This window comes from Colletotrichum fioriniae (assembly GCF_027942845.1).
Source record: "Colletotrichum fioriniae strain IMI 355084 chromosome Unknown scaffold_4, whole genome shotgun sequence".
Taxonomy (NCBI): Eukaryota; Fungi; Ascomycota; class Sordariomycetes; order Glomerellales; family Glomerellaceae; genus Colletotrichum; species Colletotrichum fioriniae.
In genome coordinates, this window is record NW_027076840.1 from 1,577,973 (window position 1) to 1,813,841 (window position 235,869).

Below are 235,869 nucleotides of genomic sequence, written 5' to 3' on the forward strand. Positions count from 1 at the left end.
GATTGGTGGCGAGCTTGTTGTTACAATGTCAAACTGTGCTTCGATGGAGCTCTGCGATGCGATGACAATCCAGGAGGAACATCGTGTATCCGTAGGCCGGTCCCTCCCTTAGCATCGTGAAAGTGGTTCTCTGGCCGTACACGATAGTTTGCTTGTCTATGCGCCGTAAGCAGACCGGAATATCCGAAGACAGGAGAGCGTAATAGTAACAGAAACTCTCCGAGCGCGGCTACAACGTCCGAACGCTATCCACTGACTATAATGGAGAGGAATCCAGCATACGGTATCAAGAAGCCAGACGATGTGCAATTCTGCAAGGGGTGAGAATGAGGATGGTGACGATGGAGTCAGGTATTCTTCTTGGTGTACTCCGTACCTTGGGTGTGTTCGTTCGTTGGAGTTCCTTCCTTCCTTCCTTCAGGCTTCCTTACCACCCCCGCCCCATCAATTCTTTGACCAATCACGTGCTGATAGACTACCCCCAGCGGCTTGTATGGCCAATCAGAAAACAAGGCGCTGCCTCCGGTCTGAGGTCACACCTGCAGGAGAGATTCAAGGAACGGACAGGGGCAGAAAGGAAAGAGGTAGGGACAGACGGGAAAGAAGGAAGGCGCAGGCAAATGCAAAGTAGGTCACCATCTGTGGCTAGTGGTTGGTGTTGGTAGCTGCCCTGGTTGCGTTGCCTCCTTCTTACACAGTAAGGTAACTTTTTGTCTGGACAGAGGACATAATGGTCACGTGTTGTGCCTCATCCGTTCCTGCCTCACTTTCCTGTTCCCTACCTGCCCACCTGCCCTGCCACTCCTACCGCGGTGCCACCGAATGCTCCCTTCCCTCTTCCTTCCCATGCGTCCCCAGGGCCTACCATTAACCAGTGACTGCCTGAATATCCCTCACGATGCCTCAGGCAATACATTCGAGAAAAGAAACAAGCGGTCTGCAGGAACTGCATCGATCATGGAAAACGCTTACCGCAGTCGGGCTAGCGCATCTGTCAGATCTCATCGTCCAACTCGTTCCCTCTCTCCACAACTCTTGGTCCGCCCGTCCAACTTCAAGGCTTGCAGCTCGGTCCTTGGCCCTTGTCCGTCGTCGGTCCCTGTCCACATTCGTACGGATACTGAATCTCAATCTTACCCTGGGAATATCATCCCGACCGACTCTTCGAATCTCTGCGACGCTATCCTTCGGATACCCCACGCTCTTTTACTCTCTGCATTTCACGTATTACATACTGACGCGGCGACGGCCCCAGTATACCACCACGTTAATACGCCGTGCTAAGAGCAGCGGTTCGCTTCTGCGACATTCCCAAACCTTGTTTGTCTCTCGCCCTTCCCATTCCTGCCAGGGCCAACTTGGCCAACCCGGTTCCAGGCGCCAAGTGTGTCCGCTACTGCAAACGAGAAACAGTCAGGCCAAGCATCGTGGTTAGCATCGCCATTATCAGATGGGCGAGAGCCCAGGAGCCAGCAACAGCAAAAGGGTCTAAGGAGCAGTGGACACCAACTAGGTACGCTGGTTGAGGTGGTTGCGGAGGGAAAGACAAATACCTACGAATATCCAAACACTGTTACTACCTCGCCTATAGCGGGAAGCGAGACACACACACCGATCAAAGACGAAGCTATACTGATGCTTTAGAAACAAACACGGATAGAAGAATGTATCTCAGCAGCCGGCTTCTGCCCCCAGACACTGCAAGACAAGTATTGGATCGGCTGCGTTTCCTCCGCTGGCAACTCTTTTGAGCAATAATACCTCGGGTTATTTTCCAACCATCCGAATTCCGTCCAAGAAGTCACACTGCGAATGGCCTGAGCACGTACGCACGTCCTGCCGCTCGAGACAAGCTCGCAGGCGCTCCAGCCACGGAGTCTAGGGAGGAGTCAATCGTGGAACCCACTTGATTGGAGACACAAGCCTCAGCTCCGTCTGTCTGTGTCCCGGTGCAGGGCAAAGGACCGTCAAATTCACAGGGAGCTCCCAAGCGAGACTCGATTGTGAAACAGCAGTCAGCACGAAGGGCCGCACTCCCTCGTCCGCTGCTGATCCTTCAATCTAGATGAAGCAAGATGCCGCTCCGTGTTCAAGAACAAGGCTGCACCGAGCATCCGTATCCGACCTCCGCAATATCTTGAGACCTAGATGCTGGTGCGCATACCCAATCTCGGCTTTTCTGGGGGCGCCCGTCCATCTCACTCAAACAAACGTGGAGCTTAGGGTCTTCACCAGGTCAAGGAACGGAAATGATTTCATTGACAAAGATTCCCGAAACCACCACCAAGTCTTTCACCATACCACCGACACCATGATTGCTTTTTCTCGATATCGTTGATGTCTAGCACAGTCACACTGCAGACGCCCGTCCAGCACTTCTCCTCCCTGCGTTCCGTCCCCCGCAGACCAAGAGCTATCTGTACCAGAACTACTATGGCCTCATGTCGCGCCATCACTGCATCGTCCTGAGCTGACTTACTTGCGTCAGCCAGGCTGCAACAGTGCAGATGGTTTGTGGCGGTCGAAATCGACATGCCCCCTGTTACATGGGCTTGGTGCAAGCCAACCAATCCGACGTGGCAAGGTAGTCAATCTAGGTATGCGCTCGATTTCACGTAGATTAGCGCTCATATTGTCTTGGCCTTTCGGGATTAAGCTCGCTGCCGGAGCCACGCTGTCGTCTGTGCTCTGAGACATAACAGCTTGGGGTTTACTTCTTAGTCTCTGATTCGCTCAACATTATAGACGCGGCTGCTCTCTGAGAGTCTCCATGCCAGCTTCTATCGAGTTCTCGATACTAGCTGACTTGGACTGTCCGATTACATCTCCGCTAAATAACGGAGACTTCAGCATCCCCGCGGCTGTAGTCTAGCCATGGAACATTTAGAAGAATCGTCTACTGATCTCAGTCTTGGCGATGATGCATTATCATAGGTATTCGAGCGCAAGAAGAAACGCCATGTTCATTTTGGAAGGCATCATGTATGCCCTACTTGGGAACACCTGCAGTGATCGATGTTCACTCACAACCAGACAATGGAATAGCATCCAATCTCGGGCCTTTAGGCGACCGCCGTTGGCGATTCATTCAGGGAATGCGTGTGCTTGGCTTACAATATCGAGTTGAGGCATTTGGCCAGAAACACCCTGTTGTCGAGGGAATTGCATCAGACTACTGCTTCAAGTTCGCTCGGCACGTGAGTCGGCGTGGCAAGCTCTGGCATGCATTTTGTGACCCTCGTAACACCTAATCACTATGTCGATGCTGGCATGCTGAATCAGCTAGGTCGACATTTCCCATGGCGGATTGAGGGGATATTCGGAGCGTGTCACTCGGCTCTCCAGCCAACCCCAAAATCAACAGCGGACGCATCCGAGCTAGCATTCCTCGGCAACGTTGTTCGAAATGTTCAAGAGTCGTAGACATTCCTTGCTTGAGCAAACACACATCCTGCGCCAAAAGACGATAGCTAGGATTAAGAAGTGGCTCATGTCGTTCTCCGCTACATACTTGGCCTCCGCGGCTGAGAGATCACGAGAAACACAAGCATGGCTCACGGACCTGAGACTCGGTCTACCACAGACTTGCTGCACCATCAGGTGTCACTGTCTCTGGTAGGCCGGGGCGGAGGAGATCCCCCACGGTCTTGCCGTGCAGCAAGCTGGGTACCACGCTGCCGTACAAACTCAAACTTTCGCATGAGGCAACTCAACCACGTATTCAGCTGCGCGGGCGCGGCTTGCTTTGTTAATAAGACAGGGTTCGCGGTGACCACCAAAGCCACCTCAGCAATCCGATCAGGATCCAACCTTGTCCCTTATTTTTTTTTTTTACATTTTTCCCCCCTCCCGGCTTGAGCTTGGACTTTTCCAGTAGTCCGATGTTGTTCGCAACGCACTTCAAACATGCAAGACCAGGCCAACCTGTCACTCACGGGGCCAATCTATTCATGCGATGCCCAGCAGGCCGGGGCTGCTTTGAAAACGTAAGCAAATCCGCTGGCGTGGCTCCCAATCAGCGCGCTCGCCTGGTTATTCTCTTGTTTGACGATGCCCTTGTCGCTACCCATCCTCGCCACCTTAGGACGGATAGCACCCTGGACTTGTGCATCTTTGAACTCTGGGCGAGACCATTATAAGGCCTTGGGCACAGTATCACTCCGTACATACACTACGAAAGCACGAATATTCTCTGCCCAAAAAAAAAAAACCCCCACAGCGCAACCTTGTGAAATAAGCCGACCATATACACTCCATCGGCTACGGAACTTGGGCCACGGTCAGGGCCTAGCGCTCATCAAATCATTCTGCGACTTGACTAAACAAGGATAAAACGCTGCAGGACGTTTACCACAGCTTGCAACATATTGCCTCGTGTTAATGAGGCTCTCCTGAAGAGGTGGGCAAAGGGAGACAAACGCAGCGCTAACGGCCGCCATAAGGCGATAGACTCGAATCGCTTGACAAGGGTTGACCGAAATTCGACGGTCCGCCGGTGAGATGGAACTTTCCTGGAAACATGTTGCAACCTGTGGATAACACCCGCCCCGTCCTGAACCACATGGCAATTTTGTTCTCCAAAAAGCCCAAGCACGGCCGGCGAACGCAAGGAGAGGGAAAACCGTTGTTTGCTGTGTGACAGAAAAGACTGCGCTTGCTTTTCCCTCAGTGCCCGTCGGTTTTCGGCTGGCCAGACTTCACAGCGACAGTCAGTCGTTCGTTGTTGCAGTCGACTTGGCGTCTGCCTCTGATAATTTATTACCCGCGCAAGTCTGCCCGCTTGCTTTTGAATTGCCGAGCAGATCGCAATTTTGCATTCAGCCGAGCACTCGTAGGCTGACCGAAGAAGCAAAAAGTGCGGATAGTATCCACGACTGTTGAACCGTTGATGGCCAGATTGGCGCTGCGGTCAGGGGCTCCATAGTCACACCGAGGGATCCCGGCAGCTTAGTCTCGGTCGGCCGTCTCTTTTCGTATCGTCTCGGAGTCGTTCATGACAGAAACGCCGGAAGTCAAAATCTGCAAGGTCAGGTGAACGCGGCTGGTTCTTCCAATAGTGTTCCATTCCATCCCCTGCGCTAGCGAATGCGCCGGGCATGTTACTCAGCATCCACGCTGCAGCTAAACTCACGGACCAGGCGACACTTGGACTGGACGGTTCTCACGAGAGCGATGTCTATCCCTGCGGGATTGTGTCATGGTCGATCCGTGCTTGTCGAAGCCCGATGCCAGGCGCCAGAGACGTGGAGACACGGCCTTTGCCTTCTCAAAGCCGCAACTTTTGAAGGTACGTCCGACTAACGGATACATAGTAGGGGTCTTGGGTCCAAGGTGAGACTCTGACGACGAGGCGCTACCAAAGAAACAAATTGAGGTCAAGGGACTGCGCGCCATGATGGTCTAGAACTATGCAAATTGAGGCTGTCGCGGCTGACAGATGGCGCTACCCGTAAGGTACGCGTGCTCCCGATCTTTTGGCGAATACAACGGGCTCGATCGTGACTTCAGAGCCCTTGCCACCTTGGACACGGGCAAATAAACAAGAGCAGCGTGTCGCGATGTTGTTGTCACAACTCAACGCACAGAGGAACGGACTGCAAAGTGACTCAACCTCTGACACGGGCATTTGGCTATCTGTGCTACTTTGGCACGGCCTTTCTTCGCATCGCGGCACGTCAGTGATCACGATCAGCTTGATGTCCTTGACCATCACACCCTACTTTGTCAATGGACGCTGCAAGTCGAGGGCAGTGTGAGTGGGCTTCACGGAGGCTGCACTCTATCAGGGACAACATGCAGCCAGCCCTTACGAGCCCACATTCACAGCTACGCACCGGCTAGCCCGGGCACCACTGGACTGGATCATTATGGATGGATGCAGTCGTATCGACTCGGAATCCGACAATCAGTCCATGCTTGCCATCTCCCCTAAATGGTTGTACGGAATATGCTATGCATGGAAGCCCGGAATTTTCTGCAGCCTGGGCGGTTCGCAGAGTTGATGGCAGGCCGCGGAGGCTGCAAGGGAGCCCTATCTCGATAATAAAGGTTCTCTCGAATCATGAATGAACCGCCGGCCAGTAAAACGAGGTGTTCCAAACGAAACAACTTGTCAATTGCAAACCCAAATCAGATTCTGGCAGCTCTGAAAGTCTTAGAGATGCGCCCCACACAGCATCCAACCATCCACTGCGATGGGCACTTTGATACAGACCACAGAGTCATAATTAATTGGGGAGTATTCTGGGAAGTAACCGCACATTCTCCGGTTCACGATCCACGATTCAAACACCATAAACACAGCCTCGTCAACTCCACACCGCCCTCGTATAGGTGAAGCACTGCCGCACGAGAGCCAAGATGAAATGCTCCCTCAGGACTGTTTGGGATGCTGGACCAGCGTTGGAGATGGGAATGGGAAGATAATTCTTGATGACGATATCAGCGGTGTGGGCAGCCACAGCAGTGATCGATCATCAACATGTCATCGGCATGGAGTAAATGTCGCATTGCCTAGTTGTTCGCATATCGGTTTTGCAGATCTGAAAACCCCCCCTAGGGTTCGACTTTCGCATTATCAAACTATCCCCTGATTATGAGGACACCCCCATCGAGATGTTCATTCTCCAACAGCGATTCCGAGCCAACCGTGGCGAAGGACCAAAGAAGGAAGGAGGATTGTGGAAGGGACGTCTCTCCCTATCACCATACGGTAGAGATCTTCACTGTGTTGTGCAGCTGTGATCTCATGGTCCGCATCACAGACCCGCGAGAGGGGGGGTAGTTGAATGCCAACCAGCAATGGGGCTTTCTTGGTACCTACACGATCGATGGCATAAGCGATCTGCAGCGGTCTTGGGACGGACGGCCAGGCGTGCCAGTGTCTCGTCACAGCGCCTTCGGATGGCCGTCAGTACGTTACTGGATGCCGTACTGCAGATCACCAAATCCCACACAACACCGCCCCTCCATCTCAGCAGGTGGTGGTGGTGGTGGTGGTGGTCTCAAGCATCGAGCTACCACAAGGAGTAAATGACGCTCAAACCGCCGCCATTCACGAGAATAGTTCCGAGTTGAATTTCTTAAGAGAGCATGAGGTTCGCTCAGCAATGCAAAGTCAGGGACTAGACCCCTAAAAAGGGCGGCGGCGTGCGCCAGGACCGTTCAATGACCTCACCCCTTGCGTCAAGCGTGGTTCCATGGCGCGTGTGTTCTGTCATATCTCCTCTCGTCTCCCGAGGCGAGACAAGCCAAACGACGTGATGGCATTCCACTAGAAGGGCTCGAAGCTTCAGGGTCCAACAAGCCACCGACAACCAATCTAAGCGACCGTCCCAACGGTGCGCCGTGGCTCAATAAGCCAAACGGCCCGCGGGCGTCACCCCTTCAGCCGTCTGCCGTCACTGGTCAGCAACTCAGGAGAATGTCGTCCCCCCCCCCCCTCTCCATTTTGAAGATCGACTCGATCTGCTCAATGCGCGCGAAAGAATGTAGCACCAGCAAGCCTCGGATGGCCGATCTGCGGTACGCACATTCTTTTCTTGGATAACCAGAATTCATGACCAACCGTGCCAACGAAGATATGCCACTAAAAAAAAAGTTGGTCCTACACTCCTACTACTACTGTGGAGGATTTCAGGGTCCATCTCAGAGGGGTCGATCAATCATGCAACGTCCGGGGTGGCATTGAATGTTCTTCTTGTTCTTTCTCTCCGCCGGGTGTCGAACCTAATTCCACCTCGCCCAGTTACGTACCAACACGGCGAGTCGAACGACGATGATGATGAGAGCATGGCCCAGGGGGTAAGCCTGTGAGCACTGAGGCATGCAGGGAATGGAGCAGCAAAGATGGGTGCCCGACACTATGTACGTCCAACCAACCAACGCCGGACGACGATCATTGGAAAAGTTATCGAGAGAGTTTTCTTGGCTGGTTGGTCCCAACGGTCCTTGGTTCATGGTTAATCAGCGGGCGACGACAGCCCTAGTGAAGCGGACTCCGTACGTCTTTCGAACGGGAGACCCTGCGACGTCGTCGCCGTTGATCAGTGCCTTACGGATATACTCCGTACTCGCAGCAAGGCATACGGATGCACCACTCACTCAGTTATACCTCACGGAGACAGGGCGGCAGGTCACAGCAGGGCTGTCGGTCCTTAGGCCCCCCGTCCCCGGCTCTCCCTCTGCTCTACCCCGCCTCGTTGATTGAGGCCCCCGCCATCTCCGTTCGGCACTACCGGGGGGCACCACGGGGGCGGGGGCACAGCCGACGCCGTTACGCACCATCCAGCGTCCAGACTACCATTACCATTCCTGTGCTAGACTGCCGCCATCACAACTTGCCGTCCTCTGGTGTGCAGTACAACTACCCGCCGGCTGGCCGCATCAAGCAATAACGTTCATCCATGACTTGCCGTTTCCCGGCGCCGTGCAACGACGGCATCGTGATACCCTCTCACCTCTCTCCCTTTCTTCCTCGCTCGCCTCACATACCTGTACCCTTCGGTCCAACCTCTTCGGTACTTGGTAAGGCAGGTCGATTATGTTGGTCCATAGGATACCAGCCACCGGGATCCCGCATTCTGGCCTCCAACCCACGGGCTTTCCGTCAAACGGAAAATGCCCCTACGTGACTCTACCGGTACGGGTACAAGACTTTGTCCAGCAACCGAATTCTGCCAGGTCTCTCGCCCTGCCCGCGCATTAGGAACCTGGAGGATTCCGTGTTGCCATCCTGTGCTATATTCCAATGATGCCCGTTGCGGTTGGCGGTAAGCACGTAGCCGCAGTCGCTGTAACATCTGTTGGGAGGTGACCACGCCTCACCTCCCCAAAAGTGTATTCTTTCCCAGACTCCAGCGGCCGTCATTGACGCTGTGCAACACCGAGACGATGCTGTGCCAGACTAAACCCCCCAACGCTCGTCGCCGCCGCCCCCGCTGCTGCTGCTGCTGCTGCTCACCTGAGATTCACCTGAAAGGTCAATTTCGAGAGCACCCGTGAACCGCTTGCACGACAGGCGAGGGCCGCGAGACCTGGTGATTCAAGGGCGATGCATATAGGAACTGTGCCTCCATCCTTATTCCTTTGTATTTTGGCAGCAAACCCCTTCCACTAGCCGGGAGGATACCACCCGATTGATGCCATGCACGTAGCTGTAAATGTAGAATCAGATGTAATCCTGCGGCGCGCCGAGCTGAACGATGAATTCGGACGCGTCAACGAGCCAACATAGACGACCGTACGTGATTAGAAGGGTGTCCTGCCAGCCTAGCAAGGCAGCAAGCCGCCTGTAGCATTCCTGCAGGCGTCTCGCGCTCGTGTGGGGGAATTTGCTTTTGCCTCCCGCGTTTTTCATGGTTGGCTACCTTGCCTGGATCCCTGTCACGATGTCAATGTTGGCTGGGCGTAGCCTTGCGTTCTAAGGCAGGTGGCCTCCCGGTTCGGGTGGTACGTGTGCGTTGGGACTAGGCAGTGACAGCCTTGTTGGTTTTTGTCCTCCGATGATAACAAGCGCTGGGTGACTCAGACTGGATTTAGACGTTTGTTGCATTTTGAACTTGTTGGATTTCCATGCAGTCGAGGATTTTATAGCGAGGATATATCGATGTGAGCAGGGTGGTTGTGGTTTAGATGGGCGAGCGAGGCGGGATATTGATATCACGACTAGCGTAACCTGTTCGGAAGGCAGGTGTGTGTGTGTGTTCACATAGGATCTGTCCTGATCCCAATATATATCTGCGCATGTCGTAGAAGATGAGTATTTTTTGTTCTCGGGGGTGTAGGTCTGGTGTTTTATATCGCGCGAAAATGCCTACTACTGAATTTCAGCCTCGCAACATTTTCTCGTTTCGTTTCTAGAATGAGATTGGGTTATTTTGCTTAGTGAGACTGCAAATGGGCTGGCATTACGTATTATGGTTTCTTCCAAATCAACATGATTTGCTTTTCTAGCATTTTAAGGTCCTCTTTGGGAGGGTGTAAGGCGAATGAATTACTTGGTGAGCTTACGTACAGTGTTCTTTTCCCCATGTGTCTTGCTAGAGCTAGATTTACAATTCCACCAGCCTTGTGATATCCTAGTGTGGAGCTCCATATCACCAACGGCATTTTCATCACTTCGTCGTGTGGGCGTGCCCTTGTGGAAAGTCTTTCAGGTTGTCAATGTAACCATCATCGTCGCAACTCTCCATAAACGGTACGAGATATCTCAGCCTCGCGTGGTGCCTGTGAGCTAGTCTCTAGTCACGAAGACATGCCACCTCAAGCAACACAACCCTCCATTACCCTGCAGAAGGCAGTACGAAGAAGACAAACATGTACTCGCACAGTTCTTGAACTAGGTCGTCCAGACATCTGTCCCTAGGAAGACGTCGTCTCACGGGATCACCATATTTGCGTTGACACCTAAGGACCGAGATATTGGGACAGCTTCCTGGAGGAACTGGAGTGAGTTCGTGATACCTTTCAAACCCTGTGACCAAGAAACACCGACGCCATAGTCATTCCAAGAAATCGCGAGAAAGACGAGGGCCCCGACCTCTGTCAAGTTGGACCCTGATGAATCCAAGGCGTTAAGTTACCCCCCTCCACCCTATGCCCGCCCTACTCACCCGACTTCAAAAAAAGAAAGACATCCCATCTAACCCATTCACCAAAATCCCACGTACCACGTTCTTGCCAACGCTCACTCCTACCCATCCGAGCTCAACTATCTCGGTCTCAAGGATCCGCACCGAGACGCGCGCCCCCTCCCCCGACATCCCAAGATCTCTACCCCGAGGCCCAAGAAAAAAGGAGGGAGAACAGCAATCACGGACTTCAATTTCCCGAACCCCTTTACTCTACTGCTGTATGACAGACAAGCGATCCATTCGCACGGGGAAAAAAGTTCCCATCCTGGATTTTGACATGATGCCATGGGCCATCTCTATGATCCAAGCTCTGCGACATTGACAGCGATGTTACGTGTGTCCTTGTCAGTTCGCCCAAGTGTGCAAAGATTAGTCGGAAAGATCTGTGCTATTAATGCCTATGCTAAAGCTGATATCCATCCCCTAGTCTCTGAACCCCTGAACCCTTGGCCTCTTCAAACCTTTGACCTTCTGGGACCTTTGGCCCTTCGGAGCCTCTCGACCCTCACATCTCGAACCTCCAGGGGGGCCCTTGGACCCTCGTTCAACTATGACAGATCCGCCACCTGACTCTCGGTTTCAACTCCTTTTCGTCCCTTGTAAAACAAAAGTGTCATGGTGAACTATACCCAGCAGGGACCACGTTTCCTCAGCTGAATTATCAGGTATCGCGTCTACAACAGTCATGCCCTCTAAAAAGGTCAAACTTCTTCTTACAAGCATGGATAGACACGGGAAACGAGTCAAAAAAAAAGAAAGAAATCTGGAATTCAGGTATTCACCCGTGGTGTGCGCTGGTCCCCAGCCCTTTGACACTTCGCAAGGTCGGATGAGAGAAGCATAGGCCAGGGATACGTGGAGATGCGAGAGACGTGAACATAATGGTTGAAAAGGAGGCGGAAGAGGATCTGGGCCTTTTGACCTGTACCCGTGATACCGTAACTTCTCTTCTGTCCAACCCCGTTTCCCCGTCATGGGAAGAATGCGTCGTGTTGTATCCAGCCGACTCCAGGATGGATATCACGCAAGGTTAGGCATAGAGTTGTCAAAGGCTTCTTCGCAGGATGGCACGCTGAGGACCCAAAGTCATCATACAAAGTCATAGGTCAATGCCGTCTCCATTTCATCTAATTCTTTTCCTTGTGTCTAAAGAGGCGCTTCGCAGTAAGAATCGTACCTCCCTTATCCTCATACAACCATCTACAAGCCACACTTCCTAGCCACGGCCACTGATCGAAGCTGAACGGGATGACCTTGGGAGAAGAGTAATGGCCTCAATGACCTCCAATACCCCTCTACCCTCATCCTACAAACACACCCAACGGTGTCTTCCCAACGAGGGACTACTCACCACGCCCCCTCATCTCTTCATAGGTGCGGCGACCTTCGCAGTAAAGAAGGGATGCTTCAGCGCGTCGGCGGGTTTAATTCTCTTCTCCGGGTTAAGCGTCAAGCAGTGCTCGAGCAGGTCGACAAAATGGTTCAGGTCCCTCGTCTCGGCGTCGTTCATACCCGCTGACGCGGCAAAGAGGCGGGTGCGCAGATCACGCGTTGGTTTGACTACAGGCAGGACCCTGGCGGTTGTCTGTGTGAGGATGTTGGTTAGCGACCAGCTGAACTTTTCTGCTACTATCTTCAAACAAAAGGCCCATCATCGGTCCATTGACAAAAAAAAAAAGGAGGAATGCTGCAATAGCGTAGCGAGGGACCACCGGGATGGGCTTGCTGCGGAGGGACCCTCCGGTCGGGGGAAACATTTCCTGTCAACTTTGACAAATCGACCCGACGCGTTGGACCCTTTGTGCAGGATACAAGGGGCAAAAACAGGGGCAAGTAGGGGAAGACAGATAGGGGGCGAAGTTGGGATGATGCGGCCGTGACAAACAGTCCCTGAGACAGCTCATCCTCCGAAGATGAGAGGATTTGTTCGCGGACCTTCCATACTGGAGGACCATTCCACCCTAGCAAGTCATGCGAGTCCGAACAGTCCGAAGTGTTTGCCTCCAACAGTATCGTGACTGGTCACTGTCGACGACGACCAACCCGTCAGCTGGGCGGCATCGCGACGCGAGCGTTCCGGAGCACGGGCTCGGACTTGACTGACGGACGGCCCGCATAGCTGTGGAGGGTGGATGCGTGCGTACGCATGTGCTGTGCAGTCGCGCCTCAGCGCTTACAGCCGCACTCCGCCTCAACTAGACCCATCTCGTGGCCCCGTCGGCCAAAATAGCATCTCTGAGGGATGATTGGGTCATGGGTTCAAGTCTTGAAACGAGGCAGAATGCAGAGGCGTTGAGATATGGGGAAGAGGGGTGGGAGACAGATGCAAGGAAAACAACAAGCACCGAGACCACGAACCAATTACGTACCTTTCCAAGCGCCTTGTCCCGCTCCATGCTAACAAAGTTGCCCATTTCATCAAAGTGCATCGCCGAGAGTTGACCCCGTTTGTAGAGCTTTGGCGTGATCTTGCCACGGATTTCCATAATGGCCTTGAGCATCTGATTGTTGCTGTCGCCTGCAAAGAGAATTTTGCCCGTGTACAGCTCGTACAAGGTGGCACCGATGGACCACATGTCGATGGAGTAGTCGTAGGGCATACCGAGAATGATCTCTGGTGCTCTGTAAAAGCGACTGACCAGGTACGGGGTGATCTCGTTGTGCGCCGTGGCTGCATCGGACTTGTCGATGCCGGTTCCCAAGTCACAGATTTTGAGCACATTCCGGCTCTCGTTGACCTGCGATCGGTTAGTGAAGTTCTTTGTCCAACAGTCGAATGTTGGCAGTACTTACCAAGATGTTGTCAGGCTTCAGATCGGCGTGGATGACACTGCATTTACGCATGTGAGCAAGGCCAATGAAGATTTGGTGGGCGTATGCTCGCGTAGCGCCCAAGTTGATCCCGACATTGTTGCCGAACTTCTTGAGCACTTCGCGAAGGTTCAGACTAAGATTCTCAAACGCCATGCACAGGTGGCCCTTGTGGTCGAAATGCCGTTCAAACTTGACAATGTGCTTGCGATTCTCTGGGTCGGCGTCGTTGAGCTTTTGCAGGATGGCAATCTCGGTGAAACCTCCTTTCCTCAGAGCATCATTGTTTCTCATAATCTTGACAGCGACCAGTTTCTTGTTCGTAATGTCGACAGCTCGCGCAACGCCAGAAAACATACCCTTGCCCAAAGCCGACTGGACCTGATAACGGCCGTTGAGGATCTCGCCAATGCGAAGCTTGTAGTAACCGTCCTTGTCGTCGCCCTCGAGAATGGCTCCGTTTGGCGGGGCAAGAGCGGGTGAGGCCTTGGACTCGTCCACCACAGCCACCTTGACAGGGTTGGGTGCGGCGTACTTGTCGTCATCAAAGTCTTCAGCAAACATGTCGAAATCGTCATCATCGTCGTCGTCTTCTGATGACTTTTTCGCAGGGGCTTCCTGAGGTTGATCCTGTGGCTGCGTCTCGTTTTTTGTGTCAGGAGCTTCGCCATGAACACCCACGTTACCGTGTCGCATCTCATCGCGCCTCTCGTCTTCCTTCATGTCGGCCGTGGGATCGTAATCTGCAGCTGAGGGGCCGTCCTCCTCCGTCGCGTCGCCACCGCTATGAGTGTTCATTAGGTCGCTCTCATTCACAATGTCAATAGCGCCAGGCGAACTTCCGTCTCGGGCTGGTGACGCAATATCTGGAGACTTAGCATTTGTCAAACTCTGGATGGCAAGATTCTTACCTGTGCCTGGGGTCCCAATATCCGCTGTTGGAGTGCTTTCCCGGGCTGGTGATGGAATCGCTGACTTGTCAGCCGCATGCAACGCGTGAATAAGCAGTGGAGTAGCTGAGCTAGACTTTGCGAGTAGCTCATCACGGCGTCGTCGCCTGCGTTCGATCTCGGCTTCCTCGTCAATGATCGTCGGCTCCTCGGGCTCCTCGTAGCTATGATCAGGCTCTACCACCTGCGGAGCGCTATCGTCGGGCGTTAGCAGGAACCGAGTCCTCTTGGAGGGAGGAGGGGAGACGGACGTCTGGCCCCGAGAGCGAGAAGCCGCAGAATTTTCACGGTCTGCAGAGTCTTTCACAGGTTTAGCATCTTCTCTGGAAGCACGCGAGTCCATTCCTACAGCGACTCCGTTCGGCGCCGCGCCTCCGTTTCGGGCGTTTCGGTCCCTGTTGTCGTCGTATTTTAAGCTGCGGAACGAATCGGTGAGACGATCGCGCCCGCCGTCTCTGGCGTAGTGATCATCGCGACCTCCTCGCTCACCGCGCGGGGGCCGATAAGGCGACCTGGTACGGTTACGCTGTCTCTTATCCGGGTATCGGTCCCTCTCGCGATCGCGCTCCCTGTCCCTGTCTCTGTATGCGTCTCTCTCGCGACTGCGATTCCTTTCACGACCTTCGTAGCTGTTGTTCGAGCCGCGGGACGGCGGGCGGTCTAGGTCTTCGTACGATACGCGTGAGCGGCGGTAGTCATCCCTCGCGCCGTCTTCGTAGTGCACGCGGAAGCGGCGGGTATCCTGTCGTCCTCCACCAGCGTAGTCACGCTCGTCACGGGCGCGCTTAAAGCCGCGGGGCGGCGGGGGCGAACGGCTGCGTCTCGAAAGGTGGTGGTGGTGGTTGTGCCTGGCGGAACTGTCGTACTCAGGGGAGTTGGAGGCCGAGCGTCTATCTCGAGTTCTGTCTTGACGGTCAACACCGTTTCCTTCAAACTTCTTCGGCAGTGAAGTTGCCTTCAAATCCACGGCGTCATTTTCCATGATCTCGCCCTCGTCGGAACTCGACGCCATGTTTGCAATGCGATAGCAAGTGCGGTGCTCTTGAGCTCTAAGTCTCGAACGTGTGCCAACGACGAACACGTTCCTTGTGTAAGGTATGGTTTGCAGCAGTGATCCGCCAGAGGAGGGAATCCCCTAGGTCTTTTTGCGCGCAAGAAGCAGCAGCGACGTGTCAGCAGAGATCACCAGAAGATTGATGTGCGGCAGGAATTGTTTGCGAACCGGATGACTGTGTCGACTCAGCTCATGGGGGAAAAGAAGGAAGTAAGACGACACTAGAAAACCAGAGGGCAATTCAAAGAGGAGGGGAAAGGAGGATCAAGTGTCGTAATGCAATGCCAAGGAAGAGCAGTGTTGTTTGTGTCGAGACGACTCGGTGCTTTCCAGCGATCAAGGGTCGACGAGTTGTGATTTTGGTGGTGACGAGACACTGGCGCCGCGCCGGAGAAATCAAGGTGGCACGGAACCCAGCCGACCATACCGACGTCGAGCTTGGAATGTTCCGTGGATGTCCCGGCTCCACCGCTGCGCACTGCATATTATTGCATACTACGTATACTTGCATACTACTCTCTGAAAGGAATTAACCATAGAAAAATTGCTATAACCGGGGACCCTTGACCGATTCGTCGAGGAGGGGCAATTTTCACCCCACGTCCGCCCGCCTCGCTGCGCCGCGCTTCCTCTTCTCCTTTTGACTTTCCGACTGTGCAACATTTGCGACTCCAGACTCTGCCTCTCCGCCTTACTGTCCACCGCTCTTCCTCGCCCAAAGCCGATCTTCAACCCAGTTCCTCCCTCGACAACCTCTGCAAAAATGGGTGGTGCAAGCCGTGAAGGTAAGCAATCTGCCGTCGCACAGGATGGGACAACCCAGCCTTTTCCGACTCAGTCCACGCGTTACTGACAATGCTTTCTTCACAACAACAGGTGGCAAGGCCAAGCCTCTCAAGGCCGCGAAGAAGGCCCAGAAGGACATGGACGAGGACGACCTCGCTTTCCTCGAGAAGAAGCGCGCCGGTAGGTCTCACACATAGATTGACGGGACAGATACTGCATCCCCTCTCCCGTCTTGGAGTTTCTTACACATGGAGACTAATGCACGAATATAGAGGAGAAGGCTCGCAAGGAGATGGCCGCCAAGGCCGGTGGAAAGGGACCTTTAAACACCGGTACCCAGGGCATCAAAAAGAGCGGCAAGAAATAAATCAAATGCTGGTTGGGCGGGATTGCGAAATAACCAGAATCGACGACCGCGCGCGCACACACAACGAGAGATGTGCCCGATTCGCGAAAGCCCGGGGCCACGAAGGAGCGCTTTTTTTCTTTTTACATACCTACAACGAGCATGCAATGAAATGATATCAAAAGAGTTCTCGATCCTTGAGGAAATCGACATGGATGATGCCGACTGCCTTGAGTGTTGTTATTCATGCTCTGAGGTCTTTTAAAGTGTCAGACTACAATTGTGTTGACTCGAGACACGAAAGTCGGACTCAGGGTCTTCATTTTGCGGTTGCAGTGCAGCACTCAAAAACTGGAACAGGCGGGGGGCTTTTAAACAGTGGAAATGCGCCCACGGGTGTTTGTCGTCTTTTGCTACTCATAGCAAAGATTTGCGCTCGAGAGTCACACTCAGCACATGCTTCTGCTTCGCATCCATAATTCCACAGAACCCACCGGCCCTCTGTTCTCCATCCAGTGCCCGTTTCACAGTCGATGCTCACGTCTGACTGTCCTGCACATGCTAATGCTGGCTGACCTTGAACTCTTGAGGCACATTTACCTTATGTAAGGCAAACGTCCAAATGTCTCACCTGATGCCCGCTCTCTCTCTTGCCCGGCGGATGGTCCAGTCTGACCGACGGGCCGACCGTTCAGTCTATTCTTCGCCCGGCTCCAGCTGGCGACACTTGTGACGACAACGGCCTCGGATCCGTTCGGTGCGGACCGAGAGAAAAAAACACATGATTTAGTGGTGTCTGCTGTTGCTGCTAAGGAAATCTTCAAGCATGTGGAAATGCAGATGCCAGCAGGGAAGAAAAAAAAAAAAAAAAGAGGAAATCCCAACAATTCCCATCCCAATCAAAATCAGGGCCCTCCTCCCTTTTACGGAGTTACCCCTGGCCTGACCCGCCGCCGCACACCCGGCGCTAGACGTCAATCCGTCATCGCAGCAGCTGCAGCACCTTACCTTATGTGCCTTCGTTGAACGTGCGCGCCCGTGATATCTCAACGGCCTTCAAATGCTTAAGAAGGGACCACGCCACATGCTATTATAGACATCCTTTTCTCTCATGATTCGCGACGCATATAGACAAAAACTACACCAGAAGAGAGCAAAGACATACACTACCAAGATGACAGCCCCAGAAACAGCCGACGACGCAGCCGGCCTCAGAAACCGCCGGCGCTCCTCCTCCCACGACACCACAAGCCTCCTCTCAACAGTAGAATCCTCCGCCGCCGCCCTCGAACGCAAAGTCGAAAAGGCCCTCCTCGTCCTCTGGGACGACCTGCCCGCCTGGCGCCGCGACAATCAATTCATCATCACGGGCTACCGCCCCGACTCCAATTCCTACCGCGCCTCCTTCCGCTCTTTGGGGTATCTGCACAATGAGTCCGTCAACATCTGGTCCCACCTCCTCGGCACCGTCGCCTTCGTGATTACGGGCGCGGTTCTGTACGCCGTCATCGCGCCGCGCTACGAGTCGGCGAGCGATGCCGACATGATTGTCTTTGGGTGCTTTTTCGCCGGCGCCGTCGCGTGTCTGGGGATGAGCGCCGCGTACCACGCCATGTGCAACCATTCGCCCGAGGTCGCCAAGTGGGGGAATAAGTTGGATTATTCGGGCATTGTGTTTCTTATTGTGGGCAGTTATGTGCCGGCCATGTATTACGGCTTTTATTGCCATCCTGCGTTGCTCAAGTTTTACCTCACAACGGTATGTCTCACTCATCCCTCACTCACCCTTGACTTATTTCTCATGATATGAACCACGCCAAACACCACAAATCTCACTAACACAACCCTCCCCAAGATCAACCTCCTAGGCCTAGGCTGCGGCGCAGTCTCCTGGATCGAATTCTTCCGCGCCCCAGAATGGCGCACCTTCCGCGCCTGCATGTTCACCGCCCTCGGCACCTCGGGCGTCGTCCCCGTCCTCCACGGCCTGACAATTTACGGTCGCCAGGAGATGGAGGACCGCATGAGCCTCAGCTGGGTCGTCCTGCACGGCCTCATGTATATTTTTGGCGCGTTTCTATATGCCTTCCGCTGGCCGGAGCGCTCGTTCCCGCGGACTTTTGACATCTGGGGCAGCTCGCACCAGATTTTTCACTTTTTTGTGGTGATGGCCGCCGTGACGCATCTGTATGGCATGGCTAAGGCTTTTGATTATCATCATACTGTTACGGGGGGCAAGTGTTTCTGATGAGAGGGGTTCATAGGTGGTAAATGGTGTAATGAGGTTCATGAGTCTCGGATACATGATGTTTTCTGCTCGATAGAACGTTGATAATAGAGGGTATCATTCACACTTTTGCCTATTCCACCTGTGCTGCCATATTCTTTGGGCAGGTTCTCTCTCTAGCATTCCAACCCTAAATCAATGACCCTCACCAGGCCAGACGCCATCGCAATCGCCGCCCAGCACGAATACTCCATGTTCGGATTCCACGCCATCGTCGTAATCCGCGTTAATGGTTCCGATATCACGGCCCGCTCGGGATCAGCAAAGTGTCCATCAACCTCCTCCTGACCGCCCTGGACATCAGCGTCCTCCTCCTCTCCAGCATCCGCAGCCGCCGCCGTCGCAGCACCCTTCTTCCCCTTTGCCTTCCCTTTAGCCTTCCCCTTGGCCTTGCCCTTCTTGTCCTTCTTCTTGTTGATCGCAACCTTGGTCTTCCACGTGTCCACCTTGGGATTCACATTCGGCACCGGCCGGAACCCCTGCAATATCCTCGACGCGCCACGGCATCGGTCCGCTGTGCTCCCGCCCTCCTGCCTATTCAGCGCCTCCTCGTCAAGCCTCTCGCGCGGGATGTGCTGGTGGTCGAGAACCTTCATCTTGTGTCCAAAGTGATGCTTCGAAGCAAAGATGCGATTTGAAGGGTTCGCAGCCCACACCGTTCCGTCGGTATACCCCACCAACACAAACGGATGCTGCGCGCCGACGGCAAGACACGTCGGTAGCCGGTCACCGTCCATGACTTTCCGTACCTGCGCGGCGTACCACCGCGCGTGGACGAACCCGACAGAGGCGTTGAGCGGGTTCGCGGACGGCACGGCGGTGAAGAAGCCGCGTAGGTGGTCGCTCCATTGCATGAGGTTCGGCTGGGGCGTGATGGCGAAGCAGGGGAAGCTGGTCCGCTCGCACGAGGGGTCGGAGAGGTCGACGAGGGTGGTGTAGCCTGCGATCGGAGTCGAGGCGACGAGGTATGGATCCGAGGGGTAGGCTGTGTCGAGGTGCATCACGTAGGTTGAGTGGACGTCATGACGGGCGAGGCAGATGCGTGGAGAGATGGACCAGAGGGTGAGGGAGCCGTCAGAGTGGCCTAAGACGATGCGGTTTGTGTTGACCCAGGCGAAGCAGCTTGCTGTCACGTTGGTTTCTGAGGAGACGCCGAGAGACACGACTGAGTTTTCGAGTTTTGCTGTAGAGTCCGTCAGTGTAAAGAACACAAGAGGTAGAGGCGCATATGTTCTTACTGAATGCGTCCTCTTCTCGGTCGCCGATTTCCTTGACCGAGACGACGTGAACCTGCCCATCGCCACAAAGCAGTGCAAGTAGACCCGAAGAGCCATCCTCCCTAAAGGGTACCGGGCACCACTTCAGCCTCTTCACCCTGCCCCAGTCGACGCAAAGCGTCCTGGCGAGGCGTGCAGGGCGTGCGGCAGGTCTCGAGACGCCGTCGCTGTCCATTTGCCCGCGAAGCTCCCACAGCTGAACGATACCCTTCTTCTCATTGTAAGCGTCCTCGAGACCCATTTGGTGGTCCGTCGGCGGGACCACGGCGAGGGAGAGAATCTGCGATTCCCCCTCTGTTCTCGGGGCCCAGTCCATTCCGATAACCATGCCGCCGACATCAAACATCCACCCAGAAGACTTCTGCTCGTCGCCGGCGTCCTTCATCAAGACTTGTCCCATCTCGCCAAGGACGACGCTATCGTAAGGCGGAATCTCGACTTCTTTCTGGTCCTGATACGGCCCGATCACGGTGACCAAGTGGCCGCCTGGGTTCAATCGGTACCCCTCCGCCTCTACTGACCCCATCTCCCTCTCGGCTTCGGCCACCCCCTTGGTGCCTTTTAGTCTCTCAAACCAGCTCTTCGCAGCGCGTTCCTGGTCTTCATTGAACCCTTCCCCGAGCCACGGACTCGGCACCGGATGCGCAGGCCCATCGCGCAACTTACTCGGCAGCACCGCATACCCAGCCCACCGATTCAGCAACCAACTCGCGACGCCAACAGCCTCCGCCTCGGGCCCGTAAAAGAAGTCCAGCACCTGGATCCGCTGGCCGCGCTTCAGCTCGCCGGTGTAGTAGCGCGTGGGCCGGCCATCGGCGTGGTAGGTGTCGAGGGCAGTCATGTCCGTCGGGCGTTTCTTGATCCCAGCGGAGCTGGTGTAGGCGGGCCGCTCCTCGTCACTGTCATTGCCTTTTCTGCGTGACCCGTCATCAATGGCTAGGTTGGATGGATCTTCTGCCTCGAAATCATCGTCTCCCCCGTCTACGTCCATTCGGTCGTCCTCATCATCGTCTTCCGGGTCTGGCGGCGGCGCCTCGAAATTTTCGTCTTCTGGGTCATCGTGGGCCTCTTCTGGCGGTTCGCCGTCTGAGCCGTAGTCTATGATGGCGACGCGTTTGGTCTTGTTGCGGGGCCGTGTTCGCACCATGACGACGAAACGAGTGTGGTGTTTCTTCTGTGAGTTGAAGTGGTTAACGTTGACGAGGAATGAGACGTGAAGTGAAAAAAAGAAAGTGAACCTAAGAAAGGTACGAGTCTCGGAAGCCGGCGCACTGTGCCTCATGCGGGGCCGATTTCTGCAGCGGGACTTGCGGCAGGACCGGGGCGGAGACATCCGCCCAAAGTCTTGGGTCTTAGCGTCTCCGCCATGAAAAACACAGTGCCAACTGCTATTTGCTCACTTCACCTTCACCATTCAAATCATCACATCTTGTGATGTGCCTAATCTTTTGTATTTATCGGGTCATCGTCTGGTTGTACGGAATATTTATGAGGCGTATCAAATGACATCAATCGAAGCGATTATGGAGATATTTGTCTTCAATGAGTATCGGTGTCGTCTATTCAGCCGTGAGTCGCCCGAATTCGATGGCAACATTGATGGAGTTCCAAACACCAGCAAGTCCTTCTACAAGGTAGTCTCATTGTGGGGGTTACGATAACGTTTGAGATCGTTAACACGCACTGAAACTATTCATTTGAACGCCAAACTATAGAGTCATCGTAAGTATAACTATTCATTCACGATTTGAAATCGATCCGGCCAATACGCATGGTGTCGCCGAATGGTGACGTGACTCTTTCATGTCTATTCTGGGATAGGTTTAGGCAAACAAATGGGCACAGGTATCAATCGAATTGGTACCTAGGAATACCCATGTATGCAGCCAATTTCTCATATTGGGTTCCTGATCCTTCGAAGAGTCCTGCGCTCCTTCATGACAAGGATTCACGGCAACGTAGCTCCGCCACATTCGTATGGGGCACGTTGTTGTTCACTCAAAAGTCCTAGGCAACCTCGCTCAAGCCAAAAGTCTCAAACTCGTGATATATTCCTACTGAAGTCTCCTTTCATTCCAGCGCCTCGCCCGTCACCGCAGTTGAAAGGCAAAAGTGGGAGTGAGATGAGTTCAGACATCACCTTGGCCACTGAAGATGGAGCAGCCTTCGAATCGACGAGTGCAACTCCGGCACCAGCAGGCGACCTCATCCTCGTCGTCGGTCCATCTAGATATGAAGTCCGCGTCTATTCTCTTATCCTGACCAATGTCTCTTCCATCTTTGCCTCAAAGATATCAATAGAAAACTACAGCGACAATGCCGTGGTGTCAGACCACCCGCGTCTTTCCCTCCCAGACGACGATCCCAAGGCGATGGAAATCATGTGCCACATACTCCATGGCAATAGCCTGAACGCAGAGATGGGAAAAATACCGCCAAGGTTGATTCTGGTTGTCGCCATCCTAGCAGCAAAGTACGACTGTACTCTCGCCCTTAGGGCGGCAGCAGAGTACTGGCTCTCGCCTGAGATCATGGATACCATCGCGCAGTCTGGAGTCGTACGCCCAGAGAAGAAAGACCTCCTCCTGGCGGCGTACTGGTTCAGGTACGAAAAGGCTTTCGAGGCGGCGTCACTGCGATTGATCACCGAAATAGCGTGGAGTTTCGGCTTTCTGGCAGATGGGAAATCGGGAGAGGATGAAGTCGTCGCACTGAGGATTGCTAGTGAGCTCTTCTTTACTCCTATATTCACCGCGTACTTATCTAATACACGGCATTCAGGAGAAATCGGCTAACACGGAGGGCAAATAGTTGCACTGGAGCAGAAACGCAACGAAATCCGTCTATCTCTCTACACGCGAATGATGAAGCAGATTCACGCAATACCCTACTGCCAATGCAGCATCCGCAAGCCAGCTCCCTGGTGGAAGCGGCTTCTCCGCCGTCACGAAAACACAAACCGGGTCACGACTACAGCCACATCTTCAGTCCTCCGCAACGTAGACATAGATATCCTATCGAGGGGCACGCCGTACATGTCCATCAGCTCGATGATGAGATTAGCTGATGAGAAGATGTCAAAGGTGTTGGAATGGAACCGCGTCGGACAATGTCACGTGTCGGGCCCGCCTCTGGGGCACCACAAGACGTTGATGAAGTGTACCGTGAGCCAATTCAAGTCGAGCGGAATACTGAGGGGTATTTGCCTGGCTTGTCTGCATCCGCAGATGGTGTGCGAGGACATCACGGCGTATGGGGAGGCGAACGCGAGGGTGCGGGAGTTTGGAGAGTTGCTCCCAGACGAGGTTTGTTGACAGCTCAACGATTCGAGACCGGACAAGCTGCACCTCTTTCTGAAATAGGGCATAGCTGGGCGGGTTTGCATCGGGCGTAGGAGCTCCATGCATACGGACAGGGGACGATACAATGCGGCCAAGGTCGGAACCAGATCCAAAACGAAGTGAGGCGAGCAAATGTCTCACAGCTGATAATCTCTGCCAACAAGTGCTAGTGTCGAAGCTGCCGCCTTTGCCCACCTCGAGTAACATTCCGATGATACTCGATTAGAGATGAGTCTGTTCTGGGCCAATATCTCGCTTAGCCATTTCTGCTCATTGGTCCATATTACCTGCATGGGTTCAATAGACAGTATGACAACAGCAGTCGATCAAACGCTAGAGTTGTTTTCTCGCATTGGCGTTTTGTAACCGGACTGACATGGTCATGCAAAGAATGTATGATGACTGCAGTGATAAGTTAATATTGCCTACTGCGTAACGTCAACCTCAAATAGAAGTTAGGTTGTAGCATCAACAGCCTCTGCATGCAACTATGCTTGATTCTATGAGTAGAAGACAGCGAAAGTGTGAAGGCCCTGCTCTAGAAGTGTGAATACTTTTGGAGCTCTTAAAATCCCGAGGACTCGACAGTCCTCTTGTATCACCCCTTCCTCTGAGCCTCAGTCCATATTATAGTTCCCTCTTTGGAAATGAATTGATTGTTCATCTGCCAAACTTTTGTATCAAGCTCGACACTTTCGAACATTTCGATCAACACCAACCGCCATCATGTCCGAGCCTGACAACATTGTAATTCATCAAACCATCGATGAGTCTTCCGGCATGCTACAACCCAGCGACCCAAAAGATGACCAAGCCTCGGACTCCAAGAGCAATCCGGTACATTCGACTGATCAACAACAGTCACACTTAAGGATGCAACTTTTGACAATGGCGCGCCATGCCCACTCCGAAACAGTGGGCGAACTCGATACGCTCCGCGACCTGATTGAAAGATACAAATCGGAAGTCAACGCCAAAGATGAAGACACGGGCAAGACGCCTATTCACGTTGCGGCTCAAAATGGCCTCGTCGGTGCCGTTGAACAGCTGCTCAGGGCTGGTGCCGAGCTCGAAACTCAGGATCGCGCAGGTTTCACGCCTTTGATGACAGCCACTGAGTGCCAGAAAGTAGACGTCATGAAAAAGCTTCTCGAGCCTCGACCCGAGTTTGGCGGTGATATGAAGTCTCAACTGCAGATTTGCGGCAGTTCAGGACTTACTCCTCTCTCATGGGCATGCCTTTTCAACTTTCCGGAAGGTGTGGAGTGTTTGATCAAAGCTGGCGCAAATTGTAACGTTCGGACTACGCGTTCCCGATCAACACCTCTGATATTGGCTACTAGCTGGGGTTACAAGGATGTAGTGAAGCTCATCCTTGATACTGACAACCCCAATGGGTGTGCAGATGTCGATCTGCGAGATTCCGAAGGACTCACTGCTTTACATTCAGCAGTGATTGAAGAGAGTGTTGAAATGGTCAACATGTTGCTGGGCGCCAAGGCCAATGTGAAGATTCGTACTAACGATGGACAGACGCCTTTGCACATTGCAACCGAACAAGGCTGTGAAAGCTTGATCAAATTGCTGGCGGTGACAAATCCCGATGTAATTGACCAATCTAAACAGACCGCCTTGCATCTAGCGAGTAGAAAGGGCAATGAAACCATTGCTGGATGGCTTCTGGAGAGGAAAGCTGCTGCAGATGCAACTGATGAGGTCGGTCAGACACCTCTTCACCTTGCACTCAATGGTCTGCTCGGAGTCCAAGAAATATCGGCCTTAAATCGACCGGGCTATGATGACTCAGAAGGGCAAGCTCAACGGAACGCGGAGCTTCTACCTCAAACTAAACCGTACGTGGCTACGATAAAGCTTCTGCTCGAGAAAGGGGCCCGACCTCAAGCCCGAACCTCGACGGGTCAGACGGCTCTGCATCTTGCCATGTCATGTGGAGAACTTTCTAGCCTCGAGTGCATCCTGAAAAAGATGAACAAGAAAGATTTGCGTGTTCAGGATGAGAAAGACGAGACCGCAGTGTCTTCCATTTTTGAACTCGATGGACAGAGGCGGGCGACCGCGATGAGAACCTTTTTCAAATTGGACTTGGTCAAAATTTCCGACTTCGTCCAAGATGACAGATGGAACACTGCTCTGAATTGGGCTGCAAGCGATCCTCATTTACACGACATCGCAGTGCTGATTTTACGACACAAGACCAGAACTCCTTCAACGCCATCTGGGTCAGAGGACTGGGGCGCAATCAGGTGGGCAGCTCACCGAAGGCTACCAAAGGCGCTTCTACTGCTGATTTCTACCTCTTCGGAAACTGGCGAAATCGAAAAGGCCTTGGAGTCAGTCCTGAAGTCAGCCCCGGAGCTGGCGAAGGAGTCAGGGGGCAAAGAAGCCATCGACAAACTTCCTCTGGTGCTATGGCTGCTTATTGCTGCTTCTAGTCAGAGCAATGAACTAAGAAGGGCTTTGAAAGAAGCTTTGATGACACTGGAAAACCAAACCTCCACTCAAAAATCGCGACAGAGGACCGCAGGGAATCATTCAAGGCAAAGTTGAACGATGAGAAGTCGAAACAAGAAGGAAATAGCAACCAGAGAGAAAAAAGGAAAAACGAACGACGAGTGTCAGAAAGGACCCAGCGAGTTCGAGTCAGAAATCCCTCAAGTCAATGCAGTGGGAAACTATCAAAGATATCCTCCGCGACCCTCCCTTTGCACGACTTCATAAAGAGCCCATGAATTACGGATTACCACGTCCAAAAATCAAGGATTTATCCTTAGACTTGCTGGACGAATTCAAAGCGAACATTGTACAATTCTACGAGATGAATCGCGTATCTGGAACACTTCAAGTCAAGAGATCAATCCGCGAGGTCATCTACAAGGCTGGTCCAGCCAAGATCATGCAAACAGGAACAAAGATGCAAGAAGCCGTCTCCAATTTAGATGGAGACAAGAGCAAGGTTGAGTCAAGCTTTACATGGATCCATCTACCTGCTACGAATGTGAGTATCGGCTATAAATACACTCGATTGACTAAAAACTGACGTGAATTAGATGGGTTGGATGAATGTGAGTCCTATACTACCTTTCATGCGTCTTCGGTTTGTATAATAGTGTATATGTGTAAGCGGAGTAAGGGAAGGGGGAAGGGATGATGGACGAATGCATGCAGCGAGAGTCTGAGAGAAAGTCAAAACTTACAAACATCCCAGGACCTTCTGACGAGGATTTCGAAGGATGAAGAATTCACTCCTCGCCAATACTATGAAGCCAAGTCGTTTTTTCAGGACAGCTGGGTTGAGGTACCGGATAAGAAATCTGATTCAAGGATCATGAGGCCGCGAGCCGTTTTGAGGCATTCGAAAGAGACGGCAGGTAAGATAATGGGCCGAGTTGATGAGACAAACCCTCAGCAGACCGTATCTGCAGTCAAGGGAATGAGAATATCCATTGGGGAAGAAGAAATTCAGAAAGGAGAAAAAGGAGAAGAGAACAATGAAGGAAAGTGTGAGAGATGCAAGTCTGAGAAAACAGAGCAGAGTTGCGCCGGAGACAGCCCAGATGAGTTTGTTACCACATCGGCAGTTTACGTAAGTATCCCATTCAAATCCCATGTTACGAAGTTGAAACTGAAAGAAGATCACAGATGCCTTACTTCTGTTTTTCGGTTCATGAGAAATCAGGGAAGCTCGATGGAGCCAGGAAGCACTATGAGAGGTTGTTGGAAGCCTACGGGGATGATTTCACCCAGTCGGTCGTCCACGGATCGCCGACACTTGATGAGTGGTTTTACCACTTCGCAAAGGACGAGGAATCAGTTGATGATAGAAACCATCGCAACAGAAATCAGGTTGTGACTAAGTATTTGGAAGAAGAAGAAGAGGCGAGAGAGCGAAATGGGCAGAGAAAGAAGCTTCCTGGAAACTTTAGTCACTCTAGTGAGTTGACAATGCTGCGAGTCAATCAAATTTGGCTTTGGATCATCAATGACAGTAAGTGAAATAATCTTTTTGCTAGCTTTGTATATTTTCACTGAGACCTCCGACTATTAGAATGGCTCATAACGGCGAATTCTTGCTTGTTAAGTAGGCGCGACGGTAAGCTGGTACAGGGAATCCTTGACCAACTCAGCAAACAAGCTGAATATGGAGGCCGCAAATCTCAGCCAGGATCGGCAAGTGAAATGAGCGAATTAATCATCGATTACTGTGTAGGCTCATTTGAGAGGCGGCCGGATCTTGGAAGGCGACCACAAAAGCCTTCGACTGACGTTGGTGAGAACCGGAAGCTTGTGAAAGATGAGATTAGGGACGAACTGTCTATCAGTCAAATCTACTCCAACCACATGAATCGAATTGTGACTCAAGCCCATCTCACACTATACTGCTGATCTGAAGTAGCTAATGAGATGTTAGGGGAGGGATGAAACGGCACTTTATAACTCATTCAAGAATCGGAGACAGAATGGGCGGCGGAGCCAGCAGCGCGATTTGCAGCAAGTTGGTGGCATGGAGAGGACAATCAAGCAGGCAGAGGAATTATACGGTGACATCAAGGATGTCCGTGACGAGTTGAATATCCTCAAATCGGTCGCACAATACCAGGAAACTGTGCAAATGAGATTGAGAAACTGCCAGAAGAAGACTACCGATCTTTCCGCGGCCTATATTGTGAACAACGTTAAAGAGCTGGATGTTGTTGCCGACAGAATACAATCAGCGGTAAGTCTAGCGCTCTAATGCAATTGACCGCAGGACAGCGCAACAGCTGATTGTGAATCGGTGAAAAGGTCAACACAACGATCTCGTTACAGCAAAACGAAATTGCAAACCGCCAAGCAACGCTAGCAGGCGAGCAATCAAAGGTCCTTATGGTCTTCACTTTTGCGACCTTGCTCTTCGTAAGTTCCATGTGTTGAGAAAATTTATTTGCTTGGTAGCTTGTGCGCTGACCAACTCGTCAAGCTTCCTTTATCTTTCCTTTCATCTCTATTCGCCCTGGACGTTTCTTCCTTCCTTCAGACGCCTAACTGGGCATTCTTTGTAATATGTAAGTCTTACTCATCGTGCATAGCTTCTAGTACGTGCAAGATACCCGATGACCTTTGACCCGACAACCCTCAGTCCTTGGATCTATCATGGTTTCTGTCGTCATAGGGCTCGTTGCCTTCTTCTGGGAGAAGATCGAAGAGTCTGTCATTGCCGTCAAAGAGTCTACCATGGTTTCTGTCCTCAGAGCACTTGTCTGCTTCTTCTGGGGGAACATCAAAGAGTACGGGAAAAAGGTTTGGAGAAAATCGGGGGAGCTAAAGGCTTCGGCCTCCAGATGCTTTAGGTGTTGATGTATGTAGCCGACCCAGATGTTCGTATCCTTGGCGTTTCCAATTGCTCAGTGCTGTTCTATCACGTATGGTTCATAATGAGTGTTTTGCTAACTAAGCAAAATCATCAATTTAACGGTAAATATTCGCCGTATCATAGCACGCCTATATGACGCATGACTTGAGCAGCCGTCTGTGGCGGCAAGACAACGGGCAGCGGGAAACGGACGACCTGCGAGAGGCGAGCAACTTTGACGACTGGGAGCTGCTGAAGGTGAAGTCTCCGTAGAAATATGAAGATATGGATCTAAGACAGTTTCGGCTGCTGTATTCTTGACAGCAGGATTGTCCACACGTGATCCGTAATTTCTCCTCAAAGTCGGATCCTACAGAATTCAATACCCAAAACTATTTAGGCCGGAAAATGCACAGTCGATTTCGTCCTAATGAAAATCCCTTCGCTCTCAAAGACAACAGCATCCGCGCAATGCGGCTTCCGGTTTGCTATGCATCAGCTCTTGCTGATCTTCCATCATTCTCACTATGATACCATTTCCATTGGCCAACTCCTGGATGCTCCGCAAAATGCTTACGATGGGACGACGATCTTGACAAGGCGACCAAGCTTCGTCGTGTGGTCGGTACACGGCACCGATGCTGAGTGAATAGCCGAGTCGCAGGGGTTTTGAAAGAATTGTTGAATGTTCTCATGGCGTAACTTAACTGTTTACACCTATCGGGAGCGCGGCACGCGTGGCAAGCGCGGGTGTAAAGGTAAGCCGGGAAGATCGGCCCACGAAGTTCGGTATCGGATTCTTTAAAAAGATCGCGAGATACCAAACTGTTTTAAGAAGGAGAGCAAGAATCCTGATTATAGTCATCTATCTAGAGTTCGACCTAGTGATCTGATGTCGGCCTGTTCGGATGGGTATAGTACCTTTGCAAAGCCTTAACCCACCTATAACATCTTTAGTATATATAATCTCAATAAGCAGCTTCATCAAATATGTATATGGTAGACTGTCGTCAATGTCGGAGTCCTTAGTTCTCACCCACTCGCTTGCGCATCATGCGCTACATTCGACATCTCGGACTCATCTTTGCAGGCTTCACCGCTGCACTTGTCCCATCATCTATAGGTGGAAAACCTCGTAGTAGCTATGTCATTGAATATGGCGTTACCACGGAGAGCGTGCGGTACCTTGTCTGTGGGACATTCCATGACTGAAGGCGCTAACATACGGCAATAGTCTGAAGGTATGCCATTGACCATCGAGGATGAACTTGTAGAATATGGATTCTCCTGCTCTGTCAATAAGTTTCGCGAGTACAACTCAAACATTCTTCACGGAGCCTCTTTCTCGCTGAAATGCGGCGAAGGAGCGATTCAACTCCACCAACCATCGTTGGATACAATCGCTATCGTCACTAATGCCCAAAATGTTTGGCGTCTTCCCTCCGAAGGGGGCTTGTTCAAAAACCAGAGAACATCAAAGCAACAGCAACTCCCACCCGGAGAGCCAAAGCATCCAGAAATCAACGAACTTGGCCGCAGAAGCGCTGTGCAAGCCAATGTCGACAGCACCAGGATCGCCTCCAAGGCCGCGCTTCTCCGGGCTTCGCATGAGGACACTGGCGTTTTGCGCTTACACGACGAGAATGTAACTGGCGCAAACGTCCGCGTTGCCATCATGGATGCCGCGATTGACGTGACTGCGCCCGGCCTGACCGAAACGAACATTGCATACACCACCAACTTGCGGACCGGCGCCAATAATTCAGCCGGGAGCTGTGACCCGCACGGCACCGGGAATCTCGGCATCGCCGGCGGGAAAGGCGATCCGCTATGGGGCTATACCGGTGTCGCACCGGATGCCACCTTTGAAGCGATCGCCAACTCTGACTGCGTCAACCCCATTGACGGGGACGACCAGGTGAATGACTTCCTTCATATGTACGAGCGACATTTGGACATCATTTCCATTCCTTATAGCTACGAGTTGGAATATCCTGAAGGTAAGGGGTGCTTTTTCTGTGTTGTTCGGCAACTGTTGTGTATCCATCCGCCTGCGGATTGACCACGTTCACTTGCTAACTATAGGGTTAGCCCCTTGGCCCGCGTTGATAGAGCGTATGTTCGACAACGGTACTCTCGCAACTACCGTTGCCGGCAACACCGGTCCGGGGTTGTATTCGATCAGAGCACCCACGGCTAGTCGCGGCGGCATGGCTATCGGTACCTACGACACTTCCCTCGTCCCGGTCTACACATGGCAAGGAAACTGGACAGCAGGCGGTGAGACTGGTCCAGTGTACTACCACCCGAGTGATCCTACCGATACGCAAATGTTTGACCTGCCCGCCCAGATCAACTTGACATTGTGGTGGCCTGGCGCTGTCGATCCTGCAGCTCTGGAGGGACCCCAAGATATTGTGTCTTCTTGCCGCCCTCTTCCAGCCGGCGCGAAACTGCCCTCAGATCCGAAAACCACGATACTTCTCCAGTCTAGATACGAATGCTGGAGCGACGCAGACGATACGTCAGTGGATATCACCACCAAGTACGGAATACCCTATATCATGGGTTACGCTCCCAACTACGCCGTTCACGCACTCAGCATCCCCCGCATGGGTAGCACGAATCTGAGCCCTTCCGTACGTGCAACAGTCAACATCGGTTTCGATGAAGCCGCAAAACTCGTATCGCTGCTCGCAAAACATGGCCGCGTTGATCTCTCCCTGACCGGCGATCCATCGTCAGCCAACATGAACCTCAGCTTCATCCCCAACAACCAGACGGGTCTCACGCCGTCATCCTGGACAACATGGGGTCCGGCCTTGGATACTTACATGGGCGTGGCCGTTCTTGGACCATCGCAGTACGTCGCCATGCCGTTCCCTGCACGCCTCGGCGGCCTCGGCGTATGGGCCGGAACCAGCTTCTCAACCCCGTACCTGGGCGGCGTTGCGGCCCTAGTAAAGTCTGCTCATCGCGAGTGGTCGCCGCGCCAGATTCGCAATGCTATCGTGGCCACGGCACATCCTGTCAATTACAACGACGGTATTCCGAACTTCAAAGTTCATGATATCAAGGCCCCGGTCCAGCAGCAAGGAGGTGGAAGGGTCGATGCCTGGTCTGCTGTACGGAGCGCCACGACTGTCAACGTGACGGAGCTTGCTTTCAACGACACCGATAACAGACCGCCGTACCTAAGTTTCACATTCACAAACACTGGTGTCGAGGAGCTCACTTATCAACTGGATCATGTACCAGCGGGTTCAGGTTACGTGATCGATCCTGCGGCCCCCTACACCTTCTCATTGCCAAGTATCAGCGATGCCTACGCTAGCGTATCGATTTCTCCCAAAACTCTGACTCTGAAGGGCGGCGGGTCTGCTTCCGTGGCAGTAACGATCCTCTCCGAACCCGACTTGGCCGATGCAGCAAGTCGGCTATCATTTTTCGGCGGTTACATCGCAGTCCAATCATCAGCTTCGGAGGCGAATCTTCTGACTGTGCCTTATACTGGTTATGGAGGATCGCTGCTGAACTTACCCATCATTGATCGGACTCAGACTAAATTGATTGGAGTCAGGCTGCCGGATTTCGCATTCATCAATGTTGAGCCCGGAAGGATATTCAACGCCATATGTAACGCCAGTATTGGCATCGACGAGAACCCCATCACCTATCCTGACGGCATATATCCCGGCTTCGCCTTCCAGCAAGTTGTGAGGAGCAGGCTAGTCACTTACTCTATGGTGAACACCAAGACTGGCGAAGCACCATTCCACAACAACACCGTCGGAACAGACGCGGAGCCAATGACTGCAGCTTGGTTCTGGGGTGGCTCAGAGAACAACAGGACATTTGTGCCGACTGGAACCTATGTCTGGGAGGTACTCGCGCTAAGGATGAATGGTGACCGTAGCAACCCAGACCATTTCGAATTCTGGAGGTCAGAGGAATGGAGCCTGATTTACGGTCTGAACAGTACTGGCTTGCCCACGGTGTAATGCCTCTGTCGAGCAACGGTTAGACGAGCAGCGCCTCGTGGAGATGCTCGTTCTCTTGACAGAAGCCTTGACTTGAAGCCTTTGCTCCTTTATTCCGTCTATAATATTAGAAAGGTAGAACTCCAAGGTAAGGATGCATATGTAGCTCTAGAAAGCCGTCTGGAGCGGGAAGACTGATGGCCGAGTGGGCTTGACGGGACGGAGACGAGACTGAAGTTGGCGTGGAGCCTGAAGTTGCAAGGTCTCGGCATATATAAAGTGAAAGATGGTAAAGGCCACTTCGCTATGAATGGCAAGCACCATAATCTTCTTCAAGACAATATGCTCTCACGAACCTGACCTCGGGCATACTCAAAAGTGCCTCCCTCACGAGCCCATCCTCCACATCCAACGCCGTCGCCTTCGCACCCCGTAACTTCATCTCTGAGTCTCCTACGTCACTCGTGACTCTCAATCCATCCTTCTCTCGATAGATCTCCTCCCTTATACCGCCGTCATTCGCTGGTATACCTGCCGCAGCAGCCCGAGCCATAACCCACCCCCTCGCAACCTCACTCGCCCACGTCCCATTCAACCTCCTCATCCACTTGTCATTTCTCACAGCCCGTCCAACTCTCTCCGTCCCGCTTCTCGCCCAGAGCTCCAGATCAAACTCCAAAAACACCGGATTCCGCCACCGAGAGCCCAGCACGCTCTTCACACGCGCAATCTCATCCGCATCCTCCAAGTCCGTGACGACGATCGTAGTCCCACAGTCACTGTTTCCGCCGTAGACGTGACCGCCGCCAAACATACGCCTCACGGCGTCCCGGCCATGCGTGCTACACCGCACACCCAACGAATCAAACTTCAAACTCACGCGCTTCACCAGCGCCGCGCGTTCAAAAAGACGGGCATACCACTCCGCCTCAGCGCGACCCACGAGAACATGCCGCGCCCTCTGCACGAGATCCCTAATCCCCCGTGGCTCGTCTCCCTCGATGTCAACCCAGCTGTCCAGCTCCAACACATCGCGGTCCCCATCAAACCAATAACACCGCGTCCTGCCCCCTTTGCCCGTCTCACTGCCTTCAAACGTGAGCCTCGCCAGCGCGCCGTGCTTCATCGCTACAGCTCGCGACTCGCGACATGCTCCGGCGATGGCGGGCGGGCGTAATAGCGGCGGTGACGATGGAGACTTGTTCGACTTTGTCTTCTTTTTGCCCCGTGCGTCTACACGGAGGACCCGCGAGGGGATCGCAACGAGGGACCAGACTCGGAGACGCAGTTCGGGAGGCAGCTGGCAGAATTGTGGAAAGGTTGGATGTTGTGGCGGCTGCGTGTCGTGGTGGGAGAGCATTGTCTCCATTGCGGCGAGGCGCTTTTCCAGGGCTGTTTGAGATTGTGCGATTCTCTCGAGGAGGTGAAGGGTTTGCTTCTGAAAAGTCTCTGATTCCATACTTTTGTTTGAAATGAACTGATAGATTGGGATGTGACTCCTAGTGTGAGTCGGATATACACCTCTTCAGCTGTTGACTTCACGGATAATCAATATGAGAAGGTTTGCGTGGCTCGTGAGATCTTCCACCGGCGACGTCTCTGATAAGAACATTACAAGTTTCCAGCCTCAAAAACTCACCGCCAGGCGCCGGAAACCGCGGGAAGTCCATCCTTTTTACATCACCTCACCATCTGAACATCTAAACACAATAAGAACCGTATTCGCATCAACCCCCCCCGCCTCAAAAAGTCTTGGCTCCCCCAGCAGCCAGCGGCCAGCGGCCGACCTGCACTTCGTCTGGTGTTTACTGTGCGGTTTGTCAGTCTGCAAAAGCATGCAAGTCTCGTAGGTAAGCATCTTGGTAAGCGTTGTAAGCAAGTCCGGTCCCCGACTGTGCATGCCAGTGCGGAGACTTGGTTCATTGAACGGACAGGGGTAGAATCAGCTAGGATGGCTCCAATTGGGCAAGTCCGTTTTCGGGGGACCACAAGGACGGGAATGAGGCTGCACAGTAATACATGAACAATCCTAATCCTGTGCTCCATAGGCTCGTTGGCTCGGAGGATCGTCATGACTTCTGCTTTTATTTTTTGTGTGCATTTTACAGCTTAAAATCTGCATTGTTCTTTTCCCAGCCCCTTGGAGTCTCTTCTAGATCGGCCACCTTATCAACAAGCTTCACCTTGAGGTTCCGATTCCGCTCCGTGCAGAGTTCGTACGTTGTGCTGAGGTTGAAGAGGAGAGTGTGCGATGAGTAGCCGGATCCGACCATATCCTCGAAAATGGCTCGTGCCTGATGTATGCCTAGTTGTCAGCCGTCTTTGTCATGCTTGAGTTGTCATGAAATGAGACCACAAGTAACAACACGAGAACGAGAGAAAAGACTTGAGAAGAAACAAAAGAAAACTCACCTCTGTCAACTTGCCAGTGTAAAGAAGACACACCGCCATATTGACACCAACCATCTCATCTGCAACTTCCTCCCTCAGTCCTCTCCAGGTCGCAAGCGCCGCCTCGTACTCCCCATCAGCCATCTGACAAAGCGCGCCCACAACCGTCTCAGCATGTTTCCCATCCTCCCCAGAACCCTCCCCTCGCACGACGCACCGCCGCGCCGCGTCCGCATCCCCCAAGTGAAGCCACAGCAGAGCCCTCGACAGCACCATCTTGCCGTCCCCGCGGTCCTTGAGCGTAGCCAAGTGATGCGCAGCGCCGGCCGGGTCATCCATCTCCACCAGCGCGCCCGCGACAGCAACGCCCAGATCCTGCAGCCGCGCCTTCCAGAGCTCCCTTGCCGAGTTATCGTGCCGCGCCGTCGCCTTGCTGATCTGCTCGCGCGCCTCCCGCGCCAGGTCGTGGTAGCTCATGACGGACCTGCGCGGGTCGCTGAACCCGAGGGCCTGTAGCCGCACGTTGAGTACGCGCAGCTCCCAGGGCACCAAGTGCTCGCCCGTGGTCTCGTCAATGTAGACGCCCGCATTCAAATCTTCCAGCGCCCTCACCTCCTGCGCTGCCACCGCCGTCGCGTCGATGAGCGTCAGGCATGCTAGGCGCGTGTACAGCAGGCTAAAGATCCTCTGATGGTCCGAAGGCGCGACCCGTGGCCGGTCCGGACTACCTGTAGCCGTCAGCTCCTGGACCGCGGCGATGGCGGCGGCGCGGAAGTGACCCTTTGCCAGCAGGTCTTCGAGCGGAGCATCGGTTGGCGGCTGTTTGGAAGAGTTCCTGAACGCGACCGGGACGTTGACCGGTTGGATGGTGTGGTAGATCTCAGGCCGCAGGAGGAAGCCAAAGTCCTTGGTGACGGTCGTCTTCACGGGCGGTGCTGCGGGGGAGTGAGGTAGCGCTGGTGAGCGTTGTCCTGATATCGGGCGTTGCTGCGTCGTGTCTTCTGTGGCGGCGGCTTTTGGCGACAATGGGTCATTCAGAGGGGTGCTTGAGAGTCTGTTAGAAAAGGCAAGTATTCCAAGACAAGACGTTGAGTGAAACTCACTCGTCCAGGTCGAGCGGACCCTTAGTCGAAGAACGTGGACGCACCGCTGTACGAGAAAGATTAGTGAACATTCGGTGATACTTGGTCCCCTCATTCTCAGTCTTATTCATGAGCGCCATAGCTTCTACCAAGACCAGGGTGATGAGATAGACCGAGAGTGAGAAGAAAGCGGGCTCTGAGATTAGAGGAGGTTTGCTGGTGAATGATAAGCACTTACGCCTCGTCACTGATATGTTTCGTCCATGTCCGCGGTTTATCGGAGGTTGGGACATCGTATTGAACGGTTGAGGGGATCTCAAAGGTGGTGTTGAAAGTGAACATACGGCAGCAATATGGACCTGGGTGAAGCTCAGCAAGTATCGGCCAGTTGGTCTGTGCAGCGGTCGATGAGAAGCTGGGCAGGGAAACCCCCATTTATGCGATAAAGGGGCACAGGCAACTACATCAGGAACAAGCACCTGGGACTTTCGCTACTGAAGTACTTCACATGCACGACATTTTTCATCCCAGTATTTCACCGTAGTGCAATGTTCTCACACATCTCACATTGTAGCAAATCGTGGTGGCAAAGGACTTCTATTAGCCGGTAGTGATATCTAAACCGAAAAGGCAGAGCTTTTGACCATTCCCAATATCTCAAGTTTCCATCAGATATTCGTTCTCTAACCCTTGGCAGCACCGGCCTTGATGAGCAAGATGTCTCCATCTTCCACAACGTAGTCCTTGCCCTTCGTCATAACCTTGCCCTTGGCCTTGACCTCGGCTTCAGTGCCGAGCTCCTTGAGTGTGGTGAAGTTGTAGACGAGGACTTGAATAAAGGTCTTTTCAAAGTCGGTGTGAATGACACCGGCGGCCTGGGGTGCCTTGGTGCCGTTGCGGAGAGTCCACTGGCGAACTTCGTCCGTGCCGGTGGTGAAGAAGCTGCCAAGGTTGAGGACCTTGCGCATCTGAAGAACGATCTTGGGAAGGGCGGACTCGGCACCAACGTTCTTCTGCTCCTCCTTGGACTCGGCCTCAGTCTCGTAGCGGGTCAGACGCTCCTCGAAAGAGACGGAGATGGGGATGATGGGGTCGCCTTGAGCGTGCTCCTTAACCCACTCGGCAACCTTGGGAAGGTACTTGTTCTTCTTGCGAATGAAGTCCTTCTCCGACAGGTTCACCAGGTAGACGACGGGCTTGGCGGTAAGGAGGAACAAGGGGTTGATGACCTCGATCTGTTGTTCTTGTCAGAAACAGTTCCTTCTCATAAATGTTTTGCGATGAAATTGTATGAGGGAGTTGTGTCAAATCAGAATGGGTTTTTTGTCTCAATATGCCGTAGCATTCGAAGAGCTGGGTTTATGGTTCGGATCTTAGATCCTTTGTCATCATGTGACGAGAGGCGTGAGATGAGGAAAAGAAATGCGGTTGTCAGTCTTACCTCCTTGGGGCCCCAGGTACCCTTGCGGACTTCATTGCCGTCCTTCAAGTGCTGGAGAATCTTCTCAATGGTAGCCTGCTCCTCCATGGCCTTCTTATGCTCGAGACCCTTGCCGCCAGAGCGAGTCTTCTTCTTCTGGTTCTCGAGGGCCTTCTCGGTGAACTCGATATCCTTCAACCGCAGCTCGTCGCTGATGATGTCGAGATCACGGGTAGGGTTAACGTCACCCTCGACGTGGATAATCTCGGCATCGTCGAAGCAACGAACGACCTGGAAGATGGCATCGACGGCGCGAATGTGCGACAAGAAGGCGTTACCGAGACCGGCACCAGTGGAGGCACCTCTCGTCAGACCAGCGATATCGTACACCGTGAGGTTGGCAGGCACGCGCGACTTGGGGTTGTACTTTTCGCAAAGCCAATCATAGCGCTCGTCGGGGACGATGACACGTGCCTCCTCAGGGTCGATGGTGGCGTAGGGGAAGTTGGCCGGGTTTCCCAGGTTGCACTTGGTAATGGCCTGGAAGAGGGTGGACTTTCCAACGTTTGCAAGGCCAACCTGAAGAGAAGAGAAGGGGGGTCAGCCTGATCCCGGACAGGTTCTAAGGCCAAGGCGAAAGCGAAGGCTCAAGGCGCAGCACCCACAATTCCACTCTTCAGGTTGTTACCGGGCCTGCCCAGGAGGATCTTCTCCTCGACGACTTGCTTCTTGGGAGGCATTGTGCGTCTTGATTTTGCGTAGTGACGTGTGGTGGTGTAGAGTAGAGTGCAGTGAAGCACTTGAGCTTGGCGAAAGGCAGAGCTAGCTGCGCGGGGTAGCAAAGAGGGAGATTTAGAAGTGAAGGAAGAAGGGAGGAGGATGAAGGACGTCGTTTTGGCGACTCTTGGCTGTGTGACCAGCCCTCAATCACGCGGATTTGCCCGACGACTCAGAGAGCAGAGCGGTAGAGAGAGAAGAGAGTAGAAAGAGGAAGAGAAACCTCGCAGATTGTTTGATCGAGAAGAAAAAGCTTTCGCGACGGAGGTGTTGTGGCCGGCCTTGTTAGATGAATTTTAATGTGCCCCACCAAAAACGGGGCCCAGGTACCTGAAGGTGGTGGCGGCGCGACGGCGGAACAGAAACGCCGGAAGGGAAGTACCTCAGGTCGACCTGAATCTGGAAGGCGCTGACAGCACCACTGAACAGTGAAGCAAGCACGCAAGGCAGGAACCATCCCAGCAACTACCTTAGGTACGCACACCACGCAACCAAGCTGGGAAGCTCGAAGCCCGAAGGAAGCTGGAGGAAAGCGCGGGGCTGGGAGCCACCTCTGACCTCATTCCTTGCATCTCATTGGATCGCAATTGGCTCAACCCGCATGCAGTGAAGAGTACTTGTGCATCCTGCAGAACACCACTCAAATTCTATGGCACAACTCTGGCTGCCCATGTACCTGACCTTACCTTGAAGCTCAACCAGCAACCTCCAGGCCCCTTGAGGTCGTTTAATGCAGCACCTGGGCACCTCACCTGGGCACCTCACCTGGGCATCCTCTTTTGCCTTTCTGCTGACGCCCGCTTTCTCTGCGCCGAGCCAAGCCCAATGAACCTAAGCTACGAGACCTGCCTTGAGGTTCTTTGCCGGGTGCATTGCGTTTGCTTCCGTCTCCTTCTCGTCGCGAGTTCCGTCAAACGTTTCTGTTCATTCTGCAGCCAGCCTAATCCATTGTCTTTGCGTCTTTAATTCACTGAAACATCCTCCATATCTTGTGTCCTAGAAAGTATTCCTTCAGCGCATTTATTCCCCAGACTGGCCCTCTTCCCCGTTTCGTGCCTCGTCTCATCTTCTCCAACAACGCCGCCCCTCTCACCCGACTTGCAGCTGCCGGGGCTCTCACGACGTAACCTGGAATACCCCAAAAAAAGGCAGCAGCACCCGCAACCTACAAAAACATCTCACCCGACAAATTTGCAAAAAAAATGCCTCCACGATCGAGCAATCCCAGGCAGTCTACCGCGTCGCATAGGTCGACATTGTCATTATCCAAAACTGAGGTCACAATCCATGTCTATGATCTGCTACCTGTAAGTTGCTTGGACCCACCGAACCGACAGCTTGGTTCCGTCACCGCCAGCCCAGCTAACAAAGTGACTGCAGCCAGGACGCTTATCCTCTGTTCTTTGGACATTTGGCGCTTCACTACTGCACTCGGGTGTCGTGATCAATGGCAGAGAGTATGCCTACGGCGGGCACGAGCGACGAGGTGTGACGGGAGTATACTGGACAAAGCCCAAGACGGAGCCCCCCGGCGGCACTTTCAAGTCCGAAATCCTCCACGGCTTTACCTTTGCAACCCAGGCTGAGATCGACGCGATTCTGGAAGAAGCCTCGAGAGACTTCCTCGGAACCTCCTACAACCTCTTGACGAAAAATTGCAACCACTTCACTTCCTATCTCTGCAGAAAGCTTACCGGCCGTCCCGGTCCCGGCTGGCTGAACCGTGCGGCAAGCATCGGCGTCGCATTACCCTGCGTTGTCCCTAGGGACTGGATCGACCCACCCGAGTACGATACCGCCGACGGCGCACTTCTGGAAGAGGAGGACGACGGCGATCGTGCTCACGAAGGCTCTAGGATGCTGAAGCAATCGCCGCCGAGATTCCTCACCGAGAACTCCAAGGGTCAAGCGGAGGACGCTGATTGGGATAGCGAGGAGGAACGACGCCGCGGCGGTAACGGCAAGGGCAAGAAGGCCGTACGGGATACTGCGGGTCGCGATCTACCTGCTGCCGAGAGGGCTCCGGTTCGAAAGTAGAGGTCGTCGTCGATGCTCTACAACAACTAGGTATACGGCACATTTGGCGTTACAAAGGTCTGGCGTTTGGGTTTAGTTGGCGTACAGCACTTGATACCAGCGGGATTGGACATCTGCAATTCGATATGAAACCATCAGAATGCAAGGAAATTTTGCTTTTGTGATATGATACAGTTGTACATGTATTGTACAGGCGTTGTTGTGTTGCTCTTCCCCCGCGAACCCCAGACAGCGTACCCCCTCTCTAGACACGTCTCGGGTTCTTGCTCCTCGTTCCACCAAACTTCAATCTCGTCGAATCCGCCACCCGAATGACCTTGCTTCTCCAAAGCTTACCCTCGGGGGCCATGAGAACCTTGACTGCCGCGTCACGTCCGACACCGAATCCTCTGAGCACAATCTCCAGCTTGTTGATCTTCTTGTGCCATCCCGCGTAGTTCAACCTCTCGAGAACGTATGCCGTCAATTGGTACGCGGCGTCGTATCCTTTCCTCTTGGACTTCTTGAAGCCGATGTTGCCGGTCGACAGGGAGATGATGGCGCCACGGTCGGGCTTCGTGACCGTCACGTGCGTGTTGTGCTTATGGGAGTAGATGTGCATGTGGTACGGCTCCAAGAGATCCTCCTGTTCGGGGACGAGGTCATCGAGGCCTGAGCCGCTTGAGGCGAGGCCGCCATCTAGCGACTTGCCGGCAGCCTTGTTCAGGGTTTGGAGAAGCATTGTCTGGTTGTGGCTGGGCGAGCTAGTGCCCGGCGTCGAGGCCGTTGTTGAGTTTGTGGAGCGGGAGCCATACATGGCGGCGAGAAGCTCCTGGCCTCCTTTCTTCGCATCGTCGGCGCGCTGAGTCGGGGTCTGGGAGAAGGGTCGGAGAAGGGCCGGGGAGCATCGTGCTATCGGGGATGGACGGGCGGCAGTCTGGAATATGGATCTCGCCAAGAGGCGAGTCGTCGGTGCGGAGCTCATCGCGGGAGTTGTGTCAGGCTTCCTGTCGCAATGAGGGGAGAGAGGGCAGCCTGTTCGTGACGATGATGGCCCAGCTGCAATGAAGATTTCAGAAATTTGGCAAAGCTCCCGTTCAACGTCTGGAGACATTGCCGCTGTCTGATTGGCTCCCGAGTGGCGCGCCGGGTTGTCTTCGGTTGAACAGGGGCCCAGATTTTTTCCGCGCTCCGCTGTCAACCGAGATCGCTCGCCCAGCAGAGCCCAGAGCTTCTGGAAACCCCCGTCGGAACCTGTCGCGAGCCAAAATTTCTTTGCAACTTTACTCGCCCCCAATCGTCATCCGCATCCCCTTTCCGCCCCTCTCCTCCCTCTCTTTCCCCTGATATCCTCTTTTGCGTTTATCGTCGAGAGGCGGTTGGTTTGGATTATACTACACACATACACAGTATGAACTCTCTCGTGCAGTCGGCGAGGAGAAATCCTCAGAATGCGCTCGTGAGAGCTTCCGCGCGGGCGACGGTCCAAAACCACAGCAGGACACCCGCCTTCAGCCGGTTACTTTCCACAGATATCAGTGGCAACGCTGCGCTGGCCTCATCACGACAAACCTTTGCACGACCCACCTCATTGCGATCACAGTTCCTCCCTGAAGATGTCCGCAGCATCTCGAGCTCGATGCAATCCAGGTCTTTCCACCTGACAGCCAGACAGCTTCAGCAGCAGCAGCAGCCCGAGAAGCCCAAGGCACCCGAGGACGGTGCAAAGCCCGCCGAGGATACTGCGAAGCCCACCGAGGAAGCCAAGGCCAAGGACGCCGAGTCTGAGGGCAAGGAAGAGTCATCCGAGAAGAAAGAGGGCGAGAAGGCCGCGGGAGAGGAGGGTAAGGAAGGCGAGGAGAAGCAAAAGGAGAAGAAGGAGGACATGCCGCCTCCTCCGCCCCACGGTGACAAGACGCCGTGGGAGGTCTTCAGAGAGACGCTCACAGCCGAGTTTGGCAAGTCCAAGGAGTGGAACGAGTCGACAAAGGCGCTGTCCGGCGAGATCCAAGACTTTGCCGAGAGCGAAAGAGTCCGCAAGGCCCGCGAGGCCTACGAGAAGTCCTCTGGCGCCATCTCCTCTGCTGCGACGTCCGCTGTCAAGACCACTGCTGGAGCCATCGGAAAGGGTGCCGCCTGGACCTGGGATACCACCGCCATGAAGGGCGTCCGCAAGGTCGCCAACGTGACGGGAGACGCGCTCGACAAGGCAACCAAACCCATCCGCGAGACCGAGGCCTACAAGAACGTCAAGGATGTTATCGATGACGGTAGCAGCTCGCGCTACGGTGGCTGGGTTGAGAAGGAGGAGCGTAGGAAGAAGCGCGAGGCTGAGGCCCTCAAGCACGGAAAGCCCGAGATCTTTGAGGAAGACCCCAAGTAAGTTTTGGAGAACACAGATTTACGGCTCTTTACTGACTGATGAAGCGCCGGCACCAACGTCACGATCCACAAGGACGCTGCCTGGAAGGAGGCATGGAACGAGTTCAAGGACTCGAACAAGTTCGCCCAGGGATTCTTCAGCGCCGGCAAGGTCTACCGCGAATCCGAAAACCCCCTCATCGAGACCGCGCGACTCGTCACGGACAAGATTGGAGGATGGTTCGCCGAGAACGAGACGGCCCAGGTCATTAAGAAGTTCCGCACAATGGACCCCAGCTTCCGAACGGAGCCCTTCTTGAAGGAGCTCCGCGAATACATTCTGCCCGAGGTCCTCGACGCCTACGTCAAGGGTGACATTGAGACGCTCAAGCTCTGGCTTTCCGAGGCGCAGTACTCCGTGTACGAGGCCCTGACGAAGCAGTACCTCACCGCCGGCCTCAAGTCGGACGGCAAGATCCTCGATATCCGCCACGTCGACATTGTCCGCGCACGCATGCTGGACCCTGGTGAAATCCCCGTCTTCGTCATCACCTGCAGGACACAGGAGGTGCACGTCTACCGCAACGCAAAGTCTGGCGAGCTCGCCGCCGGCATGGAGGATAAGGTGCAGCTGGTGACGTACGCCATCGGTATCACCCGTGTACCAGAGGACGTCAGCAACCCAGAGACGAGAGGATGGCGTCTTATTGAGATGCAGAAGAGCGGAAAGGACTACTACTAAACCACAACCACCACCAACACCAACACTCAACACCACTATTATAACCCCCTACTCCCGACTTTTAAAGGGGTGTATTTCTCAAAAGCGACGAAGATGTTTGGATGATGAATAACAACCTACAAAAAAGCCCCTTCTCGCAAAAAATCTTCAGCCGACAAAAAAGTGTTTTACTACTTGTACAAAATAGAAACTGGGGGGGGCACATGGGACTGGCGAACATTGGGCGCGACGTTGCCACGATGTTTAGTGTGGCCAAAGGGGGAGGAAAGGCAAAAAACCAACACCGCTCTTGAAGGCTGTATGTGTACGTGTAGAAGGAAAAAATGTGTCTTTCATGTAGACGAGGCGATTACCCATACTTCGCGATGTAATACCAAACGAGAACTGGAAAATGTTCTCACCCCATCATTGTTCCCCTCGGGCCTTCTCTTTCGCCGTGTCATTCACCGTCGTGGCATGTTCAACTTCTTCCTCTCTCCGTCTTGACTTCTTAGCAGTCCCTTCGTCTACAACTTGACTCTCTTCACCCTCCTCAGAACTCCGCCTCCTTTTCGCCTTTGCCTCAGCAACCTCCCTCTTCCTCCCCTTCCTCTCCGCCTCCATCTCTTCTTCCTCTCTCAACACCGTCCTAACCTCCATCAGAATCTTACCCAGCAAATTCAACCCCCACCGTCCCCGATCCGCCATGGCTGCCTTGTCCGGCGCGAACCCGATCCCCCAGATCCGATCCATCGGACTCGCCTCCACTAGCTCCCGGTCCCCCGTCGCCAGCAACTGTTTCCGTAACTCTGGCGCAGAGCGGAATTTCAGGAGGTTGCCCTCGCGGACGATGCGCTCTCTGTTCTCGTTCCATTGCGCTTCGTTAAAGTCGTGCACTTTGCGGCCGAGGGCTTTGACTTTGCGCGGGTGGTCTGCTTTGAGGATGGATAAGGCGACGGAGGGGTCGGCGAAGAGGAGGGCTTTGGCATGCATCATGTAGTGTTCTGCTGTTTTGAATGTTATGGATGTGGAGAAGGGTGAGGGTGAGGATGGGGATGAAGACAGAGGAGATTGGGTGAAGGGGTTGGAGGTCCACCATTGGGAGAGGTAGCCTTCTGGCCCGGTTTCCCGCCAGAAGTAGATTGGTGATGTGTCCATGGTGACTACGAGTGTAGAATTCAAATGGAATTTTTTTGAATTTGAAGCTTGAATGCTGTTCGTAGTGAGTGGAAGGTTTTCATGGTTTATATGTGTTGGTTGAGGTTGAAGTGAGGCTGTCTCTGAAGGCAACTGTCTGCCTAGCTGCGTGTTAGTGCCGCCGCCGGATGACTCAACCGAGCGTGAGCGTGAACGGAAAAACATGAAGTGAGTTAAGAAAAAAGACATGTCAAACAGCACAATAATCAACTCTGAATAATGACCGTAATAATGAAGAAGTAGATTGTGTCGTGTTTCTCATGATACTCAAATAAACGCCTCACTTGGGTCCCTGCCCCGTGACAAGACAGTGAGCCTACATAATCATGTAAACCATCTCACTCAACCCGACTTATAAAGAATCCCATCAACCTGCTCATGCCGCCTCACAGCATCCTCAAAACTAGGCAACCCATCGCCCTCCGCAAAAGCCTCATACACCGCCCCAACACACCTCGCCGGCACAGGCAACCCAGCCTGCCACCCGTCCTCCCACGCCCACGGCACACTCTCCACCTCGCCGCTCTCAAAGTCGTGGACCTCAATCTTGACCCCGTCCACGTCCGCAAACGCCTGCAGCGCGACGCTGTTCTGCGACGTGAGCCGGATCTCGCCCTTTTCGCCGTTGACGGTCCACGAGAGCTGCGGTTCGCCGGCGAAGGGCTGGCCCCGTCGGAACCGCGCGAGGAGCGTGGCGCCTTGGGCGGAGACGAGATTTGATGCGGGCAGGATCGCTGTTGCGACGAGGAGGTCGGGCACGTTGCTTGGTACCGTCTCGACGATTTGTTTCGTTGACGGGTCGCGGATCTTGACGTCGGGGCGTTGGATTTGGGTGTGTGAATGCTGGATTGTTGCTTCGCCGAGGACGTGCTGGACCTGGTCGAACACTCGAGGCCCATGTCAATACTTGGTGAGGTTTCATGGCAAAGGGCAAAGAGAAGAACTCACAGTGACCGAAGCCAATGGTGATCACATTGCCACCAACCTCGCGCTGGGTGAAGTACTTCAACCCAGCCGGCAAAACATTCCGATCCAACGAACCACCCGCCGCCCTCACCTCACTACTCAACACCTTTCCAATCCTCCCCTCCTCCAGAATCTCCTTCACCTTCAAAAGCGGTGGCGCAAACCTTCCCTGGACCCCAACCACCGTCTTCGCCCCGCTCCTTTTAGCAGCATCCGCCAGCTCGCCCGCGCGCTTCGCGTCCTGCGCGAGAGGCCACTCGACGTACACACTCTTGCCCGCCTCGACGCTAGAAAGAGCCGTGTCGTAGTGCTGATCCACGCGCGTCGAGACGACGACGAGGTCCACGTCCGGGTCCGCGGCCAGGTCGGCGGGGCTGCCGTAGGCTTTTGTGGAGGAGGGGAGGTTGTAGGCTTTCACTGCGCGCTGCGCGGCTTCGACGCTCGAGTTGCAGAGGGCTGTGATGGTGTATTTGGAGCGGCCGCGCGGGGAGAGGAGATAGGGGAGGTGGGCGCTTGATGCCCAGGCTGTTGTTGCGGTCGAGGAGAGGCCGATGATGCCGATTCTGATGGGTGCCATTATGAAGGTTTGTTTGATGTTGTTGGTGATGACAGTTGGATGAAAGATTATTTGATTGAGTTGTTATATCGAGATGGTTCAGGCTGTGAGTTTATAGTGAAGTGATGGTATGTAGGTGAGGTGTGTAAGACTGAAGATGATGTGATGGCCGATTTGTAAGCTGGCGCATCGCGGTGTAAGTCGATTGGAAGAGGGGTTACAGCCACCTTGGTAATCAACATCCCCCTCGCTTTGATATCGAGATTTTAATGGAATTAACGGTGTTCTACACCAAGTGAGCTTTCGTGGTCTCCGTGGAAAGAAAGCCATTGCCCATGATTTGTCACACTTGGAGAGACACGAGCGGGTGCGAATCTGAATCAACAGATCTGCAACGCGTTCCTCCATGTCTCTTGAATTATGTGACTCTTGTTTGGATAATGCTCGAAGCTCCGCGGTTTGACCTCTTCGCAATCAGTAGAGATGTACAGCATACAACGTGTCAGGATTTGTTCGTCAATCCCGACTCTCTCATTAATGACATACATCGCCCAAGCTCATGTCTCCATTGAGTTGACTGCGGTGAGGCCGGCAACGCCATGTTTACACCCAAGAACACCAAGAATATACCTTCACCCCACAACTTCCTGCCTTAGCTCCCAATGCCATGCTGATGCAGTTCGGATGACATCTCGACCGTAATAAGAAACCAATACGCCAATGACACAATCAAACTAAACCCACAAACATCGAAGCCACCAAAACAAACATACTAAGCCCTACAGTCGTAACACCCGACCCCACTGGTTCGCTGGCAGCAACGTGCAAGTAGAAAGGATATCCAGATGTCTCATTATAAGTCAATGTCCCATTAGTACTCATCTTTCCCTTGCTGGCCCAGCGACGACGACAGGCCACAAACCTAGACAGCGCTGTGTCCTCGTCGGCGTAGGTCGCGGGAAGCTCGCACCACTTGTAGCAGCCCTCGGCGAGCTGGAGGGGATTCGGGGTGCAGCAGGCCGCCATGGGCGCGTCCGATGTGTTGTAGCCTGGCGTCACGACATATGTGAGGTTTTCCAGGATAGGGAAGTGGGTGGGCTGTGTTATGAGGTGAGGGTCTGGACATGTTGCGGTGGCCATTGCGGCAAAAGGTTGTGTTGATTTAGAGCTCGGGAGTTGTAGTTGACGATGATGGGGACGGATGGGAGCTGGAGTTCTGTGTGATGGTTGATAGTACCACTCATTATTGTCTCTGTTGCTCGGACCCGTTCGTGGGCGAGATGAAGCTTCGCAAAGATATCGTGATGTCGCTACTGAATGATCTCGTATGAAGTTGATACATGGAACACCTATCATCCAAAGATTTTATAATGTATATAGATGACACAGCTCGCACACTCCAATATTAACCAATCAGTCGTGCTCTAAATGGTCGCTTAACATCAGCTTGGCAGACGCCCGACTGCAGTCTCGCCAAGTCATACGGCGCAGCAGAGCTGATTCTAGGCCTATGTGACGATGTCATCCAGCACTTGACGGGATATTTACCCGGTTCTAATGGGCTATCGTGGCCAGGGGTAACGGCGAAAATCCGGGGTAGGTGGGTAGGATCCTGGGTTCAAGGCTAAACGCACAGAGGCGTAGACATTCCTGGCTTCGTTGGCGATCTCTTGCGGTTGACAATGGTAGGCGCTTACCAGTGACGTCGATGCGCCAAGCATGGGTCGCGATGCTTGTCTTAACCGCCTTTCCATACGGGCACGTCTGCGCCGTTGAACTAAGCAAAATGATACTAATCAACTTGACGTTTATTCTTGAGTATGATGTCCCTATTCCTCAAATCAAGTCCCGCCGCAGATCTTGCACGAGTGCCGCCGCCATCTACCACTGTTTCTGGCGGATATGTTAGCTCCGCGATGACTTGAATATGAATGATAACTCGTCCCAAGGCAGGGCATAACCAGATTCCCCGCGCCGCGGTAGTTGAAGATAGAGGCGACCCAAGACCGCCCTTAATCCAAAGGAGAATGCCAATACATCTTCATTCGCCTCGACGCTGCAATCGTGAATGAGTGACCATCTACCATCTCACGCATCCCCATTCCCAAGCAACCCCTCAAGATCCCTCAAACTCTTCACCTTCACCATCCCGCCCTCCCAAGCCGTCTCCCCCCTCTCATCAAAAAAGCACACTGAAAATCCCTCCCTCGAAGTAGGCTCCATATCCCTCACCACACTATCCCCGACAAACACAATCTCCCCGCCCCAATCCCAAGATGTCGCAGCACCTCCCCAAACAGCCCCTCCGTCTTAGCCACCCCAAAGAAGTTCGTTGTCGCCAGAAAATCAACATACCCCCCGATCCCAAGCTCTCCCACAGTCCTCTCCTGCGCATCTTGCGGTCCCTCCGTAATCACGACAACCTTCTTCCCCATACCCTTCAACTTCTTCAGTAACGCTTCCGCGCCGTCCTTCAACTGAAGCGATTCATTCAACGTCCGCTCATACACATCCAACAACACATCCAAAAACGCCGCATCGTCGCTGGGTAAACCAAACCGGTCCAGCACCGAAGAGAACCGTTCCCGTCGATACGCAAACGACGTCTTACCGTCGGAAAAAGCACCAGCCGTCTTGGCGCGGAGGACGTGGCCGTACGCCTCCTTCAACTCATCAACGGGAGTCCCGTGTTTGTTGGAGATGGCTTCGAGCGTCTTTGTCGTGGCGGCGGAGGAGGCGCGGCGGAATTCGTGGAGGGTGTCGTCGAGGTCGAAGCCGAACCAGGGTTTCTCTACCAAGCTGGCTTTGACTTGTGAGCTGATGTTGGATTGGTTCATGTTGAGGGTCCGTTGAATTAGGCTCGTTTGCAGAACGCAGTTGATTCTGGTTAGCTGTATGCAAAGTCATGAAATGTCATCTTTTGACCCGGGGCCATCACGGCTGAACCCCCGGAAACCGGCGGAGCCCGCGATCGGCCCGGGATGTCGTGGTTTGACTCAGCCGATCCATCCCCCACGCATGACTAAATCACGTATCAAGGTCTGCGGGTTGTGATTTGCAAATATCTTGATTACCAAAGGAGTTCTGTGCCCCAAAGCGTCTTATCCAGCGTGCTGTCATCCGGCAGCAAGCGCGGCATGTAAAAGACTAGTAGTAATGTACAGTGATCGGGAATAATTACCTCCTCTCACAATATCTCATCGTCCCCAAGGCTCTCATCCGCGTCACCAATATCATACCCCATCTCCCTCGCGTCCTGTGCCCTCTCGCTGGCCACGCGTGTGGCGTGCCATGCATCCCACTTGGCCTTGTCGCTGGCTGACTCGACTACTGTCCGTTTCGCAAGTCCCTTCTTGCGAAGACGACGGCGGAGTTGCCGCTTGTCATAAAAGTCAAGTGTGTTGATGTCGATAGTCGTAATATCGGTCCCCGTCACAAAATCCAACGCATCCGCCCAAAGATCTGACACTTCCTCGGAATACTGATTCGCGAGTTGGCGGCCCAAGCCACCTGTGGCCCACTCGTCGAGCTTCACAGGAAGAGCAACACCCCAAGTGGGATCTGTCGGTGACCAGACGCAAGGTGTCGAAGAACATGAAGTTGGCCGACAGTAAGCTTCGCACATGGCAGACTCGGCAGCATACCAAAGCGAGACAAGTAGGAATACTAGCCCGAGGAATGTAAGGCGGAAGGGGTTGCGACGGTAAAGGCTCGGCACCGGAAGGTGAAGGTACGACACCTCCTTGATGGGAGTCTGGCGGATGCAATCTGGGCAATCGCGGGCGTGGTCCGGGTTGTGGCGGTGATGCGTCCCCTTGACTAGCGGCTGCTTCTCTAACACTTTCTCAAGTGTAGCGGCATTGCCATGTTTGCCGCCCTCGGCGTGAGAAACCTGCCCCTCCAAGCGCTCGATACCCTGCTTGGCAGTACGTATGTTGAAAAGCCCGTCTTTCAATGTCTTGCTCATCCTGTCGTACTGTTCTAGCTCGTGGTTTCGCTGGCTCTTTGTAATGTTCGGCTTAGCTGCGACTTCCTCTTTCTTAACCGCAATATCATCGAGCATCGATTCAATGTCCAGGTCGGGGTCGTTCTGAAGCTTCTGCATATTAAATAGTTCCTCGAAATCGTCCAATGTGGAGTCTTCAATCTGATGAATGCGCTGAAGTTCCATTATATCGTCCTTGACTGTCGGCGGCTTGACTGAGTTGGTCAGAGGTTTACGCGGCCGAGAGGTCGATCTGTTGCGGCGTCGTAGGCTGGTAGTAGTACTCGTTCCGGTCATCTCCTTCTGATCACTTGTTTCGGAACCAGACTCGGTGGCCTTGAAGAATGTACCTCCCCTTGACGACGGCCGTGATCCTCTTCTACTCTGCGGTCTATCAAAAGTTGCATTTGACGACGGATCAGGTCTCTTCAGTGGGGGCAAAGTGTTCTCCTCTATCCGTTCAACTTTTAGGGTCGCAGGTGTCTCGACGTAAGCCCCAGTTACTCTGGGGGTAGGGAGAGACAGCGGGTCAACCTTCTTTGGTCGCGGAGTCTCGCCGGCGAGGTCCTTATCCTCATCCTCGGTAGTAGGCTCCGCAGAAGGTGCTCTGGATCCGCGCTCAGACTGATTGTCCGCAGGCGCGAAAAGCTTCATCTCTTGTTCGATGCGGTCGGTAGGATCACCATCCGACAAGGCCACGCTCTTCCGGTTGTCCTTGGCTGAGTCGGTTGACTTCTGACGACGTTCCCGGCGCCTTGCAACGAGATCCACGCGAGACTTGGGCCTCCCTGCCTCCGGCGCCTTCAGCTCATCTGCGAAACTGGACTTGGAGTCATCTGTCCCTTTCGTCTCGGTAGAAGCTGGCTCGGATACTTTGATGGTTTCTCTGCGATCCCGTCGTGGTGAACTGGCCTTAGGTTCGGGTTCGGGGGCAGACTGTCTAGACTCGCTTCTGCGCCGCTGTGTCTCGGCCCTCTGCAAGGTCTCCTTGGACGTTTCTTTCTCAAGCCTTTCCATCTCAAGCTTCAACTTTTCACGCTTCTCCTCCTCAAGCTTTTCCCTCTCGAGCCTTTCTTTTTCGAGGTTCTCCTTTTCGAGTCTCTCTTTCTCGAGTTTCCCCTTTTCGAGTTTCTCCTTAGCGAGCTGCGCCTTCTCGAGCCTGTCCGTCTCGATCTTCTCCCTCTCCAACCTCTCCCTCTCCAGCTTCTCCCTGTCGAGTCTCTCGCTCTCAAGCCTCTCTCTGTCGAGCCTCTCTCTTACTCGTCTGTCCTTCTCCAGTCTCTCTCTCTCCTGATTCGCCTTTTCCAGCCTTTCCTTCTCGAGGTCTTCAATGCTAGGCCCCCTTGTCTCGTCTGTCGCTGCGGGCTGGATGTTAGTCTCAGGAGCAGGGCTGCTACTTGCAGCTCTGGCGAGCCTCTGCAACAAGTCCCTTGAGTCAGTTCGCGTATGCGCACCCAATGGCCTCGCAGGCTTGGGACTCGCCCGCTCGTTTCGGTTCGCTGGCGACTCCGACAGTGACTTATTTCGCTCCCGCACCGGCGAGTTACGATAGATCGTGACTGGCGTGTTGGCGATACGCTCGCCGTCCTCTGTGGGCCATGACGACTCCCCAGCTGCTTCTCGGATAGGCGTCGAGTCTCTCGCAAAATCCCCGCTACGCCGCGCTTCCGGTGACATGGATCTCGACATTGAGTTCTGTTCCCTGATCTCCTCCAATCGGCTAGTAGCAACGGCCTTCTTAGACAATGACTCGGCTTCTCGGTCTCGTATCTCGTCGAGTTTCGTGTTCTTTCGCGGAGCTTGTGTATCGACTTCGCGGTCTGGCAGATCATCGGGCGTCGGGTAATAGGAGCGTCGGGGTAGCTTGGCCAATTGCTCCTCTGCCTCTGCCTCTCTTTCGCGGATCTCCTCCAGCCTTGTGTTATTCCTAGCTCTTGGCAGCGCCTTTCGCGACTCGGCAAGCTCCTCCTTGGCTTTCTCTTCCCGCTGGCGAATCTCGTCGATCCTAGTATTAGAGCGCCCAGCCCTAGGAGAGGGCCCCAGTGATAACTCCCGCCTGAGATTTCCGTTCAGTCCCAAGAGCTGCTCCTCAGCATAAGCACTGCCGTAAGAGGATCGTCGATCGGAGGCTTCGCTCAAGCCAGCGCCACCGGTTCTTATCCGTGGACTGTCTGAAATCTGCAAGTCTCCCGCCGTGAAGTCCGCGTCGAGCTGCCACGCGTAACTCTTGTCCGGGGATCGGTATTCCGGATTCGCAGAGGCCGGTCGGGATGTTGGCGGAGTGGGCTCCTGAGGCAGACGAGAGGTCTCTACAGAGGGCAACGGTGTGTCGGCTGCAATGTCATCGTCTGGTTTTGGCCTGGCGGATCGCTTAATACCCTTCTCATCCTGCTCCAGGAGCTCCTTTATGTGTCCTTCAGGAACATGGCTCTTGGCAAATGCTCCGGGACGCGGGCTGGCGCTCAAACTGCCGTAGCTTGTCCTCCTACCCAAGCCTGGGCCTCCGTTCAAGCTGCTATTACTGACCCGCCGGTTCACACTCTGAGACCCGTTGAGGCTGCTGTTGCTTGTTCTCCTCGCCAAGGTGTGTCCTGTCTCGGCAATCTTTGGTCCCACTCTGGTCTTACCGAAGAAGTGATCCTGATCCCGAGACGCGCTCGGCGACTCTGCCATCTCGCGCTCGTATTGACTCAGTCGACGATCGAAGCTTCCAGAGCTAGAGAGGCTATTCGAGCTTGGACTACCGCCGTATCGTCCCACGTAACTGTCTCGCAACGAGTCGCTCGACATCCTCGAAAGGGGTCTGGGCCGGCTGTAGTCGACCGCATCTTTGCCTAACGATCGCCGCGATTTTGACTCGTCGGAGACCTGTCGATTGGTATAGGGGCGTGGTGCAGGGCTTGGTGATGCGTCGATGGCTGCGGGAGTGGCTCGCCGCGCCTTCTCGAGAGTCTGTACACGGTTCTCGTCCGCCAGCTTCCAGGCCTCGGCGACGGAGACTCCGGAGCCTTTTGCGAAAATGCCGATTGTGGATTTGGGTCGGGGAATGCGAGAACCGGGAGAGACGATCTCGATGGAGTGGTTCGAATTGAGGGACGGCGTCTGCGAAAGGGAGCTCGAAGGTCGGGGGATCGCGGCGCGAGAGGGGGGTCGGCCAGTCGGACCGGTTTGGGCGTTCGTTGGCGAGTATCCGAATCTGTTGCTTCCTGCTGCAGCCGGGGAGGGATTCTGGGGCTCGAGGCTCTCGCGAGAGGGTTTGGAGAATAGCGGTTTACGGCCTTCTTCGTCGATAGTCAATTGAGTAGAAGCGCGACGGTTCGCTCGAGCGCCAAGGCCGAAGGATGGCGATCGATTGAATTCCATGGCGACTAAGGTTGTGGCCACGTTCGTAATTTGTGGTGGTGGCGACGGTGGTAGTGATGGTATGTTGTCAAGCTGCGCGCAGCTGCATTTTCTTGCGATGCGATTTGGCGACTAGTCGCGTCATAACAGTACGAGAACGGGTTGGGAACAGCGACACGAGCTTTTCGAAGCTACGAGGCCAAGATGGTCAGCCTAGTCGTGTTTATTCGCATTATCGTCAGGGGAAAGGTGGTCGCGCAAAGGGGAAATACAATATTTTGGGTCGGCGAACGAGCAAGTGGTGAACCGCGTCTTCCTAGGGAAATTGACCGGGGGTCACCCCTGGTGCTTCTTTCCCATTTGGATCAACACCCCACACTGCCCCTCCTAATCTCGGAGCGGAAAAACAGATAGGAAATGACTAATCGGGAGCTTCCGGTTCAAACTGGTCCAAGCTCCAAGATTGCACCGGTCTGGACCCTGAATGGCCGATCCCCGTTCTAGAAACGGTGCGCCGTCAAGCGGCTCTCAAAGACGCTTTAACGGTATCCCGTAACCACGTTTCTGGGCCTGGGTCTGTTCCCCAGAAGAACAAACGATCTTTGTTCACATGTCTGACGTGCGTGCCTGGCTATCTTCTTGGTATCGTGTTCACTGCCCGCAGGCCTCCACAACTCATTCAACTCTCATATCCTAAGCGAAGATTATACGTTACGACTCGCCATGCCTAACCCCTGTCCAATGGCCCCATTCAATCAACGGGCATATCGGAGAGCTATACCCCTTCAGGATGGGTACCCCTGGGCGCTCAGGAACACCTGCAGGGACCAGGAAGTCGACGCAACAAAGCGGAGGACTCTAGTATATCCCGTCATCTCCAGGCTCCAGCTCATCCGAGCATAAGCTCTCACGAAGTCACGATTCATCATTAGCAGTCACGACTCGCGACTCATCTGCCTAGAAACTTTCTGAGTGCCAATACCATCTGCCATCCATAAACCCCATCCATTAACCCCATCCACATACCAGCTTCAGCTAGGTACTTTGAGCAGCAAGTCATGAGTTCCCAGACAGAAGTAATCCGGCCATGCGGCAACATGTACGATACATCCAAACAAACCACCAATCGCTCGGACCCGACATATCCTAATGAAATCTAACAAACCTTGATATCACAGGGAAAAGTACTCAACAGCCCGACACTCCCTCGGCCTCTACCGCTGCGTCGCCGTCACCGGCCGCTACGCACTCCCACCAGGAGTCTCAACCCTCGACCAAGCACAGTCAATTCTCCAAGACGCCGTCGCACAGGTCATTGCAGAGCAACCCTTCATGCAGGTCGGCATCGCCGACGAAGACAAACAGACAGCCTCGTTCGTGCGCGTGCCACAAATCAACTTGTCAAACCATATTCAGTGGTTCGGTCCGTCCCACCCCGGCTCCGGCTCCGGCTCCAGCCCCGATTCCAGCGCCGGTGCCAGCGGTCCGGATGCAACCCTCTGCAAACACCTATCCCACCAACACGACCAGCTCTGGCCCGAGGTAGACCAGCGTCCACCATGGAAGATCTCTATACTCCCAATCCAAACCTCACCTGGTAAACCAGTAGCAGAGATCGAAGTCATCTACTTCTTCCACCACGCAATCAGCGACGGCACAAGCGGCTCCATCTTCCACAAACGCCTCCTCCACGCCCTAAACAACCCTTCCACCATCCAACATCTCCAAACCACCATCCTCACCCTCCCAACCCCTCCAACGCTCCCCCTCCCACAAGAAAACCTCGTCAACAGCCACATCTCTTGGCCCTACTTCCTTCGCGAACTATGGTCCGCCTTCGGCCCTGCCTGGCTCAAACCGAAGCCAGCCGCGAAACCATGGACGGGCGAAGCGGTACACCTCGACACGCCCTTTCATACAAACGTCCGCATCGTCACCCTCGAGGCCAGAACAGTCGCCGGCCTGCTATCTGCGTCCCGCGCAAAGGGTCTAACGCTGACGCCCCTCATCCACGCGCTGGTAGCAGCCTCCCTCGCGCGACATAGCCCTGCCGAGACAGCACCGTCATTTGAACCGTCTTCCGCCATCAGCATGCGCCGCTTCGTGCAGGACGCAAGTCTCGATATCGATAATACAATGTGTGTTCTCGTTACGTCGACGAATCATCCCATCTCCACGACCCTCACCACCGCACTCCGCGAACCTGCCTCCTTGGGCCCAAATCTCGAAAACGCAATCTGGGCCGTCGCAGCCTCCATCAAAGGAGACCTCCAAACTCGGCTAACAAGCCTACCCAACGACGACATCACGGCAATGCTCCGCTACGTAAGCGACTTCCGCGACTTTTTCAGAAAAAAGGATGGTAAGGCGAGGGGAAATAGTTGGGAGGTGAGTAACCTGGGCGCCATGAACGGCAGCACCACCACCACCACCACCAACAACAACAAAGACAACACCAGCGACAACCGCGGCGGCAGCAACAATCACAGTCAGGGCGAGGATAAGAACAACGGCCAGGACTGGAAACTAACCCGCGCCGTCTTCTCCCAATCCGCCGGCACAGTCGCCCAAGCCTTCTGCGTCAACGTCGCCGGCATCGCTGGCGGAGCGACGACGATCACGGTGACGTGGAACGAGGCTATTACCGAGACGGAGGTTGTCGAGGCGTTGGTTGGTGATTTGGAGGTGTGGACGCGGAAGCTTGCCGAGGGTGGGAGCTTGTGAGCAATTGGTAGTTGGGGGAAAAGTTGATGAGGTGATGAGGGGCTGGCTTTTCCCCAAAAGGTTATAATGTCAAGATGAAATATTCTCATATAGAGACCAAAGTAATGATAATAGAAACGAAAGATTTTTGGATCAACATGTGGTACGGCCATACTGTCTACCGCAGATTATATGACTTTAATACCTTGGCCAGAGAGTGACATTCATCGACGAGGTCGAACATTTCTAAACCAAAAATTGCGGAAGGGTTACTCATTAAATCTATAATCTGTTTCCCACCAGCATCGCGCCAGGGGAAATATTGCTCCAGGGAGAGCACCGTTATGTACTAACGTCCCACGCAATTCTTCAGTCTATGTCTCGTCTCTTTGATCATTACCATTTTGATGAATAAGGAAAAAAGTAAAAACAGGGCCGGTCGAGATGACGGGAATCCTGCTGTTCACAGCCCGCAGTCCACCGACGGAAGAGTCGCTCTTCGGACTCCCCCCCTCTCACAAATCAACGCCGAGAATGCAATGCCATCACATGGAGACCAGATCCCGGACTGCGAGGCAACCCTTCGCTCTACCATCGCTCACAACACAAAGAAAATTGAAAACCAATCATGACACTTTCTCAATCGACTACCATTGGTCGTTTTGGCGCCGCCTTGCTGACCCACGGAAGTAGTCGTACTGGGTCGGGTCCGGGTCGGGCGTCTCGGCATCGGCCTGGGGGAGTCCACTATATCCCCTCGGTCCGCCGCCTAGAGCTCCAACACTCGGTCCACCCGTGGGTGCACTCATTGGCATACCCGCGGCATTTCTCACAAGCGCCGTGTCGCTGCCGTTGCTGTTGATGGTGTACAGGGGGCTACGGGACCGCTCGCCCATGGTCGCTTGTTGAGCGAAGCCGGCTTGGGGCGGTCCCATGGTAGGAGACTGACGGCCGCTCCCAGTTGGTGACATATACCCGGCAGGCGGAGTAGGCCTAGAACCGGACATGTCGCGGCGCTGACCCGTCATGCCACCCTGCAAAGCAGCGTTCGTGGGCGTTCCGGGGCGAGAGCCGAAATCGGACATTGATCCAGGAGTACCGGGGCGCATGATGTCGGGATCACGTCCAAAGATGTCGCCTTGGCCATGCTCCTCTGCGAATTCTGCCCTGTTCTTATAGAATTCGAAATCAAGGTTGGACTCAGAAACGAACTCGAAGCCAGGAATACCCGCCGACTTGCCGGGCTTGCCAGACTTCATGGGATCCAACGCGTACACGTCCGAGTATCCAGAAACACTCATCATGTCGCCAGTGTTGACATCTCTGCCGTCCGAAAGGCGACCCTTGTACACAACGTGCAAGTAAGGCTGCGCTTTCTGGTGCACCATCGGAGTGATGAGGGGCTTGTACAAGGCTGGGTGACCGAAACGCGAAGCCAGGCGCTCACTGCGAAGGCGAGTTTCCTTCATCACGCCAGCCTCGGGGTGCTTGGCAACGTTGGTTGTCGAGAGGTAGTGAATCTTGTCGTCGTACAATCGGGAGCAGACGACCTTGAAGATGATCAAGCAAATGGGCAGAGGGATAATGGCAAAGGCCTGGCTGTGGTAGGCCCAGTCGGCCCGCGCCCATGAGCTGAGGAAGAAGACGCAGTTCGACAGGAAGACGGCGAAGAGCATGCGGTTGAAGAGCACACGCCAGAACATGCCTCCGGACTCAGTCTTGGTGACGAAAATGTAAAGCAACAGGTACTTCTTGAGCCAGTAGTCGATTCCGTAGTACAACGCGGCAGCAGGAAGAACCAAAGGCTGGATCCCAGAGAAACCCAGAGCGACTGTCGCGTAGTAAAGGAAGTAGTTGTAGTAAGAAGCGTACTCAAAGGTGGGAGGCGCCGTAAGCTCAATGAGCTCTCTGGGCGTCGGGCTCGAGAACTTGCGCACGAAGAAGCTGTAGATGAGTTTCCAAAGCTGGGCGAGATCGATGGCGGCACCAAGGTTGCGCTGGAGGAGCCAAGTGACCCAGAAGGGGCTGACTGAGCAAAGCGCCGTGAAGATGGTGGTTGCAAGGTTCTGATCGATGATGGCCTGCCAAGCGTCGACGCTCTTTTCGCTAGTTTCGCTCACAATGGCCGACACCAGCGACCAGACGGTGCTGAAGAGCGAGAAAACGATCAAGTTGTTGAACACGAAGAAAGCGTACAACTTGGCTAGAACGTGCCTCTCGCGACCCGTCTTGGTCTGGTCTCCGGCTTTCATCGAGAGGCGACGGAAGATCATGGGCAAGACAAGGTAGACCAGCGACATCAAACCAGGAGACGCAATACCCTGGACAATGGACCACCATTCGGGGTTGGTTTGAAGTTCCGTCTGGAAAGCCGGCCAGACCTTGCCCAGGTTGTTGAGATCGATAAGGAAGATGGCGATCATGGCGTTGGGAGCGATCCAGACGATGGTAAGCAACGCAATCCAGAGGTTGTTCACAATACGCTTCATCCGGCGAACCGAGGGCGTCAGTACCAGGTTATCCCAAAGGATATCGTTCGGGCGCGGGGCCATGGTGATTGTTGCGCCGTGCGGATGCTTCTTGCGACTGGCGTATGCGATGTTGTGCGCCTCAGCAATATCTGCGTAACTGGCAAAGCCGTAGGGCATGGTGCTCCGCTTGTCAACACTCTGTCGAACTTCCTTGATCAAGAGTTCGAGCTCCTTGATGCGCTGTGTCAGGTATTCGATCGCATCGACTTTCTGTCCCTTGGGGTACGTCGCGAAAGAAGGGTCCTTCTTGGAGGGCTTGCACATCGGCCTGGCAGCCGGGAGCTGGTCGGGCTTCTTCATATACTTTGCCAGTACCTCCTCCAACTTGCGAACGGTATGGTCATGTTGCTCGATCAGCTTGGGAAGTTCCCTGACGTTACGGGCGATGGCGGTGCGAGAGAAGGAGGAGGCCGGCACAACTTCGTCGATGATTGTCGCAATGCCTTCGTCGGAGCATTTGGCTTTGGGAATATCGTACATCTGCTAAGGGTCAGTTTGGGGTTCCAGTACTACGTCATCCGAAAACCAGTCTTACCATGAGGGTCCGGGCGTGCAAACTGTTTTGGTACTCTTCGCTCTCGAAATATTTGCGTCGAAGGCGCAAGACCTTGCGATAGTTCCACCACAAGAAGCCCATCACAACGAAAGTGATAATGTACGCAACTGCGACTTGTGCCCAGTATGCATTGCCCCATACTGCAATGGGAGTAATCAAATCGATCCAGGATCTATCCTTGGTCGAACTGCTCTCTGCAGTGCTTAGGTAGGTGGGAATCAGGATTCCAAGGCCAAACACAGAGATGGTCGCGAAGATGTATAAGCACATGCGAACGAAGCGGAGGAAGATGGTGGCGTCCATGCCGACGTGGTGCACCAGCTCATCCTCGGTCGTGTTCCATAGCGGCGGAATCCAGGACCAGATCTTCTTGCCGATGGGCGGCGGAGCATGTTTCTCGTCGGCATGCTTCAGCTTGGGCGCATAAACGGACTGGTTGTACGGTCGAAGAAAGGAGAAGGTCACGGCGATACCGACAGTGACACCAAGTGAGGTGCCCAGAGCAGCCCAGACTGAGTTCTTGGCGAGCTATATGGCAATCAGCATCCAGCGCGAATTCTCGACACGACAGCTCAACATTGATGGAGGGTTTACAAACCTGAGAACTGAAAGGGTTCTTCAGCAGGTCCAACAGCTCCTTTCCGGCGTCGGTGCTCATCTTGAAGGTTGAGGCCCCTTGGGGCGAGGGGGGGCGAGTCGCGTCTCTAGTTGGCCTCGGAGAGGAGGTGGGCAGCGAGAGACGTGGTTGATGATGTTTTCTTTGCACCGGATCTTCGAAAAATTGGTGGTTGAGGGAGAAGCTCGGTCGGCTAGTCGGTTGGGTGAAATCGATTCAGGGCGAATGGCACAGAGGCTTGCTTATTCAAAGGGGTCCTTCTACTGGCTGTTCGTCGCAAAGAATTGGTTTCGGTTTGGGCCTTCGTGTAATGTTACCGGGCGCACAAAGACCGCCGGGAGGTAGCAAAGAGGCCTGATATTAGGTGAATGACGTGGATTGCTGTAGCGAGAGTCGGAGAGGAGAGAAGAGATCGTCAAAAGGGCTCTTGGAAAGGAGGAGCTTGTTCCCACGCACGCGAGCAACGGGAGGGTTCGATTGGGACAATTAGTGGAGCCACAGATGTCGTCGAAGCGCCGCGAAGAGAGGGATACGATGGAGAGATTGAAACGACTGGCGGAGGGTCGGCGGGATCGCGGGACTTGGGGAAAGAAGAGGAGGAGGAGGAGGAGGAGGAGGAAGGGTTGGGAAAAGCGAGGGGAAGTCGGCCTTCAAGCGAGCGAGTGTAGGACGAAGTTTAGGTTACGGCACGACACGGAGGGATGGTGAAGAGACAGTGAAGGACTGCTATGTACAGTAGGAGTAGGGAACGGATGGGACGAAGGAGGGATGGGAAAAGGTGGAGAGGCGTGGAGGAGAACTGTGAGAAGGAACGACCACTGGAAAGGAAGCTTGTTGAGCCTGGAGGATTGCGTATGTCACTCCTGGAACATCCCAGTCGATGGGTGCGCCGATATCCGGGTCCATCGCTGGAGGAGTGTGGTTGGCAGCACAGGAAAATCTCATTAACACTCACAACAGGTAGTACCTTGGAGAGCAAAAAACACAGCATTAAAAAAAAAAACATCATAAAAAAATGCATACGTAAAAAACACGGCCAAGGGGATTGGTTCGCCTCAGGTCCTGGCAATTCTTGCGCTAATAGGGTCTCGAGGCTTGGGGTCCACTTGATCCGACCCACCAGTACCAGGTTGAGGGATGCAGTACGTACTCTCTATTGTACCTGCTGCTTAAGTCATTCCCTCATCCTCTTGACATTGTGGCTGTTTGCTTCCTATCTGCTCACCTCACGTTGGATAGGATTTGGAAATTGTTGATTATGTCTGCTATTGAATGTCCGATATTCGTATTCTAGAATACTTCTTACGATGGCCGTTCTCCATGTTCAATGCATGTCTTTACATGTCAGCATCTGCAGGAACATGTAACGCTCAGTTGGAAAGAACAGAAGGTAAGGTACCTTATCCAGCCCCGGTACGTATGTACACGCAGCGGTACCTAATGGTCAGTCTCGTGGACGGAATGGCAAAGACAACGGAGCATCAGACGACTTCATTGGGCAGAACACCCCAAAAACTGCTAAAACTGCCATCCAAAATTCTCTCCCTCTGCCAGAGCTTGGGACACCCACCACCTACTGTACTCCGTGCACAGCACCCCGCGACTCCGTGAGATGCCGTGCCGCCGCTTGGCTTCAATAGAAGAGCCCAGAGCTGCGAGCATGGGCCCCCCCAGAAGCACGGGAACGCTTTGCATACCGCGTAGTAGCACTGTAGCGCATCGGCAGGGCCGCCGCTCGCTGTGGCTGTGGCTATTTTTGACACCTCGAATGTGTCCCACTCACCCACATCACACGCCCTGCACCACCCTTTTGTGCAGTGGCAGACGATCCGAAGGAATGCTAGCCTCTTCGCGGCAAGAAGGGGATGGACTGGTGGTCGATGGATACGAGGCCCATTCAACAAAGTCCTCTCATACTGCGTAAAGAGTACGGATACCATTCTTCAGATCATGCAGGTCGGGATATCACGTATCCGGCCGATGAAGGACTCTGTTCCCAGCGGCATCCTTGACACGGCCGAAATGTTCAAGCAGTAATACTGGAAGATCTGCACTTGGGAGAGTCCAAGTATCGAGGAAAAGGGTCTTTGCTCCCGTGTTGCGTCCGAGGAACCTATGCATCAAGCCTCCTCTGGTCCCGCGCTAGAGGCGAAAAAAAATGCCATCATTCCACATGGGAAAAAAGTTTGATGCCGCAGTTTGCCCAACCTCAAAAGAGTTCTAGGCGTTTACTGCATTGCGGTACCAAACTCGTTCCGTTTCTTCCTCCGTTTCCCAGCATCATGATTCCTCTTGTTGAAGTTTTTTCCCCCTGGGTCAGAGATATGAGAGCCCTCATCTTTACATAGACACGGATACATATTCCGTGCTCAAGCGTACACCTTGCGCCCCCGTGTCAGGTTAAGTGAAAAAGGGGCAACAAAGTGTCCCCGCAGGACCCAATGCCGAAAGGGAAGTCGTTTCCAACCTTTTACTGCGTACAAGTTTATAGTGGTCCTTACGGAGTACAATACGCAGTAAGGAGGGTTCACATGACAAGCAAGACCCCGGCAGCGACTCATCGACAGGGCTGTGCATTGAGGGGAGGTCCTTTTGGGGGGCTCTGGGAAGTTGGGGAGGTTTGTTCATTTGTGGAGAGACGGGACAGAAGATGGGGGTTCTCATAAAGAAGATGAATATTCTCTCACAATATTCGTACTGCAATCTTCAATGATGGTGGTTCAATGTCAAAGGAATTGACCGGTGCGTACGTAGTAAGGTAAGCGAGGAGCATACCCCATGCAGTAAGTAGTATGTACTTCTTGCGAGGAATTACTATCATAGATGGATAGACAAAATAATACTAATAGCGATGAACTCTCCTCCCTCAATCGGAGCATTTTCTCTGCATGCTGCTCAGCCACCCTGCTCCTCGGGGGATGATGCATGACATGAGAAATAAGCATTCCTTATTCTTCTGCTTCAACCCTTCCACTGCTACCCTTCTAATCCACACACACATACACCTTTCATAACATTTGCGTTTTCTGTTCCTGAACACCCATGATGACTGCTTATCTCGTACCATCGCAAAGTTCGCGACTAAAGGCTCTCAACTTCATACCCAAAATAAAATCCGTCAAAGCTGAGTTGAGGTCAGGTAAGGCGTCCCAGTCCGATCCCTCCCACCGCCAAGACCACCGATGTTCCCCTCCCGCGACTCCCGCCGCCTTTTTTCCAGAACAATGCAAAAGGAAGCTAGACTAACTACCTTGAGCCACCGTACCTTTTGCTCCTTCACGGAAACGGAAGAAGATCCCATCTACGTCGTTCCCAACCGGCCCGTTTTTGGTTGCACAAAAACCCGAGACTCAGATCCCCTACGTCACAGGGCTTCATCGCCCCAAAGTGGCGGCCCTCTATACCATTTTCAAACTTCTGGTCTTTCCCACCGTATGGGTACGCCGCCGCCGCCGCCACGACGCTGTGCCGTTGGAACTGTAAAACATGTTGAGAGACTTTACCGTCCGCCTCACACATCTACTTTTCATATAAATGACAAAGGCGCAAGGTACCAAACGCAACGCCACCGCGATCTTTCCATGATCCAGCGCTGTGTTTTCCTCGAAACTGCTTAGCGTCTATGCTCCTCCCCTCCATTGTTTACTTGTTCTCCGTATTTGGATTACCGCAAGTAAACACACGCACACGCCTGGTCTGAGGCTGAAGACGCACATTCCTCACGGTTTTTTGGACCCCTGTGGCACAAATGGATCATGGAACATCATGTTCCTCTCTCTCTCTCAATGCTCTCTTTTTCCTCGAGAAAAGACGTTGCCATCACACGTACACAACGCACACGCGCGTCCCCTATCCTCGGCTTGTAAAAGTCATGCCAAGTACGCCCGTCTCTCACTCCCCATTCCAATCTTGCCATCTCCCGAAGCTTCTCAAACATCTTCATTCCAAAACAGCCCGTTCCTGAATGCCGTGAACCCTCAAAAGGGCTGAAGCACGCGGGACAGAGGGTGATCCAAGCCAGAGGCAACATGCAAAAAAAGAGAGCGCATGTGCTTGAGCTTACCCTTCTCTGTTACGTCTCCCCATTGCGTAGGTATCCTACAACGAATTGATCGACAAACCCTTGGCCTTTGGGTGACGCGGTGGGTGGAGAACACACTGATTCTGTCACGGTCTGGACCCGAAAAGGAGCTTCCCGCTCTCAACTTAAGTCAGCGACTCCCCCAGCCTAAGTATTGTATAGACGTCATCCCGCCTCTCTGCTCGATTGATCAGTCAAAAGATGATCAAATGCTACTCCGTATGTGTGACTTGAACATTTGAGCACCCAAAGACGTCGGCACAGGTTCCACAAGTATTTCTGACTCGAAGCGATGTTGCTAGCAGTCCAGTATGTAAGCGATCGAGATGTACGATACCCTTGGATACCTGTGTGTGCGGGTACCTTCATAGACACATCGCGACTTCACCCTAGATGAGCCGAGTTACACGTCAAAGATGTATCGACCGAATAATCAGTTCAGACACCGAACTAGCAGTAGTGGTAGGACAGTTTCGATAGACCATTCAGGACCTCATCACGTAAAGCAGCAAAAGCCCAAAAACCAAGTCAAATTATAGCATGCTTTACCTCGTAGGCAAAGTTTCAGTGGACTTCCTCGGTGTTGTGTTGTCAGACTTCCGACCTCATATTGTACCGTCGTCTCTTCATAAATTGTGTCTCGCGTTAACCAATTCGTTGTCACTTTCCATTTTCTAACGATCACTGGAGCATGAATGTAGAAGCAAGTTAAGTAAAAGCCCTTGGTAGATGCCATGATTGCCTGACAATTCTCGACTGCCCGTGTTCCCGAGTCGAATCGTTCATCGGCCTTGCTCTCCCATCACACGTTGCGTTGGAATGACCACGACGAGACTGGTAAGCTGCATGTGCAAGCATCCTAGTATATACAGTATCCTAGTTCCCAACCACCCAGTGTCGATACGACGACGACTTGAGCTACGATAACAAAAAGACAAAAACAAAAACAAAAACCCGCGCCTCCTTTTTGCCTACCCATCATAAATCCGCGGGGTGAAAAGAGAGACGCCCGCCCGGCTGGTCCGAATCCAAGCCTCGACCATTATGGTCACGTTGTTGATAGAGTAGTCTGTGGGACTCTTTTGACATCCAAGGAAATCCGAGGCCATATGGATACGTGCCTCAGAAGTATCTGGCTCACTGTGTGGCCTGGTTTAGACGGGGCCTTGAGAGCGAGTCTTGCGTTCAGTTCGACCGGGCGAGTGCAGAACCTTCTTGACCTTGCTGGCGACTTTGTGTCCAAAGGATTCTTTCTCCTTCTTGGGACTCTCCTTGGCTTGCTTCGCAGCGCCGTTTGAGGGGGGTCGTCCAGGGCCTCTCTTGGCCTTCTTCTCTGCAGGCTTTTCCTCCGGAGCAGCCTCGACAGCCTCGACGCCGTTGGTACCGTTGGTACCGTTAGTTCCATTGGTACCATCGGTCTCGGTTAGTTCATCCGCCTTGCGTTTGTTGCTCGTCTTGGCCTCTGGTGGGATGGCCTGCGGCGCGGCCTCGCGCTCTCCAGTGCCGGTAGGCTCGGCGTCGTTGAGGGCACCAGTCATCTCGACATCCTTGGTCGCAGCGCCATTGGCGGCTTCGGGCTTCTCGATGATAGGTTCCTTGACTGCCTCTTCCTCGACCGCTGGTGCCTTGAGTATCTGTTGCGGAGTGGGCTCTTCGACGGATTCCTTGACCGGCTCGGCGACGGGTGCAGAGGTTGCGGCCTTCATCTCCGTAGGCTGTTCAGCGGGGATGACCTTGGCCTCCTCGGTTCCCGTTGTCGCAACGGGGCCGTCTTTGTCGGGGACTTCCTCGACGGAGGCCGGCTTGGGCGCATCGGTGGTAGCTTCAGCCACAGCTGGGGCAGCTGGCGCATCGGCCGGTGGGGCCAGCGCAGGAGGGTCCGCCAGTTTGGCGGGCTCGGCAGTCTCAGTAGCTGATGTCTCTGTGACTGGCGCGACCTCGTCCTTCTTCTCCTCGACTGGCTTCGTCTCCAAAGCTACAGTCTCTGTGGGCTTCTCATCCGCGGCGCTAGGGGCGGTGGTGGTTGCGACAGTCTCGGGAGCTGTACAAGGGGAAGAATGTCAGCGCAAGAAGGTCCGAGCGTGAGTATAGGCGCGGCGATGGGGAAGATGCGATGCGCCCGTATACCGAGAGACGATGAGCCAACGCAGGGCGCAAACATCAGCACCTCTGTACAGAGGCAACGCGACACCGATGGAAGCTTTACGACATCTTCCACTCACCTTTGTCGATGCCAGCTACGGCTGGGACAGCTCCAGGAACGGGATTGGGGTCCATTGCGATGACGTAACGGGTATCCGGTGGGCGCACAGTGCGCGATCAGAGATGTAGCAGTCGGTGGTGGGAAAGGGCTCAATGGCCGAATTCGAGAATTGATGAGAGTAGTAGATGATGGAGATGGCTGTGGTGATGCCGATTGAAGATAAGAAGGCCGAAGGATAGAGGGTGAAGTTTGTGGCAGGAGGGAAAACGAAAGGAAGAGGGAAGAAGAGAGAGGTGAGGTTGGCGTCGGAGCATGGGACTCGGCAGAGCTCCTGCTCCTCACCGGCTGGGCCTTGCTGCAACCACACAGCAAGTCATCGCACAGAAACATGGGGTTGGGAGGCAGGAGACACCGGGGTGGGAGGGAACGCTTCTGGTTCCACGGGGGATGGGACGAATCAGCAACTGAAAGGGCGGGCTCGGAACACGCCATTACTATTACCTCAGCCATTGCGCTCACAGCTTCCGTGCTGCGAAAGAGTGTGAGTGTGTGCGCTGTGCTGACCCTTAGCTCTCTACCTTTACCTATGGACAACAGGGAGCGGACCTCGAGCGACGAGAGTGAAGCTGTGAGCTTGCAAGGAGAAGGCCGGGAATAGCAAGGTTCCCCTCGCGGCATATTGGGTGGAGAGGAACCTTGGACCGTCATGTCAATCTGACGTGACTGCGAGCTCCACGGACGCCGATGGCCAAACCTGGCGATCTTGGGATGTTACAGGGCTGGCGAGGAAAAGCTAAGGCCCGGTTAAGATCCGGTTAATCCGAAAGAGACATGGCCGATGGGTAGAGCTGGCAAGCTGAGTGTCTTAGGTCGAGTCTGCTGAGGCGAGCGGTCGCCGATGAGAGCAGCTGGAGTTTAACGGTTTTTCATGCATGCTGCCATTCATATCGTTCAACAGCATCTGATGAGTGGACTCACGCTGAAGCGAGAGGCCATGTTTGATCGAGACAGAGACGCAAAGCTTTTCGGCACTGAGATGACGGTGTTGCAGGTCCGTCTCAACGTCTTGTAACGCCGAGAATGGGAGATAGTTAGTCAAACCATCTAGACCGTGTGTTTCCACCATAGACACACTGTACAAACGAAGCGAAGCTCACCTCACTCTTCAGTCCCCGATGGGATGCGATCGATTCCTGGCTGGCGGGCGACGCTTGCCAGGGCAGAACTGCAGCGTCACGGTGGTGCAGCAAGGCGGATGCGGGGAAGGACCAATGACTGGCCTCGAAGGCAGAGCATCATCTCCACCCTTAGCCAACCATATTACGTCAGCCAATCAGCACCACGCGAGGAAAGAACCACGTCTGAGCTTTCTGGACAAGCTGCACGCCATCTGTGATCGATGATTTTACCCCGGAAAGTCATGAGAGGTAGATGTATCTGTGTAGACGGACGTTGCGCAGACATTTTTTCCGTTCCTATAAAGAAACTCTTTGTATCTTACCGAGGTATAGATGTTTGTGGTTCTCCTTTTTGGATAAACCCAACAGTCTTGTTCTTGTTCTAATTGAGAACCTCCCCTACTTCTATGAAATGCAATACTGACTTGCGAAGGAAGGTACTCATCGGCAAGTTTAGGTAGCTTCCATCTTGACTCGTGGAAGGAGTTTCGAAATTCCCCAAATTGTAGCAGGAATCAATCGCTCTCTTGGAGCTGTAAAAGACACTTCTCAGAGTGAATGGGAAATAGTCGAATGCGATTGTCATCTTCTTCATCATGGTCGGCTCCCATATGAGTGGCTGCCTTCTAGGCAGGGAAGGTATGTATCCCACGGTTGATACCTTCCATGCAAAGGTGGTCGAGACTTGAAGCTCTAGTCCGATTCAGGCAAGAAGCTTGGGCAAGATATTGTCTGACAAGTTGCCAAAATTTAACGCAAAGAAGAAGCGCCCAGAAATTCAACAATCTTGGTGCTTCAAATTTTTGTATTAAGAGACATTCTTTGATGAGTGCAACAATTGACGGGTTTATTAGCAATTGAGAATCATGAACACAACCTAAACTCGAGGTGCAGTGTTGCCAGGTGGTGATGTCTGGTGCTCCAGTGTCCCGCCCTGTGGTTCCCCCCTAGATTTCAGGGGCCAGATGGAGCTTAGTCATCAGCCGCTCAAGGTGCCAAATGGCATTCCACCGCCAAAGGACAGACAGCATTCATCGCCGTGAAGCCTCAAACGCGCCGCCAACTTCACCACGCTCCTTTCAGCCAAGCCAAGCTCGACTTTTTGTGTCTCTATTCTCTTCAATCTCCCCCCTTCTTCGATACCGAAACCTTTCTCCGACCGCAACAATGGCAACCAACAAGTACTCGGTCATCCTGCCGACCTACAATGAGCGTCGCAACCTGCCCATCGTCGCCTGGTTGCTGAACCGCACCTTCACCCAGCAGTAAGTGCGATCCCCCCATCCCTGACTTCCCCTTTCCTCCAATAGACATTCTTTCTCGGCGTACTATATATTGACAAACATCCCCTCCCAACAGCAAGCTCGAATGGGAACTCATCATCGTCGACGACGGCTCCCCCGACGGTACCCAAGAAGTCGCCAACCAGCTCGTCAAGGCCTACGCCCCGCACATCATCCTCAAAACCCGCACCGGCAAGCTGGGCCTGGGAACCGCCTACGTCCACGGCCTGCAGTTCGTCACCGGCAACTTTGTCATCATCATGGACGCCGACTTCTCCCACCACCCCAAGTTCATCCCCCAGATGGTCGCCCGCCAAAAGGAGGGCAACTACGACATCGTCACGGGCACCCGCTACGCCGGCAACGGCGGCGTCTACGGCTGGGACCTCAAGCGCAAGTTCGTCTCCCGCGGCGCCAACCTCTTCGCCGACACCGTCCTGCGCCCCGGCGTCAGCGATCTGACGGGCAGCTTCCGCCTCTACAAGAAGAGCGTGCTCGACAAGGTCATCTCGAGCACCGAGAGCAAGGGCTACACGTTCCAGATGGAGATGATGGTTCGCGCCAAGGCTATGGGGTGCTCTGTCGCCGAGGTACCCATTACCTTTGTCGACCGCGTCTACGGCGACAGCAAGCTCGGTGGTGACGAGATTGTCGAGTACGCCAAGGGTGTGTTGTCGCTGTGGGCCAAGGTCTAAGGGAGTCTCCTTGGGAAGTGGAAGAATGAACATGGAAAAGGGAACGGGAGAAGAAAATTAGAAGTGATACGATACCGAGAGTTTTTGTTTGCTGCTGGACACATTTGGCATGAATTGGGCGTTGGGGGACGACGGGAATCCAAAGTACCGATACCTAATTATGAACAAGTCGCATGAAATCTACAATTTGGTTCAGTCATGTGAAGGGGGCCGTCATATGCCCCGAGATTACTAACTACATCCACTCCGAACACAGCTTTTTACATGTTCCGACCACCAGTCACCATGATCGTCTGGCCGCTCACGTAGCTAAACAGCGGACTAACAACAGCAAGCACCGCGGAAGCCGCCTCAGTAGGCGAGCCAGGCCTCCGCAACGGAATATCAGCATGCGCATCCTGCTCAGCCGCCCCAGCCTTCTGCGCCTGTGGAATCCCCAGCGCAATCTTCTCGCCATCCGGCCCGGTAATAAACGCACCCTTCTCCTTGGCATCCGTCAACCGCGTCTTAATGAACCCAAACGCAACAGTATTCGCCCTGACGCCAAACGCGGGGCCCCACTCCTTGGCAATCGTCTTGGTCAAGCCCGTGACACCGGCTTTCGCCATGGCGTAGTTCGCCTGGCCCGCGTTGCCGTGGACGCCCGAGGTGGAGCTGATGTTGACGACGCAGCGGTTCTCGCCGTCCTTTACGCGGAAGTAAGGGGCCGCAGCGCGGACGAGGCGGAAGGGTGCGGTGGAGTGCAGTGCGATGATGGTGTCCCACTGCTTGTCCGTCATCTTGTGGATCACGCCGTCCCAGGTGTAGCCGGCGTTGTTGACGATGTGGTGGATCTTGCCGCCGCCGAACTCTGCTGCTTTGGCGACGAGGGTGGTGATGTAGTCTGCTGAGAGCATGTCGCCGGGGACACTGATTGCTTGGCCGCCTGCGGCGGTGATGCTGTCTGCGACTTGCTGTGCTTTTTCTGTTTGATATTGTCAGTTATGAGGAATTGTTGGGTGATAGAGACTGAAGAGCCATACTGCCGTCAATGTCGGAGACGACAACCTTTGCGCCCTCGTTGGCAAAGAGCCGCGCGGCTTCGGCGCCGATTCCCTGTCCGCTGCCGGTGATGATGGCAACTTGGCCGGCGAGCATACCCTTGGGGTAGTTCAGGTGAGATGCGATTTGCGCTACACGGTCCGACATATTGGTGATGGTCTCAAAGTAGTTGACTTGTCTTCAATTGATCGAGGTCGTGGTTAAGAAGCTGGTCAAGCTCAAGTGACGATATGGTGCTACGCAGTATATAATTCAAAGGCGGGAGTGAGATTTGAGAAACAGCTCTGCAAGGGTTGAAATGTCATTGGAGCTCCAAGGTGAAGACCCCCTGGGCTGCCGAGGTTCCCCGCGGTTCTCATTCCCGGCCCTAGACGAGGTGACGAGGTACCGGTAGTGGGGTAAGAACCGTCGGGGCCCAGGCGACGAAATCGCTGGACGCATTGGATGACATAGCTCTAACGAGTCAACAGTGGAGGCCAATGGGCAATGATGGAGGTGAGTCTTCGTGGCTGTATGTGTAAATCATTGGAGTGATTGAGACTGTTTCTACAACATGAACATCAGAAAGAGCATTTCGTGTTCTCACATCAATTCGTGGAAGTGACGTTCTGGTGGCACCCCAAGCTCGAGCCTTGGCGCCCCGGTTTGGGGATTAGATAAGATAAGGGGGAAGGTGGGATGTCTCCGTCTCTGTTTTGACGACATGCCTCCTGCGCCAGGCCGTCCAACACCCCGTCTTGCCAAGCCTCGAAGCCCACCAGTCTACAGCCATGTCAACCAGCGGAGGTCGAGGAGGTCGAGGAGGAGGGGGAGGGTATGCAGCAGGAGGAGGAGGAAATTGGAGAGCAGGTGGTAACAGAGGGTTTCGGGGCGGGAGAGGTGGAGGAAGAGGAGGAGACATAGTAAGAGGCGGCGGCGGCGGTAGTGCTGGTGGTGGTCCCGGCCGAGGAGGCCGTTCACATTCAGGACCATGGGGGAGACTCAAGCCCGTCGACTTGGATCCTCTCGACGGCTACGGTCTTCCATCAAAGGGTGACACAAGGTACGGCCTGTAACTCTGAGCTCCGTTATTCACGAACCTATGCTGACCCATGCGCCTCCTCAGACTCCTGACCTTCAAGACGCAAGAACAATACTACACAAAGATCGTCGAACGGTACATGACATTCTGCTCCGACGCCGGCGAGCGCGACGAACTCCTCCGCCGCTTCGCCTCCCTCGACATCGCAGACTACCCCTCCGTCTCCCCTGCCGCCTCCCCGAGACTCCTCGACGATCCCTCCAGCACAAAGGCCCTCTCGGACGTAATGATGGCCCTCCGCAAGCTCCGCGAGGGTATCGTGGCCTCGAAACGCGTAGACGACTTTGCGATCCAGGCATATCTCTTCAACATCCGCCTCTCGGTCCTCGTCAAGCACCCGGAATCCTACCACCCGGCCATCCTCCACGTCCTGCGCACCATCCACCCGGCGCGCAACCTGACCAGCGTGGAGCTGCAGGAGGTGCTGTCGTACCTCGTCCTTGACGCGGCGTGTCGAAGGGCGGACTTGGCGGAGGCGTACGCGATTCGGCACCGGTATAAGCTGCGTGATGCAAAGGTGGATGCCGTGCTGGCGGCGCTGGCGCATGATAATTATGTTGCGTTTCGGAGGGTGCAGGGGAGCGTGGATGGGCACCGGGCCAAGTTGCTCGAGTTCGCCGAGGCGGATGTGCGGACGCACGTGTTGAAGTGCTTTGGGAGGACGTATTTGGGCGTTGATCGGGAGTGGTTGGAGAAGTGTTCGGGTCAGGACTGGGAGTCGTTGACGAGGGATCACGGTGTTGGGTGGGAGCTTGACGGGGCGAGGGTTGTCATTCGGAAGGTTAGAGCAAAGTGATGGGAGCTATTGCTGGGATGGTAGATATGTTGCATTTGATACCCCTGAATTCAACAAAAGCGTCTCGAAACTCGGTATGCCTTATGGCTTCTAGCTGCTTGGTATGACAGTTAGGTCTTTAATCGAAGCTATGCCGATAACCCCGAATCCTTGTTCATTCCCGTACAGGCAAGATTATGGCATTAATTACCAATGGGATTTATTGGCATAATACTGGTAACTCAGAGCTTAAGACTCGTGACCACTTCGAATTCACTTCGTCAAAGCATGCCTAGACGACAAAATCACTGCTGTGTTTCCTCGAATCCCCAGTCATGAAGCTTGAATCTCCCGACGACGGTGTTGCGTTCCAATTCTCCCGACTGGACGACATCAGACAGTCCATCAACCGGATTCGTGTCCGCTGTTTCCTTCAATCTTGAAATGCGGCGTTCATTGAGGTAGTGCATGGCCCAAAGCCAAATAACAAACAGCATTGCACCAGTCCATAATGATATCGAAAATGCATGCTTATTTTCGAGTAATTTTAGAACTTCGTTCAGTGCAAGCATATATTCTGGGATAGCAACAGGGCTAATCGAAATTATTAGCAGTATACTAGGTCAATTTCAACAGGAAACAACTGACACAAGAACCCAGGCAATGGCGCCAGCGACACGTTCATAGCGAGTGTACCCGGAAGGTTCTTTTTGCTATCGCTAGGTTGTCCCTTTTCGATGTCGGTATTTGTCTTAGAAATTTCCATGATGCTACTAGGGTAGGTATGATAGAAGGATTGATCTGTGAGAGAGCGTATCGCTGAGTAAATAATCTCCTGGTTCGAGAGTACGTGTAGTTCAGGTTTGGCAAAAGTTGTCAACGGATGAACTCTAGAGAGACTACACACCAAATAGAAACGACGCCTGATGTAACCCTTTGAGCTCAAGGAAAAGTCTGCCGACCCATCAAGTGGTATACCCCCTATTGCGTCAGCGTGACTTTCGCCGCCAGGCTGTGCTTTCACCAACTTTAAACCCGGAAGTTGACAACAGGGTGCCCGGCCCACCTGGACACGACTGTGGTGCCTCGATCTCAATAGCCAGTAGTAGAGGTCATTTTAGGAAAAGAAAAAGCCCTTGCTTCCGATTTAGAACGCAGCTTTGGATGCATTCGGTGAACTACTTGGCTCGTAACTTCACCACTTCGGGCGTACGTTACTGGCAGAAGCTGAGACAATGAAAAGGATCGCCTGGGCCTATTGAGGAGCAGGGTTCCTTTGAGACCGAATTTAGCGCCCATCATTAGAGAGAGGCTCCCCTCAAGGTACTTATTCCTGTTTTATAAATGATATTCTATCGACTGCTCGAAAGCGTCAACAAATGAAAATATTCTTGTAAGGGGTAATCATAAATTATGGAATGATCTGATCCTACCTCATTCTTGTGCTTCCGCTCTTGAACAGTTCAAAGGTAGAGCCGAATTACAGAAATCATGTAAATCGGTGTAACGACACCATCTAGCAGGTGGTGGAATACACGCATGAAGATGAGAAATGTGCCAACTGCAAGGTCATAACCTTTCCGGGATCCTCTACAGCCTATGGTAGTAGAGACCACAGCTGAGCCTTCTTCTTCCACATCCTAGGCAATTTTCCGAAAGACGAGGGCTTCGAAGAAATTTGGTCCATAATAGACGCAACATGCTTAGCCTGATTTAAGCTAAACTTAGCGAGCAATTCAGGATGAGCCTCTAAAATGTCATGATTGCTGACAGGAACTTCTCCAAAGTACCAGGTCTCTGGATCAACGCGTTCCACAATAGACGAAATATACTTAGCCTGCACTAAGCTAAGCTTAGCGAGGAACTCAGGGTGAGACTCTAAAGTTTGATGATGGCTGACAAGGACATCCCAATCGCATTGCTTGCAGAATGCCGAGACAATGTCATCTCGGAACCTGGCCTGGTACCGATGATTGACTTCCAGCATCTCAAAGGCCTCCAAGATGCGGTCTATTGTTGCGTCTTTCGCATCGAGGGTGAACGTTCGGCGTGGGGTAAAAGAGATGCAGCCTCGGAGAGCGCAGGCTACTTGCTTCAGGAGTCCCACGTTTTGTAAAAAGTCGATAAGCTGGTAAAGCTCGATTAGACGCGCCCAATCGGCGACGAGTGGGTAATCTCTCGACAGGATGACCACCTCACGCCCCAATCTGAGACGCTTTTGCCATTGACGATGTGCGAGATCGAGGTATAAGACCATTAGATCCGGGTCAACATCGAGAAGGCGGATGGTGGAATTCCTCGATTCTTGGAAATCGTGTCTAAGGCAGGCTCTAAAGAAGTCGGAGTGCTTGGTGATGAGAGATTTCTGAACGACAAAAGACTTGTTCTCGGCACACTCCATGATAATTTGAGTTTGATCGTCGCCATCTCCACTGCTGTAATGAGATTAGGAAAGAAGGATTTATGAACAAAGGCATCGGAGCACAATACCTAATAGAAAAGAGAACTTCTCCGTCTCGATCCATCGTGGCTTCAGGTGCATTACGCATTGTATAATTCTGTGTCAAAAAGGGCCGGTGTAAGTGGCGATGAGAATGGTATTTCTTGTGTTGAGTTCTGCCCGTTATTAGTAATTGGGGTATCTGCATTGAAGAGAGGTTTGGTAACTTAGCAAGATAGGAGGCAGAAGGTACAAGAGAGGGAGGAGGTAACGGAGATATGGCCCGTTTTGGAGATCTTTACCTTTTATCTTCAATCCGGTCAGCCATCCAGGTTGATATCCGTCTAGTCATAGAAACTGCACTCTCGTTTTGGTAACTCATATGGAATCTATTTTCTTCGATAACAAGGTACCTGGGGTACTCAAAAAGAGCAGGAAAGATGATGTAGAAGCTGGATACTAAGCTGCTAATTCTTCGTGGTGATCGTCAAGCGGGCTGATTCTCCCGTCCGACCAGTAGACTGGAGAAATGCCATGACTACCCGCAGCACTCGACCAAAGCTCATTGTTCAACATGTTTATCACCGGATTTCAAGTCTATTGTAAGCTCTGTATATCTAAATGCCGTCGATACCCAATAGCCTTGCGAAATCGCTCTTTGAAATCAACCCACTCGGCATCCTGGCCTTTGTCTCGCCATGTAAATTGGAAAAAACCTGGCGAGGCGTGCGGCGGAGGCCGGAGAGGAGGCTCAGGCTGAGGTTGAAGCCTTAGAAGATGTCCTGACGGAGTATCAAGCAAAGGATGGGATGAAAATCTCAAGTGACAAGGCTGCCGCTTTTTCTATCAACGGAGTTACGGCCAACCATAGTGATCATTCAAGTATGTTCTGGTACACCGTACGGATGTCTTTTTAGTCTGAGCCACAGCTTCCCCGTTTCCAAATGACCACACTACCCCACGCTTATTCTATCCGTAATTTGTTCAAGCATGAGCTCAAACGCATCGGAGAAAACGCATCTTAGCGTCGCTTCCTGGAACTGCCTGGCTTACACCACAAAAGCACTGTCAAATCACTCTTCGCCACACTAATGCTCCCAGGATCGCCCAGGATTCTTGTGACTTCCAGTCCACCTCCTTCTTAAGGAAAGCCAAATTTAGATCATGATGATGATGACGCCTTTTGCACTGATTCATTAGGGCTGTTAGAAAACTCATATCCAGCATAATTTCGACAACTAGTGGGGACACCCCCCCCGACCTCCGCTGCGGCAAAGTAACCACTAGAGTTGAAGGACACGCAGGTCGATCCATCGTCCTCGAGGATATAGCTCGGTACTCGGAGGCAAAATGAGATTCTGAAACATGTTGTTGCTTTGATAAGATATGGACATGATCTGGTCGGTAGCAGCTCTCGATCATGCGATCGCTGAAACTCTCGCGAATCTTTTGGCGCGGTGATTGATTTTGGGTGATTTGGATGCCTCTCAACTTGGCATTATTCGCCTTCTCATATTTTGTTGTGGAAGCTGCCTTCCACGGTGATTGCGATGATACTCGCCTTGTTCAGATGTCCCAGAACTTGGAAGAGGAGGGGTATCTTCGGCTTCTTCGCAGATATATGCGCATCCAAGTCCGCACCGTCATGATTGCGTGCTGCCACTTACTTCAAGAGACCGCCGATTACGGCGTCTGCAGTCTCGATGGCAGGATAAAGAATGACGATAAAGCAATGTCCGAAGGAGACGCGCACTGGATGACACGTACATGTCTCTCATTCGGCCGCGTGAGATGAGTACTGAATGGATCTCGGAGTAAAGGAGGCAATGATGCAGTCTTCGGATTGTCATGGGCGAGCGTCTGCCATAGAGAGTGACAGGCTAAGTGCGGCCACTAAGGTTCCCTGACCTATCATCTTCTCAATTGTACCTAAGACTGACGTGCGGAAAGTTGGCATGTCGAATAAGGACGGTTTTCTAAAGAAGGAATCATATATGGTTGATTTCAGAGCACATAGTGATAACGTAAGCCCGCCGACCACTGTCACCACCACTATCTATCTTGGTTAAAGGTCCATCCTCTGAGAAAGACATAAGATTCAGAGCACATTTACCTGGCCTATTGCAATCAGGTTGCCGGTGCTCATCTTCGCTTCCAGCTTATTGATGCATGTACATGTAAGTCGATACCGCCGAGGGAGGGCCCGAATAAAACAGAACTGTGGGTGATGCTGTACACAACGTCTGTTCTGTTAAGATCTGCCTGTTTCCCAGCGATAAAAGTGCTTTCTCTAGATAAAGTGTAGAAGCTGTGCGGATACTGCCATCTTCGAAATGGTGGCCTAAGGGTAGTATGTGCCGCAACGCTGGCACGCCCTCATAGAAGGTGAAGTGTGAAAGAAGCATGAAGGTACTGCGGTCTACGTCGATACCCCCCCTATCGCTAAGACTCAACCTGATTATCCATGTTTTGTATTTAATATTCTTTTCTTACCATCTGGCCACCCCTGCCAAAGGCATTTACCAGCGACCTTGGCATGACATTTCCTTTGCCTTGCCTGAGTACTACCACAGGTCAAGGCTGAGGGTGTTAGGCAACATAGCGGTAGTTTCTGTATATATAATCTAAGCTGAGGGGGGAAGAGATTTCCAAGGCAAGACTTTGATAGCGGTGAAGCGTTTAAACAGGGCGTACGCGGGCCCAGCGCGGCAAGTAAAGGTAGGATAAAGGTATTAGCCAGGATATAACTATTCGAATCCAGCCCATAATATAGTCCTGGCTACTCATCCAACACATATCACCTGCCAGTACTAAAGAATAATCAGGTGGGAATCTACCTCCAAAAGGTTAGACATAACGCCGAGCTGAAGCCACCGTGATGATGCTGATTCTCCCACTAGGTAGCTCCATAAGCATACCGTTGCGGCGTCGTAGTATACTCCAACCTCATTAACGTAGGTAGCTACTGCTGTAATGGTCTTTGGGGATGGAAGGAGCTGAAGTAGAGGCTCTTCAGAGCAGGACTGAGAAGAAACGGCCTCGCGACTAGATAAGTGCAATGGAAAGCTAGACGAATATCGCTGTCCGGCTCTATTCCGATGCCGACCTGCGTGGCTGACTGGTGATTTCTCCTGCCTGGGATAGACGGAGCTACGTCCGCGGCAAGCGCTAAAGTACCACGTCGAGCCCCCCGTACTGTGGTACCATACATTGGAGCTCTGCTATTAATGCTCGTCTAAGGCGGTTTTGTATAACACAGTACTAGATGTCGCCGCAATAGCTTGGGAGGAGACTTGGTGCGGCATCACTGATCTATTCAGCTAGGCTTGCCAAAATCGTTGATGGGAGGAGGGAAGGAAAGCTCATACACCCGGGAGCCCCGGCTTGTATTTGTACGCAAGATCGGTATTGACCCCCCGAACTCTACTTTGATAATAGAGCTTGAAGGATGTTGTATGCCTTGGTTATGGTTGTCTTGTTTGTGTTCAATTGAAAAGGAGGTTTGTCGGAAAAAGGCCTCACAAAGAGCGACAATACAAGTGAGCCTTGCTTTCAGAGAAGTAGTCTATCCAACGTTTTATTCCTCCATTGGTAGTGAAAGTGTTGTGTTTCGACATCAGCGGTCATTAGCAACTCGGTTGACAACGGTCGTGCAATGGGTTGTCCCAATTGAAAACGGCAAACAACTTCTTGTATGAAAAATTATTGAAAACACAAGAAAGCTGAGTGAACAATCTGCTGGTGACAGTTCAGGCAACCCGAAAGCGAGCATTGTGTAATACCTATTAGAACAAAGCGTCTTGTCCACCTCATGTTTATTCTTAGCAGGTAAAAAGTGGGACCCGTTTTCTGACTCCGCAGCCACAGCTTCCGGTGATGCACGGAGTCCCTTCACTGCCCGAGCCAATCAGCAGCCCAGCTTACTAACCGGGCATTTCTCGAACATTCCCCTCCGACCTCACCGAATACCTAGCAGAAGCCGGCGACGACCTTGCCTATCCTATTCATTCTAGTGTCGCCCTCCGCCGCGAGGAACCACTATCACTATCAGCATTACTAAGTGCCGGACCCATTCGGAGACTACTGCGCAATTCGTCGTTCTCAAAACATCCATCAGAAGAAAACATGAGCGCGTTGACATCCGCCACGGCGTTCTCGCCATCACTGGAGGCCGTCAGGTTGGCCGCCAGCATGTATAATGCGGCCCGCGAAGGCAACAAGGCTGTCATTGAGGAGGGCATCCTCGACGGGTTGCCGCCGAACCTGACGAATGAGAAGGGAGACACATTGGTGCGTAGCGATGCTCACCTCAGTTGTTGTTTCTCAGCGGGGGGATGCCGTCTTCAGCGTCCGAGCCGGAGACCTTGACGATGGTTATTGAGTCACCTCATGGCTAACATCTCATCCAGCTGATGCTGGCCGCGTACTACGGTCATGCGGACGTGGTCAAGCTCCTGATCCAGCATGGAGCTGACCCCAACAGACTGAATGACAAGCGTCAAAGTCCGATCGCGGGCGCTGTCTTCAAGGGCCTGGATGCAGTGATTGAGGTAAGTTGGCGAGGGAAATCACGGGCGGGAAGAATTACTCATTCATAGTGCTGACGCTAACTCTGGCAGGTCCTCCTGGAGGGTGGTGCTGACCCAGAATATGGCAAGCCATCAGCGATCCAGTGCCTCACAATGTTCAACCAAGAGGGTAAGTGGAAGGACAGATTTGAGAACGCACCGGGAAGAGGAAAGGCAAAGGCAGTGCCTCAAGATCAGGCCGAGGAGAGGGCGCCTGAGAAGTTCAAAGCATGAGCGATACTACGAGACTCTGGTGCCTACAAGCAAGGGCACGACAATGTTTCCAACTTTAACGAAGACCACAAATTATGAGAGACAATTTTTACAATTCATTCAGCTATCTGTGCTGCTGTGATATTCTTGAAAAGATCATTTGTTCATCCCTAATGTCTCCAATCAGATCATTCTTTGAAATCCGACGATACCAAAGACTCAAAAACCATTCCGCTCGGAACCTCCTTCCATTGCTTACTCTCGTCCAGAAGTGCTTGGCTAGCCTCCCACTCCCTTCGAATAATCTGCACATGAGCATCGCTCCTTGGCGTAATCTTCGCAGGAAACGGCTTTGGCTGGACCAGAAACCCGTCAGTAAGGTCATCCGCGTCTGGAGTGATCTCGACTCCCTCAGCATCAACTGCTTTCTCAAGGTTGAAAGCCCACAGCAGCCTCGAAATACTTAGGAAGAGTGATCGATCAGCGATATGCGTTCCTTGGCACAGCCGTCGACCAGCGCCAAAGACGTAGTGATCGCGCTTCGACGGGTCTCCGTTCATCGCCGACTCGAATGAGTTCTGCTCGTCGCCTTCATAACGAGAAGGTTCAAAAGCGCGTGGATTCTCAAATCGGTTCTCATCCATGTTGATCGCCCATACATTCAGCATGACGCCTGCGCCCTTGGGAATCTTGTAGCCCATGTACTCATCGTCCTGTATGACGGCGTGCGGTAGGCCGAGGATCGCAGTCGGCATCCAACGCAAAGACTCCTTTATGCATGCCCGTATGTAGGGCATTGAGTCCCAGTCATCCATGTTCGGGAGTCTCTCGGTACCACAGACGCGATCCAATTCTTCTTGGGCCTGCTTCTGGACGGAGGGGTGCAAGACCATGGCCTGGACGAAGCCAGTCAGCGTGGACGCGGTGGTGTCCGAACCAGCCTCAAGAGCGGACCCGGATATATAGCCGGCCAGGGCGTCGGAGAAACCGAGAGCCTTTTGGCTTTCGACGATGCCCACACAGAAACAGGGCTGAGCCTTGGTCAGTACCGCATGCGCAATCTCGAATACCAGGCAGTGCTCACCTTCGCCGTGCCCTTGAGAACACGCTCTTTTGCATCCATCCAGTGACCGACGTACAGAGCCCTCTCCTCCTTATGTAACGCCTCAGCATATCTTTTCCCAGGCAACATGAATCCGAGGTTCCTCAGGTGCGGGTACACGTCCAAGACAGCAGCCGTAGAAGAACCCACGACCTCGCTCCACTTTTCGACACAATGATACAGTCTCTTGAGCTTCTCGTCATGTATGCTCGTCGTACGGAATCCAAATACCATCTGTGTCGTCAGCGAGGTCGTGAAGCGACGGATGTGTGCGACAAAGGAGTCGGGCTCTTCCAGGATTCCGGACAGCATCTGCTTGCTTTCGAGGTCTTGGTACGGTACGTAGCCCTTAGCGGCCTTGATGTGAAGGACTTGGTGGAATATCTTTCGGATCATGCGCCATGTTTCGCCGTATTGCTTTTGTTCCGTTAGCTCCTAGATCAGAAGCCGCCGTACATGGAAGGCGCGGGGCAACTCACCATCATGACGACGCGGAGATTACCGCTGACTACATTCCCAAGGTAGAGATCGGTGCGAGAGGAGTAGATGTTGCTGCGTTTGTCCAGGAGGTCCTTCACTGCCCGGTCGGAAGAGAGCACAATCATGACCTTGGTGCCGAGAATGAGCGAGTATACTGGGCTATCCAAGATCCAAATATTAGTGTACAGATACTCTGCTTCCCAGCCAGATGGGAGAGCGCTCCGTTGAACATACCCATACTCTTCAGCCCATTTCTTGAACTTATGATGCGACTGTGTCGGCGGAATCTGGTGCAAATTTCCGATCAGTGGTAACGTGGGAGGTCCTGGAGGATAGTTCTTGGGCCGTCGGCCGACATTCCGCAGCTTGAAGACGGCAATACCTAAAATCGCCAGCGGGATCAGAAACAGGAATGCCATGCTTCGAATTCGGGCGTGGAAGATTCCCGTGAACGGTCAGTGGTGTAAAATGGAAGGAGCGATAGGGAAGGATTGAAGTAGAGAAAGACCGAGAGGGCGACAGCGAGTTCCAATTTCAATTGCTAGCCATCATCTGCTCTGCCGACTACTATGCGGGGAGTCGACGGCAGCTCACATATCATCATCTCGGCTTAGTCGTGCCAAGTGTGCACCCCTCATCGCAACTTCATCCACGTATGCCGAATGGAGCACATCAGTAACCAATGCTGCATTCTACGTAGGTAAGCGGACCCAGAGACATGAAGAAGTTCCACTTTCTTTTGTTGGTACCGTGATGTGACAGACTACGACTTAGCTCTCCATTGAGAATACGAAGGAGTAAGCTGCATGACAGCCTGTTGGCTTCACATGCAAGCAGCCAATGATCCGCGTGTGATATTCCAGCTACGGAAATGCGGTGTAACTGTCCGATGCATCACTGTCAAGGCTCTTTCAGATACCTGCTCCAACGCCAATCGTCGGCAAGAAGAGAAATTGACGACAAGTACGCAGGACAAGTGCTGATGTTTTCGGCACTCACTGAGGTTGATATGTGGAGCATTGCGCAAATGCACACTCGTCATAATAATACTTGCAAACTTTGCAGGTATTCTTAGGGTACCGTATTATTGCAACTGGATACTCTTGCTGCTGGGCACTGGGCATTAGGAAAGCATCATACCACTGTAGAAGAACCAGGATGTTCAAAGCTACCACAGATACTCGAGATGACGCAAAGTTTCCCTCGTTAACTCGACCGCCAGGAGATCTAGCTCGCAAGAGAACCGAGCGCTTGTATTTACTTCCAAACAGGGCCTGGAACGATTGCGTTCACCGTTCTCAAAGCGCTTTGCTCGCGTTCAAATATTGCAGACCTAGCGACCTGAAACGTATGTAGACCGAGTATTTATTTCGACAAAAAGCCAAAACCATCTGTGTGCGTGAAATGACTATGCCATGGAGGAAGGAAAGCCAAGCGAGAGAGCGGTCGCTCAAGGTCCTCTGTGCTCTTTGATTCAGCGCGTGTCTTTCTATACATTACGTACTCACACGGGGCTGTTGGTCTGCTTAAATATGTTCCTCAAGTGACTTACCGGCACGACTGTCGACACGCATGGCGACGGAGGCACTGAAGATCTCAAGAACCCAGTGAGTACGTACATCAAAGCTGCGGACACGGAAGAAGAGGCTGGATAATAGTCATTGCGTAAATACCCAGTCGCCACCATGGTTCCTTACAGTCTTGAGAGTGTTTCGTGAGGGGTATGAGAGGAATGTATTTTAAAGTCTTGTCCCGTTGTGTTGAGTTCAAAAAACGAGTTGATAGCCCAATCATAGAGAACCTGGATCTTTTCCTACTTCCAACTATCCACTTCCGGTCATGCTCAAGTGATGAGCTGTAGTCCCAGTCCTCAATGATCTCGGCGCATGCCATCTTCGCCATAATCTCCGTCCTCCTCCTCATCGTCGTTCTCGTCAGCTTCATCGCTCTCGTCATCATCGTCGTCCTCGTCATCTTCATCGCTCTCGTCATCATCGTCGTACTCATCAGTCTCAATGTATCCATACTCGATAATCATCTGTTTCTCCGCTTTAAGGCGCTCCACCTTGGTGCCGAGAGATCTGGTCTTCTGCAGGAGAGTAGCCATACGTTGAGTCGTGGCCATCAGCACGGCCTCCAGAAAAGCCTCTCCCTTGGTAGTTGTGCGGGCGAAAGCGTAGGTTTTGTCAATATCGATTTGTTGACAGCAAACCTCCGCAATCTGAGACTGGAGATAGGCCTCATCGGGAATGCTGGGATCCAAGGTGTCATATGCGTTCTTGTATGTGTTGAATAGCCATTTGATACCCTCTGGCGATGATTTGTCCACCATCTTTACTGCTTCGTGCTGCATGTAGCCCAGGATAGACTCGGCCAGTTCAACACGCATAGGCTCGTTTAGCAACCGGTCGGAAAGTTGGTAAACTTCAATCACGGTGATGAAGTCTTCCGCATTTTCCCCATACCACTTGGTAATAGCTATGAATTCATCCATTGGATTGCCGGTAGTCGTCATATCGACGACGCGTAGGTAAGCCTCGAGAACCTCTGGCTCGATATCGTCAAACTCTATGACGGAAGTTCTGCCCTCAACAAAATTGGAGCCGTTGAGGCATGCTCTGAAGTAGTCAGAGTCCTTGACCAGCTTTGACTTGCTGAAGGTGAAGACTTTTTCGCCGCATTTGAGGGTGACGCGCTCGGCAGAATCACTAGGAGAACAACGGGTTAATGAACAACAACAAATAATTTCCACATCGAGGTGCCGTAACATTGAAAGCTGAACCTACGGATTCGATGGCCGTAATGCCAAATCCTCATCGTCGACATCGGTAGGCAGCGGGATGCCTCCATCGATGTGAGAAGCATGGGAGTCGGCCATCTTTCTCGAGTGATTGGGGGAAATTGACTCTGGTCGGCAGGCAATGAGAGTGGAGACTTGGTGGTGAGAGGAAAAGGTTTTGAATTTATAAAAACCCAAGAGAACAGAAAATAAGGAAGCTACGGAAAAACACCTGGGTTGGGAAGGAGGGAGCGTGAGGTCGTTTGGGAAGGAAGGTAGGGAAACAGGAGGCAGGCAGGTACCGGGAGTACAAGCACCACAAGACACCTCCCGTCAGGCGAAAATCGGACAATGAATCACTTAGCTCTATGTATTGCATTATTCGTTTGGGATCTTTAATCCTCACAAAACACAGCAGATGTTCTTGTATGTAATACGGACAAAGATATTGTAAGATACACTTCGTTCTGGAGCCACTGCTTCTTGGATAATAACACAAGGCCGCTCCCGTCACCGTTCCTCTGTGCCTTTCCCAACCGTACCCTGCCTTATTTTCTGTTTCTTACGACCCGTACCGACGCCTGCACCCCCATTCTCCAACGTGGTCAGATCAACTTGAGGCATACTCGTTCATCGTCCAAAGATTATTGTCGACTAGTCCCCACCTTCCGTCATCAAGAGGGTCTTCGTCTCCAAATTCAAGCCCGGGAGGATCGAAGTGTGAGAATCTGTCTGGTGAACTTGACATCACGGCGAGTCGCGCCCTCTCGTTGATTTCTTTGCAAGCACTGTGAATTCTCTTGAGTCTTCCGTCATCTGTAGCCTTGATAAGACGCTCGAGTAAGAGCAAGGCTGATTCGACGTTGCTTTGATCCGTCAACCGACACGGGTTATCTGGACAGGCCAGGTTGTTGACGGTGATGAACATGATACTTGTCAGGTAGCCGCACGACACTAGCCTGCAACGGAATAGTCAGCAACAACTGTGAGGAGTGAAGAAGGAAAGCCCAAATACCAAGTGAGAGCAGAGTCGTTCTCGGGTGTTGCAGCATAGAGATGCATGCAAGTCCGCGCCTCCGTAACCAGCTTGTCCCAGCAGTTCGGAAGCCGTGCTGCCAAGTCGGAACGCGCTGCGGGAGTACTTCCCTTGTTACAGCTGAGCAGTCCTTGAAGCCACTCGAGATGGTGCGAGTCTGCGTAGTGCGTTGTCGCGATGAGCTGCAGGTGGGTGTAGTGAAGTAGGCAAATGTATCGAAGATACTCCGTGGCCACGGTCGCTGCTGCAAGCTCTGGCTGGAAGTCGATGGGTATTGAGTCTTGCCAATTTTCCAGCATCTTTCGGATGCGAAGCATGTTCTGAGACTTTTCTTGGTCTGACAGCTTGAGAGCTCGAACTGAGAAACACATGTGGTATAGCTTTCCCTGAATGTAGGCAAGCTGAACAGTACTGCGGAAGTAATTGAACTTTTGGCCAGAGAAACCCATGATCATACCTACATCATCTGGAGGGCTTAGAGATGGGATGTCCACGTCGATATCTGACTCCTGATGCATAGGCGGCTGCGTCAACCTCATGGATAGGTCGCGGTCGAGTATGAAGGCGATCCAAAACACCCGGCTCCTCTGCAGAGCCTCGGCCGGCTCAAACTCCTGCGCCGTAGACTTCGTATGAAGTCTAAGGCCCTGGCATAGCCTAATTGCAGTTGCTATAAGTATGGACGCCGGGCCTTGGTCCGCTGAGCCATGGAATACCAGAACCAGTCCAAGTAAAGTCTGCAAGACCAGCATGCTCGGCTCTTTGATGACCAACCTGTTTAGGACGGATTGGACGTTATCGATATATCGCTGCATATTCTGCGTCTCTTCGTAGCTTGAAGCGTAGGAATGCCGGTGTGCGAGGGCCAAGACGACATTGATGGCGGCCCAGACGTCTGACTTACGGTGCGCCGGGTATGCGTACCAACTTCGCAGCATCTTGACAAAGCTTTCTCGCTCAAACAGAGGGAGCACTTGGTTCGAATTCTGGAAGTAGTCTTCTATTGAAGGCAGGATCTGACGCAGGGGTGGAAGTATTTTGCCAAGCTCGTGACCCGAGATGCTTGAGCCTGGATTGGTAGAGGACTCGGGTGATTCGTTGAGTATTGAGTCAGTATTTGTCGCCCAGAGATTGTGCTCCTCTTCAGAGATACTTGCAGCCGAACCCGGCTCCAACGAAGTCAGTGAGGATTCTGGGTTGGCTGCCTTGGACGAGGGTTGTTTTTGGGCCTCCAGTTGAGCTAGCCTTGCTTCCAGAATTTCTATCTTCTTGGCTCTATGACGATTATGCTGTCAGTCGATCGATGTTTTTGGCGGAGAACTCGAAAGTGAGGACCTACTGATTTGACTTCACAGCAGCCGCCCTCGTCGGGCCCGTATAAGTGCACTCTGAGTTGTATAACTTGCAACCGGAACATCGGGGCTCTTTTGCATCACATTTGATCTTCTTAAGATAACACAAATCGCAGGCCTGTATGGTTCAGGTTCATTGTTAGTCCTAATAAATTGAAGGCTGCATCCGCCCGGCTCAGTAGGTGCTTGATGCTGGAACCACTCGCCTTTCTCCTCCTAATTCTTTTGGGCTTGGATGTCTCCATCTTTTCCGTTAAGCGTATCTGGGTCTTCGTCCAGGCTCTGTCGTTCGGTGCGATGTAAAATAAACCACTCTGACGATTCAGTAATGGAAGCCACGCTGCGATAAGCTCTTCGTTTCCTCTTGGATGGGGCCAAGTGGTTAAGTAGATTATGGTTTTGGCTTGAAGCAGGGACTCGGGAGGTAGTTTGACGAGACCCCGCTTACAAATGAATGAACTAATCCCAACAGGGTTAAAGGCCAACGAGCAAAATCCTTTGTACGAATTACTCCAGGCACCTGGATAACAATCACACAAGTTCTTCCTTAAACCTGCATACTGCTGTGCCAAAACACTCTAACCCTTGCGGTATTGGATAGGCGTCTGGAAATAGGACATAAGCTGACGAGCCAGAACAGCCAAAAGCAAAAGACGACGTTGGCCTGATTCGAACAGACGCTCCCGAAGGAACAAGATTTCTAGTCTTGCGCATTAGACCACTCTGCCACAACGCCGATTGGTCAACTCTTTGAGGAGTGGAGATGCTCATTGTGACCTGGATTATGGCCTATATTGGATTTAGGATTGAAATGGACGAACGCGATGTCTTCTGCGCGCACTCACGGACGGCTCGAACAGTGTTTGTTTATATCCATGGTTCGGATGACATCTCTGCGATGTAACTCAAACTTTTGCCATACCATTCCCTGGAAACTCTATTCATTGCTTGTACGCACGTACCCTTCGCCTTACCTTCAATAGCTGATTGGAGATGCGGGGCACAGGTTGTTTTGCCCATCTGTCTTCATACAATGAAACTCATATCACATCAGTCACGGCAATGAGGTAACTTCTATATTGAGAAGCCGTGGGTTTCCCGGGTTCTACTTACTATGTTCACAATGTAAACAGCCAAAACATTTGTGCACTTGCTAAATCTCAATAGGGTTACGGGGCACGCCCACAGTCTTTGGATGTGCAAAGTTTCGCTGCTTAAACAAGCCTACACATCATGCAAGTCGTGGCGTTGCACTTCGTGCAGAAAAACTTCGAACCAAACTCTTCGCAAATGGGACAGCCGGGGGGTGCAAGACATTTGTTCGTTGAATGCCATCCTTTCCACCCATGAGGCCCATTGTCCATGCATCCCGGCTGTCGCCCAGAAGTGACAAGTCGCGCCCTATTGGGCGGACTGCGCATTTTCAACTCTCTTGGCTCCACGGCTTCGTTGAAGATGTGCGAGTTCCTAGTGTAAACGTCAGTAGTAGCAGCCCGATCTCGAACTTGGTAGTCTTTGGGAGTTTTGTGAAAGTCTTCATAGGTCGTTGGGGTCTGTTCTTCTGCATAGTATTGCTTCTGAGGCTGATGAATTTGAGGCCGTGGCATTGCCGGCTGCTGGTAGAAGCTCTCTGCTTGGGGAGTTGCGAGCACTTCAGGCCACCGAGACTTTTGTCGCGCTTCAGCCTCTTTCACCTTGTGCGCGGTTGTCTCCAGAACCGCTTCTAGTCTCTCCTTGCCTTTCTTCAGCTTTTCTTTCAGCTTTTGTTTGACGCCTGCAAATGTGACCTCCGGTAGGGCATCGCCATCAGACGTGCGTCTTTCCCACGCCGAAAACCTGCGGAGGCGCAAGCTCTTGGCCCTGACCACTGGTTGTGTTGACTTGTCGTATCGTGTGCGCAGAACGGGATCACTGAGAACTTCGTAAGCCTTTGTGATCTGCATTTGGTGGATTGAAAACTGTCGGGTTGGCATTCCGTTGAAATCTTGGTTTCTGGACGAACCAGCCATGCCTGTACTTTGAGATCTCCCTGCTCTGTCAAGTGCTTCGTGCTGACTATACTGACGAGCTTTTCCCACCAGGCCATAGAACGCATCTTCGATGCATTTTGGTGTCGCGTCATTCCCGATGCCGAGAATACTGTAATGGTCGATGGGCGTTGGTGGATCCATTGTTTTGATATACTTCAGTTAGACCCCCAAATACGGTGCAGGAGAAGCGCTTGAAATTAATTCATACGTTGAAAATGGGTTGAAGAGGGGTCAAGACTTGCTCTGGACTGGAAGCATTTATAAGCACCCTGTGGGGATGTCCATGATACTCAAATATTACCAGCGACCACGGAAATCATTGAGAGAGTCCTGAGCAAAGTTTATCAGGTCAACAGACTCAAATCAGCTTCAGCATACAATGAGCTTTCACCAGAAAGTCGTCTCATGGCATGAGTACAATGAAGATAATGAAGATGTTTGTTGACATCTTGGCGTTGAACCCCAGCCAAAGAAAGCAGGCCCACTGGTTAACAAACACCTCGCTGAACAATAGAGGCTCGAAGAAGTAGTCAACTGAAGTTCGGCAAAAGCTTTCCTTGTCTTTTGCATTCTTCAAGTTCTTGTCACCCTACTCGAGAACAAAAGAATACATTGCATGGATCAGGAAATGAGCTGCAAAAGGCAACAGCTTCAAAAGGAAAGCGTCGATAGCACAACCTGGTTTCGATCCAGGGACCTCTGGGTTATGAGCCCAGCGCTCTACCCCTGAGCTATTGTGCTTGTTCTAGTTGTTGAATGGCGAAGCTCATTTTGATTTTAAGAATGTTGTGGGAAGGGTGGATGAAAGTGTGACCCACTCAAGGGCCGCAAACTTTGCTGGCCCACCAGCTAGTGTGGCAGACAACTTTGGCCTCAGAGGCCTCAGTGGAACAGTCATGCCACGACTTCGACTAATCAGGGAAAGCTGTCTGACTCTTATGATGGACCTGGACGGATAGACGGGTCTCTCGAAAGCCATAGCCTACCGCTCGTGGACATGGAGGCAGGAAGGCCGACCCAAGCGTTCGGGCCTCCGAGGGGCCGGTCCCACCGGAGATAGGTCCGGCAAAGTGGCCGAGTGGGCGTCGCATGCGTGCACATCTGGAGAAAAGGGACAGAGCCACGTTTCTCCCCATATTATTGACAGGCTTTTACATAATTGTCTACCAGTCTTTATCTATCTACCAAGCCATCTCATGTTGACTCAAGGTGGGCTTTGCGGGGTGAGGATCCCCGACGTTATCTTGGGGCGGATACTGTTCGTGGTGTTGGAGAAAAGGCCGATCACATTTCCCGAAGCCATCGGGAAAACGCCACGACTACGGAGGATGACCGACGTCACCCGATGCAGTCAGCATCCGGTCAACGGCCGGAGAGCCATCTCCTGGATGCGGGTGTTTATATCCGTCTCATAGCTAATGCCATGTTTGCTCTTATCGCAAGCAAGCTCATTCGAATTCACCAAGAGCTGCGAGTGCATCATCAACATTTGATCTAGACATCCTCGTCAACTGAGCCTTAAAGTTAGTTAGCCAAGATGATAACTCCTGTAAGTGGGCTTTCGAGTAACATAACAATCGTAAGGTATTTATTACTGACAATTTTCAGAGATGGAAACGGCTCGTGAGATTCATCGCAGAAGACGATTGGAGGGAATATATCGGCGAACCAGTCGATGAGACTGTTGATGGTATGGATGCTTCTTCCTTATCAAGTAAAATCGTATTCTCTGACACTCTGAATAGTTGGAGCTGCTCTGGCCGCATCTCTCCCGGTTCCGGCACGAGTTTTCACTGGAACCTCAGCCTTGGACGCCTCAGCAGAGCCAACATCAAGGATCCTCAACGTTCAGAAACTCCTTCCGCCCCTGACGCGCAAAGAAATCGGTACAATTCGCTGTATCGGCCTCAATTACCGCAAGCACGCCAAAGAGATGAACCTCGACCTCCCAGAGCACCCGACTCTCTTCTTCAAGCCCGCAAGTTGCCTCAACGCGTCAAACGCACCGCTCCTCATCCCCCATCAAGCAACGGATCTGCAAGCGGACTACGAAGCTGAGCTAGCCGTCATCATTGGCCGCGACGCGAGGAATGTCAGCGTGGAGGATGCCATGGGCTACGTGCTCGGTTACACTTGTTCCAACGACGTCACGGCGCGAAAGCACCAGTTCGCTGGGGCTCAATGGGGGTTCGGAAAGGGATTCGACGGCTTCGCTCCGATGGGTCCGTGTATCGTCAGTGCAAGCAGCGTTCCGGACCCATCCGTGATTGAGCTAAAGACGGTCCTCAACGGCGAGGTAATGCAGGAGGGTAGAGGGGACGACATGATCTTCTCCATTGCCGAGATCGTGGCGTATTTGTCTCAAGGCACGACGCTGGAGGCCGGGACTGTGATCATGACGGGGACCCCCCACGGGATCGGTGTGAGTAGGACTCCACCTGTTTTCTTGGCTCCTGGAGATGATCTCCGCATCGTGATGAGCCACGGCCTAGGAAGTTTAGTTAACAAGGTGGAATATGAGGAGAAGCCTCAGAAGAGCACGATTGGGGCAAATGGGGTTAGAGCGGTGAACGGTGTGAATGGAATGAAAGAAGTCAAGGTCAATGGATTCTATTAAACCGAGGGAGCCCTCTTAGAATATTGCAAAATGAACAGCGCATATTTGTCCACTGGAAATCACAACTCTTAGTTCTTTATTACATCGAGATTTACGTCTCGATGGGATCGCTAGTCAACTTCAGGGGGTAGTATGATCTATCTTGCTTCCAGGCCTTAACTCCCAGAGCCATGCCGCTTAGATAAGTATACATGCGTTGTTGGAAATCCCTCCGCCCTACACGACTTAGAGTTTCCAAATCCCCGGAACTACGACTTGCTACTCCACGGATAATGCGGATATGCATGGCCATAATGTACATGCCTTGCGGAGCAACTCCGACTTCCGGGGCTCCTAAGCCTTACAAGGCCAAGAATCGGCATAGACGGGCTTCTACATTGTCCGAAGAAATGGGGCTCAATATGCGTACGGATACCGCCAATAGGTTTCTACGGAAATTGAGGTCCCGTACGCTTAAATGCAATGAGTTGTGCAACGAGTTGCGATGATGTTGCCATCTTCATCTGAATGGATTGGATGCCTAACGAATAGGGTATAGTTGTGTGTTGATCACTTCTCTAGACAGAGAACTTCCCAGCGCGTTAGCTTGAACTCTGGTAAGAGTGGAATACGAGTATTTTAGGTCGCCGAGTCGCGCCCTTGAAAAGTGGCCCAAGACTCAGTTAAATTATACTCCATAATCGCGGGACCTTGCCCTGGCTATCCTAGTAGGAAATTGTATGAAAGCTTAAAAGAGGCTTTGCTGGCTACGAGTAAGGTACGGATACAGGTCGGTTCGTCGTGCAAGTGATACTTAGAGTACTGTGCTCACCTGCGCTGACTCGCAGCAAACCGAGACCGACACCGATACTCGGACAGAGCGTATTGTGGACTGTAAAACAAAGTCAAAATAATTAAATACAGCATCAGCTTTTGAATGAGATTGATTGTTGTCAGCCTCCGGGGCAAGAAAAATTATGCCCACCGCAACGACCGGGGAAAGCAGTGCCGGACGCCGAATGGCAATGATGCCGTATCTCAACATATCAGAAGTACAAATACCTAGCTGGTCTCAGTAATCATAACAGATGAAGTTCCTCATCAACAGCCAATCAATCAGTCCAATACTCGCTCTTTCAACCAGCAACCAGCAACCAGCAACCCAACCACCCAGCCAGTTCTCCAGAAACTAAATAACCCAGCCGCCATCATGCAGTTCTCTACTATCACCCAGCTGATCCTCCTCGCCACCGCCCCTCTGGCTATGGCCAGCGTTGCCGCTGAGCGCACCAGCAGCAACAGTGTCTTCGACGTCCGTATGGAGTGTATTAAGAGCAACTGCGGTGGTGTTGGAGCCGCTTGCGCTGGTGCCTGGGTAAGTCACACTGCCAGCGGCCTGCTGGAATGTTCATCGTTCACGAAAGCTGCTTCAAGACTAGAAGTGGCCTTGTAGATGAACTTGTTCGTTTGAGAGAATTGACTAACTGTTTGAGTAGTGCTGCGTCCGCTACAACAAGGATGGCTGCAAGTGCATTGCGCCGGGTGACATCTCCGAGGTAAGTCTATCCTCTTCTCATAAAGACTGTTTTTACATACTAATCGACTACCTCAGAACGGAGATAAGTGCCCCGCTGCGTAAGGGAACTAGGGAAGGCTACTGTACTTATGACGAGCGGCAAAAGCGAGTGGGGGTGTCGAAGAATTTAGAGAGCAAAATAGAGCATATGAAATTTCAACAGTATCTTTCCAAGAAGGTTCATATTCCTGGTGCACTATTTAGCAAATCGACTTGACAGGTCGTGTTTGATACTCTTCTGCGCATGATCTTCCGAACCAACGCTGGACGCCTGGGATCCATGCTACTGTTGGACTTAACTTGGTCTCAACAGCGGACACTCGAACTCTACTAGGTAAACTACTTCGGATGATGCGATGTTCGGTTCCGACACCGAGCAATAGCTGCAACTGGACTGAGCTTGTCTTACAGCTCTTGCAATGGTCTAGACTTGGCTTTATGATTTCCTCATAATTGATCTTTAAGCTATCATTCTTGAATTCGTGCTCAGATTACATGCTTGCTTGATCATGCATAAGAGTGTTGATAACATGCTCCCATTGAGATAAGTCTCCGCTCTCAGGAAGAAAGAATCCAGGATCGTCCCATGTCATCTGTGCGCTCGTCGTGCTGTAAGGAAGGCCCAAGCCAGCCATCAGAGGGTCAAAGTCGGGACTCTCGACTGGCAACTGAGGTTGTGTCTCCATTACTGGCGGTTGGCCAACCGGCTGAGAGAAGCGCCTGCTAGGTGAAGCTGACGCTAGAGCTAGCGGTACTAGGGTGTTGGCTGGTGGCGGGTGAGACTGCCTTGCCTTTTTGACACAGAGCTCAACTATTTTGACTTCAGCGAGGGCAAATTCATTGAGCCAGACGTCATTTCTCTGCATCTCGCAGTATGCAGATAAATCCTCGAGGATAGCCTGAGAACGCCGAGAATGGGGGTCGCGGACAGCAATAATACCCAGTACAAGAGCACTGTTGAAGAGGTTGTGTGGTCCCAGACTCCACTTCAGCCTGTCGTTAAGAGGTTGGTTGAACATCTTTAGACCCATGTCAAGGTCTGCGCAGGCGGAAGCTATGCATACGTCGTGGCTATGTCTGTACCGATTTGTGATGGACTGACGGAGAAGGAAAGGCCGGTGTAGTGTGACTCTTGCGAAATGGTACATGCTGTGCAGATGTAGTCTCTGCCAAGGGAGGAAAGGGAGGCGGTCGTCCTTGGAAATGTCCGGGTCCTCCAACTCGAAATATGGTGGTAATCTGCCTCTCCAAGTATCGATCTCTTTGTCGAGCGTGAGAACAGTCTCGTAGGAGACTGTGAACAGACCGAAACATCGCTCTTGAATCTTGCCTACGACCACGGCAAGTTCGTGAGCTAGGCGGCTGAAGACACTCGCGGTTGGCTCTGAAAGAGGTGCTTCTGGGGCCGAGGCGGCCTCCTCGTCATCAAGGTCGTCTAGCCAAACATTGGAGGCCTGCTTAACAAGACACTGTTGATCAACAATCGCAAACGGTCGTCCGAGAGCTAGTGCTATGGTTTTGTCGAGCATGTAGAGATTGCTCCATAGCCGTCGTCTAGTCTCTGTTTCTTTTCTTGGAAGTCTCCACCGTTCACCGTCGATATGCATGCCCTGCGCCTGAGCCATCCTCATAGCGAAGCTCGTTGTGAGCCAGGACTCCGGCACACGGCGGGTGTAAATGAGATACCGAGTGACCAAAACACCAGCTCGCACGAGATCCGTCGACTCGCCGTAGAAAGTCGGGGCAATCACAATGGCTCTTCGGGCGGCCCAGTAGAACCGTTGAGACGTGTCGTAGACCTCTCGCTGAACCTCCCTGTTCCGTGGTCTTGGGCAATCTAACAACACCCCATACGCCAAGACGATGAACAGCAAAGCCAGCCAGCGAAGGTCAATCGTAGCAAAATCATCAAAGCCGAACTTGCGAGACCAGAAGTTTTCGTACTTGGCTTTGAAAGAGGTTGGCTGAACCGCGTCAATCGCCCAGTTGAGTTCGTTTAGGAAGCATTCCGTCAGCCTGTCGACTGTGGACTTCTTGCGCGGCAGCAGTCCCAGAAGATCCCAAATCTGAGAGAAGGGACCATTCTCCTCTCTGAATGAGTGAGTTGATCCCGCCTGGGGTTTTGAGCTGAGCCCAGATGATAACTCTGGAGCGGGCGCTTGGATGATTTTTGCGGCGGCTTGAGGGCCGAAATACGAAGAGCCGAAGAAGGATGGCGCATCGCGGCTTTTGAAGAGATTACCGACAAGGTTTTCTGAAGGCTGGTCTTGGCCGCTACTCTCGCCTTGCCGCCCTCTGCCACGACTTGAAGATCTTGATGGAAAGGCTCTAGAACCCGAGGAGCTATCAGGTTGCTCAGCATCTTGTGCAGGGATTGCGTTCGTGGAAGGAGGTGAGACTGGGGTCGCAAGGTTGGCGGTTGGCGAAGTCATGAGAGAATCGCGGTGGCCTTGAGACACTCTTGGGCCATCGTCTTCGACTAAGTGGCTGTAGGAGCACGACGAGCCAACTCCTCGCCTTTCACAGTTGAAACATGGCCGCGAACCATTGCACTGATGAGGTGAAGTCAGTGAGATGATAGGATTTAATTTAGAGTCTAAGTAGGCTCTGCAAGCCGTCGTCAAATTGGGTTCAGCATTGGCGCCGTCAACTACGTTTGCACCGAAACTACCTGCTCAAAATGAAGTCTCAGCGTACTAGTGCTTCATGTAGGCTGCCGGGAAATGACGAGATGGCTTCGATGAGACTAACGTATCGTGCCAAAATGACAAGGAGACTGCAAGCTCACTCACTCTCTGCTTTCGCCGATGACACGACTCGCACGCAACCGCATGCCTACCTCGCTTCCTCTTGCGAACAATCGGACTTTTCGGATTAGTCGTCCTGGGCGTTGGGGTTTCCATTGAGAAGATGCTCGGACTGTCTGCCGAAGTATTGTCGCGTGCTTGCGAGATCGGGAAATGGGCCTCTTTTGTACCGACCAGAGGGCGATGTCGGGGTATTCATGTCATCAAAGAGACTTGGCTATCAGCCTCTCCACATTTTGCCGAAAGGAAAGGCTCGGCGCTTCCAGGCTATTCGCGGACTAAGAGATAAGAATCCTACATTCCCCGGCTTTGCCCCCGCTAGACCACAAGGATAGTCTTTTGATGTGACGATAAGCTTGCCAATTTCCCGACGCCTAGCTATGCGTGTCAGTCAAAAGCCGACTTTGTTTGATAGGCGAATGCAGTGACCTCACCGTGCCTTTGTGATGCATCCTTGGCCTAAGGTAGATATATGCCCTTTGAGGGATACTCTGTCAAGTCGTATGAACATGTCGTCAGCTCTAGACAGAGTCGCAACATATGTACATCAATTCGCTTGATCAACTTAGACGTTCCACAACCGCCGATCAAAGGACAATGTCTTCGGAAAAGATACCAATGGACGCCAAAGATGGTAATTTCGTGCCCCATTCGGCGGCCGCGAGCTCCGACCTCACGATCGATCCGGCTGCGGAAAAGCGTCTCCTTAGGAAATTGGACGCATGGCTCTCGCCGATGATGATCATTGCTTTCTTGGTCGCTTACCTCGATCGCAGCAACATCGGTACGCAACGCTCAACTCACAGGTGTACTGCAATTAACCGAGTCTAATTGGGTCTGAATCTAGGCAACGCCGCAATTGCAGGCATGACGGAGGACTTGAACCTCACGGGCAACAAGCTGAATGTCGCTGTTACTGTGTTCTATGGTACGATGCCACACCCTATTCAACGCGCGAACGAGCCCTGGCTAACACGGACTTTAGTAACTTACATCACCTTCGAAATACCGGCATCCCTGATTCTCAAAAAAGCACGACCGAGTCGACTTATCCCATTCTTCATCCTGTCCTGGAGCGCAACAGTCATCGGTTCGGCCTTTGTCACCAACTATGCCGGTCTTCTCGCAACTCGTCTCCTGATCGGTGTCTTTGAGAGTGGTCTTTTCCCGTGCCTGACGCTCTACCTCAGCACATACTACAAGCGCGAGGAACAAGCTCGAAGAATTTCATACCTTTTTGTCGCGTCTGCGTTATCTGGTGCCTTTGGCGGTCTTCTGGCCTACGGATTGACGAGCTTGCACGGTGCAAGTGGCTTGGCTGGATGGAGATGGCTTTTCCTTATTGAAGGTGTCATCTCCGTGGCAGTTGGCTTGGCCTTTATCCTTCTGCTTCCTGATAGCTTCGAGTCAGCCAGGTGGCTTACTGAAGAGGACAAGGCGTTGATGCGCATCCGAGCTGAGCAGTCCAGGGTCTACCAAGGCGAGTCAGAGACGTTCGATAAGCAAGAAGTCAAACTCGCATTCAAGGATCCCAAGGTTTGGCTGTCAGCTGGCTGTCAATTCTGCGCGAACACGTGCTCTTTCGGCTTCGGAACTTTCTTGCCAGTCATCATCCGCGGGTTTGGATACAGCAGCATCAAGACCCAGCTCCTGACTGTGCCGGTCTACATCTGGGCGTCGGCAGTCTACCTCACCATTGCTTATATCTCGGACAAGATCAACAAGCGTGCTGTGTTTATGGTTCCTATGGCTTTAATTACCGCCACCGGCTACGCTCTCATGCTTGGTGTAAGCATGAAGTCAACCTCGGTCCTCTACTTTGCGACTTTCGTCACGGCGACAGGCATCTATTGTGTTGTCGGCCTCAATGTCACGTGGATTTCGAATAGTAACGCTGGATACTTCAAGCGTGCCACGGCTATTGGCCTGCAACAAACTATCGGAAACAGTGCTGGTATCATGGCTGGACAGATCTATCGCATCACTACTTCGGACGGAAGATACACAATTGGCCATGCAGTTTCTATCTGCACCATTACGATTGCGTCGGTTGGCTACTTTACCATGTGGACTCTGCTAAACGGAATCAACAATAAGAGGGAGAACATGAGTATCGATGAGAGGTCACGAGAGATTGACTCAGGAAAGAAGGGCGATAGACACCCTGATTTCCGATACACGCTTTGAGCCATTGGGGGATTTCTCCAGTGAGCAGAATATCTTTAATGATACTACTCCAGTTACCTCATCATAACGAAATTCATGCTCGCATATCTGTAATCAAAGTTCGGGACTCCTGCCGTTATCAATGGTCCTGTGAAGTGATTAATAGTGTCTTTTGATTGTCTCTCTTTTCATGAGGTGGGCAAACAACAACGGATTTATTATAAATGCAAGGGCGAGATTATTTTGAGTCAAAGTTTGAGGCCTCCTGCATGCTGCATGAGACGGCAGCGAGTAGCAACGCAAATAGATCATGCCATCGAGATTAAGCTCTTTGTTTGGCCGGCCATCAATACTCAGAAGTGTAGGCAAAATATGGGCCACGGTATTCAAAAGCGGCCTGCTCGGAAGGCTGCCCGGCCTGAGCTGGAGGTTCGGGTTTCCATATCGTTGAGGCTTCGGCAATTTTCATACTGCATCAAATGGAGCCTCCCAGAATAAGAGACTACTACGCAGACTTGTGCATCCAGCAGTCGGCAACGGCACAGGATATACGGCGCGCGCATCGAGTGCTAGCCATCAGACTTCATCCGGATAAACAGCCGCCAGGAGCAAAAGTTGACACCGAAAAGTTCCGCATCGTAAGTTTGTAGGGCGTATTTCACAAGTTTGCTCGGCACATGACATATACTGTATCAGAGACTGATATTGGATTTCATGAACTCAGATTCAAGAGGCGTACGAATATCTTCGAGATGCATCGAGACGGAACCGATATGACATGTATTATGAGGACGTCAAAGAGAAGTGGAGAGCATACCGGGAATTTAAGAATGAAGAGTGTGAACGAGAACGTCAACAACAAGCGGAGAAGGAAGAAAGACAGAGGCAAGCCGATGAGGCTCAAAGGGCGCGTAGGAAGGAGGAGGCCAGAAAGGCCGCGGAAGAGATGGCTGAGCGACTCGGAAGGGACGCTAAGAAGGAAGAAATGGAACAAAGAGCCCGAGAGTATTGGACTAAGCTCCGAGAACGGGAAGATGCCCAAAGAAGGGTAAGAGAAGAAAATGAGTGGCGGAGAAAGCTGAAAGAGGAGTTTGCGGAGTTGCGGTCGAAGGAAGCGGCACGAAAAGCTCGAGAACAACAACAACAACAAGACGCCAAGGACAGACTCCGTCGACAGGAAGAACAGGCCAGAGAGCTCAAGCATCAACAGGAGCGCGCTGCCCAAGAGCAGCTCCATCGAAAGAGAGAAGCCGAAGCCGAGAGAAAAAGCATGGATGCCGCGGAGAGAGCGCAGAAGCAAATGGAAGAGACAGCCCAGGAGCGGCTGAAGATGCTTAACATAGAGGAAAAGCTGAGGTTTGCCGGTGGGCATTGGGCGGAATTAAGAGAGGCGGCGGATAAGCGTGAGGCAATGGCAAATTCGGAGAGGTTCAATCCTTTCAAGCAAGAAAAAAAGTGCGATCATACAAGATACGGCTGGCCAAGGAAGAAAGGACAAGCGATTTGCACATTCTGCGGGGAGAAAAGAGCCAAATTCTCGTTCCGTTGTCCTGACTGCGATGCCGCGGCTTGTCCAGGATGCAAGGCTAAATACTGCTATTTTTGATGCTCTATGACAGAACAACCTCAAATGGAATACTTGATGAACAAGACCCAGGCAATGATGATCAGCGAGCAAACCAGGCCAATGCCTACTGCAGTGTATACCTTAGACGGCTTACGTCCAACGCAATCCTCAAGCTTGCCCTCTTTCTCAAGTCCCATGCGCCTCTTGTTGTTGATGCTAAGAATTCCCGAAAGATACCTAAGCGAGAATATCAGTAAAGATGACGAGTGGAAATCATACTTCAGTAACTTCAACTTACTTTCGGTCCAAGATCCCGTAGAACAGGCCGAGACAGAACTCCAGACCCTTGACAGCAACAAAGAAGGCAATGACACGTTCGTATGTGCCCCCCGGGGTGATGTCTTGCAGCCTTCCGGCAATCATGTCGACGATGACGCTTCCAGCATTGTTGAAAACCTTCCAGATTCCGAATACGAGTCCAAGTTCAAGCTGGTCAGGGACGATGAGGGGAATCGACGCTAAGAAGGGAAGAGCATTCATTGTCGATGCCACAGATGCAATAACCATGGAACCAAGAGCGTTCGTCTGAGTGTATCCAATGAGGCAATACACCAGGATCCAAATAGCGGATGTGATGCTCACAAATACCATTCTGTGACCAAAGAAGTCGAAATAAGAACCGATCAACGGTGCGCAAATGACAGGGATGACCTGTTGCACCGCGGATGTATACCCGGCAAGCTGAGCCGTAGACCCTCGAGTCTCAGTAATGATGTCGGCATTGAGACCGTTGAATCCGCCTACCACACCAGCTTGAAGAATTTGCGTGCAGGCAACGAGCCAGAAGAAGCGAGGAACGCGGAGGAGGGAGCTCCAGTCAGGAAGAGCTCGCAATGTTCGAGTGCTCTTACTGGTGTTTGTAGTCGCAACTTCGGTGTTACCAGCCTGCAAGCGTTCACGACGAGTGATCTCCCTCGCTCGCTCCTGGCCAGTGGGCATGCGAGTCCAATCTGGACGCGTCCAGACCCACCAGACGTAGAAGATATTTTGTAGCAGGTTGGCGAAACATACAATGGCTGGGATCCAGAGCGCCCAGCCCCAGAAAGATGTAGCATCTCGCATTGGAACCGCGGTGGCTTTCGCAATAAGGACGATGAGTTTTCCTGAAAGCAAACTGGTTATCAGCATCTGTGTGTCTAGGGCAAAATGTGGTGTGTGTGTAGTAGCGGAAGCCGTACCGATCGACAAATCCAAGCCGTATACCAAACCGAGCCCCTTGTGTTGGAACCAATGGGCCAAGATCTTCAATCGGTGTTAGCCAGGCCCGCGGTCATAGTAATACAACATTATGAAACTCAATGAAGACTGACCTTAGATGTACATGTCTCAATAACAGTGCTGCCAAAGCCCATTATGACACGGCCAGCGACTACTAGAGCGAATGAATCCTGGTTGGAGCCAGCCGCTGAGATCACCGCGCCGATGAAGATTGCTACTGAGCATGCCAAGGAGCCCCTATTGATATTATGTTAGCGAATAAAGGTCTTATATTGTTTGTTTTCCTCCAACAAAATGAACTTTGGCTGGGGCTTACCATTCGACGCCATAATGATCGAGCCCGTAACCCCCCAGTATTGGAAGAACGGTATTCACGAGCGATGTGGCTGAGGATATAGCTCCGTACTATAAAGAGTCAGTATAGGTCTTTCTCTGGAAAACTATGATTTCCAAACCTTACCTGAGAGTTGTTGATATCCAGATTCTTGATCAAAGTGCTCTTAAGAGGGCCAAGGGTGTTCTCAGAGAAAGACGAGCCCCATGAGAGGGCTACACCACAAAAAAGAGCGGTAGCCTTCCAAGTCCACGGGAAGTCTCTGATGGACTCAGAATCATCAGAAGGATAAGTCGTGGCGTCTGCGATGCCCTTCTCGTCGGCCTCGGACCGCGTTGGTGAAGCTTTATCTTTGCCGTCCGCAACAGGCAGAGGCCGTTCGACTGGATCCTTAGAGATCATTGCAAATCACTACAACAAGTAGCTGAGGAGAGAACAGGGAAAAGACGAGAGAATTGAGCGTGCAAAAGCCAGAAGTTTACCACTGAGGAGGCGCAAAAGGATCAGGTTTTATCGATCTTTGCTCGTACATCAGATAAACCGCCAAGACCGTGGCTCGGCGTCGGTTTGGCTCCACACACATTGAAATCCTAGCAAAGTGCACTAATGCAAGCGCCCCAACGCGACCCATTTATGATGGGCATGGGCGGGTTTTTTAGACAAGTGGGCGCATCTTGGGTGGCATTGTGACGGCTGACAGCAGGGGCTTTGGCTTTCCTGGGACGGATTCCTCATTTACCCCTCGTAAGATTTGCCTTGTCACTCTTTTGGCAGGTAAAAGCGTCTTACATGGGAGTGAAAGAATCTTGAAATTTATCGCTAATGATCTGAAGTCTACGTTGATATCTCTAGTTCCCCGCCTAAAAGTCTTCGGAGTGTACGTCTATTCGAAGGTCTCGCTTCTTCCGCCAACTTTCCGCCGAATCCCTCACAGCTTCCATCAACGATTCTGGGCCGCAAGTGGCCATTAGGACTCTTTGGCGACTCTCGACGGACTGTACGGCATCGCTTATTACCGATTCTATGTCTATTCTCCTGAAATGGAGATTATAAGCCTGCTCGACTTCATGGCCGTTTGTTCGGGCAAGCAGACTACTTGTGTCGTCGGCGCTTGATATGGCTCCGTAACCCGGGGTTCTGTTTCCAGACAGTAGCTGACTTTCAACGTCGTAAGGACCATCGTATGCCGTGGCTACTGAGCTTGATGTCGCCTCTTCATTTGTGACATAGAGTGATACTTTGACGGCTGGTCCCATCTTCATGAGATTGCTGAGATGTTCGGAGAACCACTGGAGATGATCTATCGCATCGTTAGAGAAAAAAACACCGAAAGAAATGGATGCACTACAACTAACCTGTACGTCTGACAGTCCACACGAACTCAACTGACTGAAGCTTAGGTCTCTCAGACTGGCCCAGTATCCGGTTCATTAGACCAAATGTGAAAGCAGCTCCACTTCCACCAGCGATAAATATCAGCTTGTCGTAGTTGTCCATGTTAGGACATACACCGTACGGCCCATCAACCGATGCCCACGCTGTAGAACGAGGATGGCGTGCAGCAAAGTTGCTGACAGCTTTGGTAAAACCCTGGTGAGACTTCATCACAAGCTCCATGCCGAAGGGACCATTATTGACAACCGTGAATGGATGATTCTCATATGCATGAACCCGAGGAATCCAGAGGAAGATGTGAGTCCCCTGTGAGACAGCTTGGAGACGTGGCCTTTTGAGAAGCAGGCGAGTTCCCCCGTCCGGGAGTGGATAGAAGGTGACGGAGTTATGGATGAGATTGTAAAGCATCCTGGAGGCTCGGATTGCGCGATCTAGCAGCCAAAGTCCGAACGCGAAGCTCATCAAGGCTGGTATTCTCTTTGCCCAATTTGGTCGATGCAGCCCCGTTAAGATGACGGCGGCGGCGAAGCCAGCAATGTGACTAATGTAGAAGAGCTCGTAGTTCCTGTGTCTCATGATGCCGAGGAAGAGAATGATCATTCCGATCGCGGCGCCGATACCAGCCAAGTCTTCGGGTTTCAGCAAGCTGGCCAACTTGCCATAGCGATGGAAGTGTATCGTATAGAAGATGGCGTGCAGAGCTAGTAAGAAGACAGCAGTATATCCCACAATTCGGTGTAGAATGTTGAGTTGTGCATGTGATACTCCCACCATTGGAGTCAAAGGTGTATTCTTCATTCCGAAGAAGATGCACAGCGTCATATTTGCGGCGCACATCCTGGACCATGTTAGCTGTCGCAAAAAGAACTTGAACATTGTGTGAGAGTCACCATCCAAACCTAGACGCCCAATGGTTGAGCAGGCGCCTCATGACAATGTTGGTTGAGCATAACGTGACGTTGACGACGATGTAGACCCCAACCATCGCGATGAACCCGAAAGAGGGCCTTCCAAACCATCCCCAATCCACGCGCCTCTCCAACTTTCTAAGAGCCTCATTAGCGTCTGAGTTTTGGGCCAACAAGACGTGTTCCCACATACCGGAAGAAGTCAACGCATGCCCGGCGCCCGGGACCCTTTAGCCCCTGAGCTGATTTAGAACATGGGTTCTTGTTGGAAGTCTCACGCAGCCAATAGGCCACGAAGGTCAAGAGCACGAGACCAAAAAGAAACGCGACGTAAAAATGTAAAGTATCCTCATTAGCTTTCTGCTTTGGGCTCTTGAATGCTTGCACCATCTTGTCGGCGAGGATGGTTGAGGAGACGGATGTGGTGAGACCGAGGTAGAACGAACGCACAGGCAGACCGAGTCACGAAACGGGAGATGTGCGCTGATTGATAAGATGAACGTGGGGGAAGATTGATAAGATTGATAAGATCATCCACCACAGAGATTTTCGGGGGGGCCCACATGCAGTATGCCACGCGGTCGCTTGAGAGACAAATGCTTCGACACGTGAGCTGGCCAGCTGGCCGTTCTATGTAAGACAGCTTGGGAAGTCCCAGTCTGGTCACTGACAGCTGACAAAATCCCATCTTTAAGCTGGGTTGCCCCAAGGCTGCAGGGTAGTTGACATCGAGCGTTCTCTCACGGTGAGAAAAGCCTCGATGGTGGAAACCCAGACGACAGGGGTGTAAAATGCTGCAGATTTCTCACGGTGAGTAATCATCTCTGGATAGCGGGTGAAGTGGAGAACAGCGCAACGAGTGGAAGTCAGAATAACTACCGGCATCGGACTCCGTGAGCTTGTGGCGTTAGTCTGTCCAACACATTGGAGCAAGTGTGCTAATGAGGGATCAGTTGTCTGGGTTAGAGGGCGAAACCAGAGCTCATGATTCAGCATTTTGGATGATGAAGAACAATCTTGTCTTATTTGAACTACGACCGGCGACAGATGTACACCCCTCAACTGTATTGCAAGACTGTTGCCACTTCTGAGTATCAATAATGCTTCAGAACATAAAGTTTTTTCAATCAACCCTCGCGAGACGGTCTTAGTCATGGTTCTGTGCAGCGAAACATCTACTAGTGTCTCGAATTAGAGCGAGGTACTGACATTTCATAATATATGATTACTTGCAACGTGGACTCGCCGAGCTCTCAAAAGAGACGTCAGCTCGTGGTTTAAGTGCGATTAGTTTCACGGATGTTACATAATTTTGACAAAATCGTGTGGACATTCTGCAAAGCAAAACAAGTTGAGGATCGTGCGACTGAACACCAATGTCCTTGATCTCTCAGAATAGTGAAAAATTGAGTGGCAAATTGTTAGAGGGAATATTCCAGATGTCTCAAAGCGAGTTTCCTATCACTCACCTCGTCCATAGTATTCTCAGCATCCAAGTGCTCCGAAGCAGCATCTCCGAGCCATGCTTCCGGTGCTCGGCGGACTCACGGGATCCGCCTTGATCTGATAAGCTGATAAAGACCTAAATTAATCGCTGTCTAACTGTCTCTGTCAGTAAATGTGGGCATAAGTCAAGGGTTAATTGATTGATAACTCCTAGTGCGGGTCGGTTCTCCGCAAATCCGACCAAAGCCGAGATGCACGAGTGGAGCTCAAATTCTGCATGAAAGGGGGGGGGGTGCCATTGCCTCTCTCGCACAAGTCGCCATCAAATGCTCCGAGCCGCCGCGCGATGGATAACTCTATATGTCTCTGTAGCTCGATTCGGCTTCTATCCCAAGCAATATGACGAAGATCGAGCTAGAGAGTTGATCCCTGCCCTCAACAGCCACCTTGAGGACGTCCGCCGACTCCTGGCAAAGTCAAAGGCACTTTCCCGGGACGTGCAGTATCAAATCACGCCACGCAACCAGCGTACGAACAAGGCCCTGTCCGTGGACTCAATTGACCTCGCGCCCGTCAAGCAGATTTACGAGGTCTTCAGCGAGAATGTCGATGGCTTCTGGGTAGCCTCTGACGACCGTGTCAATGCCGACTTGCGTCGCCGGTTGGCTTGCATAGTAATATTCTTGAGATCCAAGTTGGATCCTGAAGCCTCAGTGCCACCACATATCGCCAAGCCATTCCACGGACAGACAAACTATGCGGATATTCGCAATTCTGGAAGAAAGTATATCCAAATCGCCCGAAAGCTGGGTGGTCTGGGATCGATTCTTTGGCTTCCTTTAGACATTCCGCCATCCACGTAAGACTCAAGAGGGTGCACTACCCATGTAATTATTTACAAAACTAACTTATACCGGGAAGTTATGAGCGATACTTGAACATAGATGATGAGGAAGTCTTCAATCATTTAATATCTCTCGCTCCGCAAGTCACGGATCATGCGGACGTAGTGCAACGTCTCATTCTAAGTCAGCTACGTGGTGAGCTGCCTTGTGCCTCTTTCCTCTTTGGGCTTATATACTTATCCACGACCGCAGATTCATCTTTAAAATTATCTTACTATAACCTCTTTGTGGACTATTCAGAGTTGATACCAGCAGTGGATCAGCTGTCACTGTTACTTCAAGCATTCGGCGCAGTCGAAATTCCCGAGGTCCTTCTGAAAGGTGTGCGAAGCCAGCAGCGTCGATGGAATGCCGACGGAGAAATAGATGCTGTCGAAGCTTCCAAGTTTGGTCTTTCGACCGAGCTGGTCAAACTTATTTCCGACGACGTTGAATATGCATGTGCCATAGAAAGCCCTAACATCATCAAGCGCAGGCTGGATAACGACACCCTGGCTTTGTCGCTATGCCCCGAATTTTCAGTTTTTCTGTCTCGCGTCTTACGACCAAGAACTGTAGAAGAACTAGGGGCGGTTGCGTTGAAGGTCCTTTGCTTTGTTTGTCCACCATGTTACGAAGGCAACACGGACTGGTATGGCCAAATTTTGACCGACGACACCTGGCTTCAAACTGACATTTTACAGGTCCGAGCCATTGAAGTTGGCCGCTTGGCCTATCGTCGAGAAGACGACGAGAGCGTATAAAGTGCCAACACCGCTCAGGACACAACTCCTCGAGGCCATTCTTTTCTTCTGCGAAAGAGACTCGGTTGCCATGCGCCATGTTGCTGTGGATAGGGCTAGATCGTTGTTGCGAAAATCTATGCCTTACTATCTCCACGCTACCGTTGTGCTCTTCCGCAGCGTTCTTTACCGCAATGATGGGGAATTCACAAAGTCAGAAGCCCACATACGCGACTTTGTATGGCGTGGCCCGCGACCTGTTACTCGACGGGACCACTCGCTCCATGGACGACTTCACATATCCCAGATGGAGAATAAGATCAAGTGCACTGACGACGACGTTTCTCTACTCATCTACGAATGGAAAGCAGAACTGCCGCTCTCGACTCTGGATACCGAGGTGACATTCCGGCTTCAGAGCACGGCAGCGCGGTTCTTCCAATCCATCGGAAACTTTGCTGCAGCCAGGGCTTCTCTGGAACAGACTCTCTCGCTTGACATGACAAAACCGCTGCGAGGGAATACGCGGCGTCTGTTGGTGAGCAGACTTGCCGACATGTACTGCGAAATGCAAGAATACTCAAAGGCGGCCGAGATTCTTCGGCCCGAGCTGAGTAGCTCAAATAAGCCCGAACTCTCACGTAGAGCCTATCCGCGTCTGCTACTTTCATCAGCAGAGTTCAATATCGGACTCGGAAATTTCGATGCAGCAGAGCTACTACTTAGGGAGCTCGAGACGCAACATGCCACACCGATTGGCATAGACACGCTCTTTGATCAGCAGCTACACATGCGTGCTGTTCTCGCTGTAGCTCGGATAGCCCACTTTAGGTCAGATAAGAACGTCGCCGTGACGCGGTGGAGATACGCCCTGCAAGAGATTCAGCGTATGCACGCCCTCAAAGCAGAAGCCGGCTTCACGGCGGCGACGATACATTTGTCCTTGGCTCATGCACAGCTTGCTGCCGGCGATGCAGTAGGTGCCTCGGCATCTTGGGCTGCTGGATCGGACATACTCAAGACTGAGACGTGCGAGTTCTGGCTTCCTATCGTACCGACCGTGTGGCTGAAGAAGGTCACCCGTGAGGTCTATGAAGCTCAGGGTTGGACGTTTCGCATGATGCTACCTGGCGCCAAACCTGACGCTACAACACCGTGATTTTTCAACACGATGGCGAAAGCTCGATTAGAAGCGTTTGGAATGACTAAGTTGAATTTGAAGATTCTTTTCTTGCGCGGCGTTACGGTAGACAACTTCTGGAAACCTGCTTCGGACTCGATACGGCGCTGCTTAAGGTAACTAGTTGAACCCTCGAGAGGGAGAATGAATCGCCTTCAGGAACAGAATGAGATCAAATTGAATGAGTTGTTGCTACTCAAATTTAAATGCAGCCTTTTCCTCTGGCAATTGTCGTTTAGTTTTTGTTGTCAGTTGAGGCCTACGTGGCCTACCTCCATGCCATCAATGAAGCAGCTTTGATATGTTGACGGCAACCAGTTGCATCAATAAGAGGCGCGATCGGCCATTGTCAAGGTGTAACATACACAGACCGAGAAATTTGAGTCACTTCATACGAAGAAATAACCGTGTTGATGAACAGAAAACTTTGCTTACTGTTTTTAACAGTCTGTATGGCCTCGAAGATTCTTGCTGCTCTGGCTGGATGCTGCCATCACCTATTGACCACAGGGGATGACCTCCTCCATAATATCCTTGAAATGTTGGACTATCCTTAGAATGGCTGTTTCCAGTCCACCTTGAACAGAGCATGGTGTGAACCGACAGGCTTTAGGACCTTTCCTACAGTGTTCGCATGGAGGTGAACGTGGCACAGATTCTATTTCACATCAGGAACCGTTAGCATATGTGTACTTCCAAATTGGACTTTGGCAACGATGGGTCTGAAGCCAGAACGGGAGACTTACAAATGCGTTAGTCCAACCAATACCCATGCAGTTCGAAACTCCGTTACATTCAGACTTCAAACAGTCCCACGGCGTGCGGTAAACGGCAGTCGAGATTACCTTCTGTCTTGTGTTCGTTGTGGCCACGCCGCACCTTCGCTCATACTCGACGCCTTCGATGGAGAATCTGTCCGCGCATTGCCTGCTGCCACACATACCTTGCCATGACATGGTCTTGCACTCGGCTTGCTGCGGAGATTCTTGCTGGTTGTTCTGACTCTGACCCTGTTGATTTTGGCATTGTTGTAGTTGCTTTTCGATGGCGGATTTCGAGGCATCACACTGCGTTCTAGCATCGGTGAGCTCTCGAGACTTTTCTGCGTCGCATTGCGTTCTAGCGTCGGTAAGCTCCCGAGACTTGTCGCTATCACACTGCGCCCTAGCATCCGTAAGCCCTCGCGCCTTGTCGGCTTCGCATTGGATCTTCTCCTGTGTAAGCGTGGCCGCCTTCGTCTCAAGTGCCGACTTTTCCTGATTGCAACTATCCCCCGCCTTCCTGACATCATCATTACAATCAGTCTGAAGCTTTTGTTTCTCCCTCTCGCAGAGGGATGTCATCTGGCTCTGGATGGCGTCTTTCTCTTTCTCGCACTCGGCTGCGTTCTGGCGGCCACTCCCGCCTGATATGGAGCCATCGAAAGCATCATCCGTCTTGACGAGGAGTATGGAATCGGTCATATTGCCATTTACGGGCTTGAAGGCAGCGTTCGTGCTTATATAACATTTTCCCATAGTCCAGGCTGCTGCAACACACTGCGGATCCTGGGCGCATGCCTGGGCGCAATGAGCAGGCGTACGAGATATGATCGTACCCGTGTAAGGGCTCGATGGCCAGGATGCACAGGTATATTCGAATGTGCTACCACTGATGACACCTTTTCCAGAAGATGTTTGCGTAGGGCAACACGACTTGTAGCTTGGGGATGAAAGACAGCTGCCGTTGTCGCCGGTGAGGGGCGCCTGCTCAGCTGCTAAGACCCAGATGATGCTTGGAGCAACGACGAGTGTGGCCAAAGATAGGTGCATAGTAGCGGATCATACAAGAGAAGCAGTTGAGATTGAGTAAGGTAAAGTCGGACCAAGTTCAGCCGAAGAGAATAAGGTGGATGCTAGGTGCGTCTGAGCAGGTCTCCAATGAGTCTGCACAGGTGGTCAAATTTATTCTTTTGGGAACACTTTGAGAAGTATTCACAACGACACTCGTGAGTCACCTCATAAACATACAGTTCTCTCCGACACTAAAGACACAACACACAACCTGCCAGAAAGATACATCGACCGTTCATGTGTTGCGTTCTGTTCAAAGATACCGACTAAATCGACGCATCATCTTATATTACGCTAAATTGGAAATGGCTTCTTGTCTTACCGGTTTTCCAGACCAATATCGGTGATAATTGAGGTATCAAACCTCTGATTGGTGACCATTGAGCATCTATTATTGACTGATTCAATGGTAGGCCACCATGGCGATGAAATTATGGATGCAGCCAAGGCGATTAGTCTTACTGGATTCATGACTGTCTCTCCACCGAGATGGACTCTCAAACGCCACGATAGTTTGCGTTGAGTTGCGATCGCCATCATAGCATGGCATAAATTCCGAATTGTCCGACTGTCCGACCAGCCGGCACTTGAAGCCTATATGGTAGGATAACAACCTTTAGCTTCATGCGTGAGCTTCAAAACCATTATCCGAGAAACTTGAAATCTCATCCGGAAGTTCATAGAGCATTGATATCGTTTAACGCACTCATAATGATGTCACCGAAAGATTGAGGTTTTTGGAACTGTTGTTTCCGGAATTCTACTGAGAGCTCCTGCAGACTGTAGCTCTTGAGCAGATGCAGCCCTCCTCGCCGTCCGCACAAGCCAATTCGCTGAATGGCGTTCTAAATGTCTCACAGATGGCTTGTCGAAAAATTGAGAGCTGTCTGAGGGGAGCAGGAATTTTTTGTGAGGCATTCGGTTAGTTCAAGTCGATAGCCGGGCAACTGGATCGTCCCGTTCCTTGATATTGTCTCAAAATACCCCGCAGCTTCGATCCAAACCGGCGATATCATACGCTCTCAGGAACGATCTACTATCTACGCGGCCGTTTGAAAGACATTCCATCGGCTAATCTCCCGAGATCTTCGAACCAAATCCATGGCTTGGAGCAACGTCGAACACGCGCAACTGCCAATGGGAATGCTGAAAGTCTGCCGCGCTCTGCAAACATTGGCAGAGCTCAAACGTTGCGAAATGGTAAACCAAACGAGAACAAGTCCATCATGAATTGTTTGGTCCTGAAAGCTTGAAATACGGCCGTAGGCACTGTTTGAACCTGCTCGAAGGATCATGTCTCGGTAGATCCCTTATCAAGATAGATGATCTACCCGATAAAGTGTCTTGCCCGCAAAGCCACTGCCACAATGGAAAAGCCAGTATGTCCACAACACTTTTTACCATTATCTCAACGAATCGTATTCGACGGAAGGAACTCCGACTTGTATCGGCTTCTCTGAAGCGACGCTGAAGATCGACATGGCTGTTGACCAACCCGATTAGCGCGTTATCTCGTTGTATTATCGATGTTTTAGCTCAGTCATGTTTGGTACCAAATACATTTGATCACGTCCCAAAAAAGCAAAGTCTTCCACAGCCTCAATGCATTAAGACGGTGGCTTATTGGTCTCACTCCCTAAGACCGTCAACATTCAGTACAGCATAGAGGGGACTTAGAAGAGTTGCTCCTTGCCTTCACACTGTGTCTCTCTAGCCTCAAATATTTTTTTGACTTGGTGTTAATCGCGGAACGGGGTTAACTCTTGAATGTCACATTCAAGAGAGCTCATTTTAGCGGCAAAAAACCACATAATGTTTGCGGATAACTGGCAGGCCTAGATGAGAAAGATTGCAGATCATGACGTATACTTTGCCAAAGAAATGAGCCAGTTTCCTGCTCAGCTGTTGTAGAGGGAGTTCAGAACATTGCTATGTGGGCGGCTTACTGGCCTTGACAGATGGAATTTCCCGCCCTGTCTAAGGCCTCGGAATCATTCCATTCAGCGACTTGTATAAGAGGAGTATCACGCAATCAACGCTGCTGTTTTTCTTTTCTCTACAAGCATCTATCAAGCTCTGGTGTGGAACATTTTCAAAATCTATCACAATGGTCGCTTTTCAAGCGGCGGGCCTTGTTTCTTTTCTCTTTGCACTCCAGGCAGTAGCTGACCAAATACCACTTGGGTCAGCAGTCCGCAACAAATGGACTCTGGACGCCATCAAGCCTCACACCGACCCAGAGTCCGGCCGCGTCAAGTGTTGCCCGGAAGGGACCTTATTCGATGGAAACTCTTGCGTCCTTGGTGTTCCGAGATGCCCAGACGGCACAAAGCTGAGAGGTAGCCACTGCATCTCTGTCACTGGCCCTATCTGCCGGGATGGTGAGACCTTCAACGGGCTTGTCTGCATCACGAGCACTCCACCATCTTGCCCTTCCCCGTCGATCCTGAAAGACAAGGCTTGTGTTTTGGAAACTCCACCGAAGTGCCCTTCTGGCACAGAGTTGGCCGATAAAATCTGTATCTCGACCAAGTTGCCCATCTGCGGCAATGGAGATCGTTTCAACGGCAAAGGTTGCGTCAGCTCCACCCCACCAGTATGCCCTGAGGGCACGAATCTTTCCGATGGAGTATGTATCAGTATCGTGCCACCCAGTTGTCCCGCCGACAGTGAATACGACGAAATCAACAATGTCTGCAACCATCGCCAGTCCCCTCAATGTCCAGCAGGTACCTTCTCCAAAGGAGGCAACTGTATCACTGATGGTGGCCCCGAGTGCCCAGTCGGAACAAGGTTCAGCATCAAGAGAAATACCTGCATCATGAAGACACCGCCATCGTGTCCCCCTGGCGATACCCTAGAAGACACGAAATGTGTCTCTCAATACAAGCCCGCCTGTTCACCTGGGACGGAGTTGTCTGCCGACCAGGCTTCGGGCACTTCACGATGTTGCCCACCACCCCTAAGGTGGGATGGAGACATCTGCTCATACAAAGTTCCCCCTGAAGGATGTCCGGCAGGAACGAAACAGGTCGGCAATAAATGCACGGCCATCATGGTCTTTCCCCCATCATGCCCTCCCGGATTCAAGCTGGACTGCGCCCGATGCATCTCTATAACACCGCCGGAGTGTCCTCCTGGCTCTGCTCGCGATGGGATCACTTGCATCTCCGTAGAGCCTCCCATCTGCCCCGACGGCACGACATTGTCCAACGGGAACTGCATCCACAAGGGCGAAGCCGTCTGCCCCGAGGAAACTCACGTCCAGGGCGACGAGTGTATCAGCATTCAGCCACCCTCGTGCCCCTCTGGAACCACCTTTAATGGACGCGACTGCGCCATCAGCGGCCGGCCAGAATGCGAGGACGGCAGCCACTTCGACGGCGCGGACTGCACCCGAGTAGGGGGTTCCCCTCCAAGCTGCCCTGAGAACACCATCTACGACGGTTCACGCTGCGTATCAGTCACTCCGCCCGCATGTCCCAAGGGATCGTCTTTGAGTGACGGAGCATGTGTCACCGGGCAAAGCCCAGTCTGCCCTGAGGATACGACACTCGTCGGCGGCGAGTGTATCAGAGGTCCGCCTGCCTGTCCAAAAGGCCTCGTCTTGAAGGGTACCACCTGCGTCAGCATCGACCCGCCGGACTGCCCGCCCGGTCACCAGTGGCGTAGCGGCCGATGCCAGGATATCGAGGAGAAAACCTGTCCTCCTGGGTACATCCTCACTGGGGAGGAGTGTATTTCCGATGAGACACCAGAGTGTGACCTGGGTACTCATTTCAACGGAACTGTCTGCGTCGGTGATACTCCGAGCTGTGAGCCTGGAACAGAGTTTGACGGAGAGCGGTGTGCGGCCACCGTGGAACCTAGTTGCCCTCCGGGCACTCACTTCAATGGCCGGATCTGCGAATCTGAGCAGGACCCCGTCTGTCCCACGAACACTACATGGGATGCTGCTTCCAAGGAATGCGTGGGCCAGACCCTGCCTCAATGTCCCGAAGGCCAGAGATTCAACGGGGAGCATTGCACTTTGTCATCGGGAGACTGCATGGAGTTTGAGTACTGCCCTCCGGGAAATACCCGTGGTTTCCTAACCCCAGATTGCGGAAGCTCTTATCCCAGATGCCAGTAACTTCAAAATCCGCTTTAGGGCATGAGATGATTGGCGTGTATAGTGCAAGTGGCGGACATGAAGACTCTTCATGGCATATAGAGCGACTGAGTGGAGAAAAGCCATAGCCTGACTTGTTTGCTTTCCGCTGAGTTTGGAAAGCAAATGGAATGATAGCATTACCTAATACTTTGCTTCTTGCAGCCATCTCTTGCTCATGCTTGTGACTTCAATATGACTATATATGATAGCGATTCGGAAAATTGCTTTTTGCGTAAGTGTGGGAATACAGGCTTCGGCAGAGGAACAATCCGGTACCGCAAAAGCAACAGAATGTTTAGCATATCGCTTGTCATCAGGCCATTTGTTGTGTTCGTTCAAGATTCACATCTACGACTGAGTTTCTCAAGACTCAAGAAACATGCTTGTCGGGGAAAGCAACCCAAGAGAGGTGACGCAAAAGACAGAGAACAAATGAGGCTACAGAAGTGCGCATCTATCAAATGTATCATACTAAGATAGAGAATCAGACACCAAGAAGTGAAACGATTAGACTCTAGCGATATCATTGGATACTAGAAATGTCTCTTGATCATGAATAGTTGCAAGCGAGGCGTATGGATAATTCCCACTGATAATATAGAAAATTCCGATCATTGTATAACATGAACTTCCTACCCTCTTTTCTCACAGTCGGGCGGTATCAAGTCCACTGCTATGATTCAGTTCTTATTGTTGGACGCAATTGATATCATCTTAATAGTGGCTCGTTCTTTTTGCTTCTTTATATACACTGAAAGCCTGTGTCGGCCAGTCAAACAATAATACAACCATGTCTACAACGAGGACGGAATCATATCGAGAGAGGACTACTACGACGATACCTCCAAATGCCTTAAGACTCCATGTTGACTCACGAACAGCTGTGGGTCTGGCGGGGAAATGTTCAAACTCTTCGAAATCTCCGTCCTGCTGTTCTCCCTCGTCCAGATTAACCCCTTACTCTACAATACGCCCTCCGAAGTGGAAATCAACGAATTTTGCAAATGACGTATACATGTCTTCAGGAAGCCTAAAGTCGCAGCAGTCAACACATCCCCGACTCAACTAAGAACCTTCTCACTTGATTATGAGCATGAGATTCTAGAAGGAGTTCAACCTCTCGGAGGCAGAGAAAAGGATCCATGAGGAATGAATCAAAGTGTATGCGGCCTGCAATCGCCGGGGCAATCTCTTTGCGAAAGAGGCCGCTGAAGCAGCTGGGGACAAGGTCGCCCCGGGCCAGCCGCCGCCTCGAAGGTGAAAGGAACGCAAATATACCATTGATGTGGTATTTGGCGTGGCGATCCTTCAATCTTCGTGTCCTGGAGAGCTGGAGGCTACGCCAATCACGAACTGCATTGCGCCGCCTTGGGATGAAGCTATCCCGATTCCCCATTCATTCGTCAACAATGAAGGCCGCGAGATGGAACAGTGTCCGAAGAGCAGGCCTGGAGCAAAAATGAGGATCCCTAGGGAAAGCTTAGAAGACATCAAAGTAGAGAGCTCGTAGGACAGCTCACTCATTCAATGCTTCAGTGCTACATCAAGACCACCTTGTGCGTCGATTTTCTCAAGGAGTTCTAGATCTTTTTGCCCAACGCTTGCGTCTTGAGTCGAGGTTACTTCTTTCCAGAGAACACTACCCACATGGTTGAAGGCCGAGACCCGTTCATAAACTGTCAACTGCGATCAACTTGACTGACCCGTACGCTCTCCCTGCAACATTAGTTCAGAAGACAGTATCCACAACAGACCCAGGGCCCGCGTTTGTCTATTGTCGCCAGCAAGGACATCACCAGATGCTAGTGAAAGTTGAATCAACTGGTTCCGCGGACTAGACTCGCCTTTGTGTCATGGACTCTACAACCTTATCGACGTTCAATTTTCTTCTTTCATTTCTCTGTTTAAAAATGAAAGTCGCAACTGCTGCAGGCATTTTCGAGATTGACCATCCGTATTCAGAGCTCTCTCAACCGGGCAGGCCATTCATAAGGAGCTTGTGTTGCTCTTCTTTGAGGAACAAGGACTAAACACACAATGTCATTGAAGCTTTCATTGTCCAATATAACACAGTGCTTCCATGTTGATCTCAACTCTAGTTCAAGCCGATTTTCTTTATTGTACTTTCTGTCATACTTCTAGTTGCTAGACTGAACTAACGCAAGTTGATTTCCAAACGAGATGAACAAAAGGTTTCAAAAAAAAAAAAAAATGCTACGGCTGTTTTGGAACATCCACAGGCCTCAGTGGAGCTGGTACTGAGGATATGTCCCCTTAAGCTTCAGATAACTCACTCCGACTTCACATTCCACTCAGCGAATTATTTCTTCGAAAACCCACCAAATCAACCACGGGTCCCAGGAAGTCGAACTTATATCAGTGGCCGGGCAAGTCACCTCACCACCTTGATAACTTCCTGCCCGGTTTTAAAGAACAACGCCAACGCACCTGCTGTAAAGCTGCGAGCGCTGTGAGAGCAATCTATCTCCGAAAAAGCGCAGGGCTTGTATCTCCGTTGGACTCAGCTTCACCTTCGTACCAGGGGGCCAGGCACGCCGCACAAGAGCCGGAGATATCTTCCTCGAATCATAGTATAAGGTGATTATATCCTGAGTACAACATCTTGCCCTTTCCTCTCGATACCTTCACTCGCATGCAAGTTGGCCTCACTCAATTTTTACACAGTTCAAGATTCCTAAACGAGTCTCGTGAGCCTCGCTCTACACCTGCTCCCTCGTCACTTATACCAACAACCCTTCCCCATAATCGTCACAGTCATCACCAATATTCACAATGGGTAGTATCATCGTTCTCAACACCATTGAACTCGGTCCCCTGGACCAGATCGCCCCGCGGATTTACGTACGATCGATCTTTGTCTTCGACCAGAATGAGAAGCACACTGAGGAGACAGTTGCCCATCTCAAGGTTCGCTTCGGGATTGCTCTTGCCCGCTGGCCCTTCTTGTCAGGCCACATTGGGCCAGCTAGCAATAGTCGTCGACCCAATGAACTGGAGCTCACCTACGATCGGCTATATCCCCAGATCAACATGGATCAGCGACCAGAAATCTTTGCATATAGCTCAGTTGAGCAACTTGGAGGTCTCGATTACCCAAGTCTCAAGAAGCGTGGAATGCCTCCTTCGTTCATGGACAAGGATATTCTGTCCCTCTCTCCAAACCACCCGAAGCCGGGGGAATCCTACCCTCCTGTTACATTAAAGATCACAGAAGTTTCTGGAGGCGGTCTCTTCGTCTGCTTCTCTACACATCACGCCATCTTTGACGGCGGCTTTATCAAGGCGTTCCTTGAGTATTTTGGCCAGGGCAATGATGAATATCCTGAGTTCGCCTTTCTTGACGAGGCGACTCAACGACCGCTCATGTCCCCTTACACCACCACCACCGATATCTCAAAGGCCACGTTCCCAGAGTACGACTTCAGCCCAAACGACACCGTCACCAGCACCAAGCCCATCTCAGAGAAGCCCCCCAAAGCAGTCTGTGTACTCTTCAGCATCCCGAATAAGACACTCTCTAATCTCCACAGCGAAGCCCTCACCCATGTACGTGGGAGGCACGGCGACAAAGCCTTTGTCTCAAAGGCAGACACCCTCTCCGCCATGATCTGGGTCCACGTCACCAGATCCCGCTTCGCCCACCTCTCCCAGCAGGACCACACCTCCTTCACCACCGCCGCAGATGCCCGCTCCCGTCTATCTCCTCCCTTCTCCCCCGGGGCATGGGGCAACGTATACACACAGACCACCAGCGGCCAGGTAACGGTAGAGGACCTTATCCAGATCTCGACCTCTGGCACCCTCCCCTGCGACGCCGTGCCTGCTATCCTCGACGCCTCCTGGCGTGTTCGCCAGGCCGTCAGCAAGGCGAGCACGCCGGGCTACGTCCCCGCTCGGATCGCCCTCGCCTCGTCCCTTCCTGACCCCACGATGGAAGGCAAGGCCTTTACGAAGGCGCTCCAGGCTGGCCATGCTGGTCTTGGCTGCAGCGTCTGGACGCATATGGGTGCTGATGTGGACTTTGGCATCCCGGGCACGGGGGGCAAGGCTGACTACGTGCGTAAGACGTGGTCTGCGAACGACGGTAGCATGAATATCATGCAGCGTCGTGGGATTACCAAGGGTGATGCCCCTTGGGAGGTTCTGCTTGCGCTCAGAGAGGACGATATGGAGAGGATCTGTGGGCCGAATGAGCTTGGTCGCTGGGCGTCTACTTGGTGCGCATAAGTATGAGAGATGTGGAGATTTCCGTTCCGGGGGAGAATAAGGGGGAAAACGGACGATAATTGGGACGAGTCTTCTCCTTATTGCTTCGTATGAGGATACCTCCAATGACAAGATGAATCGCTATATTGGTAATTGCGGTAAGGATGGAGTTATTGTGTTGCTTTGGCGTAAGCATTGTCCGGGCTCATGATATCGACAGAAAAGGAGTGTTCAAGGCACCTCGGGACGTGCTGCGTGACTTGCGCCACGCACTGGACTGCCATTTGGCGTTTTTGGGTTGCTTGATGAGGAAGAGTCAGATACCTGTCACTTCATGACATTAGGGATTCAGGAGGAAAGAATGAGACATTGGGCCTTTCTAAGCGACAAAGGGAAGCTTGTTCGTATTCTTCTAATTACTTAGGCAAGAGGGCTTGGCTCTCAGACTAAATAAATAATGAGAATTGCTGTTGATAGAATGATGTTCCATCCTACCGTAATATGAATGTCATGGCTTAGACTCTTTACCCAGCCCGAATAGCTTGGGTATTATCCTTGATTTCAAATATGGTCGATTGAGAAGGTGAAGAATTACCCACAACGCTCCTGATAACCCGTTGCCTAGCTTTCAAATACTACCCAAGAAGTTTCGGCAGAAAGATCTCATGGGCCTGCTTCAATCTTGGGTGTCAATCGGAATATGGCAATCACTGAATGATATTCCTAGACCTCATCGAGACTCTTGTCGTGGAGAATGGGGTGACCCGCGACATGGAAGCACCCAATCAATGCAGCGTGGCATTCGCGATATTCTGATAGGCCGAAACGGGGGCTAGAAGTAGGGTACCCTTCTCCAAGTAACACTCGAGTAGTAACTATCTTCATCGACTCTTCAACCATAGCCATTCCCGACGCTGGTGTTGCCTCAGATACCGAGTGTTCACAAGTCAGTCGAGCCTCGGCTGATTGTATTTCCATGATCTTCAATGTCGGAGTCACTTGCTACAGTAAATGCTCTGCATAAGGTAGTATGTTGCATCCTTGAGAAATGCCAGGCCTAATACTTCATGCCATGCACTGGTTGCCATAGCTGCCAAAAACAAAACCCCACTTTCTTCGAGAAAAATTCGACTGCAGGATGTTTTTTTCTTGCTCTCTCGCCCACTTGTTCCAATCGGCAGCCCCAACGAGGTGGAGCACCTAATCATATCAACCTTTAGGATTCATGCGGATTGGACTTTTGACGTCTGAACCAGTCTCCGATGTCCCGTGGTCTGATCGGGGTCTCCGGGAGAATGATCGGAGCGAACAAGCCGGATCGGGGCAAGCCGAGTCGTGACGCCATTTGACTTATCGGGTGCGGTGTGGCCGTGCTTGTGCTAGGTTGCCTTTCCCCCCGGTGAGAGGGAGGGAAGAGAGTTATGAACTGATGACTGATGGTTGGCGAGGGGGGGACGGTTCCCGCATTCCCCGGCTGGTGCTGCCCGGTTGACTTTTGATTTCGTCAGTGGCCGTCACCCCACCTTGGAAGCAAAGACCGTCTGTGAAAGTTAATATCATGACCGGGGCGCTTCCGCGGGAGGAAGCTTGAGCTGCCTTATCTAGACCTCCTCTCTCCCACACTCAACCTCATACTCATACACACAACTTTACAACCTCACACTTTACCTCACTTCACCCATCACCATCTCATCAACATACCTCCCAAACCTCAATCCAAAGCTACAGTACATTGAAACCACAAAGACGATTCAAAATGACCCAACAACTGCCCACCGAAATGCGCCGCTGGCAGATCCCCGCCCCAGGCGCCTTCATCAAAGACCTCGCCCTAACCACCGTCCCAACCCCGTCCGCCACGACCCTGAAACCAACCCAAGTCCTCGTCCAGGTCGTCGCCGCGGGCATCAACCCAGCAGACTATAAGCTCCCAGACCTAGGCCTCGTCGCAAAAGCAATGGTCTCCTTCCCCCGCTGCCCAGGCATGGACTTCTCCGGCCACGCCGTCGCCGTCGGCTCCGAGATCACCGACATCGCCCCGGGCGACCTTGTCGTCGGCCGCGTCGACCCCCTCGGAAGCCACGGCTCCCTGAGCGAGTACCTCGTCGCCGAGCGCGACGGCGTAGCCGCTTTCCCCCACGGATCCGGGGCCGCGGAGAGTCTGGAGCAGGCTGGCGCCGTGGGCACGGCGGGCCTGACGGCGTACCAGACCATCGCGCCGTACGTCAAGGCGGGCGACCACGTCTTCATCAACGGCGGCTCGGGCGGCACGGGAACATTTGGTATCCAGATCGCGAAAGCGCTCGGCTGCACCGTGACGGTGTCCTGCTCCACCGGCAAAGCATCCCTCTGCAAATCCCTCGGCGCCGACGAGATCATCGACTACAAGACGTCCGACGTCGTCTCGACCCTCCGCGCCAAGGGCAAGGTCTTCGCCGTCGTCGTCGATAACGTCGGAAACTCGCCGCCGAACCTGTACAAGGCGTCTGACGATTTCCTGCTCGAGGGCGGCCACTTCAAGTTTGTGGGCGGGGCGGTGTCGTTTGCGCAGGTGAGCAGTCTTGTGCCGAGCATGTTCTTGCCGGGTTTCCTCGGGGGCGCAAAACACAAGTTTGAGGCCTTCATGACGAAGAATGCGCACGCGGATCTGGTGCAGATTGCGGCGTGGATGGCGGAGGGTAAGGTGAAGACTGTGGTTGATTCGACGTACGAGTTTGAGGATGCCGTCAAGGCGTATGAGAAGCTCAAGGAGGGCTCGGCGGCTGGTAAGATTGTGGTGAAGGTCGCGAAGAAGGCTTGAGCGGTTCACAGCTGGGGGATGGGGGATTCATATCTCTGGAATGATGTAGAAGAAGAGTGGGGGATGAAGGGTAAACAGGAAAATTGTGCAATCCTTCCATACGGTTGATATGGAAGAGATGGCTGGGCAGGTTGCTTCTCTTCCTATGGCGTTTTCGTGGAGTTTATGTGCAGTCGCGCAAAGCAAGGTCTATCTTGGTTATTGGAAAGAATAGATGTTAATCAATAAGAGAATTGTCTCGTAGTAAACTACTGTCGTCAATCGATTGAGTTTCTCGACCAGTAAGCACTAATGTATGCACCCCATCTTCATTTCAATCCGCCCTATTGCACGGTGATTGGGCACGAGCCAGTAAGCCGGCCAGTCGGTTCATCTCATCCCTCAGTCGGACTTGGCGTAAGGGATCTCCCGTGTCGAAACAGCAGATAAATTGTTTGCGCATAGACAGATGGCCCGGGGTTAAAGTGATGAGAACTAGTTCATTATCAAACTGCAATTTGAAAGATTTTCTACAGGTAAAGGGGTGAAATGATTGTTCATTTGCGGGTATCTCATGAGCTATGTTCTATAAAAGAGGTCGTGGCCGGCAGCCATTTGCCTTCCTGTATCCAGTCGCAGGTTGCTTGAGACACATCTCAGCAATTTTTGTCTCGCATTTGCAGGAAATGGTGTAGTCCCTAATCCGGACTTGATCTATCCACCTGATGGATTTCGAGCCACTCTCGATAGAGCCAGCAGCGTCGATTCTTCAACGACCGACGATCGCTTGGGTCTCGATTTTGCCGGGCAGGCTCTGTGTGAGAAAGAATTATCACATCAATGACACCTTGGCGTATGACGTGATCCAACCACCAAGGTGACGGCGACAAGAGTGATGCCGAATATGCTGGAAATTGTATTGGTGTGAGCCTGGGAGAATGCCTCTCACATGGCTCACACGTTCAATGGCCCAGGCTGCTGCCACGGGTTGGTCGAAGAGTTATCGTGCAACAGGCGCAAAACCGTATCGGCACTTTCAGCCCGGCCGATCTTTGTGAGATGGGTGACAATATCCATGGCCATTGTCCTCAGTCTTCTAGGTAGACGACCGTCGCCTTCCAAAGTGCCTCGATCGTCCAGGAACCAACGGAGCACAGCCAGGGCCCCCGTGTGATCTGGGTTTGTAGGGTGATGGAGGTCCAAATGTGCGCGGTCGAGTCTGATAGTTTTGATCAGGGGTCGTTGGTAAGCAGCGGTTCTAGCGAAGGATTCGTATAACGGCGCGGAGGGTAGCGGTCGCTTCCACGCATCGACTGTGGCTTCCCAGGAAAGGTGGCGGAAGGGTTGCCAGAGAATCTGAGGAAGTTGAGAATTCGCCTTCCAAGTGGTTTCTGCTCTTAGCATTGTTGAGAATGCCGTGTCTAGGCTGCGGTCTTCCAACCTAGACTTCGCCCGCACCAAGTTGGCGACTAAGAATCCCACTATCTGGCTGGAACCGTCCACAGGTCCTTCGCCGCGAACTAGTCGGTCCGCCCAAGTCCACGCAACCTCCTCCAATCCCTCTGCAACCATAAATGTGAGGAGCTCACGGCTTAATCCGACGTCTGCGAGAAATTCTAGGTTCCGTTCCTGGCCAGATGACCTCAACCACTGAACTACCCGCAAACCAGCTGCAGATGCCGCCATTGAATCCTCTACTGAGAGAGTACTGGATTGGAGAATCTGTAGTCGTTTCGCCTTCAGACAGCCTTGTGCCGCACGATTTGTCATCATGCCTCGCGATACTGCCTCATCGAAGACGTCCATCGGATCTCTAGGACTGGGAGTTGAGGAGGGGACATTGCCGAGCTGAGCGCCAATTTTGAATAGCGGATTGGAGAGAATGGAACGAAGATGTTGATCGGTCGGGCGAGACGGAGAGTGTGTTGAAGAAGTCGCTTTGGCTGCGGACAAGTCGGTGGCCTCGGGGGCGAAGCCATGCTCTTTGTCGAGGTTCTTGCGGAAGGAAGTCTTCAAGACATTGAGAAGCTTCTTGGACTGCTTCGATGAGAGGGGTAGCGGTTGGTGAATCGAGGGAATGGCATTTTTGATAGAGCTCAGAGGCTTTGTGGCGAACATTGTGAAAGTCGTATCGTAGGATTCGAGCTATCGGAATGGCTCTGGCGGCACAGACGGCCCTTCGTGATGTTGTTGCAAGAATAGACAGTGGCCGATGGTGCTCGCCGGAAGTGCGGGAGAACGGAGTGGATATCTCTCCGCGCGGAGTTGGCGATCCCAGAGAAGGGTGATGTGATGGGGTGCTTGGAATGTCAGGTGGAAGTACGAACTGGTAAGGCAGGTCAGATACGCATCATCGTGGTGCCATGGAGTCAGGTTGCCCGCAGAGCCGGGCCTCCGTCATGCCACTGACGGGTCATGTGACATGGATAATGCGGAGATGGTCCCCTTTGACACCTGAGGCAGATTTATTAGGGGCCCTGGACCTCCACTCCACACCAAAGCTCAGGGCAGAGATCGGGTACGTATCGAAAGCGTGGGGCAACCTAATTGCGGGCTCTTGGCTGTCTTTCTGAGTGGCCAGGAGACGTGATGGAGAAGCTGTTTCCTCTCTGATGAGGGCAAGTTCTGTGTGAAAAGGTCTAGAGTTTGTGATCCAGGCTCTGGTAGCGAATGTTTTGCTTGGTCGCCCACGGTCCGCCACTGTCGCTCGAGGTTTCGCTTGTATCGGTTACTTGACTGGTTATCCGTTCATCGAAAGTCACACAAATTACCTTCCATTCAAGCTTCAGCTCGCCATTGACCACGGGTGGCTCTGAGTGACGAATACAGCCTCGTGACTGAGAAAGTATGACCTGAGTCGACCAGGGTGTCTTTCTCCTCGCAATAATGTACGTAGTAGGGACGAAAGCTTAAGGGCTGGTTGCGGGAGGCAGTACCTCGCAATAACGCGACAACGCCATTGTGTATTGGCATGTACCTAAATACCACAATATGATGTGAAGCTGGATGATAAAACAGTAGAATCCGAAGAAGACACCGACGCACAGAGGATCTCGGCCAACGCCGATGGGCAGAGCAAACAACTAGGAATGCTATTCCCTGCTGCGAATTGAGTTGAACGAAAATGACGATGCTTTTTTCTAGAAACAGCTACTTGGAGCTCCCTGACTTGCAACATTCCTGGCCTCGGCTGTGGCACTGTCAGGTTTTGCTTTGTTACCTGGTTGTCACTGAACAGCACTCCTTGGGGGGAATAATAATAATAATAATAATAATTGGCAACTTGACCAGGCGCCTCCGTTGATTGTTTTCGTTGTTTACAGACTGATGCATTTGTTCAACGTTCATGTTTGGGGGTTTCTTGGAACCTTGAGGCCAATCCATGGAAGTGAGCTGAGCTGGAGCAAAGCTATCCTTCAATCTGAGGTCCAAGACTAGACATGACTGCTCCAAGGTACTTTCTTACCTCACCTTCTCCCTCCACAGATAGAAAAAGATACATGAAGACTTGAGCAGGTAAGGCACCACCAGCCAAGGAGAAGGTCCCCAAGTCAGGTACCTACCGGCAGGAGCATAGAGAAACTTTGCTTAGGTACTTTCCTTGACGATGGCGAAGCTGGTGCAACCGTGTCCATATACTCGAGGGCTCACGTGTTTTCTGCGTCCAAGTAGGTATCGGTACGCAGCTCAGCCCGACGATTGAGGCAGTGGATCTGCAATGCCCCGCTAAAAATCACGACGCGCTAACCATTTGCGGATCGAAGGGGGCGTCATTCGCTGCAGCCGGTCGCTCAGGCCAAAAAACCTTAGCCTGACTGGATCAGAAATGGGGGCAACGCAACACAGCAAGCAACACCAGCAAGAAGGAAGCAATGCAAGAAAAAAAAAGAGAAGAAGCACCGAAATTCGTGGAGGTACATACCATCTGACGATACGTACCCTTAGATCTCACCTGCCTCCCACCTCTCCTCTCCTCCCCCAACTCTTGTCCCCTGGCCCAGCCAGGGCAGCTTGAAAGTTGACGGGGAACCTTGGTACTGTACGTACTTAGGTAAGGTACCTTGCTTTACCTTACCTAGGTTACCTAAAGTACCTTACCCTACGGCGGCCGTGCCCCAACTGGGCTTTGCTGCTGCCAATTGTGACTGGAACAGCTGCCACAGCGAATCTGACGGGACCCCAGCTGCCAGACTCTCGCTACCTAAGGTACCTTACCACATCAGGTACCTGAGCAGGTACCTTACCCAAAGGTCGCCTGCTCCTGCGCTTTCAGGTTGTGTGCTGCTCTGCTGGGCGCCTGGGCAAAAAACCTCCCTTTGAACTTTTCCCAGTGCCCCAGTGCAATTGCGTCTGCCTCTGCACAAACATTCCACATCCATCCACCATCCACACCTCGTCTTTCTCCCACCAACATCCACCACCACCCAAACCTCACTTGTCTCGTCTCGTCAGCCACGATCACGACGACGTCGTCTCTCCCACCTTGCGGCACCCTTTTCTTTTCCTACTTCTTTTTTTCTTCCTGCTCATCATCGGCCAGAGTTCCGCAACTGAAGAAACCCCCACCCCCCACCAAAGCTGTCGTGTCGATACGGGACAGTAAATAATTGATTCCCTCCAATTTTCCCATCGTGGAAAACCCCTCCCCTCATACAAAGAAACCCAGCAATGTCTGAGGTACAGACTCGGCCTGCCGCCTCGCGCGGCAGAGGCTCTGCACGCGGTGGAAGAGGTGGTTTCGCCAGCCGGGGTGGTCGCACCTCGGGCAGACCCAATGGCGACAAGTTTGACTCCAACGCCGACGATGCGTTTGAGGACCAAGGCGAGCTCGGCGAGCTGAAGAAGCAATACGGATCCAAGGCGCCCCTCATCAAGGAGCTCTTCCCCGATTGGTCTGAGCAGGATATTCTCTACGCTCTTCAAGAGACGGATGGTGATGAGAACCTCACCGTCACCCGCATTGCTGAAGGTATGTGAGCGCACGGCTCCTGCCTCGTCAGGCTGCTAACCAAACCCTTCCCGCGCGACGAATCGACAATCCATCAATTCCCCTCCCTCTTTCCCCTCAAGCACTGCTCAATCGCATCGCTTTGGTGCTCTCAGCTAATCAAAGATTGTTACTCCTAGGCACCATCTCCCAATGGGGCGAAGTCACGAAGAAGGCTCCCCGCTCCAAGGCCAAGGACTCCACGACCGCAGCCTCGAACATCGACTCATCCAACGCTAGACCCACTCGTGGCGGACGCAACGTCTCGGAGGCTGGTCGCGGTCGCGGAAGAACTGCTGAGAGAGGAGGTCGCGGTGGCCGGGGCAGGGCCTCAAACACAGTAGCTACTAATGGCTCTCGCCATAACAAGGAGAATGCTCAGCCGCTCTCCGTTCCTACCGAAGAGTCGAACGCATGGGATACCCCGAAGCTGGACGTTAAGGACGCACCCGCCGAGGACCCCTGGGCCCCCAAGGAGACGACCGAGAAGGCTGCAGCTCCTGCTCCCACTCCCGCGGCCGCCGCCGCTTCAACCGACGCGCCCAAGCCTGCCGCCGCCGCTCCCAAGACGTGGGCTAGCATGCTCCGTCAATCCACCGTGCCCAAGGTTGCCCCGAAGCCGCCCAAGGAGGAGCCCGCGCCCAAGCCCGCCGAACCCATCGAACCCCTTCCTCCTGCCGTCCCTGCCGTCGAACCTACACCCGAACCTGAGCCCGAACCCGAGGCACAGCCTGAGCCTGTTGCTCCCGTCGAACTCCCCGTGGAACCCGCCCATGAAGAACCAGCTCCTGCAGAAGTACCAACCGTCATCGAACCTGAAGTGGTTTTGCCGCCTTCCAAGGACCAACTTACTGAGACGAATCTTGAACAGGTCGTCGACGAATCGCATCCTCCCGCGACTGCTACCGTCGCAAGCACCGCCGCCGATTCCTGGGATCCTCGCCACAACGCTGCGAGCGCTACCGCGACACCTTTGTCTGCCTCCCAGCAGCAGCACCAGCCCATCCGCCCTGCTGTTCCCACTACTAACAGCGGTTTTGCCGCTTCCGCCATCAAGGCCACCACCGAAAGAGGATCCCGTACCCCGAGCTACCAGCGTCGCGTTCTTGACCAGGAGGAGGCCGTCCGCATGCCTGGCAACCGTGAGGTTGACCGGGCTGCCGTCCAGTTCGGTGCTTTCAGCTTGAACGAGGATGATGACATTGATGGTGATCGCGAAGAGCCGGAGACCCGGACCCAGCCCCCCGCTGATTCTCCTGTCGCTCACCCCCGAACCTCTCTTCCTCCCGCTCCTCAGCAGGCTCCTGTTCCCGAGGCCATTGGCACTCAGAAGCCTGCTCCTGGCCTGCCTCCTCCTGCTGCTGCCACCCCTACCGGTACACTTGCTTCAACTAGCAACGTCACCGACTTTGCTAATGCCCCCTTCTCAGGACCCGCAAGCGCTGCTCCCCAGGCGCCCGCCGCTCAGGGTATGTCCGCTTCTATGCCAGGGTTACGTAGTCTTACCTGTTCAAAAATACTGACAAAAGCTTCAGTCCCTCAACCTGCCGCTGCTGCCGCCCAGCCTTACTCCCGCTTCGGCCAGGCTGGCCCTCAGGAGCCCTCGTCCTTCCCCCAAAAGTCGATCGATCCTTTCACCCAGTCAAACAACCCCGCTGCCTCGCAGACTCAGTTCGACAGCTTCTCCAACCAGCAATCGCAGCAGAGCCAGCAACCCGGTGGAGCCTTCAGCTCTGCTCCCAGCGACTACTCCTCCTACTACACGGCGGACCAACAGAACCGTCCCCCTTACAACTACTACAGCCAGCCCTACGGCCAGCAGGGAGCTCAGGGTCACCAGGACAACCTGTCTTCCCAGCAGAGATCTTTCGGTGGTTACAATGCTTCGCAGGCTGATAACTTGAGCCAGTACCCCCAGAGTGGCGGTCTGCAAAACCAGTCTCGCTACGGAGGCGTCACGAACGATGCCCAGAACAGCGGACACAGCACCCCGAACCCCACCGCCCAAAGCCAGCAGGCCGCCAGCCAGGCCTCGCAGCCTCAGTCTCACGGCCAACAAAGCTACCCCTACAACAACCACCCCTACTACAACAACGCTTACTACTCGAGCTACATGGGCTACGGAAACCACTACGGTCAGCAGGGAGGATATGGCGGTGCTCCGTATGGCGGCAACAAGGGATACGGCGGCCACCCCGGATACGGCATGTCGCCCCAGGGCCCCTACGACCACGCCTCGTCCCCTGCTGCTGGCTTCGGCCAGTCATCTCTGCACCGCGCCGATAGCGGTCTGAGCTCGGGACTTGGAGGTGACTTTGGCGGCCGCGCTGGTTCCGCTCAGTCTGGAAACCAGCCCGGCCTGGCCGGCAGTGGCTTCGGCGGTGTTCAGGACACCTTTGGCCGTGGCTCCTCTTCGTTCCAGAGCCCTGCTGGACAAGGATTTAACAGCACCGCCCAGTCGAACGCTGCTTCTGCTAACGATGATTTGAAGCCTTTCGGTGAGAGCAAGCCCGGTGCCGGTCCGTCGCCTTCTCTCGGCGGCGCTCGCCCCGGCTCGGCCACGAACACCCCTTCGGGCCAGACTGGTCTCCCCCCGCCCCAGTCCGCTTCCCAGATGGGTGGCTACGGCGGTTACCCCAGCCATCTTCAGGGCCACAACCTGCACGGAAACAGTGCCTACGGCATGGGAGGCGCCTCCGGCGGTCAGCACGGCAGCGCTCCGTTCGGATCCTACGGCCAGCAGGGCGCTTACGGTAGTGGATACTACGGTAGCGGCGGCCAGCAACAGCAGCGCGGCGGTTGGGGCGGAAACTACCACTAGGAAGGTAGTGGTCGTCGGCCATCTCACCCACGTCATTACGGTGGAATGAGAGGTGGCTAAGGCCTCGGTGCCCCCAAACACGTCGTTAGCTGTTTACAAGACTCTCTCTCTCTCTCTCTTTGGGCCTGCAGATGGTTATAAGCTGCAGGTGGCAAGGATAATTCATGCGGTCTCTTTCTACGGGGAAACTTTCTTCTCTCTACTCATTACCCAAGTGTATGGTCTTCGAGCGTGTACGATCTATCAACAAAAAAAGAATCAGGGAGGGGAAACACTTTCGGATGGTCACCGGCCGCAACGGAACTGTGTTTTTTGTTTTCTTTTTCGCGATGGGAAGGTCTCATCAGGCTTTTCTAAGAATGATAGCCGGCGGCGTGGTGGTATGCGGCCTTGAAAATTCGATTGAAATGACAGATGGAACGGATCCGGTGGGAGGGTTGGTCGTTGGTCGTTGCCCAATGGAGGGCCAAATACTGAGATTGAACTCCTTGGAAAGGGAGCACGATAGCCAATGAAGACACATGGCACATGACATTTTTGTCTTGCAAAATACTCTTTCCAACTGATGTGTGATGTCTTTAGCGCTTTTTCTTCGTTATGTTGTCCAGCATCCTCGACCGAGCCTATGGTTGTTATCGAACGAATGTGGCCTTGCTACCCTTTTGGCTCTGACTTGAATATCGCGGGATTGGCAGTTCGCGGCCAAGTAATCGATCCATTTCCCCGCGCTATTAGGTAGATATTGGAAAGATGTGTTGTAAGGCATTCCGAAGTCTAGAGTGAATGGGGACGATTTTCAACTATATCCAATCCTGTACCCCGAGACATTATTGAGATTTGGGTCATCATCCTTGGATTAGCCTTATGAGCCCGCCTGACGCATATAGATAGATTTATCCTAAGATTCAAGTGAACACCAGTCATTTTACACCACAGTGGATATGGTATTCTCATAAAGAAAGTGCGAATGCCATCAAGATGCTTCTATTCTTGTAAAAGTTGTCGAAAATTGCCTTACGCAGCCAGGCTTATATGTGTGCGATGCGGGGTGTTCTTGGCATTGGCAATGCTCATGGCGGCCTCCGGTCTTGGCGAAATGAGATTACGTCTGTGACTGTCAGGCATTCGACCGACCGCGGTGCCAGCCTGCTGGTCATGCGCCATTTCCGACGATGCGGATTTCCTCGGCTCCTGAACGTTGCCTCTTTTCTCCCTCAACTGCATCTTTGCAAAAGACTTTGACCCTGCGCTTTTTCTTTGCTTCGTCATTGTTCGTGTTCGCGCCCACATATACATCCCCGCCGTTCGAAAACTACAGCCGTTGATATGTGGAAGCCAAAGCTTAATTTCATCTCTCTTCACTGTAAGTTGCGCCCTTGCTCTCCGCAAACGCGAGCGAGTCCTTTTTGGCCTTGTTACTCGTGTTTGTACAGCGACAACGACACCGTCAGGGTTGATGATTGAGATGAGCTGACTGGGTTCTATTGAATATCCACAGACACGTGGATTTTGTTCTGTAGTCTCCTCTCATGGGTGATTCTGTATCCGTACGGCAACTTGGCCGCCGTGGACGCCTTCTTCTTCGGCTGCAGTTCGTCGACAGAGTCTGGTTTGAATACGTGCGTGGCCGCATGACCTTCTTGCTCTCTAAAGTTGCGATGACAATCTGACTGTTTGATGATGCAGCATTGATGTGAAGGACTTGAAGACCTATCAGCAGGTGTATATTTACGTGATCCCCATGATCACCAACTTGATGTTTGTCAACATTATCGTCGTCGTGGCGCGTCTGTACTGGTTCCGGCAGCGCCTTCGAAACACTGGTAGGCTCCTAAAGGGTATCACTCTTGTTTACCTAGGCTAACGGCGCCTTCAAGTTCCTTCTTCACTCGGAAGATGTGGCGACCAAGATGTAGAGGCCAACCAGGAGTCGGAAAGCAAGCCTGGCAAGGGAGCTGAGATGCCGTTACAGCCGGAAGCAACTCGTGATCCGGATGACAATTCTGCTCCACTACCAGTCCATTCCTTACAGGCACCAAGAAATGAGGATATATCCCACGAAATGGACGACCAGCCCAAACCTACGCCTAGACCGACTAACATTACTTTTGACGACAATTTGCCACTGCCCAGGCCTCCTGGTCGTGCGGATACCATTGTTCTTCACGTTCCCGGTCCCATAGATCGCATCAACGGTATGTGCTATGCCTCTTCCTTCAGCTTTCGCTAGCTAAACCAACCCTCCTCTAGGCCAGCCGATCACTGAGATTCCAGTTGGACGTGGTGAGATTGATGGTAGGCACTTGTAACTCCCTATCTAGTAGATAATCCAGTTGAGCTGACGTGGCGAAAAGACACTGATACGATTCGACCTGTTCGCCGGTCATCGGTCGGCTTGTCGAGACGGAGACCGCATCACACCAATGGTCCCGCGATGCGTGCGGCCCTCTCCATCGAGAAGGTCGCTTCTTCGATGCTGGTCCTCGGACGGACAAGACACACCGAGACCGAATCACGTCGCTCCGGAACGTTCAGCCGCTCCCGCACCCTAGATCTTCCCAGACTATCCCAGCAAGCGACCGTCGGGCGGAATTCTCAGTTCTTCAACCTCACCGAACAAGACCGCGAACTTCTCGGCGGCATCGAGTACCGGAGCCTGAAGCTCCTGCTCAGGATCATTTCTAGTATACGCCTGCATAACCCCCCTCGTCCCCCGAAACAGATTTGGCTGATCCAGCGGTAGTCTACCTCGTCGGACTCCATCTCTTTGGAGTCGTCTGCCTCGTGCCGTGGATACACAACGCGCCGTCAAAGTACAAGGACGTCCTGGCCCAGAGCGCGCAGGATCGGACCTGGTGGGCCATCTACTCGGCCCAGACCATGGTCGACAACCTGGGCTTCACGCTCACGCCGGACTCGATGGCGAGCTTCAGGGACGCGACCTGGCCCATGCTCGTCATGACGTTTCTCGCTTTTGCGGGAAACACCTGCTACCCCGTCTTCCTCCGCCTCGCCATCTGGACCATGTCCAAAGTCGTTCCTCGTACCTCGGCCACCAGGGAACATCTGCAATTCCTGCTGGACCACCCGAGACGGTGCTACACGCTCTTGTTCCCCAGCAAGCCGACCTGGATTCTCTTCGGCATAGTCTTCGCCCTCAACTTCATCGACGTTTTGCTCATCATTGTCCTGGACCTCGACAACGCGGCCGTTAACGACCTGCCCATGGGCCCGCGCATCTTATCCGCGCTCTTCCAGGCTGCATCGGCGCGACACACGGGAACCGCGACATTGAATCTCAGCCTCGTCAACCCGGCTGTGCAGTTTAGTCTCTTGTCCATGATGTACATTGCCATCTACCCGATCGCCATCAGCATCCGTGCGTCCAACACATACGAGGAGAAGGCGCTGGGCATCTACAGCGACGACAGCCAGCTCGACGAGAGTAACGGTGCATGGTACATCATGTCTCACGTCCGCAACCAACTCAGCTTTGACCTGTGGTACATCTTCTTGGGAACCTTTTGCATCTGTATCGCAGAGTCGGAACGTATCATGGATCTCAACGAACCGGTGCGTTTTTTCCCAACCCGAACTCAAGTAACCCAATTGCCCTCCCCGATTACTAACACAGATACCCAATCAGGCCTTCTCCGTGTTCCCAGTCTTCTTTGAAGTCGTCAGCGCATAGCAAGTACCCCGACCTCTCCCCCCGTACGCCCCCGTCTTTTATCGCTCACTAAATTCCAGCGGCAACGTCGGGCTGTCCCTAGGACACCCGTCAGTCATGACCTCCCTCAGCGGCGAGTTCACGACGTTCAGCAAGCTCGTCATCTGCGCCATGATGACCCGCGGCCGCCACCGCGGGCTGCCGTACTCGGTCGACCGCGCCATCATGCTTCCCAGCGAGGAGGGCTCCTCGCAGTCCGAGATGGCTAGGCGCGCCGCGGCGGAGCGGGAAGAGAGATATCTCATGACCGACAAGCGCCACAAGCTGCTTTACACCAAGACTAACCATACCATGTGAAACTAGCTCAAGTGATCAGCCCGTCCACTGGCAACGGACTTTTTTTTTTTTTTGGACCGATTAGGAAGGTGAAATATCAGGTTTGATTCCTGTTCATTTCTACAAGCGGCGAGACTGGCTACTAGATTGATGAGGTGGATTTTCTCCACCATTACAGTGCCCTTTAGACTAGATTACAATACCTAGGTACTCGCTCAATATGTTACAAATTCCTCCTACCTTTATGTATCTGCATGTAAATCTTGCCTGGACTAGAAAGTATGCAACGTCTCAAAGGCAAAGGGAACTACCAGTCTCGGTGCCACATATAACGAAGCCACGCATAGGGAGTTACATATATTCATCCGATTTCTTTAAGATGCAACTACCAGTACTCAGACCTTGCCTTCAACGATGGCCGCTCGCATCTGGGAACTATTCTCTGAGTCTTCTTCTGCTACTACGCGTCCTCTGCTTGTTTCCTTACCGTCTTGCCTAGCCACGAAGAACCATGCGGCAGAAACAGCTAACAACGTTCCACAGAGGAGGCCGATGGAACAGGAATAGCTTACTCGGTACGTAGGACCGAATCTCGACTGGTATATCTGAGGACCCTATTCAAAAGTTCGTTAGAAGACGAGAAAGGAGCGAGATGCCGACGAGGATTGCACTTACCACAATGCCCATGAGCTGACACGATGCCTGGAAATTGGTCATGGGTTAGCATGGCTTCAAATCTGGTAGGTAGGGAGCTTGGCTTTCTTACATTGGTCACACCGATGGCGAGGCCTGCGCTCGTTGTCCCCTTCGCGGCTCTGATGCGCTCTGCAGTATGCGTTTATTAGCTTTTGTAAGCGTGAGGTATCCTCGGCGATAAATAGCGGGCCCGACCTACCTGGCCATATTATGGCGAAGAAACTCTGTGACGCGGCGGTTGCGATCATGACAAATATATACCTAGCATAAGGTCAGCCCTATCACCATTGAGTAGGGCGAGTTTTTACTTGGCAATGGGATGCTTGACCGTAATGAGAAGCACGTAACAAACGATTTGGGCAGCTTCCAGGCCCAGGCCAGCGATCCAGGGACTGAGTCGTTTTGTGTGTACGAAGAAGGCCAATGTTAACAGTATCACGAAGACCAACGTAAAAGGGGGCTATTCGAGGATAAGTCTTTCTTCAACATGGTCCACGAGCACGGCAGTGATGACTTTGAAACTTACCATAGTCATCACTTGTGAAATAGCAGTGTTCGAAATGCCAAGTTCGTAAATGACAGTGGGTAGGACAAAGGATATTCCCCATCCACCGATGCCGTGGGTAATCCAAATCATCAAGAACGGAATGAATGTCGGATCACTGAAGAGATCCTTGACTTGTTGGAGATTGATTGTCTTGGACTTCATGGTTGGTGCTTGCTCGGGGAGATCGGATAGGATTGCTTCTCTTTCCGAGTCTGTGAGGAACTCGACGGTCTCGGGATCTGAGGTTGGTTCTATGTGAGCATACCCCAGGAAGAGGCCAAGACGTAGCTACACTCCCAGGTGATCGGAATGATATAATGCTCACAGTTTGGTAGAAAGAAAAAGGTATAGATGCCGCAAAAGATAGCGGGGATCCCTTCAAGGATGAAGAGCTTCGTCGTGTTAGTTAATGGCATCCATGATACCTTTGAGAGATGAGATGACTTACCCATCTCCAACCGGATAGACCCCCAACGCCATTCATGAACGAAATCGCATATGCTATGAATCATTCTTAGCAACGTTGTATTAGTTGAGCACATCCAGTTCTCCAGTACTCACCTAGCAGACCGCTAATAGTCCCAGAAAACATTCCGCAAGCGTAAAAGAAGCCCTAAAAAAAGTGAGTAATTGCGTACTTCTTTTGACTTGGCCAGAGCCTCTGAACTTACAATCCGAAGCGGAAGCCTATGAGTCGGATACCAGAAGCTTAGATGGTACAAAACACCAGGGTAGAACCCCGCCTCAGCAAGCCCCAAGAAGAACCGACAGGCCAGCATGCCAGCATAATTCTGAGTTGCGCCCTGGCACATTGATATGATCCCCTTTCATCAAGAATTAGCAAATCAAAACATACATGCATGGAGCTGGCAATCCAACGTACCCAAGTAATCATGATCCGACTCATCCACACTGAAGGCGAAAACCTCTTCAACGCGAGCGTGGCGAGAGGCTCGAAGAACATGTAGGGGTAGTAAAAGATGCTCAAAGCCCACGCCCACTCTGAGCTGGAGAGGTTGCCGAGCTGCTTCTTGATGCCGGTGCCTTGTTCGAGGTTGATGATGGCTGCGTTGCTGATGTTGCTGACGTGGATTCGCATGATGAGGTAAACGAAGGAGTACCATAGTAGAAGCCTCTTGTCGACTTTGCGATGAGCTGTTTTGAGGAGAGGCTTTTCTTCGGAGGAGGAGATTGCTGTGCCCTCAGGACTCGTTTGAGTGCCCATGATCGCGTTGACTTGATGAGGTCTTCCACGAAGGGTCACACTGGCGACGAATGATCGACCACGGCTTCTGGTACAAGAGAAGGTATTAACTAGCTAAGACCTCTGTCCGAATAAAGTATCTAAGCTACATGGTCTTTCAAATCTCGCAATCTTTGATTTAACTTGATGCCGATTACGGCTGATGCAAAGCCAAGATATGTCTGCACGAAGCACGCCTTACTGCGGGGCCATGTGCACAGCAAGTTCGCCTATGTGACGTCCTGCAATCGACGACTGAGGGCATTCTCATTGGTTGTTGTCTTGTCCTGGTCGAATTCTTCAGCATTTTCTCGTGAGGTGCCTGGATTAATTCTTACAAAATCACAATGCTACATGTTGAGGCGAACTTAAGTGACCTAGCTTGAGTTCGAAAGGAACAACACGCACCATGGCTTGCATATCCTTTTGAGATAGAGTAAGATTTGATTTGACGAAGATTTCCTCGGAGAAGTCGATAATCATGTAGATGAAGACGAGATTTCGGACCTTGGCTCAAGGTACTTGCAATTCCTCGGACACTACATCATCATTTGGCATCACACCTTCTAGTTGAGAGAGAGAAGTATGCCCCGTTTCACCCATTGACTACACACAATGATGGAAAAGGACAGCCTCGGGAAAATACCGAAGATAAAACAAAATAACAGCGGGAGTTATGCTTGGAGAGGTACATTGAAGCTGGTGATTGGACGCATGGTACCAATACTAGCATGAGGATGCGGCTCGTCATCCCGGATGAGATGGCGTGCTCGAATTCCGGCGATCTCGCTCCGACACGGCACAACGGGAGTGGCGCGGGGCGCGCGGGGGCAAGACACAAACGGCTTGATATCAGATGGAGGGGTATTTATGGAAAGACAATTATGACCTCACAGGAATTGACTTCCAACCTACGCACTGGAACCAGAACTCGCATCAATTCGGGATACAACTACAATCCATTAATCAAGATGCCTTCAGCCATATCTCCGGAGCCAGTCTCCCTGCCAAAATGGCAGCGGCCTGCAAAGACAAAGCACGAATTGCCCTGGGCAGATATCGCGGTGATTGACATTAGCAAGTTTGACCAACCAGGCGGGAAGAAGCAGCTGGCCGAAGAACTTCGACAAGCCGTGAGGAAATTCAAGTCTTTAAGCTAGGCAGGAATCTAATAAGTTAATTAGGTACACGAGACTGGCTTCTTCAGTCTCATCAACACAGGCTTCACACCTGAGGAAGTGCAGCGCCAGTATGATATCGGCCAAGGCTTCTTCGACCTCGATGGCGAGGATAAGGCGAGACCGGGTAACACGTGCGACTTTTCCAAGGGCAACTACTTTGGATATAGATCGGTGAGTCTGGCAGCGTTTGGAGATATCATTCTGTAAGGAACAATAACTCATCAAGGCACCAGGCCCATGATAAGAAGATGCAAGGAACGGATGTGCTCAATAACGTCGAATCGGTAAACATTGCCAAGTTCATCCCAAACTACAAAGATGAGCCATTCCATCCGTTTTTTGAGCCGTTTCGACAAGAGATCGAAAACTTCTCAAGAGTGCGTACACCATCTATACAAATTTCCGTTTTACAAAACTAGCCTCTCATCCTCACTCGCACATATTTAACACTCCAGCAGCGCTCTCTTGAGCTAGCAAGCAAAGTCTTCACCCTCTTCTCCATCATCCTCGAACTCCCAGAAGATTACTTCTCCTCCCGCCACGCCTACGCCTCCCCGAGCGAAGACCACCTTCGCTACATGGGCTACCACCCCCGCCCCCTCGCCGACGACCTCAAAGTCGGCAACACCTGGTCGCGCGCCCACACTGACTTTGGCTCTCTCACCCTCCTCTGGAGCCAGGACGTCGCGGGGCTCCAGATCAAGACTTCTTCTTCCTCGTCAGCCCCCAATGGCGCGGGCGAGTGGCGCTACGTACCGCCCGTGGACGGCGGCATCGTCTGCAACGTCGGCGACACGCTCGATTTCTGGTCCGCAGGGTACTTGAAGTCGACGACGCACCGCGTTGTGAGACCGCCTGAGGATCAGGCTCATTTGTTCCGGCAGGGGTTGTTTTACTTTGTGAGGCCTGGTGATGATGTCGATATCAAGCCTGCGCCGTCGCCGCTGTTGAAGAGGCTCGGGCTTATCGGGGAGGATGCGGAGGAGGCTGCGCCGGTGAGGGGGTTGCAGTATGTCAGGGAGCGGGTGAGGGATTACCACGATCACAATGATTATGCGGACATGAAGGGCAAGAAGTTTCGGGTGGGCAATCTTGAGATTGAGGACGAAGCGGAGTGAACACATATGAGTGGGAGCATGTGAATGAAGTTGAAAATTGTACAATGTCTATTTAGGTATCTTTGGTATCGCTGCTGCGAAAAAATCAAAATGCTTTTGGTGAGATATGTTCCATATCCATTATTTACTGGTCGTACTCGCCGGCATACAGAATGTCGGTAGGCTGACCGTTCGCGACATCCCAGATGGAACGCTCCTCCAGGTCCAACTCTCTCCTCAGAGCAGTAACATTGACACCAGTCTCCTTAGCCTGGTCCTCCTTTGCGAGCTTGACGTGAAGGAAGACAGCAGTTCTCTTGCCGGTGTAGAGCGCATGGGGAACGTTGGTGCTGTTATCCGAGTTGGCATCGCCAATGGCGTAAATGCCGGCCACGTTGGTCGCGTATCCCTTGCTCACATCAGCAGCCAGACGGCCGCCCCAGAGCTGAACGCCGGCCTCGGCGCCGATGGTGCTGCGCTGCTCGTCGGGGTAGCTCAGGAAGAAGGCGGCGCGCTCGACGGGCTCGCCCTCGCTGAAGCTGACGGAGAAGAGGTCTTCCTCGGGCGCGGTGGGGAGGGAGGGTCGTGGGGCGGGTTGCCGCCGTCCTTGAGGCGGGTGATGGCCGTGATGGTGCGGTTGTCGATGGTGACGTTGTGGAGGTCGAGGTACTCTTGGAACTTGGGGTTCTTGGCCTCCGTCTCGGCGCGGGCGGCGGGGGTGTCGGTGCCGTTTGCAAAGGCGATGATGTCCGTGTTGAGGGTCAGAATCTCGCGGACGAGAGAGGGGAGGTCGTCAAAGGTTGAGGCGAGGAGTCCGAGGGCTTGGTCTGCGTGCTCGTGGCCGTCGCACCAGGGGCACTTGAATCCAGATGTTAGAATTGAAGTTTCGTTGGAGATGAATGCATGTTTGATAGCGACGTACCCAGTAGATACCCTTGCCCCAGTTCTCCCACAGACCCGGGGTCTCGGGGAGGTCGTCTTGCAGACCGGTGGCCAGGATGATCTTGCGCGCGCGGACCGACTTGGTGGAGTTGTCCGCGTAGGTGGCGGAGACGACGAAGCCGGTGGCATCGTTGCCTCCGATCTTGGTGACGGTGCCGTTGGTCAAGGTGACAGTGTCATAGTGTGAGATTTGCTGCCGGGCGGCGTAGCGGTACCATGCGGGAGTGACGCCTGTTCTTGTATTAGAAACCATCCAGAAGCATATGAAAGTTGCTTGAACGAGAATCACTCACCATCGAAGCCGAGGACATCGTGCATGTGTCTAGTGGGCGCGTTGCGGTACTCGCCAGAGTCGATGAGGAGGGTGTTACGGCGCACACGGCCGAGGGCGCTCGCGGCACTGAGACCAGACGGGCCACCGCCGACGATGATGGCATCGTAGACCTGGGTGTCGTTGATGGGCAGGGCCGCAACAAGGCTCGATGCTGCTGAGAGCACGAGGGAGCTGAGAGTGAACTTCATGGCGGGCTAAAAAAGAACAAAAGTGGAGGGAGAGAAAGCCTATGAACGAGAGCTAGGCTTTTTGGTATTACTGGCGAGTTCGAGCGAGACTGTAGTAACGAGACTATCAAGAAAGCTTTGACGAGGGAAGAGGGTTCCCCGCCGCTCATTATAAACAAACATGAACGCCATTCATCCTCCGCTTCTTCGCGGGGTGGGAATGATTGAGAATTCCGTGCCACAGCAGCTGAATGATGCGATGTTCCTAAGACATCTGGAATGAGGCCTAGCGGCTGTCGATCCTCGTCGAAAACCAAGAGAGAGAGAGAGACGCCTTACACCGCACCGGCATGCCCGTCTGGTGTGGGGGAGGTGCCCGGCCCGCGACATTAGCGTCAAGTAGAGTGAGTGGTGTGTGTGGGCACAGCGTAGTTGAGAAGTTGTGATGATGTTGCCCAATCAAGCATCGTCAACTTTGACGAATGTGGTAGTTCGTGCATGAGAACCCGAATGCCCGCGTCGAGGCTCAAGGTACAGAGTCGATCTCGGTCGGCCGAGAGTGGGACTTCCTCTCTCGCCGTGGACCGTGGACGGTGGGAACCATGGGGACCTGGGCTTCGCTTTAGAGTTCATCCCTATGGCACATCGGTATTACCGGGGGTTGCTTTGTTTAGGGTTATCTGGGCTTATTTGGCTGTAATAGGGAACAGGGTCGAGTCAAGACCCTGGGGATACGTGATGACGTGACGGACGTCGTTGTAACCTTTTAAAGGAGAACGGCCATGCCCTTCGATGTCGCGATAAGGACCATGTCGGACTTTCAGGTGGCTACGAGTCAAGAGATTGGAAATGTGACAGGTCTTTCGGGAGCAGCTTGACCTGAAGAGCCGTCGCCGGCGAAGAAAAGTCCAGACTGACCGTGGATTCAACAAAAAACAATCAAGGGAAAAAATATTTTTTGATCACGCAAACCAGTGGGCAGAAATAGCATCAAAAGATCAAGGTTTGATAGGGAAATGAGCCCACTGAGAAATTGAGAAATCGACGAGTCAATGGACTGCCCATCCCTCTCCACAGATTTTCTCCATTGTCAAAGATGCTTTGGGGTTTAGCGCGGGCTCCATCGCAAACTTTGAATTCAACATCTCGACCGTGTACCTGATTGTACGGTATTTTACTCAGTATCTCGAAGTAACGAACACTTAGCTAATTTCCTCACCGGTAGGGCCCCGAATGGACGAGTAAACAAGCGTCAAAGGACCGAATGCCGCTATGTCGCGAGCTAGAAGCCATCCGGAATGCATCCTCATTTGCTCCGTACCGTGGTTCAATCTGTGGAGAGACACGACTCGAGGCCCGTGGACGAAAGTGATACTTCTACAAAGTCGATGGGTTGGTCGTGTTCCTCCCAAATTCGTTGACCTTGGGACGAGGTGTATGAAGCCCAAGCCGGCCCGTCCCTCTCTGTACTACCCAAACTAATGCGCGTTTCTGTGATCTCTTCCCTCACTATTGAGAAAATCATGTTCGACAGCTCATGTTGTCTCGGTTGATCGCAATCCTCTCCGCCAATGGTCGTTGTTTTTGTCTCAGAGGGGCCATGCGTTCACTGGCACTCTGCAGTCTGCATACGTTTTAGCTCTGAACCCCCATCAACTCAATTCAAGAAAGTGGCGGCGAGCACGTTCCACAGACCCAAGACATACGACGCGGCATGGCGGCACTGCTAAAAAGTCAATTGAGAAACATGGGATGACGATCTTGTTTCTGGGGAGAGGCGGTCAAGAAAAGACATTGACTGCCCACGGCCGACGGCCGAGGGACATACCTTGCTACCTTGATGGGGACGAACATGTCAAAGTTTTCCAAGTCTTTGGATGTGAGAGGTTTAGCATGAAGAAAGCGTGTACATAGTAGGAAGGGTATCTAGCTTGAGCGATTGAGGGTTCGATCCTCTCCCCTTGATCGTGTGTGTATATACAGAAAAGGTCCTGTATCCTCGTACATCCTCGTATATCTCGTGTTTTCCTATCCTGACTCCCTCCCAGCTCCAGACCTTTTCGTGACCCATTCGTGTATTGTTCATTACTCGGTACTGTTGACAACCCGCAAAGCACGCCTAGGCCCCATGACAACTGAGAAGAAACTCGGCTCCTGCCCGTCAAGCAACTGCTCCGTGCTGGAAACACTCTCGTTGTCCGTATTGTCGCGTCGACTGGAGCTTGTGCGCGGATCATTCCCACTCGGCCCGCTCTTGAACGTCCTTGCGTCCTCACTCTTGCGCTTCAACCCGCTGCCAGCACCGCTACCGCTCGCCGTGCCGCCAGATCCAGAGCCCGGTGTAGGGTCATCCGTCATCCACTTTGGCTCGACGCCGGTGCCAACCCATGAGAAAGACTCGTCGCTGACTGTGCTCGCGTCTCGGCGGTGCCCTCGCTCCCTCCTCTCCTCGCCACGATCTCCAGCGCCAAAGAAGCCCGCTGCGCCAAAGTGCATCGAGCTTGCACCCGAGTACCGATTCACTTGAGACAGATGCTGCTTATACGCTGCGACCTGGCGACGGTAAAGCCACGCGCAGAAGCCGAGATATAGGGCCAACGCGCCTAGTATACCGGCAATGACGCCCGCGGCGATGAGGCCTGGACTGGTCCCGCTTCCGTGATCCTTTGTCGTTGGCGCTTGGCCCGCAGACGTGCTCGTAGGTCCTACACCCGTGACTGTAGCCGTCGCACCACCCTGCGTCACAGTGAACACGGGTGGCGTACCCGTCTTGAACGGACCGCCCGTAGCTGGGCCAGCAGCGGGCGTGGTAGCGGTAGCCCCACCTTCGGAGCTGCCGCCGATGACGCTCTGTACTTTGCCGGGGACCTTGTAGCCGTAGGAACCAGCCAGGACGGAGTTCTCGGAGCTAAAGTCTGCTGCGTGGGCTCCGACTTTGAAGCCCGTGTTCCACTTGAGGTTGCTCGCGTCGAAGACGAAGACGCCGGGCGATTCGCATCCGGCGTCAGGGCCGAGATAACCGCCGGCGACGATGATTTGCCCGTCGCGCATGGTGCAGGTGTGGCCGGCGCGGGGCGCGGGGACGCCATCGGTTGCGTCGACTTTGATCCAGGCGAAGGCTGGGATGGAGAGGATGTACATGTCATTGTACTGTGTCTGGTTGCCCTGCATAAATGTGTCAGTCCATCTCCTATTCTCCAAAAAAAAAGAAAACCCAAAAAAAACCGAGTGCTGGCCTACAAATGGCTGCAAGTTTTGTCCGCCGAAGAAGTAGATCTGGAAGCTCGAGGCATCTGGTGCACTCGCAATAGCGGCGCATGGGTTGACGCGGACTGAGGGCCGGTCGCCTGTCGTTCGCTGATGATACCATTCAGAAGTGGCGATGTCGTACACATCGAGTGTGCCAAGGTCGTCGACAAATGTCTTGTCGGATCCTCCCGCCATGCCGATCAAGACTCCCCTCGCACCCCACCCGGGCACAAAAACCAAGACACCGTCAGCTCGTTCCGGGAACGCATCCGTTTCCTGCAGCCCGCCCTCAGTCACGTTACGAAATACCCCGCCGTCGGCAGCGCCCGCAGCACGAAGCGCGTCAACACCAGTATTCAGGTATCCGGGGTGGGTGAACTCCAACAGACTCTTGAGATACACCCTGGGAGTCTGGGTCGACCAACCCTCGGTGGTCAACCAGTCGAGATGGCCGCCGAAGTACCAGCTAAGACCGAGCTCAGGTACCGACAAGCCGGCGCCTTCGGCGGAACGTTGGACGGGAGTATTGGCGGCGGTCGAGTAGTTGCCGGCTGACGTGCGAGGGTCCTTGAATTCGAGCCAGGAGCTGTCCTTGACAGAGTATCGCCAGATCGACATGGGAGCAACGGTGGCGTATGTGCCTTCAGCGCCGTCGTTATCAGCAAATTGGCCGCCGTAGAGGTAGAGGTAGTCGTAGTCGTGCCACAAGTAGCCGTTGGCGACTGCTGGAGGTCCACTAGGTATCGTCATGCCCTTGAGGGAGGGCGATTTCGTGTCCCATGATTTCGTTAGGTCAAGACTGAGAAAGTCGTTGTCTGTAAGTGATTGTCAGATTCATTTCCTAGTCTCAGCCAAGGATGCGCAAGTCATACTCCAGGTGTTGACGGTCTGCGAGGACTCCGTCTTGGATTGACCTCCATACATGTAAAGAGTGCCGTTGAGTAAAGCCGCTGACAACTGTTAGCAAATTTACCCACGCTACGATTTCCAAAGCTCACCCTGCTGTGCCCATCTCAGACAGACATCCGTTGACGTCGTTGCTCGTGGACGCACGACACCTGCAATTGCACCACTCTCAATCTTCTGGCGGCCATTGTTATAGCTGAATGCCGGGATGATGACCGCGATGAGCAGTGCAATCATGCCAATGCGCTGCAGACTTGAGATCGTAGGTGGTGGTGCGCTAGAGACCGTCTTGATCCTCGGCCGTCGATAACCCTGAGAAAGCTTGTTGTACCAAGACAGCTTCACAGCCTGACTTGAGTTCTGTTGTCTAGAGTCGTTCGCTGCTTCGCGCTGTTCCGTCTCAGAACGCCTGCTGTCCCCATCTCCATCGTCCTCTGCGTCGTCTTCCTCATCGTTCGATGTGCCGTCGCGTTTTGCTTCCTCCAACCCAGGTGCATCTTCGAATTCCTTCTCGCTAGACATCGATTCCTGTCGGCCACAAGACTGTTGGAAAGTCTCCACAACGGGGGAGCCGCAGTCGTCGCTAAAGTCGTCGTCAAGTCCCACCTCCTTGAAAACCGATTTCCTGCCCTTTTTGATGTTGCTGACCATTGGATACGCCTTGGGTCGAAGCCCTGAACCTTCTCTAAGACGGTCGGAAGTGTTGTGTGAATTAAATCTAGGCCGGACGTTGGTATCGCTATGGGCCCGATGGTCGAGAGGGGGACGGGAGAGATTTACGAAAGACATCGTGAGAGAAAAGAGGCGTGGCAACTGGCAGAGGCCGTTCCGTCAGGGATGCCAGATAGTGACGGGGAGGCTCTGATGTGTGGACGGCGGTTGGATGGTTCGAGGCACACTATGATGTCGCCACCTGCAGTTGGGTGGTAGGGGTTGTCACATCGCCCGCAAGCACAGGAGCGGGATGACAAGGCTTGTGAGGTCAGTCCTTGCGCAGGGAGAGGGATTGAGGTATATGGGAGAGATAGAGGATTATTATTATTATCGGGGCAATGGAGGACTGAAGCGACAGATTTGAAAGATGAAGGCTACGATTTTGAGGTTGAGAATATGGACCTCTTGACTCGTGAGGTGACGTGACAACGAGCCCTTGAGAGGATGGATAGAAGAATTGAGGACTAAGTTTGAACAAGAACAAGAACAACAACAAGAATAAGAATTAGCATCAGAATCAGAATCCAGGGGGAAAAACTAGACTTGGTGGCACCCCATCTCGGTCTAGAAGTTGGATCCCTGGCTGAGGCGACTTTTGGCCTGGCCCTGAATCCAAGAAATCGAAAAACGCGGGGGTGAGCTTTCATCCTCTGCCACGAGTACATAGCGCCAAAAGTAGCGCCGCATATTCAACCGGTCGATGGAACATTGCGAACGATGGCCGCGGTGCTAATTAGCAGACAGCTGCCGGGCCCAAAGGAGGGAGACAAGAGAGAGGGTGGAGGGTTGTGTGTGGCCGTGATGAGGCGTGGAGCTGCCCAAGTAGCTCCAGTCTGTGTGCTGGTGGCCGTGGACCAACAGGAAGCCATCAACGAAAACGCCACACTATCATACCGTTTCCATCAAAGACCCCTCGCCTCCCGGTGGTGGTAAGAGCCGTCTTGACAAGCGAAGAGGGGGGCGGATCATGGCTAGCACCGGCGCAACGGGGAGAAGAGCGTGAGAACGTAGGCGAGCCAAAACTTGGAAGGGCTGGGCACGCCAGTCGGTGCTGGATCCAATCCAGGAACCAACCGCGTTGGCGCGCTGGCGGCGATTGGATGCCCACTTGGGTGCGGTTGGCGGCGATGACTTCACCAGTCATCATCGGCAGGCCATGTTTGCGACCTAGACGCTGTATGAATGCGACGCTGGGCGCCCTCTTTTAGCATCCAGAAAGGGGACTGAGAGTCGGTTCCATCGAGATTCCAAGACAGGAACCAGTGAAACACCAGGGGATTGAAGCCCTGCACGTTGGCTTCCGGCCTGTTTTGAAGGATGATTTGCTAGTTGGCGAGTGTCGCGTGTCCGGTCTGATTCGATTGGAGGTTCATGAGAATCAATCAGCGGATGGCACACCACACACCGACACACCTTTGAAAGCAGCTATAACTCAGGGAGGATATGATAGACTGTGAATAAGAGTGAGTCTGTCTAGTGATCTGATCTCAAGGTAAGTTTGGTGAGGGAGAAGTCCGGGAGGCCCACAGGTGGAGGAGGACAGCGGGAGGGAGCGGAGACCGGAACAAATGCGGTCTCCAGCGCCGAGCTTGACGTCATTCAGGAAGATCCTTGTCCCTTTTTCTCCGTCCCGGGCACAAGTACGTACTTCCAACCATCAGGTCATATTCTCCAGTTCTATCCGTACTCTATTGACATGTTAATCTTTAATTATGCCTAAGGTACGCTTCACATGCTACCAGAAAATACAAGTCAAGTAACATATCAATGGACCAACCGATATCGTCCAGTGGCTGAGCAGGACGGGCTTGGGAAAGATTCGTTACGAGAGATGCCGGATGCAGTTGTGGCAAGTGTGTCATGCCAAACCACCTAACGGTTCCCGCCAAATCACGATATGCGTGGCTGTTTTCGTTCAAAAATCAAATCTATTTTTGTCAATACTAGCCATGTGACAGTCTTTGTGTCCTCAACATGTTGCTGATCGACAGTATCAGCCTCAGAGTGAGAAACATGGAGGTATCGCAGGGGTCGAGATATCCAAGACATCGAGTTGGGAATAAAACTTCGGGATTCCCCATGGCATTCACTTTCCCATCGATAACTTAATACCGCAGCTCTTCATCAGAGCATGATAAACTCCAGGTCTAACAATCGAAAGGCTCCCCCACCGCACCAGACTCATATGCCTCCACGATGCCCTTCACAGTGACATACGTCCCAGCAACGCAGATGAAGCCACCAGCAGCAAACGTCAGGACCGCCAGCGTGGCTTGAAACCACTTGCGCGCCCATTGCCTCCATCCGTCATAGTCGTGATAGTTATCATGCAGCCAAAACGCACCCGCGATACCGTACGTGTACCACGCCGCAAACAAGCTTGCCGCGATACCAATGAGGTAGTTGAAAATCGGAACGCCCACCGCAAGCACAAACGCTGCACCGTTCATGAGCACAACCAATACCGCCCACGTCCCCCACCCGACAGCCGTATGACTATGCAAATGGTGGCTCTTTCTGAAGATCCGCACAAAAATCAACTTCGCCGCCGTGTGCGCGTACAGCGAACCCGCGAGCAAGAAGTTGGGTATCGCGATCCCGTACGCCGCCTTGGCCCACTTCGGTTCTAGGCTGCTGAACGCCGGCGAAGCGAGCTCGCTGCCGAGATAGACGTAGCACACCACCGCGAAGACGGCGTAAAACGTCGTCGCGAAGCCCTGGAGGGTGTACGCCGCCTTCATCGCCTCCTGCGGCCGCCGCATCTCCGACATGAGGATGAAGAACATGAAATGGCCGGCGTACGCGAAGACGGGATTCGTGATGGCGATGAAGGCCGTGTAAAAGTCGGAGGACACGGCCACGGAGACTTGTCGGTCCGGGGCCGGGTGCACGCCGGCGCCGACCATGCCCACGATGCCGGCGACGAGGATCGAGACGACTGAAGGGATGCAAAGCCAGGAGAGCTGATCCATTGTCCGCGGAAAGCTAAAGAGCAAGGTCGGGACGGCAAAGATGCCGGTGTAGAGCATCAGGCACAGCTTGTTGTCGCTCAGTGTCGCAAGCGCGATCTGGCCCGCCAATAGTTGCCCGCCTGTCGCAAAGACGGCAAAAACGACGGTTCCGAAGGCGAGGAGTTCTCGACCAGGCCGCCCGAATAGGATCTGGCCGGCGTCGCCCATGGAGTGGACTTCTGGATGCCGCAGCTTGAACTGGACTAACAACCAGGACGTGTACGTTGCAAAGATGCCGAGGAAGATGATGAGAATCAGCCCAGGGACTATGCCGACGACCGCCAAGGACGATGGCAGAGACAGCATGCCGTTGCTCACAATTTCGGCTATCATGAGCACCGCGACAAGCTTCCACGACATCGTTTTATACTTGATCTGTGGTTCGTGGTCAATTTTACATCCCTCCTTTGTTGACGAAAAAAACTTGATATCACTCCACGCACCTGATGATTCTCTTCATGTCCAAAAGGGTCGAGGTCATCGTACACGACTGGCCGACTAGTGTCATTGTGATATCGAACATCCCCTTCGCTCCTGTCATATGTGTCCCGATACTGTTTCATTCTGGCACAATGGAGAAATCAAACCTATCTTCAACGACAATGAAGCGGCCAGATGTGTTCAAACGAATCGCAGTATCAGTTTTCCAACGATGGCTTGTTGATAACCGTCATGGTTCAACACCGCGGGGTAATGCGAGGTGTCGGTTGTGCAGATAAGACACATTGAGTGACCTCTTATCAGGAGGATTGCAGTTATGCGCATTGCTTATCTTACAAATTGTTTTGGCCGCGAAGATTGGCCTAGGCCCATATAGTAGGTCGCGTATCTTGGGACCATATCCCACGCGTCATGGACTTTTTTCACCAACAGTGATTGGCATAGAGAGCAGCATTTCATTAATAACGACGGATTTGGATTCAATTGAGTTATGCTATTAGTACGTTGCTGGGCAATCAATTCGATAATAACAAATTCGTTATTGATCGAAGAATGAGTTGACGTATTGCTGAGAAACCAGTAGGCGAAGGAAGCTTAGAGGGCTGTACATGTGGGCACCTTACATGACTGGTTACCAGTTGTGATAATACCGTGCTTGACATGATACCGAAACATCAGCTTAGATCATTTCACTTTGAGGAGTTATTGACATTGACGGATCCCACTTTACCTTCATCAAGCTGATATGGAGTTTAGCCATATAAGATGGATTATGGTCATATATCGAGCCTTGAAAGACGTGATGAGAGCCTCCTGAGTTCAACGCTGATTGCCCGATACCTAATGCAAGGAGCTGTCAATCCGAAAACCAGAAGCATGCTGGTGGCCGTACCTTGAGAGCCCACGTGGCATAGCCGAACTTACTTCAAAGACACAGTATAGATCTAGAAGCGTCCGCTCTTACTGGCCAGCAATCCGTTCCTGCATACGTCGAGCATCTCTTAGATGAGATAGTTATTTGGGCTAGGCCATGGATGGAATTACCGTGATATTCAAACGCCCTGTGAGTAATACACGAAGACTGAGCAGCAAATCCCAACTTAGAAATCCCATCGTCGCTCCGCTAGCTAAGTTGGTTCTTACCCTGATGATCAATGCCGATCATTAAATTCGGGAAACAGGGCCTATACTATGATGTTACCCGTATTGGAGGGTTGATGTGATGCTGTGATGGAATGCGGGTAATGTACCCTAAGATTTCCAGTTGACTGTCAATCCATGCCAATAAGGCCATCTTTTCTCAGTCATAAGCCCCATAGAAGATAATCATGGCAACTTCGAGCGTGTCCTTAGTTTGACTACCAAAATCCTTCGATTGGAAGAGACTTTAGAGTTGGTGACAGTTTCATTATGAGACAAGCTGGTTCCCCTCAAGGCCACAGGTTGGCTCATGAGCTTGAATCGTGTTTGATGTTTCGTCAAGTCCCCATCCTAGTAATCCGAAACTTTCAGATCGTGGATTGACTTATGCATCTGGCATCCACGTTTCGGGTAGCTACGGGTGTTCAGACGAAGCACACTGATCAGATGGGCCAGTTGAGATCGCGAATGAGGCGCGCTGCATCTGTTCGCAGAAGTTGCTGCAAGTTTCCGTCACCTCTTGCACGAGTTTGACTGTGCATGTAGATTTCGGCAATTGCCAAGAGGCTGCATATGAAAAGTCATGTTGCCGTCACACTTTCCTCTGCTCTACATGACATGAGAAGCAGCTTCGACTGAGGTGGTAATAAGACTACCTGATACTTATGTATCGCTCGCGACTTAATCCGATAACATACTACATCGATGTGAATGTCCTGAGTTAAAAAATGATGGGAGATTGCGAAAACACGACAAGACACTCATTCGTAGCTACAAAAAAGTCGAGAATGCTCCCGAGGCCGAATATGATCCATTGTTCTTTGCGATCAAGATTGCTTGCGCGATCTCCACTGCAATTTGGTACAGTAATCTTCTCAACGTGACCACACATGTTCATCCGTACTGCACCTGCATCGACAATCAGAAATGACATGAATTCCTGGTCGAGTAACCGCTGAGAAACGTGCGGGGATGTCAGGTTGCAGCGATGGATGGAGTCAAGATGCATCGCGCAAGGGCATGGTTCCATCACTTCATTTGCGAGGGTTTGCCGGTATCATGCATCTCGGTCGACTTTTCACTAAAGCTCAGCATAGGGGCAAGACAGTCATGCCGGCTTTTCCACCGGCAGCCGAGACACACCACAAGACATGCAACTCACGTGTAAACCACAAGTACGCCGCCGATGGCGATGATCAGTTCGAGTCTCGAAAAGACCATTGGATCGCTTGAGGCAAAGAAAGAGGTCACCTGGATGGTTTCTCCTGTCGAGGTAGGTCCCAAGCCATCTGGACCCAGACCGATAGAGGGAAAGTGGGAAAATAAGACATTTGCCGTCGATCTCGAGCAGCCATCCCCGCATGCACGGTCCGGGGATTAAACAAGGTTCAGCCCCTCCCGCGACGAGGAGAGAAAGGAGAGCCAGTCGGATATGCCCACTGAACCTACCGCTCCCCGCATCAGCGAGAAAGTGGAGGAAAGACAAGAATCTTGGCTGGTGTCGTGCCTGTTGAGGTGCAGATGTCTGATGACTTAGGGTAGTAGCTCGAGATGGATAGATGAGGAGAAGGGGAACAAGGTATTTTGACCGCTTGTGATCTGGCAAGCGGTGACAGTTCGCCATGACAAAAACCGGACGACTTTTGGCGTTTCTTCTAGTCGAAAGGACCTGTCGATCACTCCTTCGTCCCAAGGACTAAGCTAGCATGATGCTCCAGATTTCTTTTCATCTAGCAGCTGCGCCTCATCAGGATGGGATCTTTTGGGTTAAGGTGGGAGAAGTGTAATGCCCGGTCAGGGTTTACAAACTTTCCATGGTTACACAATATCCGCACCGCTTCTCCTTTTCCGTGTCTAAATATTTTTTTTTAACGTCGTCGGCCATAGATGTCAGCCTAAAACTAGGGGAAGCTTACGGCCCTTTCTGCTCGACATTCGAGAACAGACAAGATCGGCCGTTGAGAGGTCTTGTGGCCAGCCATTTCCCCCTCTCCAGATGACCGCATCATGCAGCTATTTTGTGCCACCCAGCGAACGACTCCACGTGCTGCCCAATGGACACAACCATACAGCTCACATCGCGCAAAGACTAGAACAATTTTTTGGGCTTATTTTCGAACAGCTCCTGTTACTCTTACTCACATGCCATCGGACGATCCAACCAACCAACGCGACGTAGTAGCACTAGAGCGAATCCCGCATGTTCTTCCCCTCATGGCCAAGCAGGCCAAGATATGGGAAACTAAACATTCTGTCGCGAACGCCGATTTCTCCAGTGCGGGGGAGCTAGGTCGTCTAGCTCACCGGCGCGCAACATTGCATTGTCTCCTTTTCTGAATGGCACGTCACCGCGAAGTGCCCAACCTCGAAGCGCAGGCTGCAAGGAACTTTCGAAAAGCTTGCGGTAGTTCCTCCTTCCCGCCGCCAAGTCAGGTCCATAACCAGACCACTTGACTCAATGCCGAGATGTCCGGGAGTGGTGGAGAATCTGATGTGCGTGCTTGCCTTGCCTGACAAGCTGTGCGCCGCCGCAGGTCTTAATACGAAGCTTATAAGTCAGTTGAATGTCAACGCTCGTCCCAACAGCGAAGAAAGTTTAAATCTTACTTTCTCAAGCAGGAGAGAAGTATAATAGGAGTAATCCCCCCTGAATGCTTTGACCCCTCTTGTTCGCGTCTTATCCTTCGTTCTTTGCATCTTCTTCGAAGCTTCGTCGATAGCTTCCAGTCGATTAGCCCTTCCCCCCTTAGGACTAGGAAGTTCTGTCACTCCTCCTCGGCGCGCGACTCCAGTTCTTCTTCCACGATGCGTTTCACGCGCTCATTCCTGTCGTCTGCAGCGGCAGTGCTGTCATTCGCCGTCGCTGCTAACGCGCAAAACGCGACGACGACTGCCGGAGGCTCAGCGCCGACGGCTGGGACCGCGGAACCGTACCAGCTGCAAACTCCGCCCCTCGACACAGACTGGACAGCCAAGGTCGGAACGAAGCCATGGCCGGAACACCCGCGACCGCAGCTTCGCAGAGAGAATTGGCTCAACCTCAACGGCCTATGGACCTACAGGGCCGCCAGCAGTGACGACGATGTCAACCACCCGCCCACTAGCGCCGTGCTTGATCGCGAGATTCTCATTCCTTCGTGCATTGAGAGCGGATTGTCCGGGATTCAGGAGCTCGGCGTCACTCACTTCTGGCTGGCGACAACGTTCCAGGTGCCTAGCGGCTGGGGTAACCAATCTGTGATCCTCAACTTTGAAGCTGTCGATTACGAGGCGACCGTGTTCATCAATGGACAAAAGGTTGGTTTCCACCGTGGAGGATACTTCCGCTACACGGTTGATGCGACACCGTACCTCAATGCTGGAGGAGACAACACTTTGTTAGTACTTCATTCCATCTTTTGCTTCAATCACTCTTCAAACTAACTTTGGGGCTTTCCAGGCTGGTGTTTGTCTTTGATCCTACCGACGCGGATGGGTATGTCATCCCAATTGGCAAGCAGACGAGAACTCCTTCGCACATCTTCTACCGCTCATGCTCTGGCATCTGGCAGACGGTTTGGCTGGAAAGCACGCCGTCAACCTACATCACCAAGCTGGATCTCTCGGCTGACCACAACGGAAATGGTAAGAAGCACAGAGCTTCATTATCTGAACGAGTGGGTGTCATTGCTAACCTCCCGTAGTGAATGCGCTCGTCCACAGCTCCTCCAACACCTCATCGGAGGTTACCATTGCGATTCTCGACACAGACGGTAACACAGTAGGAACAGGCACCGGCAACTCTGGAACAGCTTTCAACTTCACCGTGCCATCCCCGAATGCTTGGTCTCCGACAAACCCTAACCTGTACAACATCACCTTGAAGATGGGCAGCGATCAGGTGTTCAGCTACACTGGCTTCCGCACCATCTCACATGGTATTGTGGACGGCATTAACCGCCCGCTGCTGAACGGAGAATTCATCTTCATGTTTGGAACCCTCGACCAGGGCTACTGGCCTGATGGGCTTCACACTCCACCAAGTGTAGAGGCAATGACGTATGACCTAAAGGTTCTCAAGAACATCGGAATGAATATGGTTCGCAAGCACGTATGTCTGATACCCGTCTTGTGCACATTCTCTTAAAGGTCAGACTAACAACCCGTAGATCAAGGTGGAGCCGGATCTATTCTACCACGCCTGTGACACCCTCGGTCTGCTTGTCATCCAGGATATGCCAAGTCTGACAGCCAACTCGGCTCGTCTACCTAACGCTGACCAACAAGCCGAGTTCGAGCGTCAGCTTCAGCTTATGATCGAGGAGCACAAGAGCTATACTAGCATCGTGACTTGGACCATCTACAACGAAGGTTGGGGTCAACTTAGAACACCACCCTACCCGGAGGCTAAACTTGTTGACGTCGTTCGCGGGATTGACCCCACGAGGCTCATCAACGCAAACAGCGGCTGGTTCGACCACGGATCTGGTGACTACGCTGACAACCACCACTACGCTAACCCTCAATGCGGCACACCATTCTACTCTCTCGCCTCGCCTCCCTACGATAATAGGCGCATCGGATTCCAGGGCGAGTTTGGTGGCATCGGACACAACGTCTCGATTGAGCAGTAAGTCTACATGAAACTCGAAATCAATCAGGGAAGACTAACACTGCATAGTCTTTGGAACGTTCAGCAGGCAATCGACTCGATCAATGCCACTTACGAAATCAATGAAAACCTCGAAGCGTACAACTACCGCGGGCGCGTCCTGCTAAGAGAGTTCCGCGAGCAGGTCGAGATGTACGCCTGCAGCGGCGGTGTCTGGACACAGACGACCGACGTCGAGGGCGAAGTCAACGGCCTGGTCACCTACGATCGCCGCGTTCTCCGACCCGACCTCGCGCAATGGCAGGTCGACATCAAGGCTCTGTTTGACGCTGCGAAGGCCCGAAGCGGTCCCGTCAATGGTACAATGTAAGCAGTGACGGCTACACATTGGTTTTTCCTTTCACTTCTCTTCTTTCACACACAAATTATTTGCAACAAAGTTTTCGGGAGATCTAGTAATGCTAAGCGTGGGATACCATAATGAACAGTCCGATCAGGGACGAGGGTCAAATAAGATTCGTTCAATCTGATTCCTGAACCGCATAATGACCGACGATACGGCCGTTCCATTCTGAGTTCAGTTGCACAACAGTGAAGCGACGTTCCACTCCGTGTTGGACGCAGAGCGCGACGTCGACAACCATAAGCAGGAACTTGTGCTGGTAAGCTGTCCATCGGGACAAAGACGCCGGCGTTTTGTACCGGGCGGCAATAGCACACTCCCATTGCTATTGCCCTGAGCAGTCGCCGTCACGTTGACATGTAAAAGTTGGAAGACGAACCAAACTCTGCCGGGCGGGTTTAATGGTTCGTAATATTCTAGCACATTGCATCTGAGGCCGGCGTTTTAGACTAGGATAATGTGCATATAGAACAGGCCGGTCTGGCACCGGCAAGGTTTGAATGAGTATGAAGTTGATGTTAATTGGCCTGAGATATTGCCGCCGGTTTTGTTTTTCGTAACTCTTTAGGCCTTGAAGACTTACTTGCCAAATTTTGGGCTGACGCACACTTGTTTAAACCGCTGGCCGTGTGAACACAGTCCCGTAGCCCGCGCATAAACGCCTCAGTGTTGCTGGCTGTGATTTAAAGCCATGGCAGAAGATTAGCTGCATATGAAGTAGTTTTTGCCATGGGGTGTGGCCTGTAATACGCTAGAGGCCTTTTCCGACTGGATGATGGATCAGTTATGAAGGCTGTCATACCCACCCGCGCCTAGAACTTTGCCATTGGCCACTTATCTGTCGCCGTCTGACTGAGTGCACAATTCTCGAAGGGTTACTTGAAGAGTATCGGTGAAGCTAGTTGAGAAGCTTAGAAAGCAATTCCCGCTTCGCCGAGACATTTTGTAGGAGGAGAGAGCTTTGCTTTTGGAGAGTTCCAAGCGGAATTGTCAGTTTGATTGTGTGTTCATCTTGTTCGCCCCACGGACGCCCTAGCACGAAGGTTAATAAACAATCGCAGCTCAGTTCATGAGTGTATTTGTGGGGGCGAAATAAAACCGAGTCGTGATACACTTAATACGAAAACTCAAAGGCGCCGTGAGCCGGTGACTTGTCGAAACTCAGCAAAAATTAGATAGGCGGTCGCAGTCCAGCCTGGCCGGTGGGCATAGCCGGCATATAAATCTTTAGGCGTTCCCTTTCACGCTCTGTGGAGAATATCGTGACTTCACTTGCATGGTTATCTCGACACTCTTTTCCAAAATGGCTACTCTTTCGCTCTTTTTCTCGTCGCTCCTTTTCTCTATTGCGCTCGGTGCGCCCGCCGCCTCCAGTGGCTCAAACCTGGGGAGAGATCTTTCTCTCGTTCAATCTCTCAAGCACAAGATTACCGTCGACCCGTCAGGTGTCACCAAGAACTGGACCGGAAACAACGTCTGCAACTTCGACGGCTTCAGCTGCGCCAAGAACCCCAACACTGGAAACAACGCTCTGTCAGGGATCGATCTCAATGGATTCGGGCTTGAGGGCAAGGACCTGGTCCTTGATGGCTTCCTCGACAAGCTGACTGATCTCACTTTCTTCCACGCCAACAGCAACGGCTTCACTGGATCGCTCCCCAAGGACCTGTCAGCTCTCAAGTGGTTATGGGAAATCGACGTCAGCAACAACAAGCTTTCCGGTCCCTTCCCAACCGGTGTCTTTGACCTCAATCTGACCTTCCTCGATCTGCGCTTCAACGAGTTCTCCGGGCCGATCCCCAAGGAGGCTTTCAACCTCGACCTCGAAGTCCTCTTCTTGAACGACAACAAGTTCTCGGGCAGCATTCCTAGCAACGTTGGCTCGTCCCCTGTCATTTACTTGACGTTGGCCAACAACAAGCTCAACGGATCCATCCCCAAGAGCATTGGAAACATGAAGAACGTCCAGGAGATTCTCCTCCTTGGCAACGAATTGTCCGGATCGCTTCCTAGAGATTACAGCATCAAGAACCTTACCGTCTTTGACGCCAGCGATAACAAGCTGTCCGGATCCGTTCCCGAGGGACTGTGTAAGCTTGATACTCTGGGAGTCTTGAACCTCACCAGCAACAACTTCAGCGGAACCCTGGGACCGGCCTGCACTGCTTTGCTGAAGAACCACGTTCTTGACGTTACCAACAACTGCATTCAGGGTGTCAAGGGCCAGAAGCCCGCCAGCCAGTGCAACCACTAAGAAAACCTGGGAGATGTCTACAAATGTGGGATCTGTGGTTTACGGTATAAAGGCACGTAATGAGCTCATAGATGGTTCCATTCTATCATTAGCCACAGATAATATTATTACATAATGTCCCTACAAGATCTCAGTTCTTGATGGTGGGAGTGTATCGTTTTTGTAGTGGTCAGTGACAGATGATAGGTGGTCCAACGAATCCAGGAACCTAACTCTGTGTGAAAAGTTCCATATTAAACTGCTTCCAGGCCTACTGATCTATACTACGGCGAGCTAGAGATCGTATTTCCCCATATTCCCCGCGCTGCACAACCCGGAGCCGAGTGCTGTTGCCGAGATGCCAACTTCTATCGGCCCCACCAACCGGCGTCGGCCCCGCTACCCCACGATGTCCGATCCCCGCAATGTTCAGTTTGTTCTGGGGTTGTCTAAGATCACGTTTGTCATTGGAGCAGGCAACTTCGGTGATAGTACGTAACGAAGTCAGAGAGCGAGAGCGAGACTTAGTGGGCTGCCATCGAGATATATAGGTACTGAATACAAGTTGTCATTGATCCTAAGGTCATTCATTCTGCAATCTGATGAACTCTTCTCGACTTTAGAACATCTATATTTTTGTATTGTTGATCGATAATTCAACAAGACCCTTTAGACATGGCTGATGTTGAGCTTCTCAAGGCTGAACTGGCCAAGACCCATAAACTGGGGAAGTTCATCAAAGGTGAGAATCTTGTCACTGAGCCAAATCGTCGTGGGACGAAACACACCGATTCCTTTGAAGAACTTGCTAAGTTCACACACAGCGTGGGACCCGCAGGTATTGGGCGTCAAGGGTGCCAATCCTCGCACCCTCAAAGACGACAACATCGTCTCGGACATGGATGTGGCTATCTCGATCAGAGACGGTACAGTCCTGCGGGGCAACATTTACCGGCCTCGCCACCTTGAGGGCACGAAGCTCCCCGTTATCTTTAACTACAGCGTCTACAGCAAGGATGGCGCAACCGACATTGCAGTCTTCCCACCAAGTGCAGGCTTCGACAAAGCCCGTATCACTAAAGACTACGAGTTCGAAGCGGCGGATCCGGGGTGGTGGTGTCCTCGCGGGTACATCGTTGCCAGCATAGATGCCAGGGGTTGTTTTCAGTCGGATGGTAATAAGAGTTATTATTCTAGAGATGTTGGAATTGACGGTAAGCGTCTATTTCGGTGTTCTCAATTCCGTTGGAAGCTTTTACTATAACTATGGCTGCATCACACTGTCTTTAAATAAAGGACAATTGTTAAGCTGATCTGTCTCCGCAGGGTACGATCTTGTCGAATGGCTTGCACAGCAGGGTTGGTCAAATGGCAAGGTTGCCTTGTATGGGGCCAGTGGCTACGCAATGGTGCTTTGGCTTGTAGCAGCTGAACAACCTCCATCACTCGCGGTATGTGTCTTTGAACCTGCTTCACACCTCTTTGAGTTGCTAACGGCCTAATGGTGAAGGCAATTATTCCCATCGACGGCATGACTGACATGTATCGTGAAATGGCTTTGAAGGGCGGAATTCCAGAAACCCAATTCAGTGCTGTGTAAGTCATTTTCCTGAATTGTAATATTCTGGACTTTTCAAGAAGTAAAGCTGACTGAAATGGTCGAAGCTATCCATACTTCTTTAATTGGGGAAAGAATCTCGTCGAGGATACGACGGACGGGGCCAAGACACACCCATACTTTGACGAGTACTGGCAAAACAAGATTCCGGCTCTCTCAAAAATCATAGCTCCAGCATACATCATTTGTGGATGGGGTGGTGGGACACTCAACGCTTGGGAGAAGATCGCTTCTCAGGACAAGTATCTCGAGATTCATCAGTGCCAAAAGTCAGCCTTTCTCAACTGCAACGGCCAAATTGAGTACCGCTAACCTTCACGATGAATTATAGATGGGAGTGGTCGGTCACTGAGGAGTCGTTAAACCGCCAGAAGGCTTTCCTCGATCATTATCTGCTCGGGCTGTCGACAGAAATTCAGTACTGGCCCAAAGTCCGTTACACCATGAGGGAACGCTACTACACCGGAGAATGGCGATATAGTGATGCATTTCCAATTCCAGAAACCCAGTATACGCAGTACTTCCCGACCCCGAGTTTTGGCTTGAGCAAGGTTGCTCAGCGCGCGGAGAGCCATACTTCATACGACGCGAGCCAGGGTGAAGTCGCCTTTGAGCTTCCTCTTCGAAACTCCCTTGAGTTTGCAGGCCATGCCAAGCTCAAACTCTGGGTTGAAGTGATTGATGGTGGCGATAACCTGGATCTTTTCATAACTCTGCGAAAGAAGGGTAAAGATGGAAAGGATGTCGACTTCCCATGGATCACAGTCGTCGATACCGGCCCCCTTGGTTTCGGTTGGCTTCGAGCCTCTCGACGCGAGTTGGATGAGACCGCTTCGACCCCATGGAAGCCAGTTCATCTCCATCGAAGAGATCTGGAGCCTCTCAAAGCCGGAGACGTGGTGCCTGTGGAGATTGAGATACAGCCGACGAACTGTCGATTCCGGGCGGGAGAGCGACTTAGCCTCGTAGTCTCTGGACACGACTACGGCAAGTACCCTCCAGGTGCTCCTATCCCCAGGCATAATTCCACAATCAACAAAGGACGCCATGTCATTCATTTTGGCGGAATATACGACTCGCATCTGCTGTTGCCCGTAATTCCACCGGTCAAGGAAGCGTATAGCCAAAAGAGGCCCCTCGTCAAGATGTCTATTGCTTGCAGACGGATTCCCGGTTGGACGGAAGACAAGTTTCTTGAGGAATATACCAGCGTCCATGCTGCAATGACGAAGCATATCTCCGACGTGGTTCCCATCCTCCGGAACTACACTCAGGCCGTCGCACTCCCTCATTCTAGTATCCCAGGCGTCCCGAACGGGGGTCTAGAACCTTGGGATGCGGTGACGACGCTCGGTTGGACATCATTGAAAGGTCTTTGGGGCTCGTTTCAAGCTCCCGAGTACAAAGCTTCTGCTGGTAAACATGAATTCGCGGACACTTCATCGCAGACTGGCATACTCAGTCAAAACTTTGCGGAGAGTTTGTTTGATCCCATCCTTTTTGAAAAGCGTGGAAACAAAGCAGCATTGCTATTAGTCTTCCTAGCAAAATCTCAGGATTCAACCTACACTGAAGACGACCTTACTAATCGAGCAGCGTCCATCACGGAAGTCGGCGCCGGCACGTCTTTGATGAGATATGTCCTCAACCGAGAAGTCACTCCCGAAGATACTGCCAGTTTCTTTGCCGGAACACCATTTGCCACTTCTGACTGGCACACAATGGCTGCTTTTGAGCAGTACTGGTTCCCAGACCGAGCCGCCGCCGCAAAATTCGTCAGCGAGAAGAACAAGCTAGAGACTCTCTTCAAGAAGTTGCCAAAGTCCTTTGATACAGGGAAATTGTCGTATAGTCACAAATAGGGGCATCGACGTTAAATGTAGAGAACGGTTATCTATTGAAAGTAGGAAATGGGCACGAGGTTCGCCCTGAAATAGAGAGTGTAAGCGAGTGTGGACCTCGGGTGATTATGTAACCGAGGTCACGTGACATGCGGTGAGGCCATGGATGGTTGAAGCCATCACGACACACCCCCCCAGACGAATCCTCGTCTGGAAGAAGCGCGCCGAACCATCCGCATCGTCGTAAAAAGTGCTGCTAAACGCGTAAATCTAAACAATACCGTGTAGGAATCTATTTACAAAAGGAATTACAAAGTGAATCGCGCTGCGCGCTGAGTTGTGGGCGTAGGGTAGATGGGCAGTAGTTTGCCAGCCGTGTTCGTTGCCATGGGTGATCTCGAGGCTCCTCTGTTGACAGTAGGCAGGACCGAGGGGGCGGCCTCTCATTGGCCGAATAATCAGCCTACGGTCTGAGGCAGGTAGGTAAGTGAATTCCTTGCGGCCGCCCACTGCTTTGACTTTCCTTTCCTTCTTCAACCCACATCCACATACCAACCGTACGTATATACCCTCACTTTTCGCTTCCGCGCCCGCGTTCGCGCGCGTGCCCGTCGGCAGAAGTAGGAATCGCAGCTAATAATGTCGTTTGAGATAGATGCCCAAACGTACCAGGGCTGAAAAGCGCGCTCGCACCGCCGCAGCGCGCGAGGCCAAGCGCCTCAAGACGACTTCGGGGGAGAGCGGCGGCTCCCCCACCCACGACGACGATCCGCCTGCGGGTAAGTGATACCTTCCTCGTGTTGGACTCCGGTCGGCCAAGCGATAGCATCGTGCCGTGACTTTGCTTTCAGACTTGCTGACGTTCCTATCCATAGGCGACGGCCTTCCGGCCGAAGAAGAGACCACCCAGGAGGTGGGTGGAGGTGAGGGTGGTTCAGAGCCCCCTCCCTCGCTCCCTCCTGGCGGGCGTGAGGCGGTTCCCCGTGAGTACAATGTCCTTTCCTCGACGTCGTCGTTTACGATTCTGATTCTTGATAGCGTACCCCTCCGGCACCCCTGGTGCCGAGGGACTTCTCGAGCGGGTGCCACCGCCGTTCGGTGCCGAATGCTTGGGCTGCATCAAAAGCGCCCTTAGTGGACGAACGGAGGGGTGGTGCCTCCCAGGCTCAAGCGCTGGCAGCAAATGTGCGCGTTGTCAGGCCGGCAAGAAGTCCGGCTGCGCTCCCCCTCCAGGGGCGTACGCGCGAGCTGGGCGAGAAGTTCCTGCGCCTCAAGCGGGCGAAGAAGGAGAATCCGGCGGAGACCCCGCAGAAAGTCAGTCTCTACACGTGCTCGTCGTTCTGAATCAATTGCTAACTATCTCCAGGACCTGACTCGCGTAACGGCGGCGTTGCGTGAGGCCCTGGCGGCCGACGGGCTGCTGGGTGAGGTCAAGGACGAGGTGGCTCGTGTAGACGAGGCTTCGGCAAGAGAGGCGTCTATGGGCGCTCTCTCTGTGCTCGAGGCCCAGTTGAAAGAGCCTGTTGAGGAAGAGAAGGTGCCGGCTGCCTCGCGTGCGAAGGCTGACGGTATCCGGATCGGAATCGACACCCTCGTTGGCATTCATGTCCCCGCGGACGTGGTGCCCGCGTTGAAGTCCCTTCTGGACGAATACGCGCTTGCCCTCTCAGGCAAGTAATCCTTTCGTGGCGACCCGACGGGGTCGCCGGAGCAACTTTATGCTCCTGGCCATGGGCCACGTTTATAAATTGAAAACCCGGGCCCCCCGGGGCGTTCTGCTGCCTCCCCAGTGTTCCCTCGTTCTGTGTGACCATTCCTCGTGTGTCCCTCATGTTCAAGAGCGATACGAAGTGTTCGAACTTCGCTCGTGAGAGGCTCTTTGTGAGACCGTCGGCTGGCATCTCATTTGTTGGCATATAGACCACTTCAAATGAGCCTTTTGAGTGCTCTTGACGTAGCCACATGTTCTGGATATCGACGTGGCGAAGGCGAGTTGAGATACGTTCCCCTTCCTCCACTACAAGCCTTATTGTCTGACGATTATCACAGTGAACCTTCCAGACGTCCCCGAGTTCAAGCGATATATCGCTGAAAAAGGCGTTTCAAAGCGAGTGTCTCCTTAGCAGTGTGTTCTAAGCTGAGTAGTTCGGCCTCAGTCGTCGAAGTCGTTACCGTGTTCTGCCTTGCGGCTTTCCACTGAACGAGTCCGCCGAAAAGAGAGATTATGTATCCCTGAGAGGATTTTCGGGTCTCTTCGTCGTCTGCAAACGAAGCGTCGCCTGCGATCATCAATACCTGCCCACCCCCGAGATGCCGAAGCATATGGCGAGGTAGCGAGTATGGAAAAGGTATCGTATAACTTGATCTGCGGCAGAATGGTGCTGACGAGACGGGTTCGTGAGGAACCGAGATAGCAAAGCGCATGCGAAAGCGACGTCGGGTCGTATCATTATTGCTGTATACAGGATTGACCCTATCTTTTCTTGGAACGACTTGGTTTCGGCCGGCGATGCGACTCCTGGGTTCTTTTCAATTAGTACGGTCGGCAGCGGCGTTACTGGTGCTTTTGCGTCGACGAGATCGAACTTCTTAGCAACTCTCTCGATATACTGGTCATGGGCGAGATAGATCTTTCAGTTCGGTCGATCTCGGACGACTCTGATACCCAGATACCACGAAACTGGTCCCTGGTCCTTCAACTCATACTTCCTCTTGAGCCCTCGGTTACCCGACCGGCCTCGTGGACGTGGTCCTTATGGAACAACACGAGGATGTCGTCTACGTAGAAGAGAACCAGGACCCTTTTATCTTGAGTTTGAAATAGACATGGGTCCTCGTTCGTGGGCGTAAGCCCGAGGGATCTCAGAGTCGCCGAGAGTTCTTCGTACCAGAGCAGAGGAGCGTCACGGGCACCGTAGAGGGCTCGTTCGAGTTCGACACACTTACCCGGCTGCTTGAAGCCGTCTGGGAGCTCACATATGATGGGAGGGTCGCCTGGTTTCCGTACTGCGTTCAGAAACGCATTTACGACATCGTACTGGTGGACTTCCAAATCGAATTGGGCAGCGACGGCCATCGCTACTCTAAAAGTCCTGGCGGCGAGAGTAGCTGCGTACGTCTTTTCTAAGGGGTGTCGCTCTTGGAGGTCGCCCCTGACGCATATTCTCGCCTTGCAGCGATCGAGGTAATGGTCCTCATTGAACTTATAATTGAACACCCATTTGAGCGGTATTGGCTTCTTTTGGACCGTCGCTCGGCTAATGACTTTCCAGGTGTTCATTTCCTCCAGCTTCTTGATTTCTGTACGAGCAGCCTCAACAAAGTGGGTTTTGAGGGGCTCAGGGCATTTTGAGACGTCTTTCCACATCCTAGGGAGGGGAAATGAGGTTATCCGCATGTATCCTATCGCTAGGAAGTGCGGTCGGCGGAACGTGCTTCGTTCCGCTAATTGCGGCATGAACGCAGTAATGGAGCGTTCGATGCCCCTGGGTCGCTTCGTTAATCGCTTTCTGCTGATCAGGCATGTACGTATTAAAGAAAGCGTCCCAGTCTCGTTCTATACGAAGCGAGAACGAGTACTGCCCGAATCGCTCCCTGCGACTCGGGTCTTGAGCGACTACCTCCGGCGACTGATTTCTCAGTCTCCGGCTTCGTCTAATATACCCATCATCCTCACGGCCATCGGAATCGGCCGCTTCGGAATCTCCGGCTGGGTCGTTCACCTCTCCTGCTTCTCGACGTGGGCTCGTCGGCTGGATGGGATCATCGGGGTCTAGTCGGGCAGAAGAGTCCTCCTCGTGGGAGTTCGAAGGAGTCACTTCTTCTGTCTGTACGTATATTACGTCCTCAACCCTCTCTGCAAGAGGGTCGGCTTCCCCCTGCGGCCTCGTTCACAACCTCGGTCGGCTGCGCGAGGGCCGGGCCTAGTTCCGGACTCTGGAAGTCGGGAGTTAGCTCGAGGGGTGAGCAGCCACCCGCTTCGTCCGCTCGAAAGCAAGCTAGACTTTTCCACGGTCTGGTTTACTTCCTGCGGAGCGAGCGTAGGTGGTGATGGGTGCTCTTGGTCTATTATCAGCGAGGCCTCTTCCTCATCTACGACTCCGAGCAACTGAAGCTCAGGATCGATGGTCGTGAGCGGCTGTTGGATTTCATCCGCCACGGACCTTGATTCGGGCAGTCGAATTGCGGCCTTCGCGTCGTTCTTCGAGTAGAAAACGGTCTCGTCGAACGTCACATTACGTGTGATAATAACCTCTGAAAGCGAGGGGATCCAGATCCTGTACATGTTGTGGGCGTTCGTCACGTATCCCACGAGGTATCCGATATGCCCCCTCTGCTCCACCTTGAAGCGTCTCTTGTCGATTCCTTTCTCACGGTCCCTCTTCAGAGGGTACGCCCGGCAGCCGTATGCGTACGTCCACCCCCAATGGGGACGTAGATCGCGGGCGAGCCTCGGCGTGTTTATCGGTTGCCACCACCTAAAGTAGTGGCTAAACCAGACTTCCTCGATTTGAACTGGCGAGAGCCAGTTGGTACGTTGCCTAGGGCTAATGTCGTATAAGTAGGCTGCTGCTAACACAGCTTCTACCCATAGGTCGTTCGGCAGCCCGGCTGCAGACATCATACTGATCGCCTTGCTTATGATTTCCTGGCCGGCTCGCTCCCCACCTCCATTTGGCTCTTTCGTGTACGGAGGGGTAGTCTCTAGTTCGATTCCGAGCTCCTTCACCCAGGTTTGGAAGCGAGTCTCGCCGTTAATTGCGATTACTGCACGTTCTACGTCTTGCCGGATCTTGCAAATGGCAAGACCTTTCTGGGTGCGTACCCATCGCTCGAACAGGTATAAGACCCTGAATACCATGTCGTGGGTCTTCATGACTCTTGGGAAAACGAAGATCCTGCCCGAGTACTCGTCCTTAATTAGCATAAGCCACTTGCTTCGTTCGTATGCAGGTGGGTAGTCAAAGAGGTCCCAGGCGATCCTGAAATACGGCCTGGTTGCTCTTCGTTCTGAGGTGCGTCTTGAGATGACCTGTTTCGCATGGGTGGTCGCACAGTATTGGCATTCTAGGCGACTTGGTCCCTTTGATCCTCACCCCCCGAGCGGCTAGCACGAGTTTCTCGAGTGCTGCTGGCGCGAGATGTCCAGACCGAAGGTGCCAGAGCCACGCCGAATCTGTTCGTTCGCCCCTCAGTTGATACGAGGGACGAGGTGTATGCTGACCACGGGTAGAAATCACGTTTACCAGCGAAGAGAGACTTCTGGGCAGTGAATAGGACGAATAGGGCTGGTATTCCAGGAAGACTAAGTTGACCTTCCTGACGAGCTGCTTTACTACGACGTTCTTAGACGGGTCGCCGAAGCGAAGAGTGCAGTCAAAACCAGAGTACCAGATACCCGTCTTCCGAAGCAGGGCTTCCGACACGACGTTAACGTGGAAATTCTCAACGAAGCCGACATTGTGAAGGGTTAAGTCTTCGGTTCTGGGTCCCTTCGCTCCTGTGAGGACGTTTCGGATAATCCTCGTCCCGCGAGCGAGTATAGGGTAGGACGCCGTCCCAGAATCCACATTCTCGGTCCCATCGCACTGTCGGATTGATCCGGGTTCCAGAAGCGACTGGTCATTGACGAGGTGGACTGCGCCGCAGTTATCCATAACCGTACATTTAGAAAGGAGGTGTGGGCCCGTGAAAGGGATAGAGAAGACGGCAGGATTAGCGTTCTTGCTGTCTGTCGTGTTTAACTCTGGTAGCAGAGCGACATCGATAATTATGGCCACGACATTCGAGGGTAAGACGCTTTGGAATCCTGCTTCTTTGCCGACTTTCCCGGTTTACCTGGCCTTCTACCTCTTCCTCGGTTATTATTGTTAGATCTGCTGGGGCTCTCGCTCGTATCCATCCTTTCCGGGCGAGGTCGGCGCGAAGATCGGTGTATTTATCAGTGTTCAGGCGGGTAATTATCCTGCTGACTTCGGTTCCGTCTAGCTGAATGTGTTCCCACTTCGTCTTTCCAACAAGGGCGAACTCCACCTTCGCGCACTCAATTGGTTTCCAGCGGTGGGTCCCTTCGCAAGGGCAGTTCGTGGACGAGTCAGGTCTTGCCTCGCTCTGCTCAGGGGAGTCTGAACGACCCGCCAGTGTTGCGAAAATTGCAAGGTTTCGTCCACGACTTTTGCCGTACACCGCCTCCTCGTGTAGGAGGTCGTCGAATATCTCGGCGTAATGGCCCATATCGGGCACCACCTCGCCCCTTCGCTCCATTTTCACAATATCAGTGAGCTCCTGGTTGGACCAGTTTGGAGCGAAGCGGCGAGCGGTCGCGTGGAGGAAGGATTTGGAAGCGAGAGTCCCCTGGACCTCGGGTAGCTGGAGCTGTACCGCACGGCGGTAGGCTGAATGGAAATCCTTAATCCAAGTAGTGGGATTAACGTTGGAGTTTGCTCTGCTCATGACCGCATTGAATTCCTCTCGGGCGATTGTAAGCGAACTTGAGTCGCTCGGGGCGTACTTTCGCTTGAGAACTCTGATTATCGCACGAAGTGAGCAGTCGGGCGAATCGATAAGTTCTTCCTTCGCGTTCTCCAGGATGTCCTGGACGACGGAGTTGGTAATCCAGCGGTCCATTGACTCGTACGATCTCTCTTTTCGTGACCGAGAGATTATCTTGGATGCCGTTTGCTGGACGAAAGAGGTATATTCCTCAAGAAGACGCGCTTGGTTGGCCGTAACTGGCTTAGGCCTCGTAGGGAGAGAAGGCTGCTCTACGAGGCCGTCTTGTTGTGCCAGATCGTCCCTGGCATCGTCTTCCAGGGCTTCTTGCTGAGTATAGTAATCGAGTTGTCGGTTGTACTCGGCCATAGCCGCTCTGTGAGCTTGTTCTTGGGCGGCATTTCGTGTCTTAACGTATTCCTCAATAGGTGGAATAGACTCAGTAAAAAGTGAAGGATTCGAGGGTGACTTCGTGTCGTCTGGGTCAAGCAGGTCCCAGACGTCCTTCGAGCGGGCCTCTACTCGTAGAGCGAGGTACCACTTCGGCCAGTCTCGTCGGTGGTTGAGCTTACGCCCAATCGCCTCAGAAGCCTTCTCGGAAGACATAGTCGCTCAGGAACGGGCTTCGTGAGCGTGGTGGGGGTTGAAATCGAGTGTGAGAAAAGATACAGTAAATCGTAGCTCCCAGAAAGTGACTTTTCAACAGAGGTTCAGTGGTCTAAGTTAGAGCTGGGCTCATAACTGTCGTATAGTCACAAATAGGGGCATCGACGTTAAATGTAGAGAACGGTTATCTATTGAAAGTAGGAAATGGGCACGAGGTTCGCCCTGAAATAGAGAGTGTAAGCGAGTGTGGACCTCGGGTGATTATGTAACCGAGGTCACGTGACATGCGGTGAGGCCATGGATGGTTGAAGCCATCACGACAGAAATCTTTTGCGGTGATCGGAGATGAAAACATTGTGGTGAAGAAGGATTTGGAATTCTAGCCCTACTATAATTATATACTAAATGACCTCAAAGCACCGTGGGAACTGAAGCATGAGTGATCTACGTATTGAGTTCAGACTCTGAATTGGTGGTGGTGATTCTTCTTGATGAATGGCATGACACTTCCAATTTGATTGCCTAGCAATACAAGAGCTTCCTGCTAGCACCAGATAGATCTTGTAATAAATGGCCGGCAAATGGAGAACCTAATCCAGAGATTATCCTAGTGTTCCACGATTTGACCTCCATTGCGCCCTAATGACCATGCTCACAGCCAGCCCCAGAGACCAGCCCGAATTCCGAGTCAATATCCGCACACTCTCTTGGACCAAACGATCGGAAGCACGTTTATCACTCAAATCTCCAATGCCCGCCACGTATAATCGAAAGTCGGCACCCCCTGAAAGCCATTGAATCAAGGCCTCTCCGTCATTTGGTTTATCAAGGCGGAGGGTTCTTGAAGGGCTCGTTTGACAACTGTCGAAAATAGTGTGAATCCACATGGAGAGTGTGGCATACAGCAAGGCATTGTCCTCATGATGTCCACCAGTGGGATGATTTCGAATGTATGAGAATAACTTGGCAGCATGATAAACAATGACACGCGCCTTCCCCTTATTCTGACAGAGCCATAGAGAAAGTCGTCGGTCTGCAGCTTCTCTGACTTGAGAGCTAACACCCCAACCAGAAAATGCAGTAAGGACTCGTAAAGGCATATGGAGAAGGAGACTGAAAGCGTGGTTGTGCTGGAGTGTGATCCTTTCAATCTCGTCAGTCGGTGGCTGCATGTCTGCGTCGCCACGCAAGGCTTTAAGGCAGTGAATAGCCTCTTGATTGTTTGCGGAGGCTCGATACACGGCAAAAGTAAGAAAGAGCCTATTCAAGCTACTCAAACTTTCTGGGACCTTCCCGTCACGCCGGAGGTCCATGAGGTATTGTCGAAGAAGGCTGCTATTGGCAAGATCTGACGGTTTAGTAGCCGACCTGTTTAACATTTGCGGTGTGTGGGGCGTTGCTCACTTGGTGATCTAGAGGCTTGATTTGCCCATACTTCTGCATGATCTGATGCCCAAAGTGTGTCGTCCGATGGCAGCGGGAGTAGTAGGAGATCCGTTGATATAGTCGGAGGCAAGTCAAAGAACAAGCCCAGCTGACCGTCCAACAGCTTGAGATTAGTTGCGGCGTCAGCGTTTACGCGCTTACGGATCGGAGGTGGAACTTGGAAAAATTACCCATGAGAAATGTACAAGTCTTCTTTTGCTTTCCGCGCAAATCCATCCTTCCCAATTGGCTGGTAGGGGTACAAAATCCTCAGTGAGTGACTGAGATTCGCTGAAGTAGCCCGCTCGTCGGCAAAGTGTTGCAAGTAAAGACATGTTTCTTTGGGCGTGCTCGGCGAAAGACATGCTTCCAGAAAACATCAACCCTATCTGACTCAGTAGTGCAGCCTGTGTCAAGCACAACTCTGAAGCCGCATCCGGCTCAGGGTCAAGGTCCAACTGTACAGACTGTTAGCATAGACTGCCTTACATGCACGAACAGTATTAGAATCGAACTTACGCAAAGATTGATCGAGCGCCGCAGAAGCTCTTGCAGGAGAAAGGCATCGCTTAGCGTGCCAAACTTCGAAAATCCACACCCTGTCGCCGCAACGGCGAGAAGGAGAATCCAGTGAACACACTCTGGGTCGAAGGTTTGTTGATGGAGCAAAGGCCAAATAGGGTGGTAGTGTTCGAAATGAGATTGGATATAAACGTTGATAGCCTCTTGAGATGGAAATGGCTTATCCGTGAATGCTTTGCAGTAGTCTGTGTCCGCATTTAGCTTTTCAAACTGATTTTGGAGGATCAAATAAGCATGTAGGCTCAAGCTCGGAACATGGCCGTAGACTTCGAGATCCCAGTCCTTCTCATTCCCATCACCACCTTCGGGATAAAAGGAAGAACTTGCAATTCGACGGAAGTCTTCAAGGCCACGGGTGACGAAGTGCTTTTTTCGACTGCCTCGGCTTTTCTCGACTTCTGTGGAGTCAACATAGTCTCGGCTGAAAGCCGATGACCGGCGAAAAGCATTCGCGAATGTAGAAGAAAGTTGGGAGTGATTGGTGAAGATCGCCCTTGGTGTATCTTCTGACAATAGAGAAGTAGGTGTAAGTTCTTGTACAGCTGTTTTGAGCACTGTACTATCTGCTTCTGCATTCACAGAATGATCCCGTGCTTCTTCATTTCGTTCGTTTGGTGTATGTTCCGAGATAAACTGAGTCCGCAAGCCGCTGACATCGGCCATAGGGGCAGCCATCGTGTTTTCTTGTGTCGCCCACTCATTGTTCAGGAAATCATCCCAGCTCAGCCATGCATTAGCTGTTGAAAATGGGAAGCACCATTGGCTTGGCGTGCAAAAGAGCGGATCTAACTCTAATTGGAGTCCATCTTGGTTCCAGAGAGCAGCTTGGAAATTGTCTCTGGCATCTGGGCCTGGGTCTTGAGAGGGCTGTTCTTGCGAGTCTTCCACTTGAGACTCTGGCAACTACAAGCTTGCGTAAGTTTAGCTGCAAACTACTGTTCTCCCTATCCACAAAAGGGGTTTCACGGAGGAAGTTATAAGACTGTAGCCACTTACCACTTCGCTTCTGTTGTTGGCTGCAGTCTGACTAGGATGACCGGATGATCTGAACCCATCGAAAACTTCCACGGTATCTGATACTGACGCCCGAGACTCCTGAGAAGAATCAGGGTTGCGCTGGTCGTCAGTTGCATAAAGGCAAGCACGATTTCTGGATTGGCATCTGGCGCAGGGGTAGGCACCATCACAACGCTGTTTCGAGCGCGCACAATGCTGGCAAGCTTTAGGAACGCAAAGTCTGCGGGTTTTTCTCGGAGTATCGGAGCCTGTGGGTGAAGTGTCGACGTCTACATGACTCTGCATGTGGCGCTGAAGAGAGTCTCTGCCGGGGTTGAAGATCAGCCACTTGATTAGGGCACGGTCTCATCGTCAGGGCAATTGTACACCTAGCAACCTGGTGGTATACGAGATGGATGTCGCTCGGAACATCTTACCGTCGGGCAAAGCTAGCAGTGCATATCGGACACGCAAAAGGGCGCACGCCGAGATGACGGAGAACGTGGCGGTTGAGATGCTCCGTACGGCGAAACTCGGCTTGACAGATGTCACATTTCAGAGCCATGGTCTCGCTTCAACCCAATCGGAAGCAGGGGAAGTAGAGCGCAGACGTCTTGTGTTATCGCTCTGAATCTCCGACCTGTTATGGAGTTGTCATCGGTGATTCTCGAGACAGGCTGGTGTCGTCGGACGTTGTGGGGTAGTTGCCACAAAAGAGCTCAAGTAGTTTTCGGAGGCTGCGGGGGGCTCTCATAGCTCTATATACCCCTCTCGAAACAGAGAATCGCGGGGACAGAGTTTGTGGAGGCGGCATCTAACACGGATGCACGAGACGGCCCGAGTCAACTACCGGCGTGTCAGATCACAATACGGCCGAATGAAAAGATCGGCTTCTATGAACTGTCCGTTGCCGATTTGTAGTGCAGCAATAGAGACTCATAGCAGTGATTAGTGTTGTAGTGGAGCATTCATAGATGATACATCCTGGCCACACCTATCGACGTGTCGACCCTCCTGTCACCGGCACGGAGTTCGTCCACTGGCTCTACGCCACCTGTACGCAAAGACAATTCAGGTACAGCTTTACTAAGCGCTGCTTAATCCTAGACAAGGTATCCATACGTCAAAATTGATGGAGAAATATGTAAAGTAGGATTGTTACAACTCGGGCGCCAAGGCATTAGCCCCGTTCCTCTAGGGTACTGGGACTAATCTGGTGTAAATGTACTGACCATGAAAGCGTCTTATGTTGCCATACATTATCTTAAATACTCCATGATATTCCCCTCTATCTACCTTCACATCATCACTCTGTCATCTCACTTCAACGCAAGTCGATATTAGGACACTATCAGTGCCATTAGCCGATAATTATCCCGCAACTGGAAGATTTATCCATCGCGCTCCTTTACACCATGGCCACAGATTTCTCCAAGGTGGGAAGATTCACCTCCTCGCCAGCCATGACTGAATGGGATATCATTGTCGTGGGATCTGGCCATAATGGCTTGACCGCAGCCGCCTACCTTGCGGTAGCTGGGAAGAAAGTCCTCGTCCTCGAAAAGGCTTCTTACCCCGGAGGTGGGGTGGCCAGCTTGCAGATGGCCGAGCCAGGCTTTATCAGCGAACGTCACAGCGCCATTCATCAACTGATTCTCGCGAACCCCATGATCACGCACGATGAACTTGGTTTACAATCTCGGTACGGCCTCGTTTACAAGCAGCTAGACCCGTGCTATGCCATAGTCATGGAAGACAAAGTCCTACCCATCTACAGAGAGCGTCACAGGACTATCGATGCCATTCGAGAGTTTTCGTCGGAAGATGCCGATGCCTACAACGTCTTTGTGGACAAAAGCCGACACATCACCGAGCTTTTGATGCCCTCTATGTTCGAACCTCCCCGCGACATGTCGGCGGATATTGCCAGCAGCCCTTTCGGGGAAGAAATTGCCATGGCATCAACCAGCCCATCCTTGGATATTATCCAAAGATACTTCAAGAGCGAGATTCTTCAAGTTGCGTTACTGAGATTCGTAACTGAGATCCAGCTCGCTCATCCAAAAACGACCGGCACGGGCTTGATGGCTTACTTGGCTTTCGGACTTCTTGATATCTACGGCCTTTGCGTCCCCGAAGGGTCCGGATCTGCATGGACAGAATCTGTAATTCGCTGTCTCAGAGACCACAGCGGCGATGTCAAGTTGAATACAGAAGTCACTAAAGTCATCACCGAAGGCGGGCGCGCCGTCGGAGTCAGAACTCGTTTTGGAGAGTTGAGGGCGAGAGAGGCCGTCATCGGGCAGATCCACCCCCACAATCTTGGACATCTTGTCGACGGAATCGATCCATCAGTCATATCAGACGCCTCAAACACTCGTGTCTCTGACTTCACTCTTCTCGTCATTCACGCCGCTCTCGAACGCCCGCTAAAGTTCAAAGCGGGTCCAATCGCCGACAAGACTGTCATGAATACTTGCTGCCCAGGTAATCTCAAAGACCTCATCCAGAGCTACGACGAAATGAGTCAAGGAATACTTCCAGAGAATATCATGATCGGAGCCTCTTGTATCAGTGCAGGTGACGAAACTCGTTGTCCGCCAGGCAAGTCGCTGCTGCACTGTGTTGTCATGTGCAAGGCAGAGCCTGCCGATGGCGGATGGGCTGCGTGGGATCGCATCAAGGACGATTGGGTGCAGCGAGTCTTCTCGTACTTTTCAAAGTACTTGGAAAACTTTACTCCCGACATTGTTCGCTCCTATCATGTTGTTGCTCCTCCGGATCATCAATCTGACAGCCCCAGTTTCCAGCGTGGCGACATTGCCGGTCTTTCCATGAGAGGGGACCAGATGGGGATCAACCGTCCTACACCTGCCCTCGCTCAATATCGTGTGCCTGGAATTCGGGGTCTTTACCTCGCCGGACCTTTCATGCATCCGGGTGGAGGGGTTTGGGGGCGGTGGTCGTCCGGTAGCAAAGAGGGTGCTCGAGGATCTTGGAATTGACTTTGATAAGAAGTTTGTGCAAAACAGCTCGCGTATTTGAAGGTGGCCAGGTAAATCAGAATAGAATGACAGCGCTTTGAGAAGGATTTACGGGCACTTGCACAATGGGAAGGGTGTGAGGGGTGGTTGCGCATGGAAATAATCAAGTCGATAGGTAGACTGCAGTTCATGGTCAACTATCTGTACAATTCTCAGACAGAGCCCACCCATCATCAATGTCATTCTTGCGGTATGAGAAGAGTTGTAGGTATCGAGTGCGTGCTATTATCTCTAACGCTTCTAACAACAGCGCCAAACTACGCGTCTTCTTTATGTATGATCGCTTAAGGCAAGACATATCCGCCGTCAATAAGGACATCGCTACCAGTCATATAAGTAGAAGCGTCGCTTGCCAGGTACAGATACAGGCCCTTGATCTCCTTGGTGTGGCCTTGTCTGCCTAGAGCTGCCATGCGGTATGCTTCTTGCAGAGCATCTGGACCAGCGCCCATCTTGGTGTCAAAGAAGCCTGGGGACACAATGTTGACACGAGCAAACTCTCTCCACTCGCGTGCGAGAGACTTTCCAAAGTGCGTGACGTACGCCTTGGTAGCGTTATAGACAGGCTGGTCGACAGGGACGTTGACGATGTGACCGCTCATGCTCGAAGTGATGATGAGATTTCCGAAGCCTTGGTTCTTGAAGACTTCTCCGGCATACTTGGAGCAGTACACGATTCCGTCCACTAAGAACAATGTCAGTGGAATACTTCCTGGCTTTGATTTCTTCGGAGAACTTACCATTTACCGACATCTGTTTCCTGTATTCGTCCAGGGTTTGCTCCAGAATGGGCTTTGAAATGGCCATGCCTACCGTGAAATTAGTCACAACTCGGCTAGAACTAAAGCGTGTGCTGAGCGCGGCATCACTCACCAGCGTTGGCAACAAACACATCAATCTTGCCAAAGTCCTTCAATACCTTGGCAATAGTCTCTTGAACCTGGTTGGAATCGGATACTAGATGAATGTTAGCCTTCATATTCCTACTTCAACTCAACCATTTGGCAAACTAACCATCCACTTTGTAAGCCGAGGTCTTGACGCTATGTGTGCTTGCTAGGTCTTGTGCCTTTTGAATTGCAGCGTCATTTCTGGGACGTCATTAGTCATTGAACTCCTTTAAAGACATAGAAGTAGGCCAGTAGAGGCCTTCTCTTACGAGTTGTACCACAAGGCAACATTGCCGCCGGCTTCTGCCATGGCCTCGGAAACAGCATAGCCAATACCATCAGCAGCACCGGTGACCACGATGACTTTGCCCGTCACTTTCAATTGGTCTAGGACGTTGGATGGTGTGTTGGGGAACGGGCGGGGAAAGCCCTCCCGGGACTTTGCGCAATCTTCAGTGGACATCGACATCTTGACGATATTATGTGCTGTTTTGAAGGTCTTGGGAATAACAATAACGTTGAAATAGAATTCAGCAATACGTATGAGTCGTGAAGTTGCAATCTTTATTTGAAAGGACCAACACCACAGATCTCCGCATCGGTGCGCTGTCGTCCGAAGGCGGGGACATTTGGTGGGGGTTCGTCGGTCCACTGGCACTGGATCATTGGGGCGGATGTGAGCCGTCGGCTGGTCGAATCCCGGCCGGAGTCTTTATCGCAGCATTTCAAATCTGTTGGAGATGCGCCAGAAATACCTACAGGGTGATCTCAAATCTAGCAAATAGCTCAAGTCTACCGGAAACTGGCTCTGTGATATGTCGACCATGTTTAGCTTTCGCCACCAACTTGTTGACCGCAGCTTCGGTGCTCTGTCTGGAATATCGAACCGCTCTCCTCCCATTGGCTCCATTCCTTGCGAAGATCTGCGCATGGTCCATCACAGATCCCGCTATCAAGACTGCCATGACTGGCGGTTGAGACTCAATTCGATTTCTACCTTTGTAACTCAACTTCACAACTTGAGGCTGTCAGTGCAGTAGAAGCATCTACCGCCTGTTGGGCTGTGTTTACAACCGTTTCATGGCAATGTTCCAATATCAAGGATGTTACCTGTTGCCATGCCTAGCTTCCCATGGCTTAATGTAGCATGCCTAGCCTCAGAGTATACCACAAATCACCAACGAACCTATGCGAGTCAAAACCTTGTTCATCTGTTTGTTGGCTCCTCACCCTGCTCGTCCCCATCCCCGGGAGCCTCGAATCCGACCTAAAACATCCCTTGGTCGTTCAGATGAAACTCTTTGCGAGGAAACCTTCGTGATAAAACGGCTATCACCACTGTTCGTGGGGGAAGAAAGGGTGTTTTTGTAGAGCAACTGAATGAAAAGATATATGACCTTGGGGCTGCCGTTCCCATTTTCAAGAACCTAAACCCTCCGTCCTATTTAGCTCGCCTCATAGAGTGAATCGGACCCTTAATAGCAGTTAAGATGGAATTGATCTTCCACTTTCAGCGTGCTCTGACGCTAGCGCTTGTCCTACTTCACAGTGGTGTTCAGTGTCTGCCACAGCAGACGGGTGGAGAGTCTCCTGCCGACAGAGCGAACAAGATACCACAAGGGATCATGCCCGCAAAGGATGGTTCGATTATTCTTGATACTACAGAGACAATTAAGTAAGTGAAGGCTGAAAAAAAAAAAACACACTCGTTATACACTCTTAACGGAGCAAGCGCTAATATTTGAGCTAGCAACTTGAAAATCCGCTTCCGCATCAGTGGTCCAGCAGGTGAATTTACAACAGCGAGCAAGGTACCCGGAGGCGGCAAGACAACAGGCGCGAAGGGCAACCTCGGGCTTCACGTCCTGCTACACGGCGACAGTGGCTCATCTTTCTTCGACATGCCAAACCAAGGCGTAAAGAACAATTTAGCGGGGGTTACAGTACTTTCCCCGGACAGAAACCTCCACTGGGGAGGGGGTTCTGGGTTCAATCGCACAGATGGCGCAGCGCACGCTCAAGCAGTCAACGATCTCGTCTTCCAGACCCTGCCAAAATACATGGCCTTCAACTCCTCTAATGTCTTCTTTTCTGGAATTTCAGGCGGCTCTCTCCTGCTTTCCGGATACTTCATGCCAGCGCATATGGGTAACTTCGCCGGGAATGGAGTGATGCTTGGCTGCGGTGCCATGGAACCCCGCGTCGAAGTTTCGCAGTCCTCTCGCGACGCTCTAATGAAAACTCGACTTCACTATCAGAGCACTCAAAAAGAGCTTCAGCACCTACAAGGATCAATCTCCGCTACGATGAAGGCGTATGAGAAGGTTGTCAAAGACAAGGGCATGAAGACGGAAGCCATCAACAAGCTTCAGACAGCTAATAACAAGCCAGTGGGAGGCCATTGTCAATTTGATGAGAAGGGATTTGGATCCGGAATCCAGCTGATTGCTGACAATTATGCTGCGATTATGCAAGGAGGAAATGGCGAAGTGCCAGGCATTGGAAATGTGCTGAAGGGCGTTTCCGGCCAGGAATTGAAGTTTTCGGATGGTGGTTCTCCCTGAGCATCAAGAAAGGAGGAAAAGTGTATCGGGAAAACGAAGTCTACTTACTGGGTAGTATTCTCAATGTAACAAACTTCGAAGCCTTTCAACCGATTCTATGAGCTGCTGACAACCATACTTTATTGATAATTCCAATCATTGTGAGCTGAAAAATCGTGCCTATATGTCTACTGGACTATCAAGGCTTCCATTCATACCTTCAAACTAGATACTGTGTGCTTTCTTCGCAATTCCGAGAGGTTGCGGTAACCAAGAGAGCAAATCGGCAGTGAACACTAACTTGAAATCATGGTGGCATTTTTCTTATCCCCTTGGCTGTATTTATATTGTAACTTAATGAATAGTAACATCAGAAGGTGAACTGAAGTCAAACCCGAGAGAGCCCAACCGATAGCGAATCCACATCTGTTGGTCCATTCTATTCAAATTACTGGCTGGGCCACTTCGCCATGATGACAGCCATTGATGTTGGTCCAAGTATTGCCAGAACTTCCACCTTCGCTCTAACTCTTCGCCCAAGTCTGTCCAACTCCAGAAGGCGTTTCTCATAGATTGTGTCCACGCGATTTCGTTCGCTTGCATTTCTAGTCTATCATCCACGTCAGGCTTTGAAAATTTATGTGCATTATGAAGGGGGAAAAGTTTCAGAATACAGGCGACCGTGCTCAGATCTCCCAGTCCGTATTGTTCAGGAATCATCTTGCACCGGAATCTCTCCATGTTCTTTAACCAATGTTGTTGTATGTCTATGAAATACCGTTTCCAGAGGAAAGAATCTTCCTCGAACTCAGCTTCATAAGCCAAGGCAACCAAGAAATCGTTTGTGGTATCAGCCCACTCTTGGATACCCCTGAGGACGTCTTCGACAGGTAGCATAGCTCGCCCCAGACCAGTGCGCTCTTCGCCCATTTCTCGCGTCTTAGGTAATAGTGACCACAATAGAGCCGCGATTGCTTTGGAAGATCTCAGAACAAAACCATTAAACATAAAAACTTGTCGAGGGCTTCCATCTTGCTCAATCCCCAATGTGAGGGGTTCGGCGGGAGTAATAGCCTCAAGCAGGAGATAAATTCCCCTCTTATCTTCCAGGTAAGGTTTAAACTTCATTTCAAGCTGCTTCCAAGTCTCCCAAAGACTTATCTTCGATCGATAGATGTGTGCGAAGCGATCAGTATATGTCGCCAGCTTCAATAGAATGCTTTCTGCTGGAGCTTTCCACATGTCTTCCAAAGAAGATGGAGTGGATCCGGTTAAATGAATTGCACCTTCTATGATGCTTTTCATCTGATCCTGGACCTCTCTTTCATCATCGTAAGTGAATGCTTCGATACCGAACTCTATCACATGGCCATCGTCGAGGCTTTGAAGTGACAAATCGCAAGCACACACGAGGCGGTAAGTTGAAGAGCCGCCAATGAGCCTTAGAACTGCATACCCATTAAATCCATGCAGCCAAAAAAGGAAATCACTCTCCTGGATATGCTTAGAAACGTCGATGTCATGCTTTTCCAGGGGACCAGTTGACAGTGGTCGTGGGGTGACCAGTGTGGCTTTCATCCTCGGGCCATAGACAGGACCATAACGAACGAATGGCTGCTGGTCCCAGCGTCTTCTCTGTTCGAGGAAAAACTCCCGGACGTTGCATAGCTTGATTGCGCTGACCCGAAGATGCCCGCTTTGTGACATGATGGAAATATTGGAGAAGCCATCAGTCTCAGGATACACTGGGTATCCTTCTATGAGCAGGTCATTGTAATTAGGTCTTACACAAGAATAAAATCTTCCAGTAGGCGAAAGTCTTTCAAAGAGGACTCTAATGCTTTCTCGCTTGCGAAATGGCACTTGGATGTCTGGGACCCAAGATGGTAGATTGTTGTTCCGGGCTTGGGTTGCATCCGCGAAGAGAAGGACCAGCATTCCAAGGCCGCATCGTTGCGTGAAGTATGACGCAATGCCAATACTGACTTCTTCCAAAGTCAGGTCGTAATCGGGGTAGACTTGCTGAAAAGGCCAAACTGAGGCCAACCCCAGCAGAGCAAAGACTTTGTCCCGGGGATCTTTGCATAAGCAATCATACGTGTCGACCATAATGTTGAGAAGACTTTGCCGAGTACGGATTTCACCTTTTGTTGCCATCCAGGGTTGTTGTACCAGAGGCAGTAAGATATCCGAAAAGGGCCATGGAGTTGATTGCGAACCGCAGTAGAGCGTTAGCGATTTGCTTAAGAAGACCTCCTGAACAATCCATAATCTTCGGAAATAGGGCCTTTCGAAAAGCTTCCGGATGTGTACTTCGCAATCTGCGCATGCTTTTCTGATATCCTTGTTGTGGCCACAATTAGGATGAGAGATAGTGTTGAGTATCGCGCTGATGGCCTTCTCGCTACCGTCAGCAGCCGGCCCTAGATATGCTAAAACTCTCTTCGCAGTAGCGTATATTTGGGGCATCAAGGCCACCTGGGAATTACGCTCGTCGCTGTTCTCTTGATTGATGCAAAGAGAATCAACCCACATAGGCCGGAAGCTTCCACTCACCAGTCGAATACTGCGAAGGGCATCTTCGCAGTTTCGAGTGATGGGGATGATATCCCAGTAGGGTCCAATAAACATCTGTCTTCGTCTCACAGAGTCACCAGTTAAGTCGGCCCAAGTGTAAGAGAGGGCCTCGTACTTTGCGTCTTTCGAACCCAGCTGGATATTTCGAAAGTTTGCGTGGAGAAGGCTCTCGTTATCTCCCAAGTCCAATTCCAAAATTCGGATCTCTGAGCCTCTAGTTTTCGAAATCGGGTAGTTTTTAAGAGGCTGATATATATAATCAGCCGATATCAGTCGTCTTCGCTTCTGAGTCGGCTCCTCGGTCGATGAACACTGTTTTGGGGTAGTGTCCGGTCTTTTTAAAACGCTTCTTGGCCCCCACGAGCCTTCCTCCCCTTTGAGAGAAAAATGACTGGTAGAGATTAAGCTGTCAACTGAGCTGGAGGCAACCTCGCGATGTGAATCATGGTAATCGACGCAGTGTGGCCACCGAAGATTGTATGCAGAACCCTTTGTGTGGAGAGGAGCTTGTGGTATCTCCAAAGATGCACCGAACTGGACATCGTCAATCGACGCTACAGCGTAACAGAATTGACAACAAGGAAGACCGCCGCAGACCACGACATCGGGCCGCCTGCAACCTCGTTCATGCCATCTAGACATGGAGTGTCTCGATCTGTCAAGTCCTTTTGCAAGGGGCGCAAAACAGAATGGTAACATGGGCCCAGTGAGCACGGAAGAAGCAACATCTGGCGGGCCCTGTGAAGTTTGCTTCTTTATAGAGGAAACAAGTATTTCTAATGAAATCAGCCTCGGAGCCTGATCTGTAGTGCGAAATAGTCCATGTCGGATGAGACATACGTAGTCCTGCAGTCAATGTGGCTGCGCCACATGCAAACATGCAACCTCGTGATATGGTCACCGCATTCGCTTCCTATTCGCCGCATCGTCCTTAGGCTACATATATTACGAATCTTTCGGTCAGCAAACCAAGCGATTATCAGACAGCAGATGGTAGGTCGGTAAGCCTGCATGACACACCGAAACCTTAGCCCGTTCGTACAGCCTCAACATTGAATGAGCAGTGAAAGACAAACGTCCAAGGTTACTAATGGGGGGGGGGGGGGGGGGGGGCGGTTGAGACCTGGTGCTACTTCAAGATCCTCCTTGCGATGCTTTGCGTACTCGTGAAAGGAAAGCTGGACATTAGTACTCAGACGCATGTTCTTCGGTGGATGTTGACTTTGGCTGGTGTGGCAATGGTGGTGGTTTGCCCTACGTTTCCGATAGGCAGATTAATGAATAACGATGACCAATGACCTTTCATATTCCTTCCATACTCTTAACTGTCTAGATCCTGCGGAAACAATTACGTAATATATTCAGCTATCTCAACCTTCTGATCACTTATGCATGAAAGCGTCTAATAGCACGAGCAGTCTGGTTACCCTTGGAACCCTCAGTATCAAGAACAGCAACGCTAAGATCAGGCAGGCTAAAAGTGAAGACACCATCGGCATTGGCAACAACAGTCGTAGTGTTGCTAGCGACAGTAGTCTCACCACCGTTGAGGGGGTCGTTGTGCGCAAACGGGTCGCCGCTGGGGTTCGTCAGAACAGTCAAAGGAGGCAGTAGTACCAGCAGTGACACCCTCAAACGCGAGGTTGATATCAACATCAGCGCTGTCTGTGGTGTTGTACACGGCACCCTTCCAGATCAAGCTGCCCTTAGCCTCGTTCTTGCCAGCGACCCAGTAAGCAGGGCCGAAGTCGCCGACGGTGGGAAGGGTGTGCGACAGCGGGTGTGCGGCAAAGAGCTCCCAGACGAACCAGCTGGTCGAGCGCGTAGTCAGCGCCGAGTCAGCGGCGAACTGGACGATGGTGACAGCCCATTGCCAGCGGTTCATGTTGCGGAGGACGGGAGCGTAGAAAGTTCCTGGGATGCGGTCGGCATTGCGCTCGTAGCCGATGAGGGAGACAGCCTCGCCGACGGTGCCGATCCACCAGGGGAAGGGCATCAGGTCGCCGTCCCAGCCGGTCCCGCCGTTGGGGTGCGTGGCAGCGACCTCGCCGACAATGTGGCCAATGTCGTTATCGAAGCGGTCAAACTCGTCGACAAGGGCGTCAGGGGTGCGGTAAGGGTGGTAATCACCGATGCCGGGAGCGGGGATCTCGAAACCGTCACCGTCGGTGGTGGCGCCGGAGGAAATGACGGTGATGTCGGGGTACTTGGCCTTGATAGCCTCCATGAACATGGGGAAGCGGTACTCCTTGTACGAGGTCCAGCCCCCAGGATATCCGGCGAGCCAGTCCTCGTTGCCAATCTCGACGTACTCGAGCGTGAAAGGCTCCGGGTGGCCGAGCTCGGCGCGGCGGGCACCCCACTTGGAGTCGACGGGTCCGCGAATGAACTCGATCTGGTCAAGGGCGTCGTCGATGAAGGGCTGGAGGTCTTCCTTTGCGGTCACGTCGCCGTTGAGGGCTAGGCCGGCCCAGACGCCGATGACGACGTCCAGACCCATGTCCAAGGCCCATTCGAGATACTCGACGAGACCGAGGCCGTGGGTTTGCTGGTAGCCCCAGACACCCTGGAAACCGGGGCGGTTCTTGAGGGGGCCAAGAGTATCCTTCCAGTCCCAGTAGGTGCCGTTGTTCAAACCCTCCAGCATGTTGCCACCGGGGAAGCGAAGCAAGCTCTGTCTACCAGTCAAAGGTGTGTTCTTGTTGTAACTTGAAGGGATCGGGGAAATTTCTTACGGGGTGAAGTCCGGCCAGAGCCTCGGCGATATCAACGCGAAGACCGTTCTTGCGGCCCTTGTAGGTGGGAGGGAAGAGACTGATCAAGTTGAAGTCCAGCGAGCCGTCGGCAGCGCCCTAAACGTGAGTCGTCAGTATATGTGGCTCAGCTTGGAGTTATACGGGAGGTCCATACCGCAGGATCAAAGGTAATGGCAAACGTGTTGTTGCTGTTGAGAGCATCCTTCTCAGGAGTGAGCTCAACCTCATGCTCAACCCACTCGTCGGCTGAGGCCTTGGACTCAATCTCGACAGAGCCAAACACGTCCTCGTTGAGGGCGGACTTGAGGCTAGCAGTAAAGACACCGTCATACGAGCCCTTGACCCAGAAAGAGCCAGTGTACTTCTGCACCTTGACGTCCATGCCCCAGTAGCCATCATTCTCGAGACCGATGACGCCGGAGCCATTGCCCCCAGCGACGTTGACGGAGACGGGGAGGGCGCTGGAGAGGGGCTCGGTGAGGTTCTTGAGGGTGAGCTTGGCGCCGTTGATGGCGTGCCAGGCGTCGAGGGAGACGGGGAATCTGGGGCTGAATTGGAAGGCTCGGTTGCGGATCAGCTCGGCGTAGATGCCACCGTCACCAGAGTTGTTGATGTCCTTGAGATTGCAGACGTTAGGTGAAAGACTTTCGGGCAACAAGTGGCATAGGGGCACAAACCTCGTGGAGGAATCCATACTGGTGACCACTGGTGGCATTGCCACCGGACGCCTTAATGGAGACATCGACAGCAGCAGCCGAAACGGCATAAGTTGCGGCCAGAATGGCTGACTTGAGCGACACCATGTTTGCTTCCCTATTGCTTGAGATTGAGGTTGCAATGACGCGAGGGTGTCAAACAAAAGAAACCGTCAATTCCGCCACGAAGGGACATCCTCTTTATAAAGAACCCCAAGCTCCACGGATACATGACGAGCTGATCCCCACGGGACTCAATGGACCGGGGAAAATGTTGCCATACTTGCGTAGCATCGCATGCGAACCGGGTGGAGGAAGAACATGTGCTCATTTCGCCCGGATAGACAGGGCCATTGGGAAAGATCGTCTCGCAATGGACCGGTGTTCCTGATGTGCCTGACCACCCCGCATTCTGCTCAGATAAGGTGGTACCCGGCGTGAACGTCTCTTCGCCCAGACGGCAGAACCCACATCGTGAGCGTCGCTTGTCGGTGGCTTCAGGACCGAGGACGAGTGGTCTTGGCAAGACTTTTGCCCCGCGGAGTCTACGGATACCAGGGGGGCTTCTTTGCTTCGGCTCGGTTGATATTTCGCGTCTTCATCTGCGAGCACTGAAAGAGCAAGGGTCTAAGGCCCAGAGCAGAAGCAACAGCAGCTTGGATTGGGCGTTTGCGCGCAAGTTGTGAAGAGTACCGTTACATCGGCCGCGCACCGGTTGATGTCTGAAGCTTCGCGCGCAAATGCGAAAGTAGGACAACGTTATTTAACCCCCCTTGCAAGCTTCCCCTCCTCCGCTCCTGTGGGGAAGGAAATACCTGGAGGGCAAGGAGGAGAACAGGGAGGCCAGGGCAGAACTTTTGGCTTCTTGAGATGAAAAGAATGAGGGGAAGTTGGAGAAAGAGGGAGCGGTCCGCGGCCTCGTCTGGGATATCCCCCGGATCCACCCTCGTCATCTACCGGTTTCCGAGCGTGGCGATAGCGTCCTCTCATTCGAGCGCATCAACAACAATATCGGGGCTCCCTTTTTTACCGCCAAAGAGAGTGTGCCTGCCCCATGTGTGCGAGCACCTCGTGCCTGACGCTAAATGAGAACATGGCATGCATCATGACTTGATCATGGTGTCTTCGGGGTTTGTGATCTTCTGAAGCCGATGGGGCAACAAGTCATCGACAGTTTAGAAGTCATCAAGTCCTCCCCATTACCTTAGCCTTACATCCAACACCCCGCAGTAAAGCCTGGGCTCTTGGGATCGGGTTGGACCGCTTCGATGCAAGATGCAGCATCATCTCTGGGCATTCGCCTGGTAGCTGATCTGCCGTGACTTGCCACGAGCCTCCACGTGCGTGAAAGCGCAGGTAGGTTTTTCATTCCTTCGCTCTCATCGTGTGAACATTCGCTTGTCTGACCTCTTTGGCCATCTCTGCTTCCTCCTCCATTCTCAACTCCGCCTTCAAACGTCTTTCGCATATGATGAGACCGGGTTTTAGCTGACAGCAAAGGAGCTTACCTTAATTAGCAGCTTTGAGCGAAGCCAGATACACGCGGTTGCTAGCATGACCCGCTTGCGCAGGAACATGGAGAATCGCAGTGGGTCAACCAACAGGATACGTCCAAGCTTAGTCCCAGTGGACAACAACTCAAGGTCCTCATCAAGCACAGCCGAGAATCTCATCGTGTACATTGATGGAGGCCGGTTGCCGAAAGGTTATCCACGAAGTACAATAGCGAAGTGAAGCCAATCGTTACCAACATGAGACTATGTGTTCAGTTGCTATTACAATAAGAGGATGTTTTCTCCGGCACCAGTGCGTCATCGACGATATGCTATGCTCGGTTTCGGCAAGAAGAGGTGTTACACATCCCAAAGTTTGTCTATGTCCACTTCAGAGATCCTCTCACGAGGTTCGCGCAAGTGCTCCTCGTACGTGAGTACAGGACCCATGCATTTTCGATAAGCTTCCAAGTCCACGACCGACCATACACTCGAAATCTTCCCATCCTCGAGCTGATATATAACAAACTCCTCGAAGAAGACGCCTTCGCCATTAGGCTTCGCGCCTCCCCATTCCTTGACGGGAGTTCCCGTAAACTCGATTCTCGCCGCGATCTGCTGCGTCTCTTCGACCGCGATGACGGGGTAGGCACAGAATTCGAGGCCCTCAATGGCTTCTTGGCTCTCGCTGATCAGAGGTATGTACTCGGCGATCGAGAGCTTGCGACCATTATGCGAAAGCTCCGGCTGGCAGAATTGGTCAAAGTCCCGTTCCATTGTCTTTTCATTGATACAGTCAATGTATCTGTTGTAGAATTCCTTCAGCTTCCCCGCCGTCATAGGGGCCACTGCCGAGGCTTTTGGTGGAGGTAGCGAAGCAGGGACCGTTGAGTACTGGCGATTGGACAATGCGTCCACGTCCCGTAACGACCGCCAACCGCTAACACCGTCATCCCGTATGAAACTAGAAAGGACGATTTCCTGGAACTCAAAGACTTCGTCGGAGTCCTTCAGCGTCGTTCTGTTGATGAGACGGGCGAAGAAGTCGTTGTCGTTACCGAGCAGAAGCATATCGATCTTCACCAAATTGGTGCTGTTTGGTCCAAAGGGTTGATTGAGGCGCCTTACGAAGTTTGGTTGCCAGTCACCTCTTGAGCCAAGAGGCCTTTCTGCCGTGTCGATGAGCCATCCTAAACCGGTCAAGTCTCTGCCCTCGTTGCATATTGCGATTACATTACGGAAAGTTTTCTCGCGCATCTCCTTTTCCGTCAGCCATGGCTCGTAATACTCCATTTCTGAACAAAGGCATGGGAAGCTGAAAATTGTGCGTTGGTATTGTGTTGAGGAGCAGTTGGTTCTTAGTTCATGAGATCGACAACACGCCCTTTGACAGACATGGTGATTACCTAAGGAGCGGTTTTCTTACTTGAATGCGGGGTTGATGCCGAAAGTGACGGAAAGCACTTCCGTCGGCGGCGCTCGGATGAGTGTCGCCATCAGCCCGGGGAAAGCTCTTGATTACCCCTTCAACTATTCCTTGACAGCCGGCTCTTGTCTTACCACTTCAGATTCTTGCCACGGCTTCGCGGTGGAAAAGTCATATGGCCCATTTCACGGTTTCTCAGGTGTGGGATGGTTTGCTACAGACGATTAACGACAGGGTGAACATGCGTCATAGATTGGAAACGAAATCCTGGTATTCTAGGAGATAAGGCATGCAATGATAAAGGGTATACGCAAAGACAGTTATCTCCCATCATCATCATCATCCGTCATCAAGATTAAGAACCCTCAGTTCCCTCAATGTGAGTATACCAAGTCCACAACGCAGTCGCAACCGTAACAATCTCCCACCTCTCTCCCAGTATCCCCGTCAACCCCGACCCAGCAAACGAGAACTTCAGCCCCTTTGTCAAACTCTTGTAATTCGTGGCCAGAATAGCAACAATCTCATGCCCATCGCTCGTGTATCCGGCCTCTCTCTCCCGCCTGCTTCCCCCAGCGCCCTCAGCAACTTCATTTAACCTAACCAACTTCCACCCATACGTCCCCCCGTGAGCAAGCTCGGAGACCTCTCCGCCCCGACTGCCCCTCCACTGAAACCTCTCCGTCCTAGCCTCCGTCCCCGTCTCTTTTCCCCCGACAGTCATCGAAAACACCCGCGCGGAACTCTGATCCAAGCCCCACGGGACCCCGGTAATCTCCGTCTCAAACCCGCTCGTCTCGCCGCGTTCTTCCCGGGGCGGGATTACGATCGTCGCAGGCGTCTGAGCCTTTGCGGCCCACCACTTGCCGATCGTCGCGAGCATGGGGTGCTTGTCCGTAGGCCCATCGTGGAGGATGATTTCTCGTCTCTTGGTGCGCCAGCCCGCGTGCGGCGAGGCGGCGAAGAGTCTCTCCTCGTTGGAAGGGCCGAGGATGAAGGTTCGCGTGAAGGCCCATTGGAAGTAGCAGTTTATCGTGGGCGGGAACTTGTGTGTCGCGGCTGTGAGAGTTGTGCAGGATGAGGGCCCGGCTTCTGCGTTGAGGTTGTCTGATAGGTTGCCATATTCTGGTAGGTTATCTTGGGCGGCGCTCGGCACGGCTTCGTCATACGATGGAGGAGGTGCTCCTAGATCAGTGTCGGCTGTCGAGGAGTACACTGGTTCCTTTTGCTTTTCTGAAGGGTAGGACATTGTTTGATCTGGAAGTTTGAAATGAGTTGTCAAATGGGGCACCCAGCAGGTCCATCAACGTGCAAACCAGAATGTCTTTGTAGTCCCATTCTCATCGTAGGCAACGAGCAAGGTGTGCAGGAACTGGGATTCCAAAGTCCCAATTAGCGGATCCTCTACTCAATTGCATCACCAACCGTGGCTGTGGACATAAGAGACCTATCACGATCATCATCGACAGCTCCGTAAGCGGCGCTTGTCACTGCTAAGCCACAAATATACTGTCCCTTTACGGCAAGGGAGCCCACCGAAGCTGACAGCTGGGGTCCACGCGGCATGGGCAGCGCCGAAGAACCGGGTCGGGTCTGCCGATAATAAAGCGGGGCCGATAATTGTAGAACTCCGAGAAGGTTATACTACGCCTAGATGTATCGCGTAGGATGGTGATATCCATAGAACCGGCCACTTTTCGTCGAGAACCCGGTCGTGGCCGATTTCAGTCACATTTTGTTGCAGCCTGACATGCAATCATCAATTAGATGCAGGGTATTGGCTTGGCAGCTGAGCCGTGCCGCCGATTTGCGCCCCCTGGTCTTTGAACAGTTTCGAGGCCCCGAAAATACCTCGAACACCATCCAGAGCCTGACGGATAGCCTGGTGATCTAGTCGTGGTTCTTACTCAGAACATCCCGGTCGACAGCTCAAACATCCAGGACATGGCTTTGGAAGTTGACTACCTGTAGTGCCCATCGATAAACCTACTTCAAGGAACTGAGTAATTGGATTGACGGAGTTCCCTTGTCCACAATCTACTTTGGACATGAGCTGCCCACATTCCGCCCACACAATGAAGATCTCCCGCGCCGCTCCAAGCCCAGCATCCAGGCACAGACTCACAGTCGCATCCAACTCGGCCTAATCTTGTCCTGCGTGTGTGCCATTCAACTGGTTCTCATTGGAGTTCTGAACGAATGACCTTTCCCCAGAGAGGCCCTAGACACCCCGGCTCGTCTACAACACACGCGCGATGCACCCTTTTGGCTCTAGTCCAGGCACAAGAACATGACGCTAAAAGCTGACCAGCGTGGCAGCGCGGCCAAACCCCCCAACGAACGCGCCGCCATTCCCTCTTTGACCATCTCTCAGCCCTTACAGTTTAATTGCACATGTCCACGCCGCGTCCTAAGCTTCCTTTCATCACCCTTTCACCACGTTTTCGCACGATCCTGCAAAGTCGCAAAGAGTCGAACGCCACCCCCGGATTGGCTACATTGTGATCTCTCAGCTGCTTCAAGCCCAATTTCGACCGGGGGAAGAGCTGAGAAGCTTAGAAAGTTGTCAAGACTCAAACGGCGTGTTTGATTGTTCGAAAAGTGGTGCCAGGGTCGCGTTGAACGACGCCACGAAATGGTCTGCCAGCAAAAGGGCCCGCGATCCTATTGCCATGCTGCATTGCGACCCTGTCCCGTTGCTTCAACCCAGGGGTCCAGGCCCGCGTCGCCCACTCGATGCGGGATGCGGAATCGCGAATTGGGAAGGTTGAAAGGAGGAAGAAGATTTAGCTAGTTACCCTTGAAAATGACATCTGCATCCTGTTCCACGCTTGGAGGTTTCTGTCAGACCTTCTTTTGTTTCTCTCATCTATTGATCCCTTGATTTCACAAACATTCCCGTCCTGGTAACGACGATTGTGTGTTTCGTTTGCCAGTTGTGCCGGGCATGCAGCAGATGTTAATAACCGCGCCGCCATCGCCTCTTCTCGAAGTAATCATCCTTCAGTGTTTCAATCTCTAATTTTCTACTTGAGAACTCCGGACTTCAGTTCCTCCCAAGCAAGTACGCGAGCCGTTCCCGACGATGAGGCCATCTACAAACGCCCTGTGGGCTACCGTCGTATTAGTGGTATCAGGCATATCCACAGTCGCAGCCCAGAGTCTAGAGGAAGTACTCGGCAAGCAAGCGAATCTGACAACGTTCCGCGAACTGGTCAAGGTAAGAAGAAGAAAAGAAAACAGCGACTCTTGGCTACGCGCTCAGATCTCCAACGCACCTTCATCCGCGGGTCCAGGTCCGAGACATGTGTCTCTTGCGCATTGCATGCGCAACAAGCAATCAACGATCGGACCTCGGTGCCTTGGCGAACTTGCGATGTAGACTCTAGACTGGGTTGAACCTCATCCACATTCAGTGCAATTACAGCTGACGGCTCTCGCTATAGAACCATGCAGACATCTTCTCGAAGTTGCCCAAATCCGGCGTCACGGTAAGGTTCACCCTATTTTCGCATTTATGTCCCATTTTCAGGCCAGTCAAGAAAAAGACATTTGATGCGATCCATCCGTCTGGAACATTGCACTTCAGCAACAGTCCAACGCATAGACGTCAAAAAGCCCTGACTGTAATGCGGAACGTAGTTACTGACCATGTTACCAACGCTTAGATCCTCGCCCCCAGCGACGCAGCATACCTCAAAGGCCAAGGCTGGGACTCAAACAAGGACGCCATCGCCATCGCCCTCCAATACGGCATCCTCGATTCCAAAGTCGCCTTTGACGCCTTCTCCCCAGGCGACTCGAGCATCCTCTCCACCCTCCTCACCGATGTGCGCTACTCCAACGTGACGGGCGGCCAAACCGTCCTCGTCACAAAACAGCCCAACAACGATGTAGTCATCACATCGGGCGTCGCATCCCGCACTACGGTCCTCGAGACCGACGTCCCCTTTGACGGCGGGCTGGTCCAGATCATCGACAGCCTCATGGTCACGCCCGCGCGGCTCGAAACCACCGCGCGCGACGCCTATCAGGATCTGACGGCGTTTCTCGGCGCGCTGTACACGGCGGACCTCGTCGCCGACTTCGCCGAGACGCCTAATGTCACCATTTTCGCGCCGCGGAACGCTGCCTTCCAGCAGGTTGCGGGAACGCTCTCGGGTATGACCAAAGAGGCGCTGCGCCGCGTGTTGCAGTACCACTTGGTACCCTCACGGGTAGTGCAGGCGTCTTCCCTAAAGAACGGGACCGAGTTCGCGACCGCTGCTGCTGGCAATAAGAGTTTGGACATCACGTTATTCAACAACGACATCTTTGTCAACTCGGCGCGTCTCATTCAGACAAATATCCTGATTGCCAACGGCGTAGTGCAGATGATTGACGCGGTTCTCAACATCGACGCACCTAACGCTGCCCCGAACGTGACGGCCGTTTCGCAGTCGCCAGTCTTCACGGTCACAGGGACGGTGGAGACGGGAACCACGGCTCCCACGCCGTTCGCCTCTGCTCTACCTTGTACGGCGAGCTGTCCCGTATCCGGCGGCGGAAGCGGCGGCGGGGCCGGAGGAACGGCGACGGGCGGAGTAGCGTCACCGAGCTCCAGCACCGGAGGCGTCGCCGCGGCGCGGTGCACTGGTCCAGGCCTAGTAGGCGTTGCCGCTGCGGGGGCTGGATTGAGTTTGGCCATGGGGGTATTGGGAATGGAGGCCTTGGGTGTCATCGTCTGAGGCGGATTGGCTAAGGGAACAGTCAGGCATGATGGACGCATTGCATGGATGGACAGGGAAGGGATAAGGTAAGGCCGACGTCAAAACGGACGGTAAGATAGTTCGGGCGAGGGGGGGCAGGAGAAGGAGGAGCAGAGAGAAAGAGAGGAGTTTACTCGTGTGTTTTACCGTCTGCGGAAAAGACGGCTGGGGCGGTGTTTGGACTTTGGGACTCTGGGCAGAGTGGCGGATGCTGAGATACCCGTGCTTGATTTGAGTGAGGGAGCGAGCGGTTGAGCGGCTCGCCAAGCTCGTTTGCTCAATACTGGGCTTTTTACCTTTCTCACTAACGAGTTATTTGTCGTTCTCGTACCTAGAGATGAGATATCGAATTGGCTTTTTATTATCCGCATTCCACGGTTTCCGTAACACCGCGGGGTTAGTTATAGGATTTGCGTGAAAAAAGTGAAGCTTCGATCGACAAACATCCCGCTTGGCATAGTTGATCGGTTCCCCGGTCGCTACCTTATCATACGATGCACCTAGAGTTTCGCCAGTTTACCCTTTTTAACGAAGCTTCGGTTGGGGTGTGAGGGGGCTTGTTGATCAACGAAAAAGGAGTCAAGTGAATAAGGCTTCTTCCGCTGTGGCGGGGTAGAAGCGTTCCAGACGAAGCGGAAAATGGTAAAACCATCGTGACCAGATTTGGACACAAGGGACATGGCCTTTCATCGCGTGCAGTGTGTAAGAAACTGCCCGCCTCAGCTTGACTTAGAGCTCTTACCCGTGCGCGTCGCTAAGGCTTCTTCACAGGCTTCTGCGCAGAAGAAATGAGTCCATAGTGCAAGTGGGTAGACGATGGACCGGACGGGCTATTTCAAATGAGGTCTGGCCGTGGGGGATGGTCCCCTGACTCTGTTTTAATCCACGGAGCAAAGGTGAGTTTAAAGGTGTTTAGGGCTGTTTACTGGTTTGGAGGACCCGTGGGGTTCGACCCGAGCTAGCGCCGGGCGTCACCGAGACAGATGGGTCTTGGTCCATGGTCCAGGAGAGAAGCACGCGAGTCGGGTTCCTTGCCTGTATGCAACACAAGATCTGGCTCTGCCCAGAGTCAGTGGTTTGGTGGGTGGTGTGGTGGTGGGGGTTGAGCGTGACTGGCGCGGAATGTGTTTCCTCCGGCGGGATCTGCTACAGCAGGGTAGGGCTGCCAAGAATATCGCCAAGGGTGAGGCGACGAGAAGCTTCACGGGCGGCTGGGGATGGAAGCGGCCGGGCTGATACGGATGTGATGTGAGTATCTCAGGACAGGGACAATGAGGCTCTGGCGGGATGAAGGAGGGTGGGATGAGGGGGGAAGAGTACGGGAAGAATGGAAGAGACGGAGGAAAGGCACGGAAAAGAGGCCACAGCACAAAACACAGTTGATCTGCTCAGTCTTTAAGCCTCCGACGCCCAGCCCGGTAGATAGCCGGCGCGAGTATCACTCGTCGATATCTTGTATCGTGTGTGTTGTCGAGGATGGCCTGTCTTGGAACTTCAGACAGAGACTGATTTCTCCCGATTTGCACCGAAACATCAACCCAACCAACCGCCAAGCAACAGAACGGGGGCCCTTTTCTTACCCTCTGAATAGTCGCCGCACTCTGCCTGTCTAGCCTCGGGAGGGGCCTGCCCTAAGCCTCTTTTGTATTTACCTTGGTGCACAGATCTGGCCTATTCCCAAGTAGTAAGAGGGTCGTAGAGGGGGGTGCCCTTGCATGATGTCCGAGTTTAAATCTTGCAGCGTCGGGACCCCCCAGGATGCGCGGATGCTTATCTGAAGATGTGAGGGTTGTCGTGTTTCATGATGGCTTCATGATTTGGGAGCACAAACTTGGGACGTGTGTGGGCATGGGGGGTAACAGCGCACCGCAAGAGACACAGAACGCCCGCCGCCAAGGGAATAACGAGAGCGAATGAGCGGGACCCGGCCTATTTCGCGAGTTACCTTTCGACCACGGAAACTGGTCCAGAAGGCAAAGGAGGGAAGAGGACAATGCAACTCTTAAAACCCCATATGCTCGTCGATCCCGCCGGCCGTGGTTGTTCTTGAGACTCTTTTCTCAGGCTTCGGCGAATTGCTTCCAGCCCCATTATTTCCCTTCCTTTCAGTGCCCGTCTCGGTCTCGAGACTTTGAGCTGGCCTCGCCGATAGCTGTGCTATCTGTTTGTTTTCTATTCTTTGAAGAGGTGTGACAAGTTCGAAGTAGACGAGGAAGGTCGTACAGAGAAGAGAAAGGGAAACAAAAGAGACCTCGCAAGCCGACGATCAAGATGAGATTCACTTGGTGGACATTGGCCTCGGCCGCCGTTGTGTTGGCGGCGCCGGCTCCCCAGGCCCCGGGACAAACGCCAACTCCCACGAGCAGCGGAACGCCGACAACGCCCAGCGCCCCCAATGGAACGGTTCCTAGCGGCAATGCCCAGGCATGTGCTCAGATTCAGCCTAAGGTTCAACAATTCCTTATGGCGAGCCCGAAAGGTACGTTACGGGAAGAGCATGCTATGTTAGGGGAGGAAGACAGCAACTATTACAGCGGGGAACGCGAGAGATTCCCCAAGATCCTCTGTGAAAGCGTCGGACGTCATGGTGTAAAGCAAACATAATATCAAATCCGCTAACAAAGCCTACCCCAACCAACAGCAACCCCTCAAGTCCCGGCTCAATTGGCCTTTGACTGCCTCCAGACAGTGCCGAATAAGAAGGGTCCAGCCAAGGATCTCATCAAGAGTTTGAAGGCTTACGTCCAATGGCAGTCGACGCTGTCATGGCTCAAGAACCCGCCGGCGTCGTACATGCTCCCTCCTACCGATATCGAGGGCGGCCTGGACGAGATTGAGAAGAAGGCAGAGGCCGGCTCGTACAAGAGCGAATACGAGTTCCAGCTTGCCGTTTTCCAGCTGATTGCTTCGGCTCACGACGGTCACTTTGCCTTCCGCGGTGATGTGTTCAAGGGCTTCAGCTTCCGCAACAATCTCGCTGCTGATATTGTGTCGGTCTCGCGTGATGGTGTCGAGGTGCCCAAGTTGTACCATCTTGGTGAGTCCCAAGGTTACCTCTTCAGTTCCTATGATCAGGCACTGATATTCCTCAACAGCGCAGCTTGATGGAAACTCCACTGCTCCCGCCATCGTCAGAATCAACGGCAGAGATGCCGCCACCATGATCGCAGACCTGAACCTCAAGTTCAGCGGTTACCAGGACCCCGACTCGCAATGGAACGCCAACTTCAAGTCGTACGCCTCAAAGGAGAGTTTCATCGTTGTCGCCGCCTCTCTCGCCTTCCAAGGTCCCAAGGTGACAATCACATACGACAATGGCGAAGAGCGCTCCGAGGACAGCTTCGCCCTCATCCGCACCGGCGCAAATTTCACTGGCGTCAACAGCGGCGAGGACTACTACAACAAGTTCTGCAACCCCGACACGCCCGCTAAGCCCCAGCCGTCGCAGCCTGGTATGAAGCCTAACCAGACGATGCCGACCCCGCCGAAGACTTCGGGTCCGCCGCCGCCTCCCAAGCCGACAATCGAGGGATATCCCTTCCCGATTGTCCGTGATAGCGGTGCCAACACCACGTCTGGCTACTTCCTCAACGGAACGGGATACGAAGATGTTGCCGTGCTTTCTGTTTCGTCTTTCGCTCCTCCCGACTCCATTGACGCTACGGAGTACTTGACCAACTTCCAAAGCACCGTCGCCACGTTCTTGAAGAAGAGTAAGGATGCCGGGAAGAAGCGTCTCGTTATTGATGTCGCTGCCAACGGTGGTGGTTTCGTCGTTGCCGGTTACGAGCTCTTCGCTCAGGTTTGTCACACTATACCACCGCCATGTTTTCCATGCTAACCTTCATAATAGCTGTTCCCTGAGGTCAACCGCTTCCAGGCCAACAACTTGCGTCTGTCTGAAGGTCTCACCACTCTCGCTCGTCTCTCCGCCGCCATCCCTGCCAACTTCACGCCTACCACGCCCGAGGAAAAGGATGCCCTTGAAGCTCTGGGTGGCAGTTCTATCGTCAGCAACCTGCTTCCTGGAGGCGTCTACACACCCGATGAAGCCGCCTTCACAACCGTTGATCAGATCTTGGCACCGGTCTCGCTCAATGGTGACACCTTCACTGCGTACCAGCAGGCACCACTCAACCAGACCGACCCCACCTTCAATCTCACCGGCGTCGGTAGCAAAGCCAATCCGCCCCCTCGCGTCTTCGACCCTGAGAACGTGGTCCTTTTCACCGATGGTACCTGCGGTTCAACCTGCACGATCTTCTCCTACCTCATGATCCTCCAAATGGGCATCAAGACCACCGTCATCGGCGGCCGTCCCCAAGCCGGCATTATGCAGTCCATCGCTGGTGTCGAAGGCGCCCAGGTCTTCGCCTTCAACGACATGACCACCGACGCCAAGGCCATCATCGCCCTCACCCCCAAGGACAAGAAGGAAGAGATCATGAACGGCGAGCTCGGCGAGTTGGCAAAGGGCTACGCTATCAAGCGCGCAACTACGCCCAAGAGCGCCGGTGCCATCAACGCAAAGAACGCTTACAGCATGTCCGACGCCCGGACGCCGCTACAGTTCCTCTGGGAGCCGGCCAACTGCCGCATCTTCTACAGCCGCGAGATGCTCTTCAAGCCCGAGAACGCGTGGAAGCGCGTCGTCGACGCCACGTGGAGCAACCCAACGCAGTTCTGCGTTGCGGGCTCCCAGGTGCCTGTCACGAAGAATGCTACAATGGATCCCCTGTTCAGACAGAGCCAGAACAACACCGGCTTGCCTGGTGCTGGCAAGAGCGCCGCTGCTGAGGGTATCTCTGGTGCTGGACTCAGGCTCGCGGTTCTCATCGCGACATTCACGGTGGCGATTTTGGCCTTGTAGAGTTCTTGACGTTTTCTTTCTTATTTCAATCATCGAATGATGATGGCACTCGAATGGCTTAGAGAGACCTGACAACAGGGCCGTTTCAACGGCTGAGCTCCGCTCCCTCGGTTCTATGACACTTCCATGACAGAGAGTTTGGGGACCATTGTCTTGGACCACAGCAACGGGAATATCCGACATGATGTCGGTAACCGCATGTTCGGCACCAGGATCCCTGAACTGTCGTAGAGTTGAGACGAGAGGGGGAAAAGGTAGAGCCTGCCTCTATAAGCGCTGGGCTTTCCTGCTTTCAGAAATGGGTTGGTAAAGTCTATTTGGAGTTTAGTTGGGCAGCGGCGCATGGATTGGCCACATAGACTCACATCTTCCGGGATTGGAGGGGGATGATGGCATCAGGGTTGTCACACAGAAGGAAAATCTTCTTTTTAGTCAACAGCTATCTCGTCTTGTCTTAAGTGAACGACTGGTGCAGTCCAACGTTGAATACTTAGTCTTAGTCCCGTATAATAGCCATCAAACGTACAAACTTCCAAATGTTGCCAGAGAACTATCGATGAGTCCTAAGCCACCAGAGCTTTTAAAATACGGACACCCGAAACTAGGATAAGGCTGCTAACGATCGGTGCATATTTCTAGTCAGGAATTCCCTCAAACCAGATTGTCAAATGTCAGATCACTAGGATATGGATCACGGCACAACATGCCGGGGAAACAACTGTCGGATCTACACGGTATGTTCGGCCAACGGCGATCGGCTCATAAAGTGGTGATGTGCAGTTGCCGCCAAACTTTCCACGGAGTCCGGGACTCGGACTCTTTCCAGAAATCGGGGCAAGGTTTCTTCCCCCAAAACCTTCAAGAGAGACGAAGCACGTGTTGCAGGTCACACCAGGTCTATATTCCGTGGAAGCTTTCTGGCCATGAGACCTTGACGTTTCATCACATGCATCTTGTACCTGATAGGCTACGGGTTTTTGCTTATTATCAAGCTTAAGTAACCACGATTGGACTCTGAATTTGTCATGAATTCGGGTATTGAGCCATGTCAACAGCAGTCGTCAGGGTTCCTGGTCACGCTTTTCCGTCTGTATAAGCCATAGCCGACCGATCCTTCAGCCTCACTCTGGTCTTGCGGGCGATATGGCTCGTCCTAATCAGACGGTATTTATCAGGCTCGTTGTGTTTACTCATATCCAATTTAACATTACATTCGGAACATTATGTTGAGCCATTGCAGATCATCAAACCCAAAACTCATTTAGAGAAAGGAAGACAAAAGAAAACGCCTCGATCAACCGTTTACCCTTAATCACTCCTTCCAACGATCTAGCTCACAAAGAAGACGTAAACGCAGCAAGACCCAAAGCCCACGCACATCCGTACATCAGGAAGCGGACCTTGTGCAGCCGGTCCCACTTCTCAATCAGCCAGCCGACCTTTTTCCTGTCCAGTTCCGATAGGGCCACCTTGTCGTCCAGGGCGATGAGGCTGTTGTTGGTGGGCATGATGACGATGAGAGTATACGGCAGGATACAGATGCTGCAGAGCGCCGACATGACGGCGAGCCTGCGGGATACGGGCGATTCTCCCAGTGCGAAGGCGGCCAGGTGAAGCGTCGCTGTCACGCCGGTGCCGCCGATGATGTATCTCTGGCGCAAGGCGTCAGTACTTATCAGGGATCTCATCACGGCAGACATTTCTCTCATTTATGCGAGATGGTCGCTGATGATGAGGCAGGGGTTCACTCACAGACGCTTCGTCGAAGAATAGCCTCCATACTTTGATCTTCTGCTTTGAGCTCAAAGTGCACGCGCCAAGCTGATCCCTGATGATGGGAAGAGGCCCAGTGAGAGACAGCCCGATATTCCCAAAGAAAAGTGATGATGTGACGAGAAGTCCGGTGCCGAGGGCGTACGTCGCTGGCGATGCCTTGCCGAAAGCTGCGAGATAAGCTGATACGGACATCTTGTTTCCGTATCGGACAGTGGTCTAGTATGCAATAGGCTCGCTTTCTCGAGTTCGATATCCCGGGGAAGCTCTGCTTGAGTCGTGTTCGCTCGCCGATGGGATGTTGTTTGTTGTTTGAGTGCACAGACTGTGAGATCATTACGAGTTGAAGTCGAAGGGAGGCTCTGTGATTGTAATCATTCTTCTCCTCTCCTTCCTCGGATTCCCCCCCTTGGGAGCCGGTAGCTCAATCCCTTGGGGGCGGGAATGGCGCTTATCCCGACGTGGGCTAGACGCTGACGGTGTCTTGCAGCCTCAACACAAGTTTAGGCGCACCGCCTAGACGGGCTGGACCTTCTCACTAACTGCGTAGGGTCTTAGTCGTGCGCCACATGGCTCTAGTATGCCAGCTTGGACCATGAGCGTTGATGAGAAGATTGTCCAAGATGTCCGTAGTGAACGTTTCAGATCAAATAAAATGGCCTTCAAAGACGTGAGCCTTGACTGAAGTGATGAGTCCCGGGCTGTTAAGCTTCAAGACCGCATGCTTGGCATCGTGGCTCGTCGACGAGGCGACGTTGCCTACAGGCTCATGAAATCCATCTTTCAGATTAATAGATGCTTCAAGCATTTATCTACTTTACTCACCTACAGACTCGGCCCGTATGCTTAGGCAGCTGTGGACTACCCTACATATTTTCAAGGCCCAAAAGACCGACCAGAGTCTTGATACTCGAATCGAGACCCGATATCGAAGATGTGAGCTTCCCAGACTTGTAAGACTTCCTACCTTGGAATCCATGATTTTTGCTCAGCATTCTTCTATATATATCAGCAGGCGACTGTAGCACCATTCGCCGAATCGCAAGAGGAAGCAGAAGCTAGCATGAGAAAGCCTAGGGGCGCAAGGAAGTATCAGACCTCGAGAGACTCAAAACCTGATGATAGAGAAGAAAAGACGCAGCTCTATGTTTTGCCCATATGTACTACAGACTCGGTCTAATTGTATTACAAAATAATAAGGCCATACATCCTCAGAGCTGATTACTACTTTCGCCTGATTTCGTCAGCATGTCCTCAGAGATTCGGTTTACGGCGAAGGCGCTCTAAACCCTTTCCCTCAATCCTGGTGGTTCGAGGTTCTGTCATCTAGGTAGTCCAGTTCTCGCAACGGTATGCTCTCCTCGTTGCCGATCTTTTTATACCCCTCTTTCCGCGCCCTAGCCCACTTCAAAGAGCGTTTAATCCCAAGAACCATGCACACCAACAACCCAATGAAGGCGATGCCAGAAATCCAGGCTCTCCATCCCCGAAAACAGCATGGATACAGCGACATGAATATTCCAACTCCCCACTGCAAAAGATTCTTTCTTTCAGGGTGGTCAGGAAAGAGTCCCTTCCTTACAAGCTGCTTCGTAGTCGGACCCGTCGGGCCGGAGACGTAACGCTTCAGACCAAAGTAGGGTACGATCTTCTGACGTGGGTGGTCGTCGGGGTATTGAAAGTCTCCCCATATCCCGGAATAGTACAAGAAGGATGTGAGGTTGGTGGAAGCTTCTATGCCGGGAGGGAAAATGCTCGTCAGCCGCGATGTTTCGGGCTCGAATTTGTAGTAATATGCTGAGGACACGGGATCCCATATTTGACCTGCGTCACAGTAGTCTAGCAAGACCGAGTCGTGAACATGATCGCTGGTCGAATGCTGTTAATTACACATTATCCACGGGACAGTATAGCGCACTCACCCGGGAGATGCCCAGTTTGCGTGAGAACCCCATGCGCTGTAAACGATGGGCTAAGACAACATTAGCTGCGTGGTCGAAGTCGGTCAAAGAATCAGGGGCATTCAATACCCGGCCATTTTCCACGGATAAACCCTTATCATCCCAACTGTAGGCAGAGCCTGAAGAGTGTTGACTATAGTAGATACCGGTAGGTTTCCCGTGGTGAAATCGAATCATATTGTGCTCCCTGACCAACGAAAGGTCAGTAAACACAATCTCGTTGATACGGATCTCAACCCGAAGCTGACCAGTCACCAACATGATCACCAAAGTGCATCCCATGCTCTGTGTCTTCTATCAATCCATTCATAGGTGGTAGAACTTGTGTGATGTTTGCTCCTTGATCGTACGAGTAGAAGTAGAAGTAAAAGGCATCCAGATCTCCTGAGCCCCTGTCGACTGTGATGACAACACAAGAGGTGGCATTTGGGAGCTTCCCCGACTCGTCTGGCGTCTCTCCAAAGAGCCAAGTGGGAAGGCTGGTGATGTCGCCGTTCGCAGTCAGCGAAACTGGACCGTTGTTCCAATAATCGTTCAGCATTGCCAAATTGTCGAGATCAAGTTGTGGCAGTCCCCTTATGGGCTCCATATGCACCATCGGCGTAGTATGGCGGACATGTTCGAGTATATCTGCTGGGCGAAATGGGTCGTCTGAGTGTAGCCATATCAGTGGCGCTAGTATGAGAGCAGATCAGTAATATTTTGCCAAATTTGATCTGTGGAAATCTTTCGAGGCAAGCGAGGGTAGTTGAGATGTTCTCCTACCATGATGAATCACATAATCTGGCACTGCTTTTCCGACATCGCGAGATATGAACGAGAAGCCATGCGCATTGGTACCCTCTGGGATGGATGTTGCAGTGGAAATGAAAACACCTGATAGTAAAGCCAAGATATTGCGCCAGCGACATGCAAAAAACCATGGGCGGGCCATGCCTACGGCAGACCTTATGCGACTTGGGGTACTGGCCGCACAGAGCTTCCGAGTCGACCTTGGACGTGGAAAGAATGTTCGGGTGTGTACTGACAGCGTGGAGCACTCGATCGTCGCTCAACAGCTTCCGTAGCAGTATAATGAGATACTGCAGAGGAAACTTTGTGAATCCAGGTTGAGGCACTGCTTCCATCTGAGAGAAAACAAAGACCAGATGGTCGAGTTTTCCGAAAATTCTTCGGCCCGCAGGGGCAGATCACTGGTTTGGCAGCCTGATGCTGTGTAACCGCACGCATGAAGATATTGATTAGGACCTGCCCGAAAAGCGAAGCGTTCGATACCGCCCTCCCTCCGTCTTGAGAAGCGCCCATTGAAGCACCGTGAACAATGCTCAGCTGCATGCTACCGGGCAGTGAGTGATTGGTTCAAGTAGTCAAGCGTTTTGGTGTTGGACAGTTGGTTCGAGTCTGTACAACACTTGGCAGGCCTGGTGCGCGCATCGGCGACGCAGCTTATTGGTCAGGATGGCTCATCTCAGTGACAGAGATTTGTTCACGCTCTGTTCATTTCTGGCCGTTGTTGAAGTAAAGCGCGGTTCCTTATTAGGGAAAATAAGTACCTTTGAGAAAAAAAGAAGAGGATGAGGTCCAGTGGATGGTCACGTGTATAGTGGCGTGAAACGAGACCAATGCGCCGCGACGAGAAACGAAGTGTATTCCTTTGTTGGAGATGTCTGCTGGATGCAGTCGCATCCACCTCACACCGGTTTCCCAGTCCAGAGCATGATTGGTAGCCTGCTTCTCACACCCACCTAAACAGCCATGTAGCGACCAAGCCTCGGTGTGTTTTGAGTGGCTCCCTGTTGTCGTCCTTCATCTTCTATTGACTTGGCGGGAAGATGTGACCGCACAGTTCCATCTTACATGTCTGCGATTTGACAGCCAAGCGGTGCCACAGCAGATAATATTCCTCAGCCGCTTCGTTGTCCTACACATCCTCATTGGCACCTTTCGGCCCTCCTTTCTTTGGAGCGAGACCGTGGGTAACATTCAAATACTGTGACACACAACCAAAGCTTTCGCCGCCATCACTGTTCCGCTTATCCGGCACAGTTCTTGGTATTGAACAGCCTCGTTCTAGCGGTTGTTGCACTGAAGATTACTCGGTTTTAGAGACGGGCTTCGATGGATGTCCTCCATGTTGCGCTCGCTCAACAGTGGGAATGGAACCCAACATCGATGGCCACGCCAATACGACTTCTTCCTTCTTTCCGTCTCTGCAATAGCGTAGCCAGACACCGTAAGTCACGTTGATATAGCATGCAATACCGGTAAATAGGTGCCTAAGCCAGCTGTTAGCTTCTTTCTGGCACCAATGTTAATTGACACTCACCACCACCCATGGCCCTCGAGAAGAACGCCCCAAGGTAATCCAAGCTCCCTTCTCCATTGTCGGAGATGTGAACAGAAGATGTTGTCGAGGTTCCAAGCCAGAAATCCAATGGCTATAGAGACAAGACCGCAAGTGATCAGCGTCCACATCTTATTGAGGAGTTGCGTGTCGAGAAGCTCAGCCTTGCTTTGAGGCGTGGACTTGGGCCGGAGTATCTTCTCCATGATGTACATGCTTCGAAACACGACAGTGGCTGTGAGTATCCCGAACATGACTTGATGGAAGACGGGATCCCCGAGATAGTGGTAGTACACGGTGATGAAAATGGCTAAGCCGGTGATAAAGGCGCCTAGAAGAGCCTGGCCAAACAAGGATTTCCCGTGAGAAAATACCGCATAGAAGAGGATGCATGTGGTGTATATCATGGACAGTTCATCGAAAAGCTGCATCCAGTCTTTTTTCGAGTGTTAGTAATGTAGCACAGCATGATCAAGGATTCCAGAGGCAACGAACATTTCAAAGAGGTATGGTAAACCACGCTTGCGATACCGATGGTCATGTACCCAACATATGCCACCAAGAACACTCGAGGATGGTTGTTCCTAATGCAGCTGGAAATTCCAACTAATGCCAGATAGACAAATATCGCATTTGTGAAAGTGTTGACAAACTCAGCCACGTACGATGTGACATAGTAGTCCTAGGAAGATGAATCAGAGTCAGTGGAGTTCGAACAGATGGTAGAAGTGTTCATAGATCTTCTTGGGATATTGCGCAACAAGCCTACCTCTTCGCACCAGTTGATGGTTGCTGTGACAGGATTCCAGAACCCGTCCCTGGAGGGTGGGTAGGATATGGATGGCAACGGAAAAGGCATTCCGGCTTGGTATGAGGCTGTAGGACTGAGGAGACGAGGGTAAGAAAAGGAAGCCGAACACCGTAGATGTTGCTGTGAGACTTAGACCGCCTTCTTCGAGGTCTACGTGTGAGCACGGCTACGGCTCAAAGCTACCGTTTAATCACGCTGTTTCTCAGAAGCCGCCGGTTTCGAATCGTCTGTGTTGGAAGGTTGCACGCCTGGAATATGGAAGTTTCATGAACATCCCGGTGGCTTGTATCGAATTGTGCGAAAGGCGAATTGAGAATTGCTGAGGGATTATGGAACAGTCGTAAATAGGTGCAAAGTCTAAGTGTGTCTGGCTGGTTCTTAAAAAGCGCGAGCCTGAAGCCACAGTATGGATATCCGGCAAGTTGCAGGGTAGCCCTTCGTACCGAGACCGAGCTGAGTAATCCATTGGATATTAATCCGTAAAGGTCTCGGCAGGTGGAGTGGGTGCTTGCCCCGGCTGGATTTAAGACAGATTTATCTGCCCAAATGGTCCGAAAACCCTCCCTTTGGAATGCACAACTTAATCCCACTGGAAGTTAGACAGCAGGGTCTCGGTCACAATTCTATGCAGAAATTGACTTGCAATACCAATTGACATGCATAAGTTCAATCAAGACGACCTCTCACAATTTTACTCCACCGAATACAGGACGAGTCAGTTTCGACTCTGCCTTTACATAATTACATGGTCAACATATTTGACGACCCAGCCCTTCAGCTTGGAACTTCCTGCTATATTTACCTGTAGTGCCATAAGACCCCGGCCTCGCTCTCTCGCAAACCCTTTTAGATCCTTATTACCGCCCTCGATGAGTTTGATCGGTTCCAATCACTCCAGTAATCAGCCGTGCTGAATGTGGCTTCAGTCGTGTAGCCTTCGCAACTCCGAGTACATGTCTTGGTACCACTGGATGATGGTGGAATGGCATGCCCACAGGGAAGTATACATACGAGAACACCACTTGACTCTCAGGTGTGAAGGCTCTCGCCTCCCGAGGCTGCTTACTTGTCGGAAGAATGCCGCTTTCTAACCTATCTCCCGGGTGCTTCCTGGAAAAGAAGGTGGCTCAAAGGATGTCATCCTCGTCCAGCTCTGTGTCCTGCGTTGTTTGTATGGTCCATCTAGAGGTTGTTGCGAACAGGATTTTTCGCCTTTCCAACATTGGTGTTGCTAGGTTTCTCTTCCAAAGCCCAAGGGGGCACTACTTACTTTTGTTTTGTTGCCCAAGGCTGCAGTATCTTATGTGAGAAGTAAAAGTCTCGGTATGTTCTAAATTTCATGAGGTTCCGAAACATTCCTTCTCTTACTATCAATATCATGCCATAACTGTCCAGCTTCTAGTCAAATCTTTAACAATTCCTGATTTCCGGCTCTATCGCAAGTGCTGCACCGCTTCTCTCGCTGTTGAAGATGCCCCGGTTCTTTCTTTCCTGGGTATTTGTGACCCTTCTCTGCTGGCCATGTCTCGCAGTATATGTTGCCAAAGACCAATTCAAAAGCTGGTATCCTGAGTTCGGGCCTACCTTCGAAGCGATCATCGAGGGCAACTGCTCCGCCGAGTACGAAAGATACTTGACGATTCCGAGAGAAAATGCCACCATCGACTGGTTTACCGGTGGCGGCAATACGAACAGGCTGGCTCAGCCCGTAGCAAACTGTATTCTGGGCAACACTTCTGAGTATATCATGAGCAACATGGCAGCTGCCGCAGTCGTCCTCGGACTCATGCCAACGATCCTCGCCACAGTCGGTAACAGCGTGGAAGAAACCTCGACGCTCTGCGTCATCGGACAGAGACCGCTCATCGCCCTACTTGTGGCTGCTGGATCGCCTGCCATCCATCCCGTCCGATCGTTCGAGTACATGAATCCGATGAAGCTGGTCAAGCCCCGGCACTACCGTTTACGCACTGAACGTTCATCCGTACCGCTTAGGACGGTTACTCTCGCTATCGAATTCCTTGCTGCAATTGCGGCCATCATCAACACCTACACACTTTGCAACCAGCTGGGCGTGATGGTTGTCAGTATGCTCGCCCCCCAGCTGACTTATTTGGAGTTCCTTTGGAGTATCATCGGTATCAGTTCCCATGTCTCCGCAGCTGCTAGCTTGTGGGCTCGAACACGGATCACCAGGGGTACTCGGCGTGAGTACATCGGGGAAGTGCTTTCGCGACAATTCAAACCTCTAGATAAGGAGGATTGGACTAAAGCAGTCATTGATGAGGATGAAACATATTTTTCAATGGCCTTGTCATATTTCACGTCTCTGTTAGGTACATGTCATCTGATCTACGGAAGTATGTTATTTTCTAGTCTTGTTTTCATATCCGCAACGGATAGTCTGAAGATCATGGCTCGCTACATGGCATCAGCGATGGTCAGCAGATTCATCCTCATGTACGAGCTCTTCTGGCTACGAGATATCCTTGGCGAAAGGAAAGAGTTGTTTGTGGAAACTGATTCCACTAATTCGAGTCAGTCATTCGAAGTTATAGAACGCGGTGGCAAGATCTATCACAGAAGCACAGCTGATTCGAGGGGGTTTGAGACTTGAATATGGTCAAGGTACCTAAATTGAGTGGCTTGTTTAGTTGCTTAAAGTAGTTATGACTTTGTAAAGGGGATTGTGGTACTCGATGTCGGAGCACATGTTGTATGCAGGCGTCACTGAAAGGCCTGACTTGATCCCTGCAGCAGTCGCGATCACATCATTCACACAAAGCTTCACGCGTGAGTCAGTGACTGAACTTCGCATATAGCTATCATGAACCCTCTATTTCGGGCGCTCAGCAGACTTTTTCCCTTGAAACCCCTGTGTCATGTGTGCGTGTAAATCTTCGTAGTCTTCGTCTTAGGTTTATCTCTTTCTGAGCTCTTCACAGATCCTAATGCCTATTGAGATACAACTCAGAAGTTACATCTGAGACTTCCAAAATGTCACTCTGGTCCGATGACGAAGTGTCGGCAGGTTCATTCTGCTTGCGATTGTCACTGCCAGCCTGATTATTTGCCTGATCGGGTGAGCCACTATTGTTCAGTTTTGTTTTCGCACCTGGCCGACAGGCATGTTGTCGTCCCCGGTTGAAGTTTGGGCCAGGAGCTGAAGGTTTAGTCGGAGGAGGAGAAGGAGGAGGAGGTGGTGGTGGCTGATAATGAGGGAACTGATTCTGTGCGTAGGGAGTTCCAAAATTCGTCTGATATTGACTGAAAGGGCCACTTTGTGCTCCTCCTGTCCACCCAAATCTGTCTTTTGAGGTTACATAAGGAGCATTTGCTGAATTACCCATGTAACCTGGGTTTGCCGTCGTTCTCATTTCTTGGAATGGATGTATGTCTGCTGCATACGTGTATCCGTGTGCCGGTGCGTATCCCATGTGTGGATATTGTGCGCCGACATAATTCGCTCCTCCAGATGACTCAGGTGGAAGATTTTGCCATGGCCCGCCTGGAGGCGCCGAGACGTTCCCATTTGTCCAATCATGACCTGTAGTCTTTCGCGTCGATGGATTCTCAGTTGGAGTTTGATTGTGACTTTGGGGTACATAGCCCTGGAATGATGAGTTCAAGGCATCCATCGCTCTTTCGAGATAGGAGTCCTTCTCCTCAAGTCTAGGTGTCAACGCTCTGAGGATCATGTATTCTGCGTAAGGCTTCAACCCTTGAGATGAAGCTTTGGCAGACAGGAGGATCTGTCTCTGGAGGCCAGCGCGGTCTTCGGCACTCCTCAAAGCTTCAGGTATGTAACAATACAGACGAGTTTCGAGATGTCTCTGGTGTGTTCCTGCCGCGCGCCACAAATCATCTAGGCTGCGAAGCAGAGTTCTCGGCTCTGGGCTTTGGTAAATCAACAGCTGAAGACAAGTCGCCTGCAGCCAAACATCCCCTAGCTCTTCTGCCACGCTAAGCACCGTTCGAAGGGCCTCATCATGTCCAATCGTAGTAGTTGGATCAGGACTCCACCTTGGGGCTTCATCTTCGTCTGGTGCATACGAAATCATACATAGTTTTGGAAGGTCAGACAGATTTGGAGCAATTCGGTGTCCAGGAAGGTTGTGGAGACACTGCTTGAGTGAAAAGAAGCCGGTGATACGTGGGTTGCTGTACTGCTCAAGCAAGACTTTCGATATGATCCACCGAAGATATGGTCGAGACTTTGAGTTGGTTGGGTTGAATTCAAGAACATCCAGTGCCTTCTTCCGGGAAAATTCGAATATCGTATTGACCAGTCCAATATCCTCTGAGTGGCACATCGAATCCAAAACTATAGTTGTGAATATTTCCAGTAGAGCAAATGAGGTCTCCTCGTTTGTCTCGGCCACGCTCCAATCCTCTTCGATAGCTTCGGTTAGCTTTATCAAAGGGTCTTTACCGTCGCCAAGATCGCAATAAAGCAAGACTTCCAATACTCGGCAAACGGGTTCTCGCGATCCCCGTAGGAGTGCTTGGAGCAAGTCCCCAAACTCCCAAATTCTGCCTTCTGCTCTTAGGTGTAAGTATACTTCGGCAATCTCATTGGAGCGGAACTTTGCGATATTCTCCTTCGGGGAAAGCCCGCCAGCTAGCATCTGAATCTTCTTGGTGTCAGCTGACATAATTATCTTGTCTTCCGTTCACGAATTGACGTTTTTAGGTACTTGCCTCTGTAGAGTCTAAATTGGGCCAGTGTTCCCATACTGTCTTCATACAATTCTCCCAATTTGGCGGTTGCCTGTATGCCGCCTGGGATAACATACTGACTCCCCCAACGAAATCAGCCTTAGACAGCAGCATATAAGTATGAGCTTGAACAACTCCACATTGAGGTGCTGGGATAAAGGTTTCCCCAATTTGGGAGAGTTTATGAAAATCCGGCATTGCGGAAAGACCCTCGCAATAGTGGTCCAGAACGTAAGAGTTTTCGATGAAACCCAAGAGCTTTTTGGCGAAGAATTTCTGAGCAGCCTTGAAACGCCCGAGTCTCACAAGTCTTGAATACCCTTCTAGCTCCTCTTCCAGGTCAATAGTCGCAGCAAGCTCTGTATGAATTGTGATATCCTGAGGGTTTTGGGGGTCGACATTGACCTTAGGCTGATCTTTAGCCTTGGTCTGTTCAGGTAATCGATCGTTCGTAGCCTCTGAGATTCCATAAGACTTGAACGGATTTTCAGCCTCAGGATGTTGAGGTAAATGATAAAATGTAGACGTCGGGATGTTAAACGGGGCTTCGGCCATCGCAGGTCCACCACGTTCTCCATATGTAGGCTCTGGGAATGATTGATGTCGCCAGGGTCTCCGTCTATTGAGACTCGAACGCTGTCTAACAGCACGAGGGTTTTGGGGAGCGAAAGGTCTTGGCACCTTGTAGGATGGGGCAGTTCGAGGCCATTTCGCAAAGCTAGGGAATGTAGGGGATGTAGCAACATCACTCGAATCTCCGTCGTAATTGGAGTCCAATGATGGCCCAGACACCATGCTCGACTCGGCGGATCGACCGTTCTGAGCTCTCCGACTATCGTTTTCGCCCGCACTTGCACTTTTCGATTGCCATTCCCGGACTCGCTCTTCACTCGTTTGGTCTTCTCTCATCCGTTCTTTCCCTTTGGAATTGGAAGGAGCTTCTTCATTGATGGGCAGGGATGCTGCGGGAGGGGATGGTTCTCTTTGGCGCTGCTTCATGTATTCGGCTTTTGCTTTAGCATGGTACTCTGGCCTCTCTTGATCCTGCGGCGTCTGTGGTGCTGCGGGCACAAAAGGCAGCATACCGAACCGCCATGCAAGTCTGTGTTGAAGGGCCTTGGTAGCATCGCTCTCCGTATCTCTGTCGAGAAATGACAGATCTGGTCGCTGCCCTGGCGCTTTGGCTTTGTGAACCGCCGTTCTTCTATTACCTGTCTCGGCTCTGCCTAAAGGATTTGCGGATGTGGAAGGTCCCCCTCTTTCAAATATGTCGTACTCTGGACGAAACGACATAGCTCATAGAAAGGTAAGAAGGTATTGCCTGGGTAGTTTCTGAAGCTATCAACCAACAGTCGGGATGAACGGGACATTCAAAAGATGAAGCAAGCTGAGGAGCCATTGTGAGGGGCAGCTGGCGGACCAAAGGGACATGGAGCTCGATCAATGTCTGCGCCAACTACGCCGTAAGCTTGCATGGCCTGGCCTGCAGCCAATTACCCAGCCACCACGGATAGCTAACAGACAACGAGAAGAGGCCAATGAAACCAGATTAACGTGCTTCAACATGCTTCTCCCGAGACAACTTGGACGAATCTCGCTGTTCCCAAGGATAGGCGCCTGCAGATATGCGCATCAGGCGCAGACGCGACCATCCATCATGTATGCACGACATTGAGGGGTTCCCAAACTGTTCATTTTGTTCATTTCTTGATAGCCTGCAGGAGGCAGCCCTCAGTCTGTTCTTACTATTTTTCATGCGATCCTGTCCTCCAACACATAATCAGGCTGCTGTTTATTCCTCTTCATCATGGTCAGGACGGATTGATTTCTCAGCGAACCATGGCCGCCCCCGTTAGTACAGTGTTTGCACGTCAACCTGCTACAGAACAGCAAGCTCTTCGCCCAGAACTCCACATCCGCCGATACGGTCGAAAAGACTATGAACGTTTTGACCAAGACGCTGCTCGTGGATCTTATCTCTGTGTGGGAAACGGCGCAATTGGCAAAGTCCAAATCGAGTGCAAATATCACTGGAAAAGGGCCCAATGGGGCGTCCTCGGTTCTACCAGGAACCCTGCCGGTATCGTCTACCTCGACATCTCAATTAAGCAGCCGCCGGGGCACACTTTGCGCGACGCCAGAGTTCTCGTCACTCTGGCTGAGCAAGACGCTTTTGGAGCTGAGTATGGGGGAAGACCGTGTCAGAAGCACGTTCGAACGTCGCTTAACTCGGATTACGCGGTTCAGGTAACAGAACAGTTTGGACCTCAGTCTCTCATAGGCCCTCAAATGGTCACATCAGAGCTGAAGCAAAGATCTTTTGAGCCCACACTCGGGGTGGTAGGTCTCTTTGAAATAGGAGGAGTGGGAACTCGTCGCAGCGTTGCCAGACGAATCATCGACAGCTGGACCTTCAAGGGAATGGTAAAGAGGGCCAAACATGGAGAAGGGTTCAGGTCCCTGGAATGGGAGCTCAAAGAAAACGAGACGGATTGCAATCCGTTCCGACGGCACATCTTTCATACTGGCTTCGCATTCGAGCACAGTGGTCGGCCGGTCACCATGTGCGTTGAAGTCGAGGGGCGTCTCAAGAGCAAGATCCGCCAGGGGAAATACAAGTTTTCGAGATTTTGCTCAAAGTCGAGCGACACCGATAATTCGACGACAACTCGGATCGACTTATCCTCAGCGAAGTCTGTCTTCAAGAAGCAGCTCGACGGCATCGCATGCGGTCTAAACATGGCCATGCAGAAGGAGAATTACGAAACCGTCCCAATTGAGATGCCAGCACCCATGTCGGCAACATTTGAGCAGATGTCTCAACCGACCGATATACCTAGCCAAGAATTCGATGTAGTGAAAGATGCGGCGGTGGATATCTTGAACCAATATTCCCACCAGCAGCTTACCTCGGTGGGGATGAGTCGCCAACGATCGCCAGCAGAGAGCGGGAGCGTGTTTTCCAGCGACGATACCCTCGTCAACGACAGCAGTGACCAAAACTCCGTGGATACACTTGGCCAGTCAGTTGGTTTGGGTACTTCTCAGAAATCTTTGAAGGCGTCGGAAGTTGTAGCACTGGCCCTGTTCAAGTGGCTCTTCATGTTGTTGAAACTCGTGGGTTCAAATCAGTATTCGCAGCTGGCGGCCATGCCAATATCCAACAAAGGAACGGAAACGCCACAGAAATACAAAGGCGGCTCTCACAGTCGCCAGGAATGGGATGTCGAGGTTGAGGAACCATTAGCAAAAGTCCAAGCCAAGCCCCGGCCACCACGTGCGGCGTTTGTGACCGATGAGCTCCCTTAGAAGAGAGTTTCTTACAAGGTTATGTTGAACAGGAGTTCGTCCGTATTCACATATTTAAGCAGAAGATAGCAATAGTGTACGATGATCAAATGGCACTGAATGTGTACATAGATGTACTTACATTCGCTACTCACTCATCATCTACCATCACGTTGTATTTGATCACGCAGCTTTGCTTCGCTTCCATGCCTAATCCATGTATAGTGGGGCACAGAACAACCGGGCTCGGGCACTGTCGCCCGCTTGGACGCATTTCCGGCGTGCAATAGCGGAACATAAGCCATAAGACAAAAGAGACGGACAAATTGGCAAAAGCTGAGCTTGAGAGCTGACTATTCAGAACATCAAAAGGGAAGGTGCGTCAAGGACAGGATTCGAACCTGCGCGACCGAAGCCACTGCCTAATCTGGAATCAAGGTATGATAGCAGGGCAGCCCATTAACCACTCTGGCACCTTGACTAGTGACTGATTGTTGAGGTTTAGAAGCGGGGAGCTGTTCATAAAGCGCGACAACCCCGCTTCACCCCGCCGCGCACATCCACAGCTGCGGAACCCTGGACATCACCTGGGCATGGTTCGTGGGGACTGGTGGAGTTGTGACTGATGGTGTAATTGGTGAGATGCCAGCCAGTGGAGGCCATGATGTGTGTTAAGGCGGTCCCAATCCGATCGTGCATTATGTTGTGTCAAAAGGCAAGGTTCGTCGAGCTGTGCTTTACAAATGCGTCACATTACTGACGAGACGCAAGACTTTTGAAGGGATAAAAGCTATCTAATGTATTGATGCCAAAGTGCCAAGGTGGCCTCGTGAAACTACCTATTCATACCGTGTCGACCGAACCCAAAACTCCGAGCTGCCCATGTGATATCATCCTGAACCCATCTGAAATACCAAAATTTCCTAAGCTCCTACAGTATGGCTGAACACCTTGGCAGCCAACTGGGTGAGCAGCCTCGCACGATCTGCCTGGGGGAGGTCCTACAACATGTTAGTACAAATCCACCTTGCAAGACATTCTTGAAAGAGAGGCTGACGGGATCTACCCGGTAGATATCTCCAGATTCGCACTGACCTGGAAAACGGCATAGACACTCTTGCCCTTCGCATCTCGAACAGAGCCAAGCCTGTTTCCAGCGACAGCACCAGCCAACGCACCAGGCATATTTCCGACGATGAATCCCAGCGCGCCACCACTAAGACCGCCTACCATACTCCAGAACGAGCTCGTCGGGCGGTTGGTACCCTCCTCGGCCATGCCCTCTTCGCGCAACATCTCCTCGAAAACGTCGCCAAACTGCGCATTATCTGCCTGTGCGCGCTGACCCTCGTTTTGTTGGCCCTGCTTCCCGCCGGTGAAGAAGTTCCATGCCCACGAGTAGGCATTTTGCGGGTTGGGACCGGCCTGCGGGGGTACTTCCTCTGGGTCGGAATCGTCGTCGGAAAAGTCGCCGTACGTTGTGCCGGCGGATGCGCCAAAGATCTTTCTCTGGGCATCGTATTCTCGGCGTCTTTGTGTGTCGGACAAGGTGTAGTATGCGTCATTGACGAGCTGGAACTTGCGGGTGCGCGTTGCTCGCTCGGGCGAGTCGGCGGGGACCCTATCTGGGTGTGTTTTCAGGGCGGCTCTAGATGTAAGAGTTAGTTCGAGGAAAGTTGGGATCGATAGTTTGAATCACTTACTTCTTGTATGCATCGCGAACTTGCTGGGTCGTGGCCGCCTCCGAGATCTCGAGGATCTTGTCTTTTGGCGCAATGTTAGTCGCAGCTCGATAGCTATGGTGGGGTATCGGAGAGAAGCTCACAGTAATTTGGAGGGGCACCAGTGTTCGCCATCTTGATGATCGGTAGAACTGTAGGTACAAAAGGCTTGTTCTAGATGGTAGAATAGCGATAAAAACCACAAGGTAAGGGAGAAGGAGAGGCTACAGGCCCGAGGTGATCAAGCGAAAGATTGCGCTTGAGGTATTGCCTCCCCGAGGAACCAGGCGTGACTGACATCAACGTCATTGTGGCGCATGAAACCAAATGGTGAACGTGGCTTGATCGATGCGGGGCCTTCCCTCCGGGGATTCCCCCACTTGTCTTTTTGTATGTGGTCTGTTCAGCTCTGCTGAGGCAAGGTGTGCACAGGCCACTCCAGAGAAGCACGTGCCTAGCTGACCCTCCTCCTTCGACATCTTCCGCCTTCAAGACTTCCACACATATTAGGTACCTTACCTTCAAGAGCTTTGTGATACCTGTGGCTGGCTTGCCAGATTCCGCCTCGCCGCATCTATCCCACGATTCGCATACTTCTCGATCGTGATATATTGCAAGTGCCAATATCGGATCATCAGCAGCGCCAACGTCTTGGAGTCGCCGCAATGGCTGAATGCTTCCAGTCGCATATAGTGCAGACCTTCTCGTCCCAAGTATCGACCCATCTGCCCGGATGAAGGATCTATCATTGTGCTTCGACGCCAGGAACGGTAACACCAGGTTACTTTGAGGCTCTGCCACCAAGGAACGCCATCGTCTGGTCTCGCGTGCTTTTGACGAGGCGTGGCAAGCTGCAAAGAATCATGCCGCATTCGTTTTCGAAAACGGTCCTTGTCCAAGGTTTTCGTTCGTCCCATTGGATCCTGGCAGATCGTAGCTATCGACCCAACGAATCGCTATGCATTCCAAAGCCTTTGTGAGGCACATTTCGCGCATGTTCTAGCCTTCGATGCTAGGTTCATGCTAAAAGGCTATTCAGAGGAAGTCAAAACGCAGGTCTGCCGAGAATGAGCCGCTTCCTAACAGTCATGCGAAGGTTCTTGGCGCTGCCAATATGTTGGCCAAATGGCATCCTTTCTGCGGTTCGTGATATGAGACATTTGCGTGGCCTGGTCGCCGACTTGCATCTCCTGTGTCATGGCGCTGGAGGTGAGCAACTGCTATGCTGCCCTCACTGCAGTTGATAGAGTACCAGCTAGCCTCCAGAAACAAATCGCGCCGTTCTCTTGGCCACCGCGCTAACCAACTCGTCGGCCTTTGGGATACACGTGCGTCCACATGGCATTACGAAACCAGGAAGCTCACTCGCAGCCACATATCAGCCAAATATTCCAGCTGTCCGTTCTGGGCAGGCCAAGATACCAGTCAAGCCAGTCCATCCGGCAGCCTCAGATTGCGAGCGACACTTGTGCAAAAACGCACATAGATGATCGACATCGCGCCGCTCAACTTGAGAGAATAAGCTAAGCTAAGATACGCGGGGGTTACGGGACGGGGAGTCGGGATCGGCTTCCCGCGGCTGAAATGTCACTTCGGAGGTTACTCTGCGAAAGCCCCCGATCCTTGGCGAGCGGCACTTTTGTACTGCCTTTCTCCGCAATGCTTACCTTCGCCGCATGCACATATGAACATCCGCCGAGTCAACTTCGTCACCACATTGAGTTCCGATGTGTCAACGAACTGGGGTTGGTTTGACTTTGGCAAATGGCAGTCTTGGCAGGAAACAAGGCAGCCTCGCCTGCGATGTTCCAGCACGCCTAAGGACGGGTTAGGAAGGTACAACTAGCTGGACTCTGCCTTGGCTAGAAGCAGTGAAGATCGTGAGAAAGTTGAAAAGGGCAGGTACTTGGTCTGTTGGGGTACCTTCGGACTGTCTGAAGAGAACTGGGTCAACGCCTCGCTGCCTTTCTTCTTCTGCGACATCCACGACACCACACCACCGCCGCCCTCACATTACCGCTTTTGGCATCGTTATCCTGCATTCTATGGTTCTCGATGCCCAACATCGTTAAGACCAAAAAAGGTTTGCAGGAAAAGCATATTTTCCTCCCCTTGCGAGCCATTATATATAGGGACCAGCTCGTCCCCAAGCCCACACTGGATGAACCAGCTCCAACCGATCCTCGCTAGCTTTCCTCTCTCCATCAACTCAGGCGTCAGCTTGTTGGTGAAAGGCGCTTCTGGTTCCAGTCTTAAGCGTCTCAGCTTCCCTGTCCGGCTCACCAGGTCGCTTCTTCATCCCAAGGTGTGTCTATCAAGTACTTCCACTGCCCAGGAGCCTTCCTGCTGACTTGTGATGCTAGCTCTGTGAGTACGTTCGAAGTACTGCTCGCGAGTCGACAAAATGGCCCCCTTCACTACGGCCGCGGACGGCAGCAGCCTTTGCACCACACCGATCTGTCTCGAGATCGCCTCAAACATTCTCATGAGTCTCGCGCCGAACCATACCGACATCGATCCGTGCACAGACTTTGACAAATGTGCGTCGCACGACTCCAATTGCCTTTTGTTTCCCCCACTCGCATTGCTTCCAGCTCTAGTTTCCCCGCGCCCAAGCTCCCGATCCTTGTCTCACTTCTCTTTTCGTTGTTTTCCTACTCGGCACTGCCGCGGATTCTGTATGTTGCATGACTCTGGTTGGCTAACATACTTTCTTGGCAGATGCGTGCTCTGGATGGAAAGCAACCCATGCTCCTGGGGCTGGCCAAGGAAAGGCCTCATCGCTGGGTATCGTCGGCAGTGATGTCTCAATAGTGCTGAAGAACATCGTGGAAGGTACCTATCCCAGCGGACCAGACGCTGGATTCATCACGGCATCGCTGTCACAAGAGCAAGTCGGCGTAGATCGGGACAACTTTCAGCTGATCGTGGAGACTTACAATGCCTGCATCAATGACACCGCCGTCAAGGCGGCAGGCTTGGGTCCTCTCATCAATCTCGTCAACCGCGTCGCGGAGGCGTTTCCTGTGGCCAACACTACAGAGGACAAGGAACGCAAGATCTCAAAGAACGATGCCAAAAACATGGGCAAGACGCTACTGTTCTTTGGTCAACTAGGCATTTCTACGTTCGAGTCAGTCACTGTTGACTTTGATGACCAGAATACGGTACGTTTACCTGGCACCTAAGGGCCTGCCACTATTGACGCATACTAATTGTGAGCAGAACAAGACACTCATAACCGTCGTTCCCGGAGGCACGCCGTTGCTCACGGGCTCAGTAGCCCGAAATAATGATACTGTTGCAGAGTATGAGCGCATCATGGCAGCACTTCTTCAGGCAGTCCATCCGGCGAAACTCGATGTTATGAATGCTCAGAGACTTGCTTTAGCCGTCACTAAGTTTGAAAAGGACGCGGTCGCTTTGCAGGCTACTGATGACAGCAAGGCAAGCCCAACTGTGAGTGGTTTCCTGACCTTTTGGTCTGGCCGAGAGACTGACAATCACCAAAGTCGCCAGCTAGGAAATTTAAGTTGGAAGAGGTCACAAGCGTGGCCCCAGAACTCGGTCACGATTTCGTCATCAACAACTTGATTCCTGCAGACTATACGCCCGATCAACTTGTGTTTTCCCCCGCCTACTTTGGCAACCTATCCCAGCTTCTCGCCAACACCTCTGTCGAGACAGTTCAAGGATTCTTCATCTGGAAAACAGTGTCCACCTTCTCCAACTTCGTTGAGACAGATGTCACGGAAAGGTTGAACGACTTGAAATCAAAGCTTCGCGCTACAGATCCGGAGTTGGTTGGCAAGCCACCGAGATGGCAGCAATGTGTCGGTCATGTGGATGAGGGTGTCCCATGGAGTGGCCTACCTGCCGGGCTCGGCTGGATTCTGAGTCGATTTTACCTCGATAAGGCATACTCGAACGAAGCTCGTGATCTGGCTATCAATATGATGGGCACGATCCAGCAGGCCTTTATCTCGCGCCTCGGCGAAAAGGACTGGTTAACATCCGAAGTCAAGAAAGAGGCCGAAGTGAAGGTTAACGCCATTTCGAAAAAGATCGGCTACCCCGATGTATCTCCAGACACCACAAACCCACGCAAGCTTGCAGATTATTACACTGGACTCAAGGTCACCGACTCCTACTTCGACAATGCCCTTGCGTTTGCCACTTTCTCTAGCAAATCGCTGTGGGCTCTGCTTGGCAAGCCTGCTGATAAGAACATTTGGCTGCAAACCCCATCGACAACAAATGCTTACTACTCTACAACCTTCAACGACATTGTCATCAATGCTGGTATCCAGCAAAAGCCCCTCTATAATGTTGCCTATCCATCATATGTCAATTATGGCGCACTTGGCACCGTTCTTGGTCATGAGCTCACCCATGGCTTTGACAACAGCGGGCACAATTATGCTGCCAACGGCTCCCTCACAAACTGGTGGGATGAGCAGAGCCTCAAGGCATTCAGTAATCGTACCAAATGCTTTGCCAACCAGTATCAGCAGTTCACAGTCATTGCGCCCAATGGTACGAATGTTCCCGTTCGGGGTAACTTCACGCTTGGTGAAAACATAGCAGATGCTGGAGGTGTGGCGACGAGTTATACGGCATGGAAGAAACTGCAAGCAGATAAGAAGTCTCAAGATTTCGACTTGCCGGGCCTGCAGAGTTTCTCGCATGATCAGATTTTCTTCTTGAAATGGGCACAGAATTGGTGCGACGTGTCGTCTTCGAAGGTGTACGACGTCTACCTGCTTGGGGCCGACGTGCACTCTCCAGGATTCGCTCGCATCAAAGGGCCCTTGGATAATTCTAAAGACTTCCGCAGTGTTTTCAACTGCCCTCAGAGGCAGCCTACATGTGAGCTTTGGTAGACGTCCTTTGGAGTGTTGAAACGCCGATGGCCTCGGTTTTCTGAGAGAGATGAGTATCGCCGGCGTTGATGCTGACCGGCTGTACTTTTGTGGACTTTGTCTTTCGATGGCTTTCCAAGCCTCTAAGCATTATAGATTAAATCAAGAATCATTAGCGTCCCACAAGCCATGTCCGAGGGATCTTCCATGATGCAGTTCTCAGCCATCTTGCCTTCATCACCGGACACCGAAATACGGGCATCTGTCACCGGAAGAAAGCACGCCAGCATGAGTGAGACTCTCCCCGAATTCGAGATGAGCTTTCAGCATATGCGGGAAAGCAGGTTTACGTCATCGCAGATATGAAAGCATTTGGCTAAATCTCGTTCAGCCTTTCATTCCCGATATGACAAATCGAAAGCTTCGGCGCCTCAACGCGGTTCGACGAACGATGGGTATCATCAACGAGTTGAGTACCAGGCACAAGGTAGCACTCGTGCCGGAACACGACCACACTCTCGTCCGGATCGGCACGGGCTGTGATGGAGAGACATAAATATTGCTCCAGTCCTTGGGACATATCCGTACCAGTGCTGCTCTATCATTGCCCGTAGATCATCCTGTCGATCGCGGAACTCTAACGCGGTCGCCGATACGCACCAGAAGCACCTTACATTCGCCAAAATAAAAAAGCAAACATAAATACGGACCAAGAACCTGTCACACTGGCCTGAGAATGCTTCTCATATAAGTTTTACCGTCTTGTTGGAGTTGTGTCGTGATGGCGTCAACCGTCCGGTAATCTGGATTACATGATCCCCGGGGTCCACCCAACGACGTGATCGCCCACTCGACTGTACATCAGCATGACCTCCGGCCCAATCTCCAATTTTCACAAACTGCCCGTATTGTGACCACACGACGAGTGGAAGCGGTTCTCATGGCTCATAGTCGCCCTGTGGCGGTGTGTGGCTTTGCCCATCCACACTTGTTGTGCCGTCGCCGAATATCGTGCAGGGGTTGCAGAACATGGGCATTCGTGCTGCCTAAACACAGGGTACTCATCGGTCTCATCATAGCTCTCTTCATCAACTTCGAAGCTGGATTCATCTTCGCATCGCGGCGAGAGGATCTATGATGTCGACCGATGAGCTATCAGTGAGACATTGCCAGGACTTATCCCGTGGCACCACTACAATGGGGCCCCACAGGCGACGAAAATTTGGACAGGATGACGACCTGGGGCACGCCGCTGTAACAGACTGCCGCTGGAGGCCGCTTTGAGATGGTCGAGTGGCTACCAGATCAGAACGTCGACGTTGATGGCCCCGGGAGAAGCCTATGCTATTGCATGCCAGTCGGCAAGAGGGCAAGGGGCAGGTCCTTTCCCTCCTCCTGCCGCTCGGCCCGCACATCCCTACATGTGGCCCTGTGCCAACGACATGGCTCCGTTGCCGGCCTCCTCCTCTCCGCCAAGAGTAGGATCTTGCCATCCGCGATGCCTTTGATCATTGGTCTGAGAGGCCCAAAATCGAGGAGTTACTGAGCCTGCACGGGCTTATCGATGAAGGTACCTATGTCGAAGAGGAAGACGGCGACTACGAGGAGAGTGAAGTTGGTGATGAAGATGAGAGTGAAGATGAGACAGGGGAACCTTGAAAGTGGGGTAGAGGAAGATGTAGTAGAGGACACAGAGGAGTACGAGGGGTATGGGTATGAATCTACGTTTGAGGTTGAGTCCGAAGCTGAGAGATTGGAGGGTGGCGAGCTTGAGGAATTGTCGGACTCGGGATTGGAAGATGAAGACGACGACGAGGATGAGGATATTTTGGATGAGTGGGAGGTTGAAGCAAGAGTGTGGGGGGAGGTCGGAGGAGAGGTTGTTGAGGTTGAGGTGATCATGAATATGGGCCTCAAGGCTCTCAGAGATTGATGGGCGTGGATCTGAGCTTGAACGAGGTTGTGGCCACGAGCACCCCATCTCAACGGCGTGAATAGGAGCTAAAGTTAGATGTATGAATAAGTTGAAGACGATACCCAGGTACACAGGGCTCTGAAAGTTGAAATCCTCGAAAATGTGATGGAACGGAATTCAAGATGGTGGAAGAAAGCAACTTCATCATTCTCTTCTACTTTTCACTTCAAGGCACGCGAGGGCAAGTCTGCAAACAACGCTCAAAATGTCTTCATATCTCATTCAATAGTGGTATTTAATATCAGTCCTGCCATGAAAATACCCGAAACCCCCGCTGAAATGCCGTGTAACCTTCGCTCGATCATGGCGCCGCATGCTGAGCTTGATCCCTGATAAATCCTCAAAACATTACATCCTTTGTCAGGGCATGCCCCACGTCAACCTGACGTCCTTATCGATATGACCAGCTTAGATGAGAGAAAGCCATCGAAATACCAATCCCACCCCATCTCAGAAAGCAGAAGCCTCCTCCACCTCCCTGGTGTACAACACCCCTTCAATCTCAGGCGTCCACTTCATCGCCCTCTTCACCTTCTCAAGTGCCATCCTCAACTCCTCCCACGTCCAAAACTCATCCGTCAACCCATGCGCCTCGGCATATAAACTCGGCAAGCGATACTCATCCTCCGCAGGACCCAATAACCTCACAATCCCGCCGTTACCCACCTCCTCCTCCGGCTGCGGAAGCGGCTTAAACTCGATAAAAACGGACAACCTCCTCATATCATTAAAACACCGCGAACAAGCCCGCAACGCCTCCGCGATACGCCGCTCGTCGAGTAGAACGGACCAGTGGATCCCAACATTCTCGATGCCCGGTTTCGTGGTCCAGAGTGAGTCCCATGCGCCGAGCCGTGTGCGGTAGACGAGCGGTGGGAGGTAGATGATATCAGATGAGGGCACGAACTGCAGGGGAAGCGGCGGCGACGGGCGAGAATCCTTTTGAACGTCGTACGGGTGCGGGAAGGGCCGGAGGAGGGCGCGGGTTGCCTTTCGCGATTCGGCGTTTGTGATGAGGCCGGCGGCGCGTGCGTGGCGGTACTCGCGGGACGGCTTGATGAGGTGGGTGTCTTCTCGGTATTCGAAGACGCGGGGTTGCGAGCTAAAGGTTTCCCAGATGAGAAGGCGGAGTTCGAGGGGGAGTGTCATGAACGAGTGACAGCTTTGCGGGAGTGGAGGGTGTGGCGATGTCATTGTTGGTTGTGAGGATGTGAGGATGGCGTTTGTGATTGACATTATGGGGTTGTTTCCGCAGCGGACGTATAGCTAAAACTATTCGGCCACTGTACCCGTATCGATTTGCGCTTCCTTGATTACTGGTTTCGCTCAATGGTGTGAAATGGTAGTCTACGGTTTGAACGATGGTGGTGACTTGATAACAGTGTGTTGTCTGACGTATGTGACCGCAAAGTGAGATAAGATGAGATGAGGTGAGATGGGACGGAAGAAAGGTGACAGGACGTCAGCCTTTTCAGCTCTCCGGACATCGGGCGGCTGAAGTATGTTGGCCGCCCTGTCAACCGATCAACGGGAATGCCTGCGTCGGCGGCCCTAGCGGCGGGAACGTGGTCTCACTTTGGCAGCCATTAGCCATTTGGTCCTCGGCTTGTGTGAAAAAGTCTCTCGTGGTAAAATAGATTACTCGTAACCTGAGATGGAGGGATCGCCTGTCATGACGTCGGATGGTTTTTTGGGGCCTAAATGAACCGGCGTGAAACTAGGTGGTGAAAACCTCTCTTACCGCCTGGTGCCATGCACATCCGGGAAAAACGGGTTGAACCCTGTGTGTCTGTCCTGCATCATGAAACTTTGAGCGACGGGCAAGATTTCTTATCCGCATGTTATTCCCAGATTTCTTCCAGAGGCTAACATGCGAATATAGCGTAGCGACTAGAGAATATGTCGTAGTCAAAAGACAAGAGTGACTAAGTGAGCTGTTGTGTTCATCCGGAAGATCCGGTATGCAAGGCGGCACTTGACTCCGACGCCGGGAAAGCTTGAATAAACGAAAAAAAGACCCCTTCGTCAACGTTGCGTGATCGGGCCTGGATTCTCTCGCGACAATCAAGGCTTGTTCTCCACCGGCGCCCGCTCATCCCTTGAGTCGGTCGCAGTCCGCGACTAGTGTCCGGCGGCGTGACCGAAGGGATGCCCCATGCAGCATTGTGCAGTCACTCACCTAAGGTAAGGAAGGTACTTACAAAGTTCCAACATGACTATCTACCGAGGCGAGGGATTATCTCGTTAATTGCAGCAATCAAACTTACCCAGCAGCTCCTAGCATGTTTACTCATTCGCCTTCACTCATCAGTGAGGAAGATTTGGGGGCGTTCTCCTTATCTCTTTTGAGCCAGGGTTCAATTAAGTTCACTGGCGCAAAAAATATCGGGAAAAAAAACGCGAAAGCTTGGGCGGGTGGGACCAATGGCCGCCGCGGCGGTGCGGCACGGGTCATCGGCGATGTGGGTATTTTCCGCCGGGTGGGTCACGAACGGCTTACAAGACCGGCATGGTCGGCGTACGAAAGCTTGAAAGGCATCGCCACCGCCTCCTCTCCCTACAGCCACTGTAAGATCGTCAATTCAAAAAGGGAGCCGCTCGGCAGTAATTCAGAGTTTGAAATATGGCGAAGCAACATGCTGTCTCGCGTACCTGGAAGGTTGCTAGTCTTCATTCTCACGAGAATAACCTGCCATGATGCGCTTCTAGCCTCATCTCGGTTGCACGGAATACTTCCAAGCGCAATTCATAATTCGTGCGTCTGATGAGACACGGACAATGCACTTTCAGCGGAGGACTTAGTGGCCCGCAGGAGTGGAGTCCCGAAGATCGGAACGGCTCGGTGGGGCTAGTCTTCCGGAAGGTGGCCCGGCGCCGAACTTCAACGGCGAGCCGGAGAGTCCCTTAGCACTTTTCAGGGCTTTTCTGGCTTCGTAACATTTGATCGCATCGAAGCCTTGAAGCCCTTTGCCAGGTTGGCTCATGGAGAAGGAGAAAGGTTGAGCTATCTCCTTGCTCCTTCCGGGTTCACATTGGTGGTTACCCGGATGATTCGCACTGAAGTATATAATTTCGCCTTACTTTCTTGTCTCATGACTCCTCATGAAGAACTCTAACAGTCCTCAACAGCTTATTAAAAATCTTCGAATTAATCGCATTGATCGTCTTCCCACACCACCAATCACAGCACACATCCCTCACTCACGACCACCATGTCGTCGACTATACCGCGCGTGGGATTTCCTGCTGAAATCTGGCTACACGTCTGCAATTTCCTGCACAGTTTCGACGTCGCTGCACTCGCGCAAGTCAGCATCGAATTCCACATGAACCTTCAGAAGGAGGTTTATCTCGCGGCGATGCGCGATGACAACACCCACATCATCTCCAGGAGCGCCGCGACGGGGAACCTGGCCACTCTCCAGCGTATAGCGTCGCACGGCGCGGACATGAACAAGATCTATCCAGCCGATGCTCCCCAGCATCTCAAAGACTGGTTCAAGTGGCAGGAGGAGTGGAACAGCCGAGAGGCTCCAAACGGGCAAGGTGTCGAGGTCGCACTGTCAAAAGCCTGCTTCGCAACCCCCTTGCACCTCGCCGCAAAGGGCGGGCACTACGATACCGTCCGGTGGCTTCTGGACCAGCACTCTGTCGATGTGGAGATGCCGGCGAGGTTTCTGTGCCAGTGTATTCCCCCAGGCACCTATCCGGTTCCTACTTATAGGTTAATAGGGCAAGCCGTACCGGCCTGGACGCCCCTACACATTGCTATTTGCCACCACAAAGTCTCCGTCGCCCGCTTGCTGCTCTCCAGCGGCGCTTCGTCTCGAAGCGTAAGTGTGGGCCATACTTCGCCAAAATATCCTCGCTTCAACCAGGTCTTCGACCGCGCCTGGGAGGGACTGAATCCGACAAAGTATAGAGGTCCAGCGATAGCGGTTTCCGCACTCCAATCCGCCGCCTATTCCGGCAATGAGCCCATCATCAAAGAGCTCGTGCAGTGTATGGGAGTGGATGCTGACGAAGTCGTGGTGGAAAGTGGTGCGACGCCGCTGTACTACGCATTAACGGCGCATAATGAGCTCTCGGTGGCCCTCCTGCGACGTCTCGGGGCGAACCCGGAGCGGTCCTTCACGCTGGGCAGGATTGGTATTCACTACGATAACGCTTTCGAATATGCTCTGGCCATGGAAAAGACCGACCCGACACTCAACGTTCTTGAACTATTCTCATCGAAAGTGGCAACTGATATCTTCAAATTCATATCAAACGTGGCAAAGTCAAACGCGGCACGTTATCTCTTTTCAGAACCGGGAGGCGCCTGGTACTGTCCTTCAGGAACCGAAGGGAAGATCGTCTCCAGGCTGAGACAATCGCTCTTAACGGCGAGGTCCGAGTATTGGGGTCAGGATTATCACACCCCTCTTGCGCCGGGCCTGAACAAGATGATGCCGGATATCTTGTGGGATACCATAGCGCAACACGAACCACACTTTGCGCCTCTTGATCAAGAGATTCTCGACTGTTTCTTGATTGCATGCCAATGCAGTTTTCCAGCACTAGAGACCTCCACTCTTGAAAGTTTCTTATACACGTCAAAAATTCATCTTCAAAAGGTTGTCGATCTTCATGTTGGGTCTAAAGTAATAGAATACGCCTACGACACTGACCTCTCGGGCACTCAATCCTCGGTTCATTCAGATATGGACGCAAAAGATGATCGTTCCGAGGCCACGACTTGCACTATTGGAATGCTTGCGCTGCATGCGACGGTCGCTGCTTTCGAACCTAGGCCCTTTCTCATAGACGAAGGCAGCAATGAAGCCTTAGTTCGTAACGCCAAATGGCTAATCACAAAAGGAGCTTCTCCGAATGTAACACCTGGAATAGATCTGAAATGGAGCCCGCTGCTTCACTTCTTCGACACTATCACGAAGACTTGGGATAGAGACTGTGTGACCAATGCTTTTCAGGGTGGAAGTTTGGCTGAGGCATTAGCCAACATGATCAAAGTCCTTGGGGAGGGTGGTGGGTGGTTTCCCTTGGGGGAGAATGATGACGGGACCATGTTCAGCACTGTACTAGCCTGTCATACTGCCCTTAAGGCTGTGTTACCCACGTCATCAGGAGAACGGAGAGGAGAAGCTATTGCAGAGGCTCGCAATGTGATTGAGAGCTGTATGCCGCCCAAAGTGTTTGAGGCTTGGAAGAGCTTGAGTCAATGAGATGGTTCTTAGAGCACTGAGCGGAAACGTTGATATGGTTACTTTTTCCATACCTACGAGATAGCACAGCAAAATTGGTGAATAGTTGAGTCACTTCTTCATTTTCTTTGCTCTTGGATATTTTGACTTATGTGTTGGTAGAGTTGTGTTGGTAGAGTAAAGTCATCAATCAGTCGCTACGCTATCTCTACCAGAGCTGCCTACAAAGGCTTCAACGAACCAAGTAACACTGACACTCGCCGCTCGAAGGCGACGACCTTCTCACCCCGTCCAGCTTCACCTCGATGTTCCTAGCCCATTTGATCCATTATACATTGAAGACTGTCCCATTGTTCAACTTCATCACACTGACCCTGCTCATCAAGGTCTCTTCCCCTCCCCATCCCATCAAAATCGATCATCGCCTTAGTTCCGTTTCGCAGTTGAAACCCGGACGTTGATATTCAAAGCACGTCTAGAGTCTAGCGTCGGCCCCGGGAGCTCTAGCCACGCTTCCCCTAGTCCAACACAGCCTACTAACCTAGCTTCAACCCATTCGCGACCGCTTCCGCCCGCCCGCGCCCGGACGTTAAACGGGCAAAAACGCCTCTCCCACACGCCCTCGTGGCCTTCCTCTCGTTCCACGCCGGCGCCGGATGTAGTGTCACAGACGTACTTTCGGAGCCGATTGGGTGTTTCTGACATTTCAGATCATCGTCCAGTTCGTCCAATGGCATCAGGACGTCTTAATCTGACGTTGGCCGCCACCGGAGCAGTTCATCGCACTGTCGCCAGTGCTAGATCCACATCATTCAGATAGAGGGTGCCCCTGAAACTAAGGTAGAATAGCTGGTCAAATCATATCTTCAAAAGGCCCCCCACCAAATCCGGTATCGAATCATCCGCCAAAGACAAACATCATGGCAACCACACCACCCATCGACGATCAGTCAGAACGCTATCTCGTAGCAATCTCGCGAATAGCTCCCCCCGCAAGACCAATGATGAGCCCCCATCCGCGCTATCCTACTTCACCTCAAGAGAGCCGGACCATCGGTCCCGATCTCATCAACGTCTGAGCGCTGACTTGGGAGGGCAACGCTGCAGCCGTGGCAGTATCAAGAGCATGTCCAAAGAGGACGCCAGCCACCTTCTCGGACGCCTGAACGCCAACCTGCAGCTCGGATTCGGGTTTGTAGATGGGCGGTTTGACGAGACTCTGCCGAGACATTGAAAAAAGAAATGTGAATAACGAGAGATTCCCGACCAAATGCGTAGTTGAACCAGACATGTTCAAAATTAGGTCCAATACCACCGTCAATCAATGTTCAAACGGTCAAACCACACCAGAATTCCCATCAACATCAAGCATTGCAACCCATTCCCTTCCGTCATTGATAATCCAGAACCTGCATTAGCCCTCCTACCCACGATTCACTACCGGTACGAACATAGCTCACTAGAGAACCACCACTGCAACCCATCCTTCGGCTTCCATCCGCTATCAAAACACCGAGAAACAAAGACAGAATCCTACCTTACGCACTTAATGCAAGGCACGCCGCGGACAAAATATCAAGAAAGAAAAAATACACCGCAGACGGAGCAGACGTTCATTTCTTTCCCTTGTGCCCCCCCCTCCCCCTCCTACTGCATGTCGCGCCCGCGCCGCAGCCAAGATGTGGTCGTACCCTCAAACTAGCCCTGCAGAGATGCATCCCAGGCCTGCATGCCCACAGCCCTCATCTAGTTCTGACCCCCAAGACACGCATGCGCGCGCCCGCGATCCGCGATCCGCGAGAGAGTTGCATCATACTCCGTAGTTCCGTACCAAACGCCGTTCATCACTGGTTGACTAACAAAAGCCATCCGCGCGGGCGTGGCGGGGGAAACCAGAAGGAAAAGAAAGAAAAAAAACCGAAAGCCACAATCGCGCGAAAGGTAAGCCCAGAGAGGTCGAGACATGGCACCGGCACACATCCACCACGCCCGCTCGTGCCGTCCTGCCGCCGTCGCATCCACCCAAGAGACGCAGGAACTCGTTTTGCCCTTTCTTCGCTTGCGCGGGGGATCGAAGGTTACAAGCTCGCCCCCTCATGTCTCTTCTCCCCGCTCAAGTCAGGTAAAGGCCTGGTAGGTAGTCAATCACTAGACCCAAGGAATCCTGCCGGTTTTCTGGTAGTTGCCAAGGATGTAAAAAAGAATGAGGAGAGCCGGCCAAACGTTCGCAATCGCCTCCTCCCACCACCCGGAAAGCTCGAAAGCTCTCCTCCCAATCCACTGCAACCCTATCGAAACGGGGTTCTGCGGGTGGACAGGGTTAGGTACATGCAGTCATGTAGGCAATATGGGGGTGGGCAAAGTTCACAAAGTCCAGGGATGCCATGCCGTGCAGTATCCCGTACACTACGTCCGTACATAACCGAGTCTCCAAAAAGCCGCACGCTATTCCCATCGAATCATGAACTGTCTGTCCCCGGCCAGAGTTTGCGGCTCTCTGTCAGACTGTCGTCAGAACTACAGCTGACATCATGTCAAGCCCTTCAAACTTTCAGAGTTGGCCCAATGATCCTTCCAACTGGGCATCTTCATCTTCCACTGTCTGAATTTCTGAATAGTAACCAGACAGTCAAGAGCGGGTCACGCAGAGATGAAAGGGTTGAGGGCGAGAGAGCAAAAAGAATGCACCGACGCAACGATAATCAAATCCCATCGGCGCCAAGTTCACCAACGCTCTCAACGGCCACGACTCCATCCCCGAACCCACGCCAGCGTACCATCGTCACATCGAGCAAGCCACACAAGCCCACCTCTAACCACATGGCGAACGGAGACCTCCTCAATGCCTGACCATGCTTCGCCGTTGCGGCGTTGCCTTTTTCGCCTCCCAGAGCCCCTCCCTCCTCCTCCCCATCGACATTGGAGTATCCATAATGGCAAGAAAAAGCCTGGGCCAGACAAGATCCAAAAATGACCCGGATCCTCTATCCCCTCTCACTCTTTCTCTCCACCCCCACCCAACCAGCGTCGCGGGAAGTTTTGAAACCAGGGGTTCCCCGGCCTCCCAAGCAAGTGCGTACTGCAAATCACCCGCTGCCAGATGGCATGATGATGCCGGGAAAGATGGGACCTGTCAGTGACCCTACCAGAACCAAAAGAATGGGCGAATTGGCCAGGCCTCCCATGAGCAATTACTATATGCGCCACCGCTGATGGGCTCAGCTCAGCCCCCAAAAATCAAACCCGACTCATGAACTGTGGTGCTGTCTGTCCATATCAGCCGAAGAAAAAAATAGCTTTGAGGCATGAAGAGAAAGAGTTCATTCAGAAAAAAAAGATCGGATTGTTGTGGAAAAAGAAAAAAAAGAGGAAAAAGTACGAGTCGCACCGGTCAAGCCGAAGAATGCGTACGCTCGGATTCGTCATGCGGTTATGGGAATATGGCCTCGGCCCAAAGCAGGGACCCGCGAGTGTGGCTGGGGAGAAAACCGGATTGAGGTATCATGAGTTTTTATTTTCATTATGGATCGAGTCCACTTGCTACGTAAGAGTCCAGGATGGACTAGTTCAGAACCCATCCTCTCTCCATGCCATGCCTCTGTGAAGTCACCTCCAACGCTCGATGCTTATGCATAGCACCGGAACTGTCTGGATGTGACTGAAAATGTCCTTTTTCGAGCTAAATGACGAAGTCCACGTCGCGAATAAAGGACGATGCTCTCCATGTGGTATCATATCAAAGACGAATCGCAAAAATGTGTAAATCCAGCCAAAGAAGAATGTGTCAAGGAATGACGGGTCGTAATCATTTAATATCCGTTGCACTGATCGCGTTTGGTATAAATCAGAAACGGTCGTGTCGGCGTTTTTAAAGTGTGGCGCTGGGGTTGGCGTTAATCAAGGCGTGGCGTCCTCGTCGACCAAGGTCTGTAGTGTCATGGGATCTCGGAGGCGTCGAGCCTTGTGAATGGCGACGAGATAATCCACGAGGCCTTCAGCATCTGCGCGCAATGCGTCCAGCTCCTCCTTGGTACATCCGATTGTTTGTGAGTCCTTGCTCGGGTAGCGGTAGGCGGCGAAGACAATGCCGCGATCGTTCTGGGCTACATCTTGCGGACCCGGGCTCCGGGAACTCGAATTGGCGGAGCCTCTTCGGCCTGTGGCCGTGTGAAAGGCGTGGCCGTAACCCCGTGCGATTTCGCCCGCCTGCGCGTCGTCACTGCGGTATTCCATCCAGCCCTCCTGCTTCAAGATTCTGGACTGAACAGTGGCCGAGATGCGGAAAGGGCTGGTCAGATTCGATAAGCCGTAGGCGGCGAGCAAACGCCCGGTCATACCGGGAGTTGTGTCCACCATGGGTCCATCCATGGGCCCAAGGAGAGAGTTTCTCATGCTTGAGGGCCTTGATGAGAAATCCATAGAAGCGGAACGTGGGCGACGACAACTCTGACGCTCCTTCGGGCCACAAGTTGACGATATAGACAAGGTCAAACTTGTGCTTGGCCGCAATCTGAGCAACCTGCAGCGCTCCTTCCTTGGCGACGTCGTCAGCATGGATGGAAGATGTCCGTCGCTTGGAACCGACCGATGACACTGTAGAGGCCGGGGTCGGCGGGGAGGGCGGTAGCCGTAAAGGCGCCGGCATAATCGGGGTTTCCGAGGCATCCTCCAACTCGGGCTCCTCCAAGATGTCTTCGTCAGAGAGGTTGTAGAAATCCATGACATCTCCACCTTTAAGGATTTGGCTTGATGAAGTGATGGATCTGTGAGGTCTGGACTGGCCCTGAGGCCGACGCAAGGCGGCTGCCTTTTCCTCTCTTCGACGTCTTGTCGCTGCAGCAGCTGCCTTCCTCTTGGCTAAGCTCAACTCTGCAGAATCCCGGGATCTCATGTCGTTGATAGGTTTCATTTCTGGAGATGCGGCAGGTGTTGGCAGGTCTCTGCTGAGAGAAGAAGATGGCCGGCCCTGGGATCCCTTTATGCTTGAGTCGTCCTCGTGGTCCGAGGTAGGTGGGGTGTCGGCTCTGGGAGGGATGATGACAGAGCTGTGGCGGTGCTCGAGGGAAACCTTATGCGTTGTGGGGAGAGTTTTCGGAGAGAAAGTGGTACTAAATGGCGAAGCCGGGGATGGGGACGTGGGAGGAAAAGGAAAATCGAATCCACGCAGACTTGCCACCGGCTTACTTTCCCTGCGGTGATTGAGCGACATGGAGCGGGTTGGAAGAGTAAGAGTTGTCGTGCTTGCACTGCTGAGGTGAGAGATGTGTATTGAGATGCGCTCGGACTGGTTTTCCGGGAGGCTCTGGGCACGTCTCTCATTTTGTGATGCTACAATGCGCTCCTCTCTAGCCTTCATGCGGGAGACACGCGGACGGATGAAGGAAGGCTGAGGAAAACTGTGATCTAAACTTGCGGTTCTGGGAGCCGATGAGTCCATGGTTGGCGTTGTTGATGGGCTTGTTTGGACGGAGAAGTCTTTTCTCCGGGAGAAGAGCTTCTCCAAGCGGTCGAAGCTGGTGGGCATGGTGGAAGAGGCCGAGTGACGGCTACTTGCTCGTGTTTGTCTGATCTCCAGAGAGTTTTGTAAGTTCTTCGCGCTCGGATGTGAGTTTGGCAGGAGGGCCACTTGGGTAGACAAGAGTAAACATACCAGATATGAGACGTGGTTTTACGTATTATGAGGAATGAGTAAAGTGGCCCGAGAAAGGCGGATGGTATGACGAGGAAAGGAGGAAATATTTTGAAATTAATCCTGTGAGGGACACGTGTGGTCGTCGAAACACTGAGGCGTGAGGGAAGGAGCGAGGTAGAGAGTACAAATGGGAAGAAGAGGCCTCGGCCACACTGTTGGGAGCTGACCAAAGTGAGGTCACAGTGAGACAGAAAGTTCGGGGGCCACGAAAGTAGGCAGGAACACCCGGGCAGAAGTAATTGTAGACCAGGAGAGGCCAACAATTGGAGTGAATCGAGTCTCACCGGATCGGCTGAGTGAATCCAGAACACCAAAGGTGACGCGAGAGTTGAACCGGTAATAAGGCGAAGGGTTAGACACAGGAATGAAGTGGTCCCTCGTCTGCGCGACGTCGGTTGAACGAACTCGAGAGCAATGAGCCGAAGAATGGGCCACACAGAGACCCTGACTGAGAATGTCGTGAAGAGATTGGCTGGAGGCGGTACTTGTACGATCAAGATTGTACGACTCTTCGGTGAGACAGGTCGTCAAGGCGAGATGGGTCGTAATATATAAATGGCGGGCACCTAGTTTTTTTCCTGGGCTTCTAGGTCGTCGTCGACCGAATGAAATGGTTGGGTGGGGATGGGGGGCGTTTTGTAGAATTGTGCTGCCAGAAGGAAAAGGCGAGACACGATATGAGAATAAGAAAGGTGGAAAAGTGGAAAGAGGCAGTAGGTACCGCAGCCTTCGGTATCAGTCGGATGAAGCTGTAGGCAAGGGGTAAAGGTAAGGAAGGTAGCTCAACCTGAAGGTTGAAGCTGGAGCCAATGGCACATGTGAGTGTGAGGTGAGGGTGAATACGATAGGACCGAGCCGAGAATTAAGTTAAAAGGATGCTTATGATGAAAAATGAAGAATCGACCGAAGATCAGCACAAGACCGAGGGTTAAGTACGGTACTGAGGACTAAGTAGGGACACGGGCATGAAGAAAGGGACCGGAGAAGTGAAGGCTTTAAGATATGACAGTCGAGGCTGGTTGAAACGCGGCGACGGGACGGGCCAAAAGATTGAGGTACTTTTTGAGGGTCGAATACCTCTCAAGGCGAGTGTGAGAGGGTGAGGGTGCGCTCAGATGTAGAGGTAGCGTCGGGGTCAGAGATTTGGGTCGAGGGCCAGATCCAGGTCCATGTCCATGTCGAGCTGCAGCAACGCCGGGGAAGGAAAGTGTGGCTGCTGTCTAAGGTCTTGTGTGGTCTCTGACACTGTCGAGGACCAAATGTGTGTGTGTGTCTCTGACGTGAAGTATCCGTAGAGAGAGGTTCTAGCGGGCGTGGGAGCAAGAGTGGACGTGGTGGCCAGTAGGAGTGGGTGAAAGCGAGGGAACGAGAGGACGAGGGCGTATTGTCCCGCCGTATTAGTGCGAAGAAAGGCGAGGACTGTGAGCGAAGTTCGAGATGGATGTCTTGGATTTTTTTGTGGACGAGACACGAAGAGTGCAAAGAGTGAGAGTAAGAGACGACGAGAGACTGAGAGTCTGAGAGACAGCGAGAAGACGGGTAGGGAAGAAGCTAGACGGCTGGATGAAGCTAAAAAAGATACGTACCGAGGAGTTCACCTCAAGCCGGTGCCACATGCGTAGCCATCCCTGGAAAGGCGCAGACCGGGGGTGAGTCCGCGGGCGGGAGAGGCAATTGGAAAGTGGGATGGTGGGGTGGGGCGCACCTTTGCGCTTTCTGGAGCAAGGGCAGGAGCTCTCAGTCGCAACTGCTCAGTCAAAATTTCTTCCTTCTTTCCCTACGGATGTGGGTGGACATGGCAGCAAAGAAACAGGGGTGGTTTCTCATGGCTTAGCAGGGATCGTGCAGGGTTCTCAGACGTTGTGACTGGATATGTTTCTTGAGGGGGTTCATTTTGGGCCTAGCTACGGCTCTGATACAATTCGAGGGAAAGAACAGCCCGAGGTCAACCAGGAGCTACGGATTCTCAGAGGGCAGGAGCAAGCAAGCAAGCTGCAACACCATTAACAAACCCGAAGGCAGGACCGATCGTGAGAGGCAGCGCCAAGCAGGAGGGCAAGATAGGGTGCATATCTTGACTGCCCTACTTTACCTTAATTCTTACTTTACCCCATGCTCAAAACCGAGCAGCCAATTGGCGCCCAAAGGGCACTGTTCAAAGGGAAGAGAAGCGCATGAGCCGATGCAAGGGCAGAAGCATCCAGCTCTGCATGGCCCTCTTTTTGCTGGTTTTTGTCCCTGCTATGCCTGTGTTCGTCAAATGCTCAAGGTATCTTTCCCGGCGGATCCTCCTCCCACTGCACCTGCACCTGCACATTGAAGGTAAACATCGTATGTACTTTTCACTCGGTTCCTACCTTACCTGAGGTAGGTGCCTACCAGGTATGAGAAATGAGGCAGAGGGCAAGGACGTTGGAAGAGGACCAAGAGGGAAAGAGCACCAGTGCACGGAACAAGGGTCCTTCGTTCCTTCCCTCCTGCATCTGCAGGTGATGAACCTATTTTTTTCGAGGTTCAGTGCTCGACTGCTGAGGTAATTAACAGGTACGGAGTATCCGTACCTGAGTATCTTTACCATCGCCGCCATCTCTAAGGTACTCCTTGATAAGTTGACAGTCGTTTTCTGTTCCCGTCATTTTCTCGACATTTCTATCATTTTCGCCCAGACCTACTGGCTTCTTGCCGCTGCACGCTCTATGCCCTTTTCGCTGCCTCTTTGATCATTTTGTTCCGTTTCGTTTCTTATTCCACTGCCGGGCCAATATGATCGATTCCCTCCAAACGACCTTCCGATCCTTCATCGCGCATCGTCACCCCATCTTCGTCACCTAAATACGAAAACAGGATAAACCCAACCATCTTCACAATACCAGCTCCTCAGTGGTCCCCCAATCTCTCTCTGGCTCTCGAGCCGTCGTCCATGCTACACCCTCCGAAGGCCAATCACGCCGCCGCTTCGAGGCTGATTTCGGACCCTCTTCCGTCAGTCGCCAGAGTCTCTTTGTGTAACACAGTGCCCTCCCTTGTCAGCATCGAGCGGGTTTGCTTATCATCTGTCAGCGGGGGAGAGCGACATCCACCAGCCACTCCTGCCATCTATCAAACCCATCACGGCCGTTACGTCTTGTCTCTCGTCGCAAACAGCCTCGACGCCACCCACCAGAGGTCGATCCTGACAAGATGCGAGACGCATGACATGAGATAGCCTCAACTCAAAGACAGACCTCACGAGTCTTTGGTACCAATCCTAACGTCGGATCATGGCTCTTTTCTACCATGTCGCCATGTATTGGGCACCGAACAAGCCTTTTCTTAAAGATTACGCACTCTATTCGCCGTGAAGCAACGCCATGCACGACATCTGGCGAGCCTTTCAGAGACGTTGAGAGTTGCACCCCCGGATTCAGGCACACTTCGGGCAGCTTGACCCAGGCACGAATTGTGCCAGTCCGCACCTAGTTTGATATGATGCCGCTGTGATCGGCCTCTTCACCCCGGCTCTCTCCACCATCACGGAAGCTTGGACTTAACGCCGTCAAATATTGACAGCAGCACCCTGTGCAACCTTTCTCGCTTGCATGCAACAGGGCTCGAGCGTCGTCTTCAACACTGGCTGTCACCTTTTCCACTGCCTCGTGCCTGTTGATCCCGCAGACACGACTCGCTTTGTCGTCAGAGCGCAAATTCATGGCAGATAATTGGTGCATTGGACGGCCAGGGCAACACGACGAACGATTTCGAGGCCGGCCTGGCAGCCGCGCTACTTCTGCTACCTGTAACCCTCTGAGGGCATCACCGAAAAGATCGTCGCCGCTAATGCGAACACACAAAACCTGCCAACTTCAGATGAGTGTCTTCATTGCAGCCACCATGACCGCAGGGTGCTGCATCGAGCCAATAAACCAGCACTACGAGGGTGCAAGTAGGGCAGTCGAAGGAAGCTTTGCATCCTCTTACACAACACCCTACTTCCAGGCTTTCCTGTATCCTATTCCGTAAAGAGTATGGATATCAAGGCCGAGAGGAAGAGCCTTTGTTGTCTCCAACATGGCAACGTCAAGTTGACCCAGAGAAAATCCACCGGGATACTACCCTGGCATCGGAAGCGTCCCATTTCTGTCAACGTCCCAACACGCAATTTACCCTCCGGCGCTGCTTTTCCCCGACTGGATTTCAAGAATTGGGCCCTCGGCAGCGTCTCCATATCAAATCTTCCCTCAGCTCCGCTTCCCAGCCGGAACGTTGTCATAAACCTTCATTGCTGAATGCAGTCACGAAGTTTCCTCCTAGTTGACAGCCTAGCCACCAATGGCTTGGATTTCTTTACGAGACGAGACTACGGCCGCGAAACGTCCCGGCCCCAGGGTCCAGACTTCAAATCCAAGAGCTTGATCGGCTCGAATGAACAAAACAACGCCCCTTTCCTTAGTCAGAGATCCTTGCCTTGAGGACTCCCTGGATTTTTAGTCTTATGTCGGAACGGGCACAGCCAACCGCTCTTGTCACAGAAATCTCTCGGTTGTTTTTGCTTTTAAACGTCTGTTCGGCCAAGTTGGAAGCCACCCCGCTCGCAGACTGGCCCGTGACACCAGCGACTTTGAGCCACGAAGCCATGATAATGTTGCGTATGCGGGTCTAAGGAGGACTTCCAAACGCAAGGGGCAGGCCAGCTTGACCAGCGTCTTGCGCAAGGGGGTTCGTCAACAGCAATGGGAAGAAACGCCTAGAACAAGTGTCGCTAAAGCAACTTCTGCTCGCAAAGCCCGATTAGAAGACTCTTCATGAACTCGCAACTCTTTGGCTGGCCGGGACTGCGTCGCTTGATGCCAATGCCCGAGCTCGTCTTCAACAGGGACCTACCTACTTTTGTTGGAGCCGCTCTTCGGTCGCGGCTCGACAGCCCGTGCCTACCGCAACCTCATGTGACACAAACGACGTCGTGTCCTTCCTCTACGGGACGATGCAAAGCTGTCAGATGCTGGCAAGCTGGGTCGTCGCCTCACTCCTACCGTCAAGCCCGCTTTCGAGCCTCAAGTCAGTTTACAATTGAAGTGGTCTAGCCACATTGGTGGTCCTAGGTCTCATCGTCGAGCACAAGATGGGCAGTTCTTCTGTCGTACCTTCAATTAATCCCGACTCTAGCCTCTCATCGATGGATGATTTTCCAATGGATTTCCATCAGCAGCTTTACCGTTTCCGGGATTCCCATTCGATCACAGGGCAGACCCGCTCCAGTACGGAAACATCACACTGATGACTGAGACAATACCTCCGGACGCCGCACTCACGCTTCCGGATGCAACTCGACATTCGCCAAAGTAGCTAAACCTGAGAGGGGCAGGCAGGCTCATCCAATTGCCCATCTTCAGTGAGAAGATACCAGTGTTCGTGAGGACTTGTGATTGGCCATGGCCACGTCAGCCAATACACAAGCACTAGTAATGGCAGTGTCATCAAGCGAAGATGCGCCACAGTCTTGATTTCCGACTTTGTTGTGGACACCGCCTCTGCCACCTCCCTCACAGGTAAAATGGAGCAGCCAGTTCGTGAGTCACCCAATGGCGCCCTTCGACAGTTGTCGACAAGAGGCAAAGCAGGAGTCAAAGTGTTGCGAATTCCTTCAGGAAAGAGACCCGGGACACACTTCACACGACGGCTAACGAAATAATGTCATCTGAGGTGTCCCGTGGCGAAAGTCGACGCGGCTGCACTGTTGTGCATCCAATAAAGTTGATTTTTCCAATACCTGCTGCTTGATTTGAGACCTGCATAGTAGGTGTTGCGCGAGGCAACCAGCATCTAGAGGAAAAAGCAATGACTCTTGAGTAAGATAATTTGGCCGTCGTATCATGCAACTTTTCGGGCGTGGGCACTGAGAGACTGCAAGTCCACGACTCGCGAGTTCTAGTCGATATTTCCTGTCAATTGCGTCCATAACGTCAACTGCCAATCACTTGAAGTGCGTACTGGCCCTGTCAACATCATTCTCAGTAACAGGAAAGAGAATGATGGCTTCGCTGTAGTCAACGGCAGCAAACCAGCTTGGCGGAGGTCGCTAGCCGAGTCTTGCAGCAGTTCATCGCCTTTACTCCCGTCCAAGGTACTCAAAGAGTGCTTGCTCCTAGACCTGAAGTGAAGTTTGTCCCGAAGCAGCTGGCATTGCACCTTTCATAATCGGATCACCTGCCGTCAATGATTGCATATCGTCCCCGAATGGATCGACAGAACTACAAGACTGTGTTGCGGCTCAGCATCAATGCCAGACTACCAAATGCGACTGTCTATCCAGACTTCAAAGGCTTCTATCCCGCGTGGCATTACAAATTCTTCAGCTTGTCTGCTCTTCGGCCTACACAAATACTACCACGGTTTCGGTCGTCCAAGGTTTCCCGGGTCCTTGCGGGCGGCCGTAACATGTAGTAGCCGTACTGTGTGTCCAGAGCACATTGGCCAGTCCCGTGTCACGGAGGATGAGCCAAGTAAGTTCTTCCCACACTTTCGCTAATCCGATCTCCCATATCTTGTCGACTTAACCTTGAACGGCTAGATTTCCCCATCCAATCGCAGATGTTGCCAGCCGCAGTAGGTACATCATCGGATCATCAGACAGCCACACCCTCCCGGGCCAGCCACACGATCTCATCACCAATCACTACCGAAGGCACATCACCGTTCTCGGCACCTTTCGACACTCTGTGACGCACGGGTAGCAGCGATCTCGGGCCATCACCTTTGATTCGAACTGGCAATATCGGAAGCAAATCACCTCCAACCCTGAAAGCCACGAGGTCTGCTGTAGCTACCCGCAGTCGTCGATTGTCTGTTGGCCAAGCCCCTTTAGAAGAGAGACATCAAACGTGTTTCTCCTAGGCTTGTTAGCAGGAAAGCGATTCCTCGCAAAAGCAAAAACATAGCAGGATGTGTGTGTCTGTGTGTGTGTGTGTGTACCTACCTACCAGCCTTCGAGTCAGAAAATCGCCTCTTCGTGCCGGATGACGACGAATACCTATGTCGGTGGCGGCAGGCATCCATCACCACGCAGAGCTGGCGATGCAAGGGGTGCAGCAAGCTCTCGCCTACATCGTGCTCACAACGTGGGATCACGACTAGGGTCCGGGGACGTTCCGGTCTAGATACCCTAATGCTCGAGGAGATATTGCTCCATAATTGAACACCGGCGAGACCGGCTGCCCCGTCGTGCAGCTTCCGGGTATGCATGGCGGCGCGGCCCCTCCCAATGTCATCCATCTGTTTGCAGACATTTGCAGCAGTAAGACCTACACACCGTCGGTGCAGGTACGCTGCGGTCGATGTGGCCGGGGATACTAGGCCTCTGCTTCCGACTGCGGTAGTCGGCCTGGACCCTTTTGCTGTTGACTTAGTGCTCCTCCCGTCGAAGCCTTTCCGGAATCTTCCATGGCCTGGCGGAGGTTCACGGACGTACGGCTCTTAGAGCAGGACGGCCGTACTAACAAGCCACTGGCTATTCCCGTCGCCTAGTCGGAAAGCAACATGACTAATACCTCGATTCTCGACGGGAGTCCCCATCCGGCCTATAACCGTTCAAAGGTAGCCAAGATCTCGAGATCTAGAACGTCAAGTCCATGAGCCTACGAGGTCGCTGCCTGGGGAAAGCAACCTTCGTTCATGGTACCACAGAGGTAGACATGCTCCAAGCGGATCTCGTATCCATGTTTTCTCTCCATCGTGGAACCGAGATGCCGGGACGGCCATCGCTTGTTAGCCATGACCTCGAGAAGCCTCGACACGCGAAAACGCGACGTGCGACGCCAACGAAGCAAAGAAAGAAAGTCTTCATCTCCACGCGGGTTCCAGCCCCAGACATACGCAAGACCATTGATCCATCGCTTCCCTCTTCCACATGGGGGCCCCGTGGGGAGTGCGTGGTCGACGACGACCGAAGCGACCCAAGCTGAGACAAAATAGAGAAGTTTGTGGACTGG

The 235,869-nt window shown here is 52.5% G+C and overlaps 59 protein-coding genes and 3 non-coding genes across 62 annotated transcripts; 30 read left to right on the forward strand and 32 right to left on the reverse strand.

Moving 5' to 3' along the window:
* Window positions 1-11,994: 11,994 nt before the first annotated feature.
* Window positions 11,995-15,407, reverse strand: PRP4 (U4/U6 small nuclear ribonucleoprotein prp4; the record flags this gene model as incomplete). The annotated part of the gene is made up of 3 exons (XM_065757075.1): window positions 11,995-12,219; window positions 13,004-13,372; window positions 13,428-15,407. The coding sequence occupies 3 exons, from the start codon at window positions 15,405-15,407 to the stop codon at window positions 11,995-11,997; spliced, it is 2,574 nt and encodes an 857-aa protein (XP_065614288.1).
* Window positions 15,408-16,212: 805 nt separating this feature from the next.
* TMA7 (Translation machinery-associated protein 7) lies at window positions 16,213-16,602 on the forward strand (the record flags this gene model as incomplete). Its single annotated transcript, XM_053188342.1, has 3 exons — window positions 16,213-16,234; window positions 16,326-16,415; window positions 16,508-16,602. The coding sequence occupies 3 exons, from the start codon at window positions 16,213-16,215 to the stop codon at window positions 16,600-16,602; spliced, it is 207 nt and encodes a 68-aa protein (XP_053054304.1).
* A 1,153-nt stretch (window positions 16,603-17,755) lies between these two features.
* N0V96_004280 (uncharacterized protein) lies at window positions 17,756-18,829 on the forward strand (the record flags this gene model as incomplete). The annotated part of the gene is made up of 2 exons (XM_053188343.1): window positions 17,756-18,340; window positions 18,437-18,829. The coding sequence occupies 2 exons, from the start codon at window positions 17,756-17,758 to the stop codon at window positions 18,827-18,829; spliced, it is 978 nt and encodes a 325-aa protein (XP_053054305.1).
* A 155-nt stretch (window positions 18,830-18,984) lies between these two features.
* On the reverse strand, window positions 18,985-21,292 carry N0V96_004281 (uncharacterized protein; the record flags this gene model as incomplete). Its single annotated transcript, XM_053188344.1, has 2 exons — window positions 18,985-20,051; window positions 20,107-21,292. 2 exons carry the CDS (start codon window positions 21,290-21,292, stop codon window positions 18,985-18,987), a joined length of 2,253 nt encoding a protein of 750 aa, XP_053054306.1.
* Window positions 21,293-24,212: 2,920 nt separating this feature from the next.
* N0V96_004282 (uncharacterized protein) lies at window positions 24,213-25,062 on the forward strand (the record flags this gene model as incomplete). Its single annotated transcript, XM_065757076.1, has 3 exons — window positions 24,213-24,693; window positions 24,892-24,970; window positions 25,020-25,062. 3 exons carry the CDS (start codon window positions 24,213-24,215, stop codon window positions 25,060-25,062), a joined length of 603 nt encoding a protein of 200 aa, XP_065614289.1.
* A 2,946-nt stretch (window positions 25,063-28,008) lies between these two features.
* N0V96_004283 (uncharacterized protein) lies at window positions 28,009-29,109 on the forward strand (the record flags this gene model as incomplete). The annotated part of the gene is made up of 2 exons (XM_065757077.1): window positions 28,009-28,221; window positions 28,981-29,109. The coding sequence occupies 2 exons, from the start codon at window positions 28,009-28,011 to the stop codon at window positions 29,107-29,109; spliced, it is 342 nt and encodes a 113-aa protein (XP_065614290.1).
* Window positions 29,110-30,079: 970 nt separating this feature from the next.
* Window positions 30,080-32,837, forward strand: N0V96_004284 (uncharacterized protein; the record flags this gene model as incomplete). Its single annotated transcript, XM_053188348.1, has 2 exons — window positions 30,080-30,836; window positions 30,949-32,837. 2 exons carry the CDS (start codon window positions 30,080-30,082, stop codon window positions 32,835-32,837), a joined length of 2,646 nt encoding a protein of 881 aa, XP_053054310.1.
* Window positions 32,838-34,918: 2,081 nt separating this feature from the next.
* Window positions 34,919-38,449, reverse strand: OLA1 (Obg-like ATPase; the record flags this gene model as incomplete). Its single annotated transcript, XM_053188350.2, has 7 exons — window positions 34,919-35,110; window positions 35,229-36,261; window positions 36,311-36,356; window positions 36,528-36,536; window positions 36,978-37,524; window positions 37,731-38,288; window positions 38,375-38,449. 7 exons carry the CDS (start codon window positions 38,447-38,449, stop codon window positions 34,919-34,921), a joined length of 2,460 nt encoding a protein of 819 aa, XP_053054312.2.
* A 1,239-nt stretch (window positions 38,450-39,688) lies between these two features.
* N0V96_004286 (uncharacterized protein) lies at window positions 39,689-40,523 on the forward strand (the record flags this gene model as incomplete). The annotated part of the gene is made up of 2 exons (XM_053188351.1): window positions 39,689-39,793; window positions 39,867-40,523. 2 exons carry the CDS (start codon window positions 39,689-39,691, stop codon window positions 40,521-40,523), a joined length of 762 nt encoding a protein of 253 aa, XP_053054313.1.
* Window positions 40,524-40,767: 244 nt separating this feature from the next.
* N0V96_004287 (mitochondrial 37S ribosomal protein uS11m) lies at window positions 40,768-41,487 on the reverse strand (the record flags this gene model as incomplete). Its single annotated transcript, XM_053188352.1, has 1 exon — window positions 40,768-41,487. One exon carries the CDS (start codon window positions 41,485-41,487, stop codon window positions 40,768-40,770), a length of 720 nt encoding a protein of 239 aa, XP_053054314.1.
* Window positions 41,488-41,913: 426 nt separating this feature from the next.
* Window positions 41,914-43,605, forward strand: TIM44 (protein translocase subunit; the record flags this gene model as incomplete). Its single annotated transcript, XM_053188353.1, has 2 exons — window positions 41,914-42,881; window positions 42,930-43,605. 2 exons carry the CDS (start codon window positions 41,914-41,916, stop codon window positions 43,603-43,605), a joined length of 1,644 nt encoding a protein of 547 aa, XP_053054315.1.
* A 405-nt stretch (window positions 43,606-44,010) lies between these two features.
* N0V96_004289 (uncharacterized protein) lies at window positions 44,011-44,742 on the reverse strand (the record flags this gene model as incomplete). The annotated part of the gene is made up of 1 exon (XM_053188354.1): window positions 44,011-44,742. One exon carries the CDS (start codon window positions 44,740-44,742, stop codon window positions 44,011-44,013), a length of 732 nt encoding a protein of 243 aa, XP_053054316.1.
* Window positions 44,743-45,123: 381 nt separating this feature from the next.
* Window positions 45,124-46,324, reverse strand: N0V96_004290 (uncharacterized protein; the record flags this gene model as incomplete). The annotated part of the gene is made up of 2 exons (XM_053188355.1): window positions 45,124-45,668; window positions 45,730-46,324. The coding sequence occupies 2 exons, from the start codon at window positions 46,322-46,324 to the stop codon at window positions 45,124-45,126; spliced, it is 1,140 nt and encodes a 379-aa protein (XP_053054317.1).
* A 3,166-nt stretch (window positions 46,325-49,490) lies between these two features.
* On the reverse strand, window positions 49,491-53,651 carry N0V96_004291 (uncharacterized protein; the record flags this gene model as incomplete). The annotated part of the gene is made up of 1 exon (XM_053188357.2): window positions 49,491-53,651. The coding sequence occupies one exon, from the start codon at window positions 53,649-53,651 to the stop codon at window positions 49,491-49,493; it is 4,161 nt and encodes a 1,386-aa protein (XP_053054319.2).
* A 1,037-nt stretch (window positions 53,652-54,688) lies between these two features.
* ATF1 (Alcohol acetyltransferase) lies at window positions 54,689-56,354 on the forward strand (the record flags this gene model as incomplete). Its single annotated transcript, XM_053188358.2, has 2 exons — window positions 54,689-54,729; window positions 54,809-56,354. 2 exons carry the CDS (start codon window positions 54,689-54,691, stop codon window positions 56,352-56,354), a joined length of 1,587 nt encoding a protein of 528 aa, XP_053054320.2.
* A 626-nt stretch (window positions 56,355-56,980) lies between these two features.
* On the reverse strand, window positions 56,981-60,078 carry N0V96_004293 (uncharacterized protein; the record flags this gene model as incomplete). The annotated part of the gene is made up of 3 exons (XM_053188359.1): window positions 56,981-59,344; window positions 59,400-59,948; window positions 60,019-60,078. 3 exons carry the CDS (start codon window positions 60,076-60,078, stop codon window positions 56,981-56,983), a joined length of 2,973 nt encoding a protein of 990 aa, XP_053054321.1.
* A 5,193-nt stretch (window positions 60,079-65,271) lies between these two features.
* Window positions 65,272-66,394, reverse strand: N0V96_004294 (uncharacterized protein; the record flags this gene model as incomplete). The annotated part of the gene is made up of 2 exons (XM_053188360.1): window positions 65,272-66,158; window positions 66,340-66,394. The coding sequence occupies 2 exons, from the start codon at window positions 66,392-66,394 to the stop codon at window positions 65,272-65,274; spliced, it is 942 nt and encodes a 313-aa protein (XP_053054322.1).
* Window positions 66,395-68,665: 2,271 nt separating this feature from the next.
* DPM1 (dolichol-P-mannose synthesis) lies at window positions 68,666-69,476 on the forward strand (the record flags this gene model as incomplete). Its single annotated transcript, XM_053188361.1, has 2 exons — window positions 68,666-68,763; window positions 68,858-69,476. 2 exons carry the CDS (start codon window positions 68,666-68,668, stop codon window positions 69,474-69,476), a joined length of 717 nt encoding a protein of 238 aa, XP_053054323.1.
* A 260-nt stretch (window positions 69,477-69,736) lies between these two features.
* N0V96_004296 (uncharacterized protein) lies at window positions 69,737-70,664 on the reverse strand (the record flags this gene model as incomplete). The annotated part of the gene is made up of 2 exons (XM_053188362.1): window positions 69,737-70,440; window positions 70,499-70,664. The coding sequence occupies 2 exons, from the start codon at window positions 70,662-70,664 to the stop codon at window positions 69,737-69,739; spliced, it is 870 nt and encodes a 289-aa protein (XP_053054324.1).
* Window positions 70,665-71,287: 623 nt separating this feature from the next.
* Window positions 71,288-72,394, forward strand: N0V96_004297 (uncharacterized protein; the record flags this gene model as incomplete). Its single annotated transcript, XM_053188363.1, has 2 exons — window positions 71,288-71,559; window positions 71,623-72,394. The coding sequence occupies 2 exons, from the start codon at window positions 71,288-71,290 to the stop codon at window positions 72,392-72,394; spliced, it is 1,044 nt and encodes a 347-aa protein (XP_053054325.1).
* A 6,544-nt stretch (window positions 72,395-78,938) lies between these two features.
* N0V96_004298 (uncharacterized protein) lies at window positions 78,939-79,615 on the forward strand (the record flags this gene model as incomplete). The annotated part of the gene is made up of 3 exons (XM_053188364.1): window positions 78,939-79,103; window positions 79,223-79,363; window positions 79,433-79,615. 3 exons carry the CDS (start codon window positions 78,939-78,941, stop codon window positions 79,613-79,615), a joined length of 489 nt encoding a protein of 162 aa, XP_053054326.1.
* A 167-nt stretch (window positions 79,616-79,782) lies between these two features.
* Window positions 79,783-81,595, reverse strand: N0V96_004299 (uncharacterized protein; the record flags this gene model as incomplete). The annotated part of the gene is made up of 4 exons (XM_065757078.1): window positions 79,783-80,631; window positions 80,679-81,113; window positions 81,176-81,335; window positions 81,411-81,595. 4 exons carry the CDS (start codon window positions 81,593-81,595, stop codon window positions 79,783-79,785), a joined length of 1,629 nt encoding a protein of 542 aa, XP_065614291.1.
* A 1,451-nt stretch (window positions 81,596-83,046) lies between these two features.
* Window positions 83,047-84,054, reverse strand: N0V96_004300 (uncharacterized protein; the record flags this gene model as incomplete). Its single annotated transcript, XM_053188366.1, has 2 exons — window positions 83,047-83,884; window positions 83,963-84,054. The coding sequence occupies 2 exons, from the start codon at window positions 84,052-84,054 to the stop codon at window positions 83,047-83,049; spliced, it is 930 nt and encodes a 309-aa protein (XP_053054328.1).
* Window positions 84,055-84,565: 511 nt separating this feature from the next.
* N0V96_004301 (uncharacterized protein) lies at window positions 84,566-85,929 on the reverse strand (the record flags this gene model as incomplete). Its single annotated transcript, XM_065757079.1, has 3 exons — window positions 84,566-84,914; window positions 84,971-85,648; window positions 85,766-85,929. The coding sequence occupies 3 exons, from the start codon at window positions 85,927-85,929 to the stop codon at window positions 84,566-84,568; spliced, it is 1,191 nt and encodes a 396-aa protein (XP_065614292.1).
* A 1,068-nt stretch (window positions 85,930-86,997) lies between these two features.
* On the reverse strand, window positions 86,998-87,079 carry N0V96_004302. The gene has a single exon. It is a non-coding gene; the product is annotated as a tRNA-Ser (tRNA).
* Window positions 87,080-89,042: 1,963 nt separating this feature from the next.
* On the reverse strand, window positions 89,043-89,114 carry N0V96_004303. Its single transcript has one exon. It is a non-coding gene; the product is annotated as a tRNA-Met (tRNA).
* A 604-nt stretch (window positions 89,115-89,718) lies between these two features.
* N0V96_004304 (uncharacterized protein) lies at window positions 89,719-90,990 on the forward strand (the record flags this gene model as incomplete). The annotated part of the gene is made up of 3 exons (XM_065757080.1): window positions 89,719-89,779; window positions 90,046-90,063; window positions 90,119-90,990. The coding sequence occupies 3 exons, from the start codon at window positions 89,719-89,721 to the stop codon at window positions 90,988-90,990; spliced, it is 951 nt and encodes a 316-aa protein (XP_065614293.1).
* A 1,189-nt stretch (window positions 90,991-92,179) lies between these two features.
* Window positions 92,180-92,608, forward strand: N0V96_004305 (uncharacterized protein; the record flags this gene model as incomplete). The annotated part of the gene is made up of 3 exons (XM_053188369.1): window positions 92,180-92,344; window positions 92,466-92,525; window positions 92,582-92,608. 3 exons carry the CDS (start codon window positions 92,180-92,182, stop codon window positions 92,606-92,608), a joined length of 252 nt encoding a protein of 83 aa, XP_053054331.1.
* Window positions 92,609-93,036: 428 nt separating this feature from the next.
* Window positions 93,037-95,448, reverse strand: N0V96_004306 (uncharacterized protein; the record flags this gene model as incomplete). The annotated part of the gene is made up of 2 exons (XM_053188370.2): window positions 93,037-95,097; window positions 95,338-95,448. 2 exons carry the CDS (start codon window positions 95,446-95,448, stop codon window positions 93,037-93,039), a joined length of 2,172 nt encoding a protein of 723 aa, XP_053054332.2.
* Window positions 95,449-95,949: 501 nt separating this feature from the next.
* N0V96_004307 (uncharacterized protein) lies at window positions 95,950-97,539 on the forward strand (the record flags this gene model as incomplete). The annotated part of the gene is made up of 3 exons (XM_053188371.1): window positions 95,950-96,136; window positions 96,200-96,280; window positions 96,338-97,539. The coding sequence occupies 3 exons, from the start codon at window positions 95,950-95,952 to the stop codon at window positions 97,537-97,539; spliced, it is 1,470 nt and encodes a 489-aa protein (XP_053054333.1).
* Window positions 97,540-97,997: 458 nt separating this feature from the next.
* N0V96_004308 (uncharacterized protein) lies at window positions 97,998-98,846 on the forward strand (the record flags this gene model as incomplete). The annotated part of the gene is made up of 3 exons (XM_065757081.1): window positions 97,998-98,156; window positions 98,243-98,566; window positions 98,634-98,846. 3 exons carry the CDS (start codon window positions 97,998-98,000, stop codon window positions 98,844-98,846), a joined length of 696 nt encoding a protein of 231 aa, XP_065614294.1.
* Window positions 98,847-99,379: 533 nt separating this feature from the next.
* Window positions 99,380-101,099, reverse strand: N0V96_004309 (uncharacterized protein; the record flags this gene model as incomplete). Its single annotated transcript, XM_053188373.2, has 5 exons — window positions 99,380-100,248; window positions 100,324-100,387; window positions 100,456-100,600; window positions 100,680-100,768; window positions 100,824-101,099. 5 exons carry the CDS (start codon window positions 101,097-101,099, stop codon window positions 99,380-99,382), a joined length of 1,443 nt encoding a protein of 480 aa, XP_053054335.2.
* A 3,673-nt stretch (window positions 101,100-104,772) lies between these two features.
* On the forward strand, window positions 104,773-107,232 carry N0V96_004310 (uncharacterized protein; the record flags this gene model as incomplete). The annotated part of the gene is made up of 2 exons (XM_065757082.1): window positions 104,773-105,305; window positions 106,035-107,232. The coding sequence occupies 2 exons, from the start codon at window positions 104,773-104,775 to the stop codon at window positions 107,230-107,232; spliced, it is 1,731 nt and encodes a 576-aa protein (XP_065614295.1).
* A 642-nt stretch (window positions 107,233-107,874) lies between these two features.
* Window positions 107,875-108,716, reverse strand: N0V96_004311 (uncharacterized protein; the record flags this gene model as incomplete). The annotated part of the gene is made up of 3 exons (XM_065757083.1): window positions 107,875-107,911; window positions 108,133-108,151; window positions 108,197-108,716. 3 exons carry the CDS (start codon window positions 108,714-108,716, stop codon window positions 107,875-107,877), a joined length of 576 nt encoding a protein of 191 aa, XP_065614296.1.
* A 7,315-nt stretch (window positions 108,717-116,031) lies between these two features.
* N0V96_004312 (uncharacterized protein) lies at window positions 116,032-117,486 on the forward strand (the record flags this gene model as incomplete). The annotated part of the gene is made up of 1 exon (XM_053188376.1): window positions 116,032-117,486. One exon carries the CDS (start codon window positions 116,032-116,034, stop codon window positions 117,484-117,486), a length of 1,455 nt encoding a protein of 484 aa, XP_053054338.1.
* Window positions 117,487-119,221: 1,735 nt separating this feature from the next.
* Window positions 119,222-120,265, forward strand: N0V96_004313 (uncharacterized protein; the record flags this gene model as incomplete). Its single annotated transcript, XM_053188377.1, has 1 exon — window positions 119,222-120,265. One exon carries the CDS (start codon window positions 119,222-119,224, stop codon window positions 120,263-120,265), a length of 1,044 nt encoding a protein of 347 aa, XP_053054339.1.
* A 933-nt stretch (window positions 120,266-121,198) lies between these two features.
* N0V96_004314 (uncharacterized protein) lies at window positions 121,199-122,362 on the reverse strand (the record flags this gene model as incomplete). Its single annotated transcript, XM_053188378.1, has 1 exon — window positions 121,199-122,362. The coding sequence occupies one exon, from the start codon at window positions 122,360-122,362 to the stop codon at window positions 121,199-121,201; it is 1,164 nt and encodes a 387-aa protein (XP_053054340.1).
* Window positions 122,363-124,912: 2,550 nt separating this feature from the next.
* Window positions 124,913-128,052, forward strand: DEF1 (RNAPII degradation factor; the record flags this gene model as incomplete). Its single annotated transcript, XM_053188379.1, has 3 exons — window positions 124,913-125,213; window positions 125,372-126,700; window positions 126,767-128,052. The coding sequence occupies 3 exons, from the start codon at window positions 124,913-124,915 to the stop codon at window positions 128,050-128,052; spliced, it is 2,916 nt and encodes a 971-aa protein (XP_053054341.1).
* A 2,434-nt stretch (window positions 128,053-130,486) lies between these two features.
* N0V96_004316 (uncharacterized protein) lies at window positions 130,487-132,079 on the forward strand (the record flags this gene model as incomplete). Its single annotated transcript, XM_065757084.1, has 4 exons — window positions 130,487-130,736; window positions 130,775-131,625; window positions 131,699-131,709; window positions 131,803-132,079. The coding sequence occupies 4 exons, from the start codon at window positions 130,487-130,489 to the stop codon at window positions 132,077-132,079; spliced, it is 1,389 nt and encodes a 462-aa protein (XP_065614297.1).
* A 1,135-nt stretch (window positions 132,080-133,214) lies between these two features.
* Window positions 133,215-134,526, reverse strand: N0V96_004317 (uncharacterized protein; the record flags this gene model as incomplete). Its single annotated transcript, XM_053188381.2, has 3 exons — window positions 133,215-133,540; window positions 133,973-133,988; window positions 134,185-134,526. 3 exons carry the CDS (start codon window positions 134,524-134,526, stop codon window positions 133,215-133,217), a joined length of 684 nt encoding a protein of 227 aa, XP_053054343.2.
* A 989-nt stretch (window positions 134,527-135,515) lies between these two features.
* N0V96_004318 (uncharacterized protein) lies at window positions 135,516-136,843 on the forward strand (the record flags this gene model as incomplete). Its single annotated transcript, XM_053188382.1, has 4 exons — window positions 135,516-135,677; window positions 135,729-135,896; window positions 135,959-136,102; window positions 136,181-136,843. 4 exons carry the CDS (start codon window positions 135,516-135,518, stop codon window positions 136,841-136,843), a joined length of 1,137 nt encoding a protein of 378 aa, XP_053054344.1.
* A 124-nt stretch (window positions 136,844-136,967) lies between these two features.
* Window positions 136,968-138,286, reverse strand: N0V96_004319 (uncharacterized protein; the record flags this gene model as incomplete). Its single annotated transcript, XM_065757085.1, has 4 exons — window positions 136,968-137,295; window positions 137,367-137,680; window positions 137,745-137,995; window positions 138,058-138,286. 4 exons carry the CDS (start codon window positions 138,284-138,286, stop codon window positions 136,968-136,970), a joined length of 1,122 nt encoding a protein of 373 aa, XP_065614298.1.
* A 2,064-nt stretch (window positions 138,287-140,350) lies between these two features.
* N0V96_004320 (uncharacterized protein) lies at window positions 140,351-143,071 on the reverse strand (the record flags this gene model as incomplete). The annotated part of the gene is made up of 4 exons (XM_053188384.1): window positions 140,351-141,430; window positions 141,506-142,329; window positions 142,387-142,464; window positions 142,513-143,071. The coding sequence occupies 4 exons, from the start codon at window positions 143,069-143,071 to the stop codon at window positions 140,351-140,353; spliced, it is 2,541 nt and encodes an 846-aa protein (XP_053054346.1).
* A 2,210-nt stretch (window positions 143,072-145,281) lies between these two features.
* On the reverse strand, window positions 145,282-146,708 carry N0V96_004321 (uncharacterized protein; the record flags this gene model as incomplete). Its single annotated transcript, XM_053188385.2, has 2 exons — window positions 145,282-146,520; window positions 146,589-146,708. 2 exons carry the CDS (start codon window positions 146,706-146,708, stop codon window positions 145,282-145,284), a joined length of 1,359 nt encoding a protein of 452 aa, XP_053054347.2.
* Window positions 146,709-150,531: 3,823 nt separating this feature from the next.
* Window positions 150,532-152,687, forward strand: N0V96_004322 (uncharacterized protein; the record flags this gene model as incomplete). The annotated part of the gene is made up of 5 exons (XM_053188386.1): window positions 150,532-151,103; window positions 151,166-151,350; window positions 151,410-151,816; window positions 151,875-152,335; window positions 152,387-152,687. The coding sequence occupies 5 exons, from the start codon at window positions 150,532-150,534 to the stop codon at window positions 152,685-152,687; spliced, it is 1,926 nt and encodes a 641-aa protein (XP_053054348.1).
* Window positions 152,688-154,023: 1,336 nt separating this feature from the next.
* Window positions 154,024-154,974, forward strand: N0V96_004323 (uncharacterized protein; the record flags this gene model as incomplete). Its single annotated transcript, XM_053188387.1, has 1 exon — window positions 154,024-154,974. The coding sequence occupies one exon, from the start codon at window positions 154,024-154,026 to the stop codon at window positions 154,972-154,974; it is 951 nt and encodes a 316-aa protein (XP_053054349.1).
* Window positions 154,975-155,628: 654 nt separating this feature from the next.
* N0V96_004324 (uncharacterized protein) lies at window positions 155,629-158,433 on the forward strand (the record flags this gene model as incomplete). Its single annotated transcript, XM_053188388.2, has 5 exons — window positions 155,629-155,695; window positions 155,778-156,110; window positions 156,280-156,404; window positions 156,647-156,840; window positions 156,903-158,433. The coding sequence occupies 5 exons, from the start codon at window positions 155,629-155,631 to the stop codon at window positions 158,431-158,433; spliced, it is 2,250 nt and encodes a 749-aa protein (XP_053054350.2).
* Window positions 158,434-169,928: 11,495 nt separating this feature from the next.
* On the forward strand, window positions 169,929-171,518 carry N0V96_004325 (uncharacterized protein; the record flags this gene model as incomplete). Its single annotated transcript, XM_053188389.2, has 1 exon — window positions 169,929-171,518. The coding sequence occupies one exon, from the start codon at window positions 169,929-169,931 to the stop codon at window positions 171,516-171,518; it is 1,590 nt and encodes a 529-aa protein (XP_053054351.2).
* Window positions 171,519-171,841: 323 nt separating this feature from the next.
* N0V96_004326 (uncharacterized protein) lies at window positions 171,842-172,916 on the reverse strand (the record flags this gene model as incomplete). The annotated part of the gene is made up of 5 exons (XM_053188390.1): window positions 171,842-172,242; window positions 172,298-172,366; window positions 172,431-172,514; window positions 172,572-172,648; window positions 172,717-172,916. The coding sequence occupies 5 exons, from the start codon at window positions 172,914-172,916 to the stop codon at window positions 171,842-171,844; spliced, it is 831 nt and encodes a 276-aa protein (XP_053054352.1).
* Window positions 172,917-178,953: 6,037 nt separating this feature from the next.
* N0V96_004327 (uncharacterized protein) lies at window positions 178,954-181,126 on the reverse strand (the record flags this gene model as incomplete). Its single annotated transcript, XM_065757086.1, has 5 exons — window positions 178,954-179,146; window positions 179,205-180,241; window positions 180,303-180,419; window positions 180,478-180,939; window positions 181,001-181,126. 5 exons carry the CDS (start codon window positions 181,124-181,126, stop codon window positions 178,954-178,956), a joined length of 1,935 nt encoding a protein of 644 aa, XP_065614299.1.
* Window positions 181,127-182,871: 1,745 nt separating this feature from the next.
* On the reverse strand, window positions 182,872-183,908 carry N0V96_004328 (uncharacterized protein; the record flags this gene model as incomplete). The annotated part of the gene is made up of 2 exons (XM_065757087.1): window positions 182,872-183,798; window positions 183,903-183,908. The coding sequence occupies 2 exons, from the start codon at window positions 183,906-183,908 to the stop codon at window positions 182,872-182,874; spliced, it is 933 nt and encodes a 310-aa protein (XP_065614300.1).
* A 384-nt stretch (window positions 183,909-184,292) lies between these two features.
* N0V96_004329 (uncharacterized protein) lies at window positions 184,293-185,186 on the reverse strand (the record flags this gene model as incomplete). Its single annotated transcript, XM_053188394.1, has 1 exon — window positions 184,293-185,186. The coding sequence occupies one exon, from the start codon at window positions 185,184-185,186 to the stop codon at window positions 184,293-184,295; it is 894 nt and encodes a 297-aa protein (XP_053054356.1).
* Window positions 185,187-187,022: 1,836 nt separating this feature from the next.
* Window positions 187,023-188,664, forward strand: N0V96_004330 (uncharacterized protein; the record flags this gene model as incomplete). The annotated part of the gene is made up of 3 exons (XM_053188395.1): window positions 187,023-187,157; window positions 187,384-187,428; window positions 187,606-188,664. The coding sequence occupies 3 exons, from the start codon at window positions 187,023-187,025 to the stop codon at window positions 188,662-188,664; spliced, it is 1,239 nt and encodes a 412-aa protein (XP_053054357.1).
* A 2,292-nt stretch (window positions 188,665-190,956) lies between these two features.
* N0V96_004331 (uncharacterized protein) lies at window positions 190,957-193,555 on the forward strand (the record flags this gene model as incomplete). Its single annotated transcript, XM_053188396.2, has 4 exons — window positions 190,957-191,164; window positions 191,327-191,722; window positions 191,781-192,487; window positions 192,539-193,555. The coding sequence occupies 4 exons, from the start codon at window positions 190,957-190,959 to the stop codon at window positions 193,553-193,555; spliced, it is 2,328 nt and encodes a 775-aa protein (XP_053054358.2).
* Window positions 193,556-194,889: 1,334 nt separating this feature from the next.
* N0V96_004332 (uncharacterized protein) lies at window positions 194,890-195,264 on the reverse strand (the record flags this gene model as incomplete). The annotated part of the gene is made up of 1 exon (XM_053188397.2): window positions 194,890-195,264. The coding sequence occupies one exon, from the start codon at window positions 195,262-195,264 to the stop codon at window positions 194,890-194,892; it is 375 nt and encodes a 124-aa protein (XP_053054359.2).
* An 11,738-nt stretch (window positions 195,265-207,002) lies between these two features.
* Window positions 207,003-208,472, forward strand: N0V96_004333 (uncharacterized protein; the record flags this gene model as incomplete). The annotated part of the gene is made up of 1 exon (XM_053188399.2): window positions 207,003-208,472. The coding sequence occupies one exon, from the start codon at window positions 207,003-207,005 to the stop codon at window positions 208,470-208,472; it is 1,470 nt and encodes a 489-aa protein (XP_053054361.2).
* A 359-nt stretch (window positions 208,473-208,831) lies between these two features.
* Window positions 208,832-208,932, reverse strand: N0V96_004334. The gene has a single exon. It is a non-coding gene; the product is annotated as a tRNA-Ser (tRNA).
* A 581-nt stretch (window positions 208,933-209,513) lies between these two features.
* Window positions 209,514-210,307, reverse strand: N0V96_004335 (uncharacterized protein; the record flags this gene model as incomplete). Its single annotated transcript, XM_053188400.2, has 3 exons — window positions 209,514-210,099; window positions 210,155-210,215; window positions 210,277-210,307. The coding sequence occupies 3 exons, from the start codon at window positions 210,305-210,307 to the stop codon at window positions 209,514-209,516; spliced, it is 678 nt and encodes a 225-aa protein (XP_053054362.2).
* A 2,269-nt stretch (window positions 210,308-212,576) lies between these two features.
* N0V96_004336 (uncharacterized protein) lies at window positions 212,577-215,055 on the forward strand (the record flags this gene model as incomplete). Its single annotated transcript, XM_053188401.1, has 4 exons — window positions 212,577-212,712; window positions 212,894-213,339; window positions 213,398-213,631; window positions 213,685-215,055. 4 exons carry the CDS (start codon window positions 212,577-212,579, stop codon window positions 215,053-215,055), a joined length of 2,187 nt encoding a protein of 728 aa, XP_053054363.1.
* A 2,404-nt stretch (window positions 215,056-217,459) lies between these two features.
* N0V96_004337 (uncharacterized protein) lies at window positions 217,460-218,203 on the reverse strand (the record flags this gene model as incomplete). Its single annotated transcript, XM_053188403.1, has 1 exon — window positions 217,460-218,203. One exon carries the CDS (start codon window positions 218,201-218,203, stop codon window positions 217,460-217,462), a length of 744 nt encoding a protein of 247 aa, XP_053054365.1.
* A 2,018-nt stretch (window positions 218,204-220,221) lies between these two features.
* N0V96_004338 (uncharacterized protein) lies at window positions 220,222-221,588 on the forward strand (the record flags this gene model as incomplete). The annotated part of the gene is made up of 3 exons (XM_053188404.2): window positions 220,222-220,842; window positions 220,888-221,471; window positions 221,567-221,588. 3 exons carry the CDS (start codon window positions 220,222-220,224, stop codon window positions 221,586-221,588), a joined length of 1,227 nt encoding a protein of 408 aa, XP_053054366.1.
* Window positions 221,589-226,110: 4,522 nt separating this feature from the next.
* N0V96_004339 (uncharacterized protein) lies at window positions 226,111-227,122 on the reverse strand (the record flags this gene model as incomplete). The annotated part of the gene is made up of 2 exons (XM_065757088.1): window positions 226,111-226,501; window positions 226,539-227,122. 2 exons carry the CDS (start codon window positions 227,120-227,122, stop codon window positions 226,111-226,113), a joined length of 975 nt encoding a protein of 324 aa, XP_065614301.1.
* Window positions 227,123-235,869: the final 8,747 nt, after the last annotated feature.